The sequence below is a fragment of the Schistocerca piceifrons genome, chromosome 4, assembly GCF_021461385.2.
Source record: "Schistocerca piceifrons isolate TAMUIC-IGC-003096 chromosome 4, iqSchPice1.1, whole genome shotgun sequence".
Classification (NCBI taxonomy): domain Eukaryota; kingdom Metazoa; phylum Arthropoda; class Insecta; order Orthoptera; family Acrididae; genus Schistocerca; species Schistocerca piceifrons.
In genome coordinates this window covers 574,220,788-574,458,126 of record NC_060141.1, presented here as the reverse complement: position 1 = coordinate 574,458,126, position 237,339 = coordinate 574,220,788, and the positions used below count along the sequence as shown (strand labels likewise).

General features: G+C 39.5%; 1 protein-coding gene across 1 annotated transcript; it reads left to right on the top strand.

The window, feature by feature from the left end:
- Positions 1 to 86,822: 86,822 nt before the first annotated feature.
- LOC124796013 (calcium-activated chloride channel regulator 1-like) lies at positions 86,823 to 221,025 on the top strand. Its single transcript, XM_047260096.1, has 11 exons — positions 86,823 to 86,877; positions 102,524 to 102,653; positions 106,931 to 107,067; positions 114,092 to 114,239; positions 115,834 to 116,046; positions 142,872 to 143,001; positions 152,311 to 152,404; positions 153,014 to 153,192; positions 183,228 to 183,292; positions 205,800 to 205,923; positions 220,367 to 221,025. Exons 1-11 carry the CDS (start codon positions 86,855 to 86,857, stop codon positions 221,023 to 221,025), a joined length of 1,902 nt encoding a protein of 633 aa, XP_047116052.1. The 5' UTR covers positions 86,823 to 86,854.
- Positions 221,026 to 237,339: the final 16,314 nt, after the last annotated feature.

Here is a 237,339-nt window from a genome sequence, read left to right as displayed (position 1 = left end):
CTCATAATTTCCGATAGGCTAGTTTTTTCTGACGTATCAACACGTTTAGGATAGTGTTTAATATACACATTCTCCATCCGTTTTAAATTAGAACCAGGGGAATTACATTTTGCGCAGCAAACTGCAAAGATCTTAATCTTTTTCAGATAAGAGTTTAAAAATTATTTTTTTATGTTTAGAGTATAACCTTCGGCGTATTACATAAAGCTGTCTGTTGTACGTCTGGTCAGTAATGCCCTTATTTGTTACTTCATGTTGTATAAGGTACAGCCATCTTGTCACCTTCTGTACCGCGATGTAGTAATTAGAGTGAACAGCCAGATTCACACTAGACACAAAGGACCGACACGACACGTCACGTCACGCCACCAACACCGTCAAGTCGGGATTTTACCAGTGGTTCTCAAACTAAGTGGCACGACGCCTCCCCGGTAGTGGGTGGGGGAGGGCACGAGTGGCACACAGAAGGGTGAGGTATATTAAAAAAAAAAAGAAAACACATAGTAACAAACAATTAGGTTTATTCTTTTCTTCGAACAACCAAGATGCAGTTGATTGGTATTCAATTTCGCCTGGTGTCGGTGGTATGCCAGATGCGGTCGAAGACAATGAAACTGCGGTCGTGTCTTTGGCATTGTTTCAAATGATCGGGAGAGCTGGGCGACATCCGCCGTCGGCGCCATCCCCCGGCAATAACACTGACAAAAACTATTTGTTGAAAACGCGATTTTACAAGGTTGCGATACCGAAAACTCAAAAGAAAGCGTGTACTGCAAATATATTAGCTATAGCTTGCAAGCAATAGAAAACAACCAAAGATTAAAGATTGGTTGAAAGAAGGAGTCGCTGGTGACACGTTAATTTAACTGAAAGCAGAATCACAGACACACAAGATTATGTATATCATTTCCAATGAGTTTTGTATTGTACGACACATTATTAGTGTTGATACGAGATAAAATAGAGAAGCAAAATACGTTACTGAGGACGGCAGTCTCATTCAACAAGAGATTAGCAGTAACTCAGATATGTCTGGCGACAGACAGGTCATTCTAAAGGTGAATTCATACTGGCCATCGTGTCATGTCACACCCTATCCTGTCAAAATATTGTGCAATGCATTTCATATGGCAGCATCTACAATGACCCCGCCTATCACAGCACCATCAAGGTTTCTCAGGAACAAAGTTTTGATGGTTGACGCCATCCATCCGTTGTTGAACACATTATTTCCTCCCAGTACATGGCCATGCACAGATTTCCATATTTCGTTTCTTGGTGGTTTTCGTGGTTGATATGAGTCATTTGTTGTTCGCTACTTTGTTCTGAATAGTTTCGTTTCACTATTTATTTTCTTAAAATTTGTAGTAAATGACGAAAGAATAATTGAAGCAGTGAGATAGCAGCCTGAATTGTATGGCAAGAGTGTACTAAATTACTTGCTCTCTACTACATTTTGAAAGTGGATTTTTGTACATACCAGTAACTTATTTCATATTTTGAAATGAAATGGACTGCAGTTTGGCTGGGACTTGCGAAGTAAAAAAAGAACTGTGGGTATCATCAGTTAGAAAGTGAAATTTCTTTTAATATTGTCAGGAATTTGTTGTGCTTGATAAAGAAATGGATTGAAACCTTCAGGCACTGCAAGTTGTTTGTTTGAATATGTGTTTGTGGCAAGCCGATTTAATGTTAGGCAGCGTTCTGGATTGTGTGCGAAATCGTTTTGCAATCATCAGTGATCAATATTTACGTGGTTTCACTAGTTAACTAAAGTACAAATGAGGCAACTGAACAAATAAAAGCCACATACAAGGTGTGAAGAAACTGTATAAATCTTGATGGGAAAGGTATTGAGAAAGATATGACTATTGCACAAAAATTTGAAATGGGCTGGCAAGTAGCAAATAAACTTATTAACCTTAAACCAATTTTTCAAGGGGTGTGATGGCAGCTTATAACAATGCGTTACTTTTAGTAATTCTGGGTGTTATTGGACGTAAGAAATGCTAAATATGATGCTTCGACTTCCTAAAATATATAATGCAGATTCCTTTTCCTCGATCTTCTTATGTAGTGTGTGAAATTCCATTATGTAATGACATTTGTTGTGTTGTTTTGCACTTCTGTCTTCCTGATTTAATATTCAAACTATCCCTGCAAGCTGCAAACCATGTAATTTATTGATTATTCCTTGCTGCTTGGTGTTATCTTGAAGCTGTGAGGAAGGCGGACAGACACTCCAAGGCGCGGAAGCACAGACGATGCTGAGGGCAGACGAAACTAGGAGAGATATTATTACATGAAGTAAACCATAAGCGGAGACCCTTGCGAAAATGCAGACGCCCCCAGACGCGGTCCCAGGGCGTTAGTTACTCTTCAAGGAATTAACATATAACTTCATATGTCGTCTAGATGCTGTGGTAGGTTGCCACCGTAGAACTTTGTAACCAACAGGTATGTAGTAGCGTATAAAGCCAGCTTGATACCAGCCCTGAGAACAGAAACGTCAGTAGGCTCACAAAGGTTAGAATGAGACTGAAAACGCCAAAGAACTGTTGACCTAGCAGTCCCTACTCCGGGGAGCCCGAGGGTCGGGGCTAACGGACGTATAACAATAATGTTGCAAGCCTTATTTGGCAGAGCAGTTACGTTTAGCTTTCACCTGAACGATGTTGATACCAAATACGAACTCAGTGCAAGTGCATTAACATCCCCGCCTTAGGAGCAGTAGAACGGACCTAACTAAACCGTGATTGGCAGGCGCCTGCAAGAGACTTGCGAAACTGGCTGGGTGGATTTACGTGTGAAAAACAGTAGCCCCACGCGACTCTTTAAAACCCCTAGATTCCGCATTTTGGCGGAGTTCTCAGTCAGACGGTCTGGGCGCCGAATCCGCATCCGTCGACTCCAGCCTCGGTCCAGCTCCACGTAAGTCTGCTCTCTCACTTGGAGTGCCTCAGCGAACAGTGTCACATTCAGTATGTTAGTATGTTCTGTTTTGCAACTAAGTTGTTGCCTTAAGAAGCTGCTAGTGTTTGCTACTGTGGTTAGCATCCACTCCTGGGACTCCTGCACTGGTTTCTGTTGTAACAGTGTTATTCATGTTTTTTCCAACCCTATAACTAGTCTCCAGTGTATTAGTTAGTCCCGTCTGAAATAAACAACTATTTAAAACCCTGTTTGTTCAAGAGTCTCCACAACCAGTTCCCTACCAAGTCTCACCACATGCATTTCTAGTAAATGCCCGTACCAGTCTTGGCTCAAATAGACGAAAACAATCAAATGCCTTCACTGCGAATTGTCCTTCTGCCTTCTGGTCCATACTGCTCGGGAGTGCAGACTGACAAGTAATCACTTTTCTCCCTCTTCCACCTATGTCAGGACACGACATAGGTACAATATTTTGGTGCCAGGTGTGGGGTTCTTTTCGATGGAACTAATTTTTGAGGTAGGCATATACTTCGTTCCTGTTCAGCACAAGGTCTTGACTGGACAGATGGCTTTGAGGCTCTGTTAGACGCAGCATTGGCACTGTAGTGAAAGTAGACAGAGCGAGAAGAACAGAAGAAAGAAGAAGAGGCTGGACTTCGAAGCCGCCGCCAGAAGACGGGGCCAGGGCAGCCTGTCTTCATGACTACCGACACAGCGGACGTCGGGGGAGCGGCGGAGCGCCAACGAGACGGGGCCTCGTTGCGATCCTGGGAGGACCGCCATGTCAACACACCCACGACACCTCGCCAGGGCAGCGCGGAGACACGTCCTTTAGGCGTCAGCAGGCGCCTCCAGCAGCGGCAACGGCTTCAGCGGCTGCGGGCTACGCGACACCACGCCCGGCCCGAGACAGTGCTGTGCTAGACAAGCGATAGCAACTCGGCTCCAAGGACAGCACGTGAGCACGCATCTGCACATACCAGAACAGTACAGTGCCAGCTCGCCTCTACTCAGCACGTCGCATCAGAAACGCAGTAAGTCATGACGACCCCTAACTCTGCCATTACTGAAAGCAGACTGGCTACGGCTAGTATTTCAATATGCGACGTGTTTAAGTTGATCCCTCAGGCCTTTGATGGCGCTAAGTCAACATTAAATGAATTTATAAATAATGTAGACTTAGCCTTTGGACTAGTACGTAAAGCAGAACATCTTATCCTTTTAAAATTTTTCAAAATAGGAATCCAGGGTCCCACACGAAGCAAATTGCTCATACGTGAACTATCTTCCACATGGGTGGAAGTAAGAACCATTTTGTTAGAAAATTACGCATCCAAGCGCACGTTAGATTTTTATGCCTGTAGCATGTTTTCGAGTAGACAATCAAAGGGATAATCAATTGCAAAAAATGGTGCAAATGGCTGTGAGCACTATGGGGCTTAACTTCTGAGGTCATCAGTCCCCTAGAACTTAGAACCACTTAACCCTAACCAACTTAAGGACATAACACACATCCATCCCCGAGGCAGCGACTGTAGCGGTCGCGTGTTTCCAGACTGTAGCGCCTAGAACTGCTCGGCCACATCGGCCGGCAATCTATTGCAGATTGGGCTAGTAAAGTAGGTTCACTTCAACATCAGTTTCGTGAAGCTGTGCACAGTGCCATGCCACCGTCAGAACTGGCGGGATCTGTGGCGTTAGTAGGAAAATTAAGCAGAACAGTATTCATTCAGGGGATCTATGATGAGTGTATACAGACAATTGTGCGTGCAAGGGGCGAAAACATTACTCTGACTGAAGCGGTCGACGTCACTTTGACGGAAGAGTCAATAATTATGTCCACCAAGAAAAAAGGATTTAATGACAGAAGTCAGCAGGGCAAAATGGGGAAAGCTACTCTCAAGTGTTTTACCTGTGGTCGTGTAGGGCATACCTCAAAGGATTGCAGGAGCAATATCAGGTGCAAGACTTGTGGGAAATGAGGTCATTTAACGCGAGACTGCCGACTTGAGAAACGAATTCGCAAAGTCGAACCGGCGCACGCGTGTTTAGAACCAGAGACGTCAAAAACAATTAGATGTGAAAGTTGCAGTTTATTGGGACATCGAGGTCCCTGCAAGAAAGCGAAATCAGTTGTGTGTTTTGCGTGTTATAGGCGAGGACACATGGCTAGAGAATGTACTGAGAACTCAGGGTCACCTGTGAAAAGTAAATGTACTGAGAAATCAGGGTCACCTGTGAAAAGTAAGAAGCAGGAAAACGACCGGAAAGCATAAGATTACAGTCGCCTTATGCTAAACTAGGGGAGGTATTTAAAGTTGACTATGAGAGTAACAATGAGTTTGTACAATTGAGGTGCCCCCAGAGTACAGAAAGTCCGTTAAAATTGCTTCTAGATAATGGAGCTCAGATTAGTTTATTTAATATGAAGTATGTGTAACACCAGGTCAGGTATAGATCCGAGGAAAGTACAAAGATTAAAGGTATTACGAACCCAGCCATGCTCACGTATGGGACGGCACTCATAGATCTTGAAATACACTCCTGGAAATGGAAAAAAGAACACATTGACACCGGTGTGTCAGACCCACCATACTTGCTCCGGACACTGCGAGAGGGCTGTACAAGCAATGATCACACGCACGGCACAGCGGACACACCAGGAATCGCGGTGTTGGCCGTCGAATGGCGCTAGCTGCGCAGCATTTGTGCACCGCCGCCGTCAGTGTCAGCCAGTTTGCCGTGGCATACGGAGCTCCATCGCAGTCTTTAACACTGGTAGCATGCCGCGACAGCGTGGACGTGAACCGTATGTGCAGTTGACGGACTTTGAGCGAAGGCGTATAGTGGGCATGCGGGAGGCCGGGTGGACGTACCGCCGAATTGCTCAACACGTGGGGCGTGAGGTCTCCACAGTACATCGATGTTGTCGCCAGTGGTCGGCGGAAGGTGCACGTGCCCGTCGACCTGGGACCGGATGGATGCACGCCAAGACCGTAGGATCCTACGCAGTGCCGTAGGGGACCGCACCGCCACTTCCCAGCAAATTAGGGACACTGTTGCTCCTGGGGTATCGGCGAGGACCATTCGCAACCGTCTCCATGAAGCTGGGTTACGGTCCCGCACACCGTTAGGCCGTCTTCCGCTCACGCCCCAACATCGTGCAGCCCGCCTCCAGTGGTGTCGCGACAGGCGTGAATGGAGGGACGAATGGAGACGTGTCGTCTTCAGCGATGAGAGTCGCTTCTGCCTTGGTACCAATGATGGTCGTATGCGTGTTTGGCGCCGTGCAGGTGAGCGCCACAATCAGGACTGCATACGACCGAGGCACACAGGGCCAACACCCGGCATCATGGTGTGGGGAGCGATCTCCTACACTGGCCGTACACCACTGGTGATCGTCGAGGGGACACTGAATAGTGCACGGTACATCCAAACCGTCATCGAACCCATCGTTCTACCATTCCTAGACCGGCAAGGGAACTTGCTGTTCCAACAGGACAATGCACGTCCGCATGTATCCCGTGCCACCCAACGTGCTCTAGAAGGTGTAAGTCAACTACCCTGGCCAGCAAGATCTCCGGATCTGTCCCCCATTGAGCATGTTTGGGACTGGATGAAGCGTCGTCTCACGCGGTCTGCACGTCCAGCACGAACGCTGGTCCAACTGAGGCGCCAGGTGGAAATGGCATGGCAAGCTGTTCCACAGGACTACATCCAGCATCTCTACGATCGTCTCCATGGGAGAATAGCAGCCTGCATTGCTGCGAAAGGTGGATATACACTGTACTAGTGCCGACATTGTGGATGCTCTGTTGCCTGTGTCTATATGCCTGTGGTTCTGTCAGTGTGATCATGTGATGTATCTGACCCCAGGAATGTGTCAATAAAGTTTCCGCTTCCTGGGACAATGAATTCACGGTGTTCTTATTTCAATTTCCAGGAGTGTAGATCGCGAGTTAAGACTGAAACATAGGTTTCGTCTGGTAGAAGGCGAATTGGATATTCCCTATGCTGGTTTAATTGGAAGAGACTTCTTTACGAAGTATGGCGTAGTGATTGACTATGCAAAAAGAATATTGTGGATTAAGGACAGATCCGTTAAACTGTGTATGGGGGTGGAGACACCAAGTCCACATACACAAGAGCCGGGGATTAAGGGGCCGCCAATGGAGTTTGAAACTGCAGAGAGAGGATGCAGTACACAGGATACCGGTATACAGACGTGTCGCCGACAAGAAAAAGTCTCTACCGAGCCTAGGACAGGCCAGGTGGCAAAAATAGAGTTAGGTCCTCGCGAGGAGTGGATTTTGAGGATAGATGTTGCAGATACTAGCCTAGAGGAAAGCATTGTGGAAAAGCAAGAATTGCAGGAAGAAGTGTACCTCCCAGAAGCGTTGGTGAGAATAAGAAAAGGCTCTTGTTTAATTAGTGTGTTAAATACACGAGAGGAGGTGGTTTCTCTTGAGATGTCTCGGATTAAAGTGGAGGGAGTTCCACAGTTCAGCGCTAGTCCGCAGCGGACCATGCATGACATAGAAGTCTCGAGCAAGAAAAAGTCAGGAATCAGTCTACTGAAGGAGAATTTACGATTTGATCATTTAAATGATGTAGAAAAACAGTCCATAATAGAGGTGTGTTCTGCGTATAATGATATTTTCCATCTACCCAGGGACAAGTTGACATATACAGAGATGCTTCGACATGGGATACAATTGATTCCTGAGGCACAGGGGCGAACTATTTGTTCCCGCCCATACCGAATCCCGAAAGCGCAGAAAGAAGCGTTGCAACAAGAGATAAATCAAATGTTAGAGGACGATATAATCGTTCCTTCCACCAGTCCTTTCAACTTTCCTTTAATTATGATTCCAAAAAAATGGATGCATCAGGTAAAAAGAAATGGCGAGTAGTCGCGGACTTCAGGAAGCTGAATGACATTACTGTCAACACAATCTTCCCACTTCCGCATATTTTTCAACTCTTGATTTGGCAAAAGGATATTATCAGGTGTTATTGGAAGAAAAAGACAGAGAACTTACAGCTTTTAGTACACCATATGCTCATTAGGTGTTTAAAAGGATGCCCATGGGACTTCATTCAGCACCTTCCACCTTCCAAAAATTGGTGAATGCCGTATTAACGGTGTATCAGGGTGACAAGATGTTTATTTATTTAGATGACATAGCAGTTTTTGGTCCATCTCTGGAATAGCACAATTCCCGATCGGGTGAAACCTTCGAGAGACTAAGACAACATAATTTGAAGTTGAAGATTGATAAATGCGAATTCTTAAGGAAGGAAGTCACATATTTGGGTCATGTTTTGACTGCAGATGGGTTAAAACCGGATCCAAACAAGTTGAAAGCAGTGGTGGAGTTTCCACAGCCACAAACAACAAAACAATTGAAGTCTTTTATTGGATTAATAGGGTATTATCGGCATTCCTTGAGTGACTTCAGCAAAGTGGCAAAACCACTCCATGAATTATTAAAAAATTGTGTTAAGTATGAATGGGCTGCTGAGCAAGAAAATGCGTTGCGAATGCTAAAAGAGAACCTACTTAACGCCCCAACCCCCGGTATTACAGTATCCAGATTTTTCAAAAAATTTTATCATTACAACTGACGCGAGTTCATTTCCAATAGCGTCTGTTCTATCACAAGAAGAAATAGGCAAAGACCTCCCCGTGGCCTTTACATCCAGAACCCTAAACAATGCAGAGCGAAATTATTGAATGGAAATTATTGGCCTTGGTTTGGGCCGTCAAACTTTTCAGACAGTACGTGTTTGGTCACAAGTTCATCATCTGTACTGATCACAAGCCATTACAGTGGATCGGAAATATTAGCGATCTGTCCTCACGTTTAATGAAGATGAGACTGAAATTACAAGAATACGATTACGAAACTGTGTATAAAAAGGGGAAAAATAATCAGGTTGCTGACGCACTCTCGAGAATGAGAAGAGTTAAGGGCGTCTGATAACCAGCCGGACTGCGACAGTAGCCTAGGTCAGGACAAGGCCGAAGAGGCAACCATAGAGCTGTTCCCGGACTCACAAGGAGACTGTGCACCAGCGGAGCCAATTACGGCGGAATGTATAAACAAAAGTGAGGAAACACCGGTAGGTCAGGTAGACGAACAACAGGAAATAACAGATGCAGAAAAGGCGAAAATTTTGCGAGAATTCCATGACGCACCCAATTCTGGTCATCAAGAGGTCGTGAGAACCTACTATCGTATACGAAAATACCGAACGTGGCCCGGTATGAAGAAGGACATTGAAGACTATATTAGAAAATGCCCCAGTTGCCAGAAAAACAAAATAACACAGAATAAGCCAAAAATGCCTTTGGTTATAACACCAACGCCGCAAGGCGTATTTGAGCGGTGTGATATTGACATTGGCGGTCCATTAACGGTAGCCGAGAAAAACAACAGGTATATACTGACATTTCAAGACGCGCTAACGAAGTTCATTGTGGCCGAACCCATAGAAAAACAGGGCGCAGAGTCTGTGGCTCGCGTCCTCGTGGAAAAAATAATTTTTGAAGTTTGGAATGCCTTCGGTAATACTCACAAGGGAACCTCCCCATCACACCCCCCTCAGATTTAGTTATAAGTTGGCACAGTGGATAGGCCTTGAAAAACTGAACACAGATCACTCGAGAAAACAGGAAGAAGCTGTGTGGAACTATGAAAAAAATAAGCAAAATATACAAACTGAGTAGTCCATGCGCAACATCAAGGAGTGCATGAGCTCAAGAGCGCCGTGGTCCCGTGGTTAGCGTGAGCAGCTGAAGAATAAGAGGTCCTTGGTGCAAGTCTTCCCTCGAGTGAAAATTTTACTTTCCTTATTTTCGCAAAGTTATGATCAGTCCGTTCGTTCATTGACGTCTCTGTTCACTGTAATAAGTTTAGTGTCTGTGTTTTGCGACCGCACCGCAAAACCGTGCGGTTAGTAGACGAAAGGACGTGCCTCTCCAATGGGAACCGAAAACATTTGATCGCAGGGTCATAGGTCAACCGATTCCTCCACAGGAAAACACGTCTGATATATTCTATACGACACTGGTGACGGCACGTGCATCACATGACAGGAATATGTTGTCGATCCACCTAACTTGTACACTTGGCGAATGGGTAAAATGATTCTTCTACCTTGCCCGATTTAGGTTTTCTTGTCGACACGTACTACGGCGCAGTTACCTCGCATCGGACGGACGGACAGATAATAACTGTCTAAAAATAAAAAATTAAACTTTTCACTCGAAGGAAGACTCGAACCAAGGACCTCTCGGTCCGCAGATGCTCACGCTAACCAGGGGACCACGGCGCTCCCGAGCTCACACTATCCCTGATGTTGCATATCTTGCACATGGACTACTCAGTTTGTATATTTTGCTTATTTTTTCATGGTTCCACACAACTTCTTCCTGTTTTCTTGATTGATCTGTGTTCAGTTTTTCAAGGCCTATCCACTGTGCCAACTTATAACTAAATCTGAGGGGAGTGCGATGAGGAGGTTCCCTTGTCAGTGATAACGGCAGAAACTTCTTTAGAGACACGCTAAAGAGATTGTGCAAAATGTTAAGGATTGACAGAGTACAAGCTTCTTGTTACCATCCGCAGTCGAATGGCACATTGGAAAGGTCGCACCGCACCATAACCGAATTCCTGAGACACTATATCAACAGACATCAAACTGACTGGAACGACTGGCTTCAATTCGCTGTCTTCGTGTTCAATACCACACCCCATAGTGCAACCAATTATACACCCCATGAGTATTTTTTTCGGTAGAGAATACAACATACCTGGAACATTGTAAAGAGATCCCACAGGTGTTACATGTAATTATGATGATTATGTTCTTGAATTAAAAGAGAAAATGAGGCAAATGCACCAGCGCGCACGGGATCATAACAAACAGTGTAAACAGAAAAATAAGGAATACTATGATAGAACGAAGAACCCAAAAGACTTCAAAACAGGTGATCGGGTTCTATTGTACGATGAAAGTGTCAGAAGAGGTAGAAGTCTGTTCAAACAAATTTCGGGCTTGCAGCCGGTCGTCGTTCAATACTTCGCACGACATTTCAACTGGGCACCTGCCAGTCATCTTCAGGTGAGCCGTCGCAGACTGGCGAAAACGTCCTCCGTTCCGCAATATACAGCATACTGTAACTATTCTGCGCATGCGTCGAAAACTTGATAGTTGAATCACACTGCCCGCCGGCAGCGCCCTCGCTGGTGGAATAGCGGAACTCAGTCGCACTCTGCGTTGCTGTTTGCCACGGCCGTCGACGCATTCTGTGGTCTTCGATTTGAGCAAATCGTGGAGATGATGGGATTCCATGCACTGTCCAGCTGGTAGCCGCTGTCACGGTTTAACAGACTTTCTGCCAGTCGTATTTCTACGGATTCTTTAATAATGGAGTCCCAGAAAGACGTTGCTGTGGACAAAATCATTGTTTTCTCATACTCCATTGAATGTCCAGTAGAAATACAATGTTCAGCAATGGCTTCCATAGGTGAAACCACACGTACCGTGAAAGAACGCTGCACTGAACATCAACGTTACACCCGCCTTTTGCAGCCAAGCAAGTCTGCTATTGCTGAACATTGTATTTCTACTGGACATTCAATGGAGTATGAGAAAACAATGATTTTGTCCACAGCAACGTCTTTCTGGGACTCCATTATTAAAGAATCCGTAGAAATACGACTGGCGGAAAATCTGTTAAACCGTGACAGCGGCTACCAGCTGGACAGTGCATGGAATCCCATCATCTCCACGATTTGCTCGAATCGAAGACGACAGTGCGTCGACGGCCGCTATTCCACCAGCGAGGGCGCTGCCGGCGGACAGTGTGGTTCAACATCAAGTTTTCGACGCATGCGCAGAATAGTTACAGTACGCTGAATATTGCGGAACGGAGGACGTTTTCGCCAGTCTGCGACGGCTCACCTGAAGATGACTGGCAGGTGCCCAGTTGAAATATCGTGCGAAGTATTGAACGACGACCGACTGCAAGCCCGAAATTTGTTTGAACAGTCAATTCACCGGGAAAATTTTAAAATTCACAGGTAGAAGTCGTAAGCTGGACATCCAGTGGCATGGTCCCTTCACTGTAGTAAGGACAAAAGGACCGAATGTAGTTATCCGTTTAAGAAGAAACAAATTTTTAACAGTAGCTGCCAACAGATTAAAGGAATTCTACTAAAACCGGATTTTCTTGAAATTACAGATGAGGAAACTGACGGGAGTGTTGTACCTGGTGAGCTGTATCGCCGCCGTGTACACCCTCAGACACTATACAGATTTTAGAGTGGAAAAGTTTCCTTCGTCCTCAGGCTTGTATTATGACAGCAATGGCAAGGTACAGATCTACAGTGTGACGTGGAAAATCGTGAGTGATATTCATTTAGGAGAACTCCAAGCTAAAGCTGATGAAACAGAGAGACTTGTACATTTATCTATAAATTACTGTAAACAGAAATTAACCAGTCTGGGAATTGGTGATCAGGAATGCGCAGCAGTGGAACAGGTTTTAGAAGGGCATGTCCAAAAGATACGAACTGCACAAGGTCTAATTGGACAATTAACAAGGCATGAGATACGTAGAAAAAGAGGTGTCTTGAATTTTGTGGGAGAAATCAGCAAAATTCTGTTTGGAACCTTAGACGAACAGGATGCCTCGTTTTTCGAATCAAAGATTGATTTAATTGAAAGCGAACAGAGGCAGTTGCTTAAGCTGATAAAATTGCAGCCACTTTGACAAGTTTCAATCACACAGTATCTAGCCTTGCACGTAACAAAGAAATTATTGTCAAGAACATGGAGAAACTTTATACATACATGAATGAATATGCTAATAGCACAGATCAAAAAATACAACACTAAGCTGTTCTTACTACTGTTAATGAACAACTGATACAGCTGGTATCAGTATTTATGGAATTAGAACAGGAATACGAGTTGTTAACTGATGCAATTGTAGACGCACAAAAAGGAATACTGGAACCTCATATAATTAATCCAGTTCAAATAGTTAAATACTTACAATTAATTCAGGATGACATTAAAGATAAGAAGTTCCCAATTGCGCTCACAGAACAGAGTGGGTACCAGCTGGTATGCATGATTGATGTTGATGCTTTCTTGTCAGGCAATATACTAAGTTATGTACTAAATGTTCCATTAGTGGAAAATGAATTGTTCAGTTTATACAAAGTGTTACCTTTACCTTCAGAAGTTGATGGAAATCAGAATTTATTTATGTACATACAGCCTGAGAAAGATTATTTGTTAATTCAGGAAGCTAAGCGGCACTATGTCAAACTGAGTAGCGAACAGTATAAGGAAATAGATCGTGTTCGAAAAATGTGTAAACAAAAGTTTGTTTTAATGTCCACGTACGATCATGAAACGTGTGCAACTTGAATGTTGCAACTCATAAGGGAAATTCCTAGCGATTGTATTAAAAAGTTTGTGAAATTGAATGATAGTATATGGTCTCCCTTGATTCAGGATCAATGGTTGTTCGTTGCACCGAAAGAGGAAGGGTTGACAGTTTTGTGTAACGATAACAAGCCCACAGATGTACTAGTAAAAGGTACAGGTAAACTGACCTTTTATGGCAGGTGCAAGGGATACGGAACACAAGTGTTGATACAGTATGAACAAATCATAAGAACTAACCTGACCAGTGAAGATATAGTGCCCGCTCTAAACAGGCAGATTGATTGTTGTATAATTAACAACGAACAAAGAAAGATATCAGAGCTGAAGTTGGGCATGACATTAGAGCATGTAGTACATTTAGACTACCTCAAGGTCGTTGGTCATAAAATAGCTGATATAGAGGACGAGATAGCATTCCAAGAACAGTACAGTTTCTCGGAAATCTTTTGGTATCATTATTCGTTCTGGTCTTACCTAGGAGTTGTAATACTGACTATTTTGTTTATATGTTGTTTATACCGATATTGCAAATGTTTCCGAAATTGTTTCAAATACGCGTGGAAAAGCGTTGGAGAAGATTGTTGTGGCCGAATTTGTGTGCGAACAACAATAGTAAATACGTGCGAAGGGTCAGAAATGACACGCATCCGGAGTAGACAACCCCTCCGAAACAGCAGGTGAAGTAGTGACGAGCGAAATGAGGATTGTACTATTTCAGCACGCAATGAAGAAAGTGATCCGCTACTGATTCCAGTTCCGCGTAGGGATCAAAGATAAAACAAGACACTGCAGAAATCCCCCTTAGTACATGAGAAACCAATTTTGTAATTCATGACACTCTATGTAAACTGAATAATGTAAAACTGTATATTCTTTCGATATTGCTTATACTAAATGTAACATACAACGTCTATATTGTTGTGTATCTGTGATGGAAAAAATGTTATGGAATAAACAAAAACAATTAACCAAGGATAGCAATTAAGTAAGTGAATGTATTAAATTTAGGATATATATATATATATATATATATATATATATATATATATATATATATATATATGTGTGTGTGTGTGTGTGTGTGTGTGTGTGTGTGTGTGTGATGTATTTGTAAAGTGAACATTTTGTAAAACAATATGTGACAACGATGTTTTCATGTAAAGTATTTTATAGTGATGATCTATGTGTGCAGTGAAAAGTGTTTTATGCTGTGACAAGGCACTAAAGGACTGTTCATAGACTGAAGTGTTTAGCAGAAAGCGAATATAATTAATATCATTTCTAAAGATAAAATGTTTTAAGCACAACAGAAGCCAGTTTACCAATTTGTTGACAAGATGCGGAAGCACAGACGATGCTGAGGGCAGACGAAACTAGGAGAGATATTATTACATGAAGTAAACCATAAGGGGAGAGCATTGCGAAAAGGCAGACGCCTCCAGATGCGGTCCCAAGGCGTTAGTTATTCTTCAAGGAATTAACATGTAGCTTTATATGTCGTCTATATGCTGTGGTAGGTTGCCACTGTAGAACTTTGTAACCAACAGGTACCTAGTAACGTATAAAGCCAACTTGACACCAACCCTGAGAACAACAACGTAAGTAGGCTCACAACGGTTAGAATGTAGTGAAAACGCCAAAGACCTGTTGACCTAGCAGTCTCTACTGCGGGGAGCCCGAAAGGCGGGGCTAAATGACGTATAACAATAGTGTTGCAAGCCTTATTTGGCAGAGAAGTTACGTTTAGCTTTCAGCTGAACAATGTTGATACCAAATACAGACTCAGTACAACTGCATTAACATCCCCGCCTTAGGGGCAGTAGAGGGGACCTAACTAAACCCTGATTGGCAGGTACCTGCGAGATTGGCTGGGTGGCTTTAAGCGGGAAGAACAGTGCCCCCACACGACTCTTTAAAACCCCTAGATTCCGCATTTTGGCGGAGTTCTCAGTCAGACGATCTGGGCGCTGAATATGCGTCCATCGACTCCAGCCTCGGTCCAGCTCCAAGTCTGATCTCTCACATGGAGTGCCTCAATGAACAGTGTCACATTCAGTATGTTTTGTTTTGCAACTAAGTTGTTGCCTTAAGATGCTGCTCGTGTTTGCTACTGTGGTTAGCATCAACACCTAGGACTTCTGCACTGGTTTCTGTTGTAACAGTGTTATTGATGCTTTTTCTACCCCCAGAAATAGCCTGCAGTGTATTAGTTAGTCCTGTCTGAAATAAGCCGGCCGTAGTGGCCGAGCGGTTCTAGGCGCTACAGTCTGGAACCGCGCGACCACTACGGTCGCAGGTTCGAATCCTGCCTCGGGCATGGATGTGTGTGATGCCCTTAGGTTAGTTAGGTTTAAGTAGTTCTAGGTTCTAGGGGACTGATGACCACAGCAGTTAAGTCCCATAGTGCTCAGAGCCATTTGAACCACTTTTTTGTCTAAAATAAACAATTATTTCAAAACCCTGTTTGTTCCAGAGTCTCCACGACGAATTCCCTACCAAGTCTCACCACCTGCATTTCTAGTAAATGCCTGTACCAGTCTTGGCTCAGATAGCCGAAAACAATCAAATGCCTTCCCTGTGAATTGTCCTTCTGCCTTCTGCTCTGTACCGCTCGGGAGGGCAGACTGACCAGTAATCCCTTTTCTCTCTCTCCCACCTATGTCAGGATACGGCAACCATTTGAGTCCAATAAACGTCCTTTTAGTACAATTGTGCACTCCAGCATCCACGTATACGTAATTTGCATGTAAAAACAGTGGAAACCCATCTTGCGAAGATCGCAGATCGCCTGAAAAAAAAAAAAAATAGTTGAGGACAACCATGCGAGTTGAGGTCACGCAACTTGAAGTGACTTGACGTCCTATGACGTAACGGACAGCGTGAATACATCTTGACACGATGGTGCCATGCCTTGAAAGTGCAGTGACAGCCAGTCTGAATTAGTCTTTACGATTCAAGTTTAGTTTTTAATATTGGCAAGCACAATTAGTAAAATCCTGTGGAATCCTTGAAGTAAATACACTGAAGAACCAAAGAAACTGGCACACCTGCCTAATGTCGTGTAGGGGCCCTGCGAGCACTCAGAAGTGTCGCAACACAACATGGCATGGTTCAAATGGCTCTGAGCACTATGCGACTTAGCTTCTGAGGTCATCAGTCGCCTAGAACTAAGAACTAATTAAACCTAACTAACCTAAGGACATCACACACATCCATGCCCGAGGCAGGATTCGAACCTGCGACTGCAGTGGTCGCTCGGTTCCAGACTGTAGCGCCTAGAACCGCACAGCCACTCCGGCCGGCCAACATGGCATGGCCTTGACTAATGACTGAAGCAGTGCTAGAGGGAATTGACACCATGAATCCTGCAGGGCTGTCCATACATCCGTAAGAGTACGAGGGGGTGGAGATCTCTTCTGAACAACACGTTTCAAGGCATCCCAGATATGCTCAATAATGTTCATTTCTGTGGAGTTTGGTGGCCAGCGGAAGTGTTTAAGCTCAGAAGAGTGTTTCTGGAGCCACTCTGTTGCAATTCTGAACATGTAGGGTGTCGCATTGTGCTATTGGAACTCCCCAAGTCCGTCGGAATGCACAATGGACATTAATGGATGCATGTGATCAGACAGGATGCTTATGTATGTGTCACCTGCCAGAGTCGTATCTAGACGTATCAGGGGTCCCATATCAATCCAACTGCTCGTGCCCCATACCATTACAGAAACTCCACCAGCTATAACAGTCTCCTGCTGACATGCAGAGTCCATGGGTTCATGAGGTTGTCTCGATACCCGTACATGTCCATCTGCTCGATACAATTTGAAACGAGGCTCGTCCAACCAGGCAACATTTCTCTAGTCATCAATAGTCCAATTTCGATGTTGACGGACCCAGGCGAGTCGTAAAGCTTTGTGTTGTGCAGTCATCAGGGACACATGAGTGGGCTTTTGGCCCAAAATACCCATATCGATGATGTTGAATGGTTGGCAGGCTGACACTTGTTTATGGACCAGCATTGAAATCTGCAGCAATTTACAGAAGGGTTGCACTTCCATCACATTGAACGGTTCTCTTCAGTTGCCATTGGTCCTCTTCTTGTAGGATGTTTTTCTGGCTGCAGGAATGTTGGAGATTTGATGTTCTATCAGATTCTTGATATTCACGGTACACTCCTGAAACGATCGCACGGGAAAATCCCCATTTCATCTCTCCTCTGAGATGCTGTGTCCCATAGGTCGTGTGCCAACTGTAACATTACGTTCAAACTCACTTAAATCTTGATAATCTGCATTGCAGCAGCAGTAACTGACCTAACAACTGCGCCTTACACTTGTTGTCTTATACAGGCGCTGCCGATCGTAACGCTATGTTCTGCCTGTTTACATATCTCTGTTTTTGACTACACTTGCCAATACCAGAATCTTTGGGGTTCAATGTGTATTTACCTGGCAAGGACCTTTTCAGGAAATTAACATCAAACATTATTTTTACACTTTGTGATAATTTGGTGAAACTGACACGCATTTCCCAGACCTCTTACTAGTCACTGCAGATGCATGACGTATTTTTAGAAATGGGATCGTTTTTCAAAAGTGGTATACAACACAACAATCTATACTATATTTTCAAATTAATGACCTAAGCAAGGTCATAGAGAATCCTTCTTTAACCATCCTAAAGTGGCATATACAATGATTACCCTTACACTGGCCCATTAAAATTGTTTTGTGTTAAAAGACTCCTTAAAAATTTAATCTAAGGCATGACATACACTATGGCGAACTGGAAAAATAAACAGTGCACACTAACGCTGAGTGGCTGGTACCTGAAACTCTGTCAACATCTGAATGGAGAATATTGTCAACAGTCAATATTTGACCTCACACCTCCAGTATGTATTGACAATACTGACAATATTTCGAGGTCAATCAGTACTGCGTATCAATATTCGTAGGATTGACAATATGTCAATATGTGGCCTGTGATGGACAATACGTTGACAGTTTTGTAATATTATTGAAAAGGTGAGGGCCCCTTTAACTATTGCGAGCAACTGCACTGTGGCTACATCCTTAACTACTGTGTGCAGTATGTGACTATGCAACTAATTACCTAACTAAGTGCAAACTTTGGCTTGTGTATCTCAACGCCTCCTTGCAGTCTTTCAGACTTTATGAGTAAGAGTTGTTACAATACATTGATTTCTTTTCGTATGTTTGTCAAATGATTCTTAAAGCTGTATTATAAATCCTTTTTAATATCTGTAATTGAATGACGTTTTATGCACATGGCCAGAGAAAGCAAACTTTATGTATATATCAGGAACTGCGATAAAAATCAACAAATCGTTGTCTCTGAATGTTGTAAGTTGTTCATCACTTGTTAATAAACTCTCTATCTTGTCTTCTTCTTAAGCTAGCCTACTCTCTCCTGCTTTGGCCGTTGCTTGTGTAAGCATTTGTAATTATTAGATAATAAGTATTGCATTAACTGGAATTGGTGTATGTGTATTTATTGCAAGACTAATTACCACCATTATCACAGCTGACAGACCAAATTTCAGGTTCCTGTAAGTACTTGTACCATTTTGTGGAGCAACAGCTAACCCACAAGTAAAAAAAATAAAAAAAAGGTGCAAAAAATACAAACACCTACAGCCGTCCATATGATTTTATTTTATTTTGTCGCTACCAGCTTCAACGCTTCATTGCGTCATCTTCAGGCTGTTTTGATACGGTACAGGTTGATACGATCCCCCATGCATAACTGCCAACTGAGTTTGCAGTTGATAGTTGGAATGCTGACACATTATCTGCGTATACAGTAATGTTAGCAACTGATGGGTCATGCACGGGGATCATATCAACCTGTACCGCTTCAAAACACCCTGAAGATGAAGCAATGAAGCGTTGAAACTGGTAGTGACAAAATAAAATAAAATCATATGCACGGCTGTAGGTGTTTTTATTTTTTGTCACGATAGTAAATGGGTGTCGTCCCAGAGACCTCCTGCTAAAAGGATGGACTTACAAAAAAAGGTTCAAATGGCTCTAAGCAATACGGGACTTAACTTCAGAGGTCATCAGTCCCTTAGACTTAGAGCTACTCAAACCTAACTAACCTAAGGACATCACACACATCCATGCCTGAGGTAGGATTCGAACCTGCGACCATAGCAGCAGCGCGGTTCCAGACTGAAGCGCCTAGAACAGCTCGGCCATAGAGGCCGGCACAAGCAATTAGCAGCCATTTTCTATGTCTCGTGCAGATCTCTACTAACGGTAGCAAACGTTGTCAGAACCTGCAGTTATCATTTTATTATGTAGTATGATATCCAAGTGGGAATGAAATTGGTGCACCTGTTGTGTTAGTCCGTTACTCCGTTTTGAAATAATTGTGCTGGGAGGCAGTGCAACAGCTAACACAAAGAGTATTAATGGGCATGAAATTTATGCAATGACATATAATTACTACTTGCAGTACTGGAATTAAAAGCATAGATTCTTGTTGAAACTAAATTGGTGCCATGAACAGTCTTCCTTGTAGCTTAAGAAAAATACAGTGCATCGTACAAATACTGAAGTCACAAAAATAAATAATGTACTGTATATAGGATAATTTTTCTTACTCTGTCGATGGAGATTTTTAGAATGTCTGATTTTGCAGTGAACTTGGTGCTTAACAAAAAGTCAATTGTTCGATTATTAAACATATATATTTAATAGAAGTCACTATTAGGTTGCACTGATATCAATAATTTAGCTCCAATTTTCTATGGTTGCTGATAATGTAGTCCAGCCACTAAATCCTGATGATTAGTACATATATATTTTAAGAAGTGTTGCAGGATGGAAGAAATTACTGCTTCTTCTTATGACTGCAGGCAAAACTCATGCTTATGAACGACTCTTGAAATATTTTGGCCTAAGAAATAAAAATATTCTTGCAGCTATAATGAATTTAATATATATATATATATATATATATATATATATATATATATATATATATATATATATATATATTCTTGCATTTTTATACACAACATTTACTACACACATTGTTGACAGATGAGTAAAAATTGCGTGTCCTATTTATGTGAGATCGTAAACATAAGTATTCTCAAGCGAGACTGAAACAACAGTTGTTAAAAATAACTGAATATTCTCTAGACATTGTTCCTCTGTTACAAAGATAATTTTAAAAGCCTATCTTTGCCATCTTCTGCAGCAATGTACAAATTTCTTATTACTAATGAGGAAGAGCAAACATTCATACAAATTAGTAATGAGAAAAAAAAGAAAAGGTATGGTATTTGCAGCTAGTTGTTTACAAACACAAATAATTTTCTTTGACAATGTAATTCTTTTTCTGAGTTGATGAGGGAGAGTTATACAGGTGCCCATGCAAGAACTTGATTTTTTTATGCTGCATATGTTGTAATCATTTTGTTCTTTTCTGTTACATGCAATGTTCTATGAGAATTAATAATGAATGAAATCAGTGAGACAGTAATTAAATACACTCAGAAATTGAGACCTGACGAGGGAGAGAGGGTAATGTATATTGAACTCTGTTAAAAGCAAGAAAATTTGGAAATAAAATAAGTCGAAATAAAAGAGTTACGAATTTATTATCATAATGATTGTTAGTGTATACAGCACCAGGTAAAGAGAACAGAATCACTCAATGTTTTTCAGTTCATTAGATCCGCTTCAGTACAAATAAATTTCCTGGGCAGTGAGACATGTCTTCTGCATTTAGTATGTAATTTGCATTTGTTAGCAAAGATTAATTTTGCCATGTGCATTAATGAGCAACAAGAATTACCTTTGTAACATTTTCACCTTTATTATGTAAAATCAATAATGTTTTAGAAAGTTACTAGCGCTTGTTATGGTGTTAATTCGGCTTCAGTTGCTGAAAATGGCACAGACTAACACTGTGAACAAGGATATTCAGATGGATAACGTGTTCACCAACGTAAACATAACTGCCAGCTCTGCTGCTCTGAGTAGTGTTATTCCTCCAACTTGGAAAGTGTAGAAATTTCTGGACAAATCTTTTACTACATCAGGAAGGCCCTTAATGGTTTCCTCAAAATCTGATATTTCAGTATTTCTCTGATCCACAAAAGATCTGACATGTATACAGAATCCAGTATTATGAGCTATACTTCTATTACTGAAGCTAATACTATGAATTGTAATGCAGTTATTGACCCAGACGCAATTATTTCCAGTCTCATTATGGGAGTAAATATTGTATCATGCGCCCTCATTACTGAATCTGTTACTACAGTGCAAGATTCTCTTGCATTGATTTTGCAAAAATTAGGGAGCATGTCCACTGACTTCAACACTAAAACCTCAAGCGACCGTAAATCAAAAACAAGAAACAATGAACAGTAACCTATTCACTGTAAGTTAAAGAATAAATGACATAGATCATAACCAAGACACATGTCTAATGCTTTTTCTATTTTGAAACAACAACTGGAGCAAGTTAGTGAACAATCTAAGAATAAAACTGAATAGTTGAAAGTAGAAGCGTCTAACCACATAACAGATGTGTTAAGATTCGATCTGGATCACATAAATACTGAACTATCAGATTTTCAGGAAACCATTCAGGGTCTTCCAGAAAAGGTAAAAGATTTGACCCAAAGTTTTTACTCGTTTCAAGTAGAGCGAAATAATCTGAAGCTTACAGTGAAACAAGTAGTGTTGTCTGCTGAGCCTGAAAGCTAAATAGCGGAGTTTCTAAAAGAAAAGGCTAATCAAATTACCCAAAAAGTGCTAAGGAAGGTGATTGGTCGTACTGTCACTGAGGTACATGCTGAACAGAGTACTATAGTGCAAACTGTCGAAAAGCGAATTTGATTGTAAGCAAATTGTTGACTCAAGATATGCCCAAATGGCAATGAGAGGTTTAGATTAAATTAACTGGTCAAATTGATCATGTGGAAAAGGATTTAACTGCTGTAAAAGAGAAAATTGCTAGTTACAGATTAGATTACATTTACTTTCATTCCAATTTATCTATAGTCAGGAGGTCCTCCAGGATGTGGAACATGTCAGAAAAACAACAATACATGACAAATATTTACAACTAAAACAAATAAGCTAATGTACCATTCCACAGGTCCCAAGTGGAATGATCGTCATTTTTTAATGAACACTATATGAAAGTCATTTTACAAATACTAATGCACTGAATTCAAAATAAAAAAAAGTTTTTTATATATTTGTAAGGTAATAAACATGTAATACAACTGCTATAATACTTATTTACAATGAATACATTACTGCACTGAAATGGTGCAGAAGTTAGATTGTACTTACACACACATTTACAATGAACATATTACTGCACTGAAATTGAGCAGAAGTTATATTGTACTTATATATATATATATATATATATATATATATATATATATATATATATATACACAAATCAGTTGGTTTTACTGAGAAATTCATCAATGGAGTAGAAGGAGTTGGCCACCAATAAATCCTTTAGGCTTCTCTTAAACTGAATTTCATTGGTTGTTAAGCTCTTTATGGCTGCTGGCAAGTTATTGAAAATGTGAGTTCCTGAATAATGCACACCTTTTTGTACAAGACTAAGTGACTTTAAATCCTTGTGAAGATTATTCTTATTTCTAGTATTGATTCCATGAATTGAGCTGTTGGTTTGAAAAATTGATATATTTTTAATGACAAATTTCATTAAGGAATAAATATATTGGGAAGCAGTAGTTAGTATCCCTAGTTCCCTAAACAGGCTTCTGCAGGATGTTCTTGAGTTTGCACCACATATAACTCTTAATGCACGTTTTTGTGCCCAGAAAACTTTAGCTTGGATTGATGAATTACCCCAAAAAATAATCCCATATGACATTATGGAATGAAAGTAAGCATAGTATGCCAGCTTTTTCATTTTTATGTCCCCTATGTCTGACAAAATTCGTATTGCAAGCAGAGATTTGTTAAGACGCTTCAGCAGTTCTGTGGTGTGCTCCTCCCAGTTGAATTTATTATCAAGCTGTAATCCCAAGAATTTAACACTGTCCACTTCTTCTATCTTCTTGTCATCGTATGTTAGACATATACTCGTGGGACACCCCTTACAGGTTCTGGACTGCATGTAGTGTGTTTTTTCAAAGTTTAGTGACAAAGAATTGGCTAGGAACCAGTGATTAATGTCCACAAATATTTTATTAGCTGATCTTTCTAAGATTATGCTTGATTTATTGCAATGTTTGTATCATCTGGCATCTGGGAATATTACTGATGAAAGGTCATTGATATACACAAGAAAAAATAAGGGCCCAAAATGGAACCTTGTGGGACCCCAAATGTAATTAGTTCCTAGGTGGATGATGCCTGATAGCTTGATACATGTCTCTTTCCTAATAACAGCCTTTGTTTCCTGCCAGAGATATAAGATTTGAACCATTTTGCAGCATTTCCTGTTACACTATAATACTGTAATTTACTTAAAAGGATATTGTGATTTACACAGTCAAATGCCTTTGACAGATCACAAAATATACCAGTTGCCTGCAATTTTTTGTCTAATGAATCAAGCACGTTTTCACTGTAACTGTAGATAGCGTTCTCAATATCAGAACCTTTTAGAAATCCTAACTGTGACTTTGACAGTATGTTATTTGAAATAGATGGTTATAAAGCCGATTGTACATTACTTTTTCGAAAATTTTTGAGAATGCTGGCAACAGTGAAATTGGACAGAAATTTAATGCTATTTCTTTATCTCCCTTCTTAAACAGTGGCTTTACTTCAGCATATTTCAGCCATTCAGGTAATATTCCACTCATAAATGACTGGTTACACAGATAGCTTAATATGTTACTTAGCTCAGAATCACATTCTTTAATTAACTTTGTTGATATTTCATCATACCCACTAGATGTTTTTGATTTTAAAGATTTTATGATGGACATTATTTCTGTTGGGGTAGTGAGGGTCAAGTTCATGTTATGGAAGATGCTTGAAATATCTGGTCTGAGGTATTCTATAGCAGAATCTACCGAACCTGACAACCCCATCTTTTCAGTAACAGTTATAAAATGTTGATTAAAAAGTTCTGCAGCACTATACACATCTGTCACCAATGTATCATTTACTCTTAATGCTATTTGTTCCTCCTCATGTCTGGTTCTACTGGTCTCCTCCTTCACTATATCCCATATTGTCTTTATTTTGTTATCTGATATGACTATCTTTTCCTTGTAATATATTTGCTTTGACATCCATATTACAGTCTTTAATATTTTACAGTATTTCTTGTAATGTGCTATAGCATCAACATCGGAACTGTTTCGGATTGACAGATACAGTTTTCTTTTTGTTTTACAAGATACCCTTATTCCTCGAGTAATCCATGGCTTTTTTTGTAGACTTTGCTCTAACCTTGGTAAGTTTTGGGAGAAAACAGTGTTCAAATAAGGTAAGCACAATTGCCAGAAGATACCAGTAGCAGATGGACTCCCAGTACTAAGCAAAGAAGGGAAAGCAGAAAGGTGGAAGGAGTATATAGAGGGCCTATATAAGGGCAATGTTATTGAGGACAATATTATGGAAATGGAAGAGAATGTAGATGAAGATGAAATAGGAGGTATGATACTGTGTGAAGAGTTTGACAGAGCACTGAAAGACCTAAGTTGAAACAAGGCCCCGGGAGTAGACAACATTCCATTAGAACTACTGCCGGCCTTGGGAGAGCCAGTCCTGACAAAACTCTACCATCTGGTGAGCAAGATGTATGAGACAGGCGAAATAACCTCAGACTTCAAGAGAAATATAATAATTCCAGTCCCAAAGAAAGCAGGTGTTGACAGATGTGAAAATTACCGAACTATCATTAATAAGCCACGGCTGCAAAATACTAACATGAATTCTTTACAGAAGAATGGAAAAAATGGCAGAAGCTGACCTTGGGGAAGATCAGTTTGGAACACGTGAGGCAATACTGACCCTATGACTTATCTTAGAAGAAAGATTAAGGAAAGACAAACCTACGTTTCTAGCATTTGTAGACTTAGAGAAAGCTTTTGACAATGTTGGCTGGAATACTCTCTTTCAAATTCTGAGGGTGGCAGGGGTAAAATACAGGGACCGAAAGGCTATTTACAATTTGTACAGAAGCCAGATGGCAGTTATAAGAGTCAAGGGACATGAAAGGAAGCAGTGGTTGGGAAGGGAGTGAGACAGGGTTCTAGCCTATCCCCAATGTTATTCAATCTATATACTGAGCAAGCAATAAAGGAAACAAAAGAAAAATTCGGAGTAGGAATTAAAATCCATGGAGAAGAAATAAAAACTTTGAGGTTCACCGATGACATTTATATTCTGTCAGAGACAGCAAAGGACTTGGAAGAGCAGTTGAAAGGAATGGACAGTGTCTTGAAAGGAGGATATAAGATGAACATCAACAAAAGCAAAACGAGGATAATGGAATGTAGTCGAATTAAATCGGGTGATGCTGAGGGAATTAGATTAGGAAATGAGACACTTAAAGTAGTAAAGGAGTTTTGCTATTTGGGGAGCAAAATAACTGATGATGGTCGGAGTAGAGAGGATATAAAATGTAGACTGGCAATGGTCAGGAAAACGTTTCTGAAGAAGAGAAATTTGTTAACATCGAATATAGATTTAAGTGTCAGGAAGTCATTTCTGAAAGTATTTGTATGGAGTGTGGCAATGTATGGAAGTGAAACGTGGACGATAAATAGTTTAGACAAGAAGAGAACAGAAGCTTTCGAAATGTGGTGCTACAGAAGAATACTGAAGATTAGATGGGTAGATAACATAACTAATGAGGAGGTATTGAATAGACTTGGAGAGAAGAGAAATTTGTGGCACAACTTGACTAGAAGAAGGGATCGGCTGGTAGGGCATATGCTGTGGCATCAAGGGATCACCAATTTAGTATTGGATGGCAGTGTGGAGGGTAAAAATCGTAGAGGGAGACCAAGAGATGAATACACTAAACAGATTCAGAAGGATGTAGGTTGCAGTAGATACCGGGAGACGAAGAAGCTTGCACAGGATAGAGTAGCATGGAGAGCTGCATCAAACCAGTCTCTGGACTGAAGATCACAACAACAACAACAACCAGTAGCAGTTTAGTGGAAGGATCCACCGTTCCTTCTATCTTGTTGGAGAAAAGTCTCCTCAGACATAGACAATTTCAGGTACTCATACTGGAAAAGAAAACTATACATTCTGTTTTTTCATTAAGTCTTAGAAATGCATTGCCTGAAACGTGGTATGACCAACAAAAGATTCACTTCATCACAGGCTTTATCCAGGGTGAGGCTGTTCAATGGGCTACAGTGATTGTGGAATGTTGCCACTTGTATGAACAATTTGGAAATGCCTTTTTGGCAAGGTATTGGTCAAAATGCACCCAAGAAAAATTTAGAGAGGAACTCTTTAATCCAGGAATATGCAGTCTTAGACAAGGAAACCTAAGAAAGTATTCTCAGAAATATTTGAACAGGACTCATTTCAGGGATGAACCTGTGTCACATAAATATGTGTTATGTATTCTGGAGGGAAGTTGCTGATTCACAGTAGAGAAAATCTAGTGCAGGTATCTTAATCCAATTTGGAATAGTTTTTATCCATACTAGTTACTAGGCTGCATTGGTTTAATAAATGAAGGTGCAAGGACAGGTAATAATGGAATGGAGTGAACCAGGCAGTGCTGCCACATCAGCAGTACGGCAGCAGTCATGACTGACACTCAAGTCAGATTTGTTGCCTTGTCGCCAGCATGTCAGATACTGTTGGGTATGTAGAAAAGATAAAAATGAGTGGCTGAATCACATTTCACGTATGCCATGAGCAGTGGAAACCATGGAAGAAAAAACAAAACATGTGTTGATATCTGTCAAGGAAAATGTTAATCTGAGAAAGGAACAGTATGGCAAGACGCTAGGTAGAATGCAAGTATACTCTGTAGACGGGAAAGTGATGCTGAAAACCCACTATAAATCTCCCGCTATATACGTTCACTGATACTAAGAAAGGATAAGAAATGATAGCTACTATATACTGGATTATTCTTTTGATAGTCCAAATTTCCCATGAAGGTAGTTACTTTTGGTCGACCTGACTACAAGGAGAATTAATGGACTGTATCCTCATCATGACTCGAAAAAGTGTTTCCAGTAGCTGAATGCATATATTGACAGCACAAATAAAGTAAGATGAACATAGGCTTACGTAATGCAACTGTGGTAATCACAGTCAGTATAATTTGTTGCTCAGTTTATAATGTTAAGAAATGGGGAGATAAATTAACAAGACCCTTGAAGTTTTCGTTTTGGTAGAGGAAATGCATTGGCCGCAAACACTTCAAAATGTATATCTAAACCATATGCGAACGTTGCTGGTGTAGCAACAGGAGGTAGGACATAGACGATTAGCTACATCTACATCTACATCTACATTTATACTCCGCAAGCCACCCAACGGTGTGTGGCGGAGGGCACTTTACGTGCCACTGTCATTACCTCCCTTTCCTGTTCCAGTCGCGTATGGTTCGCGGGAAGAACGACTGTCTGAAAGCCTCCGTGCGCACTCTAATCTCTCCAATTTTACATTCGTGATCTCCTCGGGAGGTATAAGTAGGGGGAAGCAATATATTCGATACCTCATCCAGAAACGCACCCTCTCGAAACCTGGACAGCAAGCTACACCTCAATGCAGAGCGCCTCTCTAGCAGACTCTGCCACTTGAGTTTGTTAAACATCTCCGTAACGCTATCACGCTTACCAAATAACCCTGTGACGAAACGCGCCGCTCTTCTTTGGATCTTCTCTATCTCCTCCGTCAACCCGATCTAGTACGGATCCCACACTGATGAGCAATACTCAAGTATAGGTCGAACGAGTGTTTTGTAAGCCACCTCCTTTGTTGATGGACTACATTTTCTAAGGACTCTCCTAATGAATCTCAACCTGGTACACGCCTTACCAACAATTAATTTTATATGATCATTCCACTTCAAATCGTTCCGCACGCATACTCCCAGATATTTTACAGAAGTAACTGCTACCAGTGTTTGTTCCACTATCATATAATCATACAATAGAGGATCCTTCTTTCTATGTATTCGCAATACATTACATTTGTCTATGTTAAGTGTCAGTTGCCACTCCCTGTACCAAGTGCCTATCCGCTGCAGATCTTCCTGCATTTCGCTACGATTTTCTAATGCTGCAACTTCTCTGTATACTACAGCATCATCCGCGAAAAGCCGCATGGAACTTCCGACACTATCTACTAGGTCATTTATATATATTGTGAAAAGCAATGGTCCCATAACACTCCCCTATGGCACGCCAGAGGTTACTTTAACGTCTGTAGACGTCTCTCCATTGATAATAATATGCTGTGTTCTGTTTGCTAAAAACTCTTCAATCCAGCCACACAGCTGGTCTGATATTCCATAGGCTCTTACTTTGTTTATCAGGCGACAGTGCGGAACTGTATCGAACGCCTTCCGGAAGTCAAGAAAAATAGCATCTACCTGGGAGCCTGTATCTAATATTTTCTGGGTCTCATGAACAAATAAAGCGAGTTGGGTCTCACACGATCGCTGTTTCCGGAATCCATGTTGATTCCCACATAGTAGATTCTGGGTTTCCAAAAACGGCATGATACTCGAGCAAGAAACATGTTATAAAATTCTACAACAGATCGACGTCAGAGATATAGGTCTATAGTTTTGCGCATTTGCTCGACGACTCTTCTTGAAGACTGGGACTACCTGTGCTCTTTTCCAATCATTTGGAACCTTCCGTTCCTCTAGAGACTTGCGGTACATGGCTGTTAGAAGGGGGGCAAGTTCTTTCACGTACTCTGTGTAGAATCGAATTGGTATCCCGTCAGATCCAGTGGACTTTCTATTCCGTCAGGTCCAGTGGAAACATGCACTTTACGTGTGGGGTCCTGCCCCATCGTCTCGTGTAGGGTGCCTAAAGGATGCTGCGTTCTCTGAACGCTATACAACAATTCAAGCAAATAACATTAATCGCTTTATTTCAATAAAGCAGATGGACAGCACTTAGCTTTGTGATTTACAAGGGTGTTGCAAGCGATGGGCGACCTGCAAACAAGAATGTTCTTCGCTGTAGACAATATCCAAACAAGCAATGGATATGGATCACTCTCTGCTAGGCCGTGCTAATACTCTGTGAATACTGTCCTCTAATGTCCAGCCAATGCTGGCAGGAACGGCGCTGATACTCACTTTGGCTAGATGCTGCTGCTATCCTCCTGGTCAGCGCGCTCTTGGCTGACGTCGTCTCACTGCCTTCTCTGGTCTTGCGTTCTTCGTCTTATTTCGGCGCTTGTGCCTACGACAGAACATTATGTGTCAGAGGAGAATGTCTACATAATATACCACTGTAACCTTAGGTGAAGTATTGATTAAGAGCATCGAAATTAATGGATATGACATGTATAGTATGTAAGTCGAAGTATTTTAGTCATATGTCTGTTTCTTAAGAGGGGACGAAAAATTAATGGCCCTCTACAAGGTATGAAAGTATTTTGTATAATATGTGAATGACTGTATGTAAGAATTTCACGTGTATGTATATCCAGCCAAATGCTATGTCCTATGATGTGATCTACTAAGGGGCTAAGTGTCAGTAATCAGAAAGTTTAGGCAAAAAAGATCATATTGTAAGTCTATCTGCCACGTGTAGCTAAGACCTAATGTAAATGTGTTAGCCTATAATTTAAGGATTTTATGTAACCATCATGTACCTGAGTCTGGGTCAATAAGTGTTCGGTCTGCATTGCAGAATAAGTTTTCTGTCATGTTGTTTTAAGTCCAGTGGGCAAAATGTGATAAGTGTTGAATGATGTCTGGAATATAAACATTTAAAGTGACTAAAAATTATGGTCAAATGAGTCTTAGATAATGAACATTTCTAACGACAGGTCTTCATCGAAAAGATGTCGAAGGTATATTTTTACAATGGACAGTGATGAGATAATTTCACTTTCTTGGTTACATGGAATTCATCTAGTAAAGACTTTTATGGCCACAAGATGATAGACTGAAGTGAGAATAATGTATTACTTAGATGATTTAACTAATTTTCCTCTGCATCAGAAATTGAGTAAAATTTGTTAACCATGTGGCAATCAGTGACTTAAAAATTAATTGTACTGCCAGTAACAGTAGAATGCAAAATATCACTGCAATGTTGGAATAATTACGTAGCAGCAGCAATGAATTTTCTTTTTTTTATCTAATGGATTACCAAACCTATGTATGTATGTGTATATATGTTTATATACACTAGCAATAAGTTTTGTCTTGCACAACAGTAATCACATACCTCATATAATGAAAGCAAAGCGAGAGACGAAAATAGTGTCACGCAGCAAGCACTCTAGGAATGTTTTGTCGCATGCATAATGTGTGAAGAATTGTGTTACCTGTGTCCAATATCGAGGACTAATCTAAAGCATGTCTCAAACTCATGAAATTTTCCTTTTCGAAATGATTTATGTAAATAGTGATTTTACTACCTGTCCCAATGTTGAGACTTATTTCTTGCACAAGTATGGTACTAGTCAAAGTATGACTAAATCGATCATGACTGACTGGTCAGTGATTCGAAACGTTATTGACTGATCCTGTACTGTTAGAAGCAATTGATAGGGACATTACTTAGTTTGTGGATGGAAGGCAGTCGTCATGTGATAAGTAATGTTGCACTGACAGTTTATCTCTGTCACAAGATTCGATTGAAAAACTTTCCCTCTATCTGTAATTAATTACCTTGGGGCACCGTGTTTTAATACAATGTCTTCCAAGATGAATTTGGCTACCTCGGATGCTTCGGCTGTTTTCATGGCTTTTGTAAAGGCATAGCGTGTCAGATTATCAGTGCGAACAATAATCCATCTAAAGCCACTAACAGACGTTGGAAATCGTCCGAGGAGGTCAATCCCAACACTCTGGAAAGGCGTTTCGGCTGGTGGAATTGGTATGAGTCGGCCAGTTGGTTTCTGATGGACTGTCTTTCTCCTCTGGCACTCCTGACAGTGCGACACATAGTGACAGACACTCCTAACTAACCCTGGCCAGAAAAATCTCTTCCCAAATGGATCAAAGTTTTTCTTGCAAAGTAATCCATTAAATACCTTAAATTGTCCTTTCACATCCTCTGACCGATTTAAGGCAAGCATAATTTGAGATATCTTGGCGTCCTTCTTCTCCTCAGCAGAGAGATATTGGAGTGCAGCGAGACGGTCACTATCTTCATCAAAGTCTTAATGGTCTTGCACAGAGTTTCTTGAGAGACAGTCGGCATGTTGGTGTTTTCTTCCACTTTTGTACATTATGGTAATGTCATACTCTTGAAGATGTAGTGCGCACCTGCCGAATTGTCCTGTTGGATCCTTAAGACCTGTCAACCAACAAAGTGAATGATGGTCTGTAACAACTGTGAATGGCCTTCCATAGAGATACTGTCGAAATTTGCACATGGTCCAGATCACAGCAAGACATTCTCTTTCTGTAGTTGAGTAGTTTCTCTCGGCTTTTGTAAGTGGCCTAGAAGCATAGGCTTTAACCTCTTCTTTTCCATCAGAAATTTGCACCAGAACAACACCGATCCCATACCCGCTGGCATGTGTGTGTGTATTTCTGTAGATGCTCACTCATCATACATGCCAAGTACAGGGTCAGTCGTCAGAGATTTTCGCAGCACATCGAAAGAATCTTGTTGAGCGTCACCCCAGATAAATTTAGTATCAGCTTTTAACAAATCTTGGAGTGGCCTGGCTTTGACACAAAAGTCTTTGATAAAACGACTGTAATAAGAACGTAATCTGAGGAAGCTTCTCACATCTCTAATAATGTTAGGAATTGGAAATTCCGTTATAGATCTCACCTTTTCTGAGTCTCGCGACATACCTTCGTTTGACACTAGGTGTCCAAGTATTTTGATTTCTTTTGTTCCAAAGAGACACTTTCTTGGATTAAGTTTCAGTCTGCCTTGTTAGCTCAGTCTTTTTCAGTGTTCATCACATGTCTATGAGAACACTATAATGTCATCTAAATAACAAAGACACATCGTCCACTTTAGGTGACTTAGAAGATTATCCATCATCTGTTCAAAAGTTGCTGGTGGATTACACAAACCAAACGGCATTACCTTAAACTCATACAGGCCCTCAGGGGCGATGAATGCAGTTTTCTCACGATCAGGCTCATCTACTTCGATTTGCCAGTATCCCGAGTACCTGTCCATGGTAGAGAAAAACTTAACCCTTTCAGACAATCTAATGTATCGTCAATTCGTGGAAGGGGGTAAACGTCCTTTTCAGTTATCTTATTAAACTTCCTGTAATCAACACAAAAGCGCCAACTGCCATCCTTCTTCCTGACGAGAACCACTGGTGACGACCATGGACTCAGCGAAGGCTGAATGATGTCATTCTTCATCATTTTCTCTACGTCGTCGCGAATTATTCGACGCTCCATTGCTGACACACAGTATGCTCTCTAACTTATTGGATGAGGGTCTCCAGTGCTAATCCAGTGCTTCACCTTAGATTTGTCTGATTTGCTTTTCGCCTGTGGACTGAAGCATTCAGAAAACTCTTGAAGTAGCTTCTTCTGTTGTTCCTTAGTGAGATCTGGTGATAGTCGAGCTAGAAGATCTTGTCTCGTAGCGGTAGCGCTAATTTCGCCCACAGACTCGGCATGGGATGTTTCTATGACGCTCAGCTGTTCTTAAATTACGGCGCAGCGTTTGCTACGCACATGCGTCTTGGAAGCATCTGCGGTTCTCGGCAACAGTTAACTACCCACAATTCAGCGAATCCGTTCTTAAACAATACGACAGAGGCTAGATGACCAAGTTATTCTTCAGTGGTATGCTTCTCTTACATTCCACTATAAGATCCATGGATTGATGCATGGCATGACACATGACAGTTACATCTCTAGCGCTGACTGCAGGAATGATCACTTCATCCAGCACACATAGTCTCCACACACTCGGATGCACATATTCGTGTCCACAGTATCTCATCTCGTCTAGCATAATCTTCGAGCGACCACAATCGATAATTGCCTGAGAAGCTTTCAGAAAGTCCCATCCGAGAATGACGTCATGACTACTCTCTTGTAAGACGATGAATTCTAAGAGTTGTGTATGGCCACTTATACTCACATGAATGGTACATCTTCCTGTAGGTTTTACGTATTTCCCATTAGCCACATTCAGCAGACATGTTTTGCTGTCGACGAATACGTTTTTCTGCAGCTGGCGACGGTACTTCTCCGAAATGACTGAATATGATGCTCCAGAGTTCACAAGAGCTTGGGCTGGTCGGCCATCCATGAGGATATCGATGTAGTTTCCTGTCATTTTTGTAACGATAGACGGCGGAGCATTTTTCTCTTCGGCGGCCTCACCTCTTAGGGAGGTCGCACCCTTTAGTTTTCCAGGTTGCGGCGGCTAGGTGATCGGCTGGAGCTTCTAAACGGCGATGGAGACCTTGATCGGCGTGTTGGGCAGCGTTCTCTCCAGAGGCTAGCTTGTGGCCGCGGTGACATACAACCATCCTGCACCCACATCTTCTTGTTCATCTTCATCGTCCTGGAGTTGGCGTCGGCTAAGGTCGGTCTGCTGTCTTCTGGCGTGGGCGTCATCAAATATCAGCCGCCTTTCTCGACAATAACACAGCACATGTCCTGGTTGGTTATCCTGGGTCCTCCAGACGTCATTCTTCGTTGATGCCCAAGTAGGTTCCTCATACGGCATTGTAGGAACGTAACTCCGCCTGGGTCTCGACTTTTTCACCGTTTTGAAGGGAAATGAAGGACGAGAGATTGCTTTCAATGCCTGTTCCACTTCCTCCTTATGACCTCTTCAAGCGTCTCGGTTTTTTGCTCGCCGTGCAATCCAAGTGCCTTTTGATCTTCCTCTCTCACTATCTGACCAAGAACACTTGTGAAATCAGTTGCTTCCTCCATCACAGACATCGATACGACGTTTGGAACCCATTCAGAATTCTTGCGTGTAATTCTTTTTTGATGCATTGTCTCGATATACAAGGAGGACATGAAAAGCAGAATGGCAATGGCAAAAAGGGCTTACCTGGCCAAGAGAAGTCTACTAGTATCAAACATAGGCCTTAAATTGAGGAAGAAATTTCTGAGAATGTACGTCTGAAGTACAGCATTGTATTGTAGTGAAACATGTACTGTGGGAAAACTGAAACAGAAGAGAATCGAAGCATTTGACTACAGACTACAGACGAATGTTGTAAATTAGGTGCCGGCCGGGGTGGCCGAGCTGTTCTACGCGCTACAGTCTGGAGCCGCGCGTGTGATGTCCCTAGGTTAGTTAGGTTTAAGTAGTTCTAAGTTCTAGGGGACTGATGACCTCAGAAGTTAAGTCCCATAGTGCTCAGAGCCATTTGAACCATTTGAAAATTAGGTGGACTGATAAGGTAGGGAATGAGGAATTCCGCACAGTATGAAATAGGAAAGGAATATGTGGAAAACATTGATATGGAGAAAGGACAGGATGACAGGACATCTGTTAAGACATGAGGGAATGACTTCCATGGTACTAGAGGGAGCTGTAGAGGGCAAAAACTGCATAGGAAGACAGAGATTGGAATATATCGAGCAAATAATTGAGGACATGGGTTGCAAGTGCTACTCTGAGATGAAGAGGTTGGCACAGGAGAGGTATTCGTGTTGGGCCGTATCGAACCAGTCAGATGACCGCCCCCCCCCCCCCCCCCAAAAAGAAAACTAAGTCTATTACGGACTTCTAGAAATAAATTATGCTCACAATTCAAAGCTTTACATAGGAGTATTAACTCAAACGTTCGCATTTCGAGTAATGAGGTAATTGCAGTTAATGGGTTTTTAGTTCAGTACAGTTCGTTAAATACAAACCAGACAATATGGTAAAAGGATAAATACTGTAAAAAACGCGGTTCGCAAAAAAAAAAAAAAAAAAGTTTCAAGGTTCTAGGTGGGGTTTAGACACTACTGGCCATTAAAATTGCTACACCACGAAGATGACTTGCTAACAGACGCGAAATTTAACCGAGAGGATGAAGATACTGTGATACGCAAATGATTAGCTTTTCAGAGCATTCACACAAGGTTGGCGCCGGTGGCGACACCTACAACGTGCTGACATGAGGAAAGTTTCCAACCGATTTCTCATACACAAACAGCAGTTGACAGGCGTTGTCTGGTGAAACGTTGTTGTGATGCCTCGTGTAAGGAGGAGAAATGCGTACCATCACGTTTCCGACTTTGAAAAAGGTCGGATTGTAGCCTATCGCGATTGCGGTTTATCGTATCGCGACATTGCTGCTCGCGTTGGTCGAGATCCAATGATTGTTAGCAGAATATGGAATCGGTGGGTTCAGGAGGGTAATACGGACCGCCGTGCTGGATCTCAACGGCCTCGTATCACTAGCAGTCGAGATGACAGGCATCTTATCTGCATGGCTGTAACGGATCGTGCAGCCACGTCTCGATCCCTGAGTCAACAGATGGGGACGTCTGCAAGACACCAACCATCTGCACGTGCAGTTCGACGACGTTTGCAGCCGCATAGACTATCAGCTCGGAGACCATGGCTGCGGTTAACCTTGATGCTGCATCACAGACAGGAGCGCCTGCGATGGTGTACTCAACGACGAACCTGGGTGCACGAATGGCAAAACGTCATTTTTTTCGGATGAATCCAGGTTCTGTTTGCAGCATCATGATGGTCCCATCCATGTTTGGCGACATCGCAGTGAACGCACATTGGAAGCGTGTATTTGTCATCGCCATACCGGTTCGTCACCCGGCGTGATGGTATGGGGTGCCAATGGTTACACGTCTCGGTCACCTCTTGTTTGCATTGACGGCACTTTGAAGGTGGACGTTACATTTCAGATGTGTTACGACCCGTGGCTCTACCTTTCATTCGATCCCTGCGAAACCCTACATTTCAGCAGGATAATGCACGACCGCATGTTGAAGGTCCTGTATGGGTCTTTCTGGATACAGAAAATGTTCGACTGCTGCCCTGCCCAGCACATTCTCCAGATCTCTCACCAATCGAAAACGTCTGGTCAATGGTGGCCGAGCAACTGGCTTGTCACAATACGCCAGTCACTACTCTTGCTGAACTGTGATATTGTGTTGTAGCTGCATGGGCACCGGTACCTGTACACGCCATCCAAGCTCTGTTTGACTCAATGCCCAGGCGTGTCAAGGCCGTTATTACAGCCAGAGGTGGTTGTTTTGGGTACTGATTTCTCAGGATCTATAAACCCAAATTGCGTGAAAATGTAATCACATGTCAGTTCTAGTGTAATATATATGTCCAATGAATACCCGTTTATCATCTGCATTTCTTCGTTCTTCTTGGTGTAGCAGTTTTAATGTCCAGTAGTGTGATATTATCCAGGTTTTCGTCCTACACGGATTATGTCATGCACGCAGATTCTGAACACAGTAAATGTCATGCGGATAGGCCTGCGGTTATTTACAAACAAATTGACGAAAATCTAATCATCCCTAACAGGAAAAACGAGAAGGAGAAAACGAGGACGAAGATGGGTTGGGGTGGCTTGGGGGAAAGAGATCAAACAGCGAGGTCATCGGATTAGGGAAGGACAGGGAAGGAAGTCGGCCGTGCCCCTTCGAAGGAACCATCCCGCCTTTTGCCTGGAGCGATTTAGGGAAATCACGGAAAACCTAAATCAGGATGGCCGGACGCGGGATTGAACTGTCGTCCTCTCGAATGCGAGTCCAGTGTGAGGAAGTAGATGGCGACATGAGCTACAATCACGTGGTGGACCATAATGTGAACAATAGTATAGGACACAGAACTGTGAAATAAGTCTGGAGAGGCCTTTGAACAATAGTGGACACTGATTAGTAGTAACAGGCATAACAAATAAACATAAACAAACAAACCAACACACCAGTAGATGGCCTGGATTAAACTCGAATCGCTGATCTCCAGTAACTTTAAAGCACCTGTGGTGCTGATTGTGAATGGATGACATTGAAGGAGTTGTTATCAAAGGAATTTATGATGTATGTCAGATATAGCATATTGATCTGCTAGTAATTTATCTCTCTTATCATGCTAATGATTTTGTAATGCCGGAAATGCGTATCATCCTATTTCCATCTATTGTACTATAAATTTTTTTCCTTATTTTGTTAACTGAAGATATGACATTTCTATGTCTTTATATATTGTAATTGTTTTACTATTTGTACATATGTTTTACGCTGGGTCTGGCCTAGGGAAAACTATGCTATCGAACGATTACGTCGATAGGTCGTGTGGAGAACCAAAGTGTTTAGGATCTCTGGTAGCGTTAACTCTGCCGCATGGAGAGTGGGCAGAGGGAGTCTGGATGGAGTAGGGCGGTGGAGCAGGTGTGTTGGGTGACGCTCACGCGAGTTGCCGCGCTTTTGGGGTTTGGCAGCATGTAATTGCGTTCGACTTGATATGATAGTTTCTGACACGGTGTCGCGGACGGGAAGCATTAGCTGGCGCACATCAAGAGCCCATTTCGCCTGGTGACCGTGTCGAGAAGAAGGCGCGCCAATATCCAGCTTCTGCAACAGCGACGGCCGACAATGATTGACTGTTCGGCACCTCCGCGATCGACGACTTCAAACCTTCAATCAACCAACAAGGAAGACTGGAAGCACGTAAAGCTTTAGAACTGTATGGTAGACCTCAGCTTTTCAAACTGTTCAATTTGTATCACAAAATTACAACAACGTAGCATGAACCTTTGTTGCTCATTGTCCCAATTGCATTACCAAGCAGGGTCCCTTCCTTTTCTGGAATGAACCCAAGTGTCGTTGAAATTCAAACGCCAGTATTAAAGTAAAATCATTCTATTTCACTACTTTAATTTCAAAGTTCAGTTAAAGTATTCATTGCTGGCTACAATATTTAGATTACACAAGCACAAATTAAGAGTGCGAGTTTTGTTACCATATTTTAGCTTACCTGTGACTGCAGCTCACCTTGGTACGCACTAAATTTTACTATTGTTAATTGTTCAGAATCATTTAATTCAAGTTCAAAGTTAAATCTCTTATTTCTAAATTGCGTAGATTCAAGTAGCTTTTGAAATGATTGTTGAGGTAGCCCAAGACTAACCTTATTTTATTGAATTTCGTAGTGCTTAAGAAACAAAGTTCACTATCAATTTCAGTCACTAAATTAACTTTCAATTTTCCGTTTTTATTAATTCTTTTGCTAAATTAAGTCAGAGTGTAGCGAAATTTATTACTTCTGACAAACATTCAGTTTTCTCACAACACGTGTCAACCTTCAGTTGCCACGCTTTTAGTGCTAATTATATGTGCATTAATCTTCCATTTTCAGTTATTATAGTAGTTATCCATAGGAGTGGCGACCGTAATTTTCCCCAAATCTCAAATATCTCATTAATGCCAATTAATTGTTAACGTGACGACTGCACATTTACTTTCTTTATTAATTTTAACCTTTTCTCAAAATTAATTTCCACCAATTTCATTTGCATTTTTCCTTTCACTTAGATGTTACCCTTTCCTCCCTCTTTACCGATAAATTAACTTCAGTGACGATTGCTTTTCCCAAATTTCCATTAGGTGCACGCTGTTTAATTCTTCACTGTCATTAAGTTCGATAAGTGAGGGGAAGGTTACAATTTGAAGCTTTTTAAAGCTGCACACGATTCAGCAAACACCTGCAGTATGTAGATAAAGTGACTTACTATCCATGCATGTCACCTGTCTGACACATTTGTCAGTTTTTAGGTATGCTGCATCCATACAACAGTGATTAAGTGGCAGTAACATTTATTGTAAAGGCTATCCGATTTCACCTCAAGGATGTGTATTGATAACTGTTGATTATATACCACCATGTGTGATGGCTGGAGCCTTGGAATATCAAGGGCCTATTCATAGAATTGAGATCTGGACTCAGTAAATGCATGGTATTCAGAACAAACCAACAACAGCTTGACATAGAATACACATATTTTTACTGTAGCTATCTCCAGTACACATGATTCTTTTATTTAAGAATTCCATATTAGAGACATATGCATTATAGCTATTCATGTACTTGGCATTGGCGTTCAACAGTTAGGTCAAACTGCGAATCACTGTGTTTCATCATCATTGTTATTATTTACTAATTACACATAAAGAACACGCAAACTCTGTATGAAGATCACAGTGTTTTGAACAAAGTCGAATCTGCCCCCTCTCTCTCGCTGCCTTAGATCCACTGATAACCAGAAGTCTTCCAAACAAACTTTTTCTCTTTACTGGGAGATATATGTTTCAAAGAAACTGACCTGCAATAGTCGCTTATACTGACATTTAGTAACTTTACAATACAGCTAATAATTATTTTTTTCAAATTCAACATGTTTCTTAAGAGCTAGTTCACAAATGTGTATTAAGGGACTCACATAGACATACACAAACTCAAGACAAAATCGTCCACATCACAAGTGGGATTCGAACCGACGACCTCCAGAAGAAGCGTTATAGTGTTAGTCCCCACTCGGCCTCCTCATTCCAGAGACTCATAGGCTCATGGGCAGAATTAAAGAGGCAAGATGTTTAGCTTAGATCTTCCTTCATCCTATTGGCACTGCCACACCCTTTAAAGGAAATATGTTTACTTCTACCCTGAGCATCGTATTGCAGTTACAAGCAGAAATCACATTGCAGCAGTCAGTTGCTATGGCTCACTGGTAGAATTCAGTTCCAAACAGACTTGTCACTCTAATAGAAGAAGGCAGGTTTTCAAGTAGAGTTGCTGGCATTAGGTGTGGCTTGTCACCTATTACTGCAAAGAGATGGTTGAGGTTCTATCAACAAAGTTTCTGGCTGAGGTAGCCAGAGACTGGGCATACACCAGGTCGAAAAAAAGCTTGGGTGAAGGCCCTGCAGCTTCCCCTCGGAGCCCAGAGAAGAAAATGTTTTATACCAGCTGGCATTCAGGAAGTTCCAATTGAAGTGTGCCATTGGAAACGTGATATTCACTCATGAGATATGTTTTCCGCGTATAACGACTGCGCAAGAGTGTCTTACAGATCACGAGGGACAAGACATTGTGAAGCACTTGTAGCAACGAAGTGAGAAATGGGCGGCTGTTGCTTTCCTATTGGTGTTGGATTTCTGCGAGAGGAGCAGGAGTACTTCACAGAATTAAGGAAATTCTTGATATTGGGTAGTACACTTATACAGTCAAGAATTAAATATACCGCCTTCAGTGCGAAGGAGAATTCAGGTTACAGAAAGATCATTCTCCTTTGCATAAGGCGACACCTGTTTAGCAGCAGCTGCCCAAAATGGACATTAACACCATGGACTGGCCGCCACAGGCTGCAGACATGAATCTAATGGAGGAAAAATGGGTGAGACAGCACGAACATTGTTGCATATTTGGCCACAAAAGCAACTGGCTCCTCTTTAAGCCCTTTGGGACTGTATTCTTGCAGCCTTGGGCGAAGTGGCCTCCTCTCGAAATGATGTCTGTCGTCTCATAAATTCTATGACAAAATATTGGACCACTGACAACATTCTGTTTTATTTACCTGTTCTGTTGTTCAGTTTTTGTCAGTAAGAATCCATGGAAGTTCACTCGGCTACAGAAAAGTTCGAAACTGAGATAATTGAACATGGGTTAGTTTTTTTTTTAAGCCTCTTTTAAATAATAAATATTACAGAAAAATGGCTCTCAGCACTATGGGACTTAACATCTGAGGTCATCAGTCCCCTAGAACTTAAAACTACTTAAACCTAACTAACCTAAGGACATCACACACATCCATGCCCGAGGCAGGATTCGAACCTGCGGCCGTAGCGGTCGCGCGGTTCCAGACTGAAGCGCGGTTCCAGACTGAGGCGCCTAGAACCACTTGACCACACAGCCCGGCATAAATATTACATTTCTCTTTTGTTTCACTTCTGTCTACATGCTTGAAACGTAATAAACTAGGAGGAGCTATTTAAGGCTATTTTTTGTTATTTCAAATTCATTTATTTCGTCCACTCTATTGCTACCCCTTGCAGCCTACAAAAAATATGTCTGCAAATATTTCTTCACCATTTATTTCTCCTCCCAACTCTCTTTCTACCTTCTATCTGTCTTTCTCCTACACTATTGTCTCACTTGTCTATCACTCCGTTTTCCCAAAATTAATAAACAATTAAAGCAGTATCTGTTGTAATTACACTTTCCGTTGTAATGTCCCCCTCTATCGTACTTCTTTTTTACTTTCCTTATCCGCCATTCCTCTCTAAAACTATGAAACCACTTTCTTGTAAATCACATTTTTCATTCATTACTCATTCTTCATTTTGAAAACATCCTTGTCTTATCTTTTTTTCTCTTCCATAAGATAAAAGGAACTATGACATACTTTTCTGTAAGATTCACTGTCCTTGCCTATCAATATTTTATTTTGCACTTCTACTCTCCTCCCTGTTCCATACTCTTTCCCTTCCTCTGCCCCTTCTCTCTCTCTCGCTCTCATATACGTTCACAGACACCAACACACACACTATACCACACACACACACACACACAGAGAGAGAGAGAGAGAGAGAGAGAGAGAGAGAGAGAGAGAGAGAGGTCTTATCCAGAGAGTTGCAGGATGCAGTGACTATGTAATGTCAGAAGCATAGCTAAATTTCCAGTACTGAAGGACTGAAAGAACTATGTTATGTCTCTGTGCCTGGGTGTGGATGTACACCAGGATTTTCCGACTTCTTATGAAGATGGATAACAGCAGGTATTAAGAAGTCCGCCCAAACACTTAAACACCTCAGTTCCATGAAAAAGATTCGCAATGATCCAGAATTCTTAAATTTTTATCATAGATAAAAAAGATCTATAGGAAGGTGCTTATTGCTGCAAAAATGTCATTTAATAACAAAATAATATATAATGCAGAGAATAAAAGCAAAGCAGTTTGGGATGTTATAAAAAAGGAAACGGGGAGAGGCAAAAAAATGCAGAATAACATACTGCTAAGGGATGGGGATAAAGTAATAAATGATCCACAGCAATTAGCAAACTATGTAAAGGAGCATTTTTCAAGTATTGCAGAGAAGTTACAGCAAAAATTCCCCCAAACAAATATAACACCTGTAAATAATGTTACTTCCAACCACAGAGAATGAAGTCAGTAAAACAATTCAGAAACTAAAAAATTAAAAGTCACTAGGCTTAGATGAAGTACCAATGTGTGTACTGTAACAATGCATAGGGATTATACAAGGCCCCTTAAAAAATATAATAAATGAATCCCTCACATCAGGGATATTTCCAGAGCAGTTACAACAAGCAAGAGTTGTACCTTTGCTTAAGAAAGGTAATGCAGAAGACAGAAAATTACTGGCCTATTTCCCTGCTGTCAGCATTCTCAAAAATAATAGATGCAATTATGAAAGACAGATCAATGAATTACCTGAATAAATACAACAATTTAAGTGAATCACAGTTTGGTTTCTGAAGTGGCAAAAATATGGGGTCAGCCATAGTAGAATTCACAAAAGTTGTACTTGATGCTCTTGATAAAGATGAGTGTGTCACAGGCATATTTTTGGATCTTTCTAAGACGGTTGATACAGTCGACCACAAGATTCTGTTAAATACATTAGAAGCATTAGAAATAAGAGGGTTAGCTAATGACTGGATTTGATCATACCAAATATATAGGGTACAAAGAGTAGAGATAACACATTCTTCAAATAGATCTAAACATTTAGTAAAACACTTATCAGAACCAAAATACGTTAATATAGGGGTTCCACAAGGTAGCATATTAGGACCAAAACTGTTCCTGATATACGTCAATGACTTTCCCAGTAGTGTTGCTCATGGTGAAAAAATCCTCTTCGCTGATGACAGCAATATTATAGTCACTGAGAAAACAAGAGAACTCCTTGCCAAGAAAGCAAATGAAACTCTCAAGAAAGTTAATGATTGGTCAATAATTAACAAAGTGACATTGAACATAAAGAAAGCTAATGCCATGAATTTCAGTTTGAAGAGGAAAAATGACAATGTTAAATTAAATGTAGATGGCACCTTTATAGACTGTGTAACAAATGCAAAATTTCTAAGAACGAATATTGATTTTCTGTTGAAGTGGTGTGAACACACAAAGGTACTTGCAAACAGAATGTCATCAGCATGTTGTGCTGTTAGAATCCTATCATCAGTGTGTAACATGCAGTGTCTTTTAATTACATATTATTCATATGTACACTTAATTCTTAGCTATGGAACTCTTTTTTGGGGAACAAATGCACAAAATAAGAACACAATTTTCAAACTCCAGAAAAGAGCCATAAGAATTATATTCAAAAATACTAGTCGAGCTCACTGTAAAGATCTGTTCAGAACACTGGGGATTTTAACTGCTCGATTTGAATACATTTACCACTCAGTTGTACACATCAAAAATACCATTTGCAATTCCTGCACAGACAGCTCTGTCCATGATCATGCAACAAGAGACAGACTAAACTTACATTTACCAAGAAAAAATAAACATGAAACTGAAAACAGCATTTTCTAGCATGGAATAAAACTGTACAATAAATTACCAAAAGAGATTAAAGAAATTGCAAAAATACACTTATTTAAAAAGGTATCTAAAAAGTTCCTGTTATCCAATAGATTTTATACATTGAAGGATTACTTAGCTGAAACAGGGTAGGGGTTTGATAAAAAATGTTATAGAAATATATAATAATAATAATGAGTATAAAATATCCAACATTCCATATAACACCTTCACTTCATGTTTTTTTTTCCTTTTTTTCCTTTCTAGAATTACTTACCCCCAAGCTATGCATAGCACAAATACTAACACGTCTTTCTCTTTCTGAGCTCAACATCTCACTCATTATGGAGGGATACTGACTCAGTTTTTCAGGATAGCCAATGGGAAGTTGCAGTACAGAAAATGGTACAAGTGTGTGTGTGTGTGTGTGTGTGTGTGTGTGTGTGAAGCGTTATGAAACAATGTGCGTATAGTGTGTGCAGTGACTGATAGTGAGATATGAGTGAACAATGTGGCATAACATTATTTAATAAGTTATTTGTAAAAGAAGTATTGTATACCAGGAGTAAATCTAATGATTGTCTCTAATTAGAAGTCCGTAAATGTATATGTATACAAATTAGCTTATTTTAAATTGATCTAAATTTGTAAATACTTTGACATGTCCTGTATCCTTGTAAAAAGAGCTCCACGAATGAATTAAGCTACTACTACAACAACTACTACATATGCCACACTGTGCAACTATTTTATTACTGTTTCATGTATTTATTATCTGTTTGATTATTTATTTGGCATTCACAGAACTATGTAGTTCATTTATCTTGTAATTGATCTATCAGGAAACTTCTTGTTGTTATTGACATTTGCACAAATATGTATTGTATCCATCTTGAATTATATTGTAGTTAATAACATTTGGTTTGCCGAAGTTTATATTATTATTATGTAAACATTGATGACACCAATTTCATGTAAATATGCTCAACAGAGGAATAAAACATATGTATTTGTATATTGAGACAATAGCTTGCAAGCACAGAGCACACAGTTTCTACAATTATGTCCTATTGATAAACAAGTAATGTCAACCTCTTCCTTGGACTCGCATTCGGGCCATCCTGATTTAGGTTTTCTGTGATTTCCCTAAATCACTTCAGGTAAAAGCCAAGATGTTCCTTTGAAAGGGCACAGCCAACTTCCTTCCCCATCCTTCCCTAATCCAATGAGACTGATGACCTTGCTGGTTGGTCCTCTCCCCCAAATTAACCAAACAATTGACAATCTCTCTTGTGATTATTATTTGCATGTACCTATATTTCAAATTTTAAGAAAATTACAGCTAATTTGTTTGAGAAAAAAAGATGTTGCTCTTTTCTCATGATGTGAGCCTCAGACACTCAGAGACAGATTTACAGACGCCAACTCATTTTTATATATGATTAACTGCACTTACCTTTAACTCATTTTAGATACTTGTATGTTGAAAAAGAAGTACAAAACCTAGCTATTGAACACATGATCGATATTCTACAGGAAATAATAGTACAACTAAAATCATCAACAGAACCACTCAATACAACTGACGCTTAACAAACGATCTGCTATCAAGTGACAACGTGATTGCAAGCCAGTGTGGGTGCCCAGCTCTAGCAGTCGACAGAGATGAACAGAGGTCATACCTGTTTCTGTTTTGTGCTCAATGGCGGCTGCTTTTGTTTTGAGGTAGGTAGAAAAACGTATTTACTTTCATCAAAGTAAGTAAAGAGTTATTCAGTAACTGTTCTGTATGCTCTGAAAACAATTCAACGTTTTAATTTTCCTCAATTACATTCTTCATCCTCACTTGCTCAATTTTCTCACTGGTTGATTTGAAATTGATTTTTTCCGCCCTTTGCCGCCTCTAAAATTTTACCAACCTAGCCGCAGCTGTCTCTAGTCTTGACTAATGGTGGAAATGGCCTTACCAACAGGATGACCCCCAAAAAAAAGACCGCTGGATCAGATTAAAGAAGATTTGAAGATGAGAAGGCAAGACTGGAAAATCAGGAAAAGAAGTATGTCAAGATAGAGAAAAATAGAGCAAAACTGTTCATAAACACCCTATCCAGTTCGCTGGAGAGATACAGAAATGATGATGATGATTATGAATATATTTTATTCTTCTCTTTATTGATTAGGTACATTTTAGATGCTTCAAGATCGTCAAATTTTCGACCAGATCTAACGAAAGCTAACCCACCATGAGAATCTAATAAACTAGAAATCCTGTCATAGTCCATAGAAATATAAGGTTGGGCACTATGCGCTCCATGCTGCTATTGGCTGACCGGTGCCCACGGGAAATATGGGCCTCGAAAAGAACTTATAACAGTACACTAGTCGGCTTGTCCACCACACTTCGCGCATGATGCTCTGCTCTCTGCAGTGCACAAGGGAAATCAATATGTAATTGAAAAGGTACCCATTAAAGGTCTTAGCTTTGTGATATACAATCGAGAGCTTGGATGCATTTAAACACAGTCAACAGTTCTTAAACATGTCTGAAATAATTACTCGCTGTCCGCCGCAGACGCTGTTGGCACTGCAGTGTCGCGTGGTATGATCTACGGTACGCGTCACGGCCTGGGTTTCTCATGGGCTGACACACTGACGTTATTAAGGAACGCCGTCTGCCTCGGGAACAGTGCTATAAGTGGTGGACCGCGCATTTGTGCCATGTATTTGTGATATGTTTTAACCCGCCATGGTAGCCGAGAGCGTTAACGCACTGCTTCCTGGACTCAGGTAGGCGCGTCGGCCCCAGGTCGAATCCGCCCGGCGGATTAACGACGAGGGCTGGTGTGCCGGCCAGCCTGGATGTGGTTTTTAGGCGGTTTTCCACATCCCACTAGGTGAATACCGGGCTGGTCCCCAGGTTCCGCCTCAGTTACACGACTCGCAGACATCTGAAGACGCTCGCACTATTCCGTTACTTACACTCGATGCAGACAGTAGGGGTACACTACTTCCGTCCTGGGGGGTATGGGATGGCAGCAAGAAGGGTATCCGGCCACCTCTTTCCACTAACCTTACCAAATCCGTTCCTAACAATGCCGACCCTGCGTTAGCGCGGGAAATGGCACCAGTGAAAGAAAGAAAGAAAGATTTGTGATACTTTTTAGTTCTCCTGAAATAATGAAAAGTCAAATGGTGTTGTGGTGGTGCCAGAATGTTACTATGCTGCTGCTACATTCTGTAAATTGATTAGCTTTTAAACAGACAGAGATGATTTAAAAGAAAATCATAGCATCTATCGAATCGAAACATGCAAAATAAAAAAAAGGTCTTCATCGTCGGACATCGTTTCGTTGATGTCATCTGACTTCAAAGGTCGAGGGTTTATATTACGTGCTCGCAATTTCATGCACATGGTTTTTCAGATGAGCATATCTATTCTGTAATGTCACTATGGAATCCTGAAACTTGTTTTATCTCAATCATTACCAACAGCTTCATTTGTAAGTGTACATTTATCAGCAGTCTACACCCTTAGTGAAAGCTTTGCTAAACTCTCCTCCTTCTTCTTCTAAGGATGTCATGTTCTGTTGCACATGGCGTAGTAACAACGGCGCTGCTACTATAAGGTAAACTACACGGTGGAAATTAAGCTCGTTTCACCAGTAAATTTACCAACCCTTAACGCTAGGCTCTAATATAATCAAAAAAATGGTTCAAATGGCTCTGAGCACTATGGGACTTAACTTCTGAGGTCATCAGTCCCCTAGAACTTAGAACTACTTAAACCTAACTAACCTAAGGACATCACACACATCCATGCCCGATGCAGGATTCGAACCTGCGACTGTAGCGGTCGTCCGGTTCCAGACTGTAGCGCCTAGAACCGTTCGGCCACTTCGGCCGGCTCTAATATCATCAGTTTCTTTGAAATGACGAGAGCATATTCTGGAATTTGCAACATTCGCAGCGTCTTGTATATAGAATTTCGACAGCCAAACCTTCTGCACACTTGCGTCACGAGGGAAAGCGTGTGTGTAGGTTCTTTAAATGGCCTACACAAATAAATGAATATTCGCGCCGTCCTCGTGCGGCAAAGATATCATAGGGGGTTCTAATCATCTCAGTAAGCTAACTGAATTGTGAAGGCTAAACTGTCAATTGTTGTGTGTACCTCTTCTTTTTTTTTTTCACCGATCTCGATGTCTGCAAGTCTTTTGAGCTGGTGCGATGAAGACGTATTTAATTCCCCCCTCCCAGTAATGTTTTAATTAATAGATATAATACATGAAGTCACAAGTTTTCATTGTCGTATAGATCAACATCCTAATATACACCTCCCGATGCGACAGGACTTGCATTTTTAAATGAACCTTTTCAGAGACGAACAGTAGATAATGAAGTTTTACGTAATACTGATGTGGCAAAATACCCTCTTTGCGTGCCACATTTGCCAACATCTCATTTTGATATTTGAAACCGTTTATGAAATGTGAGGAATGTTGAGGGTATTTCACTCTGGTTTTATCGCTGGCGCGGTGCTATGGCAAATGTGTGTGCTACATCAGATCAATTTTCTCGCGATTGGTGACAGATAGATACCTCTACCCGAGTCTAAAGCAAAATTCAGTATACTGCTATATTTCATACGCGGTTTGAGGCGCCAAATCATGGATTACGCGGCCCCTCCCGCCGGAGGTTCTAGTCCTCCCTCGGGCATGGATGCGTTTGTTGTTCTTAGCATAAGCTAGTTTAAGTAGTGTGGAAGTCTAGGGACCGATGACCTCAGCAGTTGGGTCCCTTAGGAATTCACACACATATTACGTAATATGCATCTAACGCAAAATAATAGCAGCCTCTATTTTTCATTGCAAACTTTTCCGAATTTCGCCCAGTCTGTTACTTCCACATAAATATGACAACTATGACCTTTAACGAAATGATGGGCACAACACAAACCTAACATATAAAGCTTTAAGGAAAGCGAAAAAGAATTTTTTTTTTTACATAATACACTCCTGGAAATTGAAATAAGAACACTGTGAATTCATTGTCCCAGGAAGGGGAAACTTTATTGACACATTCCTGGGGTCAGATACATCACATGATCACACTGACAGAACCACAGGCACATAGACACAGGCAACAGCGCATGCACAATGTCGGCACTAGTACAGTGTATATCCACCTTTCGCAGCAATGCAGGCTGCTGTTCTCCCATGGAGACGATCGTAGAGATGCTGGATGTAGTCCTGTGGAACGGCTTGCCATGCCATTTCCACCTGGCGCCTCAGTTGGACCAGCGTTCGTGCTGGACGTGCAGACCGCGTGAGACGACACTTCATCCAGTCCCAAACATGCTCAATGGGGGACAGATCCGGAGATCTTGCTGGCCAGGGTAGTTGACTTACACCTTCTAGAGCACGTTGGGTGGCACGGGATACATGCGGACGTGCATTGTCCTGTTGGAACAGCAAGTTCCCTTGCCGGTCTAGGAATGGTAGAACGATGGGTTCGATGACGGTTTGGATGTACCGTGCACTATTCAGCGTCCCCTCGACGATCACCAGTGGTGTACGGCCAGTGTAGGAGATCGCTCCCCACACCATGATGCCGGGTGTTGGCCCTGTGTGCCTCGGTCGTATGCAGTCCTGATTGTGGCGCTCACCTGCACGGCGCCAAACACGCATACGACCATCATTGGCACCAAGGCAGAAGCGACTCTCATCGCTGAAGACGACACGTCTCCATTCGTCCCTCCATTCACGCCTGTCGCGACACCACTGGAGGCGGGCTGCACGATGTTGGGGCGTGAGCGGAAGATGGCCTAACGGTGTGCGGGACCGTAGCCCAGCTTCATGGAGACGGTTGCGAATGGTCCTCGCCGATACCCCAGGAGCAACAGTGTCCCTAATTTGCTGGGAAGTGGCGGTGCGGTCCCCTACGGCACTGCGTAGGATCCTACGGTCTTGGCGTGCATCCATCCGGTCCCAGGTCGACGGGCACGTGCACCTTCCGCCGACCACTGGCGACAACATCGATGTACTGTGGAGACCTCACGCCCCACGTGTTGAGCAATTCGGCGGTACGTCCACCCGGCCTCCCGCATGCCCACTATACGCCCTCACTCAAAGTCCGTCAACTGCACATACGGTTCACGTCCACGCTGTCGCGGCATGCTACCAGTGTTAAAGACTGCGCTGGAGCTTCGTATGCCACAGCAAACTGGCTGACACTGACGGCGGCGGTGCACAAATGCTGCGCAGCTAGCGCCATTCGACGGCCAACACCGCGGTTCCTGGTGTGTCCGCTGTGCCGTGCGTGTGATCATTGCTTGTACAGCCCTCTCGCAGTGTCCGGAGCAAGTATGGTGGGTCTGACACACCGGTGTCAATGTGCTCTTTTTTCCATTTCCAGGAGTGTAGTTGCTGTAAAATCGTTTGAGAAAGACTGAAGGGTGTGCGCTCGATTCTGTCATAGCTAACCACCCGAAAAGTGGAACACACCTTGTCGGCCTCCTCTTCCAAACAAACAAATGAACTCACCCAGTGCTTTGAACGAAAACTTGTCACTATGCATTGGCCACCGGATCCAGCGTCTACTCTAGCATCTCTGCCAATAATGATCGTTGTATCTTTCCTAATCCAATTCCCAAATTGAAGCATTCTCGTAAAATACGTACACATTTGGACAGAAAATTAATTTTACGGAGAGACAAGTGTACATACAATTGAGTTACGCCGACAATGTAACTTGATACTTGCTAGCAAGGCACCACTGAATAGGTTTCATAGTGGTATATTCACTATTACAAACAGAATATTTCATTTTCGAAAGTATTCATTTATATTTTCATTTTGTAAAATTATCAAAAATGAGTACAAAAGGTAGGCACATTGTTGCCAGTCCATAGCTGGATAGCCAGGTACAAGATATTACCGACATGGACGTGGCAATAAATAAAAAAGAAACTGAAAATGTCGGTCGTAGTGACGACGACCAATTACATTTTTCAATTAACATGGACAAAGTTGACAGTAACATTATTATTCGAAATGATATGATGATGACAGCAAATGAGACAGGATCACAATTTTTCCCAGGGAGAATTTTTGCTCCTGGTGAAACGTAACGCGTGACACCACGCACTCACTAAATCATTCTTTGCCTGACAAGCTTACGCCTAATGCAAACGTGATTGGACGGTGTGTATCATGCACATCAGAAACGCGGATCATGATGCAAATGTTACAACAGTTATTTAAACAAAGCTTCAATGATTTCAAGAAAAAGTTTGAGGAAGAGCAGGAACAAACACACAAACAAAGTAATGGTGAAAAATTTAATGATTTTTAAAAACAACAAATCGAAAAATTTAATGATTTTACAAAAAAAAACAGATAGATACTCAAAAGGAATTACTTGAACAGCAAAAGCAAACTCTTTATGCTTTCAAAAGCGACATAACACAACAGTTCAATGACTTGGCAAAGGATTTGTGTGGTGAGCTTTCGAATGAATTATCGGATAAACTTGTAAGTATCGGAAAGATCTAAAACCACAATTGCTCACTGATTTGTCACATGACATAAATAATTTAAGCCGAAAAGTGTCATCAGTAGGAGAGACACGAGAACAGCGCAGGGAAAAGGTGAAGGAGGCATCTGAGGCTCAGACAAAAATGCAGCAGAAGCAGTCACAATTGTACCAGAATATAAATACATTCACAGGTACCGTTGATGGGTTGCAAACTGCGTACAAAGGTCTATCTGATCAGGTGAATGACCTTTCGTTGCAACTACAGTATGTAGCGTAAGTTTAAATACTTAGTGCATGAGCAAGGAGCAATAAAGAATAGATAAAGACATTAAGGAAATAAAGCACAGAGCCGAGGCTGCTACGCTAGACCAAGGCAGTATCCTGGCACAGAAGGCAATCCAGGAACAGAAGGGTTATGTAGATGTGATCAGGAAGCGATGAAGGTATAGAAGGTAGAATTAAGAGCTGAAATAACTAGTGTCCAAAAATAAAGCAACAAACAGCTATTTCTCCGCCCTGTGTCTAATTCCCGACATAGTAGTGTTTGCCGTGTAGTCCCACATCCACCATCGCCTGGTACATAGTTACAGATGGTGCAGTATGGCACAGGAAAGACGCCTATCATACTTTCAGTGGTGGAGGACCATAGGAAGAATGGAAGCTGAACAGTCGGATACTGATGTGGCCCGATGGCTTAATGTGAATCGTTCTGTTGTTTTTCGAATGTGACAACAGTTTATAGAGACTGAAACTGTATCCCCGAAAACTGGGGCAGGGCCGACTATGTGTGACATCAGAAAGAGAGGGACGTTATTTGGCTGTAAGGGCACCATGGTATCACCTTAGTACTGCACAGCAACTGGCATCCTTCCTCACAGCATCCACTGAACATGTTGTATCGAGGCAAACAGTGTACAGAAGGCTTTGACAGAATGGCCTTTATTATGGGAGTCATGCTGTATGTGTACTCCTGATGTGCTTCACAGGAGGAAATGTCTAGCGTGGAATCGTAAACATGTCACCTGATGGTCGAACAGTAGGCCAATGTTTTTTTCACAGATGAGTCCTGATTTGGTCTGGAGGGTGATTCTCCATGGATTCACATCTGAATGGAATGTGGAATACAAGTTTGGGACCCAGACATTGTGGAAAGAGACTGATATCGAGAAGGATCCCTAATGGTTGTTGTTGTTGTGGTCTACAGTCCTGAGACTGGTTTGATGCAGCTCTCCATGCTACTCTATCCTGTGCAAGCTTCTTCATCTCCCAGTACCTACTGCAACCTACATCCTTCTGAATCTGCTTAGTGTATTCATCTCTTGGTCTCCCTCTACGATTTTTACCCTCCACGCTGCCCTCCAATACTAAATTGGTGATCCCTTGATGCCTCAGAACATGTCCTACCAACCGATCCCTTCTTCTGGTCAAGTTGTGCCACAAACTTCTCTTCTCCCCAATCCTATTCAATACTTCCTCATTAGTTATGTGATCTACCCATCTAATCTTCAGCATTCTTCTGTAGCACCACATTTCGAAAGCTTCTATTCTCTTCTTGTCCAAACTATTTATCGTCCATGTTTCACTTCCATACATGGCTACACTCCATACGAATACTTTCAGAAATGACTTCCTGACACTTAAATCAATACTGGATGTTAACAAATTTCTCTTCTTCACAAACGCTTTCCTCGCCATTGCCAGCCTACATTTTATATCCTCTCTACTTCGACCATCATCAGTTATTTTGCTCCCCAAATAGCAAAACTCCTTTACTACTTTAAGTGCCTCATTTCCTAATCTAATTCCCTCAGCACCACCCAACTTAATTAGACTACATTCCATTATCCTTGTTTTGCTTTTGTTGATGTTCATCTTATATCCTCCTTTCAAGACACTGTCCATTCCATTCAACTGCTCTTCCAAGTCCTTTGCTGTCTCTGACAGAATTACAATGTCATCGGCGAACCTCAAAGTTTTTATTTCTTCTCCATGAATTTTAATACCTACTCCGAATTTTTCTTTTGTTTCCTTTACTGCTTGCTCAATATACAGATTGAACAACATCGGGGACAGGCTACAACCCTGTCTTACTCCCTTCCCAACCACTGCTTCCCTTTCATGTCCCTCGACTCTTATAACTGCCATCTGGTTTCTGTACAAATTGTAAATAGCCTTTCGCTCCCTGTATTTTACCCCTGCCACCTTTAGAATTTGAAAGAGAGTATTCCAGTCAACATTGTCAAAAGCTTTCTCTAAGTCTACAAATGCTAGAAACGTAGGTTTGCCTTTCCTTAATCTTTCTTCTAAGATAAGTCGTAAGGTCAGTATTGCCTCACGTGTTCCAGTGTTTCTACGGAATCCAAACTGATCTTCCCCGAGGTTGGCTTCTACTAGTTTTTCCATTCATCTGTAAAGAATTCGTGTTAGTATTTTGCAGCTGTGACTTATTAAGCTGATAGTTCGGTAATTTTCACATCTGTCAACACCTGCTTTCTTTGGGATTGGAATTATTATATTCTTCTTGAAGTCTGAGGGTATTTCGCCTGTTTCATACATCTTGCTCACCAGATGGTAGAGTTTTGTCAGAACTGGCTCACCCACGGCCGTCAGTAGTTCCAATGGAATATTGTCTACTCCAGGGGCCTTGTTTCGACTCAGGTCTTTCAGTGCTCTGTCAAACTCTTCACGCAGTATCGTATCTCCCATTTCATCTCCATCTACATCCTCTTCCATTTCCATAATATTGTCCTCAAGTACATCGCCCTTGTATAGACCCTCTATATACTCCTTCCACCTTTCTGCTTTCCCTTCTTTGCTTAGAACTGGGTTTCCATCTGAGCTCTTGATATTCATACAAGTCGTTCTCTTATCTCCAAAGGTCTCTTTGATTTTCCTGTAGGCGGTATCTATCTTACCCCTAGTGAGATAGGCCTCTACATTCTTACATTTGTGCTCTAGCCATCCCTGCTTAGCCATTTTGCACTTCCTGTCGATATCATTTTTGAGACGTTTGTATTCCTTTTTGCCTGTTTCACTTACTGCATTTTTATATTTTCTCCTTTCATCAATTAAATTCAGTATTTCTTCTGTTACCCAAGGATTTCTACTAGCCCTCGTCTTTTTACCTACTTGATCCTCTGCTGCCTTCACTACTTCATCCCTCAAAGCTACCCATTCTTCTTCTACTGTATTTATTTCCCCCATTCCTGTCAATTGCTCCCTTATGCTCTCCCTGAATCTCTGTACAACCTCTGGTTCTTTTAGTTTATCCAGGTCCCATCTCCTTAAATTCCCACCTTTTTGCAGTTTCTTCAGTTTTAATCTGCAGGTCATAACCAATAGATTGTGGTCAGAGTCCACATCTGCCCCTGGAAATGTCTTACAATTTAAAACCTGGTTCCAAAATCTCTGTCTTACCATTATATAATCTATCTGATACCTTTTAGTATCTCCAGGGTTCTTCCATGTATACAACCTTCTTTCATGATTCTTAAACCAAGTGTTAGTTATGATTATGTTGTGCTCTGTGCAAAATTCTACCAGGCGGCTTCCTCTTTCATTTCTGTCCCCCAATCCATATTCACCTACTATGTTTCCTTCTCTCCCTTTTCCTACACTCGAATTCCAGTCACCCATGACTATTAAATTTTCGTCTCCCTTCACAATCTGAATAATTTCTTTTATTTCATCATACACTTCTTCAATTTCTTCGTCATCTGCAGAGCTAGTTGGCATATAAAATTGTACTACTGTAGTAGGTGTGGGCTTCGTATCTATCTTGACCACAATAATGCGTTCACTATGCTGTTTGTAGTAGCTTACCCGCATTCCTATTTTCCTATTCATTATTAAACCTACTCCTGCATTACCCCTATTTGATTTTGTGTTTATAACCCTGTAGTCACCTGACCAGAAGTCTTGTTCCTCCTGCCACCGAACTTCACTAATTCCCACTATATCTAACTTCAACCTATCCATTTCCCTTTTTAAATTTTCTAACCTACCTGCCCGATTAAGGGATCTGACATTCCACGCTCCGATCCGAAGAACGCCAGTTTTCTTTCTCCTGATAACGACATCCTCTTGAGTAGTCCCCGCCCGGAGATCCGAATGGGGGACTATTTTACCTCCGGAATATTTTACCCAAGAGGACGCCATCATCATGTAACCATACAGTAAAGCTGCATGCCCTCGGGAAAAATTATGGCTGTAGTTTCCCCTTGCTTTCAGCCGTTCGCAGTACCAGCACAGCAAGGCCGTTTTGGTTATTGTTACAAGGCCAGATCAGTCAATCATCCAGACTGTTGCCCTTGCAACTACTGAAAAGGCTGCTGCCCCTCTTCAGGAACCACACGTTTGTCTGGCCTCTCAACAGATACCCCTCCGTTGTGGTTGCACCTACGGTACGGCAATCTGTATCGCTGAGGCACGCAAGCCTCCCCACCAAGTCCATGGTTCATGGGGGGATCCCTAATGGTAGGGCATAGGGGATGGATTATGTTGACACTGGAACCCTCTTCATGAAATTGTACAGGTGAATCGGCAAGGATTAACTGCTATCAGATATTGTGATGAGATCTTGGGATGTCATGTGGAGTTGTTGCAAGGTGTGTGGACCCAGACTTCATAATGATGGATGATAATGCTCGAGCTCATAAAGCACGGGAGGTTGATGTTTTCTTGGGAATGGAAGATAGTGCTCACATGGTGTGGCCTGTTCACTCTCCTGATTTGAATCCTATAGAGTATGTCTGGGATGAAGTAGGAAGACAGGGTGCTTCATTTCAGCATCCACCAACCACTCTCCATGACCTGCGTGCAGCTCTGCAAGAAGAATGAGGGTTACTGCCTCAAAAAGAGATTGATGACGTCATTCGGGGCATGCTCTGGTGTTGTCAGCCCTGTATTGCTGCCAGAGGTGGTCGTACTGTACTGAGCACGTTAATCAGTTGTCAGAATGTGTGAGCAAACTGTTAGATTGGAAAAAAGGAAGAACAGTTCTGTCTGCCGTTATGCATGTGGCAGTTGTTTACATTCTGTATTCTTTACACTGTTTCTACTTTCATATCACCTGTTTTTTATTTATTTATTTATTTATCCATCTTTAAGCATTTACATGCAATCGATGTTGTCATGAGTAATGTACAATTTACATATTAAGAAATATAACTATTGTGAGGTATCACACAAAGCTAAAGTATACATTTTAATAGAACATACATAATAAAGGAATACATTTGATACATAAAGATAACCCACATAACTAAAGTGTGCATTTTAAAAAATGTGCATTATAAAAGAAAACATTTAATACATAAGGATTTCTCCACATGTTTAACAGTTAAATGGGGAACTACAGAGACAAAAAAAGCATAGGAAGAGGTACAAACAGAGTTGCAAGTTGTTTCGTAAGCCAGGTCTATTTTTGAAGAGTTTTCAAATTCTTTAACAGTGTAAAAAGCTTTATCTTTCAGCCATTTTTTAGTCTTACTTTTAAATATAGTAAGAGAGACACAATGTGACTGCACAAGTAATGTGCTGAAAAGCCTTATTCCCATGTATTCATAACTGTCTTGTGTTTTCTTCAGTCGAGTTGTTGGTATGTCTATCTTAAATGTTTGACAAGTGTTATGATTATGAACGGACTGCCTAGGGTTGTAACTGTTAAAGTTTTCTTGTATGTACAAGAGTCAGCTGTATATAAAAAGAGAAAAAGAGAAGGGACTGTCATTATCTGTAATTCTATGAAGTATGACCTACATGATATGTTGTTTTTGGTAATCCCAGAGATGCTCCTGATGGCTTTCTTCTGCCAAATAAAAATTTTCCTGGACCATGGAGAATTACCCCATAGAAGAATACCATAGCTAATATGGCAATGAAAGAATGCATAATAGGAGTTAATCAGCAGGCTTTCAGAAATATAGGTACGTAATTTTTTCAGTAGATAGATAACTCGCGAAAGCTTTCGAGATATGTTGTCTATGTGACTCTGCCAGGTTAATTTAGTATCTAAGTATATGCCAAGAAGTTTGGTAGAAGTGTAGTCAATATCAGAATCGGATAAGCTGAAGGATATATTTACAATCTTTTCATAGTTAATAGCTAACTCATTGGCTTTGAACCACGTATTGGATAATCTGAGAAAATCTTTACTTTGCTCCTTCAGTTTATTTATGTCCTTCCCTGAATTGATGAAAGTTGTATCATCTGCCTAAAGCACAGATTTGCGTGGCATATTGCTGGGCAGGTCATTTATCAATATTATAAACAGTAATGGCGCAAGCACTGATCCTTGGGGTACACCTCTAGTGACATTCAGTAACTGTGACTTTTGACTGTTGTAGCTTACAGTTTGCTTTCTGTTACTGAGATCTGATTTAACGATGGAGAGTTCCAGATCCCTAATGCCATAACACCATAGTTTTTCCAGCAGTATTGTGTGGTTTACAGAATCAAATGCTTTGCTTAAGTCCACTAGTGTGGCTTCAGCAGATAATTTGGATTCAAAAGAAGATTGCACAGTAGAAACAACGTTTTCAACAGCATTAATTGTTGACAACTGGGCCCTAAAACCATACTGAGACTTAGTCAGTGCATGGTTTTTTTGACAAATGCATGTTCATTTGTTTTTGTATACAATATTCGATTATTTTTGAAAAAATAGGTATCAGAGAAATTGGAAGATAATTATTAGTGCAGTTTTTATCACCCTTTTTGTGTAATGGAATTACTACTGTCTTCTTTAGACATTCTGGGAAAATACCACTGTCAAATATCCAGTTTATGAGTGTGCAGACAGGGAATGATATCAAGTCGATTATTTTTTTAATCACAAAATTTGAGAGGCCATAAATATCTTCTGATCTGGAGTCACCAAACTTTGCCACTGATTTAATTACATCACTTATTTCCACATCTCCCCAATTACAGGTTGGCACAGTATCAGCAAAGTTTTGTAAAAACTGATTTATATAAGTAGATTGTGAATTTGATTTTGAACTCTTCTTATGAGGAGAAGAGGGATCAGGGTTTGCTGCATTTATAAAAAAGAGGTTAAATTCATCTGGGGTGACATTAACATCAGTTGTAACTTTGACACTATGGCTACCTATACCCAATTCTGCTTTAATGATCCTCCACGCAGCCTTACACTTATTATTGGAGTTTTTAATGAAGATATCATTTGCTCTACATTTTGCTAATCTGATTTGTGATCTATAGTGACTCTTGAGGCTAACATACGTTGCATTGTCAACACGTTCATATTGTTTTGTCGCAAAATAAGCGCAACCTTGAAACACTTCCATTTGTTGCTTTCCTTTTGGACACCAGTGTTTCAGAGGTTGAAAGTGGAGCAAAAATTCGCGGACTGACATCGTTAGTAACTTTGAAAAGGAAAGGGAACATTCAACCACAAGCTGTCAGGTGTCGACAGACAGGATAGATAATCCGAACATCTATCCGCATGTGAACCCTAACCTGTCGGGTGAAATAGATCGCCACTATAGCATGCAGCAGGCACTGCCGCCTTGTGTACCAGTCGCGCAGAGGTGTTCGGAATACATTCCGACACATCAAAACAATGCCACACTGCCACCGGAAAATTTTGCATGCGTTTCTACTTTGCACGTTGGATGAAGGCTTGTTACGACACAGGCAGTTTCCGATTTTTCTTCTAAAGGTTAGCAAACAAACCCAGTCGTGTTCATAAGAGCGTTCCAGAACATTTAGCCACGGAATTAGACTTAAGCAAAAAAGATATGCTTTGTGGTAGATTATACAAAGGGTGATGTTTTGCTGTGAGCCACCGACTTGGCGGAAGAATGTCGCACCTACGAATAGTTTCAAAGGGCATTCCTAGACAAGTTCTGGTCCATCACATTACAAGAGAGATTGAGGTGCGAAGTGTTTAACATTGCGCCATTCAGCAGTAAACACAGAGGGCTCAGAAGATATTTCGAGAAGTACCTAAATAAAACCCATTACTGGACAAATCCTATATCACACGTAGATGTCCTAAAATTTTTGAAAGACCGACTACTGGCTAACATAAGTGAGAAATTAATCGCCACTTCTGAGCACGATATAGAGAATTTCCTCTCAGTTCTCGATTTCATTGATCGTATCTACAAAAAGAGACCGCAAAACCACAAAGAGACAGCGCCCAGGCAGACTCCACAAGAACTAACAAAAAAACGCGGTGGGAATCGCAATAACAATCAACGGAATTGGCAGCCCTATTCCCCTCACAGCAATACCAACAGGAACCAGTTTGGTAAGGGAAAGGAACAAAAATGCAAGCGAGGATATAAATATAGCCAAGGACGAATTTAAATCGGTCAGGATTTAATGGCCAGTGAGGTTACAGTCAGCAAATATACAACGCGCCGCCGACCCGGGCCAATGACCTGAACGGCCAGTGGCGAGGGCAGCACGCAACCGAGCGACAAAATAATCTGCCGCCGCCTGACTATAACCAGTACAACCTAAATTATGTTCCGAATAGCAGCCAGGGACAACGATATTTCAAATCGAGTGCTGCACAAGATACTAACTGGAGAAACCAGATGAAAATGAGCAAATAGTTGAGATTGTCCCTAAGGAAGAGGTCAGTGCTCAGGGTAATTCGGAAAACTCGAACCGGTCTCGATAGCCCCCCCCCCCTCCCCCTTTCGATGACCAGTAGTTGGGGTACTTAAAAGCTGTTTTCTTAGGTGCGACAACTGTGGTGGTATCAAAGATGACCTGTGTCAGGATGATATCACCAACTGGATAGATGAAAACGAAGACACTGTACAGGCAGTAGTCAATGCACAAGTACTTGGTCTAAGGGTACCCATAGTCCTGGACACTGGGAGTTATCATGAATATAATTTTACAGGGCCTGTTTGGCCAATTACACAAACGAGGACAAATACCGACACTTCCAGTCCAAAATTGTAAAATACAAACAGCTGTGTGAGTTAAGTCTACAGGCAGAAAATTGCAGACATGGATTCCTATTCAGATTGATAGTTTTTCTTTGCAATGAATTATTCTTGTAGTTGAAAGGCTAATAGTAAACTGCCTTATCGGCATGGACACTTTTAGGAAGTACCAAGCACAAATTGGCATTGGTAAGGGGAATGCTTATTTCATTGTGAACGACTCACAATATTCAGTAACCTAGTCAAGTCAAACGCCAGAGAAAGCAAACCGATACACACTGCTGACATTCGAATACAATTCTTCCATCCTAGCCGGCCGAAGTGGCCATGCGGTTAAAGGCGCTGCAGTCTGGAACCGCAAGACCGCTACGGTCGCAGGTTCGAATCCTGCCTCGGGCATGGATGTTTGTGATGTCCTGAGGTTAGTTAGGTTTAACTAGTTCTAAGTTCTAGGGGACTAATGACCTCAGCAGTTGAGTCCCATAGTGCTCAGAGCCATTTGAACCATCTTCCATCCTATAGTCATGTTTGTAAGCACACAGGGAATTGAGTAATCACGGGAAGTGGAAATAGGCCTGAGATTAAGCACACCAAGGTAAGTGAGTCAGTGTGTCTTACAGAAGAACTAAATGAAGAACTGCAGGAGCTTCCAATATGTTATGCTCATGTTTTGAATGACGCCCTGGCATAATCAAAGGATACAAATACAAAATGGAGGTATACCCACATGAAACTTTCTGCTTTTCGTCTTATCCCATTCCATGCACCAATAAGGAGGCTGTGAGGAAAGAGATCAATAGAATGCTAAAATGGGAAATGATACAACCATCCTCATCTCCGTAATGTAGCCTCAATTTGGCCGTTAGCAAATCAGACGGTTGTGTCCACCTCGTGCTTGATGCATAAGGAATAAATAAGATTATTGCGCCTGTCAGGACACGGCCTGAAAACCCGGAAGAACAACTTCTGAAATTCCGTAACGTGAAGTACCTCATCATAACAGATCTCCGAGCCTCATACTGACAAATTCCACTACATGAAGATAGCCTTAAGTACACTGCCTTTGTATGTGGGGGCAAAAGCTAAGAGTTCTGCGTTCTCCCTTTCGGTTTAAGAGTCAGTGCACGCATATTTATTTCTGCTTTAGATCGAGTCTTAGGATCTGAACTGTCAAGTAGTCACTGTGTATGTTGATATTTACTGGTTGTTGTGAATTTCCATAGGAAGGATTTTACAGTCAGACTTGCGGGAAGTGGACTTGCAGATCATGAGCCACTACTCCTTACACTCTGTAAGAGGCAGCCAGTTAAAACGGAAGAACCTAAAGTAGTTATGGTATGAGGACAAAAAGAAGAATATATAAGTATGTTTGTTGATAGATCAGGAAGTGCAGATTGGGACTTTATATACAATTGTCAATCTGGAAAAAGGGAAGCTGAAATTACCTTTGATAACTTCTTTAAAAAGTACACAGATTTATGGTATTCTTGTTCAACAGTTTAAAAAAAATTAGATATCCAAGTAAAATTAAAAAGAAAACTCTGACTGGTTTACAGAAGAGCTAGCAGAAATTAGAGGAAACATGCATATACTGTACCAGTTGCATAAGCAAGCCATTAACCAAGGAGCAGAACAGAGTGTGAACATTCATGCAAAAAATACTACAAAGCTAAACTTCTTCTGGTAAAAAAGAAAGCAGTGGAAAACCATATAGAAAGGGCTCCCAATAAATGCAAAGCAGCCTGGCAGATAATAAAACAAGGGAATACACAAAAATGTACAGAAACAGCTCTGCTTGAACCTGAGGAATTAAATCAATACTCTTTAAACTCGGTTAAATAAGTAAGTAACAGTATTAAAGTAACAAATTCATCTGCAATGGACCTTGTTGGAACACCTCTACCTGTTAATCTTATATTTCAATGGAGAGTGGTCACACCTGCTGGTGTTATAAAAGCTGTATCCAAGTTTTAAGGTTCTAAAAGTATGGACCGTTATTGGTTATCAAATACCATAATTAAAAAGACAATACACTCAATCGCCAAACCATTAGCTTTTATTTTTAATAAATGTGTAAAATTTGGAGTTTTTCCAGATGCACTTAAGGTATCAAAAGTTTCCCCAGATTTTAAAAAAAGGGGACAAACATCTTCCCCAAAGCTACAGGCCAGTCTCCATTGTTCCAATATTCTCAAAGATATTTGAGGCACTGATACACACAGACAAATAAGCAGCTTCTTTGAAAAACGCAAGATCCTATGTAGCAATCAGTTTGGTTTTCGCAAAGGGAAAAACACAACAGGGGCCATCTTGGAAATCATTGACCAAACCTTAACAGCTTTTGAAAACAGTAACATGGTATCACTGGTAGGTACTATGTGGCCTAAGCAAAGCTTTCGATTGCATTCTTGTTGACGTACTGCTGGGGAAACTAGAGTTTTATGGGGCGAGAGGGAGCACTTTTGCTGTGATAAATTCTTATTTAAGTAACCGACAACAATTCGTTTCAGTCAGAAATGTAAATTCTTGTATAATGGAAATCAGCACAGGTGTACCACAAGGGTCTATCCCTGGACCCTTCTTCTTCATTGTAGCTATTAATGATTTACCTAAAAGCTAAGCCCACCCTGTCATGTGTTATGCTGACGATACAACACTACTTACCACACATCAGAGCATTTCAGATCTGAATAAACAAAACAAAAAAAAAGAAAAGAAAAGAAATACACTTGATAAGGCCCTGAACTGGTTTGCAGCCAGTAAGCTCCTGTGCAATCCTGATAAAGCCCAACATCTTTTAATGGGAGCATCAAATGAAGTAGGCAATTAGTTGGTAGGAAAATGTCAATCACATATGTGAAAAAATATCTAGGGTGCCATACCTTACCTTGAAACTAAGGTAGGTATTGAGCTTAGAGTACCTTAGGGTGGCATACTTTGGGCTTTTCCATTCACCTATTTCGTATGGTCTGATTATATGGGGGCACTCCCTTCACATGAAGAACATCTTGAAATTACAAAAAAAACTCTTATGTATAAAATGTAAAAGAGGTCTTAGGGAGCACTGTTGTCCCCTTTTTTCCGGATTCAGAATACTCACAATTATAAATTTATACATCCATGTATCTGTACTCTATAATAAAAATAATATTTCAGAATTTATTGCCAGAGGGGAAATACATGAACACAACACCAGGGCTAAGGGTGATTTAGACATACCACGTCACAGATTAGCAAGAACTGGATATTCCCACAAAGTTAACCCACTCAAAATGTTCAATAAACTGCCAATTCATGTTTGGTCTATGGATAATTTTCTTTTTTAAAAAAATAAAGTGGTACAGCTGGCTTTCAGATCATCCATTCTATGACATTAAAGAATTCTTTGAGATGCCTGAAGAGGATATTAGCATTTAAAAGTTGTCTGCAGTTAAACATATTATTGTGTGCTGTGGTTAATCGTACGTAATTACATAGTGTATACAATAAACAATACAATAGTATATTATATTAGATTATAGTATAGCTTATAGAATTAACTTTTTAGAAGCTATCCGGGTGTAATTTGGTACACTGCCATGCTTGAAATGTATTCTAATATATAATGTACTGACACTTGTTTATTTTATTATTCTGTATGAACTAGTACTTCCTGTATGACAAAACCGATATCATTGTGAAATGACCTATGGTGAATACAATTCTTGATTCTTGATTGCGGTTCCCATTTGGTCAAAATACTTAAGGCTCTTGGCTGAAGTAATGTATAGGTTTTCAAAATATAGAGTCACAGGCAACCTAAGTTGTTCGGTAAGGAAAGGGTTAAATTCCTTGGACACAAAATATCACCTCAAGGCATACTTCCAGACCCTAAGAAGCCTGATACTATCAGACGCTGTCCTGTACCTCAAAATAAGACACAGTTGAAGGGGATCTTGAATTAGTATCTTAGTATAGTTTTCATCATCTTACCGAGCTACATCCTCATATACACCTCCCCATGCGACGAGGGCTTGCATTTTTAAAGGGACCTTTTCGGAGACGAAGTTAACGCGAAGAGGGAATAGCCGCCGCAGCCACGCCGGCATTGTTGTACATCATTGGGGAGACAAGGTAAATACCAAGTCGCACACCAAAATTAAAAAGAATTTACATTGAGTAAATGTTCCAGAACTGTCACAAGGTTCTTCTCTCTCTCTCTCTCTCTCTCTCTCTCTCTCTCTCTTCTCTAACTAAGCGAAAACAATCACACACCCTCCAACACACAAATATGGCCATCAAATGTTCCGCCCCGACGTCACGCGCACAATAGCAGAATGATTTTTCTTCTGCGCAGCTTTTGCTGCGCCTCTCTTTTCCCGCTAACAGGCCAATGAAATAAGCTAGATCTAACAGGAAAAGAAAACTACATTGGCAACACCGGAGACCAATATCGGCCCCAACAATGATTCACAGGAACAACACGCGCATGCCCAGATACTTGTGTGCCATGCGGCAAATTCTCGGACACCTTCAGTCCTGTATTTGTTTTACACATTAGCATATTTGTAACTAGGAAATAATACGCGTTAAAGTGAACAAAGATCCATGTCCTATACAAAGCCAAGTTGTAGCTCTTACGAAAATATTAGAATGTGCTATGCTGTTACTAATTTTGTGTCACTTCAGTAGTCATAATACTATTAGCGGTAGTTGTATCTGCTGTAACTAACAAATTATTACGATTTAGTCCTACCCTAATTGTAGTGGCTAAGATCTAAACTAAATTATCCGGTAGTTGTATGTGATGTAACTAACAAATTATTACGATTTAGTTGTACGTGATGTACCTAGCAAATTATTACGATTTAGTCCTACCCTAATTGTAGTGGCTAAGATCTAAAGTAAATTATCCAGTGCTCTGTGGCATTAAACGTTTTCATCACTCTTATAATACACTCCTGGAAATGGAAAAAAGAACACATTGACACCGGTGTGTCAGACCCACCATACTTGCTCCGGACACTGCGAGAGGGCTGTACAAGCAATGATCACACGCACGGCACAGCGGACACACCAGGAACCGCGGTGTTGGCCGTCGAATGGCGCTAGCTGCGCAGCATTTGTGCACCGCCGCCGTCAGTGTCAGCCAGTTTGCCGTGGCATACGGAGCTCCATCGCAGTCTTTAACACTGGTAGCATGCCGCGACAGTTTGGACGTGAACCGTATGTGCAGTTGACGGACTTTGAGCGAGGGCGTATAGTGGGCATGCGGGAGGCCGGGTGGACGTACCGCCGAATTGCTCAACACGTGGGGCGCGAGGTCTCCACAGTACATGGATGTTGTCGCCAGTGGTCGGCGGAAGGTGCACGTGCCCGTCGAACTGGGACCGGACCGCAGCGACGCACGGATGCACGCCAAGACCGTAGGATCCTACGCAGTGCCGTAGGGGACCGCACCGCCACTTCCCAGCAAATTAGGGACACTGTTGCTCCTGGGGTATCGGCGAGGACCATTCGCAACCGTCTCCATGAAGCTGGGCTACGGTCCCGCACACCGTTAGGCCGTCTTCCGCTCACGCCCCAACATCGTGCAGCCCGCCTCCAGTGGTGTCGCGACAGGCGTGAATGGAGGGACGAATGAAGACGTGTCGTCTTCAGCGATGAGAGTCGCTTCTGCCTTGGTGCCAATGATGGTCGTATGCGTGTTTGGCGCCGTGCAGGTGAGCGCCACAATCAGGACTGCATACGACCGAGGCACACAGGGCCAACACCCGGCATCATGGTGTGGGGAGCGATCTCCTTCACTGGCCGTACACCACTGGTGATCGTCGAGGGGACACTGAATAGTGCACGGCACATCCAAACCGTCATCGAACCCATCGTTCTACCATTCCCAGACCGGCAAGGGAACTTGCTGTTCCAACAGGACAATGCACGTCCGCATGTATCCCGTGCCACCCAACGTGCTCTAGAAGGTGTAAGTCAACTACCCTGGCCAGCAAGATCTCCGGATCTGTCCCCCATTGAGCATGTTTGGGACTGGATGAAGCGTCGTCTCACGCGGTCTGCACGTCCAGCACGAACGCTGGTCCAACTGAGGCGCCAGGTGGAAATGGCATGGCAAGCCGTTCCACAGGACTGCATCCAGCATCTCTACGATCGTCTCCATGGGAGAATAGCAGCCTGCATTGCTGCGAAAGTTGGATATACACTGTACTAGTGCCGAAATTGTGCATGCTCTGTTGCCTGTGTCTAGGTGCCTGTGGTTCTGTCAGTGTGATCATGTGATGTATCTGACCGCAGGAATGTGTCAATAAAGTTTCCCCTTCCTGGGACAATGAATTCACGGTGTTCTTATTTCAATTTCCAGGAGTGTATTTATGAATAGGCACTTTGCTCTTACAACCGTGTGAATGTGACTTTCTCAAATCTTTAGAATTATTTTTCGTGAATAAATATCATTTTGTATTGTAAGTAAACTTAATTATCGGTACGCAATTTCAGCATAAAAGCTACATTTAAATTATGTAACGAAATTGTAGCCAAATAGGGCCCACAGTGTTTTTCATTTACACTCGGTGTTGTCCATTTTTTTTAATATAGAAAATTCTTACGTTGTTCAACTAAACAGAGATATTTAATGGAACAATCCTCAGACTGACAGACAAAATGGACAAATGTGCAAACTGGCGGGGAAAGTAAGGAATGTCAGCGCCGTTTTGTTGTCGGAGTTTGTGATACAATCGGCATGAATGATGCTTCTGCCAGCTTCTGGCGATGCCGTGATTGTCCCAACCGCTACACAATACTAAAAAAGTTGCAGACATGTCGTAGAATTTTAGCTGATTTGGCAATGGTGTGGGAGTTGGCACAGTTGCGAGCCTCGAGTGTACTCAATACCTCACTCAGCCTTATGTCTCGTACAGTTCTCTTTTGGCGTGTAAAAAGACTTTTGGTAGCATATGTGTTTCCCCAAAAGGTTATGCCATATCACAGTAAGGATTCTATCTGGGTGAAGCATACATTTTTAATGTCTCTTTTGATGTACAACCAGAAAGAATTTTTATAGTGTAACAAATGCTACTCAGCTTATTTGTAATGTATTTTGCATGTTGGACCCATCTTAGATCTTCTCAGGTCCATTTTCCGTGAAATTTTGTACAGCTCACATTTTCAAGGGTACTTGTAAGCAACTTTATGTCTGGTGTTAGTGGACATTTATTTTTCACTGTGTGTCAGCACATTGTAACTGTTTTTTCTGTCCTTATTACTAAATTGTTTCCAGAAATCCAGTCTGTGATATGGGCAGTACACTTTTTAATCTCATGCAATAATTCTTCTCTGGTCCTTTCTTTTATTATCACATTTGTATCATTTGTGACTTTTATGTAATTATGGAATGGACTGGTTGGTTCCAAGTCATTTACAAAGAATAGAAACAGAATTGGCCTTGGAATGGAGCCTTGTGGTACACTTTACATAATGCTCTGATTTTCGGAGCACACTTTATTTTGGTTCCTTTGTGGATAGCAAGCTCAACTAATTGCTGTCTATTTTGGAGACATTATCTTATCCATTCCTAGGCCGGGTCCATAATACCTACAGAGTCAAGTATCTTAAGCAAATTGGTGTGATTAATGACATTGAATGCTTTCGAGAGGTCTAGAAATATGGCTGAGATATGCTCTTTGCTGTACATTGCATTTAAGGCTTCATGTAGGAATGCAAAAATAGCAGTCTCAGTAGATTTAGATTTTTGGAATCTGTATTGTATATTTGAGAAGTAATTATTTTTTTCTATGAAATTTTTTAGTTGATTATAATAGATTTTTTAATTATTTTGGAAAAACCACTTAGTAATGAAATAGCCCTATAGTTTGATACTTATGTTTTTGTCTATTTCTTGAACAGGGACTTTACTTTTGTACCTTCAATTTTTCTGGGAACACCCCTTCTGATAGAGAACGATTACAGATGTTGACAAGTGGCCTGGCAATGAGGTTAGCATGTGTCTTCAAGACATAGTCAGGGATATTGTCAGTACCAACAGACAATATGGGCTTCAGTTCTTTGATTGTAACAAGTATTTCCTTGTCATTGGTGGGAGATACAAAAATAGATTTATTATTTATAGTACAAATGTACTGATTTCTAGGAGTACACTGTAAATTTTTTAGCCATCTGTGTAAAGTAGAAATTAGATTTATTTGCAGTTTTACTAGGTTCAGTTGCCACCATTAGGCAGTTAACCTTACAATATTTCATATGGCTTTCATCCTATTGGTGGAATTTTTTATGCACATCTCATTTGCCATTATTTTTACTTGTTTAATAGGTATCAAGTTCTGATGATGTGAGTTGTTTGAATAACATGTGTGCTAACCCTTTTTTTTGAGGATACCAGAATCTCAGAAGTGATCCATTTATTTTTTGCTTTCCTTGTGTATATTTTCCTATTTGTTGGAGGGAAGTACAATTCAAAATAGTAGGAAAAATTACTGATAAATTTTTGAAATTTTCGATCTGTGCGTTTGCAAATATAAATTTCTTTCCAGTTTTCTTTGTTCAAGCAGTGAAGAAAGTGGTCCCCTGTTAATCCTGTTTGGTATGGGTTTCACAAAGATTAGCAATACTCTAGGATGGCTAGCAGAAGTATTTTGTATACAACCTCCTTTGCAGAGTGACTGTATTTCCCCAGTATCTTATCAGTGAATTGAAGTTTATCACCTGCTTTACGTACATCTGAGCCTATGTGATCATTCCATTTCATATCCCCATAAATTGTTACACTAAGATATTTGTAGGTGTTGACTGATGCCAATTATGACTCATTGATGTTGTAGACATAGGGTGCTTCATTTTTGCTCTTTGTGAAGTGCACATTTCTGAATGTTTAAAGGAAATTAGCAATCTTTGTACCACTTTGAAATCTCATTGATATCTGACTGGATATTAGTGCTACAAATTTTTCAGATAGTACTTCAATAAACAAAACTGTATGAACTACAAAAATTTGAAGGTTACCATTGATATCGCCTGCCATGTCAATAATATACAATATGAACAGCAAAGATACCAACATATTTCCCAGGTGCAAACCTGACATCTCCTCTATGTATGTTGATGACTCTCTATCCAAAATACAATTCTGCATCCTCTGTACCAAGGAATGTTAAATCCTTTCACATTTTCTGTGTTGTGGTACTGACTTAAATTTTTCCAGGACTCAGAAATTACTGCTTGCCTTGATCCATGACTTTTACTAATTCTGCAGCTGGGACAAAGACAAACATATTAGAGAAATTACATTTGATGCTTTCTATTGAAGCATCAGAAGTGTTATTAATGAAAAGGGTGAACCTCTCATATCCGTCCAGAAGGTGGAAGGATAGATGTAATCTCAGGTGAGTTGTGCACGTCAGCAAATCATGTGGAAGGTCAGTGAAATTGAATCGATTCATCTTGATGGACTTGAATAGGTAATGTACTACATACAAACAGTGGGATGAAAGTGAGAGTAGCTTTAGGTTGTTGAATATTTTGCTGAACAACTTTTTGAGTTCTGTGCCACAGTAATAGATCAGGAGACAAACAGCCTTGTCGTATTCACAGTCTATGGGCCACCAGCAAAAGTGTCTGTGGGAGAGACAGTTTAAGTATGGTTATATATCGTTTTCCAACAGGTAGTGGTGACTGAAGATACCTGGAGTTCTTGATATCCAGACTTAGGCTGTTTGTTGCAGTAAAATTCCATGCAGGGTTGAGTGAGGTGATAGAATAGCTGCTGACAGTTTGTTTTTGTATGTTGCTATCTTCAATGATTTATATGTGAGACTGATGGTCACTGGTTTGCCTGATCATGAAACTCATTAACAATAAAATCTGCTGAAGAGTTTTGTACAGACCATAGGAGAAAGGTGTGCCATAATATCATGAGTAATGACTCTATCACTGTGTTAAGAGAGAGGTAGCAGAACGAAAGTTGCAAGGAGATCCATAAAGTAGACAGTATGGATAGAAATTTTGATGTTTCCTTTAGCTGTTTTTGCAGCACTTTGTCTTGTTTTCCTTGAAACAAGTAAGGGTGAAACTTAACAGAAGCAAGAATAAGGGATATATAACTCTTGGAAATGTAGCATTTTATATTAGGAAGAGAGAGCTCTACCTAATTCAGAACAAGACATAGCCAATGACTGAAACTCATTACCTACACTCTTATTATGGGAACAAAGCACATGCACTGTGCTAAAAATAATAAATAAAACTGTCCAGGAACAAGGCAAGGACAGATTTAAGAAAAAAGAAAGAAAAGAATAATGACTTGAATGAGACTGAGCGTCCAGAGACACATTGAAATCATTGGCTGCCAGAGTCAATGATTACTTCCGCAAAGTGAAACCGAGCAATGCAACCATTTATAGACAACCAGATACTAATTCACTGACTGTGCTTCTAGAGAACAACAATGTGAGTTTAAAGTTCTTCAGAGGACTGAGGATAGTGATTCTGAGTATTGTAATCTTTTGCTGATTTGATAAAACTAGTCTTGTGCTGTCTTTGTGGTCAGTCATTGAGTCAGGGTATATTTCTGATTGACTTAAATGTACTGTAGTAACACTTATCTATAGTACTGGAGATTGGTATACCATTGCTAATTGTGGGCCCAATTCAATCCTTCCAGTATATTCATGGGTTTTTGAATGGGTGGAATGTGATAAAGTGCCAATTCATTTATCGAAGCAGAACTTGTTTGCTGCCTTTCTTGGATTTTGTAGGAGATTCTTCAGAGGATGCGGAGTATGGGAGCTCACAGATGAAGTCCTGGTGAAGACCAAAGGAATTACCCTATTAGTAAGTCTTGTGGCCTTTAACTTCCTTTTGTGATGCTAGCAAGCCATTCTTATCTGTTTGAAATTGTATAACATGCGTGATGAAGATTATGCACATCATGGATTATGTTTGGCAGTCTGGACTGTTGTGGCATTGATGGCATCCCTCTTGCTTGTATGGTATCATTCATAACAGAGGTCAGAGGGCCACATTGATACTGTATCACAGGCCTGAAGATAGTCTCCAAGTGGGGAATACATATGGGATTGCACAGGGATCAGTGCAGGAGGGCCTACCTTTCTTTTTTTTTTTTTTTTTTTAGGTGATCTTCCTGTGACTTTGAAGGATTCTTAAAAACTGTCATAGCATTATTGGTCAGGAGTCCAAGCTTCACATACCAGACACAGCTCAGCTCAGATGCTGGCTGAATGTGCCTACAATTGGTTCATGGCTGGCAATTTGATTCTTATCCTCACAGGGACTCATATTATGCAGTTTTAAACAGACAAGAATGGCATGCTAGCATTGGAAGCAGACTTAGCAGTCATACACTGGGTGAAGCACAGTATGTGTGATTCCTTGAGGCCATGGGTGGACAGGAAGTTAAAGTGAGTCGAGACATATAGGTGGAATGGGAAGCTCAGTTAACCCACTTGTGGGTCATGGAGGATATACTTCCCAAGAAATGTATTTCTTTACAGCATTTAACCTTTTAACTGCTCTGGACATGTTAACACGTGTACCTTAGTAACTGTCCCTGTGTGCTCTGAACGTGTTTATGTGCTCCACCAGTCCTTCTACCTGGTACTGTGAATGTGTCTGTGGATAGACATGTTCAGAGTACCAGGTAGAAGGGCTGGTGGTGCGCGTAAACACATGCAGAGCAGACAGGGACAGGTACAAAGGGGCACGCGTTAACACGTCCAGAGCAGTTAAAGGGTTAAGGGAATATGTATTACCACTTGTGTATGCTCCTGACACCTGGTGGCAGTCCGCTGCACCAGTTTTAGTTTCTGTTTGTCATTAAATATGACCTTCAGGACTGTGGGAAGTATATATCCCAAACAATGGTGTTTTAATGGTTATTAGGAAGTATGGTTACTGCCAAAGTGGTTTCTGGAAGGGGCTTGGGAAGTACACTTACCACAAAATTAATCTGTCTTTTGTGGTCCTTGGGAAGTGTGCTTACCAACAACTTAGGGATATCCCAAAGCTTTTGGGAATATGTCTTACCACCGCTGTCTACTCCTGACATTCTGTGGTAGTACACTGCACCACATATGTGAAAACTGCTTCAACAATTAATTTATGTTTGTCATCACACCACTACTGTGTCGGAACACATTGCTTTACTTCTGCAATATACATTATTGTGACTTGTATCAGCTCATACCTTTATTGTCCGACAAAATTTCAAGGATTGTTTTCACATTTGTGGTAAGTAAACGCTAATATTTATAACAATTATTTTTTAAATAAAGCAAAAGAAAACTTAAAATAACATCAGAAAATACTGTTAATTTTTTATGTGTAATGGCAACATTTAACAGCTCACTAAAGCTTTAATAGTTTTAATACCTCACAAAAGTGCTGTGGTGATATATGTACCACCATAGTTTTTGGTCCTAAATCAGAAAAATAAAATTATCGAAAAGTAAATGTAGTCAGTCAATCGCAATTCTAATAGGACAGAAAAGAAATTATCTTCACTGAGTAGCGACAAAAAATGTGCACTCAAAAGGGTTAAGTATGTTTCGCACTTGGAGGGTCTGTTGATCAAAGCAAGAAACTGGGAATTCCAAACAGCTCTAAAGAGAAGTAGAAACATACCTTGTCAACTCTTCTTCCTACAAATTATCTGAATATTTAGACTGGAGACTTTTTAAAGTTCTCTTAGCTGCATAGAATCAGTAGTAGTCATTGTAAAGGTGAATGTGAAGTAGTGAAGTAATGTAAACAGGACTCTGTTTTCAGATGTAGATAAATATTTTCTTTGAAAAACAACAGTGTAAACAAGTAAATATTAAGTTACCAATAGAAGATAAACAACACCTACCACATTTAATATAACTGAAGAAACTGTTTTCAAAATAGCACCTGTCTTTGTGATTTACCTGGTTTTATTTCACTGGAATAATTATGAATAATGTTAACTTGCATACTTAATAGTTTAATCTTATTGTGCTGGTAAAGCTTTTATGAGTTCGCACAGACTAAGTCTTTGATAGAAAATTTCTTAATTTAAGTCATTTATCAGTTTGGATCATAATGATCATTGTTGGATTCACCTATCTACATAAACTTAATAAATGAGGCAAATAAAAGTTTTAGCCACAGCAAGATATACAACCATGATAGTGCTGTAATGAACACTCATGGCACCTGACGTGGGGCTGCCATTAATCTTTGTCACTGAATGTGTTAATGACACGACCAGGGACATTTTTGTGCTGCATAATCTTAAATTAACATAGACGTAACGTCTGTAAATAGAACTGACTGAGTGGTAGCATTAATGGTAAATCATTTAAAAAGAAGAGAAAAAGGCTGAAACTAGAGTCATGAGGGACATTGTGCATTCTAAATGTCAATTTGCTGTGTATAAACAGACAATTATTGCTTAGTTTCTGTTACATAGATATGATGTAAGCCACTGTAATGCACTACCCAAATCCCATACTTATGTGGTTTGTTGGTGTGTGTGAATATTTTGAGAGAGCAGGTCTGATTTTTATAAATACCATAAAAATTGTGCACCTTAAAAATTAGTGGGAAAAATTATATATAAAAACAAAGATGAGGTGACTTACCGAACAAAAGTGCTGGCAGGTCGATAGACACACAAACAAACACAAACATACACACAAAATTCAAGCTTTCGCAACAAACTGTTGCCTCATCAGGAAAGAGGGAAGGAAAGGGGAAGACGAAAGGAAGTGGGTTTTAAGGGAGAGGGTAAGGAGTCATTCCAATCCCGGGAGCGGAAAGACTTACCTTAGGGGGAAAAAAGGACAGGTATACACTCGCACACACGCACATATCCATCCACACATACAGACACAAGAAATATGTCTGCTTGTGTCTGTATGTGTGGATGGATATGTGCGTGTGTGCGAGTGTATACCTGTCCTTTTTTCCCCCTAAGGTAAGTCTTTCCGCTCCCGGGATTAGAATGACTCCTTACCCTCTCCCTTAAAACCCACTTCCTTTCGTCTTCCCCTTTCCTTCCCTCTTTCCTGATGAGGCAACAGTTTGTTGCAAAAGCTTGAATTTTGTGTGTATGTTTGTGTTTGTTTGTGTGTCTATCGACCTGCCAGCGCTTTTGTTCGGTAAGTCACCTCATCTTTGTTTTTATATATAATTTTTCCCACGTGGAATGTTTCCTTCCATTATATTAAAAATTAGTGGTAATTATTATGGTCCTGTGTGACAGAAATACTTGAAGGTGAAAAACTGTTGTTGTAGTCTCTTTATACCTTGAATAACTTCCTTTGCAGTTCTTTGGGAAGGAGGACATTTCTTCTAGCATCTTTGTGCTCTTTATCAGGTGAGCTCTCTTCTTCCTTACATTTTTATTATTTTTAGGATGAGATTATGTGAATGTGTGGAGATTCCTGCGCATGTTTACATAGCTGGCTTCAACATAATCCGATTATCTAATATCTGAAAATAAAACTATGTTTTAGAATAACTGCTTTTCCCCATTTCTACAAGAATGTGGTACCAAATTGAGCCTTGACAATACATTATTGAGGTCAGTCACTGACACCAAAGTTCTAGGAATAGGGTTACAAAATATGTAAATGGGACTGCCATGTGAGAACTATTGAATCAAAGCTTTTAAAATTTTCTATACTTCACCTTTACTAAACTAGAGTGCAAGGAAATCAGAATGGACCAAGCCTATTACATGTACTTCTGTTCACTACTTCTAATGTGGATTAATATGCAACAAAATAAACACATTCATACCCACAGCATGGGGGTAATATCTACATGACTCAGTCTACACAATATTATGAAAAGCTGTCAGGCAAAATCGAACAATGGAAAATCCTGGATGGAATGTAACAGATAGGCACAACAAAAAGACTGTCAGAAAGTGAGCTTTCTACTAACAAGGCCTTCCTCAGAATTAGAAAACATGCACACACATTCTTGCAAACAACTCACTCACACATGATCATTGTCTGTGATGGCTGAAGCTGGTATGGACAACTGTGTGTGAATGTGTGTGTGTGTGTGTGTGTGTGTGTGTGTGTGTGTGTGTGTGTGCATTCTTTTTGTTGTGCTTGTCTGTGACCAGCATCTCCACTATGTGATGAGTAACAATATATACTTTCCTTAATATTGTCATTATTACATCCCGGACTTTCCAGTGTGTGATTCAGTTCTGAACAGCATTGTATCATAGGAATCTATCCTTTTCATAATATTGTCATTTATTTTTCTGAAAACAGACTTGCTCTTTATCCCACATGCTAACAAAGTATTTAATGGGTCAAAATCAACCAATGAATGATGATGAAGGTACATATAAGGGATTTAGGTCCTAAGAACAATGGAAATTCAAGCCACCACAATCCTCATACAAGTAATAAAATGGTTTGCCATAAATAGAACTAAATTTGCTCTACTCGTGTTTGTCTCACTGTATCATCTGGCCTTGTAACATTAACCAAAACGGCCTTGCTTTGCTGGTACCATGAACGGCTGAAAGCAAGGGGAAATTACAGCCATAATTTTTCCCGTGGGCATGCAGCTTTACTGCATGGTTAAATGATGATGGCATCCTCTAGGGTAAAATAGTCCTCCATTGGGATCTCTGGGCAGGGACTACTCAGGAGGATGCCATTACCAGGAGGAAGAAAACTGGTTCTACAGATTGGAGAATGAAATGTCAGATCCCTCAATTGGGCAGGCAGGTTAGCAAATTTGAAAAGGGAAATGGATAGTTTAAAGCTAGATGTAGTTGGAGTTAGTGAAGTTCAATGGCAGGAGGAACAAGACTTCTGATCAGGTGAATACAAGGTTATAAATACAAAATCAAATAGGGGTAATGTAGGAGTAGGTTTAATAATGAATAGCTGTGCGGTCTGAGGTGCCTCGCCAATGTTTGCGTAGTTGCCCCCCCCCCCCCCCCCCTCCCCATTGGAGGTTCAAGCCCTCCTTCGGGCATGGGTGTGTGTGTTGTCCTTAGTGTAAGTTAGTTTAAGTAGTGTGCAAGCCTAGGGACTGATGATCTCAGCAGTTTCATCCCATACGAACTTAGCACAAATTTCCGAAATTTAAAAATGAATAAAAAAATAGGAGCATGAGTAAGCTAATACAAACAGCATAGTGAACATATTATTGTAGCAAAGATAGACTCGACGCCCACACCTACCACAATAGTACAAGTTTATATACGAACTAGCTCCACAGATGACAAAGGGATTGAAGAAGTGTATGATGAGATAAAAGAATTATTCAGATAGTGAAGGGAGATGAAAATTTAATAGTCATGGGGGAGTGGAATTCGATTGTAGGAAAAGGAAGAGAAGGAAAAGTAGTAGGTGAATATGGAATGGGGGTTAGGAATGAAAGAGGAAACCACCTGGTAGAATTCTGCGCAGAGCACAATTTAATCATGGCTAACACTTGGTTTAAGAATCACGAAAGAAGGATGTATATGTGGAAGAGGCCTCTAGACACTAGAGGGTTTCAAATAGATTTTATAATGGCAAGACAGAGATATAGGAAACAGCTTTTAAATTGTAAGACATTTCCAGGGGCAGATGTGGACTCTGACCACAATCTATTGGTTATGAACTGTAGATTAAAACTGAAGAAACTGAAAAAGGTGGGAATTTAAGGAGATCAGACATGGGTAAACTGAAAGAACCAGAGGTTGTAGAGAGTTTCAGAGAGAGTGTTGGGGAACGATTGACAGGAACAGAGGTAAGAATACAGTAGAAGAAAAATGGGTAGCTTTGAGAGATGAAATAGTGAAGGCGACCGAGGATCAAATACATAAAAATACAAGGGCTAGTAGAAATCCATGGGTAAGAAAAGAGATATTGAATTTAATTGATGACAGGAGAAAATATAAAAATGCAGTAAATGAAGCAGGCAAAAAGGAATACAAACATCTCAAAACTGAGATTGACAGGAAGTGCAAAATGGCTAACCAGGAATGGCTAGAGGACAAATGTAATGATGTACAGTTATGTATCAATAGGGATAAGATACATATTGCCTACAGGAAAATTAAAGAGACCTTTGCAGAAAAGAGAACCACTTGCATGAATATAAAGAGCTCAGATGGAAAACCAGCTCTAAGCATAGAAGCAAAGGCAGAAAGGTGGAAGGAGTATATAGAGGGTCTATGCAAGGGCAGTGTATGTGAGGACAATATTATGGAAATGAAAGAGGATGTAGATGAATATGAAATGGGAGATATGATACTGTGAGAAGAGTTTGTCAGAGCACTGAAAGACCTAAGTCGAAACAAGGCCCTGGGAGTAGATAACATTCTATTCCAACTACTTAGAGAAAGCTTTTGACAATGTTGACTGGAATACTCTCTTTCAAATTCCGAAGGTGGCAAGAGTCAAATACAGGGAGTGAAAGGCTATTTACAGTTTGTACAGAAACCAGATGGCAGTTATAAGAGTCGAGGGGCATGAAAGGGAAGCATTGGTTGAGAAGGGAGTGAGACAGGGTTCTAGCCTATCTCTGATGTAATTCAATCTGTATATTGAGCAAGCAGTAAAGGAAACAAAAGAAAAATTTGGAGTAGGAATTAAAATCCATGGAGAAGAAGTAAAAACTTTGAAGTTTGCTGGCAATGTTGTAATTCTGTTAGAAACAGCAAAGGACCTGGAAGAGCAGTTAACATAATGGATGGTGTCTTGAAAGGAGGATATAAGATGAACATCAACGAATGCAAAACGAGGATAATGGAGTGTAGTTGAATTAAATCAGGTAATGCTGGGGGAATTAGATTAGGAAATGAGACACTTAAAGTAGTAGATGAGTTTTGCCATTTGGGGAGCAAAATAACTAATGATGGTCGAAGTAGAGAGGATATAAAATGTAGACTGACAATGGCAAGGAAAGCGTTTCTGAAGAAGATAAATTTGTTAACATCAAGTATAGATTTAAGTGTCAGGAAGTCTTTTCTGAAAGTACACTCCTGGAAATGGAAAAAAGAACACATTGACACCGGTGTGTCAGACCCACCATACTTGCTCCGGACACTGCGAGAGGGCTGTACAAGCAATGATCACACGCACGGCACAGCGGACACACCAGGAACCGCGGTGTTGGCCGTCGAATGGCGCTAGCTGCGCAGCATTTGTGCACCGCCGCCGTCAGTGTCAGCCAGTTTGCCGTGGCATACGGAGCTCCATCGCAGTCTTTAACACTGGTAGCATGCCGCGACAGCGTGGACGTGAACCGTAAGTGCAGTTAACGGATTTTGAGCGAGGGCGTATAGTGGGCACGCGGGAGGCCGGGTGGACGTACCGCCGAATTGCTCAACACGTGGGGCGTGAGGTCTCCACAGTACATCGATGTCGTCGCCAGTGGTCGGCGGAAGGTGCACGTGCCCGTCGACCTGGGACCGGACCGCAGCGACGCACGGATGCACGCCAAGACCGTAGGATCCTACGCACTGCCGTAGGGGACCGCACCGCCACTTCCCAGCAAATTAGGGACACTGTTGCTCCTGGGGTATCGGCGAGGACCATTCGCAACCGTCTCCATGAAGCTGGGCTATGGTCCCGCACACCGTTAGGCCGTCTTCCGCTCACGCCCCAACATCGTGCAGCCCGCCTCCAGTGGTGTCACGACAGGCGTGAATGGAGGGACGAATGGAGACGTGTCGTCTTCAGCGATGAGAGTTGCTTCTGCCTTGGTGCCAATGATGGTCGTATGCGTGTTTGGCGCCGTGCAGGTGAGCGCCACAATCAGGACTGCATACGACCAAGGCACACAGGGCCAACACCCAGCATCATGGTGTGGGGAGCGATCTCCTACACTGGCCGTACACCACTGGTGATCGTCGAGGGGACACTGAATAGTGCACGGTACATCCAAACCGTCATCGAACCCATCGTTCTACCATTCCCAGACCGGCAAGGGAACTTGCTGTTCCAACAGGACAATGCACGTCCGCATGTATCCCGTGCCACCCAACGTGCTCTAGAAGGTGTAAGTCAACTACCCTGGCCAGCAAGATCTCCGGATCTGTCCCCCATTGAGCATGTTTGGGACTGGATGAAGCGTCGTCTCACGCGGTCTGCACGTCCATCACGAACGCTGGTCCAACTGAGGCGCCAGGTGGAAATGGCATGGCAAGCCGTTCCACAGGACTACATCCAGCATCTCTACGATCGTCTCCGTGGGAGAATAGCAGCCTGCATTGCTGCGAAAGGTGGATATACACTGTACTAGTGCCGACATTGTGCATGCTCTGTTGCCTGTGTCTATGTGCCTGTGGTTCTGTCAGTGTGATCATGTGATGTATCTGACCCCAGGAATGTGTCAATAAAGTTTCCCCTTCCTGGGACAATGAATTCACGGTGTTCTTATTTCAATTTCCAGGAGTGTATTTGCATAGAGTGTAGTCATGTATGGAAATGAAAAATGGATGATAAATAAGAATGCTGAAGATTAGATGGGTAGATCATGTAACTAATGAGGAGGTACGGAATAGAATTGGGGAGAAGAGGAACTTGTGGCACAGCTTGACTAGAAGAAGGGATCGGTTGTTAGGAGGCAACAAGGGATCATCAATTTAGTATTGGAGGGAAGCCTGGAGGGTAAAAATCACAGAGGGAGACTTGAATACACTAAATGGATTCAGAAGGATGTAGGTTGCAGTAGTAGCTCAGAGATGAAGAAGTTTGCACAGGATAGAGTAACATGGAGAGCTGTGTCTAACCGGTCTCTGGACTGAAGACCACAAAAACAACTTTACAACCAAGATTTCTCTACTAAATATATCACATATGTGTCAAGATAGTGTTTACAAGAGCAGATACTGTAGTTCAGCTGATGTAACCATAACCTGTAGGAGCCATCATGACAGAACTTGTGGACCATCTAACAACTGAAAGAAAATCTCCCCTAATTGGAGGTCTAAATGTTAGGTGTGATAATTTTGATGACAGCAAAGGATCTTTCAGAAAATCTTAAGAAATTCTGCTGCTGCACAAAGACGGTGAACGGATCAGAAACATCCATCCAGCCTTTTGCTGGTTGATTTGATGTGGAAACACAAGAAACCATTAACAACATAACAACATCATTTATGCATAAAAATAGCACTGCCACAAAATCTGACAAAGGCTAATGTAGAATGTAGTTTACTCATCTCTTGATGTACAGTTACAAATCAAAGATTTATGTACTGGAGACATCTCAAACTAATTTTTTTAAAGAAAGGTCATAATAATTAACACATTTAAACAGGCATTTCTGAATTTTTAGACATGTACAATTTAACAAGAACATATATAACACTCAGTCATTTTGCAACTTCCAATACAACTCATACAATATATTAACAATTTATTATACAATACATAATCTTATTGATTCTTTTCTTTTAAAAGTGCCAAACTGTCTTGCATGAACTCTTCAATTGAATAATAAAATTTTTCCACTAGTTATTAAATAACAATCTTTTTAGTGTGCAAAACTCCATATTTAACAGATTTGTGTTATTTAATTTATTGTAAATTTTTAATCCCATGTACAATGGTGTTTGAGTGTAAAATTTTAAATTATCAGAGGGAAGTCTCAAACTGTGTCTGTGACAAGTACTGTAATTTCCAGCTCTTTGTAGAGTTTCCCCAGAAAATTATCCTGCATTGAATTACAGTTTCAAAGTGGCTGTGGTAGACTGTCTTCCTAGTGTGCATAAGGGCGGAACCAGATAAGACATTCATTGCATAAGCTAGGCTCTTTAGTTTGTTTGCTAAGAAGTCTACATGGCCTTCCAATTTAAATTTTTGTCAAGATTTAGAGCTAGAAATTTTACATAACTTGATTCAGTCATTTCCTGATCATCGTAGACTATTTTTATGGGAGATGCTGATGATGTTTTTGCACTGAACTTCACTAATTATGTTTTTGTGACATTGAGCTTTAATACACATGAAAATGTCTGCTTGTGTCTGTGTATGTGCGGATGGATATATGTGTGTGTGTGTGTGTGTGTGTGTGTGTGTGTGCGAGTGTATACCTGTCCTTTTTTCCCCCTAAGGTAAGTCTTTCCGCTCCCGGGACTGGAATGACTCCTTACCCTCTCCCTTGAAACCCGCATCCTTTCGTCTTTCCCTCTCCTTCCCTCTTTCCTGATGAGGCAACCGTTGGTTGCGAAAGCTTGAATATAGTTGTGTAAAATCTGAATATTTGTAATAGGTACGATGTAACACCCAATATTGTGCCTTATTAGGTATAATGGTATATTTGTATCATGTATATGTAATCACATATGTATATATGACTGTACTAAACTTGTAAAAAAATGCTATGACGTTTGCAAAAGACACCAGTTGGTGTCTCCATGCAAAAAAATACAATAAATAAATAAAAAAATAAAAAATAAATAAAATTGTTATTTGTTTGAGATACTTTTTGGGCAGAGTCCAATAGATGCACTTTGACAGCAGAAATTCCTATGTCACAGCACTATGCAAAGTCCCAAGGAAAACCTCAAAGTACTTCATCATGATATACATAAATGAAGATCCAAAATTGGACATGAAATTTGAGATTAGTATGAGTTTAGCTACTGTTCAGACCAGACACTTGTACTCTTATACGTAAAATAAGTTCATATTCTTCTTTACCATTACGTCCTGTTAAAGTATGTGTTTGAACTTGTTTACTTGTCTGACAGCTTCTTTTCTTCTTCTCTTCACAAAATCCTTTCATGGATTCACTATGTTAGTTATTATTCCTCTGTCCACTAATTTCCACCAGTGTTTTTTTTAAGCTTTCTCTATGAACATGTGATTTGCAGCTAGGGTTCCAAAGACTTTGTATTTTGTGCTGGTACCTTCTATGGCATTCATTTCTTGTAAGTACTGCTCAACTTCTTCTAACCAAGTATTTTTTTCTTACCTTTTTTAAATTTGTTATATTAAGTAATCTTGTGTTAGCCATTCTGTAGACTTAATTATAGAACTTCAAGTGTCTTCTACATATTGAACAGTGAACTTGTCTTGTGCTGTGTGGAAGTCTATAGTTTGCCTTTTTCCTTTGAAATTTCAGCAATTTTTGAATGGTATCCTAGAAGTAAAGTTCCTGAGGCATATAATGCTTCAGGCAAGACTTGTATGTTGGTGTTTTGCATTACAGCTCATTTATTGCAGTGATTCCATGTTATTGTGTATGCTGTATGGAGTTTGCTGGCGTTTTCTAAATTGGCCTTACTGTCTAGTCCAAATGGTACTACAATTTCTCCAAGATATTTAAAAGAAGACATATGTGAAATTGTCCCATAGTTCATTTTTAGGTGCGGCCTTGAAATTTTTGTATAAATTTTCCATCAAATGTGTCTTCCCATATGATATATGGAGGCTTGCCTTTGATGCCATTTCATATAACTTCTCTATGGCGAACTTGTACTCCTCACTAGTGTTAGCACAGATAGCTGGATTGTCAGCAAAAGCTAGCACACTTTGATTCTCTGTCCCAAGATTCCAGTGTTTATACCTTTGATTTCTTTCCCCATTCTCTGATGACTTTGTCTAACACAGTGTTTAACAGAATTGGGGAGAGACCATCTCCTTGTTAAACTGCTGTATGTACTTCAAAAGAATCAGACATTTCATCCAGAAACTTCACTTGAGATGCTATGTCTGTGATTGTCTGGCAGATTAGTTTGCTAGTCTTCCCATCTACCCTGAGCTCTTCTAAAGTGTCCAAATTGATTTGCCTGTCAGCAGAGTCATACGCCTTCTTGAAATCCAGGAAGGTGTCATAATGCTGGAACTTTGACATATCCTTAATATTGTCTTTAAACAATAAATCTGCTCAACCCAAGATTTGCCTTTCCTAAAGCTTTTTTGATGTTCACCAATCAAATGATCTCTTTGCTGTTCAACTCTGTTTAAGAGAGATTTCAATAGAACTTGTATACAATTGGCAGTTTACCTCTGTATTTGGGGGTCTGCTCCATTGTCTTTTTTATGCAATGGATGTATTATAACTTTCTTCCAGCCCTTTGGAAACGTTTCAGTTTTCCATATTTCTGCTAAAAGTGCATTAAATCTTCTTTTGATATTATTTCCTCCTATTTTTAACATTTCCCGAGTTATGCCATCCTCTCCTGGCACTATGTTATGTTTGAGTGATTGAATTATCTCTCTTATTTCTTGACTTGTTGGGGGTTTAAAGTGTGGGTTTTACACAGATTTTTTAAAATTCAATCTTTTATTTTGAAAATAATCAGCAAGTATCATGCAGTTTATCTCTCATTTTCCATTAACTTGACAAAAACACAATGCTGGTGCTTTAAACCCAGATATGTCCTCATGCAATGTCTTGTAGGAATTTCAGGTGTTGTTTCTATGGAAATCCTAGTCAATTTCTATGAACCTGCTTTTGTTGTAGGCATGTTTTTTAGTGATAAATTGTTTTTGAGATCTTGTTTTGAATCTTCAGGAAGGACTCCCATCTTTCAAGTATTTAATGCTCATTGTATTGATTCCAAGCTTTTATTCACACATCAATGTCTTCATACCATGTCATATTCCATCACCTGCATTTAAATTTCCTGTGTGGCTGACGTAATTTCATAGCTGATGTTTGTAATGTGTTATGATTGTCTGATCACTCTTGAGACCTTGTTCTTGTATGTCACAGGTGAAAGCCTTGACGTTTTTCTCCATGCAGTCTGTATCAGCTCTAGGAAATCAGTTTCTGTTCATCAATATTCAGAAATGGGAGAAAGCATTTTATCAATGAATGATAGAAGAATAAGAAATCATTACTGATGTGCACTTTAGTACTGAAACTGTTGAATAATGAAGCTGTAGTAATCAGAGAAAGATTAACAAGAAGTGCAATTTTGATGTATGTCACATTGTTGTTGACTTTGGAAATGCAGAAGGGAGAAGAGACTTATTTAAAAACAAATACTTGCTTTCTTAGTTTCAAATCTTATCCTGGAAATACTTTGCCTTTCACATTACAAAGCTGCAAGTCAAGTGGTTATGTATTGTAAACAGACCTCTGTTGATTTAATTGAAAAATATAATGTCATGAAGCAAATATTAAGCCTTCACACCTACAGAAGAAGAACAATAGTTAATCAATATAAATGAGGAATTATAAGCTTTTCTCAAACTTGTGGCTTTCTATCTGATTCACATGGCTGCTCATAGCCGACCTAATCACAAGTAGCATTAAGCAATATAGTGACAGTCAGTGCATGTACAGTTTACATTTCTGTGTTCTGCCTATTCCTTGTTGATCTATAACTTCAATTGTTCTACATTCTTGAAGAGATTTATGAAACATGATGAATGACTGAATTAATGAATGAATGAACAGTTAAGTGACAGTGTTTCCACCCGAGAAAATCATTGTGTTCATACAAGAATACTTTCACTTTGACCCATTGCCTATGGGGAAATGTGGTTATCAAGTAATATGGATGCAGATATGAATTACTAGTCTTCAGGCACTGAATATGAATATTAGTACAATAAATAATGTTTAGCCTGGTCATCGTGCATATGTAAAGACTAGTGCGTAAACGTGGAGGATATTTTTCTCAGCCTTGTATTTCAAAGGAGAGAAAAGTGCTTTCTTAAAAAAAAGAAAGAAATATCATTCTTAGAAAGTTACTATCTGAGAGCGTAAACTAATGTGTGCACAGTGCTCATGATTTATTTCTATATTTTGTTGTAGTAGATAAAATGGTTTAAATTTGAAAAAGATATTTTATTTCACTTACAGATTTTACAGGACATACCCTACATACTGGAATTAAATCATTATAATATCTTAACAGGAAAGAAAAATGCAAGGCAGTTGGAATATAGAGTTTTTACTGTAACATGCCTCCTGAAGTAGGGTAGTGTTTTAGAAATTCTATAGAATACCTATTACCACTGTGAATCATTTGATAATCTATGAGTGGATGTTTCATCACAGCTACCTCTACTACACTAGCTTCTCGCAGAATTTTATGGCCATGCACAAACTTCATTGTGATGAATCATATTTTACTGCAGAGTTATAGCTCTCTTATCTTATCTATCTCCAACAACCATAATCAAACAAGAAGGTGTGCCACCTGAGTTCTGTAGTCATACATAGGACATGCTGCATTCAGCAGAAATTTGAACATAGTAAACATGATTGAGTTACAACAAAGTGATGTGTCAGATATTTCTGATTAAGGGATACTTGCCTTCTGACACTTGTCAGCTTTCTGAGATAACATGAACATTTGTATCATGTTAGTGCATCAGATTTATGGATAAAGAAGAAAGTGTGTGCCAAGTGACTGAGTTTTTGTGGCTGCATGATATTTGTTGAGTACATTTCCATATAGAATGAAAATGCTTTATAGTGATGACTTCCGCTTTGTTATATACTGGCTATTTATTTCCTCAGTTATCATGAATAACTGTTCATGCAGTATGAATTACAGTTTTGAAACAGGCTTTGGATATGTTCCATTCAGCCCACTAAAATTAAACTTCAATGAAAGCAAAAAAAATTTTCTACCTCATGTATTTGAAAATAACAAAATCCTGTTGGTTTTAGATGCATCAGAAAATATGTATTCTCAAGTAAGTAGAATAGTTCCACTGAAAGTGATAGCTTAAACTTAATGTTTCAATTTTATGCCAAAACAGTTAGATCAAAAAGCTACATTAGCTTCTACACAGGAAAAAAAAAACAACATTTATACGTAAACTGACATTAAAATACTTGTTTGAAATAATTTCATGTCAACTCTGTGGAAGACTGTGATTAATTCAATGTAGCAATTTACGGAACTTCAGATGAAAATTCCTGCTGGGATAGAATATGGATAATTGGTTAGAAAGACTACAAAGGACATGTAATTTAGGTGAAAACAAGACCACAAGCTATGAGTTAGTCTGAAAATCACACATCCCATACCATATTGTGACTTAACTAACTGTCAATTTTCCATTTTTGTCTATCTTCCATTTTTGCTTATATATGCAGATGAAGTAAACTTGGTTACCAAAATATCTTATATTTAGTAACTGATATATGCACTGCAAAATGTGCTGACCTTCCTAAGCACCATGTAAATCAAATAGAAATAGAAAAATTCATGTTATTAGTATAAACATCAGTATTTTGAATAAAAGATGTATTAGAATAAAAATGAAACAATAATTGATTCAAATATTTTTGAAAATATGGAGAAATTTTAGTTTTCATTAATAGTGCACTAATTTCCAGAATAGAATTTACAAACTGAAGCATGCTCTTCGTCATTGGATTCATTCTATCCCCGAAGACTTGATGATTGGATTAGCACAATTCAAGTAAGTTCCTAGGTTTAAAAATTATTTTATAGATTTTTATCTACCTGTGTACAGTTATTCAAGACACATTTTACAGCCCCACTTTAAGTTGAGCTTTACTGGAAAGATATGGAAAGGGTGCTCAGTGATGCAAAACTAATTGTACATCTCTTGTTCACTACAGTGGTCAGTCTTGTTTCAGCCTGCTAATAATGACAGCTATATGTTTAGAAGGTCAGTTTTGTTACATTACAAACATTTAAACTGCTTTATGTCTGGATACATGACTGTCTACATTTGCTCAGAAAAATGTTAGATGTCAGCTTTTTTTGATTTATCATCAAATGCAAATTAATTTTAATGATCTTTAGTTGTTAACATATCATAGATACTCATTCATTAATAGCGACTTTAGTTTATTATTTTAATTCTTTGCTGGTTTTTCATTCCTAAGGTTATGCCATTAAACACAAAGTTTTCATGTTTTCTTACATCAGCATCCTAAAGATTCTTTTTCTCCATAGTCAGAGTTACACACAAAAGTGTGTGTGTGTGTGTGTGTGTGTGTGTGTGTGAGTGTGTGTGTGTGTGTGTGTGTGTGTATGTGTGTGTGTGTGTGTGTGCGTGCGTGCGTGCGAGACAGAGAGAGAGAGAGAGAGAGAGAGAGAGAGAGAGAGAGAGAGAGAGAGAGAGAGAGAGCGAGAGAGAGAGCAAAATCTAATTCTGTTGAAACTTTCTTGTCACATTTATTTTCCTTACATAACTTTCTGCGCTGGAAAAAAAAATGGTTACTTTAGTGCAATATTTCCTTTATTTCTGTTTTTTGAGATATATGGTTGAGAATAGGATACAAGAAAATTGGAGTGTTGAGCTGCATGTCAGACAGTGTGATGCACGTGCTGTCGATTCAGAATGCAGCACTATATTCTGCCACAGGGTACATCAGTCCAAGTGCAGAAGTTTTTAGCATTGGAACTGATGGATTCCATGCTGTACCACAAAAATTCTGCAAAGTGCTACTTTTTGTCTTCATCTTATCAGCAGATCTCAGCAAATGCTCTCCCTTTATGATGTGAATTTTTTATTTTTTGACTTCGACATTTCGAAATTTTTCTGTGGTATTCTAGTTGTTAGGAAATAGCTTTAGTATAAGGAAAAACCAGTTCGAATAAAATTATTTGAATTTTTATTTATTTCAAAAAGTGACTTGAGAGCCCTGTCAGGTCAGAATGGTACAGACAGTAACAAACATTACTTCATGAAACATGGTACTCATAAAAACAGTTCTTTCTTTCGTTGAACACAAAAATACTTCACAATCAGCACATTTAGAATGAGGGCTTAATTCTATATTATGAATAGCACAGTTTTCACATCTACCATGATTTGCAACAAAATTTGGCCAATGAACTCCGAGATCTCGGGTTCAAATTTCATTTGAAGGTAAAAAACCTTTCTTCCTTCTTTTATTCAGTAAAGAGCTGGAAGATGTTTCTTGTTTTGGTCTTCCTCTTTTCTTCAAAACTATTTTACTTTTTGACAGAAGTCCCTGAGTTATCATACGCTTGAACTGAAGGAAAGATATCCATCCATTGAAATCTGAATATATAACATACGAATTCACAAGTGTTATATTGCTGTCAGCGAAAAACAGGCAGTGCCACCATTTTTTAGTTTTACAATCCCTGTCATAAATAGACTGGAGCATATCTGCTGTATCAACTCCATCCACATGTGAATTATAATCTCTAACCACTACTGAGGCCGTCACATCAATTTTTGTACCATCTTTTTGTTTCTGTTTTATGTTAACTGTTTCAGTTGCATGAAAATTAGGTAAAAAATATACACTCGTATATTTGAAAAATGTAATTCCTCGGGGTAGATCAGTTTGGATTCCGTAGAAACACTGGAACACGTGAGGCAATACTGACCTTACGATTTATCTTAGAAGAAAGATTAAGGAAAGGCAAACCTACGTTTCTAGCATTTGTAGACTTTGAGAAAGCTTTTTACAATGTTGACTGGAATACTCTCTTTCAAATTCTAAAGGTGGCAGGGGTAAAATACAGGGAGCGAAAGGTTATTTACAATTTGTACAGAAACCAGATGGCAGTTATAAGAGTCGAGGGACATGAAAGGGAAGCAGTGGTTGGGAAGGGAGTAAGACAGGGTTGTAGCCTCTCCCCGATGTTGTTCAATCTGTATATTGAGCAAGCAGTAAAGAAAACAAAAGAAAAATTCGGAGTAGGTATTAAAATTCATGGAGAAGAAATAAAAACTTTGAGGTTCGCCGATGACATTGTAATTCTGTCAGAGACAGCAAAGGACTTGGAAGAGCAGTTGAATGGAATGGACAGTGTCTTGAAAGGAGGATATAAGATGAACATCAACAAAAGCAAAACGAGGATAATGGAATGTAGTCTAATTAAGTCGGGTGATGCTGAGGGAATTAGATTAGGAAATGAGACACTTAAAGTAGTAAAGGAGTTTTGCTATTTGGGGAGCAAAATAACTGATGATGGTTGAAGTAGAGAGGATATAAAATGTAGACTGGCAATGGCAAGGAAAGCGTTTCTGAAGAAGAGAAATTTGTTAACATCGAGTATAGATTTAAGTATCAGGAAGTCATTTCTGAAAGTATTTGCATGGAGTGTAGCCATGTATGGAAGTGAAACATGGACGATAAATAGTTTGGACAAGAAGAGAATAGAAGCTTTCGAAATGTGGTGCAAGAGAAGAATGCTGAAGATTAGATGGGTAGATCACATAACTAATGAGGAAGTATTGAATAGGATTGGGGAGAAGAGAAGTTTGTGGCATAACTTGACCAGAAGAAGGGATCGGTTGGTAGGACATGTTCTGAGGCATCAAGGGATCACCAATTTAGTATTGGAGGGCAGCGTGGAGGGTAAAAATCGTAGAGGGAGACCAAGAGATGAATACACTAAGCAGATTGAGAAGGATGTAGGTTGCAATAGGTACTGGGAGATGAAAAAGCTTGCACAGGATAGAGTAGCATGGAGAGCTGCATCAAACCAGTCTCAGGACTGAAGACCACAACAACAACAACAATTCCTTCTTCCAAAGTTTGACTCTCAAATTCACCTCTTAACAGCTCTTGATCACTCTTTTGTTTTGGTAGGCCAAGTATATTGGGATGCACAGTTCCATGCAAATATACACCATGAGCTTTTAGATATTCAAAAAGATCCACAGAAGAGAAGTAATTGTCTGTCACAACTACATAATTATTGTAGTGAAAGCAGAATGTCAGTTTCTGCACTGCATTTCCACCAAGTCCAAACTTTCCTTTGCTACTATCAGATGTTTTACCATGGTAGGCATCAAATTCGTAGATGTAACCTGACATATCTGCATGACACCAAAGCTTATACCCTCATTTCACTGGCTTCATCAGATTCTATTGTTTTAGGGAAGATCATCCTTTGAATCAAACAATACTCTCGTCAATACTCTGAATCTGATCTGGAAGCAGTAGTTCCTGAAAGTTTTCGTTCAACGCTGTAATTAGCGGATGTACTTTATACAGTTTGTCTGCACTGTTCTTAGGTACAGAAAGATTATCATTCAGGTCTGTCACAGACAGAATTTATTTGTATTTCTCTCTTGTCATTGTTTGTATGACAAGTGGCACATTCAGATCACTATCACAACAACAATAATGACAGTTTTTGTGGCAAATGATGATAACTGCAGAAGAATTCAAGGTCAAGAAATCAGTAAAGCTCTTCTTCGTTTTCCCCTTTTGCACAATATATAGATTACTTTGAAAAATAATATTTTCAATCAGTTTGCTTGACAAAACAGTCGAAAAGGTATTTGTTGCAGAATCGTTTTGAGAAAAGTATTGCTCGATCACCCCCTTTTGGGGCATAAATTTAGGAAAATCTGTTACACAGTTTTGTCTTCTAAATTTTTGATGAACTTTTAGATTGTGATTCACAATTTCAGCATTTCTTTCATATTCAGCAGAGGCAGAGTCTGTTTTGTCTTTGTGATTAGCAGCTTGCTTTTTGTTATTTCCCTCTTGTTGTGCTTATACATTGTAGCTTTCTTGTTCATCGTCCTACAGGTTATTTTCAAAATAACTACTGCCTTCAAAATGTATTTCTTCAGCTTCTTGAGAACAAGTGGAAATATTTTCTTGTTGTCTAATGGATGGTGTGGCATAATTTTTTTTTCTTTGCACTTCTAGATTGTTGAGTTCAATTTTTTCTAAAACTTGTTCTGTATCTGAATCACTAATTTCCTCATCAGGCTTATCGATGTCAGATGGAAAATTCTTCAGGAGTAGCTCCAGTATCTCATCATCTTTCAACTTTCTTGCCATAGCCTGTCATGCAAAAACCTGTATATATAGGCCTGATGGAACTTGCAAGTAGCAAATTAACTTTACAAATTTGTTCTTAGCATTTATAATATATTCCACTTATAGCCAATAATTAGCATAAATTGACTTACTGAGTAGCACGGAAAAAATTATGAAGATCATATTCTCACTGAATGATTGCCCTGCAACTGCACACAACCAAATTCTGTGAGGACTGTGTGCACTGAAATTCAAATCACTTTGGCATCACAGATAACACATCCATGAAAGAACTGTGATGCATTGACAAAGTACCAAAGGAATAATAAGTGGCATGCTACATTTTTGCAGCAATTAAAATGATGAAGAATGTTTTGCATTCATTTTTATAAAGTGGGAGAAGTCCATGAGATCATAAAGGGTTAAAACTGAGTGCCCTATCAGGAGTGATCCCTAGTTAATGTGGACTTCTTTTAAAGCTCAGTAGCTTTTCTTTAAAATATACCTTCATTTTCTTGTTTGAGAGCTTGTTGTCAAGATGGAAATTGTGAGTTCTGTTTTGGCAGTACTTAGCTGTAACCTCCAGTTGTAGAAGTATTTGCCAACTGTTTGTTGACCTTCAGTCCAGACAGACTTGGTAATGACTAGACCTTTGTAGCTCACAGCAAGAGCCCCATCACTAGCATACCGAAATTTCCTTGATGTTGTCTTAATTATGTCTGCTTTATACAGGGAAAACAAAGGAGGGGCTAACATTGATCCTTGTGGAAGGCCATTTTTATGTTTCGTTAGAGGGCTCATTTTATTGCCCATTAGAAATTGAAAGCTTCCATTGCTTAACATACCGTTGATGAGGTTTCCAATTATAAGACATGATATGACTGAGAATTTGGAACATTACCACTTGCTTTCATACAGTATTACAAGTGACTGTTAGAGCTGTATACGCAGTTGAGATCTCTTGTTTGTTTGAAAGTCATTCTTCAGTGAAAGTTGGTAATGAGAGAACCTGGTTGGTGCAGTTGTGGTTCAGGCAGAATCCTGCCTGTTCAGTAGACAGGTTTTGGAAAATTTTATGGCTGACTCTGTTATACTGAATTCTATCCAAAAGTTTATATACTGTGTTAACTAAAGCAATGGGTCACTAGCTTTAAAGTTTGCCATTTGGTGTACTTGGTTTTCTGATATCTATGATTTTTGCTGTTTTCAAATTATGGGTTATGTTTAGGAGAATATCATTAAGGAACATTGCTACCCAATTTTTTTATCCAATTAAAAATTCTGAATGGATGACATCAAAATCATCATCATCACCATTTCTTTGAGAGATGTCATTACTTTCTCACTGCTGAATGGTCTAGAGTAGTCTGACTCAGATTTACAAGCTAGTTTGAGAGCTTTCAATTCCTCTTTGACCTTAATTGTATGTGATAACATCTGAGAAGTTCTAGAGGTGGACACAATGTTTGTCACTTGCTTGGCAGTAACAGCCTCTTTCATGCAGTCTGGTGGTTTAACATCTCCAAATCGTTTTTAACAAAGGCTAGACTTTTCTACCTGAGGTGCAATACCTCAAGGCATCAACCATTTCAGTCCACTGCACAAGCGAACTGCGTTGATACTGTGTAAAAGTTTGTCAGCTGTTTCACCATCATTGTTGTCACGAAAGCTTTTGTATAGAAATACTGAAATGAGATAACAGAAGGAGAAGGAAGAATAGGGTTTAACATCCTATGAGTAATGACATTATTATAGATGGAGAATGAGAATACTTTTTTCCCCATAGAAATGTCTCTCACTGTGCTGGCCAAAGGATAAAACTATTGGCTTATTTTGTATATTTTCAGTGCCTGTTGTCCTATGCCTGAAGGAATATGGTTGAGTCAAATTAAATGAAATCATGATATTTTTGTTCTGATGAGTGGTTCAATTGATGTCTACAAAAATGAGATGAATAAAGTGTCCCATGAACTAAAATTATGTGGAAGAAGATGAACATATGACTGTAGTTTTTGTTAACATACCCCATCATTATATCCTTATGAATGAATCCTATGTAAATCAAGAAGTTAAAAGCTCAATCAATTATCCGTCTGAAGTCTGGAAATGATTAAAAAATGTTTGTTTTGTGCATTGAAATACCACTGGAAGATTTTGCACACACCACGGACTTCATCTCATTGACTTTGGAAATAATTATTTAGGCAGTGGAATTACAGCTCAAGTGCAAGGAAAATTAAGCAAGGATCATGTATGTTAATACTATGGTGTGCTTCAGATTGTACAGGTGTTTTTTATCCCAATAAGCTATTAAGCTGACAGGTAGCATCCGTAGTCATATATCCACAATGCAGTACTGGCGACAAAAATATTACAAAAACAGTGAACACTCCAGATCTCATTGGAACTTAAATGAGTACTAACAAAGCCCTCTGTATTTTCTATCAGAACATTCAATCAGTAAGAAATAAACTCTGGGGAAACCAGTTGTACTGTCTTAATGAACATAAAAATTAATGTGTAATATGCCTTATAGAATTGTGACTTGAAGTCAATGAAATAAGAGTAATCCATATTACAAACTATAATATTTATTTGTTTTGTCCTTTGATGATATGTAGTATAATATACAACATGATATTGGGCTTAAGCCTAGTCATTACAGTAGACAGTTTTCCACGGTTACCAATAGTTCTGTGTGTTATACATTATAGAAGTTACAGCTCTATACATTTATTACATTTCAAGTATTCATTTAGTGAATAAAAGCAGTGGTAATGTTGATATTCTCTAACAGATCTTTCAAAAGTAATAATATTTAGTATACATTTTACATCATTTGGCAACTTGTTGAATAATTTTATTCTCAAGTAGCATGTACCTATCTGATGCTGGGAGTAAATGCAAATTACCTTTTAATCAGGTGTTGTGATTATGTAAGCCACAATTATTTCTAATACTGTTATCATTTATGATTACATTTCTTTTAATATACATTAGCATGTTAAGAATAAACATATAAACATGCAAGGTAGTGGTAGCACTTTCAGTGTTTTAAATATTGGTTCACATAACTGTCTAGTTCTGCTCCCTGTAATAATCCTAATGGCTAGAATATTTTAGGTGTGCATTAAAACAGGCAGACAGTACAGCCTGTTCGTTTATGCATCCTTTTAGAGTCAGGCTCATACTATTGCAGAAAGTCAAAAAGAGATGGTGGTTGCTTGATATTAGTCAGAGAAGGTTCCCAGTTCTGCAAACTCACAAAAACTAGCAGCCTAAATGTTGAGAAACATTTCAAGCACCATTCTAGCTTTCTTGCATGATGCCTAATGTGGTGAATCAAATCTCACACTACTCTCTATAATTACTTTTTATTCTCACTCAGAACTATTAAAACTGTCAGTTAATAACAAAGAGTGATTAACAGGAGCCTTTTCTTATGATAATTTCCACACAGGTGCCCCCCCCCCCCCATTGTTGTTTTTGCTTCACTTTCAGTTGACAATACCTTATTGATACTGTGAGTTTGTGTGAGGAAAGCCCCAGTATTGCACCAACTGATGGAGTGTGGCTCCAATTGCCTATTGACTTGTATGTACCACCATTGCAGTACCTCATGAACTGGATGGGATAAAATAGCTGCTTTTTCTTAACTGGCTTTAATCAGGTCAAAAGGGTGTTGCATCTCTATTATCCATGGCAGCGGTTATCATCCTGAGGTATCTTTCCCTGCCTACATTGCTGCCAGAGGCACTTGCATTTTTTGTAATCTATTATGCTGAATATTGTAGCCCCTGCTACTACATTGGTACTATCTCTAATATTTGGCACTGGATACTGATCTAGAATTGTGTGTGCATTCAGCTTGCAATAATCTCCACATGGCCTCCAGGTGCCATACCTTTTTGTGATGAGATGGAGCAGTGATGCCCACAGACTGTCTGACCTGCGCACACCCCCTACATGCAATATATTCTCAAATTCCACCTTTGCCACAGCAAAATGGCTGGGTGATAACGTTCTCAGTCACAGTGATATCAGTTGGCCTGACACAGTCTTAGTGTGGTGAACTGTGATATGCACCACACATTCATCTCGACTCTCACTACTGTGGTCCTCTTCCAGTACCTACAAATTTTGACTAGGGACCATTGTGCTCAAAGCTATCCATCCTATAATGAACTATCATGATCTCTCTGTCCATCTTAATTTTTACTCCATTGTGATCTATCTCAGGCCACTGGTTGCTAATGAAATCCACACCTAAGATGGGTTTCATTACATCTGTTTCCACCAGCATTTTTCACTAAACCTGAGATCCACTTCTATCTCGCTCCCCCCATAAATTGGTATGAACAAATTATTGGCCATCATCAGGTGGGCGAGAGTGGTTGGCATTGCACTCTTTATGCTGAGGGGAGACAACATGATAACATCTGAGCCAGTATTGACCAGAAAGCAGACATTTACATTTTCTCCTGCGACCTGGCCACTGACTCTATTATGGTAGGTAGACGGGCATGTACGTCTTGCGGCTCATTCACAAAAACATTGGTGATACTAATGAACTTGCCCTTGTTGCTCTCATTCAAATGGTTTACCTCTTTTGTTAGTGTCTTGTTTGGATGTAATCGTCTTATTTCACACTAACACCTTTATCTCCTGTTGCAGTGCATCTACGTGCTCTTTCAGATGGTTAAATTACTTAGTGGTATCTATGTGTCTTCATGCCTGACATGGCTGCTAGGTCCGGTGCTCCACACGCCCTGCCTGCTACTGCTATTGACAAAGTTACATATGTGACTACAGCCACTATTACAATTACAGGAAGTTTCAGTGTTCATACCTGCCACAACATTGTATCTGACAACTCGTATTCCCTTACAATTCCTCGTAAGTGGTGCCTGAATTCCAAAGATTTTCCGCCTACCTTGTGTTCGCCATGTATGACTTGCTGTAAACATTGTTCCACTGGCTTGCACAGCTGACTGATCAGCATTGTCGTTAGGTGTCAATATTGTTGATCTCAGTATTACATTTGATGCTATAGTTGTTGCTCTAGCATCAAGACTGTTGGCTGACAGTCATGCAAATTTCATTGCTTGTTGGTCGCACTGTTCTGCACAAGCACCAGATCTAGCATGACAAACTATAATTGATGTTTATCTGGAAAGAAATGTGAGACTTGTACCTTCATCCGTAGCCTGACTATTACTGTGTCATTGAAGCCTGTGTTTGTCACATTCAATTTTCTCCCATTAATCATGGAAGTGACTTCTATATTTTGCATTTTTAGTGCTAGTTGGTCAGGGACTGCTTTTGTACTGTACTTTCAGTGCTCTGTCAAACTCCTCATGCAGTATCATATCTCCGATTTCATCTTCATCCACATCCTCTTCCATTTCCATAATATTGTCCTCAAGTACATCACCCTTGCATAGATCCTCTATATACTCCTTCCACCTTTCTGCTTTCCCTTCTTTGCTTAGAACTGGATTTCCACCTGAGCTCTTGATATTCATACAAGTGGTTCTCTTTTCTCGAAAGCTCTCTATAATTTTCCTGTAGGCAGTATCTCTCTTGCTCCTAGTGAGATAAGCCTCTACAGCCTTACATTTGTCCTCTAGCCATCCCTGTTTAGCCAATTTGCGCTTCCTGTCGGTCTCATTTGAGAGACATTTATATTCCTTTCTGCCTGCATCATTTACTGCATTTTTATATTTTCTCCTTTCATCAATTAAATTCAATATTTCTTCTGTTACACAAGGATTTCTACTAGCCCTTGTCTTTTTACCTACTTGATCCTCTGCTGCCTTCACTACTTCATCCCTCAAAGCTATCCATTCTTCTTCTACTGTTTTTCTTTTCCCCATTCTTGTCATGTTCCCTTACGCTCTCCCTGAAAGAAGGTAACAGAAATTATCACACCCCAATGTAATATAATCAATAGCTCAGTAAGCAGAAGTATTAAAGGCCTGTAAGGTAAATCCACTATTCAAAAAGGTAGACAGTTATGCTGTAAACAATTATCGTCCTATTGCACACAACGTAAAAATATCTTTATTTAACACAACACAGAAAGAAAATATCTTGTTAGGAAAAACAACTTAAGAGCAGCTTTACATGTGAGTAGAACTATGTCTTTCGAGTCTTTCGAAGAATCATCCATAACTATCTCACTACTGAAATCGCAGAAGGTTACACTCTGAATTCAGAGAATAAACAGAAAGTGTCAGTGTTGATACACTGTGCCCCCAGCAGTTGGCACGTAAACAGTTCAACACCCACACCATAAACAAACACACATAGTACAAATGCAGTGGATGACAATCTTGATCACAACATCAGCCCTCTCAAGGATGGAGTGTTGTCCAAAAAATATGCAGGTAAATGTACACATTGTTCAGATCTTTTTTGTTATGGAAATTTATTTGCGTTGGGTGATGCTGATGTTTACAGATAGGCTGGTTCCATGGCGCATTGGTTGGCAGTACATTTTTGGAACACACATGCTGATTTGATTTGGCTGATGGAAACTGTAAAGAGTGTGTCATTTACCTTAAGTCATGCTCCTACTTGTAAGACGTGGTGTGGCTCTCTGTAAGGTGGCTGAAGTAAGAGCTTAACACCATATGTATGTAGTATTACATGCATGCTTGTTTTCAAGTTGCGATGCACGTAACTAGGTGTTGTACTGTGTCTCGAAACAACTTTGTGGGAGTGAATGCATGCTACATGTTCTCTCAACTAATGAATGAATTCTGGCTGGTCTTGATCAGAAGGCTGCAGAGAATTCGCATGTTTTGGGTACCAAGCAGCATCAGCAGTGGAGCTGTCATCCAGTTAGTTTCCTGACCCATTAGTGCTGCTTTTGGGGCACAGTACCAATGTTTGATCATGGAATTGCCCACCAGGTGATAACTTGTAGCTTTGTCATGAACAGTACCACAGAATTTGGTAAGTTTGGTGAATATATTCAAATTGGCAGCCAAAAATTGGCAACTGTGGTCTTTTGTGACAATAATGGGCAACCAAAATGAGATATCCAACTTGACACAAAAGCAAAGGCTAGAGTTCCCACTGAAATGCTGGCACTGCTACCTGCCAGTAAGTGAAAAGATCAGCCATTGTTAGAAAATAGAGCTGACCATTTGAATGAGGTACTGGGCCTACAATGTTGAAATGTACATATGTAAATCATGAAGCTGTATCAGGAAAGTCTCCCACTGGTGCCTGCATGTGGCAGGACTGTTTGCAGTGTTGAAACAGGATACACGCTACCCACAAGTTCATTCACAACATCTTTTTCCATTCAGGGCTGAACAGATCATTTTGAGATCAGGCGAATGGTGATCTGATGCCTGGCTGGCAAAAGTTATGCAAGTTGTTGAAAGTACATTGGTGGAATGTAGTTGGTAATGTAGCTGGACAAGGCTTCCTATTCGAGATATTGCAGAATAACTCAACTTATGCACCAGAAACTTCAATTAATTGTATCTCTAAGCGTCACTAGGGGGTTTATGGAGCTTCTGGTCTGTATGTTATACCTTGGAAAGTTGTCTGCAAGATAAATTGTGCTTGACACACTGCTGACATGAGAAAGACATTCAGATACTGCATTGTCAATGCCTGAAATATGCTTGATATCGGTATTGAGCTGCTTGATAAATTCAAAATCTATGTGTTGATGTGATGATCAGTTGTTGTTGTTGTTGTTGTTTTGTTGAAAGGCATAGGTGACTGGCTTATGAACTCTCTGGCTTCTAATTGTGGGCAAAACTACTTGATTAGCTCAACAAATGCAAGACATTCTCAATTTCACATGCTCCAATTTTGCTGCGATGGTGACAGCTTATGCAAACAGAAAGTAAGAGGCTGCCATGTGCTATTGTGTAATCATTGCAATGCTGCACCAGTAGCAGTCTGACTTGCATCTACCACTAACACAAGGGGTGCATCAAGTTCAGGATGTGGCTGAAGTGTGCCTTTGGAATGCTCCATTTTGGCACTTTGAATCATTGAATTCAAAGAAGGTTGCATCATCAAGTCAAAGAATAAATAGAAATTGTGAATGCTGAAACACAGTGCTTCTGGTGGCTGAGACATGAACACTTCGACAGCCGTGATAACAACAAACACACACAACACAAATGAAGTGGACACCAATCTTGATCACTACAACACAAGTGAAAGACTTCTCTCATGGCTCTATTGCAATAAACATAAACAAGACAGCTCATATGCTTCTGCCTGTTATCTACCTCTCCCTTCCTCATTGCTACTGTCCACTATGGTTACGCCTTTTTAGAAGATTCCAGAGTAGTAAGATTTACAATAATCTTTTTACCTATCATTTCTCGCACAGTTGGTTCCAGTTTTTCATGTCTAGGGGTCTGATTCTTGAAGCTGAAATTCTCACACTTTAGCTTCTCATGGTTCAAATTAATCTAAATAATTTTGAAGAATGTCGTTGCAGAATTTTTATTTTTATGATAATTTATTGTCTCACATTTTACTATATCACACTGCCTTTTGAATTTTCACATCAACAAAGCCAAAATGACATTGTTTGTCCAAAATACAAAAATACATTTGATCACATCCAAGGCATGCTTACTACTCCCTCACTCTGCAGTAATAACAGTATTCCAAAGGGTTTAAATTTTTCTTCGCAAATGAATTTCTGTTAGTTTAGATTATTATTTTATAAATGAAATAAACATAATAAACAGTACTAGATTGTGTAATTAATAATAGAAATTTTAAGTATGTCAAATATTTCGTAATTTCAAATGTTTCTAAAAAAAAAAAATTAAGTGTACATTCAGAGCCAGTACATCTCGATTGTAACAATGAAAATAAAGTAATTCATTTTCATGAATTTAGCATGAAATATCACAAACTGTGATAAAATTATATGAATTTTTGCAGAAAAACAGCTGGCACAATATTGACCTGTCTAAAATTCGAAAAATATTACTGGTATCGACTACTACTGTTGAGGAAAAGTAATGCTAGAGGAGGATGTCCCTTTACAAGCCTATCTCAAAATCATCCTGTCTACGTGGAGCCTTTGCAAATTGAAGGCAGAGAAGTTGAACTATCATTGGAAATATAGTTTTTGGGAGTATGGATTGACAGTTCACTCCAGTGGGACCATCATAGGACAAAACTGCTAAACAAGCTTGGCATACTGTGCTGCGCATTCAGAATACTCAGGCAGTCATGTGATATAAAAATAACAATAACTGTTTATCATTGGTTTGTGCACTCAAGAATAAAGGCATACATTCATCTGGTGAGTCAAAGATTAAGCAGAAGTCACAATGGGATGAGAAATGTGGGCAACCTACTTTTTAGCAAATACCGCTATCAATTAGAAATAAAAGCAGTACCTTCAGCAAGAAAGTTCAGGATTTGTTAATGAAATGTACTTTTTAATCTGTCAATGAGTACCTGAAGGCAAACTTGCATTAACTAGTGACCGTGTCCTCTCTTACACAAAATGTAAATCTTAAGAAAAACAAGTCCTAAAACATATTGTGTACACTGTGTTTGTTATTACTTTCTATGCTTGCCTTCCATTTTAGGAAAAATATCTGTTTGTCATTGTTTCATATAGCTATAAGAAATAATATGCTTGCACTCACAAGTAACATGATCTATTAAGGTATTACCCTGTATCTTCTGCGTTTTAGTATATTACAATAGATGCTGAGTCTATTTTCATTTCTGTATTGTAGCCATTGTTGTATTTGAAACCACATGTGTGTTGAATTTTCATGTATATTTTAGACTATTTAGCTGTTTAAGATAAATGTTAGGTTATTGCTTCATTACTTAAAATTTTCAGCTGTTTGCAAATGTAATATGTGAAAAACGTATTTAATATTTTTTCATCAGTCCCCTACCTTTGCGGTCACACAGTACAAGATTTCTGGGTTTCAAATAAACAAAAAGAAGTATTTTTTGAGACAGTGAATCTAAAGTAAATAAAGTATTTATTCAGAAAAAGCAGCGTGTAAGGATATTGTGTGAAACAGGTAACCATACCTCTTGTAGAAGTCTTTTTAAGGAGTCTGGAATTCTTACATGTACATTCCAGTAGATTAATCCCGAAAAACCTGAATTGGCAGATATTTGAGGATGGATGCCAACTATCTCATGAAAGCCGACTTACAAAGTTTCAAGAACCAATATTCACTGAAGAATCTAGGAATAAACTATAAGCTATATGTATTATTCCTCTGTGGAATGCAGAGACAAGATTACACAAATTACTGTAGGGGCTCGTGCGCTCCCCCCACCCACGCACCCACTCTCCCACACACACGCACGCACACACACACACACACACACACACAGTGGCATTTAGGCAGTCATTCTTCCTGCTCTTCATATATGAATGCTGATGTTTTGTGAGGGATCTTTCGATAAGATTCTGCTACAGTAGTCATTCAAGGATTGCACTGAAGGATTGATGAATAGCCCTTTTGACAGTCTAACTTGTTTCATCTAACATCTCTCTATATACATTCCTATGCTTTGATTTGCACCCTTTGAGCAGTAATCACAGTTTGTTTAAAGGTTTCTGTACAGAGGGAGTGTACTCTGCAGAATCACAAACAGTTACTGTACACTATGCAGAATCACAAACAGTTCTAAGTATATATCAGTCCAGTGCTTGGCCAACTGTTCTTCTAAACTTGAACCACAATTTCTCTAAATGCTCCTGTCAAGAGCTAAATAGTTCAAGTTCATCACTGAATATATCACTACTGCCTCTTTATCTAGTTTGATGAACATGTAAATTTTTCTTGTTATTTTAGGTATGCACCACAAATGGGATTCTGAACTAGCTGTTTTCAGAGGCATTTAGTATTGCTTTATCAATTACAAAGCCATAACTATTATAATTAATTGTTGGATTGCCCAAGCTGACTCATATTCAGCTTGAATTTATATCTTGGTGGATTTGAGTTTCTTGTCTATGTGACCTCCATTTCCCATTAGCCAATCCTTATAGCATATGCATTGATTTACCTCCAGAAGTTTCACTGCTATCAAATTTGGCAAAGTAGAGCATATGAAACTAAAATTCCATAGTATTTAATAATATGCAGGATGCAAGAAAGTGTAGATCTAATTAATTAACATTATGTTATTTGTTGGTATTGTGTATGTCTCACTTAGCCTGTATATTGTTTTGTTCTCCTTAGGAATATAAAGCTTCCAGGACTTAGTCTTTACATTAACAATTCAAAGATTAATATACAAGTAAATAGTAAATTTTATTTTGTCAATAAATGTAATGTTTTGTTATGTCTGCAGTGATTTTGCCCATCCACTGATAAACGTATCTTCTGTCAGTGAAAGATTAAAGGCAAAATTTCTGGATGCCATTCCCATCATAGCTGAAGGAGGGTGCTGCATTGGCTGTGCAGTGAAATGTGCTATCCAGGTATTAATGTTCTTAACATCTATAGTAAATGACTAAGTTTTTATGTGGGTGTCATCAAATTGATGTTTATTTCATACCAGTATGGTCTTATTTGAATCATAATGCTGCGAGAAGCTGAAACTTCTCACATAAACACTTTGTGTCAGGCCTAATTGCAGTTGTTATAATTTTATTGATCTATTTACTTTTATTTGATCCTACTTTATTACATTTGTACTGTGGTGCCTATGATGTAGGACAGTTCAACTTACCTAAAATTGGCAAATGTGATAATAATGTTTGGTACATTTTCTCTTAATTTAGATTTAAGTCTTAAAGTTATCTACATAATCTTTTAACTCTGGTGACTAAAGAAAAGGCCTGCAAAAATTTATGATGCATACAGTATATTTGGCAAAATCCAATATATACATACAGGTAATAAAAATATTCCTCATTATTTCCACATAAAATACTCTACACCATTAATTTCTTTCCATTAAGTAATCCTTGAGAAATCTGTGGAACGTCTTTGTTCGTATACTGTACTGTAGACTCACATTAAGACACTTTACAAATTGCACACCTGAGCACTGAGGGCCTTTTCGACAGCTCTCAGACTGTGTGGTATATTTCTCAGCTGGACTTTATTTCTTGTATCATATGAATGAATGTCTACATTTTTCCTAGTAATCTACTGGCATTGATTAACGAATTTCTTCTTCTGCACAAGTATATGGATGGAAGCATTAGTATTTTTAGATTATGGAAGGCAGTTCTCCATGAGTCAGTTTAGTTTTTATTCAGGACTGTCTTAATGGCCTCTGGCTACAAAAAGGGGGACACCACAGATGTCAATAATTACCAGCCAGTATCCTTGCTTACAGCATTTACAAAACTCTTTGTGAAAGTAATGTACTCAAAACTGGTTAGCCATCTCAACAGTAATGGGATACTTAGTAAATCACAGTTCGGATTTTTAAAATGCTGTTCCACTGAGACAGCAATATACAATTTCACTGTTCACATAATAGAATCTTTAAATAGTAAGATGTCACCAACAGAAATTTTCTGTGACTTGTCCAAAGCATTTGAATGTGTGAACCATGACATTATGTTACAGCAATTACAATTCTATGGTATAAATGCAATAGCATATGAGAGTTTTATGTCATACCTACAGAACAGGAAGTAAAAAGTTTCCTTTTATGGGTCAAGTGTTTTCAATAAGTTTGCCACTTCATCTAACTGGGGTGAAATTACATTAGGTGTTCCACAGGGTTCAATCATGGGTCTCCTTCTGTTCTTGATATATGTGAACGACCTCCCTTTCTACCTGAAACAGGAATCTGAACTGACACTGTTTGCTAATGATACAAGCATCATTATTAATCCAGTAAAAGAAACTCCAATTGAAAATGATACAAATAAGGTCTTTGTAAACGTCATTAATTGGTTTTCTGCAAATGGGCTTGCTCTAAACTTTGAAAAAACACAGAACATCCAATTTTCTGCTGCAAAAAGTACAGTTCCTTCCATAAATATAACACATCAACAGAAGTCAGTAGACAGGGTAGAGCATACTAAGTTTTTGGGTGTGCATATAGATGAGAATCTTAATTGGAAAATTCATATTTTGGATCTACTAAAGTGACTAGGTTCAGCAACTTTTGCAATCAGAATAATTGCCAATTTTGAGTATATAGAAATTAGTAAGATAACATACTTTGCATACTTTCACTCTCTGATGTCCTACGGAATAATATTTTGGGGTAACTCAACATTTAGACAAAAAGTATTCACTGCTCAAAAGAAAGTGGTTAGAATAATGTGTGGGGTTCATAGTTGCACATCTTTAGGGATCTTTTTAAAAGATTGGAAATTCTTACAACAGCCTCACAGTACATTTACTCACTAATAAAATTTGTTCTCAACAGCATAGACCAGTTTAAAAACAACAGTGACACTCATGATTATAATACCAGAAGAAAGAAAGACTTACACTATCATTTACTCAACCTATCTTTGGCACAGAAAGGGGTAAAATATGCTGCTATAAAAATTTTGACAAATTACCAGAGGAAATAAAATGTCTGACAGACAGCAGTAATAGCTTCAAAAATAAATTGAGATCATATCTCCTTGACAACTCCTTCTATACCACAGATGAATTCTTGAATAGGAATAAATAAATCTATAAATATAGTATATGCATTTTGTGTCATTTAAGGGAATGGGGTAAATAATAGAAATATTAATCTTTAACTCTGTATTATATATATAAGTCACATCATCTTTAAAGATGATGTGACTTACCAAATGAAAGTGCTGGCAGGTCGACAGACACACAAACAAACACAAACATACACACAAAATTCAAGCTTTCGCAACAAACTGTTGCCTCATCAGGAAAGAGGGAAGGAGAGGGAAAGACGAAAGGTGGGTTTTAAGGGAGAGGGTAAGGAGTCATTCCAGTCCCGGGAGCGGAAAGACTTACCTTAGGGGGAAAAAAGGACGGGTATACACTCGCACACACACACATATCCATCCACACATATACAGACACAAGCAGACATATTTAAAGACAAAGCTTTCAACTAGGCATTAACAAATGCCTAGTTGAAAGTAAGTTCCCCGACATACTAAAAATTTCTAGAGTTGTGCCCATATACAAAAAAGGGGAAAAGAACTGTCCCGCTAGTTACAGACCTATATCCATAACCCCAGTTTTTTCAAAAATTTTAGAAACAATTATGTATGAGCAAGTTAGTGCCTACTTGGGTAAACTAAATATAATTAGTGATAAGCAGTTTGGATTTAGGAAAGGTAAATCCACAACGGATGCAATGGACTCCCTCGTAAAATTAGTCCTAGATGTGTTCGAGGCTAGGGACTATGGCCAGGCTACATTTTGTGACCTGAGCAGAGCCTTTAACTGTGTAGAGCATGACACTGTGCTGAATAAGCTAGTTTACTATGGTTTTGATGACAACAGCATAAATATGTTCAGGTCTTTTCTAGAGAACCGTCAACAAGTTGTGTACATTGGTAGGGAGGAATCAAATTTGGTTAATGTTAGGTACGGAGTGCCTCAAGGGCCGGTGCTTGGACCTTTACTGTTTATACTAATGATTAATGACCTGCCCTTATTCATAAATTCTCATACAATATTGTATGCTGATGACACAACTTTTCTACATAAAAGCTCTGATCTAGGTACACTGAAAACACTGACCGAAAATAACCTTGCTCAGTCCTCATTATGGTTCAAAGCTAATGGCTTCTTGCTAAATGAAAACAAAACCCAGACACTTTACTTTAGCCTCAAAGAGATTCCTAACTACCAGGAATTAGAAACTGTTAAATTTTTAGGTGTTACTATTGACAATAAATTGACGTGGGAACCACACATTAAAAATATATTGGCTAGACTTTCAAGAGTTATTTATCTAATTAGAAATTTAAAAAGACATGTTCCCAATGACTATGTGAGATCAGCATATTTTGCCTTCTTCCAAAGCATAATCTCTTATGGAATTTTACTGTGGGGTAGTAGCTGTCATGTAAATGACATTTTACTTTTACAGAAGAAAGTAATAAGAATAATAATGGATTCTGATAAAGCAGAACATTGTAAACCTCTGTTTATTAAATTGCAGTGTCTTACAGTAGTAAACTTATTCATCTACAATGTTTTAATGTACATTAGAAACAATGTGTCTAATTTTGTGTTGAGAAGTGATATTCATACCCATAATACTAGAAACAGAACATCTGTAGACGTACCATATCATAGATTATCAAAATCGCATAACTCTTACCTAGTTGTTGGACTAAGGATGTTTAAGAGACTAAGTGCTGACTTTAAAGAACTGCCTGTAAATATCTTTAAAGCTAAATTATACAAGCTACTAGTGAACAATCCATTTTCACCATTGATGAATTCTTTTAAGATGAAAATTCTGTATTCTAACGTGTACCTATTGTAAACCAATTTACATCGCTATAGTAGTTTATGTAGAAATATATGCTCTTGACTTTGTCTATTGCTGTAATCAGCTGAACAACAATAAAATTATTATTATTATTATTATTATTATTATTATTATTATTATTATTATTATTATCATGCTTAAAGGCAGATTGTTAGCAAGTTTCATATTAGACTTTCTGAAGTTTGAGAAAATCTTATTAGCTTTTGGAGAAAGGAATATATGAGGAATTAATGTCAGCCTTTATACTAAATGAACAGAGTTTGCTTTTGGAAATCTATATTACATCATTTCTTTTCATTTCAGATGTTAGGAGCTGATGAAAAAGGCAGTACTGTTATTCTTATTACTGATGGAAGGAACACTGTACCAGGAGAAGATGTGAAAGATGTTTTAAGTCTAGTTTCCAGCACAAAGATTAAGATTAACACTATATCACTGGGGTAAGTAACAACATATGTGCCTGAATAAACCAAAATGTCTGTTCATAACTGTGATATTGAATTTTTATTAATGTAGTATTCAGAAACACGAGTATGTGGCAGCTGAATGTTGAACATATTACAGAAAGAATAATTGGCAAGTTCATTGACTACTTGCAGATTTTGCAACAATTAGATGTTAGTCCTTTATATTACTACTTATTTATTTACTTATTCTTACCTTTTGTGTCAGAAAATAAGTGCTTTATCATCAGCTTATAAAGAAAACATTGTTAAGAGTTATGCATGGTTTTCTCACTTAAAATGGTTGCCTAGTAATTTATGTGGTTTCTTTTTCTCCTCACTGGTGCATAGCACATAGGGCACTACCACTCACTGGCAAACATCAAAAGATCAGTTCACTGTGTTTGCATTTATAATTATTTATCATTGTGTTGTCTTGAAGGAAAGGATGCTAGCTTGCTTTGCATACTTTGTCTCTGTTATCACAAGGAATAATTTTCTGGGGCACCTGCTGCCTGTCAGTCACTCTCCCTACTGCTCCACTCCTACTTTCTGCCCTCACTCTCCCTACAAGACACAACCCCTCAGTCTAGTCGAGCAGTGCACACATGTCTGAAGTTTATCAAAGTTCACAGTCTTTTGTGTCTTTCTGCAACTCTGTGCTTCTGTTTTACTCATACTACTGCACTTCTTAAATTATTTAAATTAAATTAAATATTTATTCAACAGTCTTTGAGTTATTACATTTGATCACAATGATGTTTACTTCTTAATGTTATTTCTTGCTAACATCAAACTCAGTTTCATTTGAAATGGGATTTACTCAATAATAGTATAAAAATCTAAGTTTATTTTCCTTGACATCCAGGTTTCATATAGTGTTCCTCTATTCTATTCCCAATGTCGCATGCTCCCATGAGTCACATAGCTATGAATTTGGAATTCAAATTGAAAAGAAAAGTAGAAATATACTTGATTATCAAATATACTTGATTAGCAACCCTTCTACAAATTATCTAGGTTTAAAGATTGATGATTCTTGTTTGCTGCATGATGAGCAGCAATTTTTAATTGTAAGCAGGCCTGTGTTCTAAAAATGAAGACACCTGTTATTCTATGGTAAATATAAATGTGGTCAGGTAAATATTTAGGTAGCAACAGAAGACAAATGGATGTATTCAATACCACAAATTCCTGAATGCTATTTTCTGCAATAGAAACTCTTGTCCATAAAGAGTTGGAGCACTATTCCCAGCATCATCTGAGGAAGCTGTCCCAGCTACTTCTGTCCTATGCTCGCACAGGATTGCCTGTAGCCAAGAATGATCCTACCACTCTGATCCATCCTCTTTTTAAACCCAGCTTAGCTCCCCAGCCATGCCTTGCTGACTTATTCTGCTCTCCACATCCAAAAAATTTCCTCCCTCCTCCACGAAAGACACTACTTCTAACACCCATCCTGTAACATTGTTGTCAACCTTACTTCCAAAACTCTGGCCCCTGCAGAAGTCTCAGTACTTTGTATAGGCCTCACAGAAGTAAGACTAAGAACGTTGCTAGCTTTTGGACAAATCATTCTTCAGAGCTGTAGAGTATATGTACACAAACATATGTACATAAACCTGTAGAGCTATATTGTCTGAGCTGACTGCATTGTACTTGCACTGCAGCTGTATTGGAGTGAGAAGGCTATGTCAGTTGGTGTGGGTGAGGGAAGAAAGGAGGAAGAGATCAGAAGGGAGAAGAATGTGTGCTCTGGAGATATTAGCCTATAGAGTAATGAGTATAAAATACAATATCTCGCAAAAAAAGTGAAACATCCAGGACATGGTCACTGGCAATATATATTCTGCCATTCAGGGTTATGAAATAGTTTAGAGTTGCAATGCTCAGTGATAGCTATATAGGCCACCAGAGTGCAACAGTGTTGTTCACAATTAGTGTTATTTATGTGGTCTGATAGGGTATATATGGGGCACGGACGGTGTCACACATTGAGTGATCAGTATGAAGGATAAGGAGCTGCTGTGTACTCTTGTGAGACTGTGTGATCAGCACCTGGCAGCATTTAAAAGGGGCTTTGCTGTGTGTCTCCATTTGGCTGGCTGGCCGAATTGTGCAGTATCCAGATTTGTGGAGCATTTGGATGGGACAGTGACCTGATGTTAGACTGCATGGGAATCTGAGGCAGGCTTACTCATTGCAAGGTTCAAGTCAACCACATCTGACCGCCACAAGGGAGGGTAGATGTACTGTGCCCTAAGCACATCGTAACTCCTTCACATCTGCACCTGCCACCCAGGAACTAGTAATGGACTCCCTCTAACATTCTGTGTCATTCTGCATCATTGGTCAGAGACTAACAGCAGGTGGACTAGGGAATTACTGTCTCAAGCATAGGCTACCATTAACACCACAACAGAAAACGTCCTCATTTGGAATGGTGCTGTGGGAGGGCTGCATGGACTGATGATGAATGTCATCACATTGTGATCAGAAATGAATCCCAATTGTCTACTACCCCTAATGACCATCATTGTCGGCAAGTATGGTGGTGGTCTGAGAGGAGGTCTTGTTCCTCCAATGTTCTGGAGAGGCACAGGGGTGTTACTCCATGCATCAGTATCTGAGGAGCCAATGGGTAAGGCCTCAGTAATGACTGGTAGTGACTGAGGAAAGTTTGATGGCACAATGGTCTGTCACAGATATCCTGCATTACCTCCTCATTGTGGTGCCATTTTTTCAACAGACAGTGTTTGCCCACTTGGGGCATGTGGCTCTGTCAACTGTTTACTTGATACTGAGATGTTCTTGTGGCCAGCAAGGTTCTCAGGTCTGTCGATAGAATGTGTGGGGCTGGCTAAGACTTTTATTCTGATGATTTCAGCACCACTATCCAAGATATCAAGAACCAGTTACAACAGTTATGGGCCATCTTGCCACAGAAGAGGATACAACAGCTTTATTACACCCTCCCCAACCAAATCAGTGCAGGCATCAAGACCAGAGGGGGGAAGGGGGGGAGGGGAGGTGCAACATCATAATATCCCTTCTAGTCAAGTAACCTATGATGAACATTAATGCTGTAAAATGTATGCTGTTGGCTAAGTATGACAATAAACTCACTGATTATAAGAACTCGTAAGAATTTCAGTCATTTCACCTTTGAAGGACACCTTACAAGCAGAAGTTATATAATCAGTTATGACTGCTGTGCTATGCTCAATTTTGTGTGATTCACTTTTGTACAGTTTGTTCTTTAAACGTAGTACTCTCACATTCTACTTTGATGTATGTTCAGAGACAACTTGTTTACTGTATGTGTTCACAAGGAGCTGGACATGATAGTTTTCTGTGTAACATAGTTCCTTCTCTATAGTTAGATTTATGTGGTATCCTCCAGATCCCTTGCAATATTTCTTGATGTTGAATTGAGAATTTGGTGAAAATTTATGTACTCCTTTTAATTTTTATACACCAATCAACATTGGTATTATTATTGTGATATTTGTATGCTTTGCACATTAAATGTCTCACTCTATGCAAACAGATTTTTAATTGTACAGAATACTTCTCTAGGTACAGCACCAATATGAATTTTCCATTACTTGAAGTTACCTAGTTGTTTTGATGTATAACATAACTCGTGGTCTCCATTTAATCTGTAAAACCTGAATTACATTTCACTGTAATATGAGCAATATGTTTCTCTTTTTCTGTTGTATGATTCTGGAGTAAATTCTGTTATTGTTTTTTTTCTGTTGTGAGAATGACTACCTTAGTTCTTAGCTTACTGCTCAGAATCTATCACATGTCCACTAAAATCCCCTTGCACCATCTGCCATAACATGCATGTCTTACAATACCTGACATGTTTCTCAAAAATAAGATTCATATCCATATGAACAGTCTCATTCTGAAATTTGATAGCTGCACTTGATTTTCTATCTCGTTATACTTCCTGCTATAATCTGGTTGTTTACTCTACACATGCATTTTTAATTCAGAAAAGCTTGTAATATCGCCAGCATGAATTCCTTAGAAAAAATTATCTTAGTTTTCATGCCGTATTATGTTTAAATTATAACTGAAGCCTTTGACAACATTCTCCACTGCCACCTTTAGAAGCTGACTGTTGTAGTTGACTGTCAGCCATATTATGTCATCACCATGACATCTTGCAGCGGCCAAGGATTTACACAGGCTACTAGATATTATGTCAATGTCTGTGTTGTAGTGCCACCAACCTTGCTGGAAAGTAAACAGCTCAGTGTATTGCTGTGTAGCATCTCGGCATCAATCACCTGCTTCAGTGCATCACTAAGAGCATAGTAACTGTTTTGCTTCAGGATGTTGAAAACTTGATCCACATTGCTGTCTTAATGACAAAATTATGGTAACAAATGGATGGAGCAAGATTTGTGTCTCATCAAACATGAATATATGCTTGTTTGTGATGTGCTTAGAAACTGCTGATATTTTCCCGCTCACTGTACTTCATGTGGCATCAGTGATCAGTTGGGTGCACTGACACATCATCACATAAAATAATTTAAAAACTAGATACAAAAATACGTTTTGGCATGTTTTGTGGTGTTCATAAGGGTGTAGATCAGGGTTTCCCAAACATTTGCTTCGACAGAACATTTTGAAAATTCTGGTACTTTGATGGAATACCTTGTTTATTTTGAAGGTTAATAAAATTTTAAAAAATGAGAAAAATTTGTTTTTGTGAAGCACTTATTCACTTCCCATAAAACATCAATGTTTTATGGAGCACAGTTTCGGAAATCCTGGTGTAGACTGATGCAGCTGACAATGGGGAGGGGGAACACTTCTTTATGTATTCTTAAGTGAATCTATGTCCTGAGGCTACTGCTGTATGAGCAAAGATGGCTGTTAATTTAATATTCAGGTTTTTCAAGTAATTTATATTATGATTTGATAGCACATCCAAAAGATTTGAATGGAATTCTGCACATTGTTCCACCATTGTATGTGTAGCCCTTCAATATAATAATTCCTACACTCATGAGGAATACCACAAATTCCAGAAGCCTGAGATTGCCTTTACTGTGTATATCATATTATTTACCTTCTTGAGTGATCAGAAAATAGATTGGAAGCCTTATCTTACCAGAACCTTGCCTATTTTATTATAGCTTTGTTTGCTTCCAATGAGACTGATGGCATTGCTAACATCCCTTTATTACTTACTTTGATATCATCTCAGGTAACTGGTAAAATATTACCAAAATATCAATTTTGACAGTCAGCCATTGGGCCATGGAGAAAGTAATTACACTCCTGGAAATTGAAATAAGAACACCGTGAATTCATTGTCCCAGGAAGGGGAAACTTTATTGACACATTCCTGGGGTCAGATACATCACATGATCACACTGACAGAACCACAGGCACATAGACACAGGCAACAGAGCATGCACAATGTCGGCATTAGTACAGTGTATATCCACCTTTCGCAGCAATGCAGGCTGCTATTCTCCCATGGAGACGATCGTAGAGATGCTGGATGTAGTCCTGTGGAACGGCTTGCCATGCCATTTCCACCTGGCGCCTCAGTTGGAGCAGCGTTCGTGATGGACGTGCAGACCGCGTGAGACGACGCTTCATCCAGTCCCAAACATGCTCAATGGGGGACAGATCCGGAGATCTTGCTGGCCAGGGTAGTTGACTTACACCTTCTAGAGCACGTTGGGTGGCACGGAATACATGCGGACGTGCATTGTCCTGTTGGAACAGCAAGTTCCCTTGCCGGTCTAGGAATGGTAGAACGATGGGTTCGATGACGGTTTGGATGTACCGTGCACTATTCAGTGTCCCCTCGACGATCACCAGTGGTGTACGGCCAGTGTAGGAGATCGCTCCCCACACCATGATGCCGGGTGTTGGCCCTGTGTGCCTCGGTTGTATGCAGTCCTGATTGTGGCGCTCACCTGCACAGCACCAAACACGCATACGACCATCATTGGCACCAAGGCAGAAGCGACTCTCATCGCTGAAGACAACACGTCTCCATTCGTCCCTCCATTCACGCCTGTCGCGACACCACTGGAGGCGGGCTGCATGATGTTGGGGCGTGAGTGGAAGACGGCCTAACGGTGTGCGGGACCGTAGCCCAGCTTCATGGAGACGGTTGCGAATGGTCCTCGCCGATACCCCAGGAGCAACAGTGTCCCTAATTTGCTGGGAAGTGGTGGTGCGGTCCCCTATGGCAGTGCGTAGGATCCTACGGTCTTGGCGTGCATCCGTGCGTCGCTGCGGTCCGGTCCCAGGTCGACGGGCACGTGCACCTTCCGCCGACCACTGGCAACAACATCGATGTACTGTGGAGACCTCATGCCCCACGTGTTGAGCAATTTGGCGGTACGTCCACCCGGCCTCCCGCATGCCCACTATACGCCCTCGCTCAAAGTCCGTCAACTGCACATACGGTTCACGTCCACGCTGTCACGGCATGCTACCAGTGTTAAAGACTGCGATGGAGCTCCGTATGCCACGGCAAACTGGCTGACACTGACGGCGGCGGTGCACAAATGCTGCGCAGCTAGCGCCATTCGACGGCCAACAGCGCGGTTCCTGGTGTGTCCGCTGTGCCGTGCGTGTGATCATTGCTTGTACAGCCCTCTCGCAGTGTCCGGAGCAAGTATGGTGGGTCTGACACACCGGTGTCAATGTGTTCTTTTTTCCATTTCCAGGAGTGTATAAGCTTGTCATTGGAACCTAATATTAAAAGAAAACTAAGGGCATTTAGTCAAAAAATGCTGTGAAAAATTGTTTTTCCATACAACATGAAATTCTGATGTTAATCTTTATTAAAAAATTTTGAAATAGTAAATATTGACTCATGAAGTACATCAACCAGTAAATGCTGGAGATGGAGAGAAAAGTAATGGAAAACTGTGTGATATATATATAAAATGGGTTTCACATCAGCATTTATTTATTTTTTATGCCTCATACTCTATGGACTGTTAAGTTTTTTTCTTCTACTTGTCAGTGATGCAGCAGATGATCTGGAGCACTTAGCTTGGACAACAGGAGGAAGAACTTATTCTGTGCAAGATCAGCAGGGGCTACTGATGCTAACTGGTGCACTTTTTGATTCATTAAATGGTGTTCTTGGGAAAACTTTACAAATTGCGAATGTAAGTGCATATTAGAAACTATTTTTTATATTATAATTGTGGTTTAGTGCTTTCTGTGTCATAATTATGTTATTATAGTTTTTCAGTAATCAAAATCAACATTAAAATTTTATCTGGATCCAAAAGAATTTTAAATCAGAAATCATTTTATCAACACTACTGACATTATGATAAAACCAGTAAATAAAAAGCAAAATTGAAATGGTATCCATGGGCCAAAGATTCTCCCAATTGAATTTATAAAGCAATAGTGGACCAATGTCAATATAGAGATGGCTGTACCTTATTTGTGATTCCTGAAACAAAAAAATTATTTCTATTGGTTGCAGAGGGAAGAAGTTTATTCACAAGAAAATTACACATATGGAATGAAATGAATAAATATCTAGTTACAGAACAGCATTCATAAATAGAGACTGATGACAACCTTTCAGAAGCAGTTGAAAAGGTGCTGTTAATACATAGATGTAAATGTTTGATAAAAACGTGTTACAGAAGACTCAGTGCAATATGTGTCAAAATATACTTCTCAAAGAAACTGTAAAATGAAATAAATAAAAAAATAAGAAGTTGTACAGACTGTAGAAAGTGTAGAGGGGAGGGTGATGAAGAGACAGAAACTCATGGAAAGCAAACGAAAGAGAAGTAGTGGAGGACAGAATAAGATGTGGTGGATTGAAAAGACAGGACTCAGAAGAAATAAAAGATCCTACCAACAGAAGAGATTAATAATTTTTAGTCTGTATAGATTATGAGAATTATGTATTATAGCTTTTCTATTACATGATTCATATTCCAAAGATTAATACAATATAAGAAAGACAATACATGATTCCAATCACCTGCATAGGCATAAATATATTGATATCTTATTTCAGTGGAACTGTAAATACAGCTCAGAACTATATATTCCCAAAACAGTAGTCCAGCTGGCTCCAAGTAATGTATGTACTGGATAAGTTGCAAATAGTCTTTCCAGTGTCTCACATAAATTTTGTTAGAGATGTAAACAACTGCCATTAGAATACTCTTAACTTTTCACATTTTTTTGTTTTGGCTTGGGAGCTTTCATAACTTTGGTGAGTAAAACCATTCCATTCATCTTTCTTGTAATATGTAACATAAATGATGAGCACAATATGGAACAATGATCTAATTTCTTCTCTTACAAGCACCTATTAAAATAGGTCATTAAAAGTTTCTTTATTGGAAAGACAGCTATCCACTTATCTGGTAATTGGCTGAATATAAATAGAGGTGAAGAATGAAAATAAAATAAAACCAAATCTTGAACAGTCTGCTCCAATCCTAGAGATGGAAAATTAAAAGTAAAATAATTCACATGATGGTGCACCAGAGTACTGCATGGATAATGGAAACTCCACTTCTACAGAAAGCATACATCTGCTATGAAACCAATACAAGAAGGAATTTTAATATGCTACAATTTTGACGAAAAGTCAATATCTGTTTTTCAGAAAAAAACTTAGTAATCTGAAGAATTATTTCTTGTCAATAGACAGTAATCAGTTTATGTTTATTTTAAGCCTATTTTAGTTTTTACTGTGTAATGTGAAAATTTAATTCTTTGCAGGTATTTGAGGCAGAAATCTCTAATAAGGACAAAAAAATTCACAATGATTTTGTTATTGACTCTGCTTTACCTATACCAACATTGAGTATTTACTATGGACCAGAGCAGGGCCTTGATGAACTGGTACTGAATTCTTCTGAGTCATATATGATGACCAAGGACTTTGAAGAATGGGATAAAAGCAATAGATATTTGGCACAAACTCTCCAAGAGGTACTACTTCATATTTTATACTCTTCTGACTGATGTTAGGTATGTTGCTCTTTGTGACAAAAATTGCAAGTACGAGAGGTAGTCCTGATGGAAATAGAGGTAGTTCTGATGGAAAAAGAGCACATAAATAATTTGGTAGATTATATACATATACCAAAAACAGTACAATAAATGTAATACACATTTAACATACAAACATTTGTTAAACTAAGTAAAATCCTGAAACCTGGCCAGAGCTGTTGGAGATAGCAGTCTTGTGTGCACGGGGTGTGCTTGCTTGTGTGAATTTGTATGTGTTTTGTTTCCTCAAGAAGGCTCTGGGCAAAAGCTAAACAAGCAACTGTCTTTTTGTTGTGTTTGTCTGCAACTCAACATGTCATCTCTATTATGATTAGCTGTTGATCCTTTTCATGTGCTCTTTTTCCATCAGAACTACCTCTATTTCCATCAGGACTACCTCTTGTACTTGCAATTTTTGTCACAAAGAGCAACATACCTAACATATATATAAAAACAAAGATGAGGTGACTTACCGAACAAAAGCGCTGGCAGGTCGATAGACACACAAACAAACACAAACATACACACAAAATTCAAGCTTTCGCAACAGACTGTTGCCTCATCAGGAAAGAGGGAAGGAGAGGGGAAGACAAAAGGAAGTGGGTTTTAAGGGAGAGGGTAAGGAGTCATTCCAATCCCGGGAGCGGAAAGACTTACCTTAGGGGGAAAAAAGGACAGGTATACACTCGCACACACGCACATATCCATCCACACATACAGACACAAGCAGACATATTGAAATATTGAAATATGTCTGCTTGTATCTGTATGTGTGGATGGATATGTGCGTGTGTGCGAGTGTATACCTGTCCTTTTTTCCCCCTAAGGTAAGTCTTTCCGCTCCCGGGATTGGAATGACTCCTTACCCTCTCCCTTAAAACCCACTTCCTTTCGTCTTCCCCTCTCCTTCCCTCTTTCCTGATGAGGCAACAGTCTGTTGCGAAAGCTTGAATTTTGTGTGTATGTTTGTGTTTGTTTGTGTGTCTATCGACCTGCCTGCGCTTTTGTTCGGTAAGTCACCTCATCTTTGTTTTTATATATAATTTTTCCCACGTGGAATGTTTCTTTCCATTATATATATATATATATATATGGCAAGAGATTTGATTTGCTTATTCCATTGTTTGTATTCCACCCTAGATATTTCAGTTCTTCAAAAATATGGATGAATGCATGGACCAAAACTTTGGAGTAATGCAGTTTACAACATGATAGCTGACAATATAGTTCTACAAACAGAGGGTAGATTTGAAATCCTTAACCCATTTCTTTGTGATCTTATCATGTAAAAAACTTACAGAGTTATATTTACTGTCCTTGCATCTGAGTAACTGTATAAAAAGTACAGTACCTCTGATCTTCTCAGGCTAAGGAAAGAACTTTATTAATTTCCAGACTAGACTAGGCTGGCAATCTCTTCTATCATTTACTATGTTAATTTAAAAACCTATACTTAGAAATAGCTCTGCTTAATGTTTGTAAGTTGGCATCAGTAATTATAGCTGTCTTGTGTACAAAACCGTCTATATAAAGATTATTATTGTCTCACATCTGATTAGATCATTCTAGACTAGATATGTTGGAAAAGATAGAAACATTTCATATCAGAGTCAAAAATGTGCTTCAGGTTTGGCACTACTGCCCATAGAAAATGCATCCTTCCTTCAGTTTGTGAGGATCCAATATCTTCCTATGTCAATATGTTTGTTATTCTATGTGACATTTGTTGTAAATTTACCAATTAACTGCATCACAGATTATGAACTATGTTGCTGCAGCTACCACTGTTTTAGCTGAGTTCAGGTTTCAAAGTAACTGTTGCCCACTGACAATGTGTTCTAATATAGTGATTGTTGTTGCTTTGGGCAAGCATTTTGTGTGGCTCAGTAGTTGCAGTATAGAGTTGGCTAGAGCAGAATGATATAATGAGTCTTCAATTTTGTGTGACAGGTTAAGGCCCGGTCAGGTTCTCTACAAAGTAGAGCACCCACAAGTGCAGTGAGTGATTAAGATGAAATAGTGCAACAGTCTAAATTACAAGTTATTTGTGCAAAACATTAGCCAATTGTAAGACGAGTTTTTTTCCAAATTCGTCATTCAAAAAATACAGGGTCAGCCTATATTCCCAGATTAAACAATTTCTGCTGAGGTTAACATTTGTATGTTGTTTAATAGAGTATGTAGGAGTCGTCTTACATTCACAGATGGAGCTTTCACACTGAGGTCACATACAAATTTATTTGAAAGAACTCAGATGGGCTGGGAAAAGTTCAAGATTTCCTGATACACAGAAGCACTCAATACAGTATTAACATCATTTGAACAATCATGTGACATTTGACTTGCACAGCACTAGTGAAAGGGATGTGCAAGAAAGTATGAACTAGCCACTGTAACAGTCTACTGCTCTGCTTCAAACATGAAAATTTTGAAACAGGAGGAAATAGCATTAAATTCTGTTATCTTGCAAACTCTTAATGTGTTTGAACAGGTTTACAGTAAAAGTTCTCCTATGTGTATGGATATCATAATTATACAAACATTAATGCTGCTTTTTAAGTAAAAGTAACATTCAAACCCAAAATGTTGTCCTTCAAAAACCACTACTTTAGTGCCTAGCTGTCTCAGAGCATCAAGACAATATAGCTGTGTATTCTGAAGACAAAAGTTTGGAAGTTAAGCTACTATGTTATACTTCTTGTTTTTGTGTGTATCTACCTCTCAATGGTTCAAGTGTGTAGTGTGTGATTATCTCCACATTTTTATTTAGCAGAAGGACTGTCTTAAAAAGACACTATTCTCTAAAGTTTACTATTGCTGCAGCAGTCATATCCCAGTGGAAGAACCAGGTGCAATACATGTCCAGAGCACCCACCTAGCACATTCTATTCCAGACTTCATCATCAGTATCTCCTATCCTAACAGATGCAGGATCACATGTGAAAGCATTCATATCAGCCATGTTGTAACTTTTGAATAGCCTTTTATGGAAGCCAAGACCACCAACCAACAATCCATCTGAATGAATAACCACCACCAAATTGTTACCAAGAGCAGTTTCAGCCACCGAGTGGAAGAACATACTGCTTGGAACAACATGCTCAACTTCACTGGTTGGATATTCTCCCCTCAATACCAATTTCTCTGAACTACATTGATCATAGTTATCTATAACACATCCTTTGATCATGCAATTGACTTGAATTCACTCTCCTGTAAAACTACCTCATTCCAAAAGCATAACAAGAGATCACAGTTATGATCTGTGAACATTCAAGTAATTAAACTGAACTCCACTAGTCATTAGCCTCTGTTTCACATCCATCTCCACCTCTGCCCCATGCCTTCTTCTACAGCCGGTCAATCTATGCTCACATTTTTCTCTCTGCAGTCTTCCCTCACATACCACTCATCCACCATATTGTGTGTCACTTTCATCTTCCCATACCAGCACCAGCATGAGTTTACCAGTGTTACACTCCTATTCCATTCTTTTGCTACCTCTTCCTACTAGCTCTTAGCCACACCACCTTTGCCTTCCTAACCTTCCTTCTCTCATCTGCCTTACTTGACACAACACTACACCCAATAGAACTGCAGTACCAGGATAGTGTGATGGGTGGGAACAGTGTAGTCATGCATGAATATTTGTTTATGTGCATGTGTATTTTGTATTAGTCTGCACTGGAGAAGAACATTGATCAAAAGCTCAGCAGTGTGTGTCAACATTGTTTATGTTTTAGTCAGCCACTCAATACCTCAACTATATGATGAGTGGTTTGCTTTACTCTTTCAGTTATTTTTATTCCACACAAGATTTTCCCAGTATTATGTTTTCTGCTTAAATGTCTCAGTCGTTAATATGCACCATCTAGAGGAGATGGTGAGTCACTGCCAGGCACAATAAGCAGACTGCTATAATATTAAGCTTTCAGCCAAGAAACCTTCTTCCAAAACAGAAAACACACACACATTCAGACATGTGCACAACTCACTCACAAATGACCACTGTCTACATTTATGTCATACTCTACAAGCCACCTAATGGTGTGTGGTGGAGCGTACTTCTGGTACCACTAACTGATCCCATCTTCCCTATTCCACATGCAAAAGGTGCAAGGGAAGAATGATTGTCAGTAAGCCTCTATGTAAGCTCTCATTTCTGGAATCCATCTGCTGTGGCCAGACTGAAACTGTGCCTCATTGGAGCAGCAATGAGGAAGTTTAGGGCAAGAAGGGGGATGGATAGCAGAGTTGGGGTGGTGAAAGGTGCATGCTGTCTGTGTCAGCATGCAGGGATGTGATAGGAAGAAGGTAGGGCTGCTAGCTGCATTTGGGAGGTTTGGGGGAGGGAAGGATTGAAAAGGGGCATGGAAAAGCAGAGAGTAGACAAGGGAAAAATGCAGGTGTGTTTGTGGAATAGAAGGCTGTGTAGTGTTAGAGTGGCAGCAGGGAAGAGGATAGAAAGATGGAGGACAGGGACAAGCAAAGATTGAGGCCAAGGTGATTACAGGAATGTAATGTATATTGCAGGAGGACTTCCCACCTGCACTATTCAGAAAAGCTGGTGTTGGCAGGATCCAGATCATATAACATGTCCTGTGAAGCAGCCAATGAAATGAAGCACATCTTACTGGGCCGCATTTTCAGCATCTGGATGGTCCAGCTGTCTCTTCATCACAATTTGTCAGTGGCCATTCATGTGGACAGACAACTTATTACTTGTCGTACCCACATAGAGAGCTTTCGTGGGGTGGGAGATGCCTTTGACTGGTATAGGTGGTGGGAGGATGTATGTGACAGATCTTGCATCTAGGTCTATTGCAGGGATTATGATCCATGAGGCAAGGGGTTGGAAGCAGGAGTGGATTAGGGATGGACAAGGATATAGCATAGGTTTCGTAGATGGCAGAATACCACTGTGTGGAGAGTGGGAAGGATAATAGGATAATAGGTAGGATGTTCCTCATTTCAGGTTGTGACTAGAGGTAGTTGAAACCATGGCAGGGAATGTGATTTAGTTGTTCCAATCATGGGTGGGTCTGAATCATGGAGGAGAGCTCTTTTGTAGCCAGCCAGTGGGATTTCAGGAGGTGGTGGTTGACTGGAGATATAAGACATGGGAGATCTGTTTCTGCACAAGACTGGGAGGGTAATTTAGATCTGTGAAGGCCTCAGTGAGGCCTTTGTTATATTTGGAGTGGGACTGCTTGTCACTACACATGCAATGGCTAGGCTTTATGGACAGGACTTCTTGGTATAGTATAGATATCAGCTGTCAAGGAGCCTTTCTGGATGTGGCAACATCAAGGAAGGTGGCTCATTGGGTAGAAGAGGGGCAGGTGAAGCAAATGGAGGAGATGTTGAGGCTCTGGAGGAGTGTGGATAGTGTGTCCCCAGCCTCAGCCCAGATCACAAATCTGAACCAGGTGAGGCATTTGGGATTCTCGGTGGTTAGGAAGTGATAGGGGCAGGAGAGATGCGAGCTCATGGGAGGGGTTCAAGGATGGGCCTAAGGATTTGAGACAGGGCTGGAATGGGGTCACTGTAGCAAGGTTTGTAGGCGGACTGATCTGACTGCTGGTGGAGTTCCTCCACCAGGTAATCTCTCTGGTTCAAAATCACAGTGGTGGAGCCTTTATCAGTAGGTAAGCTCTACCATCTGGTGAGCAAGATGTATGAAACAGGCGAAATACCCTCAGACCTCAAGAAGAATATAATAATTCCAATCCCAAAGAAAGCAGGTGTTGACAGATGTGAAAATTACCGAACTATCAGCTTAATAAGTCACAGCTGCAAAATACTAACACGAATTCTTTACAGACGAATGGAAAAACTAGTAGAAGCCAACCTCAGGGAAGATCAGTTTGGATTCCGTAGAAACACTGGAACACGTGAGGCAATACTGACCTTACGACTTATCTTAGAAGAAAGATTAAGGAAAGGCAAACCTACGTTTCTAGCATTTGTAGACTTTGAGAAAGCTTTTGACAATGTTGACTGGAATACTCTCTTTCAAATTCTGAAGATGGCAGGTGTAAAATACAGGGAGCGAAAGGCTATTTACAATTTGTACAGAAACCAGATGGCAGTTATAAGAGTCGAGGGACATGAAAGGGAAGCAGTGGTTGGGAAGGGAGTAAGACAGGGTTGTAGCCTCTCCCCGATGTTGTTCAATCTGTATATTGAGCAAGCAGTAAAGAAAACAAAAGAAAAATTCGAAGTAGGTATTAAAATTCATGGAGAAGAAATAAAAACTTTGAGGTTCACTGATGACATTGTAATTCTGTCAGAGACAGCAAAGGACTTGCAAGAGCAGTTGAATGGAATGGACAGTGTCTTGAAAGGAGGATATAAGATGAACATCAACAAAAGCAAAACAAGGATAATGGAATGTAGTCTAATTAAGTTGGGTGATGCTGAGGGAATTAGATTAGGAAATGAGGCACTTAAAGTAGTAAAGGAGTTTTGCTATTTGGGGAGCAAAATAACTGATGATGGTCGAAGTAGAGGGGATATAAAATGTAGGCTGGCAATGGCAAGGAAAGCGTTTCTGAAGAAGAGAAATTTGTTAACATCCAGTATTGATTTAAGTGTCAGGAAGTCATTTCTGAAAGTATTCGTATGGAGTGTAGCCATGTATGGAAGTGAAACATGGACAATAAATAGTTTGGACAAGAAGAGAATAGAAGCTTTCGAAATGTGGTGCTACAGAAGAATGCTGAAGATTAGATGGGTAGATCACATAACTAATGAGGAAGTATTGAATAGGATTGGGGAGAAAAGAAGTTTGTGGCACAACTTGACCAGAAGAAGGGATCGGTTGGTAGGACATGTTCTGAGGCATCAAGGGATCACCAATTTAGTATTGGAGGGCAGCGTGGAGGGTAAAAATCGTAGAGGGAGACCAAGAGATGAATACACTAAGCAGATTCAGAAGGATGTAGGTTGCAGTAGGTACTGGGAGATGAAAAAGCTTGCACAGGATAGAGTAGCATGGAGAGCTGCATCAAACCAGTCTCAGGACTGAAGACCACAACAACAACAACAAGCTTATAAGGTCAGGATTAGTTTTTAGTGGATGGATTGCTGTTCTTTCTGAAAATTTAAGGCTATTTTCCATTTTGAGAGATTAATTATGGTGTTACAAGTTTGAAGATTAAGAAACTCTGGGATGTTAACAGGGGATGATTTCAGTGTGGCAGGAACCGATTATAGTTGTATAGAGGAGTGAACTGAGACAGGCAGAGTTCAATATTGGTTTTGGGTTGATTCTAATTATTAGGGTTGGTGGTGAAAAAGTGATTCCACTGTAGTGACCAGGAGACTGAGAGAAGGTGTTGTACACACTGCTCTAGTCCTGGAGGGCAAGAGTTTCAGTATGAGAGATGGGATACAGGAATTTGGGATTGCAGAGCAGGAGAATCTTAAAGATGGAGAGGAGGTAATGGAAGGAGGTTTGGGCCTGGTTTACATGGTTCTGAGGGACTAGGTTGGTGAGGGCTATGGAATGATGGAATTTGAACAGATAGAGGTCATTGAGGAAGGAGGGGTTGCAGCCAGAGATGGGTAATCTGATGGTCAGGCCATTTGGGGGGGGGGGGGGGTTCCATGAACTAGGGAACAACACAGGAATGGTATGTTGATCTGAGTAATGCCTAGCAATAGTGAAACTTTTCTGTATTGGCACAGATGAAAGGAGCAAGCCCAAAATACATGGGAAAAACTCACAAAAAAGATGGACCAGATAAAATATGGTGAAAAAGATGAAACCTGAGGAAGTAGGGCTGATAGTGAAAGGTGAAACAAACTAAAACTGACATGTAAACATGATGAGATCAAAGAGAAAAATAAATAAAAAGGCAGTAATAGTGGTATACAGGTCAGTGGGTGGATAACATTCCATCCTGGACCTTCCATTGTTTAATTCTTAATGTGCTATAATTATAAAAATTTAAGAGAGACTAAATGCATTATATCATTCCTTGCTAACTGCTTTAATGATGACACAAGGCAATATGAAATGTGGTGTCATCAATGCCGCACCATGGCGCCTGCCACCAAGCGACCGCAGGTCACATGTCACACAACCCAAGACCAGCAGTGCCTGGGTCATGTGCAGTGCCACCTAGCCAGACAGCACAGGGATGGCTCCTGTAAATAGCTGTCTCTGAAGTATTGCAGCAATACCTGGCTGGTGTGCCCTCATGAAGTAGCTGCACCCTTGCACTGCTCCAATCATGCTGTGCCACGTCACCCACGTCACTACAATCTCATTGATAGTGGGCGTATTCCTATGCTGCCAGGGCTTCATAAGAGCATACAGCATGGGCTTCATAAGAGCATACAGCACCACGTTCAGGCAGTCTCATCCTTGATTATGCTATTGTTGTTGCCAAGACGCCACAACTCTTGGGTCGCTCTCTACTGGACTTTGACTCTGCTCGGAACTGGAGTATTCAGGAATTTCTTCTACTGAGGTTTCTGATCAGTATCATCCATGGACTTTGTTAATCACTGTCCCAGTGACAGCATAAGTCTCATCACTGAAGTTTTAAATCTTCATTGGTAGAGGAATAATTTGTGTTGATTACTCACATTTTCTGTTATTATTCTACTTCACTTCATGGATACAACATGAACCTGCAGTGGTAGGCCATGTGGCAATGGGCTCATTACTGCCTGCCATTAGACAGGGTGTCCCATTTATCTTGACCACCCTAAATTACTGTTTGTCCAGATGCAAATTACAAAATATTTCAAGGAAATGTTCTTTAGCCATCAGGGGGACATCAATGAGCATGATTGCCTTTGTTGTAGCTTTGTTTTTTTACAAAGTTATGAACAGCAGTATGACTTTTTTTAATGGCACCCTGTATTTTTTACTCAGTAACTAATTTCCTCTCCTAAAGACCTATTCAAAAATGTATCACTGCTACAGTCTGGAACCGCGCGACCCCTACGGACGCAGGTTCGAATCCTGCATCAGGCACAGATGTGTGTGATGTCCTTAGGTTAGTTAGGTTTAAGTAGTTCTAAGTTCTAGGGGACTGATGACCTCAGAAGTTAAGTCCCATAGTGCTCAGAGCCCATCCATGTGATTCAAACTGATCTGCACTCCCTCCTAAAAAAACCTCAGGCCTCTCACAGTGACTTAGACCTCAAGCCATAGAACTTATTACCCCACCCAAACCATGCACCCTGATCTTTTACATTCTTCCTAAGATCCACAAACCCAGTCGTCCTGGTCATCCAATAGTTGCTGGCTTCAAAGCACCCACCAAACATATATCTGCCTTAGTTGATGAACACCTGCAACTTGTAGTACAAAGATACCAACTATTTCATAGATCATTTGAAATCTGTGCCTGTCCCACTCTCACCACACACCTTGCTTGTCACCATTGATGCCATCTCCCTCGATACCAATATCCCCCACATGCATGGTCTGTCTGCTGCTGAACATTTCCTCAGTCAATGTCCACTTGATCCTGAGCCTATGACATCCTTCTTCTCACCTTAAACAACTTTATACTTACTAACAATTACTTCACATTTGAGGGACAGACATACAAACAGATCAGGGGTTCGGCCATGGGAACCAGGATGGCTCCGTCCGATGCCAACCTCCTCAAGGGTCACTTGGAGGTGGCTTTCCTGGGATCCATAAGTCTTGAGCCCCTGGTTTGTTTGAGATACATTTATGACATCTTTTCCATATGGACTCATGGTAAGGCTGATCTGTTAAAATTCTTGGAATCTCTAAATACCTTCTCCTAATTAAATTTCACATAGTCCTATTCTGAATCCCATGCCACTTTCCTTGATGTTGGTCTCATCCTCACCGAAGACCAGCTACACACTTCTGTCCACATCAAACCTGCTAACAAACAACAGTTACCTTTTGACAGTTGCCATCCTTTCCATGTCAAATGTTCCCTCCCAAACAGCCTTGGCATTCAAGGCAAACATATTTGTTCATATGAAGACTCTTTATAGCAATACACCACCACTCTCACATCAGCTTTCAATGGATGTAATTATCCCAGCAGCCTAGTTCAAAAGCAGATTTCCCCGGCCATCACATCCAGTCCTGGTATTGCACATGCATGTGAACAGTATGTGTGTGAACATTTTTTTCGCAACCTTCTCTGGGTACAAGCAACTGTTGGTATTCTGCACATTGTTAGTCTAAATCACTAAACAGAACAGTAAATGACACTTGATCATAAATAAAATGTGAATGTTTTAAATGGATACAACCCAAAAATATTTGTTTCCATCAGTGAAGCAACTAAAACAATTGTTATAATGTAATTTGAAAGGTAAGGAATCTACCCACCAAGAGGTGGCAGGAGAAAAAACTTATAAAGGTATTGAAATTTGGAAGCTCTGGCTTTTTCTTCTGGCAGAAGTGTCAACGGGAAAGGAAGAGGGGAGAAGGATGATGAGTGATGAGGTTTAGGAAGTGGGGAGAGTGTGTTAAAGTTACCAAGAACCTTGGGTCAGGGAAGAGTTACTGGGCAGGATGAGAAAGACTGATGTTTGGAGACTGCACCAGACTAGGTCTGTAAACCTGAGAGCTTAAAGGTGGACCATATGGTCATATGCAAGACACAGATTCCTGACAAACTATCATGCATGAGTTAATGAGAGCAAAAAGATAAGTTCATTATATGTGATAGTGGTGGGGGTAGGAAAATAGATAAGTTAGAAAATAAAAGATATAGAAAGCTAAAAGGGAGTGAAGTAAGGAACAATTACTGAGAAGAAATGCTGAGACTGAAGAAATTAATGTAAATTAAAGCCAGGTGGATGGTAAGAACCAAGGACATGTTGTAATGCCAGTTCCCACCTGCAGACAGCTTCTTGCCACCCACCTGGCTTAATTTAGGATGATTTCTCCAGTCTCAGAATTTCTTCTCAGTAACTATTCCTTTGTACATCGCCTTTTAGTTTCTATATCTTTCACTTTCTGACCTATCTATTTCTCCCCACCTCTACCACATAGAATTAGAAAGACGAGCAGTAAGAGGTGTAGCACATAGCTGGTTGTGTTCATACCTAAAAAACCGCAAGCAGAAAGTATCACTTCAGTATGAATTCAACAAAATGAATAAAACAAGAAATAACTCCTTTCTTTCTAGGGAATTACCAATAAAATATGGCGTACCACAGGGCTCAATCTTAAGTCCACTACTCTTTTTGATTTATGTGGTCGACTTAGTTGAATATATGAGTCCCACAAAAACTATCCTGTTTGCCGATGATACCAGCATACTGCTCACTGGATCCAGTCCAGAAACTTTGCGGTCCACAGCAGAAAGTTCTATGAAAATACTTTCTGAGTGGTTCACAAAAAACAAACTCATTATAAATACTGAAAAAACTGTGTGTGTCGATTTTCATTTAATTCCTCCAACTAATCAAATGTCTATTCAAGCCCAATTAAAAAATGATCCCCTAGAAAATGTGTCACAAAATTCTTGGGTCTTTGGATTCAGCAAGACTTAAAGTGGGACACACATATAAATAACTTGTGTAGAAAACCATCATCTGTGTGCTATGGCCTAAGAATTTTAAAGGCTACAACAAGCAAAACAACAGTACTGCAGGCATACTATGCACAGTTCCACTCACTAATCCGTTATGGGATCACTTTCTGGGGATACTCAACTTACAGTGTAAAGGTTTTTAGAATGCAAAAAAGAGCTTTAAGAATAATTTGTGGTCTCAAAAAGATGGAGTCCTGTAAATCCCATTTTACTGAGCCTGGTGTTCTAAATGTTCCAAGTTTATTCATTTATGAAACTATCTTGTTCACTAGGGACTACCTCCTGAAAACAGGCAAACTGCTACAGAACAAAAGTGTACACAGCTATATTACCAGAAGGGAATCAAATATACATCAAAAATATCACAGAACAACCACCTAACAGAGGAGCATAATTAACATTGGTGTAATACTACACAATAAGATACCAGAGGAAATAAAAAATACTACTCATCCAATATTTGAAGCTAAACTAAAGGCATTTCTAATAAAGCACTGTTTCTATTCTGTCAGAGAATTTCTGAATACATAACAAAATTAATTGTAGTAGTTACCTAATTTTAATTGCTAATACTATGTATTATTGTAACTTATCTTTGACCTGTCGAATATCAATTGTACAATTTGTGCTATATGATAAAACTGGACCAATAAAAAATTAAATCAAATCAAAATCAAATCAGAATGCACTTAGATTTCTGCTCTTCTTAACTCATGCATTTGTGTTTCACCAGTAATCTCTGTCTTGTGTATTACACTATGTTCATCCTTTAAGCTCTTAGGTTTTCAAATCTATTTGGTGCAGTCCCTAACAATCAATCTTTCCTTCTCATCCCATCTGGTAATTCGCCCCTGACCCAGGATTCAGGGCAACTTTTCAGAACTCTCTTCAATTCCTGAACCTTGCTATCCCTTTTTCCTTCACCTCTCTTCCTTCTCCATCAACCCTTCTGCCACAAGGAGGAGTCACTGGCTATGAAAGATTGCAAGTTTCAATACCTTTATATGGATTTTCTGTTGCCACTGCTTGGTGTGTAGATTTTTTATCCATTCAATTATAGTATATTTTCAAAAATTGATTACTTTCATTGTTACAATAGGTTTAGTATTCCATATCTTTGCAGCTTATTTGGTGTTGATTTGACCCTTCAGTGGGATTACTTCTCCATTATATGTGATAACATGCTGCTGTGGATGCATGAGGACTGGAAGCCAGTGTACCATTACGAACATCCATCAGAGAAATGGCAATGCCCTTGTCCACCAGTATCTCCATCTCATAGTTGCTAAAGACTTTGGGACCAATTTAGTTAGAACTCAGTTGACTGCTGCAATTGATATAATAGTATGCAGTGGCATGTAGTGCTGCATTATTGACCCTCACTAGTTCAAATTCACAATCAACAAGTGGCCTGACTTGTGACAAGCAAGGTATTCCATAACATGGTTCAGGGAGTGAGACACGTCATGTATTTTGAAGCAGTTGATAAGTGATTTTGGCAAATTTTAATTACAAGAAATCATACAGTGAAAGGAACTGATTGTGATTTGCCAACTTTTATGGTGGTTGTAGCAACTGTGGTAGCAGTACAGATTGTTCCCCTTGGGTGACTAATTGGTGCTATCTCAACCACTGCTGTGGTTGAAACCGTTCGTGGTTCAATCCTACCTGTGAATTATTTGGATGTTCTTCATGCATGGCATAATAACTACATTCTAAAGAAACCTCTCAGACTATATAAACATCAATAATTAGCACATAAGTTTAAACAAATAGAAGGAATATGCACAAAAGCACACCTGCAACATATGTTAGAACAAACCATCTGCAACATTAAGCAGATGAATAAAAGGGATGTGTGACTGAGTGATAACAGAGACTTTCCTGTTTTCTCTGTGTACTATAATTCCATCCACATGTCCTCTACCTGCCAAACCTTACCTGCTCTTAAGTGGTATGCAGTCATTCTTATGCTACACTCCTTCTGGTATGGCATAATTATTCTTTGCAGTAACACAACACAATTCTGGGAGAGGCCATGCACCATGACACAAATAACACATTACTCTGATAAAAATGTACTAAATTGTTGGCACACTATGTTCTTCATTTAGTTTGGTGTGCATCAGTAACAAGAAAAATACAAAAAACCAATTGCCACACACCAGAATTCATGAAGCCTCTACGCTAAACACTTATTCTTATTGACAAGAAACACTGCTGCTGCCATGCATCACTTGGAAAACAAAACACCAGGATAGTTCTAAATTTGCTTGGCAACAAGATGCACAATATTCTCCAAGTTGATAAAAATACTGACCCACACAATCACAACCAGAAGATGATCAGCAGTGATTTAATATAACACTGAGAAAGTTCACAACCAGATAATGAGCATCATCCACTTACTGACAACAAGGTGAGAGATTACGTAACTGCATGACATGAATTTTGTTCATTTACACTACATCTAAGCCTGTAGGTATTGTCACAGTCAAAACAATGGGCTGCTACCCCTACTTATAACTTGCTATGTGCCACACATCAGTCAGATATACATGAGTGGTTCCCTCTAGTTTATTTGATGTAATTAATTAACTAAAAGTTCCCAGACACAAAAATATTTGGTGGAGTAAGCAGGTACTCTCATATAGCAACCATGAAAGGACGTTTATGGACCATAAAACAAAAAGAAGAAAAGAGAAGAGAGAGGCATTTGAATCAAAATTTAGTTAGAGAAAATGAAAATTGTGAAACAGTTGGTTACCAGGAAAGTGGATCTACTGGTATAAAGAATAAATAATGATAAATGAGAATCAGCATAAGAAAAATCATCACGGATAATTAAATTGGATTGTAATTTTGTTTCTCTTGAACAGTTATGTGTAATAATAATTAGATGTTAGAAATGTTGGTGGAAGATGAAATGTTTAACGAAAGGAAAGAAGAAGAAATGTTCATGTTATTTTAATCATTTCAGCTCTGGTGAAGCTAATGAACTTGAATCAAAAAATTCTTCAGAGAAATAAATTTGCGTATCAATAGCTTTCAATGAATTGAAATGGGGCAAGAGAAGGAAACTTCCATTGCTGGCTTAAATTAAGTTCATGGGTTTTATTGAGGATGATTCAAAATAAAATTGTTGTTCCTGAAAATGTTTTTGTTGTATGAAAGAGGCCCCCTATAAGATGGGCAGTTATCTGCTCTACAGAATATTCAGACTCACTTCTGTTGAATAAACATTTTATTTATTTAGGCCAATAAGACAATTCCATAAAACAGCAAGGAGTGAAAATATATCAAATAAGCCAATGACATAGTCTTTAGGTCAACACAATGAAAGATACTACTAGGTTCAAAGTATAACTAACTGAACTTCTTGATTTGTTTTTGTTTTTTTCTGTATATATTGATACCTTTTTAGCCCAAGGACTTTTACACATAGTGTTTCATTTAATGTATTGCCAATAGCAGGTCATTTCTGCATGTTTGAAATTTCATATTATGCATTCCTGCTTTTTACGAGTTTAATGATACTATAATTCTGCCTGCTGAAAAGTACTGTCCAGCCATTATGATTCCTTATAAGTCTTATTGGTTTTTGAAGTAAATTCTCCTATTGATAAAAATAATATTAGTCATTGTGAGATTACAACATACGTGTCTTGTGTGAACCAGCTGTAGATCTATTCAGCTATTTTCTGGGCTGTGCTTGGCAATGCTGAGTTTTTTTCTTGAGTAGCAAGCTTTTGTACTAAGCAAACTTTACAGTTTTTGTACCATCCTTTAAAGTAACTGGAAGATTATGTATGTAGGTGAGGAATCAGAGCAGAGCCAGTCTTGTGTGACATGTTTTGTTACTCCATACTGAGTTTAGTTTTAACCTGCAACATATTGTCTGTGTGATACTCTGCTTTCTGATATGAAGATACAACTCCATTCACACAAGAGGGATGCTGTTATTGCTTTTGAATTTAGTTTTCCTAGCAGAATTTCATGGCCTACACAATCAAAAGCTTTGGCAAGTTCACACAATATACCAACATGATGATTTTTGTCATTTAGCTCTGCCAGTACTTCTTTTGTGAGGTCCTGCTTGGTATTCTCATTTGTGTACTATCTATCATTTATGTACTATCTATCACAAAATCAATGTCTAAGTCTTTACAATTCTCCAATTAAATATGCATAACCGTACGGAAACTATCTCTTTCTCCTTCATAAAGTTTAAGATATTTCGTACACATGGCCTGTAAAGTGTCACTTCTATTATTTGGCACAGCATTCATTGGGCTTTCTAGCATGATATTAATTTGTCTCAAGAGTCTAGGTTGTAATTTCTTTATTTCTCTCACCTTCTTACTGGTTATACAGTAGTATGAAGTTAGCTTGTCTCCATCAAAATGAATCTGTTTCACATGATTTCCATGTGATTTTCTGGTAAGCATAACACATCTGCGTAGAGACCACCAGCTCTTTCATTTTTGTGTAAATTACAGTTTCATCCTTTTTATTTATAAGACTACTGAACGTTTGGCGGAAAATTTTAAGTGAGTGTTCTTTACCTTTTTTTCCAATATTGTGTACAGAAAAGAGTTAATAACTGTGTCTCCTGGGGTAACCAGCATCATACCTCAAAGGTTTCTGTTGAGATAATATGGTGCTTGCGTAGTGACTAATTTAACTTATTCTTTATTTTTAATTGGCATTTCCATTGAACAAAAAGATATTCTATTGTTTTATGTGTTTCAGTGATCTTTGCTGAAGCCACTTCCAGTAAGGTAAATATTAATAACAGAAACCATAATCTATATCTGCGTAATATACTTGGCAAGCTAAAGAATGGCACTTGGCAGAGGGTCATTTCATACAAGTATTACTTATTTTGTGTCATTCTCCATTGGCACATTGAGTGAGGAGAAAATGACCATCTATCTACCTCTGTACATGCCCTGATTTGTTTTATCTTATCCTCATGATCCCCTTGTGAGACATAGAATGGTGGCAGTACAGTCTGAGCACAATCTTCTTCGAATAAATTTTCTCTAAATACACCCAACAGGCCTTAAGCAAGAACTACATCATCTTTCTACCAAGAATTCCCATTTCTGTGCCTCAAGTATTTCAGTTATACTTTCGTATGGGCTACAACAACTAGTTGCAATACTAGCAATTAATCACTGAGCACCCATAAAGTCAAGTCTCAGTCTGAATTAATTCAATATCTGTTCATTTGGTTACTTAATATGAACTCGAAAAGCTAAAACATTGCTCTATAATGGATTGCATTTGTGTCTTGTATGTAATTTCCTTTACAGTTGCAGCACACTATTCCAGAACCCTTCCAACAAACATAAGTCTGCCATTTGCCATTGCTAATACTGATTTTATGTGATCAAACTATTCCATATAGGTTCTTAGTATTATCCTGAAACATTTATGTGATGTGATACACTCAAGATTTTCACCTCAACCCAAATAATTGGATAGTACTGGGTTCTTTTTCTCTGTTACAATTATCTTTGTTGTGGTCTCCAGCCCAACAACTGGTCTGATGGAACTCTCCATGACAGTCTGTCCTGTGGCAGCCTCTTCATCTGTGCATAACTGCAGCAACTTACATCTGTTTGAACATAATTACTCTGTTCAAACCTTGGTCTCCCTTTGTAGTTTCTTCTCCTTGAACTTCCCTCTGGTACCAAATAGACAATTTCTTTACACCTCAGGATGTGCTCTATCAGCTGATAGATCTACTAGCCAAGTTCTGCCATAAATTTCTTTATTCTGCAGTTTAATTAAGTACCTCTCATTTGCTGTTCAATCTACCCAAATAATCTTCAGATTTCTTTTAGAGCACAACAATTCAAAAACTTTTATTCCCTTCTAGTCTGAATTCCATGTCAACTGTGTCTCACTTCCAGGTAATGGTACACTAAAATCAGAAATCTTCAGAAAAGACTTCCTAATACTTAATATCAGATGTTCACAAATTCCCCTTTTTCAGAAATGCTTTTCCCAGTCCGCATTTTATATCCTCTTTACTCCAGCCATCATCAGTTATTTTACTGCTCAAATAGCAAAACTCATGTACTATTTTTAGTTTCTCATTTCCTAATCTGATTCCCTCAGCATCACCTGATTTAATTTGACAACACTCCAGTACCAATGTTTTACTGTTGTTGTTCATTTTATGATCTGTTTTTAAAATACTATCCATTCTGCTCAACTGCTCTTTCAAATACTTTACCATCTGATAGTATTACAATGTCCTTGGCAAACCTCAATTTTTTTTTTTTAATTTTCCCCTAACTTTAATTATCGTTCAAAATTTAACATTGGTTTCTTTATTGTTTGTTCACTGCTCAAATTGAATAACATCTTGGATAAGCTGCAACCCTGTCTCACTCCCTTCTCGACTACAATTTCCCTTTCATATCCTCTGATTTTTGTAGTTACTGAGCAAATTTCTGTACAGACTGTAAATAACCTTTTGCTCCCTGTGTTTTATCCCTGCTACTTTAAGAATTTCAAAGAGCGTTTTCCAATCAACGTTGTTAAAAGCTTTCTACAAACCTACAAATGCTATAAATTTAGGTATGCTTTTCTTTAAACAGTCTTCTGGGATAAGTTGTAGGCTCAGTTTTGCCTGATGTTTCTCCAGAATCCAAATTAAACTATCCTGAGGCTGGCTCCTACCTTTTTCCATTTGTGCCAATATTTTGCAGGGATGACTTATTAAACTGATGGTTCAGTAGCATTCTGACCTGTCACACCAACCTTATTCAGAATTAAAATTATTACCATCTTCTTGAAATATGAGAGTAAAATTTGGGTTGTCTTAAAATTTATTTTATGCAAAACACTATTTATTTCTTTTCATTCACCCAGATATGTTTCAACACCTATGTGTCATCTTCTGTGGGTCAAATTTATTTCCATAAAGTATAATATACAGTTAATGATAATTTATCAATTGCAGATCTAAAAATGTGCACTTTGTTTGCTTCGTTTTGATTGCTCACCTGAAAATAATATTGCTAGTGAAACTGCATTATTATAGATGGGTTTTTGTGCCCTTTTTTCTCGTTTCTGACACCATGTAATCTGCAAAGTAATCATGAAGAAATTATTTGTCCATTTCTGACACATTGTTTTGTGGGTATTGGCTATATATGTTTCTGTATTTATGTTTCCTGTCCTGTTGTGTACCTTTGATGGATATCTCTTTCTATTGGTATTGGTAATACTGTTTTCAGACTGTTATTTATATAATTTTGCACATAAGTTTACTTCAAATAGTTGTTCCACAAAAGTGACAAAGCATGATTTGAGCAGAACTTCTGTCTCCATGCTCATTGAGAGGTGATATGTTGTTGTCACAGCTCACTTGTCCATTGTTTGCCCTATGTTTAATGTGGTGCTAATTTTAAATTTTTTGTGAGAACTATTGTGGTTTGTCTGTAGGGTGGAGAACGTAAATGATTTGTGCAGTAGCCACCAGAAAGATCGCAGGAGGCGCACATCGGCACGGCCCGTGCTGCCGGAGTTATTGTTGTTCCGCCAGTAGAGGTCACAGCCGAATTCTCACGCGCCTTCTGGTGGATGGGACTTTACTTGCGGGAACTACTGTCCGTGATGTGCCGTGCCGATGTGCACCTCCTGCTATCTTTCTGGTGGCTACTGCAATTTGTGTGTGTGTGTGTGTGTGTGTGTGTGTGTGTGTGTGTGTGTGTGTGTGTGTGTGTGTGAATTAGACGGAAATGGAGGTAGAGGGGGGGAGGGAGAATGAGTGGGAAAGAGGGAGAGGGAGGAGTGGGCTGAGAAAACAGTTGTTTTCGGATATCTCAGAATATTTGTTTATGATGTCTTATGTAGGGAAGTGTCTCTGTATAGTTCACTGAGTGCTCCATACAGTGTTTTGTTGCACTGTGTTGCATTTTCATTCAAGACTTTCTTTCCTTGTATCATCATTTTTTGGATGTGATGGTGCTCCTCTGGATGCCAATGGCCTTCTTGCAGTTGTAATAACGGTTACTATCAGGTCATCGAAGTTAAATGCTGTCGGGCTTGGCTAGCACTTGGATGGCTGACCATCCTGGTCTGCTGACTGCTGATGGCAAGTGGGTGCACTCATCCCTTGTGAAGCCAATTGAATAGCTACTTGACTGAGAGCTCTGGTCATGAAAACTGACAATGGCCGGAATAATGGTGTGCTTCACTACATGCCCCTCCATACCCACATCCAGTGATACCTATGGGCTGGGGATGACAGCGGTACCATTAGGCCTTCCAAGGCCAGTTCAGATGGAGTTAAGTTTGAGTTGTAAGGGGAAAAAAGGTAATAGTTTCTATTAATAACTCACAATAGAGGAGAACTATCACATTCAAAAAGCAGTCATACAAGGAAATAAAGTTTTGAATGAAAATACAACATTGTGCAGCAAAACACTGTTTGGAACACTCAATGAACTACAGACACTTTCCCACATAAAACATAATAATCAATCAATCTCAAAGATCTGAAAACATCTGTTTTCTTAGTTCCCTCCGCCACCCCCCCCCCCCCCCCCCCCCGTCTTTCCCATTCTCCTTCCCTACTTCCCCCTCCCTCCAACATCCCCACCCCCACCTCTGATCTCTCTCATTTTACACACACAACACACACACACACACACACAAACACACGCACACACACACACACACACACACACACACACACACACACACACATCACACACATTCTCCACCCAACAGACATGGCACAATAGTTGTCACGAAACATTCAAAATTAGACCACATTAAACATAAGACAAATGATGAACAAGTGAGCAGTAACAACAACATAGCACCTCTCAATTAGTATGGAAACAGAAGTATCTGTTCAGATCACATTTTGTAGAAAATATGTGTGAAGTAAAGTTGTGAGGGAAATTTTATAAATAAGAGTGTAAACAGTGTACTCAGTAGCAGTAGAAAGAGGAATCCATTAGAGGTACACAACAGTACGGAAATGTAAGTACAGTAACATACATAACCATTTGAGAAATACACAACAAAATTTTTCATGATTACTTTGCAAATGACATGCTATCAAAAATAACAAAAAGGGGACTAAAACCCATCTATAGTAATGCAGTTTCACTAGCAATTTAATTTTTAGATGAGCAGTCAAAACAATCTAAACAAAATGCATGTCATAATTGTTAGGGCTACAATAGATAAATGACTAGGAACTTTATATTACACTTTTCAGAAATAAATTTGATCCACAGAAGATGACACATAGGCATCAAAACATGTCTGGGTGAGTAAAAAGAAATAAATTGTGTTTTGCATAAGGTAGATTTCAAAACAATCCAAATTTTAAATATAAAACATGAAAAAATGTCAAGTTGAGCATCAGACCTGAGTGCAGTGATTCTCATCTGAGGGTATTTCACCTGTCTCATATAAAATGCTCACCAAGTGGAATAGTTTTGACGTGGTTTGTTCTTGCAAGGATCTCAATAATTCTAAGGGAATTTCATATATTCCTGGGGCCTTGTGCTGTGTCACATTCTTCTCACAATATCGTATCTCCTGTCTCATCTTCAACTACTTCCACTTTCCTTTCTAATATTGTCTTCAAGTTCGTCCCCTTACATACACTGTTTATACATTCCTTCTACTTTTCAGCTTTTCCTTCTTTCCTTTGTACTATATTGCTATCTGAGTTCTTGAGATTCATCCCATTTCTTCTCTTTTCTCCAAAGGGCTCTTTAATTTTCCTAAAGGCAGCATGGTTCTACAGCCTTGCATTTTCCATCTAGTCATTCCTGCTTAGGTATTTTATACTTCCTGTCAGTCTCACGTTTTTAAATGTCTGTGTTCTTTTTTCCTGCATTTTTATATTTTCTCCTTTTGTCTGTTAAATTCAGTATCTCCTGTGTTATCCAGGGATTTATACCAGGCCACCTTTTTTACCTATATGGTGCTCTGCCACCTTCCATATTTCATCTCTGAAAGTTACTCATTTGTTTTCTGTTGTATCCCTCTCCCCTGTTGCCATAAGTTTCCTCTGAAACTCTCAACAGCCTCTGGTTTCTGTAATTTAGCCAGGTACTGTCTCTTTAATGTCATACTTTTTGCAATTTCTTCAGCTTCAATCTGGAATTCATAGCCAATAAATTATGGCCAGAGTTCTCAGCTGTCCCTGGAAATGTCTTACAATTAAAAATCTGATTTCCTACCCACATGTTGCCAAGGTTGGATTGATTACACTGAAGAAGTTTTGCTGGGAAACCCTTACATGTCCTCCATATAGTCCTGATCACACCCCATGCGATTTCCATATTTTTTGAGTCCTGAAGAAAGCATCCATAGCTATCAGTTTGCTTCAGACAAAGAGATGCACACCTTGGTAGAGTTCATGGTTCCATAGGCTACTGCTACATTTTTCCATAAATGCATTGACCATCTTGACTCATAGTGGGATAAATGTGTTACTGCTGTTTGATTTTTTGTCAATGAAGCTGTACTGACCTGATGAAGTCTTGTCCATCCTGCCGTAACACTTCACTTATTCCCACTATATTTGTCTTTAACTTATCCATTTCCCTTTTTAATTTCGGTAACATGCCTACCAGATAAAGGGATCTAACATTCCATGTTCTGATCTGTAGAAGGCCTGTTTGATTTTCTTGATATTGACATCCTCCTGAGCAGTCCCCACCTGGAGATCCAAATGGGGGACTATTTTACCTTTGGAACATTTTGCCCAAGAGGATGCCATCATCATTAAGCCATACAGTAGAGCTAGTGTGCCCTTGGAGCTAAAAATTGCAGCTGTATTTTCTCCTTGGTTTCGGCTATTCCCAGTACCAGCACACCATGGCCATATTGGATAATGTTACAAGGCCAGATCAGTCATTCATCCAGACTGTTGCCCCTGCAACTACTGCCTCTCTTCAGGAACCACAGGTTAGTCTGGCTTTCCCACAGATACATATATGTTGTAGTTTCACCTTTTGTACAGCTGTCTGTTTTATTGAGGTGTGCAAGCTGCCCCACTTCGGCAGGGTCCATGGTTGATGGGAGAGGATGGGGGAGGTATAGATATTATCCTGCATTTATCCACATTTAAAGAGAGTTGCCATTCATTATTCAATGCGGACATTTTATTTAGTTCACAGCAATTCACTGAACTGGCTATCTATTGTCGTTCATCATTATCATCAGTTAGTTAGTTGGTTAGTTGGTTGCATGTTCCATTGATCAGTCGCATGGTATGGTAGCCATTATGATGTGGAATGTGATATATATATATATCAAAACGAAGATGATGTGACTTACCAAACGAAAGCGCTGGCAGGTCAATAGACACACAAACAAACACAAACATACACACAAAATTCAAGCTTTCGCAACAAACTGTTGCCTCATCAGGAAAGAGGGAAGGATGTGGGTTTTAAGGGAGAGGGTAAGGAGTCATTCCAATCCCGGGAGCGGAAAGACTTACCTTAGGGGGAAAAAAAGGACAGGTATACACTCGCACACACAGGCATATCCATCCGCACATACACAGTCACAAGCAGACATTTGTAAACGCAAAGAGTTTTATATATATATATATATATATATTTTAGAGGGAAACATTCCATGTGGGAAAAATATATCTAAAAACAAAGATGATGTGACTTAGCAAACAAAAGCGCTGGCAGGTTGATAGACACACAAACATACACACAAAATTCAAGCTTTCACAACCAACGGTTGCTTCATCAGGAAAGAGGGAAGGAGAGGGAAAGACGAAAGGATGTGGGTTATAAGGGAGAGGGTAAGGAGTCATTTCAATCCCGGAAGCAGAAAGACTTACCTTAGGGGGAAAAAAGGACAGGTATACACTCACACACACACACACACACACACACACACACACATATCCATCTACACAGACACAAGCAGACATTTGTAAAGGAATGTTTCCCTCTATATATATATATAAAAACAAAGATTATGTGACTTACCAAATGAAAGTGTTGGCAGGTTGACAGACACACAAACAAACACAAACATACACACAAAATTCAAGCTTTCGCAACAAACTGTTGCCTCATCAGGAAAGAGGGAAGGAGAGGGAAAGACGAAAGGATGTGGGTTTTAAGGGAGAGGGTAAGGAGTCATTCTAATCCCGCGAGCGGAAAGACTTGTGTCTGTATATGTGTGGATGGATATGTATGTGTGTGCGAGTGTATACCCGTCCTTTTTTCCCCCTAAGGTAAGTCTTTCCGCTCCCGGGATTGGAATGACTCCTTACCCTCTCCCTTAAAACCCACATCCTTTCGTCTTTCCCTCTCCTTCCCTCTTTCCTGATGAGGCAACAGTTTGTTGCGAAAGCTTGAATTTTGTGTGTATGTTTGTGTTTGTTTGTGCGTCTGTCGACCTGCCAACACTTTCATTTGGTAAGTCACATCATCTTTGTTTTTAGATATATTTTTCCTACGTGGGATGTTTCCCTCTATTATAACTATATATATATATATATATATATATATATATATATATATATATATATATACGTCTTTCCACTCCCGGGATTGGAATGACTCCTTACCCTCTCCCTTAAAACCCACATCCTTTCATCTTTCCCTCTCCTTCCCTCTTTCCTGATGAAGCAACCGTGGGTTGTGAAGGCTTGAATTTTGTGTGTGTGTTTGTGTTTGTAGTGTCTCTATCAACATACCAATGCTTTCGTTTGGTAAGTTACATCAGGATTAATATTTCTATTATTTACCCCATTCCCTTAAATGGCACAAAATGCATATGCTATATTTATGGATTTATTTATTCCTATTCAAGAATTCATCTATGGTGTAGGAGTTGTCAAGGAGATATGATTTCAATTTATTTTTGAAGCTATTACTGCTGTCTGTCAGACATTTTATTCCATCTGGTAATTTGTCAAAAATTTTTACAGCAGCATATTTGACCCCTTTCTGTGCCAAAGATAGGTTGAGTAAAGGATAGTGTAAGTTTTTCTTTTTTCTGGTATTATAATCATGACTGTCGCTGTTGTTTTTAAAATGGTCCACATTGTTGAGAACAAATTTCGTTGGTGAGTAAATGTACTGTGAGGCTGTTGTAAGAATTCCCAATCTTTTAAAAAGATGTGTGACTGAACCCCACACATTAAACTAACCACTTTCTTTTGAGCAGTGGATACTTTTTGTCTAGGTGTTGAGTTACCCTAAAATATTATTCCGTATGACATCAGAGAGTGAAAGTATGCAAAGTATGTTAGCTTACTAATTTCTGTATCCTCAAAATTGGCAATTATTCTGATTGCAAAAGGTGCTGAACCTAGTCACTTTAGGAGATCCAAATTATGAATTTTTCAGTTAAGATTCTCATCTGTGTGTACACCCAAAAACTTAGTATGCTCTACCCTGTCTACTGACTTCTGTTGATGTGTTATATTTATTGAAGGAACTGTACTTTTTGCAGCAGAAAATTGGATGTACTGTGTTTTTTCAAGGTTTAGAGCAAGTCCATTTGCAGAAAACCAATTAATGACTTTTCCAAAGACCTTATTTGTATCATTTTCAATTGGAGTTTCTTTTACCAGATTAATAATGATGCTTGTATCATCAGCAAACAGTGTCAGTTCAGCTTCCTGTTTCAGATAGGAAGGGAGGTCATTCACATATATCAAGAACAGAAGGGGACCCATGATTGAACCCTGTGGAACACCTAATGTAATTTCACCCCAGTTAGATGAAGTGGCAAAATTATTTAAATCACTTGACCCATATAAGGAAACTTTTTGCTTCCTGTTCTGTAGGTATGACTTAAACCTCTCATATGCTATTCCATTTATACCATAGAACCATAATTTCTGCAACATAATGTCATGGTTCACACAATCAAATGCTTTGGACAAGCCACAGAAAATTCCTTTTGGTGACATTTTACTATTTAAAGACTCTATTATGTGGACAGTGAAATTGTATATTGCTGTCTCAGTGGGACAGCATTTTTGAAATCCGAACTGTGATTTACTAAGTATCCCATTAATGTTGAAATAGCTAACCAGTCTTGAGCACATTACTTTCTTGAAGATTTTTGAAAATGCTCTAAGCAGGGATACTGGCTGATAATTATTGACATCTGTTGTGCCCCCTTTTTTGTAGAGCCTGACAATGGCATATTTTAACCAGTCTGGAAAAATACCTTGAGTTAGTGATGCATTACACATGTGACTCAGCTGTAATTGCTCCACATTGTTTTAATATCGTATTAGAGATGTCATCTATGCCAACAGAACATTTATTTTTCAAATATTTAATAATTTTACTTATTTCACAAGAGGTTGTTAGGTGAAACTTAATCTAACTAATTTTTTTTCAAAACAGACTCTTCCATGTACTGCCTGGCTTTTTCTTTTGAACTGTTCTCACCAATTTTTTCTCCTAAGCTTAAGAAATGGTTGTTAAATACATTAGCTACTTGTTCACTGTTGGTTAGGATGGTCTCGTTCCTCTTAATAGTAATACTACCTACCCCAGTGGTTACTTTTCGTAATGCTTTAGGCACATACTTATTGCACTGCAATTAATGGAAATATTAAAAAGGATTCCATCATTATTAAGCTATACAGCAGAGCTAGCTTGCCCTTGGAGAAAAAAGAACTCCCATAGTTTCCCCTTACTTTTTGCTATTTGCAGTACTAGCACAGCAAGTCCATGTTGGGTAATTTTACAAGGCCGGGTCAATCAATCATCCAGACAGTTGCCCTTGCAACAACTGCATAGGCTGCTGCCTCTCTTCAGGAACCAAGGGCTAGTCTGGCTTCTCCACAGATACCTCTGTGTTGTGGTTGCACCTATTGTACAGCTATCTGTGTCATTGAGATGAGCAAGCTGTCCCACCTCGGCAGGGTCCATGGTTCATGGGAGTGGTTGAGGGGGATATAGATATTATCCTGCATTTATCCACATTTAAAGGGAATTCCCATCCATTATTCAATGTGGAAATTTTGTCTTAGTTCACAACAATTCACTGAATTGGCTATCAACTGCTGTTCATTATTATCATTATCTTTACCTAATGCTTTAGGCACATATTTGTTGCAGTGCAGTAAATGTAAACACTACATTTTTGTCGATGTATGTATTGCTCAGATACTTAATTGTCTTATAAAACCTGATAGAAACATATTTGTTACTTGCCTAGGGTTTGTGGACAATCAGTCTCACATACAATTCCATAAACAAGTATGCTGCAGTGTTTGTCAGCAGTGGTTTACTGACTTCTGAACTGAAGACTAATGCCAAGATACATATGATGTGCTGGCATAATGCAGGTGATGATTTAATTATTTATTCTTTTATCATTCACTCAGTTATATATATGAAAAGAGGTTTATGATATACACTGATCAGCCAGAACATTATAACCACCAACCTAATAGCCAGAATGTCCACCTTTGGCACAGATAACAGCAGCAATGCATCATGGCATGGAAGCAATGAGGCCTTGGTAGGTCGCTAGAGGGAGTTGGCACTACATCTGCTCACACAAGTCACTTAATCCCATAAATTCTAACTAACTAACTAACTAATCTATCCTGAAGTACAAGTGTCAAGGAGATGTTCCCCTGTAAGATGATGGAGTCACGCCCTCCCATTGACGTGATGAAGAAGGTACTGGGATTCGTCAGACCAAGCTATGTGCTACCATTGTGCCAATGTCCAGTGCTGCTGGTCACGTGCCCATGCCGATGTGGTGGTGTTAACATTGATGCATGTGTGGGTCGTCAACTGCAGAGGCCCATCATTAGGACTGTTTGGTCCACTGTGTGCTCAGCAACACTTGTTATCTCCCCAGCATTAAAGTCTGATGTTAGTTCACCACCTGTCCTGTTTTTACCAATCTACCCAGCCTACAATGTCTGACATCTGTGATGAGGGATGGCCACCTAACTCCACGACATCTTGACATGGTTTCACCTTGGTTTTGCCACATGTTGAAGACACTCACCAGAGCACTCCTTGAACACCTGACAAGTTGTGCAGTTTCTGAAATGATTGTGCTGGGCCTTTAGGCCATTATAATTTACCCTTGGTTAAACTCAGTAAGATGGCACACCTTCCCCATTCCACAGACGCTTACTGATACTACATGCGGCATGCATGTGTCTAACTAGCAGTAATTTCTCGCAAGGTGTCACTGTGATTGTGTGGATGGGTTTATATCGATAGTAGGTCTGTGGTCTTAATGTTCTGAGTGATCAGTGTACGTAGTCCTATGTATAACTGTATCTTCATGAGGATATCAAATTAATTGCTTGTGGAAATACTTGGAATCTAGACGTAGTCAAGAGATTGATGCAAACAATGTGTATGATGTTAAAACCTTAAGAATCATAGGTTTGATAAATAATAATAATTGCAATTCTTGGTGTTATACACAACATGCAAAGGAAAAGCAAAGAGAAAAATAGATGGGTGCTTTACCGCAACACATTATATATTCTGTGAACTATGTAATAGAGACTTGTAATTCCCAATGCCTTGCTCAATTGTGTCGAATGCTAACTATTTTACAAATTATCAGATTTGCAATTGTTCTGATGATTATTCTAATTTTTGAATTGATTACAATTTTCATAAGATATCACCCAATTCATTCTTCATAGCAACTTACTTAACATGATATGTCAAAATAAGTTTCAAACAAACAGTGAAAAGTTGGGTGGAGTAACAAAAATATGAAATAGGGCATGCTGATATTCACCACATAGAGAAGGTGTTGAGTAACTGGCACACTTAAAGTACATTTAAAACTAGACTAAGCTACCTGTACATAAAGTACGGGAACACTCAATTATTTATTGCATAAGAACAAAACATTGTACAAATATCATACATATGTCATTTTAAAGAGAAACCTTGAAAGTTTTTCTTCATGTATACTGCCACAGCGTAGTTTGGTAATTTGCCAATAGTCAGCATTAGTCGCAAACATGGCGAGTTCAGGTGCTGAGCGAGCTTTCCGTGTGTTGAAGTTCGACAAAAACAAGTGTGCTACCAACGGATGTTTAGAACCAAGTATGGTAGGAAGCCACCAACAAGGAAAGCCATTTACCACTGGCACAACAAATTCATTACAACGGGTTGCTTGTGCCTGGAAAAGAGAAGCGGACATTCCAGTGTAAGTGAAGTGAATGTGGAGCATATATAAGAGACATTCATAAGGAGTCCAAAGAAATTGGTGTGTCGTGCATCCCATGAACTCAAAATGGCTTCAATGACAGTGTGGAAAGTCCTGCAACAGAAGCGACCTATGAAACCATTCAAATTGGAGCCAGTGCAAAAGCTCAGTGATGATGACAAAGACAAGTGTTTTGAGTTTTGTTCGCAGTTGCAACAATTGAATGAGGATTCAGATGGCATTGTTGATCGCTTAATTTTTAGCAACAAAGCCACTTTTCATACTAATGGGAAAGTGAACAGGCATAATTGTCGAATCTGGGGTACAAAGCAACCACACAAATGCATTGAATTCGAGCGTGGTTCCCCAAAGGTAATTTTTTTTTTGGTAGCTTGTCACATCAAAAACTGTAGAGGCCATTCTTCTTTGCTGAGAGCACTGTCATTGGATATTCCTACTTGGACATGTTGCAGCAATAGCTGATGCCTCAAATGCAATCGGACTCTCTGTTCATCTTTCAGCAGGATGGGGCTCCACCCCATTTTCATTGTGAAGTTCATGGGTACCTGAACACAGAGCTGCTACATCGATGGATTGGCTGTGCTACAGAAGGGGACATCTGTTTCATGAAATGGCCTCCCTGATCACCAGATTTCACTCTGTGTGACGTGGGGACACATTAAAGATCTAATGTATGTACCGCCTCTACCGCATGATGTAGCAGAGCTCCTGGAGAATATGGAAAGCGACTGCCACATTCAACAACGACATGTTGGGATGGGTACCATCTGGGACTGGAGCAGCTACATCACATTTCCTACCAGGGATTCAAAATACTCTCATCATGCCCAGAAATGTGAAATACTCTCCTTGTACCCCTCCCAAAGAAGTATTTTGCTGCCCACCCAATATACGCAATATTCTTGTCCATCTCCATTCCATCCCAGCTCCCAACCCTTTCCCCCATGGCTCACTGCCTGCAATAGACCTGAGAACTGAGTTTCTCCTGGTGTATACAACTTTCAAATAACTTCCAGGAATTCAGCCAGGTAACACTTCCAGCGACCGCCGATATTTTGGCAGGAGAACACCCTGCTATTTTCAAGGCAAACTGCCTAGAGGGGACGTTGCCTTGAAAATGGTGGGTTGTTCTCCAGCCGAAATATTGGCAGTCACTGAAAGTGTTACCTGACTGAATTCCTGGACGTTATTTGAATGCAACAGACCTAGTTGCATGAAGGTATCTCCTACTTCGCCAGAGGCAGTGCCATCTGTGAAAGCAGCTGTGTGATATACCAACTTGGCTGCGAAGCTGTGTGGTGTTCTACAGTATTGTAACCACTAACAAACTATCAATTGGCATGAATGCCAATCACCTAGCTATTGCCAAGAGACAGGTGGGCTACCAATTTGCCAAGCATGCCACCCAGTGTAATGTGCAGTACATGTATGAATGTGTGTGTGTGTGTGTGTGTTTGGATGAGTGGGTGGGTCTTTTTACTACATCTGAAGAAGAACTTTGTCTTATAGCTTAGTCTACTTTTAAACATGCTTGAAATTTGCCTGGTGTCCCCTCTGTGAGGTGAGTAGCAATATACACTATTGCACATAGTTGTTATTCCATCCCAGGTTACCCATTGCCTTTTATTCCAAATTGCATGAAGAGGCAATTCAAGATTGATTGCCTTGTTAAATTAAAAATTTCCTAGTATTCATGATCTTCATGTCAGTCGACAGTTCTTTGTACCACAATATTCTACTGTAGAAGTTGCAAATGATACAAAAACTGCTTCTACATATAACTGCTCAGTTCTTGGTGACTTGTATATGAAATTAATATAATTTGACTCCACATAATAAGTTAATATTGTGCATCATTTCATATTGTATGGTATTTCAAGAAAATGGGAGCTACAATGAAAAAATATGTGAATTATAAATGAATTATTTACTTATTTAAATAACACTTAATTTACTTTTCAATGTTACAGAGAAAAGCTTGTCATCAGCAGAGAAGACATTGTTCACTTTACTCTTTGCCCATGATTTTTAATTGGTTGCACTTGCTTGTCTTTAACAGCCTTTGTATACTTGCTTACATGTGCTATTATGTTGCCTAATTTGCTTTATGGTGCATGCTTCAGATTTATGACCTTCCTTTTTGCAATATATGTGTTGCACATTCCTGAAGAACAGTCTTTGCGCTTGTGATTAATATTACTGCATATATATTAATGTAATTTCCCTCTATGATATATGCTTATTAGGTGCTGTTGCCTTTTTATGCCCTGTGGTAGTCTCTCATGGCCTCATTCATGGCCTGTCTGTGACATTCTTGTTGTTGATGCATCATGAATACACTAGCATCTTTGAAATGGACCACATTGATGCAAGTATCTGGTCATGCACCCAGATTAAAGGCAAATAGTCTTTCACTAGCTATTGGACAAGTGCATAATGAGTGTATCATGAATGAGACAATCAGCATAAGGCTCTCTGTATTTTTCATTTTTACACAGAAATTTTCAGTCTCTAGTGAGCCCCTGTAGCTCTGCTATCCTGTCTTTGTTACCTTGGTGTATCTTGTAAAGTGCTGGAAAAACTTATTCCTGCCTACTGCTTTGTGCATTTGGCTATCAAAATAATAATTTATTAATTGAAATTTTGTAATACTTGATTAAAGTATAAAGATAATGTGTGGCAATGTAGTTCATAGTTCACTTGCACTAATCTAACTTTGAACACTAGTCTAGTTCTGAATACAGTGAACACTGACTAACATAATTAGTATAATGTCCAAATCAGTTATTTTTGTGTTGATTATAGACGTGGTCTTGATGCAGTCTTGAGATAATGTAGATACTCTAGATAATGACTGAGCAGAGCTGTGCATCAGCTTTTATCTGCATTAGTCAGAGGGGTGTCCACTTGGGAACTATATATGTGATATAAGGCAGAATCATGACGTAGTCTGTATTGTGTGCATCCTCTTTGACATGTGGCAAGAACTATGTTGCACCTTTCTGGAAGCTGACCTTGCTGCATGGCACCTTTTCTCTATATGGCTATCCTCCTGTCTTCTGGTGAACGCAGCACAGTCCTCTACATATTCTTGACCGTAGCTTCATTTCCTTCTTGAGATAGGATCTTGTACCTCTTTACCTAATTTATTGAACATGTAAATCTTTCTACAAGTTTTTAGTTGCTATTTGTGCTTTGGTAATCAGTGTTTCAGTGTTGCTACAGTCCTTGTGTTTGCTGATACCTGTTTACATGTGGTTGTACTAAAAGAGATCTAGTGAATTTGTTACAATTAGATCTAATATATTTCTATCATGATTGGGCTTCTGAACTATATGGTAAAGGCATTTAGTATTGTTTTGTAAGATGCTATCATGCCCATAACTGTACTACCTTCCCAAATTAACTGCTGGATGATTAAAGTCCCCTACTGTGATGACAGTTTGATTGGGCAAAAAGTATACCAGCAAGCTGAGGTTTTCTCTAAAATTTTCACTTACATGTAGGGTGGCTCTTGTTGTCAAAAGAAATATCTAGTTTTAAGTTTATGCCCATTCCTGATAATGAATATTGTCCAAATTCTCTTACATGTAGCTTCAGTTTTTATCTCAGTGAATTACAGCTTCTTGTCTACCGTGCCAAATACATCACTTCAATTACTCACTAACCTACTCTTTTGATATACAATTTAATTTACCCAAAAAAATCTCCCAGCTGTCAATTTTGGTTTTACTGTACCTAGTATTATGTGAGCTTCACTGTTTTTAAGAGTGTTTCAAATGCAAACACTTTATTGCAAATGTTTCAGCAGCTAATCACTTTGATTTTAATAATTTCAGTTTTGTGGTGCATTCCTTGGATCTTACAATAATCTGCAATGCTCCAGCATGCTGGATATAGTGGTACAACAATCATTTTAAATTGTGATGCAAAAGGAGACAGCCAGAGTTGCAACTAGAATGGATCTTTCTTTGGTCAGTGACTTCTCAAACCAGTCAATATTTGCCAAGTAAAATATCTATCCAAAATAGCTGTAAATACAGTGAACACACATATGTATTGTCCCAACTAATATCCTAATGTTCTGAATACAGTGAATACTGGAACACTGACTAACATAATTAATAGAATGTCCAGTTCAGTTATTTCTCCTGGTGGCTATTGACATGCAGTCTTGAGATATTGTTGATAGTCCAGATACTGACTAGCATTAGTAGGAAACCATATGCATATGTACTCATTTTATTTACTGTGATTTTGTATGGACATTTTACTTGGAAGACATTGGTTTGTTTGAGAGTGGACATAGCCCAAAACTGATTGCCATTTTAGATGCAACTCTGGCTGTCCTTTTCTGCATCACTTACACTGATTATGCACGGTCTTCTAGAGCTATCATTATTTGGACTGGTTTTGGAGTTGCCTGATCTGAAAAGCCATTATGTGCATCCTACACACAGTTGGATACCTGACATACTTGGCTAGCAGCTTGTGAAGTGTAGTATGCCTTTGACCAGTTCAAAAGGGCACCCACAGTTCTCAACTCTATAGTTCAAGACTGGAAAGATGCAACCTAGCTTTTCACAGAACTTTCAAAGTCACTGATTCAGGCCTTCCATTTGACTCAGAAGCAGGGGGTAACATAGAGTTCTTTGAACAATGCTGCAGATTGTGAGCTTTGTTGAAATTCTGTTAGCAAGGCTGATCTAGATTGATCCAAATACAGCTCCAAAGCCAAGATGGTAGGCATTGTTTTATCTGTGCACCTCAATCAGCACTTTTCTCTCTCAGTGGCTGCAAGAACAGCCTCTTTGACATCCAGACTGAGTGCACAAAATGGTACTTCCATTTCCCTAAGAGGTACCTTATTGCCACACATTCGAACCTGCAGTGATTAACAGGTCCCTAACCATTTGCGTAAGCTACTCCTGATGCAAGTTGCAGTAGGCATCCCAGAAATATGTCTCACAGTCTCCATTTAGTGGGAAATAGCATGTCAAACTTGTTGGTTAGAGGAATGGGTTCATGCCTTAATTTCTTCCTGGACCCTGCCAATAATGTGCAAGACCCCTGGACCCACCACTAATATGTCTCTCAGTCAAACAGATGAGTGGTGATAGATTCTGTGCTTCCTGTAGGGGAGACAGTAACAATAGGATGGGACTGTACTTGACGTACCTTTGGTATCTGTGGTATGTGTGACACTGTAGTCCTCCCACTGCACCCATCTGCAGTAGCTACCAGTCAGTCAATAGCAGTCAGGCCAATTATCAGCTGCTTAAAAACACCAACTAAGCAACTCGCTTGCCCCATGCCCAGTACAGCACTCACAGTGGGATTGGATTTTGACTGGTGCAGTCCATTACAGAACTATAAAGAAATAACTTTAAACTAAGCTTGTTGATTCTCTAAATATTTTATGCTGCAAGGCTTAAAAGTTCCCTTTTGACCAGAAGAAATAGCACCCAACAAAATGATTTCTGTTATAACAAGAAGAAAACACCTTGGATAAAGTTACTGATTCCCTGAAGCTACCCAGACCTTTGAGTCTTAAACTTTTGTTTCTTGATGTTATACTAAATAAGAAGCTCTTGTAAGAAACTTGAAAACAGTGGTAGTTTATGACAGTATACACTGCTGTTAAAGATAGAAACTAAAAAGAATGTGACATGTCAATTATAATATCAACAAAACACAATTTTACATCACAGCTGTGGATTTCCTAATAGCAATGTTTACATTGTAACTGTACTCTTTCTTAAAACAAACCGGCCAATGAAAGGAAAAAAATAGAAGTACTGCACTAATTAAGTAAATTGTTACACATATCCTAAAAAATAGGTTAAGGAAAGACAAACCTATGTTTATAGCATTTGTAGACTTAGAGAAAGCTTTTGACAGTGTTGACTGGAATACTCTCTTTCAAAATTTTAAATGTGGCAGGGGTAAAATACAGGGAGTGAAAGGCTATTTACAATTTGTATGGAAGTCAGATGGCTGTTATAAGAGTTGAGGGACAGGAGAGGGAAGCAATGGTTGAGAAGGGAGTGAGACAGGGTTGCAGCCAAACCCCAATGTTATTCAATCTGTGTATTGAGCAAACAGTAAAGGATACAAAAGAAAAATTTGGAATAGGAATTGATGTTCAGGGAGAAGAAATAAAAACTTTGAGGTGTGCTGATGACATTGTAATTCTGTCAGAGACAGCAAAGGACTTAGAAGAGCAGTTGAATGGAATGGACAGTGTCTTCAAAGGAAGATATAAGATGAACATCAACAAAAGCAAAATGAGGATAACGGAATGTAGTCAAATTAAATCAGATGATGCTGAGGGAATTAGATTAGAAAATGGGACAGTTAAAGTAGATGAATTTGGGCAGCAAAATAACTGATGATGGTCGAAGTAGAGAGGATATAAAATGTAGACTCGCAATGGCAAGCAAAACGTTTCTGAAAAATAGAAATTTGTTAACATTGTCAGGAAGTCTTTTCTGAAAATATTTTTGTGGAGCATAGCCACATATGGAAATGAAACATGGACAATAAACAGATTAGACAAGAAGAGAATTGAAACTTTTGAAATGTAGTGCTACAGAAGAATGCTGAAGATTAGATGGGTAGACCATCTAACTAATGGGGAGGTACTGAACAGAATTGGGGAGAAGAGGAAGTCGTGGCACAGCTTGACCAGAAAAAGGGATCCATTGGTAGGATACATTCTGAGGGATCAAGGGATCACCAATTTAGTACTGGAGGAAACTGTGGAGGGTGAAAATTGTGGAGGGAGACCAAGAGATGAATATACTAAGAAGTTTCAGAAGGATGTATGTTCCAGTAGTCATCGGAGATGAAGAGGCTTGCACAGGGCAGAGAAGCATGGAGAGTTGCATCAGCCAGTCTTTGGACTGAAGACCACAACAACAGAAACAACAATTTTCAAAAGTCAATTTCACTCCTGACATTTGTAAATTTGTAAGCATTGATTTAATATTCGGTATGTCGTGCATGGTACGCATAAGCTACTGAATGAGGCAGCTTAGTGGTAAGACATTGGACTCATTTTCCAGATGTCAGCAGTTCAAATCCCCATGCAACCATCAAAATTTCGGTTTTCTGTGATTTTCCTGTGTCACTTAAAGTGAATTCTGGGATGTTTCCTTTGAAAGGGCATGGTTGGTTTCCTTCCAGTTCCTTATCCATTGCAAGCTTGTGCTCCATCTGTGTTAATGCCTCTGTTGGTAGGACATTAAATCCTAATCTGTTTTCCTTTTTTTCTGTCTACAAATGGTATATATATTGCTGAATACCTTACTGAAGCATATCAGTGGTAAAAATATGCTACAGCTTCCAGTATTTTGAGATGATCACTGTTGTATTCTGACATAGGTACAACATTTGTAGTCTTCTCACAATATTAATTTGATTGTTTGTGTTACAGAGGCAGGTCCTGTAAATACTAACCTTAAACCTGTAGCAGTTTATGCTACTGTATCTAACGAAGATCATCATTTTGTATTTGACTTGAACATAAGGTATGTATAAATGGCAGAAGAAATTGTGGATTTCAAAAGTTATATATATATATATATATATATATATATATATATATATATATATATATATATATATATATATATATATATATATATATACATATATATATATATATACATATATATATATATATATATATATGAGTTTTTCCTTGTTTTAATTTTGAATTTGTTATCTCTTTCACTACAAGCACCAATTTTATTAAATTTTCTGTGTTTTGCTTTATTGGACAAAACTGTAGATTACAAGAGTTATAAATTGAGTACCTTCTCTATAGTTTGCTTATTATATTTGGCCCAGTTGTTTCAGTTTTATTTCTTATTATTAGAAGGTCTTCTTCCATTATACATGGTGTTAGTCTAAAATTGATCACAATTCTTTTAAAGTAAATTATTCCTTCATACTGAAAGTAGTCTGAGAACACTGTATCCACAAAAATATGATAATATAATTCAAAATAAATTCATTGTTTGTGATATTCCTTGTCACATTTTTTTGGAAGATACATATTGTGTATGTTTTATTTGATAAAACAGTAGCTTACACAGATTTAGAAAATACTATAGCAATACATTAATTGGTTTCAGTGCTATTCTTTATGCACCAGATGGAACTATGACAAAAATAGACCTTTGGGATAATGGTTCTGGAGCAGATGAGGTGAAAAATGATGGTACTTACAGTCGTTTTCTGGCAATTATCTCCATGACTGGGAGGTACACTCTGAAATTCGAAGCAATTGGGATGTACAGGACAACAGTTGAAGGTAGTGCTTTCTCTCACGTTAATATGTTATAAACTTGTATTTTTTAAATTACTTGCTATCGTAAAGGTGTAAAATCAGAAGATTCAGTATCCAATTACTGAAAGACAAGCTACATTTATTAAGTACTGATATTATAACAAACTACACTGCTGGAAAAAAAGAGAAATTAGTACATCTGGAAAAATGATGTTGATTTTGATCTGGTGATGGCATATGTCACCTGGGGGGTAGTAGATGCTCTGTAGTGGTTTCAGTGTCATCTGCCAACAGACAATATAATGATGTAGCTACTGGAACACCATCTGTGTCTGCTCTTTAATAAGGAATTCTCACGGCCAGAAGGCTCAGTGCAGTGCAAATGTGTGAAGCATGCCACGGAGAAGCACTTGTGCTTCCAACAGCCTACTGGATGAGTTTGAAAGGTGTCAAATTGTGGCTTTCGAAGTGGTGGGATGTTCCTTTCAGAAAATTGCCACACAAGCCAGATGTGCTGCATCAGTTGTGCAATGGTGCCGGTATCAGTGGTCACATGAATGTTCTCAGACTCACAGATGTAGTTCCGGATGCCCACACAAAACAGATGCCTGCCAGGGCAGATTGTACAGCCACCATATTACAGGTAAGAGGGCTTGTGAGCCTACACGTGTCAGCATGAACTGTTGTGAACTGGTTATCAGCAGTGGGACCATGGGCATCCCCACCTCTTGTCTATCTTCCATTCACATTTACATGCACAGCTCAACTGGTGCTGTCAGAGGATCACCTGGAGGATGGAATGACACACCGTGATCTTTGGCGATGAAAGCAGATTCAGCCTGCACATAAATGATGGTTTTCTGCACATATGACATAGACCAGATGAGTGCTATCTCACAGAGTGTATTCATCCAAGACACACTGGTCCCACTCCAAGCCTTATGGTCTGGGGTGTGATAAGCTACAACTCTCATTTACCTTTGATGTTTCTGTAGGGGACACTAACCAGCACTCGATACATGTAAAATGTTGTTATTCCCTTTCTATTGCCATTACTGCAACAGGAAGGTGATGTGTTGTTCCAATACGATAGTGCTCACCCACACACTGCCTGTGAAACTCAACATGCTCTGCAAGATGTGCAGTGACTTCCCTGGCCATCACAACTTCCATACTCGTTTACAGTTGTGCACATGTGAAATATCATGGGACAAGAAATGACTCATGTGACTCGTCAACGAATCCCAGGATAGTATTCACCATCTATACAATTGACTGGACATTGGTCACAGTCACTGCCTACATTGCCACCCATGGAGGCTACACCACGTACTAATATGGGTGTTTCAGCATGAATCAGTACCTGGTACCTCAGAACCACTTGTGTTATTGATCTGTGAATATAATCATTTCATGAGTACATATGCACTGTTGCAACAATAAATCTTGAGTGAATTGGAAACCTCTAAAAGGGTGTGCTAATTTATTTTCTGGCAGTGTATTCTGTAAATGCACAAAAATTGCTACATTTCACATTTTTATCTGTTTTATATACTTTTTCCTATTGTGGTTTCTCCTTACATCAGTAACACAGTAAACTCTGAAAACCAAAATAATGAATGGAGTTTAGTTTGCTTGCTCATTAAGATAATTTACTGTTAATGTTTAATCTGAACAGTAAGTTAAATAAGTAACACTCGTACTTTTGTTTGAAATACTTTCATTGTAAAACACACTGTAAATAATTATGTAAATGTTACATTTATACAAATTGGAATATTATTCTAAATTATTAGTTGTTCATATTGAGAACCTGAACTGGAAGTCACATGTTGCATATTTTAAATACCTCAGCTGCGCAACTTTTGCATTACAGAAAATATCATATTTTGGAGATGAAACTGTCAAAAAGTTGCCTTACTTTTCCTATTTTCATTCACCAATGTCTTATGGTGTCATAATTGAGAGGCATCTTGCCACTGATGAAAAAGTTTTAGTTACACAGATGTATGTAGTAAGGATGACATGAGCTGTCCTCTCAAGAACCTCTTGTAGACATATCTTTAAATATTTGTCATACAGATGCCCCTGCAGCACGTTTACTCCCTTCTGAAGTTTGTTGTCAACAATCAATCACAGTTTGAAACCAACAGTGACATTTGTGAGTATAATACTAGAAGGAGCAATGATTTACACTATCCATTACACAGCCTTAGTGTAGAACAGAAAGAAATGAAGTACTCAACCATTAAAATCTTTGACCAGTCCCAGTGAAATAAAGAATTTAATTGATAGTAAAATATAATTTCATATATAAACTGAAATCGTATTTAATTTCTCAGAGTGTAATGTGTGGTAGTATGGTGTGTGTGTGTGTGTGTGTGTGTGTGTGTGTGTGTGTGTGTGTGTGTGTGTGGTACGCATGTAACAAAAAATAAAAATAAAAAATTGCCTTAGGAAATCATGTAAATGGTCATGATGTTGTCATACAGTTTGCTGAGAAAATGTACTATAATTATAAAACTGATTTGAGTCCCTATCATACTGAGAGGTAAATTTATTTAGCATATGGCTAATACAGACATATCATGAAATTAAATTACATATACATATTGACACACAAGAAACTTAAGTTTGTCTTTACAACTGAATATCCAGTCCTTCAATCCAGTGCACTGCATCTGGAGTTGCCAGCAGGAAGTCCTCTTTTGTGCCGTGATAGGCTTGAATCCTGCATTCACTGACAATGTGGTGAACAGTCTGGTATGGAGCCTGAGAGGTAAACAAAAATTATGACCCATGGAACATGCAAATAATTAACTAAGACACAGAAAATCAAAACTCCATATAGAAAATATGAAAAGATGGCTAATGAAGATAGCAAAAAATTCTTCTTACATATCCATGGAAAAACATTGCAGTGAATTAATAAGCTGAGAATTTAAACATTATTGAATGTTCATAAAATTGATGTCCATTGTGCTACTTTTATGTGTAAATCTGGAAATAGTGAAATGCTACAGGCTTCAGCTCATTGACACGTGCAGTTGATGTCATACATTTCTAAATGGAATTATCATTCCATGAATACCATGATACAGAGGGTGTAACAGTTAAATGCCTAAGACATGCAGAAAGGAGTAGAAGATTTTTGTGCCTAAATTCATATAGGGCCATTGTCTATTCATTTAACACTACTTCTTTTACATTGTTAGGTACCTCTGGATAACATTACTATAGTGACATGCTGTCAGTAAATCAATATTTTAGTTATGTTCCATAAATTGGTTTCAAAGTTCATGAACTCTAGTTGTTAAACTGTCATCTGTCACTACCTATTTCCTTTTTAAATGATTATTTGGAAGAAGTAGAGTACACCAAAATTGTGCTTTGTAAGTTGACAAGAAGTGGTTTTTATCAAAGTAAATTAGCACCACTCAGAATTTGTTGTTAGTATACTTTATAGAGGTTACTGCAGTGACTGCTTGCCCCTATTAATGTAAAACATAGCCCATTCCAGATCCCTGACTGTTTTACTTCATGATGGAATTTACAGAAAATGATGAGTGAATAAATGAATACTGATCGATATCTCTTTACGTGTCAATCTTTGTCTATGTGATATTTCTGTTTGATATGCTAAATCTTGGAGACAGTCTTACTAACAACAAGAATAAACTAGAGACAACTATGGGTTAACAAATCAAGTTGTGGTAGTATATCTAAATCAGCACTACTGCCATGGTTGTTCTGAAGCTTGTACTGTTGTGTCACCACCAGACACCACACTTGCTAGGTGGTAGCCTTTAAATCGGCCGCGGTCCGTTAGTATACATTGGACCCGCATGTTGCCACTATAAGTGATTGCAGACCGACTGCCGCCACACGGCAGGTCTAGTCGAGACTCACTAGCACTTCTCCCAGTTGTACAGCCGACTTTGCTAGTGATGGCTCACTGTCTACATACGCTCTCATTTGCCGAGATGACAGTTTAGCATAGCCTTCAGCTACGTCATTTGCTACGACCTAGCAAGGCACCATATTCAGTTACTATTGATATTGATATTGTGAATCATGTACTTTCAAGAGCAACGTTCATCATTAATGGATTAAAGTTAAGCATCAAACTAATTATGTCTGCTTTCTGAATTCTAATTCCATGTCATGTTCCAGACCTCACGTCAGTATAGTTCTTCCCTCCTCATGCCAGCCTGCGTGAGCTAAAACGCATGCATTTCGGCCTCCTCTAGTAACACTGTGTTGGCTCTTTGGCCAACACAACATGTACCATATCCTGGGAACATGTCCACCAAGTAGCATCTTCACTGAATTGAAAATAAATACAGACTCCATTGCCCCCATTGGCTAGAGCCCACCCAGTCACTGCCTTGAATATCAGAAGAATATTTTAAAATGGCACGGCCAGCCCAGTCAGCATTATTAGTGTTTGCAAGTAGTGGTTCCTGTGATAACACACTGCATGTCTCTACTAGGTTTAAGCATGATCAGTCAGGTTCATACTGCAGAAATGGCAGGTTATTCCAGTCATTTGTTTCCTGTCTCCTGTTGAATGGTGTTCATGAGGAGAGTGCTTTGTACTCTTGTGTTATCACATTGAAAGATAAACCCATTGCCAATATTGACTGTGGGGGGGAGACAAAAAGTTACAGGAACAGGATCCCGTTGAAGACTGCATAATTGATCCTTAATAGCAACAAAGGGCATGTCACTTTCACATATGATTCTGGCCCAAAACATGATTGATCCAACTACTGTTGAACCTGTGGAGCTGCATGCTTGAGACATTCATTGGTACATAACTATATCCACATTTTTCTACAAGTCAGCCATCATTAGAATCCAGTGCCACTGATCCAATATCCATTACAGGTGTTCCCTTTCCCACCTTCTTTGGCCACCATGGTGCTACACATTTTATGTTGTTGTTTGTGATTGACACCTAGAGGCCAAACTGATAATGTGAAAATAGTTGCATAGTGTCTGGATCAAAACAGCCCTTCCAGTTGCCTCCATAAAGGCATCATGAAGAAATATTCCATAGATCTTCAATGTTTTGAGACTTGTGATAGTGGTAGAATGTTTGAACAACATTGCCATGGTGTGCACCAAATTTGTGGGTGACTACCTATTAGTGACGACAGTTCTTGGTGTAAAGGTACAATGTGTGTATCATTTAACTTTAAAATGACCCTTTCAGGCATGTTTACAGTAAACAAAAGTCACATTGTCCTGGTTGGAGACACAACACACAATACTAAATTTTGTTGAGAATGCTATTTAACAACGAAGAGTTTCTTATTCATTATGTGTATAATAGCTTGGTAAGAACTCTCAGTTAGTGCAAATCATGCTACTGCAGCAGCTGCAACAAAAAAAAAATTGAAAATGGTATCTTAGATTCACATGTATCAAATTAGTCTCTTAAATAAGATTGCAACACAATTACTTCTACACAGTTTCATCCACAATGACCATTGCCAAACTACCCTTTGCCAACCACATTCTCTCCTTTTCAAGATGCAAATCAATTTTCTAAGTAAGATTGTGATGCAATTATCTACCACTCAGTTTCATCTGCAGTAGGCAGCAGCAAGCCATCCAATACTTACTACAGTCCCTTCTTTTCAAGAGGCATGTTAAGGTTGGGATTCGTACATATTGCAATTATATTTGCAGTATAAGGCGTACAAGGTAATCGACCCAGAAAAACAGATAGTGCTTTTCTTGCCTTGGATAAGTTCTGAAATTTGCTTGTGAAGGCACTGCCTTTGCTATAATACCAAAAATTATTGTCATAGAAGGACATTTGTGAGTCACTCGGCTTATACTATGTGTAGCACCATAGTATTTTCCAGTGCTATTGAGTAAAATAGCAGTTCTGCCACAGCCATCACAGGCAGTCACGGATGCCAGTAGGTGTGGAGCAGATGCCAGCAGCACTCTCAGTACTGACAACACAGCAGAAAGGTGGGCAGACCACGGCAATGACAAGAAAGTTCCAGTTTCTGGCTGCCACATTGTTTTGGTGTATGGCTGGGAGCAGTTCCTTGGCACAACAAATGACCACCTAACCTGCACAAATACCCTTTAGTTTTAGCCAAAGACATTTCAATCTCGCAGCATCTACTATAACAGGAGGTCCAACGCAGATGACAGTGCAACATGGTTTTCAGGCTGCCTCCACGAGACTTGGCCTCCATCACCAAAGAGCCAACTTCTGATTCTAAATTCACACCTGTGGACTTGATGCCTTCCAGCTAATTGGACATCTCTAGCCAGTTGCAGCTACTTCTGCTCTGGAGAGCAGGCATTCATGGCCAGGACTGATCAGCTGACCTTTTGCCTGTCCCAGAGCAGGCAAACTGACACTGTATTCCTCTGCTTGCAAAGGTGGACACCACTGCTTTGGGGTGTCTTCTACTACAACAACAATGGCAGGTTTCCACACCTGCAGGCATGTGCTACTCTGAATTGCAGAACCATGCCAAGGCAGTGCACATGCTGCCACAGGCATCCCATGTCAGCATTCCTACTCCACTGCTGACATCAAGCTGGCCACTGGCTGTAAGGTGTAACTGCTACAGAATGATGCTACAAGTGCTGCAATTTGCTTTCTAATAAAATATGTGACTGTGTTCTTGAGCCACCAATGGATGTCATACTGATGTCAACACACTGCCTCAACTCAACTCTGCCACCGCAGGGTTTACCCACCCTGGTCCTCTACATTTTGGTGTCAGAAGCATCTCCAAGATGGACATTGGCAGCCAGTCCCAACATCATGGAGGCACTTCCTCTAAATTTTGGTGTCAGAAGCATCTCCAAGATGAACATTGACAGCCAGACCTAACATCACAGAGCAGCTGCAGCAGTTAGCATCAAGAGTTGTAGTGGAAGAACTTATGAACTGTTTTGTTTTCTTCTCATACTTTTGTGGGCAGGGGATGGGTTCTAGGCTGGATGGACATCATAGGGTGAGAGTAGTATTTATGATTTCTCACAAATTCGAGGCAATTCCAGGAAGCACTACTTACAATCAGTAATGTGCTCACAGCACAACCTATTGGTGCACAGTGCAACAGGTGCTAAGTCAATATCAGTGGAGTGTTTTGCTTGCCACCATTATGGCCATAATGATAGGCATTGTACCAAGTTGAAGTGGCTCATGATTAGATGTAAGGTGTAGGCTAGTATGCTATGATTATGAGTGGGTATTGTCTTTGTGTTACTGTTTTATTATACTTGGTTGTGTGTTGGGGACAGAGGATCCACAATGACAGAATCTGGGATCCATGGTGTTTCTGGACAGGAGATGATTCAGTTATTAATAAATCTAGTAAAACTGTTGAGAAAGACAGATATTGGAATACAACCTGTCAATAATTGAGGATGTAGGATGCAAGATCTACTCTGAGATGAGGAGGTTAGCCCAGGAAAGGAAATTGTGGTGAGTCACATCAAACCAGGGAGGGGGGTGGGAGTGAGGAGGAAACAAGCTTAGTTTGATTACTCCCTTTTCTGGCAAGCCAACTGAGGATATACTGTCCTTTCTGTATGATCTGGAGGCAGTGACAAAGATTTGGTTTTGGTTAAACAATAAGCTGTTACAGATGGCTAAGTTGCAACTGACAGGGGATGCGAAAGTATTTTTGAAGTATAATTATAAGTTGAAGAATGTGCTGATGGTTCAACAGTCTGGAATCAATCAAGACAATAGGCAACAGAATAGTATGAATTTTTTTCAGGAGCAGTTGAGTGGAAGTCAGTAGAAAATTTCAGTGATAGGATAATAAAAGTCAATGGGCATACTTAAGAATTAACAGGAAGTGATGAAGCAAATAATATTATCCTCCAGGAATCAGAGAATAGGGTTATAGACATTTTTCTGAGGGACTTGCTATCCGATATCTCTAGGAGCATTAGGGAAGGTACCCCAAAAGACCTGAACACTGTCATTAGGATAGGTATGAAGCAGGAGGGCATAGATACGGAAACAGGGTTGCACAGTAGGTGGAATATTTAATCAGGTGATGTAAGATGTTATAGTTGTGGGGATTCAGGGCATGTCTAGAGACAGTGTCAACAGCCACAAAGTGAGAAGTGTGGTGTGCTTGGGCACCAGGAGCAGAACTGTAGAACCAAGGAGTGAAATGTTCAGATGTTAAATGGTTAATTCCTTTGTGATGTAGTTTGTGGTGGGTGAGAGATAGTGATCTGAAGTCCCTTGGTTCAGCAATATTAAGTTTTCAGGTTTGGGAGGAATGATTTCAGGGATGAATGAAATTGGTGCCTCATGCAAGTGAAGGTTACTGCACAATCATGGGGTCAGACTTTCTGTTCAAACATCATGCCAAAACTGATATTTGATGGCATATGGCTGAACTCAGGTTTCAGTGTTCCAGCTGGGGGAAACTGTCACCAATGAAATACTGTCACAGGATTCGTCTGCTTTCAGGGACAAACCAGTTAAACTGTGGACAAAATCACTAAGGCTTAACTCACAAGATAGGGTGGGTGAGTGTAGGGCTGAAATTACCTGTTAATGTGTAGTGTGTGACAGAGTCTTTGAGGAGAATGATGTGTTGGATGCATAATGATACTTCATTCAAAGAAGTATTCTACATGTTCAGGAAATGAATGGTGGAAGAGTGGTACCCATTGGTTTTGATAACTTTGGCACTGATGACACTAACTTTGGTACCACTGACAGCCCTAATGTGTGAACAGAGGTTCCTCATATTTTGTTAGAGGTGTGCTGTCATAGTTGTTGAGAGTTTCATTGCCTTTCAGGAACCATTCACCTTTCATTTACCATCTGTATATCTATAACCCACCATTCTATATCAAACCAGTTGTGCATCAATTGATTTTTTTAGTGTCTTTACATAAAATGTGTACCACAGAGTGTCCATCCTGTCTGCAATGTTCTCATAGGTACATATCTACCACAGTAATTGGTCAACTATTCTTCTAAATTTTAGCCACAGGTTCTCAACATGCTCCTGAAGAGAGTTGAATGTTTCAAGTTCTTTCTTGAAGTATGCCACTAGTGCCTCTTCATCTATTTTACTGAACATTTAAATCTTTGTACTTATTTTACTACCTTTTGTGGTAATCACTATTGCTACAAGTACCTCATGATCTTTGATACCTTTTTAAATGTGGACATTCTCAAAGACATCAAGTCTATTTGTTGCCATTAGTGCTTACATATTTCCATCATGAGTAGGCTTCTGAACTATCTCTTCTAAGTAGTTTTCAGAGAAAGTATTTAGCACTGTTTCACAGGATGTGTTGTCTGGCCCACCATTTACAAAGCTGTAACTTACCCTATCTGTATTGAAGATCAAAGTTTCATCCAATGATGACAGCATGATTAAGGGCCATACACACTAGCAAACTGAGGTGTACCCTAAAGTTTTTGGTTTTTTCTAGGGGTGATTTGGTTGTTGATAAAAGAACTTAATGCCCACTCTTAACACTGAGTATTACCCAAAGAATTTCCTATGCAGCATAATTTCTATCTAACTGTAAGGAATCTTGATAGAATTCTCTGTCAGACAAAGAATGAAAAATGGCATCACATATAGATGTTGTATTTCTTGACTTCTGAAAAGTATGTGACTCATGAGGGAACATTAACAAGTGAAAATAAATGATTGCAATGAAACTTGGTGGAAGAGTAAATGGGGTCAAATTAATATAATATGTGTGTTTTGTTTATGTCCAATTTCATTTTTAATTTCTGCAAGATAATTTGGCACATTAGGTTTAATGGGAATATCTTTGAAATGATGATATATAAAAAATGTTTTGCATATAAAAGTTGATGTGTAGTAATTAATATTCTTGAAAATTGTATAATCAACTTTTGTAATAATTTGAAGTTTTGCAAGATACCCTACCACCATTCACTAATTTTGAAAAATAAAACTTTTGTTACAACATAAATTAAAGAAGCTTTTAAGCCTCATACATCCATATGTGATAAAAGTGATTTCTGAAATAACCTGTGTACAATGTGCTGTCAGAATATTTCAACATATGTAATTAAAACATCTAAACATTCATTATTATTCTAATTATTTATTTTACTTATTCTTGTTTCATGTTTTAAATTGTTACTTTACATTTTACATTCATGGTTTTGTTGTTTAGTTCACTATTTCACTAATTTGTATTATGTTAACTGATAATAATACACAAATAATTATTATAATACAAAATCATTACAATAATGATAATCTGTAAAACAATGCTGAAAGCATAAGGTTTTTTATGCCATGCATATTGATGTACCTTTACTCATGCCATGTGCAATTTCAGAGAACTCGAGTCCATACCGTTCACAGGCCCACTTATAGAGGTCATCTGGGTCAGCCTCTTAACACACTCTGGTGAGCCACCAAAGAAACAGTATTATTTAAGTGATCTCAAATGAGTGCTTGGCCTGTTGCTGTAACCTGTATTACTGCTGCCCATTCAATGTGTTCATTGCTACACACAACCTGTATTTCATTGTATCTTACATGTTGCTCTGTAAAGTTCTATGTTCCATAAATCATGTTTGTTCTTGCTACAGCAAACTTTGAACCAAGTGAGTGTTATGTTTTGTCCGTGTGTTAGTGTCAGTACTAAGTCACCTGACAAGTGTCTTGATGGAAGAAATGCTCCAATGTATCTTTGCTCAGCTGCAAGCTTTCGTGGAACAACAGCAGGCTCCTGCCACCACTCTCAGTGAACAAGATTGGGACTCTTACAAGACATGGTTGTGCCAACATTTCCAGATTTTTCATGTGGGCAATGCAAACCCATGTAGGGCTTTCTTTCTTTCCTGGCTTTCACCATGCATTTATCCGTTGTTGTGCCAACTTATACATTTGCAAGAACTGGCCAGCTTATCATTTGATGAAACGTGCAAACTCCTCACAACCTATTACTGTGACAGAAAGCATTTCATTACAATGTGTGTAGAATTTTTCCATTGTCAGAAATGGCTGAACCAGTCTTACAAAGCCTGGGCTGCAGAATTACATGGATTGAGCTGTTGCTGTAAATTTGTTGTTAGTACCCACCAGGAATCCTATGCTGATCACTTGTTGTTTGATGTTATTATTTGTTTGGTCTTGGATAGGGAAGTCCATGAAAAAGCACTTCAATGTGAGAATCCAATGCGTATGGATGTGCTCAGCATAACACAATGTCAAGGGCTGCAGGCGTTTAGGTTTCTGCATGGGGAGAAGGTGTTGGAAGTTGCTCAGTCAACCCCTGTTAGGCATGCTGCAAGTGTTCAGGATGATGGGGAAGCTGTAGCAACAGCACAACCTTTAACTCAGCATCATATGGGGCAGCATCAATTACGGACACAGCAGCAACAGGCTGTAGCACAGCAGAGGCCATGTGCCTCCCTTCTGTCTTGCCCATACTGCTTCACCAAACATCAGTGTGCTATGTGCCCTAAGCATTGGGTGGTTTGCACCAAGTGTTGAAAGAAACACTACATTGCATCGGCGTGTAAGTTCTTCTCAAATGTGGCACACACAGTAGTACCAATGGACAGAAACTGTATCTCTACAATGATTGTCCCTTGGAACAAACTGTTTATTGACTTGCGTGTGTTTAATAGACCGCAAAAAATGCAGGTGGACACAGGAACTGCAGTGAGTTTTTGGGCTCACCTTCCTCACACAGGTTTCATGGAAGTTGTTAGCTACAATAAACAGCAGATTCCAATCCTAGGTCAGTTCTCTGCTCCTGTCTCTTACAGATCTGTTGTGCACCCTATCACCTCCCTTGTTGTACATCATTTCCAGACTGCAGACCTGTTTGGGTTAGATGCATTTGATGGTTTCAGTTTCTACATTGCCATTGAGGTAAATTTAGTGACAGATTAAGTTCTGTATCAGCAACTGGAGTCCCTCTGCGCTGTGTTTTTGTCTCTGTTTTCCTCTGGGCTTGGTTGTGCTACCAGTTTTTAGGCCCACATTACAGTGAAAAAATTCACCCACCCTAACTTTTTTCAGGTGCAGCACATGCCTATCAGGATGTGCAACTGTGTCAAGGCCAAATTAGACCGTTTGACATTGCTCAATGTCATTTGGCCTAATCCCCCAGTGAATGGGCTACACCATTGGTCATCATTAAGAAGCCATCAGGTAAGCTTCCCATCTGCAGTGACTTCAGCATCATGATTAATGCGCAGTCCATGATAGATAATACCCCTTTGCCCCACACTGATGAGTTGCTCACAAAGTTATCAGGCAGTCGCTACTTCTCCAAGGTTGATTTGTCAGAAGTGTACCTCCAGCTCCACTTGGATGACACCACTAGGCACCTTCTCATTGTCAATGCACCTTTTGGCCATACCAATATCAACACTTGCCTTTTGGTGTTCCTAGTGTGCTCCCAATTTTTCAGTGTTTTTTAGAACAGCTCACAGCTTCTCTGCCCAGCTGCATCAATTATCTCGACAGTATTATTGTTTCGAGTGCTTCCACTGAAGATCACCTTCGAAATTTTCAATCATTGTTTTCTGTTTTGCAATGTGTGTGTTGCAAGTGCAACTTGCCAAATCTCAGATTTTCCAGCCATCAGTTGAGTATCTAGCTTTGAGGTTTCTTGCACAGGGGTCAAGTTGTCATGTCACCATGTTGACACAATTGCAGCTTTGCTATGGCCAACCTCTGTTAAGGAACTGCAAATATTTCTAGGTAAAGTTGCATACTATCAAAAGATTTTACAAGATGCATGCACTTTTGCTCAGTCACTGCACATACTTTTGTGTAAAAATGTGCCTTTTTTTCTGGTCCCCAGGTAGTGACTGAGCGTTCACTTTGCTTAAATCTAACCTTCAATTTGCCCCATGTCTGTCCATTTTTCACCCAGGCAGCATCTTGTGTTGGCTACAGATACCTCTCAGCATGGTCTTGGAGCAGTGTTAGTGCACAAATATGTGGGCGGGTCTGAACGACCCAATGCTTATGCTTCTAAGACTTTAACTCCCACTCAGCAGTGGTATTCTCAAATTGAAAAGGAAGCTTCAGCAATTTTTTTTCACTCTCACTAAATTGCACATCTTCTTGTATGGTTCTAAGTTCCTTTTAATCACAGATCACAAGCTGTTGGTTGCTCTTTTTAACCCTTTGGCTACCGTGTTGGACAAGGCAGCACATTGCTTGCAGCAGTTGGCTTTCTTCCTCTCCTATTCTCATTATCAGATCCATTACCCACTGATGGCTCCAGCTGGATCCAGCTTTTGGTCAGGATGAGTTGTGTCAATATTTTTCCCATCACTAGAGCCACAATAGCATCGGCTATTGCCACAGATCCTGTATTTAATCAAGTCCTCCCTCTTGTGCAGCACGGCTGGCCTTGGGCAGTGTCTTAGATCCCTTGCTTAACTACTTGTTCCTCCATGGCTGCCTTTCTGTGTTTGCGTGGTTTCTTTTGTTAGCTAAGGAGGACACTGCTTCCCAGGTTGTGATTCCTACTTCTTTACACCATAATGTACTGTGGCTTCTGCCTGTGCTCATTGGGGGGACCTCTCACACCAAAGCTTTGGCCCACCAGCATGTGTGTTGGCTGGTCATAGACAAAGACATTACGGGGCTTATCGCTGCTCGCACTCACTGTGTTCAGCAATAGGCAGCCCTGCAGATGTCTTTTTCCCAACAGTGCCCATGAGAGTGTCTACATACCAATTTTGCTGGGCTCTTTGTAAAACAGTATTGGCTCATTGCAGTGGATGCCTATTCCAAGTTTTCCTGTGTGGCACATTGCCCATGGTGGTCACTATTTCAGCCCTGTCAAAGACTTTTGGAATTGATGAACTTCTGTATACTGTGGTTACTGATAATGCCCCCCCCCCCACCACCACCACCACACACACACCAGTTTGTTTCTTGTCAGACGAGTGGTGTTCAAAATCTCACACCTCCCCCATTTCATCCTCAACCTAAGGGTGAGACCGAACTTGTGGTTCATATATTTAAAACCCACATGCGGAAGTATGTGTCTGGCAGGTCTCTTCAAGCTGCTTTAGACCATTTTTTGAGTTCCCAACTCACTCCGGTGGGGGACAAGACCCCAGTGGTCCTGCTACATGAATGCTAACCACAGATCCTCCTTCTGCATCTGCCAGCGTCGCTGACTCCACGATGGCTCTGGCTGGGTGCACCTGTCTAGGCTCATAGTTTCAGCCACCAGCCAAAATGTGTTCCTACCCTCATCAAGCTGGTGCTTGTGTGTCATCCATGCCCCTGACAGGTGGATGTCCTGTCATCTTGACCAGCTGCGGCTGAACACAGCGGGGGTCTGTTCCAGAGGGCTCATCTTCTACCCCACCCCTATTGCCACTGATGCCTGTTGCTGTGCCACAAACAGTCCATTCATGTTGCAGCATAGTTCACTGCCAGGATGATCACTGTCTTGGGGTTCCTGCCTCTGCCCCCACTCCTCGACTGCCATTGCTGGTGCAGCCCAACTGCAGCTGCCTCTGTTGCTGGGTCCTTTGCGGCCATTTTCTCTGACGCCCCCAGTGCTCACTGATGACCTTGACAAAGATGTCACTATGGAGATGCCATCCCTGGTCCTGTCCTATGGCCTCTCACAAAAAGGGAGCTGGTGCGCCAATCCGCTCCCTCATCACTTCCGCCCCTACTCAGTGGTGACTGCCCACCACTTGTTGCAGCAGCCACCATCGGGCAATGAAATGGATGTCACTGGTTTTTTCCATGTCTCATAATTTCACTGCCTTGTGAGATCAGTAGTTCTCCCCCCCCCCCCCCCCCTCTCTCTCTCTCCATGGTACTATTGATTTTTCGGTACCAGTGCTTTTTTTTATGTGTCATGCATTTTTTCTGTACCTTGCACTTGTTTTGCACTATATATATTTTTTGGCTAGTTTTTTTATGTATGTATGTGGTTTTCCCACTGCCTAGAAGGGAGTAGTGATGTACCTTTACTCATGACACATGCGATTTCAGAGATCAGGCGTACATACAGTTCAGAGGCCCACTTATAGAGGCCACCTGCGTCAGCCCCATGGTGGGCTCTGGTGAGCTGTCAAAGAAACAGTATTATTTAAGCAATCACAAGTGAGTGCTCAGCCTATTTCTGCAACCCATATTACTGTTGTTCTTCATTGTATCTTACATGTTACTATATAAAGTACTATGTTTCATAAATTGTGTTTGTTCTTGCTGTAGCACATATAAAATGAATATTTCTCCACATAATTTACACAGTGGAGAATACAATATAAAACAAAATTCAACAGCTTTTTTAGTTGTTGCAGGTGATCCTCTAAATAAACTGATTTGGATCAGGCATATTCCAGTATATTAGTAAGCCTTACTGAAACGTATTGATTATGCACTAGTGACTGGAGCCTGATTATATTGTTTCTCGAGTACAGATTGACATAATAATCGTTCAACAGAATGAGAACTGAAAATCTTTTTAAAAACTTCTTCCAACGTAGAAGCTGTATACAACTGACAGCTATATCTGTATCATCAAGTTCTTTGGGACCACTAGACCAACAAATTTCTTGTCTTTGGGTATGATGCACAAACAGATTCTTTCAAACTGACCACGTGCCTTAAAAGAAACTAATGGTGAATTTGGACTGAGAATCTCTTTTTGAAGCTGCAAATGTGCTTGTACAGCATCAAAACAAACATCTGACCAGGTCAAAAAATATTTGAAAGTCCCCCCCCCCCCCCATCCCCCAGTGAGGAAGAAAAATCTGTGTTATTGTTAGATTCTTGGGTTGGTCATTGTGAAAGAACTGTTTAGAGCATCATAGCTGAGGATAAGAAGCTTGTTCATCTGGTGATTCCAAAGGACTCAATGGCGCAGATACAGCCATGGGACACATATGGCTTTTGATGTTGAAAGAACTTTGTGAGGAGATTTTCAGATCTAGTTCTGCTGAATGATTATGATGTCAATCTATACTTGAGAACTATATAACAAACCTCCAGTCAGTAGTGCATAGTCAGTTGTTTTCATCAAGGCTTACCAATGTACTGAAAAATTCCTGACATAAATCAGGATACTTAGAGAATCACCTGCGACAATTTGGAATCTTGCTGAATTTTGTTTTATATTTATTCTCCATTGTGTACATTATGTAAAGGAATTTCATTTATTTTATGTGCATGGTGTAAAAATCCTTATGTTTTAAGCATTGCTTTACAGATTATCATTATCATAATGATTTTGTATCATAATAATGATTTACTTATTATAATCAATTAACATAATTCACACGTGGAATGGTAAACTAAAAAACAAAAAACAAAAACATGAAGTAAAATAATAATTTAAATATAAAACAAATTTAAGCAAAATAAATAATTAGAAGAATAATGAATGTTTAGATATTTCAATTAGGTATGTTGGAAATACTTCAACAGCACATTGTGAACAGCTTATTTTCCAACAGCTTCTTTAATTTATGTTGTTAGAAAAGTTATCATTTTTCAAAGTTAATCAATGCTTGTGGTGTATTTTGCAAAAGTTCAAATTATTACAAAAGTTCATCATACATTTTTCAAGGATGTTAATTACATATCAACTTTTATATGAAAAACATTTTTTATATATCAACATTTCAAAGATATTCTCATTAAACTTAAAAGTGAAATTATGCACAAATAAAAGAATATGTATTACATTATTTTGCCCACTCTACACATCCATCAAGTTTCATCAAGATCTTTTGTTTATACTTCGGAATGTTTGCTTGTCAGTTTCACTCCAATACTTATTTACAAAAATACCATCATAACAATTATCAAATGAAATTCGTAACTGAATCAAGTGCAGATTTCTTGGCATGGAGGTTACAGCATGTCATTATAGATAGAACGCCATTGACAAGTGTACAAATACCTCCTGGAATGCTCCCCAGGAAGTGTGTTGGGGCCTTTGCAATATATGGGGTGTGTTAAAGACCTTGGGTACAATATTGTCTTATTGAACCCAGAGTGTTAGCTTAGCATAGTCATCAACAATAATTTATACTTCAAACTGAAAGTATATGTATTAAATGCACTCGAAAGTATAGATGTAACTGAACTGCCTACCTCAGTAGAGTGTTTACACAGACATAGAATGATTTAGTAAATTACACTATTACACTAATAAGTAAGTTCCAAAACCTTCCCGAATTACAAATTGTAAATAATAAGTAATTAGAGAACATGAGAATCAAAACTGTGATTCACACATGACCAACAACTGACTATAACCATTAGATAACAGTGGAAGATGTACAGCATGTGTATTTGAATATAGTCAGTGGTCCTCCATTGTGCAACAATGTTGAATAATTATGTTTTAGCCATGTTGTCAAGTACCGGTACTCATGGTAACTGTGACACTCAGATGCAGTAATGTCTATCGAGGCACATTGATTATCAGGCAGATCGTCATGGCCCTCATGATGAAGCCTCTATAGCTCATCTGTGCCTCAGGACAATGACAAGGCTTCATGCAATGGACATGGGTGACATCTCTTTGATTTTGTCTCCTCTCTTCAGAATTGTTATCCTTTTTAGATAATGGTTAAGAAGCATTATGGGATCTGATATGGGATAAAGTACCATTTTAGTATTTTTCTGATAGCCGCAACTACTGCACAATTTTAAAAGTTGATACCATCTCTTCCGGTTGCGGCTTAAAGGTCAGTATTTGCCACCGTAATGGGTATCCAAGGCCTGTATGTGTGCCAGCTTACAGCACTCCAGTCTGGCTTACAGGGTTATTACAAATGATTGAAGCGATTTCACAGCTCTACAATAACTTTATTATTTGAGATATTTTCACAATGCTGTGCACACACATACAAAAACTCAAAAAGTTTTTTTAGGCATTCACAAATGTTCGATATGTGCCCCTTTAGTGATTCAGCAGACATCAAGCCGATAATCAAGTTCCTCCCACACTCGGCGCAGCATGTCCCCATCAATGAGTTCGAAAGCATCGTTGTTGTGAGCACGCAGTTCTGGCACGTTTCTTGGTAGAGGAGGTTTAAACACTGAATCTTTCACATAACCCCACAGAAAGAAATCACATGGGGTTAAGTATGGAGAGCGTGGAGGCCATGACATGAATTGCTGATCATGATCTCCACCACAACCGATCCATCGGTTTTCCAATCTCCTGTTTAAGAAATGCTGAACATCATGATCGAAGTGCGGTGGAGCACCATCCTGTTGAAAGATGAAGTCGCCACTGTCGTTCTCCAGTTGTGGCATGAGCCAATTTTCCAGCATGTCCAGATACACGTGTCCTGTAACGTTTGTTTCGCAGAAGAAAAAGGGGCTGTAAACTTTAAACCGTGAGATTGCACAAAACACGTTAACTTTTGGTGAATTGTGAATTTGCTGCACGAATGCGTGACGATTCTCTACCGCCCAGATTCGCACATTGTGTCTGTTCACTTCACCATTAAGAAAAAATGTTGCTTCATCACTGAAAACAAGTTTCACACTGAATGTATCCTCTACCATGAGCTGTTGCAACCGCGCCGAAAATTCAAAGCGTTTGACTTTGTCATCGGGTGTCAGGGCTTGTAGCAATTGTAAACGGTAAGGCTTCTGCTTTAGCCTTTTCCGTAAGATTTTCCAAACCATCAGCTGTGGTATGTTTAGCTCCCTGCTTGCTTTATTCGTCGACTTCCGCGGGCTACGCGTGAAACTTGCCCGCATGCGTTCAACCATTTCTTCGCTCACTGCAGGCCGACCCGTTGATTTCCCCCTACAGAGGCATCCAGAAGCTTTAAACTGCGCATACCATTGCCGAATGGAGTTAGCAGTTGGTGGATCTTTGTTGAACTTCATCCTGAAGTGTTGTTGCACTGTTATGACTGACTGATGTGAGTGCATTTCAAGCACGACATACGCTTTCTCGGCTCCTGTCGCAATTTTGTCTCACTGCGCTCTGGAGCGCGCTGGCGGCAGAAACCTGAAGTGCGGCTTCACCCGAACAAAACTTTATGAGTTTTTCTACGTATCTGTAGTGTGTCGTGACCATATGTCAATGAATGGAGCTACAGTGAATTTATGAAATTGCTTCTATCATTTGTAATAGCCCTGTATATTTAATGGTTGAAACAATCGTTATCCATAAAGTCTACTAGGATTCTAAGGGTAGACCCCACATCACCACAATATATGCAACTAAATAATCAGCATGCGAACTCAAGTACCTCTCTATAGAATGTGGTAGACTCTCATTAAAACACAGTGAACAACAGTAAAACAATGGGAACTCCAGGATGGAATAACAGCAGTACAAAAAGAACAGATTGCTACTCACCATATAGAGCAGCCATTGAGTTACAGGCAGGCACAACAAAAATATGAATGTGTATGTGTATTCTATTTCAAAAGAAGGATTTTTTGTCTGAAAGGTTAAATTTTTAACAGTCTTTTCATTGTACCTGTCTGCAACTCAACAACTCCTCTATGTGGTGAGTAGCAATCTATCCTTTCCATATCGCTAGTAAACAACACTAGCTGTATTGAAGTTCTGTCGATGTTCGGTTTGTTTCACCCAAGTTCATTTGCACAGCTGTGAATGTTCAGTGACTGAGTGAATTTTAGACTTACGGAAAAAGAAATTACAGACACCATGAAGGAGTTGTCTGACATAAACAAAAGTTGGTAGGCTTGTTTCTGCATCTGAAAGAGGATGTCTATTCCAATTTCATGCCAGTCACATAAGAGTGCTGCTAGTAGCATCACTATGAGGATGCAAATCAAGTTTGCTTTGAATACTCACTGTAATGGCTATGTGCAACAGTTACCTTTTAAATTGGATGTGATGACCTAATGTTAGTCAAGAATGCCATTAAGGCAACAAAGATGCCATTATCATCACCTCACTGACCTCAAACAAGTTCACATCATAAGGCTATTAGAAGCTGCATGTTCCTTCTGCAATATTGCAGAAAGACTTGTCAGGAATGCAGCCACTGTACATGATTGCTGGCAGCAGTAGTCACAAGAATGACAGTTGCAATAAGACTGGGCTCCAGGTGGCCACATGGTACCACTAAGAGAGAGGACCATCATGTTTGCCGTATGGCTCTGGTGCATCATACAGCAACTGCGGTAGAAATATGAGTAACAGTTGGCACCACAGTGACACAGCAAACTGTTATAAATTGATTACTTCAAGGACAGCTCCAAGCCAGACACCATGTAGCTAACCCCAAACCACCGCCATTTGTGACTTCTATGGTGTTACGTGAGAGCTCATTGGAGGGCTGAGTAGCGGTATTTTGTGTTTTCTGATGAAAGCTGATTCTGCCACAGTGCCAGTGATGGCTGTGTGTTGGTTAGAAGGAGGCCAGCTGAGGGCCTGCAACCAACCTGTCTGTGTGCTAGATGCACAGGACCTACACCTGGAGTTATGGCCTGGAATGAGATTTCATATGACAGCAGGACTACTCTTGTTGGTATCCCACATATTATGATTGCAAATTTGGATTCATCCTGTTGTGCTGCCATTCATGAACAGCATTCCATGGGGTGTTTTCCAACAGAATAAAACTCACCCACATACCACTCTTGTAACCCAACATGCTCTACAGGGTCTCAAAATGTTACATTAGCCTCCTCAGTCAATAGATCCGTCTCCAGTGGACCACATGAGACATCATCAGATGACAACTCCAGCATCATCCACGAACACCATTAACCATCCCTGTATAGACTACTAAATGCAACAGGCTGGAATTCCATCCCACAAACTGACATGTGGCACCTGTACAACACAATATTAATGTATCAACATTTCACATTTGGGATAGCTTATCTCTTGCTTACATTAACCCGTGATCTTGCAATGTTAATCACTTAAATATTTTACCTAGACAATGGTATTTCCAAAATTTCATTACTCTACTTTAATTTTTTTTTGGTGTTACATTTTTCTTCTGTCAGTGTATATTTCATTAAATCCAGTTGCTTGGCAGCCTAGCACTTATTTTACAAATTGTGTCAAAGTTTCTCACAGAGTAGATGTTGCCTAAGTTTCATATACTATGTCACAAATAACAGAAGTCCAACAGCAGCTCTCTATGCTATAATTTCTTCAAGTTCACAATGTTAATGTACCTCATAATCTCAAAATCCATAACTCACAACTGTGAAATTATTCTTGCTTGCAGTAATTCAAAGTCCGAGTAATTCAAGCTTTGGATATTCTCAAAGTGTGAGATTGACACAACAAAATTCAAATTCCTAGTGACTTGCACTTATCTCAGAGTATTAGAATGTCTTGAAGAAACTCTAAGACCCCTTGCGGCCAACATACATATAATGCCCTCCTCAGCACTTGTCAGAAAACTTACATTTTCAACTCATAAACTTATTACAACTTAAGTCCTATAGAAAACTAAAAATAGCAGGATAGTCATATTCGATTGATGATTCCAACAACACAAAACACTTAATATCAACAATTCAGAAAAAGATAGATTGCTACTTAATGTAAAAGTGACACATTAAGTTGCAGATAGGCACAATTAAAATTGTTTAATGTTTAACATATTTATTCTTTTCATGATGGATTGTTATAATTTTGTTGCTATTGGCAAACAGTCCTCCTTAAGGAACAAGAAGATCTTTATGGCTGCTTGCTCCAAGAAAATTTGTTCTCTCTGTGCAGCTATTTTTGTAGTAGCTTTGCCTTACAACTGAAATACCTTACACAGTGTCTGTGGTATTAGTACATTTGGAGGAAGTCTCATCTCATTAATATGTCAAGGAGCTGAAAAATCTCCTACAGCTCTTACTTTTCCTGCATCAGGATGCACTTCATTCTCATTAAGTTTCCCAAGGATTTTATTATTTTGGTGATGAAGAAGCACTCTCTGAGATTCTTCTACATCTACATGGTTACTCTGCAATTCACATTTTAGTGCCTGGCAGAGGGTTCATTGAACCATTTTCATACTACTTCTCACACCATTCCACTCTTGAATGGCGCATGGGAAAAAGGAACACCTAAATCTTTCCATTTGAGCTCTAATTTCTCTTATTTTATTATGATGATCATTTCTCCCTTTGTAGGTGGGTATCAACAAAATATTTTCGCATTCAGAAGAGAAAGTTGGTGATTGAAATTTTGTAAATAGATCTCACAGCAAAGAGGACTGCCTTTGTTTCAGTGACTGCCACCCCAACTCGCGTATCATATCAGTGACACTCTCACCCCTATTGTGTGATAACACGAATTGAGCTGCCATTCTTTGCACTTTTTTGATGCCTCCGTCAATCCCACCTGGTAAGGATCCCACCCCGTGCAGCAATATTCCAGCAGAGGATGGACAAGTGTAATGTAGGCTGTCTCTTTAGTGGGTTTGTCACATCTTCTAAGTTTTCTGCCAACAAAGCGCAGTCTTTCTTTTGCCTTCCCCACAAATTATCTATGTGGTCCTTCCAATTTAAGTTGCTTGTAATTGTAATTCCTAGGTACTTAGTTGAATCGACGGTGCTTAGATTTTTGCGATTTATCATATACCCAACATTTATTGGATTTCTTTTAGTACCCATGCGGATGACCTCACACTTTTCTTTGTTTAGTGCCAATTGCCACTTTTCGTACCATACAGAAATTCTCTCTAGATCATTTTGTAATTGGAATTCATCATCTGATGATTTTACTAGACGATAAATTACAGCGGCATCTGCATACAATCTAAGGGGGCTGCTCAGATTATCACCTAGATCATTTATGTAAATCAGCAACAGCAGAGTGCTAAGACACTACCTTGCAGAATGCCAGATATCACTTCTGTTCTACTTGATGATTTACCATCTATCACTACAAACTGTGACCTCTCTGAGAGGAAATCACAAATCCAGTCACACAACTGAGATGAAACTCCATGTGCAGGCAATTTGATTAATAGTCACTTGTGGTGAACGGTATCAAAAGCCTTTTGGAAATCCAGGAATATGAAATCGATCTGAGATCCCTTGTCGACAGCACTCATTACTTCATGGGAATAAAGAGCTAGCTGCATATCACAAGAACAATATTTTCTGAATCTGTATTGGTTATATATCAATAAGTCATTTTCTTCAAGGTGATTCATAATGTTTGAGTACAGTATATGCTCCAAAATCCTACTGCAAATTGAGGTCAGTGATATGGGTCTGTAATTCAATGGGTTACTCCTACTTCCTTTCTTGAATACTGGTGTGACCTGTGCTACTTTCCAGTCTTTAGGAACAGACCTTTCGTCAAGGGAGCAGTTGTATACGATTGCTAAGAAAGGCGCTATTGTGTCTGCATACTCTGAAAGGAACCTGATTGGTATACCATCTGGACTGGAAGACTTGCCTTTCTTAAGTGATTTGAGTTGTTTTGCAACACCTAAGATATCTACTTTTATGTCACTCATGCTAACAGCTGTTCTGGTTTCAAATTCTGGAGTATTTTCTTTTTCTTCTTTCATGAAGGAATTTTGGAAAACTGTATTTAGTAACTCCACTTTAGTGGCACCATAATTGGTAACATTTCCATCGCTATCGCGCAGTGACAGTATTGACTGTTTTATTGCCACTGGTGTACTTTACATACGACCAGAATCTCTTTGGGTTTTCAACCATAATTTGAGACAATGTTTCATTGTGGAAACTATTAAAAGCATCTCACATTGACGTCCGCACTAAATTTCGAGCTTCCGTGAAAGTTAGCCAGTCTTGGGGATTTGGCATGCTTTTTTCGTTGCTTCTACAACAGTGTTCTGATGTGTTTTGTGTACCATGTTGGATCAGTCCCGTCTCTTATTAACTTATGCGGTATGAATCTATCTATTGTCGCCGATACTGTATCTTTGAGTTCAGATGGAAACTTACATCATGGACACACTTCAGCACAGTTGTCAAATGGCTTATACACTCTGCAAAAGTCTTTAAGAAAACAACAAATATTATTCACATAACAAAAATGCAATTAAAGTGTTGCCTGCAAGAAATATCTTCCAAGAACAACTTTATGGTTGCATTCAGGTGAAATAAATTGAAAGGGCTGCATTCAGTCATTGATAGCTGTTCTCACAACACAGTTTCCTATCAGCTGACGTATTTTCAATTTGCAATGTTTAGTGCAATGGCCTTTCAATCTTGGAACATAATCTTCTTCAGCTAGTAAAGATAAGCATCCGATGTCACAGGAAACATCTCCCAGAATCGACTAATGCTTGGCAAGTTCCATTCATGGAGAATTTTCATCTCCAGGGATGCCACCTTCTTGGATGGTCACCTCATTTATTTTCCCTGATTCTGGGCCAAGTGGCTGGAACCTATATGTAGCAGCAGGGAACAACTATGATACATTTGGAGATTGGCCTTGAGCTGGGTATGGCAACAGTCTTTGTTCTGCAAGTTGGCTGCATTCATTTGCAGCTGTCTGGCATGTTTAGACCTGCCCTGTTATTTGACATCTTGTAGCATTCTCTTCTTCTTTCTTTACAGTACTGTATGACATACAGTACCAACTCCATGCTTATAAACACTGAACTCTATGCAGCAATGATGTCACATCATGTGAGCAGACCAGAGGCATGCCAAACCTTGAAGCTTTGTTAGAGCACTGCCCACCAGTGCAGCAGCACTGCAGAACCCAGTTATGTCTCCACTGCTTCAGCTCTGCTAAGAGCATTTAAAATGCAGTGCAACCATCATGTTAGTATCAAATGCTTTGCTACATCCAGTGGGTGTGTTCTCTAGATGGTGCGTTCAATTTAGTAGAGTCCGGCACCACAACAATAAGAGGTCCTTTCATTATCATTGTGCTCATGGCAGAGAAAAATTTTAAAAGCGCAAGGACAGTATGATGTTAGTCTTGTTCATGTTAATGACAAGTGGTACCACCATGTGTTGCTCATTCTGTTAACTGGTAATCAGTATCTCTAATCTAGAGTTTGGGTTAATCCAGTGAACTTTGCTTGCAGTGCTAGAGAATATAGATATGTACTACAAACAACTCAGGGTCTGTAAATAGTCTTCATGGGTGAGCAGCTGGATGACGTTGTGCAAATCCCACAACATTTCTTTGGAGCAACTGTCCGACATCATCAGGTGGTTGAAGCTCGCTGGTGGCTAGGTACGACTGACAAGATCCGCATGTCGACGACGCTGTATATAGAGCATGCGCGTGAAGATTGCGCAGGCGCGGAAACCACGCATGCACAAAAATTTGCAGATAGATGGCACCAGACTCAAACGCCCTCTGCTGGGAAATGCAGAGCGGCCGTTCTACGCGGGCGCTGACGCTGTGTTTGCTAACATGCTGCCAAAGTTATGACGGGTCTATTATTGAAAGCTCTTTGCTTTCTCGTCGTGATTTAACAGCAGCCAATGCAGGGTTCCAGGCTGTACTCAATTGAAATCCCGCATCCCTGTTGATAAGGTTATCAGCTGTACGGATATGTATTGCCTCCTTAATGATGCAATCCCAGAAAGAGGATGCTGGGGATAAAACTTCCGTCTTTTCGTAAATCATGTGATGTCCTGTGTTCAGACAGTGTTCTGCAATTGCCGACTTCTCCGGTTGGCATAGGTGTGTATGACGCTGATGTTCATCGCAATGTTCTTGTACTGTGCGGCATGTCTGACCTACATATGCCGCCCCACACTGACAAGGAATCTTGTACACACCACGTTTCCTTAGACTGAGATCATCCTTAACCAAACCTAACATGTTCCTCAGTTTTGCAGATGGTCGGAAAACACACTTGATGTCATATCTTTCGAGGACTCTTCCGATTCTTGATGACGTGGCACCAAAGTACGGCAAGAAGGCCAAGGTGGTGGGTGTCTTCTGCTCCATAGATTGAACTCGCTTGGGCCTGAATGCATTACGTACTTGTCTCTCAGAATAACCGTTTTGACCGAAGACTGTCTTCAAATGTTGCATCTCACTCGGCAGGCTTTCAGAGTCAGATACCACACGCGCTCTATGAACTAGCGTACATAATGCACTACCGCATTGTGCTGGATGCTGGCAGCTTGTGGCCTGCAAATATAGATCTGTATGTGTTGGCTTGCAGTATACGCTGTGTCCCAAGGTTCCATCTGCTTTCCTTCATACCAAAACATCAAGAAAAGGTAGAGTGCCATCTTTTTCCACTTCCATAGTGAAGTTAATACTCGGTTGGAGCGCATTTAAATGTTGAAGAAACATAGATAGAGTATCCAGCCCATGTGGCCACACCACAATCGTATCGTCAACATACCACAGTAAACAAGAGGGTTTGAGAGTGTCTGACTGTAGTGTTTTATCTTCAAAGTCCTCCATAAAATAATTGGCCACCACAGGAGGAAGATGGCTCCCCATGGCAACACCATCCACTTCTTCAAAATATTGTTCTTGAAATAAGAAGTATGTTGAAGTAAGCACATGTTTAAATAGTGACACTATGTCCTCCTCAAAGTTGTTACTAATGAGCTCTAAAGAGTCCTGCAAGGGCACCTTTGTAAATAAAGACACAACATCAAAACTTACTAAGAGATCCGATGACTGCAGTCTAAGAGTTCTCAAGCGACCTATGAAATCCTCAGAGTTGCGAATATGATGGTTGCACTTGCCTACGAGAGGTCCCAATAGTGACGTCAGATATTTGGCAACAAAATAAGTAGGTGCTCCAATGTTGCTCATGATAGGGCGCAGAGGCACCCCATTGTTATGGATCTTGGGTAGGCCATAGAGTCTAGGAGGAACTGCAGCTTGTTGACGTAAGCCCTTAGCGAATTGCACTGGGATCGAGCTCTTCCTGATGAGTTCCAAAGTCTTCCTCTGGATCCTACCCGTCGGGTCACTTTTTAATTTACTGTATGCAGGATCGTCGAGCAGTTTGTGCATCTTGCTGTTATATTCTGTGTGTGAGAGGAGAACAGTAGCGTTTCCTTTGTCAGCAGGTAAGATGACGATGTCTTGGTCTCTTCTCAGATCATGTAGTGCAGTTCTTTCAGCTGCGGTAATGTTAAAGCTGGTCTTCTTAGGTGGCGCCCGAGTCAGGATGCGGCATGAATCACGCCTAATCTCTTTGGCAGCTTCCTTAGGAAGCTTCAAAACAGCCTGTTCTATTCCACTAATCACATCTCGGATAGGAATGGTTCCAGGTGTAGGAGCAAAATTCAGACCTTTCTCTAGCACCAAAACTGCAGCGTCGCCCAACATCTTTTCCGTGATATTAAACACGGTGTGTCTTCTTGGCATGTTTTCTTGCGTTTGGGCTTCGAGTCGATCGTATTTTGCCATTTGACGAACCTTGGCTTGCTGTTCAGTCCAATCAGCTAGCGCCCAAGTGGCGCTATCTACTCAGTTCCAGGATACCGCTGAAAGATTCGCTGCGATTTTCGGATGGAGTGATAGTAATCGTCTGGACACCAAGCACAATTCCTGACGTGTATAGCGTACACTTTCTCTTACAAGTGCTGCACTCGCCCATCATTTGATTCTAGTGGCAGCCTCAGAGTTTATATGGTGTTTAAATTTAGCAAATGCAGGGATGATTTGCTTGTCACGACATCTCAGTAAAAATGCGACCATCATATTCGCAACTCTGAGGATTTCATAGGTTGCTTGAAAACTCTTAGACTGCAGTCATCGGATCTCTTAGTAAGTTTTGATGTTGTGTCTTTATTTACAAAGGTGCCCTTGCAGGACTCTTTAGAGCTCATTAGTAACAACTTTGAGGAGGACATAGTGTCACTATTTAAACATGTGCTTACTTCAACATACTTCTTATTTCAAGAACAATATTTTGAAGAAGTGGACGGTGTTGCCATGGGGAGCCCTCTTTCTCCTGTGGTGGCCAATTATTTTATGGAGGACTTTGAAGATAAAGCACTACAGTCAGTCACTCTCAAACCCTCTTGTTTTCTGCGGTATGTTGACGATACGTTTGTGGTGTGGCCACATGGACTGGATACTCTACCTACGTTTCTTCAACATTTAAATGCGCTCCATCCGAATATTAACTTCACTATGGAAGTGGAAAAAGATGGCACTCTACCTTTTCTTGATGTTTTGGTATGAAGGAAAGCAGATGGGACCTTGGGACACAGCGTATACCGCAAGCCAACACATACAGATCTATATTTGCAGGCCACAAGCTGCCATCATCCAGCACAATGCGGTAGTGCATTACGTACGCTAGTTCATAGAGCACGTGTGGTATCTGACTCTGAAAGCCTGCCGAGTGAGATGCAACATTTGAAGACAGTCTTCCATCAAAACGGTTATTCTGAGAGACAAATATGTAATGCATTCAGGCCCAAGCGAGTTCAATCTATGGAGCAGAAGACACCCACCACCTTGGCCTTCTTGCCGTAATTTGGTGCCACGTCATCAAGAATCAGAAGAGTCCTCGAAAGATATGACATCAAGTGTGTTTTCCGACCATCTGCAAAACTGAGGAACCTGTTAGGTTTGGTTAAGGATGATCTCGGTCTGAGGAAATGTGGTGTGTACAAGATTCCTTGTCAGTGTGGGGCGGCATATATAGGTCAAACATGTCGCGCAGTACAAGAACATTGCAATGAACATCAGCGTCATACACGCCTACGCCAACCTGAGAAGTCGGCAATTGCAGAACACTGTCTGAACACAGGACATCACATGATTTACGAAAAGACGGAAGTTTTATCCCCAGCATCCTCTTTCTGGGATTGCATCATTAAGGAGGCAATACATATCCGTACAGCTGATAACCTTATCAACAGGGATGCGGGATTTCAATTGAGTACAGCCTGGAACCCTGCATTGGCTGCTGTTAAATCACGACGAGAAAGCAAAGAGCTTTCGATAATAGACCCATCATAACTTTGGCAGCATGTTAGCAAACACAGCATCAGCGCACACGCAGAATGGCCGCTCTGCATTTCCCGGCAGAGGGCGTTTTAGTTTGGTGCCATCTATCTGCAAATTTTTGTGCACGCGTGGTTTCCACGCGCGCGCAATCTTCACGCGTGTGCTCTATATACAGCGTCGTCAACATGTGGATCTTGTCAGTCATATCTAGCCACTAGTGAGCTTCAACCACCTGATGATATCGGACAGTTGCTCCGAAGAAATATTGTGGGATTTGCACAACGTCATCTGGCTGCTCACCCATGAAGACTATTTACAACATATCCGCCGGGAAAGCCTGAAGAGTCACAACTCAGGCTCTGTTTTTAGTTTGTTCTGATACTGCTAAATAATTTTTACTAATGTTCCATGTGGTACTTTTTTTGGAATGCTGTTTTAATGTCTATCAAATAATCCTACAATGAATCATTTCTGTTTTATTCTGACAATTGTAGAATATTCTGACAGAACTTAAGCAGCCAATATTTTCCAAATTTTCCACTTGATTTCCACAAATTGTCAGAGACTGCATTCATATCTATGAATATATGATCTTTGCTAAGAACCATTTAAATCTCACAATTTCTTGGTGACAGGTTCAAGAATTGGGTGAAATTTATGAATTCATTTATTCAAATATACAATTTCCCACTTAATGTTCCAGTTGAAAAAAGAATTGCAAATTAGCAAAGGCATTGCTTATGTTTTGAAGTAATAGAGGACTCATCCTAGAGAAGGTGTAATATTGTGATTCATTGAATAATAAGCATAATATTGAATACAGAATAAGAATATAAAATATCTCTGTGAAACAAATGAAAATGATTGTTATTCAGAATGATTGTTATTCTCCCTTAGAGTTTCAACCTCTTGTTTCGAGTACTGAAAACTAAAGATTTTAATAAAATTTTGATAGATATTCTGTGTCATCTCTTAAGGTGCTTTTGGACCTCAGATTGTTCTGTTGGCTCCCAAAATTAGAGCCATAAGATCTGCCTTTTCAGCACACTTTCCCAAATTAATTCCAAGGAACCATTCCTCTTTTGTAAAACTTATCTGTGAGAAGTTTATCTATTGTGATATTTGAATGTAAATATGAATTGTTTAAAATAGTTTAGTATTTGTTGCTAAAATGTAGTGTTTGTTCTTCAAAGGATCTGACAAAATGTCTTCTGAGGTTAAGCCATTCTCCAGGATCTGCAAAACTAACTCTTTTAAGGTAAGATGATGTTTTTTTAATTGACACAGCAATTTCATACAATGGACTCCTAGAAAAGGTTTTAAAGATTAATGCAATGTAACATCAGCTCCCAGACACAATAGTGTCATTACTGATTGCATTTTAGCTTGCATTTTCTGTGATTTTTTGGTGTCTTGTACTTGTTATAAAAGGCATAGTTTTCATTTGTTGCACAGCCCCATAGGCTCCATTTTGTAATAGGACTTGTGGGTACAGAAGTTTGAAAAGTGCATCAAGTGTAATGTTTTCTCTTTGGTTGACACAGTGGATCACTGTTCATGCCAAGCAACATATTTTAGATAGTCTTTAACCTATTTGCAATTATTCATGTTCTATGCATGCATCAATGGTATGTAATTATTTGCAATTCTTAAATAAATTGTGTTCTTATGCAGCAATACTGAGTTCATATCATTTATTCTGGTTAACTCACTCACAGATGTGATCGAAAGGTAATGGAAATTTTTTTAATTTTGCTGGCTTTATACATCTGATTTTCAATTTTTTGTCTGGGTGACACAGATGTTCCTGATGTATTTGTGCATTTTCATCTGTTGTGAATATTTAGTTTATTGTTGACAGTAGAAGTAAAGGTTTCACATGTTTTAAAGTGTTCAGTGAATTTTTACTTTTGAAAAAGATGGATCAAAGAATTTGCTTGAAAAATGGAATAAAGTGCAGTACTGCATTCAAAATGTTGACTGAGGCTGAGTAAGACAACAGTTTATCAGTGGTATAAACTTTTCAAAGAGGGTTGAGAAGATGCTGAAGACAGTTACCACCCTGGACGCCCTAGCACATCAATTGCTGACAACAATGTGAAGGAAGTAAAGAAAACAGTTCTGGAAAAAAATCACTGAATCAGCATCAGGGAGGTTGCTGATGATGCCGGCTTATCCTTTTGCTTATATTAAGCTGCTGCTGGGCGTGAAATGTGTAACAGCGAAGTTTGTTCCAGAAGTGTTGAATTTCAACCAAAAATGACATCATGTAGACATCACTCAGGAATTTCTGAGTGAAGTTGACAACGATCCAGAACATGTAAAGAAGGTTATAACAGGTGAGAAAACATGGGTGTATGGGTATGTCATAAAAAGCAAGGCTCAATCATCTCAATGAAAACTACCTGAAGAACCAAGACTGAAAAAAAAAAGTTCAGTCACATGTAAAGGTGCTTCTTACTGTTTTCTTCGATTGCAGTGGGATAGTGCATCATGAGTTCCTGCTGTATGGTCATATGGTCAATAAGGAATCATATGTGTACCATCTGAGTGAAGCAATCCGAAGAAAATAACCAAGACTGTGGCAAAACCACTCATGGAAATTGCATCATGATAATGCTCCCATTCACATGTCAATGCTGGTTCATGATTTTTTTTGCAAATAATGGAACTTTTATGTCACATCAGCCACTGTATTTGCTGGACATGGCTCCCTGCACCTTCTCTCTATCCCCAAGTCTGACGAGAACCATGAAATGATGTTGTTTTGTCACCATTGATGAGATAAAAATGAAGTTGCTGAAGGAGATGAACACTGTAATGAAAAGTGAGTTCCAGAAGTGCTTCTAAGACTGGAAAAAAGCATTGGCACAATTGTATTACACACACACATATATGGTGGTTTGTTTTGAAGGGGACAAATTTGATGTTAATAAATAAAGATTCAATAAGCAAAACAAAAATTCCCATTACCTTTTGAGCACACAATGTATGGAGCACACTGCGATTGGATGAGCTTACCTCTTCTGAACACATCTGTTAAACATAACAATTACTACCTTCCATTGTGGCAAATGCTTATTTCAAAATGTGGCATCCATTTAAATATTTAAGGACACAGTACAGAACTTCTGTAGCTCATGTGTGTAAGTATGTTTGTTATAACTGCTTAGGTTTCCAGTGAGTGAGTGGGATTTACTTGTGTTGAAACTGTGTAATAATCTGTAAATTGCTTTAATATGTGGTTTGATTAGCATATCATTCACAAAGTGAACAAGAATTTTCAGTTTCATTGTCATCTGAAAAAGCAATTTTAATTTACTGAACATGTTTTACCTTCTGATATATATAAACAAAGATGATGTGACTTACCATACGAAAGCGCTGGCAGGTCGATAGAAACACAAACAGACACATACATACACACAAAATTCAAGCTTTCGCAACAAACTGTTGCCTCATCAGGAAAGAGGGAAGGAGAGGGAAAGACGAAAGGAAGTGGGTTTTAAGGGAGAGGGTAAGGAATCATTCCAATCCCGGGAGCGGAAAGACTTACCTTAGGGGGAAAAAAGGATGCGTATACACTCGCACACACACACATATCCATCCACACATATACAGACACAAGCAGACATATTTAAAGACAAAGAGTTTGGGCAGAGATGTCAGTCGAGCCGGAAGTGCAGAGGCAAAGATGGTGTTGAATGACAGGTGAGGTATGAGTGGCGGCAACTTGAAATTAGCGGAGATTGAGGCCTGGTGGGTAACGGGAAGAGAGGATATATTGAAGAGCAAGTTCCCATCTCCGGAGTTCGGATGGGTTGGTGTTGGTGGGAAGTATCCAGATAACCCGGACGGTGTAACACTGTGCCAAGATGTGCTGGCCGTGCACCAAGGCATGTTTAGTCACAGGGTGATCCTCATTACCAACAAACACTGTCTGCCTGTGTCCATTCATGCGAATGGACAGTTTGTTGCTGGTCATTCCCACATAGAATGCATCACAGTGTAGGCAGGTCAGTTGGTAAATCACGTGGGTGCTTTCACATGTGGCTCTGCCTTTGATCGTGTACACCTTCCAGGTTACAGGACTGGAGTAGGTGGTGGTAGGAGGGTGCATGAGACAGGTTTAACAGCAGGGGCGGTTACAAGGATAGGAGCCAGAGGGTAGGGAAGGTGGTTTGGGGATTTCATAGGGATGAACTAACAGGTTACGAAGGTTAGGTGGACGACGGAAAGACACAATTGGTGGAGTGGGGAGGATTTCATGAAGGATGGATCTCATTTCAGGGCAGGATTTGAGGAAGTCGTATCCCTGCTGGAGAGCCACAGTCAGAGTCTGGTCCAGTCCCAAAAAGTATCCGGTCACAAGTGGGGCACTTATGTAGTTCTTCTGTGGGGGATTTTGGGTTTGAGGGGATGAGGAAGTGGCTCTGGTTATTTGCTTCTGTACCAGGTCGGGAGGGTAGTTGCAGGATGCGAAAGCTGTTGTCAGGTTGTTGGTGTAATGGTTCAGGGATTCCGGGCTGGAGCAGATTCGTTTGCCACGAAGGCAAGTCTTTCCGCTCCCGGGATTGGAATGACTCCTTACCCTCTCCCTTAAAACCCACTTCCTTTCGTCTTTCCCTCTCCTTCCCTCTTTCCTGATGAGGCAACAGTTTGTTGCGAAAGCTTGAATTTTGTGTGAATGTATGTGTCTGTTTGTGTTTCTATCGACCTGCCAGCGCTTTCGTATGGTAAGTCACATCATCTTTGTTTTTAAATATATTTTTCCTGCGTGGAATGTTTCCCTCTATTTTTTTATATATATATATATAAGATGATGTGGCTTACCAAATGAAAGTGCTAGCAGGTCGACAGACACACAAACAAACACAAACATACACACAAAATTCAAGCTTTCACAACAAACTGTTGCCTCATCAGGAAAGAGGGAAGGAGAGGGAAAGACGAAAGGATGTGGGTTTTAAGGGAGAGGGTAAGGAGTCATTCCAATCCCGGGAGCGGAAAGACTTACCTTAGGGGGAAAAAGGACGGGTATACACTCGCACACACACACATATCCATCCGCACATACACAGACACAAGCAGACATTTGTAAAGGCTTTACAAATGTCTGCTTGTGTCTGTGCATGTGCAGATGGATATGTGTGTGTAGTTAAATGTCAGTTGATGACAGACCTCATTCTGGACATCCTAAACATATGAACATGTAGAAAACATTCATGCAGTCATCAACAAAGATTGATGATGAACCATTGTAGAAACTGTGAAGCTGTTGAGAGTGACTTGGAGTTCAGTACAGTGAATTGCCCAATTCATGCCATGACTGCTGACTGCTGACAAAAACAAGGTCATGTGGAAGCAATCTGTGCTTTGAAAGAAGAACCCCGAAATTATCCAAACTTTTCTTCATAAATTGTCACACATGATGAAACTTGATGTTATGTTTACAATCCTGAATCTAAGCAACAATCAAGTCAGTGGAAAACATCAAGTTTACTTCACCCCAGGAAAGTTTGTCAGGTGAAATCAAACAAAAAACAAAGCTGATAACTTTTTGCGATGTGAGAGAAGTAATCCATTCAGAGTTTGTTCTGCAGGGTCAGACAGTTAACCAGGCTTTCTATTGGGAAGGTTTGAAAAGATTGCACAACAGTGTGCTGCAGAAACAGCCTGATTTGTGGCAGTTGGGTGACTGGTTTTTTCTATCATGTCAATGCCCCTGCTCATATAGCCCTGTCTATACAATTCTTGACAAGGAATGGTATGAGCCCTGTGCATCATTCCCCATTCTCACCCATCCTTGCCCTGTGCAACTTTTTTTTTATTTCCTAGAATGGAAAGAGACATGAAAGGAAAGCGTTTTGCTGATGTTGCTGAGGTAAAGAAAAAAAAAATACAACAGAGGCGATCACAAAAGATGAATTTGAAAAAGTTTTGAAAAATGGAATAAAAGATTAGACATGTGTATTAGTGCAAATAGAGAGTAATTTGGAAAGGACTAAAGCTTTGTGCTTAAAATGTGAATAAATAAGTTTTTAAAAAAAGTTCGGTTTCTTTCGGGTATACCCTCATAGATAAATGATCAACGGACAGGGTAAGCAGCCTTCTGCAGCTGTTTTCTGATGATGCTGTGGTGTACAGGCAGGTGCTGTCATTTAGTAACTGTAGGAGAATATAAGACAACTTAGACAAAATTTCTTGTTGATCTGATGAATGGCAGCTTGCTCTAAATGTGCAAAAAATTAAGTTAATGCAGATAAGTAGAGAAAACAATTCTGTAATGTTTTAGTACAGCATTAATAGTGTGCTGCTTGACAGTCATGTCAATTAAATATCCAGGCTAATGTTGTAAAGCAATTTCAAATGGTACAAGCATGTAAGGATGGTAGTAGGGAAGGCGAATGGTTGGTTATGGTTTATTGGGAGAATTTAATGAAAGTATGGTTCATCTGTAAGGAGACCACATATAGGATACTAGTGCAACCTATTCGTGGGTACTGCTTGAGTGTTTGGGATTTGCACCAGCTCAGATTAAAGGAAGGCATTGAAGCAATTCAGAGGCAGACTGCTAGATTTGTCAATCAACAGGTGAGTATTATTGGGATTATTTGTGAACTCAAGTAGGAGTCCCTAGAGGGAAGAAAGGAACCACACAAATTGGATGTACTGGTCTCCTCTAGTTATGGACTTGCTACAGGGATGAATAAACTCAAACCCTCCCATGTAGAATATGAGAGATAACATTGATCATTGCATGAAAACAGAACTAAAGAAATGCAGTGATTGACTGGATCGCTGCATAGTCCCACACAACTCATAAGCTATGAAGTTCTGGAGTATGGCTTTGGATTCACCAATGAAAGAACACAAGAGTTTCAGCAAGAACAATTTGAGGAAACAGAACTCAATCTCTCGATCACAATCTATACGGGTGCTTGGAGCACAATGTGTATTGATGGGATGCAGGCAATGTGAGCTTTATACACCTTTTAACTTCTTGGGAGGTACTGAGTTAGGCTCATGGAGGATCAGCAGAAATTTCAGCAGCTGGCGTGGGGGGTGGGGATGGGGGTGGGGTGGGGAGTATTAAACCATGACATGGCTCTAGCCTGTCAAAATGTATGAGCACTTTGCGATTAGCTAATTGAGACCTAGCATTCACGGGCAATCCTAGTCACAAGATCTGGTATGGACCCTCATAGGGCAGGGACAATACTTAGTTTTTCACTTTTTTATTGCAGAGTTTTTCAAGAAGTCCCAGTCCCCTTATTGATATGGCATTAAGATGGTATCTTTATTACCCCTCTTTATCTGCTTAGAGATTCTGGGTAAAATCACATACTATGCCAACTTCGGTCTCCCAAAGTGTCTGTGTGATCAGCTGCCTGTCAACAGACTTTTCATTGCCTTCAGGATGGTCTTAAAGCATCTCTGTGCCTGATGCCATATACTCTGGGTCTGCCATTAACACTGGTAATAGATATGTCCTGGTACAGTGTTGTGGAAGTTTTGCCTCACAATTTGTCAGATGGTTCGGAATGCCCAATTGCCTTCACCTCCAAAATGTTAAACTCTGTGCAGCTAAACTATTCTCAAATTGAGAAACAGGCTTTAGTGATCATTTATGATGCCAAAAGTTTCATGTATATTTGTGTGGCAGTAAATTCACCTATTCAAAAACCTTTGATTTTCTTGTTCAGACATCAGTCTAAGCTCCCTGATGAGAAGTTGTTTTTAAGTAGGTATCATTACAGCGTCCATTTTTACCCCCCCCCCCTCCCCTTACCCCACACCATCCCACTCTACTTGGCAATGAACTTGGCCAGCCCTGCCTCCCTCTTGGCCCTGACATGCAATTATATCACCATGAAACTCTTTGTTTTGCCCTATATCATCAGATGCAAACATATTTGGGTGAACTACTCCTGAAAGCATGCAAGGTTGCCCGGGGGTGTCCTGTGACCCCACCCTGTACAAGGTTTTCTCATTTTCTCAGTGGTCTATAAGTCATGGCCAGAGCACGTTTCCCGCCTGACTGATCCAGTTTTTTGTAATTATTTTGGGCTGCACTACTGGTTCAATTCCTCACAGGGTATTATGACATTGACCACAGAGGGTTCTGACTGTCATGTCCTCATTCCACCCCCTCTCCAACCTGCAATCTTTAGCTCCTTCATATGTCACACTGGACTATGATGTGCATGAAGGTGTTGGCTCGGTGGCACATCTATTGGCTCAGCAATAATGTTGACATTGAACAGATATGCTGCTCCTGCCATGCCTGCTCCATCAATCAGGCGTCCAGTGTGCAATGTTTTTCACCATATCCTCATCCTGACCACTTGTGGGAGAGGGTTCACATCTATTTTGCTGGGCCACATCAGGGAACTATGTGGCTGTTGGTGGTAGATGCTCTTTTCAATTTATTGTATGCGGCAAGCATGTCAACCGCTACCTCCCTTGCCACCATCTGTGTCCTTGAGAGGATTTTCACTGTTAATGGGGCACCTTGTGCTCTTCTGTCAGATAGTGGCCACAATTTACTTCAACTCAGTTTGAGATCTTCTGTCAGCACAATAGCATTGATCATTTGACAATTGCTCCTTTCCACCTGGCCTTCAATGTGGAGGCTAAACAGTTGGTCCGTAACTTTGAGGGTCTGATGCAGAAGGCCTTGCAGACATCATCGATTGAGGATGCCTTGCATAACTTCCTTGTGATTTATCAGACTCCCCATGTCAACAGCGTTAGTCCAGTTGAAGTTCTACATGTGCATCATTGCACCCTGTTACACCTCCTGTGTCCCATGCATCGTGCACATCCTGCATACTGGGATAAATAAATGTCATATGTTGTGTCCGTCTGTAATAGTTGAAGAGTTGATGGGGCATACTCCTCCTTATGAGGCTGTGTATGAATGGAAGATTCACATCTACATCTTTAATATCCCCGCCAGCAGACATTAGCGACAGTGAAGTGGAGGTACTACATTTAGACGGAGTCAGGTGCCACAAAAAGGTCACATGATCTCACCCACTAACAGCCTGGATTTAGGTGAGTGGCCATGGCTCAGTCTAGTATCATACATCACATGTTCCCAGTTGTATCATGCCTAGTTGCTATTTAGTATTCAGGCCTGCTTTGAACTTGGACAATCCAGTTTACATTCTTGGTGTTTGTTCAGTATCCCACTCATGACATCTTTGGTTTTGTCCACTGATTCCACGTTGATATCTACATATATTCAAAAAACAAAGATGATGTGACTTACCAAACGAAAGTGCTGGCAGGTCAATAGACACACAAACAAACACAAACATACACACAAAATTCAAGCTTTCGCAACACACAGTTGCTTCATCAGGAAAGAGGGAAGGAGAGGGAAAGATGAAAGGAAGTGGGTTTTAAGGGAGAGGGTAAGGAGTCATTCCAATCCCGGGAGCGGAAAGACTTACCTTAGGGGGAAAAAAGGACAGGTATACACTCGCACACACACACATATCCCTGCCCTATGAGGGTCCATACCAGATCTTGTGACTAGGATTGCCCGTGAATGCTAGGTCTCAATTAGCTAATTGCAAAGTGCTCATACATTTTGACAGGCTAGAGCCATGCTTGTGTCTGTGTATGTGCGGATGGATATGTGTGTGTGTGCGAGTGTATACCTGTCCTTTTTTCGCCCTAAGATAAGTCTTTCCGCTCCCGGGATTGGAATGACTCCTTACCCTCTCCCTTAAAACCCACATCCTTTTGTCTTTCCCTCTCCTTCCCTCTTTCCTGATGAAGTAACCATTTGTTGTGAAAGCTTGAATTTTGTGTGTATGTTTGTGTTTGTTTGTGTGTCTTTCGACCTGCCAGCACTTTCGTTTGGTAAGTCACATCATCTTTGTGTTTAGATATATTTTTCCCACGTGGAATGTTTCCCTCTATTATCTACATATATTCATATCTACGTATGTTCATATCTACATATATTCTCCACAAGCCTGTGTGATGTGTGGTAGAGGATGACACGTGTGACTACTGGTCCTGCCACACAAATATACATGAAACTTTTGGCATCATAAATGATCACTAAAGCCTGTTTCTCAATTTGAGAATAGTTTAGCTGCACAGAGTTTAACATTTTGGAGGTGAAGGCAATTGGGCATTCTGAACCATCTGACAAATTGTGAGGCAAAACTTCCACAACACTGTACCAGGACATATTTATTACCAGTGTTAATGGCAGACCCAGAGTATATGGCATCAGGCACAGAGATGCTTTAAGACCATCCTGAAGGCAATGAAAAGTCTGTTGACAGGCAGCTGATCACACAGACACTTTGGGAGACCGAAGTTGGCATAGTATGTGATTTTACCCAGAATCTCTAAGCAGATAAAGAGGGGTAATAAAGATACCATCTTAATGCCATATCAATAAGGGGACTGGGACTTCTTGAAAAACTCTGCAATAAAAAAGTGAAAAACTAAGTATTGTCCCTGCCCTATGAGGGTCCATACCAGATCTTGTGACTAGGATTGCCCGTGAATGCTAGGTCTCAATTAGCTAATCGCAAAGTGCTCATACATTTTGACAGGCTAGAGCCATGTCATGGTTTAATACTCCCCACCCCACCCCCATCCCCACCCCCCACGCCAGCTGCTGAAATTTCTGCTGATCCTCCATGAGCCTAACTCAGTACCTCCCAAGAAGTTAAAAGGTGTATAAAGCTCACATTGCCTGCATCCCATCAATACACATTGTGCTCCAAGCACCCGTATAGATTGTGATCGAGAGATTGAGTTCTGTTTCCTCAAATTGTTCTTGCTGAAACTCTTGTGTTCTTTCATTGGTGAATCCAAAGCCATACTCCAGAACTTCATAGCTTATGAGTTGTGTGGGACTATGCAGCGATCCAGTCAATCACTGCATTTCTTTAGTTCTGTTTTCATGCAATGATCAATGTTATCTCTCATATTCTACATGGGAGGGTTTGAGTTTATTCATCCCTGTAACAAGTCCATAACTAGAGGAGACCAGTACATCCAATTTGTGTGGTTCCTTTCTTCCCTCTAGGGACTCCTACTTGAGTTCACAAATAATCCCAATAATACTCACCTGTTGATTGACAAATCTAGCAGTCTGCCTCTGAATTGCTTCAATGCCTTCCTTTAATCTGAGCTGGTGCAAATCCCAAACACTCAAGCAGTACCCACGAATAGGTTGCACTAGTATCCTATATGTGGTCTCCTTACAGATGAACCATACTTTCATTAAATTCTCCCAATAAACCATAACCAACCATTCGCCTTCCCTACTGCCATCCTTACATGCTTGTACCATTTGAAATCGCTTTACAACATTAGCCTGGATATTTAATTGACATGACTGTCAAGCAGCACACTATTAATGCTGTACTAAAACATTACAGAATTGTTTTCTCTACTTATCTGCATTAACTTAATTTTTTGTACATTTAGAGCAAGCTGCCATTCATCAGATCAACAGGAAATTTTGTCTAACTTGTCTTATATTCTCCTACAGTTACTAAATGACAGCACCTGCCTGTACACCACAGCATCATCAGAAAACAGCTGCAGAAGGCTGCTTACCCTGTCCGTTGATCATTTATCTATGAGGGTATACCCGAAAGAAACCGAACTTTTTTTAAAAACTTATTTATTCACATTTTAAGCACAAAGCTTTAGTCCTTTCCAAAGTACTCTCTATTTGCACTAATACACATGTCTAATCTTTTATTCCATTTTTCAAAACTTTTTCAAATTCATCTTTTGTGATCGCCTCTGTTGTTTTTTTTTTTTCTTTACCTCAGCAACATCAGCAAAACGCTTTCCTTTCATGTCTCTTTCCATTCTAGGAAATAAAAAAAAAGTTGCACAGGGCAAGGATGGGTGAGAATGGGGAATGATGCACAGGGCTCATACCATTCCTTGTCAAGAATTGTATAGACAGGGCTATATGAGCAGGGGCATTGACATGATAGAAAAAACCAGTCACCCAACTGCCACAAATCAGGCTGCTTCTGCAGCACACTGTTGTGCAATCTTTTCAAACCTTCCCAATAGAAAGCCTGGTTAACTGTCTGACCCTGCAGAACAAACTCTGAATGGATTACTTCTCTCACATCGCAAAAAGTTATCAGCTTTGTTTTTTGTTTGATTTCACCTGACAATCTTTCCTGGGGTGAAGTAAACTTGATGTTTTCCACTGACTTGATTGTTGCTTAGATTCAGGATTGTAAACATAACATCAAGTTTCATCATGTGTGACAATTTATGAAGAAAAGTTTGGATAATTTCGGGGTTCTTCTTTCAAAGCACAGATTGCTTCCACATGACCTTGTTTTTGTCAGCAGTCAGCAGTCATGGCATGAATTGGGCAATTCACTGTACTGAACTCCAAGTCACTCTCAACAGCTTCACAGTTTCTACAATGGTTCATCATCAATCTTTGTTGATGACTGCATGAATGTTTTCTACATGTTCATATGTTTAGGATGTCCAGAATGAGGTCTGTCATCAACTGACATTTAACTACACACACATATCCATCTGCACATACACAGACACAAGCAGACATTTGTAAAGCCTTTACAAATGTCTGCTTGTGTCTGTGTATGTGCGGATGGATATGTGTGTGTGTGCGAGTGTATACCCGTCCTTTTTTCCCCCTAAGGTAAGTCTTTCCGCTCCCGGGATTGGAATGACTCCTTACCCTTAAAACCCACATCCTTTCGTCTTTCCCTCTCCTTCCCTCTTTCCTGATGAGGCAACAGTTTGTTGTGAAAGCTTGAATTTTGTGTGTATGTTTGTGTTTGTTTGTGTGTCTGTCGACCTGCTAGCACTTTCATTTGGTAAGTTACATCATCTTTGTTATTTCTTTTTCCTATGTGTCACTTTGACGAGTGTTTGACTCTGTTCCACTTCTTATACTATATATATATATATATATATATATATATATATATATATATATATATATATATATATATATATATATATATATATATAGTTGTGTAAAATCTGAATATTTGTAATAGGTACGATGTAACACCCAATATTGTGCCTTATTAGGTACAATGGTACATTTGTACTAAATTTGTAAAAAAATGCTATGATGTTTGCAAAAGACACCAGTTGGTGTCTCCATGCAAAAAAAATAATACAATAAATAAATAAATAAATAAATCTTTAAAAAGGCCTAGGCACATGTGCAGTAATTTTCTTTACACAATATTCTCACTCTTTGAATAGATACTTTTGTTCATTTTTTGTCTTGATGAAGTTTACTTTGTGGGTGGCCTCACACAGTGCATGCTCTGCCCCTGCCAATTTCTCCACTTGCCCAACCTGAAATGCTGCTTATGTTGTGTGATCCTGGTGTTGGTTATTCGCCCAATCATTTCAACATAAACTTGCCCGCATGTGCATGGTATGCGGTATATTCCCATCATTGCTAGTGGGTCCCTTTTCTTCTTTGCCAATCTCAGACACTCTTTGATCTTCATGTCATGTTGCACAATATGTGGTCAGTTCTGTCTGTCACTCGGATTGTATGGCAGAAAGATTATGCTCAACATTTCTTTTTCCTATGTGTCACTTTGACGAGTGTTTGACTCTGTTACACTTCTTATATAATTGCTGGAGTAACTGTTGCTCCTCAGAATGCTTACCTGGTGTTGCATCTCATGTCTGAGGTGCTGTGGCTCATATATTTGTCTTGCTCGCATCTCACCATCCCTTGTCACCAGCACAACTAGAAAGGGTAGCTGTTTGTCCTTTTCTACTTCCATGGTAAACTTTATGTTGGCATGGAGGCTGTTCAAGTGCATTAGGAAGCCTGCAAGCTGTCCCCCACCATGGCTCCACACAATGAAAGTATCATCAATGTATCTGTAGCAGACCTTTGGTTTACAAGATACCAAGTCCACTGCCTGTGCTTCTAAATGGTGGCCAACTTCTTCATGGGACATTTCAAAGCACAGACACTGAACTTGACACCTTGTAAACCTAAGATCTCTACAGATACGTCAATAATATCTTCATTGTGTGGAACTGCAGTGAGGAACAGCTCAGGGTCTTTCTAAGACACTTGAACAGCCTCCATGCCAATGTAAAATTTACCATGGAAGCAGAAAAGGACAAACAGCTACCTTTTGCAGATTTGCTGGTCACAAGGGATGGTGAAAACCTGTGACACGGCATGTATCAAAAACCAACACACATGGATCGATACCTGCACAAATCACCATCTGAGGCAGAAAAAAAGCATAATTAATATGCTCATATCATGAGCAAGACAAATATGTGAGCCACAGCACCTCGGATGCGAGATGCAACACCTGGAAAGCATTCTGAGGAGCAAAGGGTACTCCTCCAGTTATATAAGAAGTGTAACAAAGTCAAACACTCAGAGAAGTGACACAAGAAATGTCAGGCACAGCCACTCTGCCATACATTCCTAGAGTGATGAACAGAATCGGCTATATATTGTGCAAATATGGGATAAAAACCATTTATAAACTGACAAAGTAGATCAAAGAGTGTCTCAGTGTCTCAGATTGGCAAAGGAGAAAAGGGACCCACTTGCAGTGTGGGGAATGTACCACATACCATGCACATGCAGAAAAGTTTGTGTTGGAATGACTGGACAATCAACTCCAGGATCATGGAACATAAGTGACATTGGAGGTTGGGGCAGGTGGAGAAATAGGCAGTGCCAGAGCATGCACCGTGTGAGGCTGACCACATAGTAAAATTTGCCAAGGCAGAAGTTCTGGTTGTAGAAACGAGCTCTCACAACTGCTTGTTCAGAGAAGCTATAGAAATATAAAAACATGAAAATAGCTTCAACAAGAAAGAAGAAAACCTCAAAGTGAATGGATCCAGGATTCTCATGCTGCAGTGAATGATTGTTGCAGGTAGCAAGAGGAAAACCACACCAGAAATGACCACAGAAAAGCCCCTGGACGTTGGTGTGTCAGGTATATACACTGCTGGCCACCGTAAATGCAACACGCTGAAGGAAGCAACCGAATCAAGTGAAATTTACACCATGGGTTTGCAGTGATGAGATATGCAACTGATTAGAATTTCAGCGCAGACGCACATCACACGCGCCTGTGGCGCCACCTCATAGTGCCATTTAAGGCTTGGCGATTTCGACGAGTGTACATTCGGCACATGTGGCTGTTTCACAAAACAATCAGTTATGCCTCGTAGACAACAGTAAACATCGTTTGATCAAGTATCCGAGTTCGACAGAGGAAGGATAGTGGCTTACAGAGATTGTGGATTATCATACAGAGAAATCGCTAGTCGTGTTGGACAAAACCAAACAACTGTAATGCGGATATGTGACCGTTGGATGCAGGAGGGTACGACGGACCGACGTGGTCGATCGCGTTCACCTCGGTGCACCACTGCACGTGCTGATAGGCAAATTGTGCGCATGGCAGTGACGGATCGCTCAGTGACATCCCGAACCATAGCTCAGCACATTGCGTCTGTAACGCATCATCCAGTGTCTGCGCGTACCATTCGACGCCGTTTACAGCAGAGTGGTCTGTCCGCAAGACGTCCATTGCTTCGTCTACCATTGACGCAGAACCACAGACGTCTCCATTGCCAATGGTGTGATGACAGACGGATGTGGACGGCAGAATGGAATGACATTGTCTTTACTGACGAGGCACGCTTCTGTCTGCAGCACCACGATGGTCGGATTCGAGTGTGGAGACACCGTGGAGAGAGGATGCTGGACAGCTGCATTATGCACCGCCACACTGGTCTTGCACCGGGTATTATGGTATGGGGCGGTATTGGATATTACTCTCGCACGCCTCTAGTACGCATTGCCGGTACTTTAAATAGCCAGCGCTACATATCCGAGGTGCTGGAGCCAGTTGTCCTTCCTTACCTTCAGGGCTCGGCCACAGCCATATTTCAACAGGATAATGCGCGACCACACGTGGCACGCATTGTCCAAAGGTTCTTCGTCAATAACCAGATTGAAGTGCTTCCCTGGCCGGCTTGCTCTCCGGATCTTTCACCGATAGAAAACATGTGGTCCATGGTTGCTCAACGAGTGACCCAGATTACATCCCCAGCTGCCATACCAGATGATCTTTGGCAACGTGTGGAAGCTGCTTGGGCTGCTGTACCCCAGGAACACATCCAGCGTCTCTTTGACTCAATGCCGAGATGTGTGGCAGCGGTGATCTCCAACAATGGCGGCTACTCTGGCTACTGATTCTGGCAGGAACCACATGTCACAGACGTCTGTAAACGTAATCATTTGATACTTGGTCAACATGTTATCTATAAAATAAATTTTGTTGTGCTACCTCTTGTCTTTCTTGGTGTTGCATTTACGGTGGCCAGCAGTGTATAATCTGTGGCTGTGAGCTCTACTTCAGTCCACCGTCAGCAATGGAGGGTGAAGCTTTGACAATGCCAGCCACTTGTGCTGGCAAAATATCAAGAAGCAAACATTGGCTGAAGAACCCGAGACAGAAGCCAACAGGCTGTTTGTCAACAAGTGGCCACGAAAGCCTTAACAATTTTGTGAAAGTGTGGTTCATGTGTAAAGGAGACTGCATACAAGGTGGTAGTGAGACCTTTTCTTGAGTACTGTTTGATTGCTTGGGTCCACAGCAGGTCATATTAAAGGAAGACATTGAAGCAGTTCAGATTCGAACAACATGCAAGTAAGTATTAAGGAGATGCTTCACAAACTCAAATAGGAATCTCTGGATGGAAGGTGATGGTCTTTTCAAGGAACACCATTGAGGAAATTTAGAGAATCAGTATTTGAAGCTGACTGCAGAATGATTCTACTGCCAGCAACAAAGATTTTGTGTAAAGGCCATGATGATAAGATATGAGAAATTAGGGCTCATACAGAGGCATATAGATAGTCATTTTCCCCTTGCCTTATTTGGAAATGGAATTGGAAAGCAAATGACTAGTAGTGGCACCATACAGTGGCTTGCAGAGTATGTATACAGATGTAGATGTAAAAATGAGACCTTCATACAAATCACTTTGCTCAAGTGTATGGGAACTGTACCAGATAGGACAAACAAGAGATACTGAATATATGCAAAGAAGAGTGGTAAGAATTGTCACAGGCTTTTTGGCTCTGCTGTATTCATTTGTTGATGTGGAATAGTGATAATTGCAGCATATCATGAGAAATGATCTACACCATTCAGTATATAATGCTTTCCACTGGTATTTGGCTAAAACCTCCTAAAATATCCATTCCAATCACCTTGAATGGCTTGGATATATCTGGCCCTTGGTAGTGGCACTTGCTGACAACTGAAATCTCCATGCTGCACACATGGTGCACAATTTCTTATGTACTAATCCACATCTTGGTTTCTTGGTCTCTACTAATAATGCTCAGCTACTGTCTGGTCTATCATCCTACAATCACCATGCTCAGATAACACAATACCATGTACTTCCTTCAGTACCACTTCCCATAGCACGGCATGCCTATCACACATGGTCAAAGCCTCTTTGACCTACATAACAACTCACTGTGAATGACAGACTGTGACTGTGTTGTGAATAGTTTGCAGTCTATGTCAGCAGATTACACGATAGCATATCTGCCATTCTGCAAGGCATGACCTAGTGCCCATATTACACCAATCTTCCCGCTAAGCCCTTGTGTGTTATCATTTGTTTTTAAAACCTGAAGTCAAACTCACTCAGTTTTAATGCTCACTATGTACGTCTGCTTGATGGATCTTTTAAACCTAAAAACCGTTTTACTGTCACATCATTCATCAGTACTTAAATTTCTTGCTGTATAGATAACATCTGAAATATGAGGCATTGTATATGAGGCTCATCTCTTTCTCTATAGTAGAGCAATTCTTCTCAGGCTTGTTCAATTTCTGTAAAGTGTAAGCCACTGGTTGCTCCTTAGCCTGTACTTTCTGACTCAAAACACAACTATTACCTAGTTGCTAGCATCACATGACACAATAAATTCCCTTTTGCAATTCAGGAAATTCAGCACAGCTACTTGTTAATGCCTCCTTCAGTTTTTCAAATGTGGCTTGACACTGTGCTGTCCATTGAAACTTCATACCCTTCTTCAAGAAATGCAAAAGTGATTGTGCAATATCTGAAAATCCTATACAAATTTTCTAAAGTAATTAGCTAATACTAAAAATGGCTGCAAGTGTTTACTTGTCCATGGTGACACAAAACTTCGCATGCATGGATCAACCTAGGATCTGTTTTCACACAATCTTGGCTCTTCACATGTCCTAAGTGGTTCACTTCCCTTAATCCAGATGACACTTCTCAACACCCAAGGTTAGGCACAGAAAACCTAATCTCTTAAAATCTCCTTTCAACTATTGCACATCTTCCTCCATATCCTTTGAAAACACGTTAATATTGTCAAGGTTCACTATGCATTGCTGCAACTTCAGACCCCCTTAACACTCAATTCAGCATATGTTGAAATAAGCTGGTGCATCTATAAACCAAATGGCATTTGCCAATACTGGTAATGATCCCAAAGGGCTGTGAATGCAGTCTTTGGTGGTTCTCTGGACACTACTTCCAGTAGGGGGTAACAACTTTTTAAATCTATTGTGTGAAAAGTATTGACACTGCCACAAGTTATCCAGGTCTTCATAGTACTTGGTAACAGATAAACATCCATTATTGTTTTACTATTCAAGTAACGATAGTCGCAATGAATCTATATTTCTTTGTACTGTATGATGATTTTTTGGGTACTACAACAACCAGAGCTCCCCAAGGACCAATGCTTTTTCTGTTATGCCATCATTCAATTGCTGATTAATAAAATCTTCCATTATTGGCTGTAAATGATGGGATACCATATATGGTTTCTGGTACACAGGTGATTTATCTCCACTCAGAATCCTATGCTGCATTACATGGATTGCCGGCAGTGGATGACGAGAATCAAATAGGGCTTTGAATTTCAACAATAGTATTTCCATACCTACAATCTCTGCTTGATTTGAATGCTTCATTTCAACACATAATATAGTTGTACTACTGGCTTGATTATGGCTAAGATCCACACTTGATCTGTCTGCATCTACCATGTCTATAAAGTCTAATTTGGTAACTAACCACCCTGTTGCCAAACTTACTTCATTAGCACCAAAATTATCTGCATTCATGGGAACCACTCTCTCACTGTCTGCTTCCTGTACACATTTGACACTCATGCATATAAAACATAATGATGCATCTACTCATCATTCTCCTCTAGTACTTCTACCATGCATGATACATTGACATGTAGTTCTTTTCCCACATTCACCCAAAATAATTTCTCTGTACCTTGGAGTATTTAGTCTTAATGACTTTGCACATAGTTTAATTGGTTCATCCTTCATGATAGATGAACCTTGCAGCAGTATGTCATTGACAACAGGTTTCCCCAGTCAGAACAAAGCCTCACTGAGTTCCACTGTGCACTGGTGAATATCAATTTTTGTATGATGTTTATACAGGGATTCTAACCCTAGAACTATGCAGCACCCTTCACCTACATGGGGCACATCATCTACATTCTCCCACAACCATTCCGTTCCAATCTGAAAACTCAACATTGCTGAAACTACTGACTACATCATTATTACCCACTCCACTTAAACTGTAATGTTGAGGGTTTAACCACCTCTTATAAGAGGTCCAGACTTGTCACAGACACATGAGCCCCTGTGCCCAATAAAAGCCCATGCTTTTTACCATCTAGGATGTCAGATAAGCAAAACTACATGTCTGCATAAGTTTTTGTAGCATAGAATCTTACTGGAAACACTGTTGGGTAGATTTGGATTTTTGATCGGTATTTAATGTACAATTACTTCATCCCTCCCACTTTGCTTCTTATTCCTACAGTCCTGCTCTCAGTGCTCAGCCACTCCACATTTTGTGCACTGTGGTTTGCAACACTGCTTCTGAATGTGACCCGAATATCCACATCTATAGCACCTAATATTGGCAGAGAAGACACTTTTTTGATCAAACCTGGTCCTTCGGGAGTCCTGCACATACCCTTCTTGATGTGTTGGGTGGCAGTCCCCTTAGGAAAGCATCCAGTGCCCAATGTTTCACTCCATTGAGAATAATTTTGTTCACTTTGTCTCTTCCTGTCAACTCTTTGGTACTCACATTAAACTTTCTTATATTGTAGACACAATTTTATACTTATTACTTTCACTGTGACACTCAACTCAGCTGTTCATGAAAGAATCAAGAGCCATGTTGCTTCTTATAGTGCTGCTTGAGACCTTTTTTTAAGCAGCCCAAATGTAAGCATATTTCTTAAACCTTCATAATACATATTTCCTTACTTCTCCTGTCAGGTGCAATTTGGTCATCATTACTTCTCATCTGTCCAGTAGCTCGGTCTTATGGCTACCAATAAGTTGTCTATTAATGATAACACTCCTCCATTGTCTTGCCCAAAAAGGATTTAACCAAACTGCCAGCAGCTGAGTCCAATGAAGAAGTTGTCAAACTCAGTGAGACCCTATCTTCTCTCATAATAGCTAGCTACCTATGCATTTCCATTTTGTCTGCTTTTAAGTGACCTACTTGATTCACCAATGATTAAATCATTTCTTGTGTGGAAACATCCTGTCTCATACTCCAACACTGTGGGACTCCTGTCTGCCAAACAAAAGCTGTAATACCAACATACTACTACTAGATTTTATGCCCGATCTTGAGCCATCTTGGCTCAGTCCACTGTTTAGCAAAATGGCCTTAGCAGTGGTGTGTGTAACACCTCATTGGTGCTCATTCCAAACATAGTGTACTGTGGCCTAAAAGGTTGCACTATGTGCACCTCACTGGACTTATGTCTGTGTAATCCTCCCTAGAGTTCCCATGGAACTCTGATAGATTGTTGGGTTCCTCGGACCCCACGAACTCCACACTCAAGTTCTTATGGTAGTCTTGTTTCACCAGCATTACCCTTGCACATGAGACAGTAGGGGGAAGAAACAGTCAGTCCACTCACCCCACTGCATTTGCAATGCTGCAAGCTGGGGTTGGCAATGTCCTGGATCCATCCATCTGTGGCAGCAATATTTGCAACACTACTTGTAGAAGTTTCAGGAATTCACTTCTGTCACCACCTGTAGAGATGTAGGATGAGTGACCTCTGTGTATGTTGGGGTAGTTGCTCAACATCCATCATAGAAACTGCAACGTTAAATACTCTTTTTTTATTCCCTCGTAAAATACAATAGGCACAGTATTCCTCACTGGCCGTCATTGCCCCAAGGCATAGGCTGGACTTAGTTGGTGAAGTGTCCCTGGCTCAGTGACTGCCATGAAGTGGCAGGCAAGACTGCAGTACCACACTGACTCTGGCAGACCCAAGAGGCAGGTGGTGACCACAAATCTCAGTGTGAGATGCATTGGGTGCACAGAACCAATCTGTAGATGCCAGTGCAGAGGGTGACGCCTGACAATGGTGACAAGCACCTGCACAGTCAAGGGTGGTGAGTGACAACATTTGCCTGCACAGTGAGATGATCAGTACCAGTGTATGCCTGCAGGCATTGACGTTTAGGTAGCTAGATCGCTGGAGTTCGAACCATGGACCACCAAAGTACTTGGCCAGCAGTGGCTCACTGCTTGGAAGGTGCCACATCAACAGTTTCAGACTTAGATTGTGCAGCAAGCCTGAAGCCACTGAAAAAAGTGTCTGGTGATGAAAGCTTGTTGACCCAATGTAGCCCATAGACTGGCACATTGTTCCCCTCATAGCTGGTGGCTGGCTAACTGAATACTGAACTTATTTATATAGGCTTGGCTTATCTCTGTTTTGTCAAGGGATCATTTCCCATTACTTGAGCCACAACAGAGTTACGGCTAGGTCATGTAGCTTATGAAGGCTTTATTTTATTTAGCCTTGCCAAGTAAGCAGCTGCGATGCAACGAGTAGTATGAATTACATGACTTTTATGTCATTCATATTACTGTTGACAAGCTTCACCGTGTTGTGTCACGCCTGAAGATGCTGCAGGGCAAACTGAAACTGTTAGTTGTTAATAAAAGAAATTGTGATCAAGACAATCTTCCTTCATCTGCTATAACAACTAAAACACAGTTCTAAAAATATGATGTCAATTAATTTTTAATTCATATTCTTGTAGTCACTGTTATGGAATTCAGTGACATTGGCTTTTGTTTTATGTCTAGTTTTAAGGAGCTGAATCTCATTTGCCTTACTAATTTAATTTCTTGAATAATAATATTCTAGATTATTTTGGAACTGATTTATTATGTGTGCATAGTGTATGCTTTTTTGATAATGGACAAGAGTTTGTAAGATGAATAGCAACAAATGCTATACATGGGTGACTGACTGTTGTCAAACTAAATCAGATGATGCTGAGAAATTACATTAGGAAATGAAACATTAAAGGTACCAGTAGTAGCTGTGTTTTACTATTTGGGCAGCACAATGACTGATGATGACAGGAATAAAGAGCATATAGAATGTAGACTGGCATTAATAGCAAGGAAACTTTTTCTGAAATAAGAGGAATATTTTAACATCACTGAAGTCAGAGATGGAGCACAAGCTCATTATGTATGGGTAAGGAAATCAGCTGTGCCTTTATCAAAGGAACTAACCCAGCATTTGCTTTGAGCAATGTAGCGAAACCATGGAAAACTTAAATTTGGGTGGTCAGATGGGGGATTAGAACAATTGTCCTCCTGAATGAAAGTCCAGTGTGCTAACCACTGCACAACCTTACTTGGTTTAAGTATTGAAAAATATTTTCTGTAAGTATTTGTCTGGAGTGTAGCCGTGTACTGAAGTTAAACATGGGCTGTAAATAGTGCAGATGAGAAGCTTTTGAAATTTGTTACAGAAGAATGCCGAATATGTGGGTAGATACCATAACCAATGAAGAGGTAATGAATCAAGTTGTGGAGAAAGGATTTTTTTGTTACAATTTGACTAAAAGAAGACTTAATTTGATATGACACATTATGAGGTATTAAGTAATAGTTTATTTGGTAATGGGTGGGAGTGCTGGGGCTACACAGTGTAGACAGAGGGCAAGGTTTGACTACAGTAGGCAAGTTCAGATGGTTGTAGGCTGCAGTAGTTATACAGAGATGAAGAGACTTGCACAAGACAAACAAGTATGAGTAGCTGCATGAAACCAGTCTTTGCACTGAGGACAACAACAACATATCTCATGTAATTTCACTTTTATTCAACATCTCAGTACACTGCGCTTTCGCCTCCTTTCATGAGATACTCAAATTTCATGTATTATCTATCCTTACTCCTGTCTGTTTGGTTTACTGTCAGATAGCTTGGAGGAAAATTTGTAGCATCCGGTGTTCTTTTTAAGCATTAGTTGTAATTCCGTCATGTGGAATTTTTCTACTATTTTCTAAACTGGACTAGTCAGTATGTCTTTTTTGTTAACTTTTGACTGTCATGTTCAGATAAATAATTTTATTATTGAATATAGTTTTATTATACATTACAATTTATTGGAAAAATTCTTGAATATGATTCAAAGTTTCCTGTACCATGTTACCAATAACCCAAGAAATAGTAGGCATGTCTTCCTACTTGTTATTTAATCTGTTTTTAGTGTACATCATTTCTTTGTAATCTTGCCAGCAATAACACCTTTGATAGAAAAAAATCACATTGTACACAAATCCAGCTTTCCATCATTTCTTTTTATATTTTACAGGTAATATCTGCTGCAAGCATTTATCCTCCCTCATGCATAAATGACTTGAAGATTGTGGAAAGCAATAAAACATTTGTTAACATTTGCTGGACGGCTCCTGGGAAACACTTGGACTGGGGAAAAGGTATATCTTATTGAGAATATTTGTAATTATTTTTAATAATTTTAAAGCCACTCATATCACATGATTCTTTTGAGAATAATGTGAGGTAGTAAAAAAGCATCTACCTAACAAAAATCTGAAGTAAATCACTTGAACTGAATAGAGTGACATTCAGACATACGTAATAATGTTGAATCTCAAGCCTTCAGAATTAGTTTCTATTGCTTACATCACTGCACAGTATGAAGTCAAGGGTGTACACTGTACCAGTGTCATTAGTCACTCTCGAACTGCACTGGTGAGTTTGTAGGCGAATTACTACCTGTATGTCAATTTACAAGCATGAATTGTTATAAACTGCCCATTAACCCTGCTGTTCTGTTTGGATCTATATGACCCAAAATGGTTATAAATTTCGTTTCTTATTATTTAAATATCAAAACAACTGTATAAAATTTGGTGACATTGTCTGAAAATGCAAGTGCTGTAAGTGGTTAAAAAAGTTCAAATATATTTTTAAGTTATCTGGTCATAAGCCTTGAAAGTGACATATGTAATTTTCAGGTCAATGAGACCTGTCTTTAATATGATTACTCTAAAGTCAAATATTTTATGGTTGTCTCATATTTTATAGCAGTTATGACTTTCATTGTTCTTACCTACTCTCAACATTCAACAAATCAACAAAGACACTGTTTTTACAACAATGGGCTTGTCATTACAACTTGCCAACTGTTTGAACTATCCACCATTTCTACTCAGTTTGTGTTCTCTATCATTTGTGATCAGTCTGGATAGTGACATCATGGCAATTAAATAATTGACTGACACTGAGTTGGAAGATTAGTAAATAGCTCAACAGACGAAGGATTTCTTTGTGAGTTTCGAGATCATGTCAATATCGTACCTGAAAGCGAGTGTTTTGATGACACTGATGACAGTCCACAGCATGTTCAAAGTAATGTACAGACTTCTGTTTCTAAAAATGGGAACATGGAATGGCAGTTGCAACCACCAGCAGAACACAGCCGCCTACCTGCTTCAAATGTCATCAGGAGTACCCAAGGAGTTACCAGGTATGCCAGCAAAATGTGGAATCAAGATATGGACTCTGTGTGACAGAAAATCTTCATATGTACTGAAAGCCCAAATTTATACAGGAAAGGAGATTGAAGCAGCACCAGAAAAAAATCAGGGAATGAGAGTAGTTACTGATTTTACCTCTGATTTGCAAGGTCAGATTGTAGCATATGACAATTTTTTTATGTCATACAGTTTGGGACAGCTGCTTGTGAAAAGGAAACTGGCAATGTTAGGAACCGTACATAAAAATTAACCATAGCTTATATGACCAACAAGAAGGATCATAGCTCTTCATTTTCTTCACAAATGACACTATGTTGGTCAATTATATTCCTAAGAGAAATAAGAATGTTGTACTAATGAGCACTCTACATCTTGGCAGGGAAATAAGTGACAGGGCTGATAAGAAGACAAAAATAATTTTAGATTATAATTCAACCAAAAAGGGCTATAGACACACTTGATCAGCTAAAAGGTACTTATACATGCAAATGAGAAACCAATAGATGGCCCATGACAGTTTTCTACAATATTCCTGATGTTCGTGCTTATAACGCATACGTCTTGTGGACTTCGATTAACACTAACTGGAATGCAAGAAAATTGACTAGAAGGAGAATATTTTTGGAGGAACTTGGGAATTCACTGGTTGCAAGGACACTGCAGCAAGGAAGCATTTTACAAGAACAGAAGATTCTTTGAGAATGGTTAGGAACATCCAAGACAGTGAAGGAGTGGCAGGTGTGGCTAAATCAGTAACAACAAGGATCTTTACTAAATGTGCACGCTACAAGTTCTGTCCTTCAAGCAATGTCAATAAAACAAATATGTTGTGTGGAAAGTGTAATAAATATGTATACATAACACACATCACCTACTTGTGTCCAAACTGCAATGAGTAAGAAGGAAAGAAAATAATATGGGAGATGGACAGACAGTTGTTGAGGATGACTTTTTGGTGGAAATGTCTGTTGTGCCTAATATACCCAGCGTGAATATTAAAATAATAAATTTTCTTTAGTGAAGTTCTGTGTATTATTATTATTATTATTACTATTATTGCTATTACTATCATCGCTATGGTCATTAACAACTTACTGTAATTTCACAACAATATCAATGGCTTACAACTGTAAGAAAATTGTGCGTGAGTAGAAGTTTTTTGCAGCGTATTATTATGACAGGTCATATTGAGCCATACAGCACATTTGTACAGTAAAAGCAAACAGAACAGCAGGGTTAAGTGATTCCTCTTGTAAGTCTGACACTCAGAATTTTAGAACAAACCCTTTTGTGATGTTGGTTCAAAATGGTTCAAATGGCTCTGAGCACTATGGGACTTAACTTCTGAGGTCATCAGTCCCCTAGAACTCAGAACTACTTAAACCTAACTAACCTAAGGACATCACACACATCCATGCCCGAGGCAGGATTCGAACCTGCGACTGTAGCGGTCGCACGGTTCCAGACTGTAGCGCCTAGAACCGCTCGGCCACCCTAGCCGCCGTGATGTAGGTCCTTTTTTCACATTTCTTACTAGAATTTCTGACAATCACATTGAATAAAATTGGATAGCATTTAGTTTGAATTTTTACATTGCTTCTGTCAGCCCTGTTTGGTAAAACTACTGGCCTGATGAACAGCATTCAATAATGAATCACACTTTTGTGAGTAGCCTCCTTCATAGCTGAGTTATGTTTTATAGTACCGCTTTCAACTATTCTTAGCCTGGAATCATTTAACCAGTTTTCTATTCATAGTTGCTGTTAATAACAGAAATTAGTGTGGGATCTTACTTTTATTCTGCATCAAGAGACAAATGTTAGATTTAATACAATAATGGATAATTTTGGGCACCACACAAACACACACACACACACACACACACACACACACACACACACACGGAAATAAGCTGCAACAGTCAACTCCTTATTATGAGATCAACCAACTTTTCAAGGGCTCCACTGCACAGTGAGATGGTGATTAGTGACACTCTGCTGTTACATTAGATGTATTTATTGTGTTAGACCCTCAGGGCAGATTCCCTTTCCATTTTTTTCGCTGTTTCCATCTGCCAGCCCTACTCATGTTGTTCGTATTGGCAGATGAAAGGAATTCCATGTTTGCTATAGTAAGAAGCACTTCTTTCTTTCATATTATGAATACTGATTTTTCTAACTACCAGATTTTAATAGCTTTATATTAGTTTCATTAAAAGCTTATCTTTGAAGCTGTTGGTACTGTCAGTTTTATGTTCCAATCCATATGAATGAGTGACAACTGCATAACGTATGTAAGTGCTGTAACCATACAATTGGTACTGATGTTATGACTTTCTAACATACACTCTGAACAACATATAACTGTTGCAAAAGCAGACCAATCCTGATTTCTGAGTTAATACTACAATTAACCTACAGCACTGACAATTTTTTTGTCTTTCTGTCCATGTTATCAAGCCTTGAAGCTCTAAAAGTGATATGCTTGCCAAACAATGTTTGATGCAACTAAATTTTAAGAGTGCCATTTCAAAGTGATCCTTGGTGAGATTGGTGTAGGATGGAACAGCTCTGTTTAAGTTATAAATCTGGAGTGACTATTAATTGGAATGGATTTACAACTAGGATTAAAATGTTGTTCTGGAATTCAGGAGTCTTTACCAAAGTTTTCAAACTATATCATTGTGCATGAACCTGGAGGATTTTCCTGCAAATTACCATTGTCAGGTCTATTAATCTTCTAAACCATATGTAAGTGTGTTATAATTTAGATTCCTAGTACTCCCAGTTACTTTTTCTAGAAGCTGTGACTATATCTGTGGTGTTAGTAAGCTTTCTTCACATGCTAATATCATAAATTGGTGGAATACTTGTCTAGTCACTGTACAATGCACCATACTGATTTTATTTCCATTGTAGCTCATAGGAGCAAAAGACATCTTAGCCTTAGCCCAGCTGGTGCTCTTTTCATTGTTAATGAGGTTGTGTGCCACATGTCATTGATTTTATCAACTCAGGATAATAATGCAGTGGCCAGAAACTTTTTATCATTAGGTTCCATCATAGTGGTGCTTCTCTCACTTTTCTTTACATGTCTGTAAAAGTAAATTTCTTCACACAAGTCTTTGATATTATATAAAGCTGGTTTTCTGTGAATTATGGGAAAAGTCACCAAAACAACAATAACTTAGGAAAATTTAGAGCAACTGCTCATAAATTGAGAAAGCTGCCATGGAATCAGTGCTGCAAAAAAGTATTTCACTATAGTGAGGGTATGAGGGCACTCGAGCTATGTGAGTGGAAGAACACTGATAGATCAGGGCAGAGCAGACTCAGATATGATAGAACTCCTCTTGCTCAAAGACAGTGCCAACAATTTTTAATCACAGTATCCACTTGCTCAAAGACAGTGCCAACAATTTTTAATCACAGTATCCAAAAGTCTCAGTGAAGAATAAGTGATATTAAGCACTCTGACCAAACCTCAACTACAGGTTGCCCTTATGGCAACCAGAAGAAAAGTAATATCACAGGATACTTTGTAAAGGTGATACATGTGTGAAGCTAACAGCTGTGTGTATACCACTTATGATTCATCTAATGAGAGAGCACTTGCTGTGAGCACTTCAACATGTACAATGAATTGCAGGTCGTTTTCATCTGAGATGAGTCCCCATTGAGGGTGGAAAGTGATAGATGACTCTTTTTGATTTGGCAGGAAGACAACTAAATCTACATTTATGTGCATACTCTGCAAATCACTATGAATTGCATGCTTGAGGGTACTCCCTACAGTATCAAATATTAGACATGCTCTCCATTGCATTCATATATGTGGAGTATGGGAGGAACAACCATTGAAATGTCTCTTTGTACACTGTAAGTACTCTAATTTTGTATTCACATTCCCTGTGGGAACAATGTGTAAGGGACTGTATCCATTCCTGACATCAATTTACCATGGTTCTTGGAACTCTGTAAGCACGTTTTTATAGGACAGTTGGCGTCCATTTTCAAGGGTCTGTCAGTTCAAGTTTTATGTCATATCTGTGATGATCTCCCAAAGCACTTCTTTGTATGTCAAACAATGGAAGCTCCAGGTAGGGATATCAACAATGCAGGAAAAGATAGATAGCTACTTAACCATAAAGAAGACACATTAAGTTGCAGACAGGCACAATGAAAAGATGCGTACGTATGGCTTTCGGCCACAGCCTTCATCAGCAAAAGAGAAGCACACACCATCCATACACAAGCAAGCACACCACATGCACACATGAATGCCAACTCCAGCAGCACAGACTGGAATGCAACTATCATGTGGGATGCAAGCAGAAATCTGGAGGAGGGAGGAAAGGGGAAGGGGAAGAAAGGGGAAGGGGAAGGAGTATTAGTGTACAGGTGGGGGGAGGCGAACGCTGTCTGGCGGAATGTGCGCAGACTAGAATGCCAACAGGCACACCTTCAGGCAGGATGGTAGGGGAAAAAAGGAGCAAAAAAGGAGAGGAGCAGAAGTCAAGCCTCCAATCCCTGCTCAAAGCCTTATGCCCTTCCCAGAAAGTCTCCCCTAAATCAATTTCCCTCCTCACCTCTATGACACCCTGCACACCCACTTTCTACATGCTCCCCAAAATCCACAAACCCTATAATCCTGGATACCCCATTATGGGTGGTTATTGTTCCCCAACTGAAAATATTTAGGCCATCATTCACCAACACCTCCAAACAATTAACCATAATCTAGCCTCACATGTCAAAGACACCAACTACTCCCTTCACTGACTCTCCACCATCCCCACTCCTATATCTCCATGATTACTACTTGTCACTGTTGACGCCACCACCCTATCCACCAACATCCCTCACACCTGTGGTCTTAGTGCTGTTGAACACTGCCTTTCCCAATGTCCTTCAGACTCAAACCCACTATCTCATTCCTCATACACCTTACTAACCTTATGCTAACCCACAACTAATTCTCCTTTGAAGGGATGGTATACGAACAAATCTGTGGCACAGATTAGGGCACCCACACGACACCCTCCTAAGCCAACATGTTTATGGGCCATCTAGGGCCTCCCAAAACCTCAAAACCTTAGTTTGGTTCAGGTTTATTGATGACATCGTCATGATCTGGACTCAGGGCCAAGGTTCCCAATATTTGTTCCATCACAACCTCAACACCTTTTCTCCCATCCACTTCACCAGGGCTTCCTCAAGCAGGCATGCCACCTCCCTAGATATTGACCTCCTCCTCTCTGATGGTTCCATTCACTGTCCACATCAAACCCACCAACCACGAAGAGTAACTGCTTTTCGACAGCTGTCATCTCTTTCACACCAAACAATCCCTCACATACAGCCTGGCCACCCGGGCTACAGCATATCTACAGTGACAAGAACTCCCTTGCTCAGTACACTGAGGATCTCACCAACGCCTTGACAGACAGGCACTATCTCCCAGACCTAGTCCAGACCGAGTCTCATGCCATTTCCCCTCACAGCCCCATCCTCCCACCACATCCAAGAACCAGCCACAAAGGAGTCTCTCCTTTCTTTCCCAGTACCACCCCACACTGGAGCAATTGAACCACATCCTTCACCAGGGCTTTGATAACCTACCATCATGACCTGAAATCAGGGACATCCTACCTGAGATCCTTCCATCCCCCTAATGTGGCACTCTGTTGCCCACACAATCTCTACAACATTTTAGTCCCAATCCCTAGCCACAAGGATTATACCCCCAGTGGAAGAGCCAGGTGCAAGACATGTCCAATTCACCCACCGAGCACTTCCTATTCCAGTCCTGTCACAGGTTTACCCTACCACATCAAGGGCCGGGCCACCTGTGAAAGCAGCCATGTCACTACCGAAACTGTGTTCTGTGATATTGTAGTGAGTTGTTTAAATACTGATGCTCTCGTATAGCCCTCAGAATGACTGTTGAAGTGCCTCTTCGTGCACTGTAAGTTTTCTAATTTTGTGTTCACATTCCCTATGGGAACACTTTACTGTGGTTTGCAGCCCCACCCCCCTCCTCACCCCCTTTGTCCTATCATCTCCTCCCCATTCTTGTCTCCCACACTTCGTCCCCCACCTTATGCCAATTCACTAGCCCATCTTTCACTATCTCCCCGCCCCACAACCTCCTGATGCTGTGCCACTTGGCATTCTAGAATCTGCACATTCTGCAGACAGAGTTTGCCTCTCCCCCCACCCATACACTTCTGTCACTTTCCCTTCCCCCTCCATGCCCCCTGCAGATTGCTGCTCATGTCCCTTGTGGTAGTTGCATTCTGGTCCCAGCTGCCAGAGCTGGTGGTCATGTGTGCATGAGGTGTGCACACATGCTTGTGTGTATGAATGGTGTGTGTTTCTCTTTCGCTGATGAAGGCTGTGGCTGAATGCTTCTTGTAAATGTCTTTTAATTGTGCCTGTCTGCAACTTAACTTGTCTCCTTTATGGTAAGTAGCAATCAATTTTTTCCTACATTGTTGTTCTTCTTTGTATATGTTTAATATCCCTGGTTAGTCCTTTAGGTATTTATCTATTTGCTGTCTATATAACAATCAGTTTTTGGACTTGTCATAAGATTAATAAGTGATGTTGTTACAGAGCATCATGTAGAGGTATCTTTAAGAAACTAAAAATAATGACTTTATCATCTATATTTATATTCGAAAGTATCTGCTTCATTAAAAACCACCAAGTTTCAGCTTTGAATAGTGAGATCCACAATTACCAAACATGGAACAGGGATGACTATCATAGGGATGTGCACATAAAATCTATATGTCAGAACAGTGCTGTTTACAAGCCAAAAATTCTTTACATTACATTGCCATATAACATCAAAAAATACCAAACAGTAATACATTTAAAAAAGAACTAAAACAACTGCTAATAGAGAACAGCTTCTACAGCATTAATGAATACCTGGAATTTTGCTCAAATCTGTGGGTCTGCTTCATAACTCTCTAAACAAAAATTCATAATTATCAAACCATTCCTAGATAAAACTAAACTTTTTTATCCATGTATGTATCTAATTATGCACCTCACCTTTATGCAGTATGTTACTGTGCATATTTAATTGAAGTAGTGGTCTTTAATAGTTTTAGTAAAATCAACCAAGGTGTTTTGCTAGCTTTTATTTTATATATATGTACGGTACATATATAATTTTGTAATCTAATTGAGCAGAATAATGTTTTGTTATAAAGATCTGTCGATACAAATGACAAGATTTTGTACATGATGTAAATATATAATATTTTATACTTTTTTGTACTTTGACAAACCCAATATCACAAATGTGATAATAGGGGCACTAATAAATAAATAAAAATACATAAATAAGGAACAGGATGACTATCATAGGGATGCACACAGAAAATCAATAAATCAGAACAGTGTAGTTTCCAAACAAAAATTCTCTACAGTGCATTACCCGATAACTTCAAAACATACCAAACACTAACACATTTTAAAAAAACAACTAAAAACTATACTAACAAATAACAGCTTCTACAATATTACTCAATATCTGCAATATTGCTCAGATCTGTTGGTTCTGCCTCATAATCTCTCTAAACAAAAATTCATAATTATCCAAGTCTTCCTAGATAAAACTCAGCTCCTTTTACTAATATACTAATGTGTCTAATTATTTGTGTATTTTTCAAGCCATATATGTGGATATGAAAATCTACAGGTTATTATGCCTATTTAACTACAGCATTTAATACTTAAGTAAAATTGGCCAAGATGTTTCAGTAATTTTTCAGCAATGCATTTATTTTCTCTATGTACAAAATTATATTTTCTTGTGCCTAATCAAGTAGCAAACCATTTATGTTACTACAATCATGAAGATATGTTTATAAGAAAGCAACTAGATGTGGTGAAACATTACTAGTTATATGTGACTTTATTTTGTACATGAATGTAAATATATAAAATTTTATATTGTTTTGCACTTTGACAAGTCCAATATCATGAATGTGATCAAATGGGCACTAAATAAATAAATAAAAATTTCAGTTTACATACATTGCCATGTGAGGTGTTTTTCTTTTTGTGAGTTGATTTTAAGTGATTGATATATTGCGAGATGCCAAGTCTTTACTCTTTCCCTTTGATAACAGTTACCTTCTTTTCCGAATTTCCTGGCTGCCGTCTTCTTTTCTCTTGATGTTGTGGTCCTGCTATGCAGTGACATGTATTTGACTGCTGACTTATTTTCTGATTGCAGAGAGGTTAGGGCTATAAGAGAACTTCTCCATTTAAACAACTCACAACAAAATCATAAAACATGGTTTCTGTAAATCTTCTATATTCAGATAAGTTCTCAACTCACAACAATTGATATTTAACAAAGCTCTTCAGACAACATGTTCATTCATGATGCTTCAATGCTTGACCAAAACCATAAGTTTCTGCTTAACTCAAGATATCATAGCTTAGTGTCTATATAACAATGTTCATTTTTCTTTAGTTCTTTACCATTGTCATCAGGCCCTTTCTTCTTTGGAGTCCAGAGCACCCCCAAAGCATGACTGCAACATGCAAGTGACCCTTCACTGGCCAGTCCAAGTTACACATCTGTCATTGCTTTTTCTTTCTCACATCTGCACATAAATTCCAACAAACTTGGACACAGTAGATGCTCTTTACACTAGTACTAATTGAAGTCACATTTTTCACAGGCACATCTTTCATTGGTTTAGTTAAAGAAAGTGAAATGTGTTGCTATGCTTTATAGCAACATGTACCACTGCAGATTCGTTCTGATGCCATCAGTATGTCGTAGTGGTTAGCGTCGCTAGCTGGTGTACTGGGATTCAGTGGTCAAACCTTATTACCAGAAACTATTTGTTATTTCGTATTTATCATTTCTGAAAGAATTCTGGAATGTCTTATGAATGTAATGTTTGTATATTTGGAATATTCGATACATGTTGTCTTCTTTGTTTTTCAGCCTCAGTATTTAACCTGGAATATTCAATGTTTGTATAAATAACTGCACTCTCTGTCCAAGAGTTTTATTCTGCTCTGGCTTTATGTTGGTGTTCTTAATGAACGTTCTTTCAGTGCTGAATGTTGTATTTCAGTGACAATCCAGCTTTCGGATTTGGTCTTGAGTGTAATTACAATATGACAATATGATGAGATGCAATGTTGTTCCAATTGTACTTTTCTTACTGGGGCATGATAAATACATATACTGATATAAAAGTGAGGCCTGGAATTATCTGTTTGCTGTTACAAAATCAAATTTTGCTTATATACACTAACAAATTTACAAGGCGACATTACAGTTTGAAACTTCTATGTAAAGGTGTTCAAATAAACTATCTTATAATCAGATTGTAGTCTATTGTAAAATTTTATGTGGACTGCAGTCTGCATCTTTTTTATTGCTGGTAGTTCTGTGAAAATGTCCCCTTATCAGTGTGTTGCAATTATACACTGAACAGCCAAACAAGCTGGTACACCTTCCTAATATCATGTAGGGCCCCTGCGAGCACACAGAAGTGCCACAATGTAATGTGGCATGGACTTGAATAATATCTGAAATAGTGCTCGAGGGAACTCACATCATGAATCCTGCAGGGCTGTCCACAAATCCGTCAGAGTACGAGGGGCTGGAGATCTCTTCTGAACAGGACGTTGCAAGGCATCCCAGATATGCTCAATGAAGTTCATGTCTGGTGAGTTTGGTGGCCAGTGTGAGTGTTCCTGGAGTGTTCTGTATCAATTCTGGATGTGTGGATTGTTGCATTGTCCTGCTGGCATTGCCCAAGTCTCTTGGAATGAAATGGTGGTATGGGAAAATCCCCACTTCATCACTACTTCAGAGATACTGTGTCCTATCGCTCGTGCACCGACTATAACGCCATGTTCAGACTTGCTTAAATCTTGATAACCTGCCATTTTAGCAGCAGATGCAGATTTGTCAATCAAGAAAATTATATTTTCCCTAAGTTGTCATGGTTGAGGAAGGCTGAGACCTGTTTTGATAAATAGATATTTTTACTATCTTTCAAATATGATCTGTATGCTCCTTCCATGACAAGTCATCCCCAATTATTCACAAAAATGTGTGTCTCTTTGTCTATCTGCATGCCATTGTAGGTGTAAATGGTGTAACATTTATATTTAGAATAGAGTTAAGCAGTAATTGCATTGTACTGTCTTCACAGTAAAGTAAGATGGCAGAATATTGCAACTGATTTTACTACTGTTGACAGCAGTTTGTATATCATTGCCATAGGTGACAAAGATGTGTCATCTGGATAGCTTATGAATTTGTAATTTTTGTGTTCAGTAAATCATTAACATATATAGGAAGCAGAAAAATATACTTTCTTGCAGCTTAACACATTGAAGTATCCTGTTGGTTGACTCACTTGTTAGCAACTGTTCATTCATTCTCTGTGTTAGCTTAACACACTGTTTGCTGTGCTGAAATAGGTGATAACTGCTTATAAAACTATCACTCTCATCCCTTAGTCATTCTTGTAATTTATGCAATAAAATGGAATGATCCATAGTATCAAGAGCTTTACTCACATCCAGGGAAGTTCTATTACTATGTCTCCCTTATCCCTATAGTTTAATATTTCATATATAAAAGTTGCTGCTGCTGTCACGGCAGATATTCCTTTCCTAAAAACTTGCTGCAAATTGCTGAGTTGATCACATTCCTTTAAATATGCCTATACTTGTTTTAATATTACTTTCTCAAGTTACTTAAAATATTCTGAAGTTAATGATATTGGTCTGCAGTTTTTAGTGAGAGTTTTTATTCCTTCCTTATATGCTGATAGAAATTCAGTAATTTTCAAGAGATAAGGGAATTCTACATGGCAGAGGACAGTATATATTAGGTATAACGGGCTTCATTTGTTCTCTTCTGCATCCCTTTAGCAACTTATGTAAAATATTATTCCAGCTGCAAGACATTTTAGCTTTAAGTTTTGTGATGATTCTAAGAAATCCCTCTCAGTAATACCATGGACGAAAAAAAAAAAAAAAAAAAAAAAAAAAAAAACTGTTGTTGATAACATAAAAATTGGGCACCCAGTTACATGCTTCATTTGTAACAGTTTTGCTGAACTCTTGTATACATGTCTCACAAGCTTCTGTTGTGCATTTGTTATTTCATCGATTTATTTTAACTTCATGCTATTGTGTTCACACACTTTTTATACACTGAATTGTGAATTGTGTTTTATTCATCTCATGACGTACATTTGCCAACCATTTGGTTTGTGTACAGGAGACATGTCAAAAATTTATAAAACAATTACAATGATTTTTACATTAATAAATAATAGCACTATAATAAATAACAGCACTATAAGGATAACACATTGTACCCAGCTCAAATTTCCAGTTTGTCCTGCATGAATTCATCCACTGACACTTCAGTGTCAGTACCTCATATAGTTTTCTTTTAAGTGAACCTAAATTCATCTGCATCAACTTGTTCCCTTTTAATATATTACAAATTTTCATTCCCATGTATTGAGGTCCCTGGGCATACAGTCTGAGGTGGTGGGTGGGGAGCATAAAATTTTCTTTGTTTCTGGTATCATGTGAATGGACAAAATGGTTTCCCTCAAATAATTCATGTCTGGTGTAAAAAAATATAATAATCTCATATTTGTATAAGGATGGTAGAGTTAATATTTTAAGTTTGGTAAATAATGGTCGACACGATTCTTTCAACAGGCATATTTCTGAGCTGTAATGTTAGTCAAAGGCTCTCTGTATTTCCTAATGAATAGTTCCTGTTTTGTTAAAAAATGTTGTAATTTACTATCTTGAAACTATGTGTGGGTCTCACATATCACACACTTGTGTCCATTTTAGAGTGTAATATACAGGGTGTTTCAAAAAGAATATACGTATTAACAGAGTATTATTTTGTCCAAACTATCGACTGCTGCACCTCGGCTCGGCTATTGGAGAAACAAATACATAGTCTAATTTATATAATAGCCGTAGGATGTCAGTTGTCTTCTGTTTTGCTTGGTAACCTTCATATGGTTAAAATGGCTACTCTGCACCAGAAATCATTTTGTGTTCTCAAGTTTATGAAGTGCAATTTTGTGATTACACTGCAAAGATGTTTCAGGTTGAGGTAGCAAATTGATCCTCCAAATGGGTGGGACATTCACAGATGATATCAACAGTTTCTAGATACAGGATGTGTATGTAAAGTAAAGAGTCCTGGCCGCCCTTGTGTTCCTGAAGAAAATGTTGCTTGAATTCAAACTGCTTCGAATATAGTCCTTCAAAATCAACTCATCATGCCAGTCACGAGTTACAACAGCCTACAGCAACAATTTGGCATGTTTTGAGATGTCAGTTGGTTATGAAGCCATACAAATTACAGCTGTTACAAGCTCTGCCTCCTGATGACAAACGCAAACATGTGGCATTTTGTAATGAGATTCTTGATGCTATTGACATTGATAAAACTTTCACACAACACATTGTGTTCAGTGATGAAGTGACGTTCCATGTTAGTGGTCAGGTAAACAAACACTATGTTCGCATTTGGGGCCTACAGAACTCACATGCAGCAACTGAACATGTACGAGATTTGGCCAAAGTCATTGTGTTTTTGTGGTATACCAATCATCTGTTTACAGACCATTCTTCTTTGGTAGAAGCACTGTTAACAGTCAGCAGTATCTCGCTATGTTACAAAAGTGGTTGTTGTTGAGGTTGCACAAAGACAACTTCATTTTCCAAGATGGGGCACCCCCATATCTGAATGAAACTCTACAGAACCACTGGATTCGTCATCAAGGAGCTGATGACTTAGCATGTCTCAGCCGGGCTCACAGTCACCGGATTTGACACCCTGTGGCTTCTTCCTGTGGGGTTTCGTTAAAGAAAACGTTTCTGTACCACCACTCCCACAGAACTTGGAAGAGTTGAAGAACTGGATCCGTACTGCCATAACATCAGTGACGAAGGACATGCTTGCTCGAGTATGGGAGGAATCTGAGTATCAATTTGATATTGTTTGTGTTGCTGATGGAGTACACATTGAACATCTGTAATCTGAACTTGAGAGGTTCGTAAATATGTGTGTAAAGTTTCATATTCATATGTCTTAAAGTTTAACAAATATAGGCATTCAAAATACATATATTCTTTTTGAAACATGTGCCATCCTTTAAAGGAATGAAATACAGACACTACATTTATGTTTATTTTATTTCTATCAGTAAATTTTCTGTTAGTCCTATGTATACCACAATTGTTTCTGCAATTGTAAATCCCTCCATATTTCACTATGTAACTACTGTAAACAGTAACATAATACTATTATTTTTTCTTCTTTGTTGTTGCAGTTGACAAATACATGATTAAATATATAAGGATGGAGTCATGTCCTCATATGTTTCAAACCAATTTGTCAGTGTGGACTGCAGAAGTTGTTGCACCAGTTTTGACACATCCTTCTGGAAAACCTGAATGCCTTGCTTTAAATTATACACCCTATCTTTCCTTCAATACTTGTCTCTGTCTTTCTATGTATGCCAAAGTTGAGGAGGGTTTGTCAGGTCCACTGTCAAATGTTGTTCAAATATATTGCCCAACAATAAATGACACTAAAGAAAACTCATCAGTGGAAGAGACACCATTCTTCCAAACTAGTGATACATGTTGTACAGAGGAAAGCACTGTTACTACTATCAGTGATATGCCCCGTAGCACCATTATTTCAGAAACTATCAATGACCAAACATTGTGGCCAAATAAATCAAGAAATCAGACTGGAATCAAAACTCAGGAAACAAGTAACTTTCCCTTTGTACCCTTAATAACTGTGCTTGTGATTTTGTTGATTATTATAGGTGGACTTTTAATATTGAGGAAATGGAACAAACTAAGAAATGTCTGTGTCTCTCATTCTTACAATGTATATCGTGCTAAGTATAAGCAAAGGAAGTCCCATCTTGTAACATATACTTCAGTTGAGTCTGTTTCGCCTGAAGCAACAGATTAGTAAAATATCTGAATTGTACTACTACAAAAATAAACAAAAGTAAATAAAGACTTTTTTTGTTCTCAATCCTCTAGAGATTTTACTATGAATGACTGTTTCTTATAAATTGTAATGGTATGTGTATGGTACAGTATTGAAAGCAATTAACTACATACCTAGAATAATAAAACAGTTCTTTATTCCAATGAATTTTAGCACTGTCATTAAATTTAACTCTGTAATGACTGGGACAATGAATTTAAATAGAATAGGATGAAGAACCTATTTTTAGAAGTAAATGAGAATCATTTCTTAAGTATTGCTATTCTCTTGAAGTAATGTCATAAATTACATTGTCCTCAGAAGCTTTTATTAATTATGGAATGAATATTAATCATGTACAAACAATAAAAAATCGTATAACTTATATTGGCTTACATTAACAATATTATAAAAAGGATAGATTCTGTTCTTCATATAGAGGGGATGAGCTTTTGGCCAAAAGAGCTTCTTCTGAAGTAGGAGAGACACATCCACACAAGTTTGACTTACACACACATGACCACTGTTTCTGACCACTGGAGCCATACTAGGTTGGGACTAAACCTGATTGTGGAGCCGCAATCTGGTGGTGGGGGTAAGGAGGAGGCATGGGGTTGAGAGGGGGAACAGCAGGGTGGAATGGGGGAAGGTGTAGTGCTGCATGTGGGAGCATCCAGGGCTGTGGTGGGTAGGGCTGCTAAGTGGAGTAAGGGGGGGGGGGGGGGAGTGAAAGGGGGTAGAGAAGTGGAAAAGAACCAATGTGTGAATTGGTGGAATGGAAGGCTGTATTGTGTTGGACTGGGGAGCAAGGAAGGGGAAAGGTAAGGGGAGGACAGGGACTAGCAAAGGCTGAGATGAGGGAGGTTACAGGAACATTGGATGCATTGCAGGGAGAGTTCCCACCTGCATTTTTTACAAAATGCGCAGGTGGGAGCTCTCCCAGAAACGTGTCCTACATTCCTGTAACCCCCCTGACCTCATCCTTTGCTAGTCCCAGTTCTCCACATACCTATCCCCTTCCATGCTCCCACTCCAGTACAACACAGCCTTCCATTCCACCAACGCACCCACCAGTCCTTTTCTCTTTCTCTATTTCCCTTTCACCTCCTCCCTTCACCAAACTTCTCATCCCATCCAGTAAGTCTCTTCTGACCCACGTTTCTGAGCGACTTTTCTGATCTCTCCCCATTTCCCAAAGATCATTAGTCATTTTCCTTTGCCTCCTTCCTTCTGCTTCAACCTTTCTGCCAGAAGGAGGAGCCACTGGCTCCAAAAGCTTGCAAATTTCAGCACCTTTATGTGCGTTTTTTCCTCCTGCCACTTGGTGAGTAAATTTTTTTTCTATTTAGTTACTTCATATTTTCAGAAATCTATCCTTTTCATAATATTGTTATTCCATCCTGGGCTTTCCATTGTTTGATTTTGCCTGCTGGCTTGCATTACATTCACAACTGTTTTGTACATAAATATACTATCACTTAATAGAAAATGCATAAAAATTAACACAAAATGCATAAAAAATTATGCAGTAATAGCTTGTTTTGAGGCTGTGAAACAGAGTTGAACATTTTTAAAAGCTTTTATACAGTGTAATAACTAGAATAAAAACTAAGAAACAGATTGATAATGTTAAAAAGTTCTTTCTGTACCTATTTTGTAACCAGTGGAAAGACAGAAAAAGGAAATATTTCCTATGAAACTTCTCTAATGGAAATCAGAGCCCAGAACCTTCAGGAAAAAGTTAATATTGTTAATTCATCTTGTTGGCCACTTTGGTATGGTAACCTTTCAATTTCACCATAAAATACTTAAGAGAAAAAGTTAATTAGTTTAAGTTTAGAATGTTTTGAACCATCTTTGATGCTAGTCTCATCAGATACCAGTTATTTTGTACATCAAAATCTGATTGAATTCTGTAGAGTAATAAAAAAAATTTATTGCTGAACAACACTTATTTGAACAGTGTAGGTTTAAGATCGGCATTATGCAAAGTTCATTATAAAAGTAAGTACCATTTTGAAATAAAATAAAAAGCAAATCAACATTACAACAATTTTATTTTCACATGAAAGCCTCAATCTTAACCTACTTTTCAATGTAATTTCCACCTATATTATGACAGTTATTGTGTCCAGTGACCAGCTTCTGAGTTTATCATCATAGAAATCTGCTGCAAGTGCATGTGCAGAACCTCTAGTACTTTAAGTGTCCTATCAATTTCATATAGAACACGTCTTGAAATATGAGGAAAGGTATGAGATAATGGTAAAGTGAGAGCAGCTCACTTCTTTTTTCAGTGCACACAATGCGTGGCCATCTTTAAATGCTCTACACCATTTTCTAACAATTCCGACACTCACTAATCTGCCAACGAATTTCAGTAGCTTTCACATCTTTTGTATATAATAAATGAATAACAGTGCATATTTCACAATCAGAAGCATTTTCTTGTCTTTGTCATTTTAGACACATGTGAATAAACATTCTTGTGAGCAAGTGCTAACATAATTGTATCTGTGGGTAACCAAACAGCTGAAGATCTTGCAAGCATAAACAGTAACAGTGACCAAAGGGTGCTAACAGGCTACTTAAAATCCGTGCTTTAAAAATGTGTCTTCTACAGTAGCAGGTTATTATTATTATTACTATTATTATTATTATTGTTACTTTTGCTACTACTACTACTACTACTACTACTACTACTACTACTCCCCCCCCCCCTTCACCCGCCCCAAACAAGGTTCATTACCCTACCGAGGTGGGGTGCTTGCCCGCCACAATGATACAGATAGCCATACCAAAGATTCAACCACATTAGATGGGTATCTGTGGAGAGGTCAAGAGGTCGGAACAACATTATACCCTGGAAAGGGGTGGCAGCCTTTTCATTAGTTATTGGGGTAACAGTTAGGAGATTGACTAATTTGGCCTTGTAACACTAGCCAATATGGCACTGCTGTGTTTTGTTGCAATAAACTGAAAGTGTGGGGGAACTATAGCCATTATATTGCCCAGGAACATTCAGCTGTACTGTGGGGTTTAATGATGATGGCTTCATCATGGGTAAGATATTCCAGAGGTAAAACAGTCTTCATCCACATCTCCAAATGGATACTACTCAGAAGGAATTTGTCATCAGGAGAAACAAAACTGGCATTTTATGGGTCTAAGTGTGGAGTATTAGATCCCTTAAGTTTTATTTTTACTTATTTATACATCAAGTTCTGTAGGACCAAATTGAGGAGCAAATCTCCAAGGTCATGGAACATGTCGGTACATGAAATTACAACTTAAAAGTAATAACAGATAAAAATAAAATGTTCATGAAACCAAAAAAGTCAGTCCATAAGTTTATGTAAACGCAATCAACAATACAACAAGAATCAGCATACTTTTTCAAGGAACTCCTCAACAGAATAGAAGGAGTGACCCATGAGGAAACACTTCAGTTTCAATTTGAAAGCACATGGATTACTGCTAAGATTTTTGAATTTGAGTGGTAGCTTTTTGAAAATGGATGCAGCAATATACTGCACACCTTTATGCACAAGAGTTAAGGAAGCCTGATCCAAATGCATGTTTTATTTCTGCCAAGTATTAACTGACGAAAGCTGCTTATTCTTGGGAATAAGCTAATATTGTTAACAAGAAAAGACAGTAAGGAATATATATATTGAGAAGCCAATGTCAAAATACCCAGATTGTGAACAGGGGTCAACAAGAGGTTCATGAACTTATACCACTTATTATCTGAACAGCCCATTTCTGAGCCAAAAATATCCTTTTAGAAAGGGAAGAGTTATGCCAAAATATAATACCATATGACATAAGCAAATGAAAGTAAGCAAAGTAGACTAATTTTCGTGTCAAATGATCACTCACTTCAGATACTGTTAGAATAGTAAAAATGGCAGGATTAAGTCTTTGAAAAAGATCCCGAATGTGGGCTTTCATGACAATTTGCTATCTATCTGAACAAGTGGTTCAAATGGCTGTGATCACTATGGGACTTAACATCTGAGGTCATCAGTCCCCTAGAACTTAGAACTACTTAAACCCAACTAACCTAAGGACAGCACACACATCCATGCCCGAGGCAGGATTCGAACCTGTGACCGTAGCAGCAGCGCGGTCCCGGACTGAAGCACCTAGAATCGCTCGGCCACAATGGCTGGCCTATCTGAACACCTAGAAATTTGAACTGTTCTGTTTCACTAATCATATGCCCATTCTGTGAAATTAAAATGTCAGATTTTGTTGAATTGTGTGTTAGAAACTGTAAAAACTGAGTCTTACTGTGATTTAGCGTTAGTTTATTTTCTACAAGCCATAAACTTAGGTCACGAACTGCACTATTTGAAACAAGGCCAATGTTGCACACAACATCCTTTACTACCAAGATAGTGTCATTACCAAACAGAAATATTTTAGAGTTACCCGTAATACTAGAGGGCATATCATTTATATAAATAAGGAACAGGAGTGGCCTGATCCCTGGGGCACCCCCCCCCCCCCCCCCTGACTGTACCCCACATCACAGCCATTCTCAGCATTGTGGATAATGACCTTTTGCTGTCTGTTGCTAAAGTAAGAGGTGAAACAATTTTAAGCTACTCCTCGTATTCCGTAATGGTCCAACTTCTGGAGCGATATTTTGTGATCAACACAATGCCTTCGTTAAATCGAAAAATATGCCTAGCATTCGAAACCTTTTGTTTAACCCATCCAGTACCTCACAGAGAAAGGAGAATATAGCATTTTCAGTTGTTAAACAACTTCTAAAGCCAAACTGTACATTTGATAGCAAATCATGTGATATAAAATGATCAATTATCCTTACATACACAGCCTTTTCAATAACTTGGCAAACACTAATGGCATAGAAATAGGTCTAAAATTGTCTACATTATCATTTTCTCCCTTTTTATAAAGCAGCTTTACTACTGAGTACTTAAATTGTTCAGGAAACTGACCATTCCTAAAAGAAAAATTATGAATATTGCTAAATACAGGGCTAACACGTGTAGCACAGTACTTTAACAATCTGCAAGGCGTTCCATCGTATCCATGATAGTCCTTAGTCTTCAGTGGGCATTTGTTGTTACTGAATTTGTGGTCTTTAGTCCGAAGACTGGCTTGATGCTGCCCTCCATGCTACTCTATCCTGTGCAAGCCTCTTCATCTCTGAATAACTACTGCAACCTATGTTCTTCTGTGTCTGCTCACTGTATTCATCTCTTGGTCTCCCTCTACGATTTTTCTCTCCAGTACTAAACTGGTGATTCCTTGATGTGTCAGAATGTGTCCTATCAACCAATCCCTTCTTCTAGTCAGGTTGTGCCGCAACTTTTTTCCTTGCCAATTCTGTTCAACACCTGCTCATTAGTTACTTGATCTACCCATCTAATCTTCCACATTCTACTGCAGCACCACATTTCAAAACCTTCTATTCTCTTCTTGTCTAAACTTTTTATGGGCCATGTTTCACATCCATACATGGTTATATTCCAGACAAATACCTTCAGAACAGACTCCCTGATACTTAGATCTATATTCGATGTTAATGAATTTCCCTTCTTCAAAAACAAATTCTTTGCCATTGCTGGTCTACATTTTATATCCTCTCAGTTTTGGCCATTATCAGTTGTTTTGTTGCTCAAACAGCAAAATTCATCTACTACTTTTAGTTTATTGTTTCCTAATCTAATACCCTCAGCATCACTTGATTTAATTTGCCTGCATTCCATTATCCTTGTTTTGCTTTTGTTGATGTTCACTTTGTATCTTCCTTTCAAGACACTGTTCAACTGCTCTTCCAAGTCCTTTGTTGTATCTGGCAGAATTACAATGTCACTGGCAAACCTCAGTTTTTATTTCTTCTCCCTGGACTTCAGTTCCTACTCTAAATTTTTCTTTGGTTTCCTTTATTGCTCAATGTACAGACTCAGTAACGATGGGGATAGGCTACAGCCCTGTCTCACTCCCTTCTCAATTACTGCCTCCTTTTCATGCCTCTCAGCATGTAACTGCTGTCTGGCTTCTGTACAAAAATAAGCCTTTTGCTCCCTGTATTTTATCCCTGCTACCTTCGGAATTTCAGAGAGCCTGGCTATATAATAACTCCCAACTGCTTCAACAAGCCTTACAATATAATAATTGGAAGCAGGGAGCAGTGGGAAAAAACAGTTTGACACCATATGGGGGACATCGTTTGGTTCACTGGTGGGTCGAAATCAGACCAAGGAGTTGGGGCAGGGGCGTACAGGGTTCAGCCAAGACTGGAGGGCATCATCTCTCTACGAAAACTGGCCTCTGTATTCCAAGCTGAAATTACTGCCATCAGGGCATGTGTGGAGGAGAATATGCATAGGTGCTACAATGGCTGTAGCTTCTACATCTATTCAGACAGCCAGGCAGCCCTGAAATCATTGGCAGCTCCTGCAACAAGATCTAAGATTGTTGCAGAATACCACAGGGCTCTGGTGGAGCTAGGGGGACGCAATAGGGTAAACCTAGTGTGGGTCCCTTGCCACTCAGGGATCTGTGGCAATGAAGAAGCTGACAGATTGGCCAGGATGGGGGCAATGACTCCATTTATTGGACCTGGACCTATCCTGACAATCACCAAGGCTATGGTCAAACTAGAACTACAGACTTGGCTTAGGAAATAGCATGTAGAATATTGGACCAAGTCCATAAACAAAAAAATGGTAAGGCAATGATGCCCAAACCATGTTTTAAAAGAAACTCTGTAATCCTGGGATTGAACAGGAAAGAGATCAAACTCATGACTGAACTGATGACAGGCCATGGGAATTTCAAAAAAACACCTACACACAATGGGTATAATGGAAAAGGCCCTAAATGTAGGACCTGTGATGAGGATGAAGAAACTGCATCACACCTAGTCTTCGAATGCAAGGCATTGGAGAGCAAAAGATACAGAATCTTCCGGACAACTAGACCTGAAGAAATTGTGTCTAACAAAAAACTGGTAAAGGGATCCCTTGCACAATTCAAGTTCATTGGCTGGCTTTACTAGATATACAGGGAGCAATACCTCACAATAAACCCAGTTTTGGTGTGGACAGTGGTGGGTTAAACCTAAGCTGTTTTACCTTCCCTGTTAAAATCAAATCAAATCAAATCAACTGCTCGGGAAATGGCAGTTTGCCACAATGAAGGTCCACAGTTTTGGGGTGAAGCAACATAACAAGCACAGGACCCCCAAGTTACACTTGCAATTAGAAAATAATAACAGTGTTAATGATACGTCACATGTATCTGAAACTGAACAGAAAGAATATCAGATTTCTCATTTATGTTTTGATCAAAAGTTTTGGGATACTATGTTTAATTATGGTGATGTAAGTGCTAATCACAAACCAGAATGTGAGAGTAGTGAGGATTTTGATGTAGTATGTACTAATGATTTCTTCTCTTGGGCAGAAGACACTGTTGTTTCATGTATGTAAATCAGGTGGTGACTGTATTGTATCTGAACTAGGTGGTATTTTTTATGTAGATGTGAATGAGAGCTGTGAGGTAACTGAGGCTGATACGTCTGAGACTGGTGTTTATTGCAAATAAATGTATCTGAGTTAAGTGTTGATGAGATGATACTTGTATTCTTAGTGATGCTGTTGATGAAGTAATTTTGGAGGAATATGATGATGATGAGTATCAGGTATTTGTGGAGTTTAAGAATAATGCAGTTTCAGAGTTATTTGTAAATGATGTTGACAGTACAGGTAAGGTAAGTGATATATGTCATGTTGTAAGTGGGGTTCTTGGAATACCAGTCCACTCAAAATAGTTTTTCATTAATGTCATGCAGGGTAAAGATTCAAACAGTAAAGGTGAGGTATCTGTGAGCCTGGAGAATAAAGGTGAAAACCTTTTGAAGTTTGTTTGGGACCAGATTGATGATAACATAGATAAAGGTGCATTCTGGAATAAATTAGCTGATGTTAGTCAGAATTTGTATCCCAGTTGGTGGAATGAAGTGAAAGAGGATATAAGCAGGAAGTGTAATTTTGACAGTAATGTGTTTTGTGTTCCTTCTGTAACAAGTGATGTTAGTTGTGCCATGGAATCTATTCATGGTGTTCAATCTTTACCTGACAACATGAGTAATCAAAGTAATGTTTTGATACCTATGAAGTTGATAAAACCTTGTGAAGGCAGTGTGGATGTAGCATTTGATGAAACTGAAAGTGATCTTTTGCATGAAGTGTCTGACAACAGAGAGGATGATTCAGATTTTGGGTGTCCTTGCATTAAAATTAGATTGATCATTGGGAGGGTAACTGTTTGATTGATACAGGTAGTCCAATTTGTGGTATATCTGAACAATTTAGGGGCAAGATCAAGTATAGTAAGAATTTTGTCAAAATGCCCATTGTAGAATAAAAGAAGAGCCACAGGCAAGCAAAGCAAATTGGTAAAATCTCAGGTACTTTTTAACTTCTTGTATAGAAGACAAGATCTTTGAACATGGATGCATAGTGATCCCTAGTCTGGATTGGATAGTGAAAGTTGAGGCTTGTTTTGGATGGAGTGCCAAGGAATGGTTTATTGTGGAACCTAAAAGTGATACTTAAACTGTGGGAAAAGTTGTAAATATTTGCAAAACATTGTGATCCAAGGTGAGTAACAGATGTTTGATGACAATATAAATTTTGATGAGACTGAGGATCAGGATTTTGAAAGTGTGTAGATTCTAAAGTGAGGGAAGCTACAACTCTTAATGACCAACAAAAGGAACAACTTAGGAATTTGTTAATGGAGTTTAGAAATGAGTTCAGGGAAAGAGAAAGGCTATCATTGCATGCTTTACCTTAGAGATCATCAACCAATGTTTCTCAAGCCATATAATATACCATTTTCAAAAAAGAAATATGTTGAGAAAGCAATGCGGAAAATGGAAACGTGGGGAGTAACTGAGAGAAGTAACCACAATAATCCTTTGGTTGTGCTAAGTAAGAGAAATGGTGGAGTGAAAATTGTTTTGGACTTTAGGCATCTTAATAAATTTCTTATCAGAAAGAATGACCATCCTGAGAACATGGATGAGCTGTTACACAAATCTGATTATGTACAATTCAGGAGTAGTTTGGACTTGACATCTGGATTTCTGTAGATTCCACTTGAAATTAATTCTAGAAAGTATACTGCATATACTGCATGTTGTTGTTTTCAATACTATGTGATGCCATTTGGGCAAAATGTATATGTAGCTGAATTCATAAGAACTCTGGATTCTGTCTTGGGAAGTAAACTGACTTCAAAATTACTTGTGTATGTTGATGACATTTCGGTCACTGAAAAGATTTGGGAACAACATTTGGATCTGCTGAGAATGTGTTTTCAAAATTGTAAACAGGAAGAATAACTTTCAAAATAGTTAAGTGTATATTTGGTGTCAAAGAACTAAAATTTTTAGGACATATTATATGTGAGAAAGGAATTGCCCTTGATGAAGATAAACTTGATGCTATTGCTAATTTTCCTACTCCCAACAAAAAAACAGCTTAAATCATTTTTTGTATTAATGGGATTGTATAGAAAATTTTGTACCAGCCAGTGTTTGAATGCTTCATGCCTGTGTGAACTTTTGAAGAAGAGTAGTGTTTGGGATTGGAATCAGGAATGTGAGGATGCTTTTGATGAGGTCAAAGGACAGTTATGTCAAAGTCAGATACTACTCAGACCAGACTTGTCTCTTCCTCTGACAGACAGTAGTGATGTTAGTTTGGGTCCACATTTATTTCAAGAGATTGAAGTTGAAGGTGTTATTGAACATAGATCTCCTGCATTTCAGAAGGATGAAAAGACATACACTGTAACTGAGAAAGAACTTTTGGCTGTACATTGGGTGTTCAACAAGTTTAAAAACTATTTACTAGGTAACAAAGTCATTGTCTATACTGATCACAAAGCATTATGTTATCTCCAGGAGCATAAGCTGTTCCATAGCAGAATTACTCATTGGGCCTTGTTTTTACAGCAGTTCAATTATGAAATCAGGTACATTAAGGGCACAGACAATGTAGTGCTTTTGCTTTGTCTAGGCTACCTTTAGGAACTAAACCATCTAACAACTTTGGAGAAGGAGAGAAAGAGTTTAAGATTATGTACTTGAGGAAAAAGAGATCTTGAAAATTTGCAAAGACATGCGCAGGTATCAAAATCATGATCAAAATTGGAAATTGGGTAAGAGCATGATGGGTAAAAATGAGGAGAAAATCTTGAACAATATTATAAGGTACACAAGGGTATTTTATTCAGGAGATATAAGACTGATTCAGATGAATGAAACTGTGTTGGCTGGAACAATGTATTGATACTTTAATTACTCATACACATGAGAGTTTTGTTCATTGTCAATCAACCAAAACATTCATGAAAACATCTATTTTTATAGCTTAAAAAGGAGAGTCAAGAAGAAGAAAGCCAGCTGTGACAGATGTCAAAGAGTGAAGGTAAGTAACCAAACAAGTAGAGGCCAAATGCAAAACATACTGCGTAATAGTAACCTAGATCTCATGTCTATGGATGTCTACGGACCTTTGCTTAGGTCTAAGAATGGATTTTGTTACATTTTTGTGGTGGTTGAAGTATTTTTGAAGTTCATAAGGCTATTTCCTCGAAAAGCTACCAGTAAGCAAATCATTTCTAAGTTTGAAAACACATATTTTCATCAGGTAAGTCTCTGTAAAACAATTTTATCTGACAATGGTTCTCAGCTTACATCACAAGCTTGGAAAGATTCTATTGATCATGCAAAAATAAGGCATATTCTAACCTCTGTGTTCCATCTGTCAAATAATCCTGCAGAAAGATATATGAGAGAAATTGGAAGACTGTTTAGAACATATTTTAGTAAGAATATACTTGTTGGATAGATTATGTTAGTGATTTTGAACATGCTATGAACAGCTTACAACATTCTTCAACACGTTTGTCACCATTTGAAATAATGTTTAACTGCAGATCAGCTAAATTTATTTCTGAGAATGTTGACTTTCCACCATGTAAAATCCTCTCACTGCAAGAGAGTGAAGAGCGTGTCAGGGAGATGATATACTAAAATGCGACAAAATATACTAATGTAAAAACAAAAGTTGTGCAACAACAATCTTCAACATTATTGAGATCAACTGGAGCCAACTCTACAAGAAAAGATAAGTAAACTAAAAAGTTTATTGTAAATCTTACTCATCTCAAATCTTCAGAAAAGACTTTGCTTATTGTGGACAATAGCTGGAATTAGGAAGGAGGGGAAAGATTACAGGTTACATAATCGAAGTAGGGGGGACAGAGTCTCATCCAGTTGTAGGTCACAGTAGGACGCAGCAGACTTCTCGCAAAGAAACGAAGTGCAAGTCAGTACCAAAACAGTGTAGGAAGAAAGGGTCTTGCTGCTCGGTGGTAGCCATGGTATGGGTGTAGGTCAGATGGTACAGAAAAATTAAGAACACTGTTCCATATCACAAGTATCATGAAGCGAAATGCTAACCTTAGCCAGGTAACAGAGGACATGGTGAATTTGTGCAAAGATTTTTACGAAGAGGATCAGATTATTGTAGTAGGTGAAGAAGGGAACAGCCTTCCTAAGGACAGTAATTAGGGGTGACCTGGATGAAATAGGAGTAGCAACTACACACAAAATGTGAGTTTTGTGGAGATCCTACAGCACTGTGACCAGCCATGGGTTAACACTGCTGTGAGCTGTGTGACCACTGAGCTGAGCCAGCTGCTGCTGAGTGCAGAACCTGTTGCTATAATTGGGAGATGGGGATTTATAGACATGCCCTACATATGAATAGGAGAGGGAAAGGTATGTTGGTTGAACTGTATGGGGTTCACATCACACAATGTGGATCACTGTGGTAACTGGTGTCAAAGAGGTACCTTTTTTAGATTCAAATCAGGATTCAGGCATCCTGTTTTGGAAGACATCAAAAAACCAGAAAAGCCCCACAAAATGATTAAGAATGAACAGAAAAGAAATGTTAGCATATTTCATCAAAATATCAGAGTATTAAGTAATAAGGCAGAAGAGCTTCTTGCCTGTTTGGAAAATTTAGAGCACTCTGAAAATATAGACTCATGTGCCAATCTGAGCACCTCATAATTACAAGGCTTCGTAAGTTACATATTAACAATTACACTCTAGCATGTTACTCATGTTGAACTAATATGGGAAAGGAAGAGTTGTTACATATATTAAAACAGAATGAAAGCTCAAAAGCATTGAGACAAGTAGATTTTGTAGTGACTGGCAAATAGAAGTATGTGCTTGTAAACTAATAATGAAAAATAGTTCACTTTTAATTGTAACTATATGTAGATCCCCACAGGGAAGTTTTGAACTGTTTATGAGGAAAACGGATTTCTAACTATGCTACCTGTCAGCCAGCAGTAATCAGTTAATAATCTGTGGTGATGTCAGTGAGGATTTTCTAAAGGATGCTGACAGAAAAATGATATGTAAACTTATCTGGATACTACAATTTGATCTCAGTAATTAACTTATGAACATGGTTGGATATGGACTCTGCACTGTTAGCTGCAACAGGCAGAAGATGTACTTCGTTGATGCTGCACATTTTAGATTTTGATTGAGTGTTGTTCTTTGGCATGCCAGTGTAAGAAGTGTGCACAGAAACAGCTAAGTGAAAAACCCATGCAATACACATGTTTATTTATATATAAAAGCTGACTTGAGAAATTTCCTTTGCATGAGACTGCACATATTTGTTTTTAAAGTTCTAGATTCGATTATTTTACTGTTTACACCACTTCTGCATAATCTTTCATTGATTGTATCAATATCCTTTTGTATTGTGAAATTTCGAACATTCACGAGTGCCATGATAAACTCTTACTGTTATTGTCAATTGTAGGCTTAAAGTTAATGTGCTCTTTTAAAAATTTTGAGAACAGTAGGCCTGTCATCATTCAAAACAGTCATTCTCTAATTTCATTGTATGATTACTTGAGAAATAGGTTATTTTTGAGAATTTTCAATGCTTACAAAACTAACTAGTACAAGTATTTTGGATATGTAACCTATTTTGTAGCAAATCAGTGTTTGAGGCTGCTAAAGAATACATTACCCCTGCATTTCATTGTCTGTCAACGCAAATAAACATGCTTTTTTGAGAATTTTAGGAAGCTACCATTGTCCTTTGCATAATCTATGAGCAATGTGTAACAAATCAGCTTTCATGATTTAGTTACTGTAGCAGATTTTCTAACAAGCATATTGTGTTACACCTAGTTTTCCCTTAAACAGGAGAAGTCTTATATATTATCTGTATTTATCATAAATAAAGTCTGTTTCCGAGTTTAGTGACAACTATAATTAACATCAAAACGTTTTAGGAAACTAGTAATTTTGACCACATGTTTATGTGTTGCCTTAATAGAAATCTCATTTTGTTTATCTGCTTCAATTTTTATAGGGAATTAGCAACCTCTTAGCTCAACAGATTAAAAGATAATCAGCAGATTTAACTTGAAGTTATTTGTTCGCTGCCTTGTAACACATCACACTATCCTAAATGCAGCCCCACTGTGAATGCTGTTCTCAAACATGGGCTAAGTTGGTTGCTGTTCATAAGCAGCTGGAAACCACCTTGATTCCTATCATACAATTGGCAGCTGCTGTGAATCAGAATGTTGGAAGAGCTTCTGAGGGTTGTATACCTGTGATACCAGTACCAGAGGTACCTCAAGTACTATCCTTTCTGTGGATCCTGTCTCATCAGCAGAAAGTACAAGATCAGTCATTACTCATTCACTTGACAGCAAGTGGCATGTCAATGGCAGATCTAGGTGTCGTGAACAAGGTCAATGGGGACCAGGGAGGACTCAGGATGTTGTACCAATCACCCTTACCAATAAGTTTGAGGTGCTGTCTTTCACTGAAACTGATACAGTGGGACTCTCTTCATGTGTTTTGAGGAAACCTGTTCTGTCTAGTGTCAAGAGGAGGCAAATGCAAAAGGGTAGGGGTCTAATAATCATCATCAGTTCAAATACATGGTGAATGATGATACCCCTTAGGGAATTGACTGTAAGGGACACAGAAGGACACCAGGTGCACTCGGTGTGTATGTCTGGGGGCCTCATTCAATGTGTTGAAGAGGCTATTCCAGCAACCATTGAGGAAAAAATGTGCAATCAGCTGCAGATTGTGGCATATGTTGGAACAAATGATGCCTGTCATCTGGGCTCTGATATCATACCTGGGTCACTCCAGCAACTGGCACAGAAGATTGAGAAGACCAGCTTGGGCATGGAATTCCAACAAAGCTCACAATTTGCAGCATTGTCCACAGTTTTGATAATTCTGCTTTTGTTCTTAGAAGAGTGGAAGGACTGAACCAGGGACTTCTTGGACTTGTGCCATAAGGTTGAGAACTGTAGGGTCCCCCTAAATAGGTCAATTGTGCACTACACATCAGTGGCTGCTGCTCAGGTATCTGGATTAGGCAACTGTCCATCCAATCCAGGTAACAACAGCAATAGGAAACCCAGAAGTATCAGTGTGAGATTGAAAGAAAGGCCTCCCACAGGGGAGAGTATTAAAATCCTTATAGTAACTGCCGAACCATTTGCAACAAAGTGCAAGAGTTTGAAGCACTCCTAGAAGCAGTGAAACTCACATAATACTGGGTACAGATAGCTAACTGAAACCTGAAATTGACAGCAGTGAGAAAATTTGAATGTACATCAGAAGGATAGGCAAATGTGAAATGGAGGTGTATTAGTCACAGTAGACGAGAAAATCAAATCCACCGATATAGAAATTGAAACTACATGTGAGAATGTTTGGGCAAGACTCAGTATCAGGGGTGGGCATAAAATGATAATTGGATCCTTCTATCGCCCACCAGACTCATCTCCTGATGTAGCCAAAAACTTTACAGAAAACCTCAGTTCACTTGTACACAAGTTCCCCAATCATACTGTAATCATCAATGAAGACTTTAATACAGTTAAATGGAAAAATTACAGTTTTGTTAAAGGTGGTGTGAGGAGACATCCTGTGAAATATTAATAAATACCTTCTCGAAAAACAACCTAGAACAGATAGTAATGAAACTCATTCATAATGGAAATATATTGGATCTAATGGCAGCAAATAGACCTGATCTCTTTGAGGATGTCCACATCAAAACTGGTATCAAAGACCATGCTGTAGTTGTGGCAACATTGATTTACAAAGTACAAAGGACAACTAAAACAAGCAGAAAGATGTACAGTAAACTAGATAAAAAATCAGTAGTGTCATATCTCAGTGAGGAACCTGAAACTCTCAACACAGGACAAGAACCTGTAGAAGAACTATGGCTCAAGTCTAAAAGAATAGTTGACCATGTACTGGATAGATATATACCCAGTAGAACATTTCATAGGGGGAGAGATCCTCCATCAAATACAATCACTGTAAAGAAACTTCTAAAGAAACAGATATTAAAATAGGTGTAAAACAAAGTGTAGAGCTATAGATGCTGAATGAAACACATTTGGCTGTCAAGAGAGCAATCCATAAAGCCTTCAGTGACTACCGTAGCAGAATATTTTCAAATGATATTGCACAAATCCCAAAGAAATTCTGCTCGTATGTAAAGGCTATTAGTGGCACCAAAGTTAGTATTCAGTCCCTAGCAAATGAGACATGAACTGAAACTGTGGATAGCAAAGCAAAAGCTGAAATGTGTAATAATTCCATTTTCGAATTTTCTTTTGCAAAGAAAATTAAGGACAATTAAAAACTAAACTAAACTCTGCCCAAACAGGCCATGAAGACCCAATGGCACCGGCGTGCCACCATGTCATCCTCAGTCCAAAGGCATCACTGGATGCAGGCATGGAGGGTATGTGGTCAGCACACTGCCTTCCTGGCTGTATGTCAGTTTATGAGACCGGAGCTGCTATTTCTCAATGAAGTAGCTCCTCAGTTTGCTTCGTAAGAGCTGAGTGGATCCCACTTGCCAGCAACGCTCAGCAGACAGTATGGTCACCCATCCAAGTGCTAGCCGAGACTGACAGTACTGAACTTCGGTGATGTGATGGGAACCAATGTTACCACTGCAGCAAGGCCATTGGCAAGTTGCCCCAATTTAATTCTCATACTGCTGAAAAGATGAATGAAAAAATATTTGTGTCAGTGTTGTTGAGAAGCAGCTGAAATTGTTACAATTGAACAAAGCTCCAGGGCCTGACGGAATTCCTGTCGGATTCTATACTGAACTTACAGCTGAGACAGACCCTCTT

What these genes read in the sequence shown, in the direction of transcription:
- LOC124796013 (XM_047260096.1), top strand. Translation starts at nt 86,855, where the DNA reads ATGATTGGATTAGCACAATTCAA. An exon ending in CAGTGAAATGTGCTATCCAG is followed by an intron (nt 102,654 to 106,930) that starts GTATTAATGTTC and finishes TTTTCATTTCAG; the next exon opens with ATGTTAGGAGCTGATGAAAA. An exon ending in GTACAGGACAACAGTTGAAG is followed by an intron (nt 153,193 to 183,227) that starts GTAGTGCTTTCT and finishes TGTTCTTCAAAG; the next exon opens with GATCTGACAAAATGTCTTCT.